Raw genomic sequence first — 288,358 nt, forward strand, 5'->3', positions numbered from 1 at the left:
AAAATTTACTTGAAATAATCTCTTATGCCATAACCATACATCTTCAATTTTAGAAAATAGACATGTATTGATAGTAGGATCTAGGTAAAATAGGTTACCTCTTATTTACTCTCCAATACTAATCAAGTTTCCATCATCATCATATATCTTTACCTTTCTATTTTGGAATTCCAGTATGTGGCCTTTATTAATTATTTATGCAACACTCAATAGATTGTACTTTAGTCCTTGAACCCAATAACTTTCATCACATTTCATTATCATTTAGCATCAATGAAGCTTTACCTTTCATGGTACATTGAGCATCATTCCCAAATTCAACAATTTTTTGATCATATTCTTCAAGTTCGTCAAACTTATTATCACTAGTCATATGATGTGAACATCCACTATCAATAATCTATCTATCACTTTTACTAACATGAGAAATAAGAGATTTTTCTTCCTCATAAATTTCATCTTATGGATCTTCTTTAACAACAACATATACCAGTTCTTCACCTTCATTATCATTATCATAATGTGACTCAATGTTCTCCTCCTTAGAAATATATAATGACTTCTTCCCTTTGTCCTTATAGTCCTTCTAATACTTTTTCCTTTTTTACTTGTTCTCTTTCTTGTCTTTCATGTCACTCATGTTATTTTTAGCACATCTAGTAAAAATATGACCAACTTTATTACTAAACATCTTAGGGGAAATTTATCTTTGGATCTTCCTTTGCCTCTCCTTGCTAGCAATGCTTCAATTTCATCCATCTCCTATCATCTAAATATGAATCACTTAATCCTTTCTCCTCCTCCCTTTCTTTGAAATTCTAATGGTTATTATGGCTTAAAAACATTTTCAATCTTAGGCACACTATTATCAAAGTTACTTAACTCAAATGCAGTCAATCTATCGACCAAACCATCAAGAGTAACATCATTACTAGGTATAGACCTAAATTTATAAATAGAAGATACTCTTATAGAATAAATAGGTAATAATATTCTAAGAATCTTATGTATAACTTCTTCATTGTTGATGACTCCTCCAACAACTTTGATAACACTCACAAATTCCTTGATTTGGTTGACATGTTGAAAAATATTTTCTCCTGCTTTCATCTGCATCTCATCATACTTTCCTCTTAGAATTTTTAAGTTAGATATTAATGCATTATGATCTCCACCATATACAAGTATCATGTTATCCCATATCTCTTTAGCACTAGCACAATCTTTGGCATCATCAAACTTAGCATCATTCAGTGCAGAAGCAATCTCAATCATTAGACTGTTGTGCTCTTTCTTATGGTTCATCCCATCAATTGGCATAAGAGGGTTAGGAGGGGTAAACTAGTTGTCTAGATAATGTAATACATTATCTCTAATCCTAGATAGATATAGCCTCATCCTGCTTGTCCATGAAGAGAAGTTATCCTTGTTTAGCTTTGATACCTCTCTCTTATAGATCTTCATATCTTTAGCTTAACTCCCTTTTAAAAAAATTCCTTCAAGAACTCAGCTCTAGTACTAATTGCTAGGTAACTAGAGGGTGAATTAGTTATAACTAGTTATCCTGTAGGCCTTAAAAACACTATTCTCCAACTTAAACACTTTAATCTTTTAGATCATTAGCATTATAATCAGATCTAACTTCACAATACAAACTAATATAAACCTTTCATCAAACTATTAACTCGTATACTAGGTATTTGAATAAACTTTTAGTTTAGACTAAATGACAACAACAAAAATTAAACATGAAATATACTTGCAATGTAAAAGCATCCACACAATTTGACACAAGTATTTAATGTAGAAACCATGTAAAGGGAAAAAAACACCTGGGAATTGACAACCCAAATTTTTCACTCTTCTGGAATGATCTTTGTTAGGATTCAACCTTGTTAAAGGTTACATACACATTGTTAATGTGACCTTTTTAGAGGATTTTCACCAAATATCATCTACACCTTTTCATTATTTGACACTTCTAAAGAATGGCCTACTCTAAAGGACTTACAAAACATTACTATTGAAAGTCAGGTGCCATATAGGATTTCAAAATACTATTAGGTCCACTAGATTAAGAGATTTTTCTTCTATAATAATTAGAGAGTAATAGTGAAATGAGTTGTTAGGTTTAGGACTATCTTGCTGGTTCAAATTTTTTTTTGCTTAATCTCTATCTTCTAATCTCTTATTGGTTGATTCACACACTTCACACATCAACATAGCACTTACCTTGCTTGATCTTAATAATGAATTTTTTCTCACTTCACCTTCTAACTATTCATTTCTTTATCATCTTAATCAACTACAATGAACATCTTGTTCATTCCTTCAATAGAAAACTTTTTTTGTTCCTCTAGAATCTTTCAGGTTTCGTCGCTTAATTGCAATCATTATATCTCAACTTTTCTTATATGTTGAGATCATGTAAACTAATCCAACCAACATTATACTATTAGAGTCCAACTCATTCAAATGCCCGTTAAATACCATAAACTTATTGACACTTGCATCATCATACTTTATTCAAATCCTCTTCATCAATCAAATGTTATGGCACTAATTTATTAACATAATATCTAACCATATAAGGCTTGAAATCAATGAAACATAGCAATTGATATGTCTCTTTCACATACATTAATAACATTATTAGTTGGGGCTAACAAATGATTTTATATTTGGAGGAAATGAATTGATGTGTAAGTCATTTTCTAATCAAATGAGTAAAGAATTTGAAATGTCTATGTCAAGTGAGATTAATTTTTTAATTGGTTTAAAATTTCATCAAACTAGAGGAAGAATATATGTCACTCAGTCCAAATACATCAAGGAGATAGTGAAAACATTTGGCATGGATGAGTCAAGAATAGTTAGCACACCTACGGTCACTAGATGTAAACTATCTAAGAAAGACAATCAACATAAGTGAATGAGGCTTTGTATAGGTCTATGATTTGAAATTTTTAAAATGTAGTTCACATCAGACCTAATATTGCACATGCAATTAGTATAATAGCACTATTTTCAAGAGATCCTACGGAGACATGTAAGACTACAATGAAAAGAATCTTTCATTATTTGAAAGGAACTTATGACTATGGATTATGGTACAAGAAAGAAGGTGATTTTGAGTAAAGAGTTTATACTAATGTTGATTAGGAAGGAAATATTGATGACAAGAAGAGAACTAGTGGTGGAGCTTTCTTTTTAGGAGAAATATTTGTGACATGAATAAGCAAGAAATGGATTTTTATTTAGTCCACTGTTGAAGCTGAATATGTTGCTATTGTGATCAATTGTTCAAATATTGTATGAATCAAACAACTATTGGAAGGTATGCAAGTGGAAGTCACAAAAACTGTTACTATTGATTGTAAGAATACAAGTGGTATTAACATATCAAAGAACCTTGTGATGCATGCAAAGATAAAACACATATATATCAAGTATCACTACTTGAGAGAGAAAGTTCAAGAAAAATAAGTTAGATTGGAGTATGTGAAGTCAAAGAAGAAAATTGTAGATATATTCACTGAGTCATTACCTAAGGATATTTTTGAGTATCTAAGAGGTAAATTAGGGGTCCTTCCCCTATACAATATTCACTGGATGAAAATGCATATTGCATCAATTCATGATTTATCATAATATCTTTATGGAGACGATGCAAGAGTTCACACTTTGGGATGTATCCTAGAGTTGTAAAGATATTTTTAATGAATCAAATGTGATCAATAAATGCAAGGTACAAGGTATTACTACAAGGTTTTATAAGTTTCCACTTGAAGCTTATAGTTTCCTTTTCCATTGTTTCCAAAGGGGGGGAGATTACCTATGGGAAGATTGCATATGGGAAATGATATCCTATGGGAGAAGTAATGTGTGAGAGAACTACTGAAAGTGGGAGAGATTAAGTAAGAAGGAGAAGTATTGTATAAAGAAGAGATTATGTATAATGATGATAATTTTTGTAAAAAGTGGGAAATGATTGAGACAAAGGGGGAGCTTTTACAAACTGAGAAGAGAAATTGATACATAATACCAGGTGCAGAACAAAAAATTTGGTAAAAAGAAAAGATCGTGAAGTTGAAGAGAACCTAAATGAAGTCAGAGCTAAAGATGCTTATGTTGGTATTTGATGTTATTTTTATAATATAATATTTTCATATAATGTGTTTTTGTCAATGTCAAAGGGGGAGATTGTTAGCCCCAAATCATAATGTTTGTAATGTATGTGAAAGATTCATGTCAATTATTATGTTATCATTGATGTCAAGCTTGAATTGGTGACACATAATGCTACTTCAGTAGAGTGTCATATCATTTGATTGATGAAGAGGATTTGATTGATGAAGAGAATTTGAAGAAAGTATTGATAGGTGTATGAATTTTAATAGGAACTTGATGGGTTAGATTTTGACGGTATGACAGTGGTTTAATTATTTTACATGATTTGATTAAGTGTTGAGATCATGTATAATCAAGTTATATAAGCAAATAGTTCAGTCAGTGAATGAAGAAATCAATGATAATTGAGCTATTATAGTTATCATCAAGTATTCATAGTAGTCTTTGAGTGCAAGACAATTAAGTGAAGGATAAGTAGTATTGACTAAAAAAGAACAATATTAACTGATCCTAGTATTGACCGAGAGAATATAGTGTTAACTAACCAAGAAAAAAAAGAACAATTTGGAGAAGATTTAGCTAAAGGCTGGCATTTAATAGAAATATGGATTGGTTGAGAAGTTTCAAGGATTAGGATGAAGCTAGTTATGAAATGTATGGATAGAAAAAAATAATGAAGAACTAATGAAGGATATTTCATGATTTGAAATGATGCACAAAGTTTAAGTTGAAAGCATGTTAACAAAGTTTCTAGATTTAATGAATTTGAGTTGGAGGAAGATTGAACAATTATTTTGAAGAGACAAAACATGAAGGAATCTTGTGAAGCAAAAATAAGTTGTCTATTTAAGGGATGAATGAGGTGTTTATTATTACTGATCAAATTGATGATAGTAAAGAAGGAGAGAAGGAAAACTGAGCAGAACTACATTGTGAAGATCAAGCAAGAAAAGTGCTAATTTGATGAGAATAGAAGTGGATCCGACTTGAGTATGAATAGAGGACAAAGATTAAGTGAATTAGAGATCTGATCAAATAAAGTGAGTTTCTATTCACAAAAAATAATATCTCAATTACTCTCTAACCATTGTAGCAAAAAATCTCTTAATAAAGCGGACTTAATAGTCTTATTGATAAATCCATTTGAATGGTAGCATCTAGTTGAATAGTTGTAAGTCCTTTAGAGTAGGCCACTCTAAATAATAAGGAATGATAAGGTCTAGATGATATTTGGTACAAATACCCTAACATAGTTATATCTAACAATATGTTTATAACCTTTAATAAGGTAGGATCCTAACATGGCTCACTTCAGAAGAGTAAAATGTTTGGGTTACTAGTTCCTAGGTGATTTTTCCCTTAACAAGGTTTCCAAATTAAAATACGTGTGTCAAAATGTGTGGATGTTGATTATGTTGCATGTTTATTTTATGTTTACTATTTCATGTTACAATTTAGTATATATTGGAAATTTACTCTGATACTCGGTAAATGAAGTATATGAAGTTAACAATTTACTAATAAATGATTAAGTTAGATGATAATATGGAGTTTAGATCTGTTATCGAGCTATTGAATTGAAAGTTAAAGTTGATATGTATAAAAATGTGTGTACGGGATTGGTAGGATAACTAGTTTTAAGTGATTGACCGCGCACCCCCCCCCCAAGTTACCTAACATGTAGTCCTTTACAAAACTTGCACTTAGTATCATAGTCTTGATTATTTTTCCTAAAAGTTGATTTTTATAGATTGTTAGGAGGATCTCAAGCCTAGTGCTATGGTTTCACAATGCATGCCCCATTTCTCCTAGAAATGGGGACCCCCCTAGTCATTTATTTTTTCTTTCCCAGACCCCTAGTTTGGGGTCTGAGTCTTTTTTAGGGTTTTATGTAGTGTCTGAATCTAGCCTGGTTTATTTCTTGAAAAACCCCATGTCCTAGAAGCTATGCATTTTAGAAGAAAATATAATTTTAGAAGTATAAGGGGTGTACTAGTACACCTAGCATACCTCTCAAGGTACGCTAGTGCACTAACTATGCTAGTGCAGAGCACTTCCCTTTGGAAGTGTGCACATGCACACATATGTAGGTGCGCACCCCCAAAGGGTGTGCTCCATCCCAAGCCTATAAAAGTTTGGGATCCCCCCTTCTCCCTATTTAATTTTCTCCATCAAATTGTTGGTAAATGCACCTCCATACCCATAAAGGTGTGCCATCTTCAAGAACCTGCACACACAAACACACGCCAAGTTAAAAAAACACTAAAGGTCTACACCATGTGCACCTATCCAAGGTGCATAGGTGCGCACCTTTACTCACTAAACTTAAAACTAAACATTCACCTGAATTGAAAGGTGTGCATATGTGAACCTATCCAAGGTGTGCATATGTGCACTTTTCAAAACCATTTAACTCTAAAGCTAAGATCTTGGTAATATTAGGGTGTGCACAAGGTGTACATGTGCACACCCTGTTAATACACATAAGAACACTTTGAACAAGGAAAGGGTGCACACATGCTCACCCCATAAGGTGTGCATATGTGCACCCTTATTTTTTTAAAGTTTGCTAAGGAGAAAAGTGCACCTATTGCACCCTCAAGGTGTGCAAGGTGCACTACAAACTATCTATCAAAGGCATTAATGGGGTTTTTTAGTGTTTTTGTGTTCTAGGTTGGATTTTGTAGTAATTAAGGCTTGTTTAAGGTCTAATTTACACATTTCAATCTAATGTGCTTAGGTTTTGTGTAAATAAAATGGCTTCCTCCTCATCCTCACTCACAACAAAGATTTCTCCAAAATTGGTGGTCTTTAAGTTTCAAGGTGTTCAATCGAAATCACACTTCCAAGATGCGCATTCAAATATTCGGGACACTAAGTTGGGTCATATTGACTAGAATGCATTCATAGTACTCTACAATGAGCCAAATGAGAGATCCCCAATTATTTATGCACTTATTAGATTAGGATTCATAAATGTGGCTTCACAACCTATATCAGTGCAATCTTCAAAGTTGGTTATGGCCTTAAAGGAGAATTATGTTTCAGAGGAGAGAGTTAGAAAGAGTATAATAGGGGAGATTGTCCTAGATCTAAGGCCAAAGAAAATTGAGAAATTATTCCATCTTCTAAGGGTAGATCAATACATTAGGTTGACTTATCATCAAGCAAAAAAGTGGTATAGGGATAATGAACAAGAAGCTATAGAGATTATTCAATCATCATATTTGATTGATAGAACACCTGTGGGACAAAAAGCTAGAAAATTTGACATTACTAGAGGGTATATGAAGGATGATATTAGATATTCCAATGTACTTTTGAGCAAGATTATGGGTCCACCAACAACAAAGCACTTGAACATTTGGATGGTACATTTCTTCGAGACCATTGAACGATGAAGATGCCAATTGACTGGGCCATAATACATAGTGAGAATCTAGATGAGCAATTGGTGGTAGTTAAAACCAGCCCTAGATTCTATATGACTTCATATTTGGTATATCTCTTAGTAGCAAGGACTACAAACTGCTAGGATTAAGCATGCAAGATGCTGACACATGGCCTTATGTGGTATACCCCCCAGGTAGTAAAAGAAGAAGTTGTCAAATCAGAGTAAAGAATATAGGATAGTGAATGATGCTTTCATTTTTTCTATCATCCAATTCATTGAAGGTGATTATGCAAAAAGGATGTCAGTAGAGGCAGCAGCAAGAATTGTAGATATAGCACCCATTACAGTCAATTCAAGACATTCACCTACCTAAGGGTAGTGGGTACAACTGTAAATCCTGAGAAGCTCCCTAGGCATCTATTACAAGCATGAATTTTGATGATATTCCTATGGGGGATAATTGAGATATGATGATATGTTACATTCATGATTGAGTTTTTCATTGATGTCAATATAGCAGTTTTTTGTGGTATCTAACAGAAGAACAGTGAAAAGATCAAGTTCATACAGATGGCTAGTTGAGTATTCTAACTATTCGAGGTTATGGGAGATACTTTTGAGTATCTACTATATGTAGTTAACATCAAAAGAAGAAATGATAAGTCTGTAAGAAGTTATGTAAGTTTTGGTGATGTTTGTTCTGAGATAGAGTTTACAAAGGCGTGTTCTAGTAAACTTGTTATATCTCTTACCAGAATTGTTATTCTAAGAATTAAGGTTGAGGATATGAAGAAGACATGTTGGTGATGATGTGGCTAAGTTCACTCATCATAATATTGTGTGTACAAAAAATTATTCAAGTTGCAAGGCAGAAGATTAATGGTATCAGTAAGTGTAACGTGTTCTTACCGAGGTCCTATAATGATTAATTGAGAAGGTCTAACAAATGACTCAAGGAATTGTTTTGAGGAATCAGTATAAAGGAAGGATATTTTCCTTTATCATGAGGCATGGAATGGTATGGTTTTGATTGATGATAAGCAGCAATAAGAGTAGAATGCAAAGTTGAGCAGAGCAGAGCGAAAGTGAAGGAAACTTCATTGTCGATGTTTTGCTGAGTGATCCAAGGTTTGATATTTGGATCCAAGGTTCATGACCTGGTCTACAAGGTCTAATATTGATTGGTTTGATTGAAAGAACAAAGGAAAGAAGAACATAATAGTAAATTACATGTTTGAGTTGTGTGCTCTTCTTGTAGTTGAAATTGCATGTTTGGGCAGTGGGCCCTTCTTGCATACATTGTACTACAACTCCTAACAAAATTGGCACAACTCCTAATAGGGTTGGAATCTCCTAATAGGGATTCAAAGTCTCCTAACAGGGACTTTAGGTACTAAATGTTGTAATATACTCCTAATAGGGTCCATCCTCTAACAAGGAATATTTATATTAGTACATCATATTGTGGGCATCATTCCCAGCAGGGTTTTCCCTCTAATCAAGGGTTTCCCTAGTTAACATATCTATTATAATTGTTTATGTGCATCTTATTATGATTTTTTTTTACATTGGTTGAATGATTAAGTTTTTTTAAAGAGGATAAAAGTTTTAATTATTGTATAATTGATTCACCCCCTCCCCCCCCTCTTAGTTATCTTTGTGGACTATTGTTTCTAACAATTGGTATCAAAGCCTCAAGTCCTTGAAGATAAAGTTCAAAAACTTTGTGAGATCATTGCAAGAGAAGATAGTCCTAAGTTAGATAATGGAAATTTTGACACAGAAGATAGAAACTCTTGGTGAGTTATCCAAAGAAGACATCAAGATCAAGGAAGGTATTGATCTAGTTATGAAAAGAGAAAAAGAAGGTATACAATTTTTTTCTTGTTGGATATGTAATGAGTTTGGTCATTATGCATCTACATGCCCTAAGAAAATAAGAAAATCTAGAAAGAGTTTGCTTTCTGATGAAGATGAAGAATTTGAAGCAAGTATGGAACGATTCTTGAAATATTGTGATAATGAGCTTGAATTGATTAAGGATAAGGAAGTAGTAGAAGAGATAGATTTTGTAACTATTGTTGATCTAAAGGCTAAACATAAAAATGTGGAAGTTATCATTAACAATGATTTACAGAATGGGAATCAAATTAAAGAACATAGATTTGATCGTAGAGTAGAAAAAAGAGTTGAGTTGAAGACACCTGAATAGAATGGCATTGCAAAGAGAAGGAATAGGTCAATTATAGAAGTAGCAAGACCTATATTAGCTAAGAATGATGTATCCAAAACATTTTGGAGAGAAGCTATGAATATAGCAGTCTACACTATAAACAAAGTGCAAGTTAGTAAAGACATAAACAAGACCCCTTATGAATTGTGGTTTGGTCACTCACCTACAGTTGAGTATTTCAAAATTTTTGGGAGTAAGTTTTATATCAAAAGAGATGATGATATTGGTAAGTTTGATGCTAGAAGCGATCAAGGTATGTTTCATGGTTATTCATTGAAAGCAAGGCTTATAGATGTTATAACCAAAGAACTCGGACTATTGTAGAAAGTGCAAATGTGAGAATTGATGACAAATTTAGGATACAAGAGAGAATAGTTTATTACAATTCAGATGATGATGTTATTACTAAGCCAAGGAATGATGAGGTATTTCTTGAGACTAATAATGATTTGCAAAATGAAGGAGAGCCAAGGCATGAACAAAGCTTGGAACCTTCAATAGAGCTAAGAGTTGAGATAGCAACTCCTACTTCAAAAGAAAACATGATAAAGAATCACCCATCTGAGCCGATCATCGGAAGAAAAGATAAAGGTGTGATGACAAGAAGCAAATTCAATGAAGAACTATGTTTGATATCTCAAGTTGAGCCTAAGAATGTAGATGAAGCATGTAAAAATGATCATTGGAAACAAGTTATAAAAGATGAATTAGATCAGATAGTAAAGAATGAGACATGGGAATTGGTTCCCAAATCAGCAGATAAGAATGTGATAGGAACTAAATGGGTATTCAAGAACAAGATGAATGAACAAGGTGAAGTTGTAAGGAACAAAGCTAGATTCGTATGTAAGGGTTACTCACAGAAAGAAGGAATAGATTATGAGAAGACCTATACTCTAATGGCTAGAATAGTAGTAGTAAGATTATTCTTAGCCTATGTAGCACAAAATAAATTCAAAGTGTATTAGATGGATGTCAAGTCATCATTTCTAAATGGAGAACTTGAAGAAGAAGTGTACATTGAGCAGCCAGAAGGTTATCCTTTGATAGATGACAAGAACATAGTACATAGAATGAGGATAGCATTGTATGGCTTGAAGCAAGCACCCAAAACTTGGTATGCAAGGTTGGAAAAGCATTTGACAAAGCTTAGATATAGATAAGATATGGAAGATAGTAATCTCTATTGGAAAGAAATTGATGATGGTTTGATGAATTTTGGTAATATTTTTTCATGATATCATATTTGGAGGAAATGATGAAGAAAGTGAGAAATTTGTAGAAGAGATGAAGAAAGAATTTGAAATGAGTATGATAGGAGAGATGAAATACTTTCTAGGATTACAGATTGTATAGAATAAAGAAGGAACCTTTATTTCTCATACTAAATACTTGAAGGATTTACTGAAAAGGTTTGGTTTGGAAACAAGAAAACATGTTGGAACACCTATTGTAACTAGACAAAATTTATCTACAAAGGATGAGACACCTACTGTTGAGCAGAAGAAGCATAGATCTATGATTAGAGGATTGCAATATCTGACTCACATAAGGCTTGATATTGCAAATGCAGTCGGAATTGTTGCAAGATTCCAAGTTGATCCTAGAGAAGCACATTATGCAATAGTCAAAAGGATATTTAGATATCTAAAGGGAACATCTGAGTTCAGATTGTGGTATGACAAATCTAATGATTTCACTCTAAGTGCTTATACTAATGTAGATTGGGCAGCCATTATAGATGACAGAAAGAGCACTAGTGGTGGAGCCTTCTTTCTTGGAGGAAAATTAGTTTCTTGATTAAGAAAGAAGCAGGATTGTACATCACAAAGTATAACAAAAGCAGAATATGTTGCAGCAACATACAATTGCAATCAAGTTATTTGGATGAAACAGATGTTGAAGGATATAAGGATAGAAATCAATGAACCTATTGTTATACATTGTGATAGCACAAGCATGATAAATATGACTAAGAATCTAGTGTTGCATTCTAAGACCAAGAACATTTCTATTAAGTATCATATGTTGAGACAAAAAGTTGCAAAAAAGGAAATTAGATTGGAGTATGTGACCACTAAAGAGAATATTGTAGATATATTCACTAAGCCTCTTCCCAAAGAGACTTTTGAGTATTTGTGAGGTCTTATTAGGGTTATGCCCCTTCCTACATCAAAGTAGAAGATACAAGAGTGTATCAGTCCAATGTAATAGAGCACCATTGTTGTATGGACTGAATGTTGATGCTTCCTATATGGAGAATTATATGTGGTGGACAAAGTCATCTAGGACTCTTGTGGATATTGTTAAATAGTGTATTTGGACACTTGAGCTAAGTAAGAATCATTTGTTGTAGAGTTTGATGCAGTATAGTTAGTTTTTGAAACCTTTGACATTGATGTCAATGGGGGAGAAGTTCGTCATGAAAAATAGTGAAAGACAACATACAACATGATAGTTGGAGAAGCTTGGCATGAGTATAGAAAGCATGGAATGATAGTTTGACAGTTTGATAGAAAACACATTGAGGTATATCAATGGGGGAGAATGATTGATGAAGAGGATTTGAAAAGAAAGATGAACAATCTTTTGTTGGTCTTCTTGGAACTAGATGTTTTTCATCTATGTTGTAATCAATGCCAAAGGGGGAGATTGTTGTAAGCATGAATGTTGATGATATTCCTATGGGGGAGTATTGAGATATGATTATTTGTTACATTCATGACTGAGATTTTCATTGATGTCAACATACCAGTTTTCTGTGGTATCTAATAGAAGAACAGAGGAAAGATCAAGTTGGTATGGATGACTAGTTGAGTATTCTAAGTATTTGAGGTTATGAGAGATATTTCTAAGAATCTAGTATATGTAGTTAATGTCAGAAGAAGAAATGATAATTCCAGAAGAAGTTATGTAAGTTTTGGTGATATCTATTATGAGATAGAGTTTACAAAGGCATTTCTGGTAAACTTGTTGTATCTCTTAGCAGAATTATTATTTTGAGAATTGAGGTTGATGATATGAAGAAGACATGTTGGTGATAATGTGGCTAAGTTTTCTCATCATAATATTGTGTCTACAGAAAATTATTTAAGTTGCAAGGTAAAAGATTATTGGTATCACTAAGTGTAACGTGTTCTTAACAAGGTCCTATAATGATTAATTAAGAAGGTCTAACAGCCGACTTAGGGAATTGCTTTGAGGATTTAGTATAAAGGAAGGATATTTTCCTTTATCATGAGGCATGGAATGGTATGGTTTTGATTAATGATAAGTAGCAGTAAGAGTAGAATGTGAAGTTGAGCAAAGCTAAGCTGAAGTGAATGAAACTTCATTGCCAAGGTTTTGCTAAGTGATCCAAGGTTTGATATTTGGATCTAAGGTTCATGACCTAGTCTAAAAGGTCTAATATTGATTAGTTTGGTTGAAAAAACAAAGGAAAGAAAAACATAATAGTAAATTACATGTTTGAGTAGTGAGCTCTTCTTGTAGTTGAAATTGCATGTTTGGGCAGTGGGCTCTTCTTGCATACATTGTACTACAACTCCTAATAGGGTTGCAATCTCCTAATAGGGATTCAAAGTCTCCTAACAAGGACTCTATGTACTAAATGTTGTAATAGGATCCTAATAGGGTCCATCCTGTAACCAGGAATATATATATATATATTAGTAAAGCATCTTGTGGGCATCATTCTCACCAGGTTTTCCCTCTGATTAAGGGTTTCCCTAGTTAAGATATCTAGTGTAATTGTCTATGTGCATCTTATTATGGTTATTGTTTACTTTTGTTGAATGGTTAAGTTTTTTTAAAGAATAAAATATTTTAATTCTCAGATAATTGATTCACCCCCCTCTCTCAGTTATCTTAGTGGACTATTGTTTCTAATAATATCCATGTGATAGACTCATTTTGCTAGAGATTGCATGACAACTCTCATCTGCATATGATAGAGTTGTTAGCATGTATGTTGGTGCTATTGGGGAGTATTCTAGAACATTGATATGGTGTATAAATGTGTTTGTCATTGATGAAAACATAGTAATAAGTTAGTAAAAATAATTGGCAGAGTAGCAAACTATGATTTTTATATTAAGGACAATAAATTGTGTATCTTCTCATGCTTAGTTACCAGCATATACTACAACATGTATGTGACATGTGGGCAAGTGCACAGAACCTGAATCGATAGTGTACAGAAGTTATTAATGATTTACAGAGAATTGCAAGGAAACAGAGCATTGGGACAATAGTTTCTATTGTATGATCGATATAGCACATTGTATTTGGAATGAAGGGTTGCGTAGTTAACCAAAGGTAGTACACTGACCACTAATGACATCAACAAGTGCATAGCTACAGAAGTTGCACATGTGGAAGATTGTGTATAATTGTGAGCCGATAGCATTAATTAAATATGTATTTCATTTAATTAACTTATAATAAAGTATGGAGCCAACTCAATGAATTAATATTGAGTGTGGTATAAAGGAAATATACTTTTTGAGTTCTAGACACCGTTATTGGAGATCAAGAAGTAGAGAAGAATTGAGAATTATGAAATAGAGTAGAGTGATCTGCTAATGCATGACCTCAAGGGTTACTATTGATGATTTCAAAGTTCCAGATCTAACTACATGATCTGAAGGTGAAGAAGTCTGACATACTAGATAGAGGAAGAAGCTAAAGATTATCTCACATCTATTATTTTGAAAGGAATAGTACCAAGATCAATTGGACAGTGGGTTCATTGTTCTAATTTTGAAGCTATTTGAACAGTGGGTTCAACTGCCTTCTACAACTCCTAAGAGAGTTGGAATCTCCTAATAGGGATTCAAAGTCTCTTAATAGGGACTCTTTGTACTAAGTGTTGTAACAGACTCCTAACAGAGTCAATCCTCTAACAAGGAATATTCAGATTAGTACATTATTTGTGGGCATCATTCCCACTGAGGTTTTCCCTTTGATCAAGGGTTTCCCTAGTCAACATATATGGGTTTTATTGTGTATATGCATTTCCTTATGATTGTTGTTTACTTGGTTGAATATTTAACAATTGCTCAAGATTAATATATAACTAATTCACCCCAACACCCCCCCCCCCCCAGTTATATTGGTGATATATTATTTCTAACAATTGATATCAGAGCTTTAGGTCCTTGAAGGGAAGTTTAACAACTCTAAGAGATCCATGGAAAATTTGTTCAAAAAGGAAAGTCCTAGATTTGATGGCACAAACTATGATAGCTGGTAGGATAAAATGAAAAATCATCTCTTGTGCATGGGTCCAGGATATTGGCTTGTAACCATGACATCAAAAAATATTGTAGAAGAAGACAATCTTGAAACCTGTACCGAGGAACAGAGAGAAGTGTTTATGTGCAACATAAGGGCAAGAGAAGCAATACTGTTAGCATTACCTAAAAGCAAGTACAGTTAGGTAAAATTTCTTAAAACATCTCATGAAATTTGGAAAACATTAGAGGCTAATTATGAGGGTGATTCACATGCAAAAAGGGTTAGATTGCAAAATTTATATTGCACTTTCCAAGATGCTAGAATGATGGAAGATGGATCTGTAAGAAGCTATGTTGGGAGAATATCTAAAATTGTTGTAGGAATCACATTTCTTGATGGAAAGAAATATGAGGATGAAGTAATATCGAAGATTTTGAAAAGTTTGACACCACCTTTCAAGATAGTAGCACAAATGATTCAGCTGATGATACCCTATACTACTAATTTCACCAAAGAGACATTACCTAGAAGATTGGAAGCTACAAAATTTGATCTAAAATAGCCCGGAGAATTGGCAAAAGTTGAGACAACATTCAGTGCACTAAACATCAAACCTAGTTTAGTAAGGAGCACAAAAGCATAGGGAGACATTACTAGCAGCAACAAGACCATTGAAGAAAAGATCCAAGAGGGAGTAGTTCTTCTTGTGGAAAGAGAAAAAGATGGAAAGAATATCTTCAAATTTTGGACATGTAATGAATATGGTCATTATGCATCTAAGTTTCCTAAAAGAGAAAGAAAGTATAAGGGAAGGTTCAAGTCTAAAAGACCTAGAAATTGTTTATATGCTATTGAAGAAGAAGAAGAAGAGGAATCTGATCAAAACATGAGTGAAGATGAATTAGGATTTGTAGCTATAAAGGAGGATGATCTTGACAGAGAAATTAGAGAAGAAAGTGCGTTGATTTCACAAGTTGAAAAGAAAGATTGGATCGTTGATAGTGGTTCACATCACATGACTAGTGATATGAACAAGTTTGTTAAATTCAGAAGCCATGAAGGAGGAATTGTCTGAGTAGGGAACAATGCAACCTATCATATTACAGGAATTGGATCTATCACACTTGATGGCAAAACATACCCTAATGATGTTTACTTTGTTGATGGAATGAAGCATAACCTGTTGAGCATTAGACAACTTATGGACAACGGTTACCAACTATAGTTTGGTAATAACACATGCATTATCAAAAACAAGGAAGGAATACTTCTTGGTACTAGCACAAGAACTAGAGGTAATGTATTTTAATTAAACTCCACTAAAATAACATGTTTGGTAGCTAAGATTGACAACAGTTGGCTATGGCATAGAAGATTTTGTCACATTAACTTTGATAACATTGTAAAGGCTAGTAATACACTTGTTGTAAGAGATTTACCTAAGATCACTAAGCCCACTAATGCTATTTGTAAGGAATGTATTTTGGGTAAGCAGAAGAGAGTCTCATTTCCTAGCAAGCATTTTTATACTACACAAAATCTAGAATTGATTCATACAGATCTAAGTGGTCCTGCAAGAACAAGAGGATACTATGGAGAAAGGTACTTTATGATTTTTTTTGATGATTTCACTAGAATGATGTGGGTAGCTTTTCTTAAAGAAAAATTAGAAGCATTTGAGAAATTCAAGATATTTAAGAATGAAGTTGAGAATGAATCTGGAGTCAAAATCAAGAGCTTAAGGTCAAATAGAGGAGGAGAATTCACCTCTAGAAAATTCAATATCTATTGTGAAGAGCATGGTATCAGGAGACAACTATCTTCACCCCATACACCTAAGTAGAATGGGATTGTTGAGAGAAGAAAAAAATTAATTCTTGAAGCAACAAGGGATACATTATTTGAGAATGATGTACCAAAGACCTTTTGGAGAGAAGTAGTCAATACAGTAGTATACACACTGAACAGAGTGCAAATTAGGACAGGTATGGACAAAACACATTATGAGTTATGGTTTGCTCACTCACCATCAGTCAAGTATTTCAAGATATTTGGAAGAAAATGTTACATCAAAAGAGATAATGATACCGATAATTTTGATCCAAAGAGTGGTGAAGGTATGTTTCTTGGCTATTCATTAAAAAGTAAAGCTTATAGATGTTTCAACTATAGAACAAAAACTATAATAGAGAGTGCAAATGTTAAAATTGATTAAAAATTTTGACACCAAGGAAAGTATAATGGATTATAGCTCTGATGGAGATGATTACTCTAGAATGACTAACAAAAGTAATGAATTATTTCTCAAGACTAACAATGACTTGTAGAATAATGTGCAAATTGAAGATGTAAGAGAAGAATAGAGCACAGTGCTTGAAATAAGAGTTGAAGCAGCAACTCCTACTCCAAATAGGAACATGATAAGAAATCATCCTACTGACCAGATAATAGGAAGTAAAGAAAAAGGAGTAATGAAAAGGAGCAGAATTAATGAAGAACTACGTCTGATATCTCAAGTAAAACCAAGAAGCACAGATGAAGCAATCAAAGATGATCATTGGATAAGATCAATGGAGGAAGAACTCTAGTAGATAATTAAAAATGACACATGGGAATTAGTTCCTAGACCTAAGGACAAAAATGTGATTGGCACAAAATGGGTATTTAGAAATAAAATGAATGAACAAGGAGAAGTAATAAGGAATAAAGCAAGACTTATATACAAAGGCTACTCTCAGCAAGAAGGAATTGATTATGAGGAAACATATGCACCTATAGCAAGGATGGAAGTAGTTAGAATGTTCCTAGCATATGCAACAAACAAGAATTTTAAGTTATATCAGATGGATGTTAAATCAACATTTTTGAATGGAGAACTTGAAGAAGAAGTTTATATTGAACAACCAGAGTGTTTTCCTTTAACAGAAGAGAAGAATATGGTTTGCAGACTAAAGAAAGCATTGTATGGATTAAAGCAAGCACCAAGAACCTAGTATGCAAGGTTGGACAAATACTTAGCAAATCTTGGATTTGCTAAAGGAACAATAGATAGTAACTTGTACTTGAAGAAAATAGGAGATGATATGCTAATAATCATTGTATTTGTTGATGACATCATTTTTGGTGGAAATGATGAAGCCAGTAACAAATTCTCAAAAGACATGAAGAATGAATTTGAGATGAGCATGATAGGAGAAATGAAATTCTTCTTAGGATTGCAGATTGTTTAGAACAAAGAAGGTATTTTTATCTTTCAGACCGAGTACTTAAAAGATTTGCTAAAAAGATTTGGCTAGAAAATTGTAAACCTGTTGGAACTCCTATAGTAACCGATCACAAGTTATCAAGCAAGGATGAGACACCTACTATTGAACAAAAGAAGTAAAAATCTATGATTGGAGGATTGTAGTATCTGACTCATAGCAGACTAGATATAGCTAATGCAGTCAGAATTGTGGCCAGATTTCAAGGTGATCCTAAAGAATATCACTATGTAGTAGTAAAAAGGATATTTAGATATCTAAAAGGAACATTAGATTACGAAATTGGGTATGATAGAAGCAATGACTTTATTCTTTGTACTTATATAGATGTTGATTGGGGTAGAGATAGGGATGACAGAAAAAGCACTAGTGGAGGAGCATTTTTCCTTGGAGGAAGACTAGTTTCTTGGCTTAGCAAGAAGCAAAATTGTACCTCACAAAGAACTGTAGAGGCAGAATAAGCTGCAGTAGCAAACAACTATAATCAAGTCATATGGATGAAATAGATGATGAAGGATAGAATTACATTCACATAACCTATTATCATTTACTGTGATAACACAAGTACGTCTAAGAATCTTGTTTTGCATTCTAAGACTAAGCACATTGCCATAAAATATCATGTGTTGAGAGAGAAAGTTGCTGAGAAAGAAATCAAACTAGACTACATTAATACTAAGGAATAGATTGTAGACATTTTCACAAAGGCCTTGCCAAAGGATACATTTGAGTATCTGAGAGGTATGCTTGGGGTTATGCCCCTACCTAGCTCAGAATAGAAGGTGCAAAAAGTGCATCAGTTTAGGATATATAGCACAACTGTTAGACTGGACTGTATGTTGATGCTTCCTCAATGGGGGAGTATCTATGATGAATAGAGTCAGTCAAGGACTCTTGGAAATAGGTAATTAATGTGCAACAGTGTCTTTAGACACTTGTTTTGTTTATAGAATTATATGCAAAAGTTGTAAAGCAACAAATCAGCTTGCAATCATGCTGATAGATTATTGGATGTTCAATTTTTGTATAATATTTGACATTAATGTCAATGGGGGAGAGAGTGACATGAAAAACATTAGAGAAATTTTTTACTAGGGGGGAGAAGTGTTGCAATGAAAGATTTGCATGAAGAAACTTGAGTGATGAAGAAATTTGTTGGTATTCTTAGAACTATATGTTTTTCATCTATGTTGCCATCAATGCCAAAGGGGGAGATTGTTAGCATGTATGCTGATGCTATGGGGGAGTATTGCAGAACACTGATATGGCGTATAATTATGTTTGTCATTGATGACAACATAGTAATAAGTTAGTAAAAAAATTGGCACAATAGCACATTGTGATTTTTGTATTAAAGATAATACGTTGCATATTTGCTTATGCACAGTTACCAACATATACTACAGCATGTATATGACATGTGGGCAAGTGCATAGAACCTAAATTGATAGTGTACAGAAGTTATTAATGATTTACAGAGAACCGTAGGGAAATAAAGCATTGGGAAAATAGTTTCTATTGTATGATCGATATAGCACATTGTATTTGGAATGAAGGGTTGCATAGTTAACTAGAGGTAGTACACTAATCACTAATGATCTCAACGAGTGCGTAGGTATGAAAGTTACACGTGTGGAAGATTGTGTATAATTGTGAGCCGAAAGCATTAATTAAATGTGTATTTCATTTAATTAACTTATGATAAAGTATGGAGCCAACTCAAGGAATTAATATTGAGTGTGGTATAAAGGAAATATGTTTTCCAAGATTTAAACACCATTATTGGAGATCAAGAAGCAGAGAAGAATTGTGAATTGTGAAGTAGAGGAGCAGAGTGATCTACTAATGTGTGACCTCAAGGGTTATTGTTGATGAGTTCAGAGTTCCAGATCTTACTGCATGATCTGAAGGTGAAGAAGTCTGACATACTGGACAAAGGAAGAAGCTAAAGATTATTGTAGGATGACTCTTTATTTGGAAAGTAGTGCCTTGAAAATAAAGGTCCCATTGAAGGTTGTTCAACAAGACAGTATAGAGGTCTTAGATCCCCTATAATAGTCAAGATAAGATATATGATCAATTGGTCATGAATGCAAAAATTGATAGAGTATTAAGAAGCCATTCAAGTTAGATCTAGTTTCTAAAATAGTAGTCTTACAGGCTACAACCTACCTAGTAAAGGGAAGAGGGGCAAAAGTTACAGCACCAACATTCAAAGCCCAATCTCCAATTAGGCCAAAAATGGTGTATCAACATGATATGAAAGTTGGACATTTCAAAGCACAGAAAAGTAAGAATAAAAGGAAAATAGTTTCTCCTCAGTGAGCTAAGCCCAAAGTTGAAGGGACTCAAGCCTAGGAGGCAACTCAATCCTAAGAAGCCACTTAAACGCAAAATAATCCACAAGTTCCACCAACTAAATAGGGATAGGGACCTGAAGAGAAAGCACAAGAGGTGTCCCCACATGTTCAAGAAGGAGAATCCTTTCCATTAGCTCCTAAGAGAAAAAAGGCTAAAACTCCAATCAAAAGGACTAGAAGACAGAAAGTGCAAGGAAAGATTATTCTTATTCCTTTAGTCCTAGAAACCATTCTTGAAGAAGTTGAAGAGGATGAAGAAAATGAAGAGGATAACCTCCCCTTGAGTCAAAGGACTCATCTGGCCAAGGCTAGTGAGGTAAAACAAAGAAGGCATTCCACCATAATGTTGCCATCTATTTCTACACAACCTATTCAGGTTACAATCTTAGAGGATTAGCTACAACAATGGGTTGATGAACAAGAGGACCAAGGCACTGATGTTTTTAAAATGTCAAATTTTGATTTCATACCCATAGATACTAAACTCATAGGCAACAAGATAAGGGATGCACCAATGAATAAACCTTTGGGAGAAGACTGGGGTCAATTGTCACCTTTTTCACAAGGACCTCTAGGTGCCCCACCATCACCAAGTCAAGATTTATCTTTCTTGGATAAAGGATCAGCCACTTCTCTTTCTCCTAGCAATGAAGAGAAAGTACAAGTTGTGCAAGAAGAAGAGCCACAACAAAGACCCACCAATGAAGTATTAGAAGAGGGGAAAATATATGATGAACCTCAACAAACTTCTCAAGATATAGAGGTGAGGACTATGGACTCAACAAACACAAGGATGCTTAATGTTGATCTCTCACAGAAAGAGAAGACTCTGGAGAGAAGCAATAAGGGAAAGGGTCTAGTAGTATAAACCCCCTCTTCATCTAAGTATATGTCTCCAATGGGAACTACTCCAAGATGGTTAAAGAAAGAGGTGATGGTTAGGTATAAAAGGAAATTGTATTGTAGTGTGAATGAGGGAGTGAAAGAATTAGTTGAAGCCCTCAAGAAACCCGAGCTACCTATGAGTGATGTACAAACATTAGCCTTTATTATGAGGAATCAAAATCAAGACTTGTTTGCTCATATTTATATCCCTCCTCCACGTGTGGATAGTGAAGATGACTCCAAATAATTATTAGATTAAAGAGGTCTTACTAGGAAAGCCTACTGTGGACACTGCTAAATTGATGGTCACTATAGGAATCAAAGAAGTATTTAACCACCTGGAAAAAGATGAGTCTGAATTGTTGAGGCTCCAAAAATAGAATGAGCTTCTAAGATGCTATTTGAATGAAGTGGTTGGTCCTTTGGAGCTTGATAATCCTAAATTGACTCTAGGTGCGACACTTGACAGGAAGGAGAAAATAGTTGTACAATTGGATCCATTTTTTAAGGCATGTCAACTATGGCAAGAAAGTTTTGAGGAAAAAGGTGTGTAGATAATACAGGGAAACCTTAAATTATTGCACCACATGGAAAATAATGCAGGTAGGCTAGTTGCTATACTAAACCAAGATTTTGGATTGATGGACGAGGTACATACCTGGGGTAAGGACCTTCAAGCATTACAGTCAATAAAGGGCTAGAGGTAACATATGCTCATGGGTGTATATACGGGGGATGAATTGGATAAGATAGATGATTGGATTGAAAAGATTACTATTGGTAATAAAGTAATGGAGACATTACATGTGGATATTCATAAGCTCAAAGATCAAACCCAAGAGCATATTTTGGAAGCTGAGAAGTATTACATTGATGCTTGCCTTAACATTTTTGAAGATAAGTCAAGGGATAAACTCCTGTATATGCAAACAGTTGTCAAATAGTTTTGGAAGACCTTTGAAGAAGCTTTGACTAATGAAGACATTGGACAAGCATTCAAGATAGAGGAGGCATTGCTAGAATTGGATGTAAATTTGGAAGACTTTGCAGAGACTCACATAGAAGTGGGTAACTACTAAATCATAGAGAAATTCAAAAGAAAACATCCAAACATAGCTCTGGTATAAAGGGGAAGAAACTCCAAAAGCTAGAAACTCTAAAGGTGCACTGGAATTTTTTAAAGAAGTTAGAGGTGCATCAATAGTTAACTACCAGTTCCAAATTTAGAACTTTCCATGCACTAGAAATGCATTCTGACAATAATTTAACTCCTACAAACATCCAAAGAAGGTTGAGCTTCTATTTTTGGCATCTCCAAAGACTCCTACATCATCTAACATATTCCTTCTTCCTATCTACTTCTTCTTTCATTATTTCTTAAGTCATGCAAATGCTCATGCACCCATTAAATAATATAAACAAGGGTGGAGTCCCACTTAGCACCTCCTAGAGAGTCAGTTTGTATATATTTAGATTTGTTTTATTAGTTTTAAGCATATATTTTCATTAAGGAATCTCTCACTCTTAACACAAATTTAGGAGATGATTACCTATAAATTAAAGAATTAAGTATGTATTCCAATCCATTATTTTGATACAATAATATATGTTATTGGTGCTCTCATTCTGAGTGTAGTTATTCTTGTCAGAGTGTGTTATATTTTTTGGATGTATGTTCATGGAGTGTAATGGAGCCAATGGTTTTGTTGTGTTATTTTGATTGAGCAATCTTTTAATTCTAGTGTTTGCCACATGTTTTCAAATTCCACTAACATACTTAGTTGGAGAAGAGGTCACCTAGTGTTCATACATGTTAGTTTGTGGTGACTGATCAGGAAAGTACTATACATACTTCATAAATTCTTTGAAAAAAATATTTGGGCCATGGTTGACATTGTGGCCAACATGTTGTAACCCTAAAGTGGCAAGAAATTACTTGTATAAAAGGGCTTAGGGTTAGGTATTAAGTTGTAATGCAAAAATTGGTTCTTGCAGCGGTATTGAGTTGTAAGGGATTACAGATTGTAATCAGGTTGTAATCACTGGATTGTAATAACATCAGACTTGCTATTTGGTGAATGTAGCCTAGGGATTGGGTGAACCATGTTAAATCTTGGTGCCTTGTGTTCTTTTTTGTGTGATCTATTATTTTCTATTATTGGCTATTATTGCATGTAATTGTTATTTTTGTCTATGGTTTAATCATATCAATACATAGCTTTTTGTCTCACATGAGTGCACTTTCCATGGCCTTGTGATCTGATGAAAAGTGAAGCATCTTACTGTTACTAAATTTCCATCGATGATTGCATTAGTGGAATTAAGGAAGTGTTGCTCCTATTTTCATTGGATACCTACCAATCTTTTGAAAAGCTTAACTCACAGACATGTTGTTTCCATGGCTTATGTCCATTAGGGATTTACTTTTCAAGTCATTTTCTTAAACTTCTTGTTACCTATCTTTTTTATTTTCTTTTACAAACACTTGGTTAATTTAGGAATTTATATAGTTGCATAGTTAAAATTGCATTCATTATATAGAGAAAAATACCCAAAAATATATATCTTTTTGTGTGGTTACTTTTTTGAGGTAGCAAGTAGATTTAATATCTTATCTAAAATTGGTTGAACTAGTAAAGGCCTCCTCATGAATACTCACACTCATCTTCTACTAAGCAGATTCCAGTAGGTCACAAGATCACCTGGAACATTGGAGTTGATCTTAGATCAACTTTTCAAGAGTGTAAAAGGATAGCTCAACGCCTAATTTGACTATTATATTGAACATAGGACACCTAGAGGACTATGATTCCTAATAAATTATTCCTACTATTTTGAACTCAAATTTAAAACACATGTTCCTATCTATATATTATTTCAAGTTTTATATATATCATAGTTGATTTTTAGATCTACATTTGTTAATCAATGCTGGTTATTACCAATTTTTCTCCTTCTTGCCTTGTCATTGTGTCATCACTTTCTATTCTAATCTCATATCAAATCAAAACACTAGAGACAATAATAAACACATTATGTTATCTCTTACAATGGCTTTTATTTGGACCTATTGGTTGTTCTCCAATGTAATTTATTGTATTGGGTTTGATTCCTACAATCCTATTTTCTTATATGACATTAGTGATGCTTCTTAGCATCCTAACATTTTTCTTATTCATATACATGTTAGATAAGCATTTTGTGTATGCATAAAATATTTATAGTTCACTCCCTTCTTTGATTTTGAATATATTTTAGTTTCTAGTGTGTAGGTTATTGTTGTAACATGCCATTAATGTAAGTTTGTAATTTTGGTAGAGCTTATGTATTTATTTTCTCTACATTTTGGTGAACCTAATAACGGCATATCAATGAGGGACCTAGTTTCTCCCAATTTTATGTTTTCAACATTTATCTAATTTTTACATTATGTATGTATCATACAAAAAAAGCTAATAGTTTGAAAGTAACAAAGAGTTTATCGAGACATATCATTGTCTATGAGGCCCCTATGTCAAAATCCTCCTCACTAACTAGCATTACTAACATGCCTGACCAAAATAAGAAGAATTTTAGAAATCCAAGGGCTAATGAAATTACCTCTTGTTTAATCACCACAAAAATTATGACCTCTAATGTAGCTTCCCTATAGGTTAGCCAAAAAGGAAAATAATCTTCACTATCCACTTTCAAGAGGAAAGAAAACCCCTCACAAAAAAAGACAAATTATTTGTTCAAGAGGTTAATACTAATAAAAATGAGGATCTGGAGGAGGATCATAACACCCATCAAAGATCTAATAAATTGGAAAATAATATGCTAAAAAAGAAAAAGAAACTACTTGTCGACTATAATTTTGAGGAAGACACAAACCAAGGTAATTCGCAAACTGATAAGAGAATTGATAATTGTGGGGTCTAATGATTGTGGTAGCTTCACTAAATCTAACTCCAACAAATCAACCCATACTTATGATAAAAAAAAGGAGGGACAAGTCAATCCTAGTAATGAGATAATACCAAATGAGTGGAGTTTTATATTTTGTCTAGCTTTGGCACATGTTCGGGCTCAAATTTGGAAATCTTATAGAGTGATTTGGAAAGTTTATAAAGTAGAGTGAGAAAGGTGGGATTAAAACCTAGAAGCATTTCTAGATTTAGTCTTCATGTAATTCATAACTCGATAACCTCTATCTTCTTGGTGCAACACAAGGTTCTCAGGGTTGAGGAATGTGAGGAAGGAAATAATAAGTATTTGTTCAATTTCATCATTGAAATTTTGTGTGATGTACTATATAAATTTGGTTGTGATATTAAATCCTAACACAAGGTTTAACAAGGATTTGTTCCCTTACCCCCTTGGAGCTTTTTTGTATATGTTTTCTTTTTGCTCGCATGGGTTTTTGAACTTTTATTGGTTGTCCTAAAACTTCAAATACACTAGGGATATTAGCTCATTTTTTAGTGTCTTCCTTATGATTGGTACTACTCTGTACTATAAAAGCTAACATTCATGGCTATAAGATACTCATTTACAACCCATTTTTATCTACTTTATTGTTCTATAACACCCAGCTAGGGAACCATAGAGAACAATAAATCTAACTACTAAAAGTCCAAAAAAAATTTAATCAATATGATATGAATTATTTTAAACACTTGTTTACAAAACTCAAATGTGAGTGACATAGGAGCATCCAACGATGTAAGGGAAATCATCTATCACCCAAAATTATACTCAATGATAGTTTATGTTTAATGTGTTTGTATTTATGGATACCCATTTGGGCCAAATGGAGATTCCAACTCCCATTTTTACATTATTACTTTTTTGGGTTAGTGTTTTTTGCACCTCGGGATACATTCAAATATAGAAAATAGGTTCTTTTTCTATACAGAAAAATTTATAAATAGTTAGAGGTGTAAGTTTCAAGTAAGGTTTTAATTGTAATTTCAAGCACTCCAGAAAAAAGAATCAATTCAAAAGGTTTCATAGTTTGAAAGTGATTACAGTTTCAAGTTGCCCAGAGACCTCCAAAAAGTGCTTCGAAGCCTAGTTTGAGGAATTAAATAGACTCATGTAGCCTCAAAAATGGTAACATGTGTAGGAAGACTATTAGTATATAGAGCACTTAGAGAGGTTTTTAGAAATGTAAACAGTTCGTAAATCAAAGTCCTAGATCAAAATTTATGCCTCCCCAAAGTTGGACTACCTTTTTTGAAATATTCTATTTTTACACTAACTTCTAATATGACTTCTAGAACCTTCTATTTTGGTGGTGGATACCAAATGGAAAAATGTAAAATTTATTCCAAACCTTAAACCTAAATTAGGCTACTTAAGCCTTATCCTTATGATGTAAAGGCATTTTTTGGTGGAATTCGGGAGAAGGTACTGTGAGAAGGGTTTTTATCTAGAATCTGATAATATTGTAGCCCATAGAGCACGTATTCATGTATGTTTTTTGTTTTAATGCATGTAATATATCTTCATTTCAAATAATAAAAGTCTCATTTCTTGTTTTTTTCATTTTGTCTCAAGTTGTTCCCTCATCAAGTGGTACAAGAGCAGGAGTTCTAGAGAGTGTAGATAGACCATCGCCTATGAGGTAGTTTGCACCAAGACTATGGTTGCAAGTTCTAAAAGTGTGATAAAATGCCTCCATGAAGAGAATGTCACAAAAGGGCCAAAGGTGTTCCACCTAATGTTTGAGCCCTCTCCAGGAAACTGTGAGCATTGTAAGAGGAGATCCCTAGAGGGATGCATCTTGTCATAAGGGATGCAAGTGATGAGGAAAATGAAGAAGAAGGAAATGTTGTATAGAAAGGGGAATGCGAGGGAAAGTTCCTGAACCAAGAGGAGGAAAGGATTTTCAATGCCCCTTCCAAGATTGGAAAAAGACTTAACTTTGAGGTTCCTACATTTTCAAGAAACCTTAACCCAGAGGAGTTGATTGATTGGATCAATGAGTTAGAGGAATATTTTGAGTATCAAGAGGAATGCTTACTCACATTTACAAAATATATTGCTCTTGTTCGCACTCCTTGATCACAATTTGCATCCAATACACATTTCACTACCAAGGAAAATACTTTCCTTTATACCATGTCCTTAAAACAATTCCTTGAGTAAGCCTTGAGGCTTTCTCAATTAATTATAATAGGACTAGATTAAGATAATTAAGTATTTCACAACTATACAACATTGTCGGCTCACAATATTTACAACTTCTCACACATACAACTCTAGACCTTGTGCACTCATTGATATCATCATTATACTATCCTTCATCACTATCTAACTTCACATAACCTAATTCTATCTCTATTAGTATATACAATCTAAACAAAAAAATTTGATTTTTTAGGTACTATGTCTCTATACTTTTCTCTATAAATATTGCATATCTTTTGCATGACTTTGACTTACTTTTTGTGTACTTAACCTTGTCATCAGGACACGGTGTAGAACATGTCTTTAAATGCACATCAATTGAACATCAAACCTCTGTTTGCTACTCTGACAGTCTTCATAGAAACCATACTATGTTGTCATCAATGACAAACACAGTCATGAATGCAACATGTCAACTATGTTACATCCTCTCCAATTCTTAGGATAGTGCCCTAAAGTAATACCATCAACATTCATGCTAACAAGTGGTAGGTCTTTTGGAGGCCGAAATGAGGACCAAAAGAAAAATGAAGATGTGGGTACCAGCTAAAACTAGAGGAATGAGGGTTTCAACTACTCTCATGACCAAAATTATGGACACTGAAGAGGAAGAGAGGAAGAGGAAAAGGGCTAGGAAGAGGGGGGTTATGTAGTACATATTTTAATATAGAGAGGAAGATCATTGAGCTTATGAGTTCCCTCAATACTAAAGAAGAACATATTTGAGAGTTGTAGGATAGAAAAGGGTTACTCATGTGGATAATGATGCCAAGTCATCACATTCTCATGAGGATGTGAAAAGAGAGGAAGTCCTAGTTAATAAAAGAGTCTTGTTGAATGGTGAGAATGAGGCTAAGGCTAACCAAAGGAATATTTTATTCCATATTAGGTACAATTGTGAGGTAAAATATTGTGTCGTGATTATTGATGGTGGGAGCATTGACAACTTAGTGTTAGAGGATATGATCAAGAGGGAGAAACAACCCCATCCATATCTAATTTCTTGGGTGTAGGATGACACAAGGTCATCATTAGTGAACGTTGCTAGTTGAAGTTAAAGATTGGAAGCTACCATGATGAGGTACTTTGCGACATCATACCAATGGATGCATGGTATATGTTGTTGGGAAGGCCATTGCAGTACAACATACATATTCTACATTATGGTTGTGTAAACACTTATTCTTTGACAAAGAATATAATTATTCACAAGATCAAACCCCTAGTGAAGGAAGATGAAAAGGTATGCAATAGTGCTAGGGTATGTCTTGTTGATGGAAGAATTTTTTGGGATGGTATGAAACATCAACACTTGTATTTTATTTCTTCGAGTGGACAAAAAAGATGGTAGAGAAGTTCTAGTAGACATCTTAGGTCTGTTAAGTGAGTATGAAGATATCATATTTGACAATGTCCCAGAAGGGTTACCACCAATAAGGTAAATTAGTCATCAAATAGATTTAGTCCTTGTAGCCAATTTTCCTAAAAAGGCTACTCATAGGATGATTCCTACTGAGAATAATGAGTTGAATAGATAAGTTTAAGAACTATTAAGGACAGGTCTTATTTGAGAGAGCATGAGTCCATGTGCAGTACTATAGTACTAGCACCAAAGGAGGATGGAGGGTGGAGGATGTGTACACACTCTGGACCTATAAATAAGATAACCATCATATACTAGTTTCCCCTACCAAGGATGGATATCGATGCTCTTATGGACTGCTTGAGTAGAGCTTAGTACTTCACAAAGATAGTTTTAGCATGAATACTGATGATATTCCTATGGGGGAGTATATTAACATTGATGGAGACATGATTTAGTGGCTATGTGTTGCATTCATGATAGTGTTTGTCATTGATGTAAACATAATTTTTATTCTATGAAGACTAATAGAGTTATAGAGGAAGAAATCTTTAGCGCATTTCAAGGATTAAATATTGTCTTATGCACACTTGAAGATATGTTTATCAGTAAGTCTATGTGCTACAACTATGAGCACATATGGAAATATAAAGATCGGTTCAGGTTACGAGGGTTTTATTGAAGGCAGCTTTTAGATAGTGTTTCGAGAAAGTGGGTATTGTTGTTTTGATTCTATCTCCTCACAGGGATCGAATTGGATTAAGTGGACTGAGATAGAAGTTGAAGACATGATAGAGATGCATTTGTTAAAATGGTATAATTAGAAGACCATCGTGTCAAAAACTATGAAGACTGTGAGCTAATAGTTTGTTGGTATTAAAATGTGTAAAATCATAATGTAACGTGTATTATAATATCTTAAGATTCTCCTATTATTATTGTAAATTGGGAAAGCCTCATCACCAACTCAATACTTATTATTCTTTAGGACTTGGTATAAAGAAAATATTTTTTCCTTGGTTGTAATCATCAGTGAGACTATTTTTTGTTGTGCAAACTTGAAAGTGAGATCCAATGCAGATAGTTATTATATGAGTGAACTTGAATGCACTATAAGATTCAAAGGAACTGTATTAATGTACTATAAGATTCAAAGGAACTGTATTGGCAAAGGAGTTGTTTTTAGGTAGTTTAGAAATCTTGGATATGCTTACTTAGAAGATTGTATAGTGAATACTATTTTTGAGGCTATTTGGATAGTGGGTTTAGTTGTCCTCCTTTTAACTCCTAATAGGGCTGGCATAACTCCTAACAAGGTTGGAATCTCCTAACATGGATTCAAAGTCTGCTAACAGAGACTCGTATGCATTGATTGTATTTTATTGACAACTAATAGGGTATATCCTTTCACATGGAGCTTTTATATTAGTATATCATCTTGTGGGCATCGTTCCCACTAGGGCTTCCCCTCTGATCAAGGGTTTCCCTCATTAACATATCTGGTGTTATTGCACATGGTTATCTTTCTATGGTTGTTGCATCTATTATTTACATTTTTTAGAATTTAAATAAAGATATTGAGAGTTGTTTTAAATGCATAACTGATTCACCTCCCTCCCCTTCTCAGTCATCTTGGTGCACTTTAATTTCTAACAATTAGTATTAGAGAATTAGGTCCTTGAAGGAGACTTTTAACATCCTTAAGGAGATATGTGCTTTATTTCTAGAAAGAAAGTCTAAAGTTTGATGGAATTAACTATGAAAGTTGGAAAGGAGTTCAAACAAGGAGATAAATGGAGGTAAGCATTTTTTTGCTTGTTGGATTCATAAAGAATTTGGTCATTTTTTATCTAGTTTTTCTAAAAGAGAGAGGAATATAAAGCCTATGAAGCCTTATAAGTCAAAGTTTACATACGATTTCTTCTAGGTTGATGAGGATGATGGACTTGATTTTGATATGGTTAATTTTTTAGAAAGTGATGGTGAGGATGATGAAGTAGAGGAGACAACCTTAGTGACTATTGTTGAAAGTGCTAATGTGAGAATAAATGACAAGTTTACATTTCAAGAAAAGATACTTGATTATAATTCTAATGAAGAGACTAATGCAAGAACTAACATTCATAATGTTGAGCAGGACTTATCTTATGAAATTGACATTGATTTGTAGACTCAATTACAAGGAGAAATAGAGAGAGAAGAACCTAGATCTGAGCCTAGAGAAGAAATCATAATTGAACATGTGACACGTAATAGAAATATGACAAAGAATCACCCTATTGAAAAAATAATTGGTAGTGTGGATAAAGGAGTTAAGAAAAGGTATAAGGTAAGTGAAGAATTGTGTTTGATTTCTCAAGTTGAGCCAAAGAATGCTCATGAAGATTGTAAAGATGTTTATTGGATTAAATCTATGAAAGAAGAATTAGAGAAAATTGAAAAGAACAAGACTTGGGAATTTGTTCCTAGACCTAAATATAAGAATTTTGTTGGAACTAAATGGGTATTTAGAAACAAAATGAATGAACAAGGTGAAGTTGTGAGAAACAAAGCAAGATTGGTATGTAAATGATATTCACAGCAAGGAGGAATTAACATTGAAGAAAATTGTGTACTTGTTTCTAGATTAGAAGCAATAAGAATTTTTTTTGGCATATACAACTAACAAGAACTTTATAGTTTATCAAATGGATGTCAAATCAAATTTTCTAAATGGACAACTTGAAGAAGAGGTATACATTTAACAACCAGAAGAGGTATACATTGAACAACCTGATGGTTTTGCTTTGATAGATAAAGAAGATATGATTTATAGATTGAAAAAGGCATTGTATCGATTGAAACAAGCGTATAGAGCCTAGTAGGAAAGATTGGACAAACATTTGACAAGTTTGGGATTTGTAAAAGGTAATGATGATAGTAACTTGTATCCAAGAAAGAATGACAATGGCTTACAGATTGTTGAAGTATTTGTGGATGACATTATTTTTGGAGGTAATGATGAAGCAAGATATTTTCAGAAGAAATGAAGAAGGAAATTGAGATGAGTATGATGGAAAGATGAAATAGTTCTTGGGATTGCAGATTATATAGAGAAAAGATGGAATTTTTATATCACAAGCTAAGTATCTTAAAGATTTATTGAAAATATTTGGATTGGAAAGTTGTAAACCTTTTGAATACCTATGGTAAATGGTTGTAAACTATCTAGCAAAGATGAATCTCCTAGTGTTGAGTAGAAAATGTATATATCTATGATTGGTCGACTATGATATTTGATACATACTAGACTTGATATAGCTAATTTAGTTGGAATTGTGGAAAGATTTAAGGAGATCCTAAAGAGACACACTAAGAAATAGTAAAAAGAATTTTTCAATTTTTGAAAGACACATTTGACTGTGGTTTATGGTATGAGAGATCGCATGATTTTAATTTATTTATGTATGCTGATGTTGATAGTGAAGGGAGTGTAGATGATACAAAAAGCACCAATGGTGGAGCATTATTGTTGGGAGGAAAATTGATTTCTTGGCTAAGAAAGAAACATGGTTGCATTTTTTAGAGCACAACAAAAGCAAAGTATGTAGTAGCATAAAATAATTATAATCAAATTATTTGGATGAAGTGGACATTGAAGGATATTGGAATAGATTTTACTGGACCTATTATCATACATTGTGATAACAAAAGTACAATAAGTATATCAAAGAGTCTAGTTTTACATTCAAAGACAAAGCACATATCTATAAAGTATCACTAGAGAGAGAAAGTTGCAAAGAAAGAAATTAGATTGGAATATGTTAGCACAAAGGAGCAGATAACAGACATATTCATAAAATCTTTGGCTACGGACACATCTGAGTACTTGAGAGGTATGCTTGGGGTTATGCCCAAACCTGCTTTTGAGTAGTTGATGTAGAGATTGCCGATAGCAGAGCACTATTCTTTACCTAGACAAGATGCTTGATGTTTCTCCTATGGAAAAGTATCTATATTTGAGTTGATTCATTAAAGACTCTTGGTATTAGTATTCAATAATGTCTTTGGACACTGGATATTGAATAGATTGTATTGGAAATGGTTGAACTTCAAGAATTGAAATAATGATACTTTTTTCATTGAGGTCAATGGGGGAGAGATGTGTACATGAAAAACATCTTTTGGGAGAGAATGTTAATTGATAAAGAAGAATATTTGGAGAAGGTTACGTATGGGCAATATTAACACCTTCCTTATGCATGTTGATTATTATATGGTTGTGATTTGAACTTGAAAAAATCTTTACAACCTTTCCAAGTCTAAGATGTATGTTTATATTCATGAGCATCATGAATGGAGGAGTAAAGGTAAATGAGGAAGAAATATATTTGGTAGTCATGGTACTTAGATATTTTTCATCTATGTTGCCATTAATGCCAAAGGGGGAGATTGTTGGCATGAATTTTGATAATATTTATATGGCGGAGTATATTAGCATTGCTAGAGACATGATATAGTGGTTATGTGTTTCATTCATGACAATGTTTGTCATTGAAGTCAAAAAAATACTTGTTATCTTATAAAGATTGTCAAAGTTATAAAGGAAGAAGTACTTAGCGTGATTCAAGGATTGAAGATCAAATTATGCACACTTAAGGATATGTTTATCAGTATGTATAGATGCTACAACTATGAACATGTATGGAAATATGAAGACTGGTTTGAGTTATGGGGTTTTTACTGAAGGCAACTTTCAAACAATGTTTTTGGAAAGCAGGTACTATACTTTGATTCTATCTCCTCACAAGGATGGAATTGGCTTAAGAAAACTAAGACAGAGGTTGAATATAGGACATGGATGACTTGGTTAAGATGACATAATCATAAGAGAATCGTGTAAAAAGTTATGAATACAATGAGTCGATAATTTTTTGGTAATCTTAAAATATGTAAAATCATAATGTAATGTGTATTATAATATCTTAAGATTGTCTTATATTATTATTATTGTAAATTGGGAAAGCCTCAAGGGTGAATCAATACTTATTCTTTAGGACTTGGTATAAAAAAAAAGTTATTTCCTTGGTTGTAATCATCAAATGAGATCATTTTTTTATACAAACTTGAAAGTAAGATCCAATGTGGATAGCTATTCTATGAACGAACTTGAATGCAACAATATTTTTATCGGAGTAGAGATTCATGTTGTGAGCTTCAAAGAAACTATATTGGTGAAGGAGTTGCTATTTAGTTGGTTCAAAAATCTTCGATATGCTTATCCAAAAGATTGTCTACAGAAGACTATTTTTGAGGCTATTTAGACAGTGGATTATGTTGTCCTCCTTTCAACTCTTAATATGGTTGGCACAATTCCTAACAGGGATACAAAGTCTCCCAACAGGGACTCATATGTATTGATTATAGTTCATTAACTCCTAATAGGGTCCATCCTTTCACAAGGAACTTTCATATTAGTATATCATCTTGTGGGAATCATTCCCATCGAGGTTTTCCCTATGATCAATGGTTTCCCTAGTTAACATATCTAGTGTTATTATGCATGATTTTTTTTTATGGTTATTTCATCTACTATTGATATTGAGAGTTGTTTTAAATGCATAACTAGATGTAAAGAAGTTTGTGTAGAGTTGTCAAGTGTTTTAAACAACTAAACGAGTCAATCAACATACTAGACTCTATAAGCCATTTCCTATTCCTTCAAGTCCATGAGGAGATACAAGTATGGATTTAATTATTGGGTTACCAAGGACACATAGGGGTAATGATTTAGTATTTATGGTGGTTGATAGGTTTTCAAAGATGGCTCAAGACCCATGATATGGTTCACATTGTAGATCTATTTTTTGGAGAGGTGGTATGGTTATATGGTCTTCCAAATAGTCTTATTTTAGATAGAGATACAAATTTTTTTGATTTCTAGATGAAGTTGAAGACAAGGTTGAAGTTCAATTCTACACATCACCCGCAAACTGATGGGAAAATTGAAGTGGCAAATAGTCTGGGTAATTTGTTGACATGTTTAGTAGGGGATAAGCCCAAGGGATGGAATTTGATTATACCACAAGATATTTTTTCTTACAATAATTTTGTGAACAGGAGTACTGATGCATCACAATTCTAAATTTTGTATGGGAGTAGTCCAAGGATTGTACCAAAGTTGAGCAAGATGAAGCAAGGAGGTAGGACTAGTGCTAATGCAGAGGATTTTGTTGAACATCTCAAGAACCTACATGAGGAAGTACGTCAGCATATCACCAAGATGAACATGCAGTATAAGACTAGAGTAGATCAAAAGAAGAGACATAAGGAGTTCCAAGGTGGGGATATAGTTATGGTGTATTTGAGAAAGCAAGGATTACTAGGGAGAACCTACAACAAGGTGAAGATGAACAAATTAGGTCCTTCCAAGATTTTGAAGAAATATGATTCATGGAATGCATATGAGGTGGAGTTTCTAGATGGAATCTATATTTCACCTATTTTTAATAGTGCAAGTTTAATAGATTATCATAAAGATGGTGTAGAGGAGGAGCTGATTCTTGAGCCATGTCCAATTTCTACTTCTAAGATGGAGGAGATTGAAGAAATCTTAGATGGAGTACTAGAAACAAGCAAGATGAGGAGTACCTAGTGAAGTGGAAAGGATGTTTGGTGGATGATTAAACCTAGTTATCCAAGGTAGAGGTTGACCATTTTTCCTCAACCAGATGAGAAGTGATAGCGTCACTTTTCAAACTACCATGGGTGTCTAATGTAGGAGCATCCATCTGTATAAGGGAAAATTGTATCACCCAAAAATATTCTTAGTGAGAATTTATGTTTAATGTGTTTGTATTCATGGGAACCATTTGGGCCAAATCAAGATTCCAACTCCCATATTACCATTATTACTTTTTTGGGTTAGTGTTTTTGTGCACCTCATGATATGTGCAAATGCCAAAAATAGGATATTTTATTATATAAACCATGTTATAAAGAGTTAGAGGGTGTAAATTGGAGGAAATGTTTTAATTATAATTTCAAGCACTACAAAAAAAAAATCATGTCAAAAAGCTTAACAATTTGAAAGTTATTGAAGTTTCTAGCTATCTAGAGACTTAAAAATGCTTTAAACCCTAGTTTGTGTTAATCTTAGATTGGTTTTGACGAGTGTCTATACACTTAAGTCATTTACTTAGTTCATGTCAAACAAGTAACATATGTTGAGAGCAACATGTAAATTAGAGCATGCTAGGTAAATAGTGAGTGCCAAGTCACTCACATTTCGAGTAACTCAAGTGTCGAGTAGACAGTATGTGCCGAGTGATTTAAGAACTAAGCAAGTAGTGCATGTCAAGTCACTCAGATGATGAGTGATAGCATTGAAGTCATAGTTTGTATTGAGCATCAGGGACTTTAGATGTTGAGTAACATAGTTTTGTCATAATTGTTTGTAGTGGCACAAGTTACTATATAAACCATTTTTTAGCTAACTTAAGGATTGAATTACAATATTTTGTTGATAAGGGGGAATCTTAAGTGGGAATCCCTATGTATTACATGAACCCAATCAAGTCAAGGGAAGGTTTAAGTGGCAATATCGATGAATCATAGTCGTTGATCCATACCTAACGCTAGGTCACCTAGGTCTTCTTAAGGAGGACAAACCCTAAACTTCATATATGTGTAAGTTAGGGAATGAATGAAAAAGAGAGTTTTGCATGTGCAAACTAGGACATTCATGGTGAACATGGCATTATGATGTGAATTGAATTGCAGAATTAGTTAAAGGAGAATAGAGGAAGGAAACAATGAATAGCAAAGAGATATTTGATCGAGAAGGATCAAGTACATAATAGAATAGAGGTGATCTATCATCAAGCATCAGAGTGCTAACCACAGGATCATTGTTGAGACATTTTAATAGATGAATTAGTTGAATCTCTTAATAGAGTAGTCCTAACAGGCTATATTAAAATCCTCTAACAAGGTGCTTACTTAATTGTGAATTGAAGTCCTTTAACTAGGTACACTTCTAACAGGGTGTTGAAATCCTTTAACAAGGTGAGACCTAACAGTCTTTTTAAGCCTTTAATAAGGCATACTTTTCACAGGGTGGATCATGTTTCATGATCAAACATTGTAACCTTCATTGGATACACTTTATTACTACAGTAGTAAAGATTTGTGGGTGCCATCCCCACCCTAGTTTTACGTTCTCATTGGAGGGTTTCTAGGTAATCATATCTTGTGTCATGTATGTGTGAATGCTTACTTGCATGCTTTAGATGTATATTCTTTACATGGTATTTCAGTTTACTTATTGAATGAGTGAGATGGATGTGTGGTGAATGTTTTTATGGGTTAAAGTTTAAAGCATTGATTCACACACCCCCCCCCCCCCCCCCCCCCTCCCCCCACCTCTCATAATTTTATCTTTCCTATTGTAATTCCAAAAGTTGGTGTTAGGAAGAAATATTGAGAACCAGAGGATTGAAATACAACTCATTTTACATCAGTTGAATGGAGCAAGAGATGATCTAAAGAAAGCATTGAGAAGAAGGAAGGAAATTTCTATTGAGGAGAATAACACACAATCGAGAGATGGACACTACTAAGCTATTTGCAAATGGAAACTCCAATGAATTTGATGTAGCAATTGTAGATCTAATGGAAAAGAATAGAACCCTGGTTGAAGAGATAAGAAATCTTAATATAGAGCAATAATCACAAGCCATATTACTATGTGAGGTGACCAAACATATAATGAAAGCTTTGGAAGAAAAATTCACGATTGAAGATAACAAAATAGTTTTGACTAGAGCAGACTAGAGGAGAAATCATGAGAATTAAACAAGACTACTCACATGCAATTGGAAACAATGAATCAACTCATGATTACTAATCATGAAATAAATAGTAAAGACATCGAGATAACAACACTGAAGTTGCAGAATGAACAGTCGAACAATGATCTAAAAAGGGAAAAGGAGTTTGCTAAAATTTTCCATAAACCAAATGAAGCTATCAAGTACTTTAAACAATTGATGAGATCTCCTAGATTTAACAATGATACATCTAGGCTGGGATACACAAGTACTGAAGAAGGAGAATCATCCAATAGTGCTGAAGAAAGAAGTAACAAAGGTAAGAACTCAAAACCTACTTGTCATAATTGTGGTAAGAAAGGACATACTGCTAATGTATGTAGGAGCAAGTCTGTAAATCATAATGTTAAGCAGAAGAGCATGGGTCACTACCACAAGTGCAACAAACAAGGTCATTAGGCACATGAAAGCAGAACCAAGACCATGCACATTCAAAGATTTGAAGGATATTGTTATAACTATCAGAAGTATCAACATAGATCTTTTGAGTGCAGATCCAAATCTATGTGGTCATCAAACAAGTAGACAAAGGTAAAGAATAATGGCAACTTTTATAATTGGGACTATAACACAAGGTATAGTTGTCACTACTTGTCAAGAGTATGGACATGTTCCTGAAAACTCTATTAAAACACACTTCAGCAGTGACTACAAAAGGTGGTTGAGTTAAACCACATGTTTTATTTGTTTGAAGACTAGTTATATCAGCCAATATTTACCAACAAAGTCAAAGACACCAAGTTGTGTGTTCAACAGAGGCAAAGGCAAGGTAGACATTGAAAATGTCAGAGATGAGCTGAACAAGACATGGAAGAGAAAGGAGGATTGCAACACATCAAGTGTAGATGAGATCACTTCACCCAATGGGTCAGGTGATCACACCTCATTAAATTAAGTAGTCAAGAGGTATGCGGGACTAATATTTAAAAGTTATACCATACATCAGTTCCAAGGATTATAAAGATGCAAAGTGTTATTAGAAATCAAGGAAAAATCTTTAAAGTTTTGTCACCTTTTTCATGTTACTGTCCAGCATGAAAAGTTAGTTATGATTGCTAAGTAAAATATTAGTGGATGTTAAGCTAATGAAATTGGTTAGTTAAGACCGAGCTCATAATCATTACCGAGCAAATGGAAAGACATGTGGATTTCGAGTGAGCCAAAAACTAGTTGATGCCAAGCTTACAACTATGTAAGCACTTAGCATTAATTGTAGTGTTTTAAGGGCTATTTGATCAATTTCTGCTCATTTAACATCATTTGAAATTGAGAAAGAAGATGAAGAGACAAAGGCAATCTAGAGAACTTCATCTAAGTATTTGCAGGATATTTGAATGGTTGTTTGACACCATTTCATCAAAATTTGTAAGGTATTCACCATGTGTTGAGCTACGTAGTTTCAAATTTTGCAAACCCTCGATATATGTAATGGCATCTAGCTCTTTGAAAGTGAAAGGTGTAGAGGGAAAAGAGGTTTTAAATGTTCAGTTAATTAGCAACAAGATTAAACAACCTATTTTAAAGGCTATTCCAAATATAGTGTATAAACAACATCCCTGTAGTGCATTGTCTATGATACCACCACGAGTCTTTATGATACAAGATGTTAGGAATTATGATAATTTCAAGATTGGAAGCAAAGGTGACATGGAAATTAGAGAAGAGTATGGAAGACTATGTGAAAATGGAGTATTGAAGGAAGAATACAATATTGTCGAGAAGAAAGGGTTAACTCATGCCTTAGATTATCCAAATGTCTTCAAAACTGAGTAGATTAGAATTGACTTGAGCAGAATTCATGATAGAGGCTGGTTAAAATTGTTCATAGGGTAATAGGGTATCCAATCCTAGATTGGAAAAAGACTATGAGAAGTGAGTCAAAGGAGGTCATTGAAAAGAACACAGGAACCGTATGGAACAAAAAAGGGAATGACAATTAATACAATCATAGATTTCCTGATGGCTTTTGCAGTGAGGGTAATAACATGCAAATTTTATCAGTCAAGTAGATTAAATATTGTACCTTGCATTGCAGTGGACACGGGCTACAAAATTATGGAAAAAGATCATACTTATGATCTTCCCAAGTTGTAGTTGCAACAATTGATTGAAAATCTCAGAGCAATAAGGACAACAAAGAGTGCTTAGTGTAAATTTGGATCTATTTTGGTATATATTTTCTTCTATGTTCAGAATACATTTCCTACATTTGGTAAGGTTGCATGGAAGACAAATAGATCAATTATAGTATAGATAGGAGATTTCATTGAACAATTAGGTGATAACTTTGAGTTAGTATTGACTAGTTATTTTGAAGATTTCAAACAATCTATGAAGAAGAGATTAAGGATTCCAGTCTCACTAGTGGAGAAACATTATGATGCTGATTGCTTCCTAGTTGATATTGAGCAAACATATGTTCAATTCCTAGAGTGAGATGGCTAAGCCCATTAGGTTATGAGATAAATGTTGATGAAGCCTTTGCAACAATCACAACATTACTTGCAGAAGAAGTGGACAAAGACGCTAAAGCATTTGGTAACTATAAATCAGCCAAATAAAAAATGACTATGGAGTTGAAGATTGCTTCTATATTCAAGAAGAATAAAAAATTGGTAAAGAAACTCAAAGAAAAATTTGGTGGAGGAGCCAAGGAAGAGGAAGAAGAGGAAGATGAAGAAGAAGACACATAGGCTCAAGCACCACTAGCACTAACATAAGGTAAGGGAGAGGATCGACAAGAAGAGGAAACATAAATTGTAGAAGGTCTCAAGGGAAATGAAGTTGCGGAAGCACCTATTCCTACTGACAAGAAGAAACAAAAAGAAAAGATACAAGCGATGACAAGACCAAAGAATGTTGCAAAACCTAGCCAGCCCAAACCAACAACACCTACCACAAGGGCTAGTACAAGAGTCACTACACATAATGCTAAAGAGGTAGCCAAGCCTAAAGAGCAGGAAGGTGGAGCACAGAAAAGACCAAGAAGAAAGTATGTTGCTCAGGCTGAATCTGATGAGGAGAAGACTGAATTTGATGACATTAGCTAATTCCAAGTGTGATTCACAGTCTCTCCTCAGAGCTAGATAATTTATGTGAGAACATTAGAAATAATGTTGATTTGTCAAGTTTTTCTTACATTGAATTTGATAATCTTGAAAAGATTGAGAAGAATCAAGTAGAGGAGGAAGTATATGCCATGATGGCTACTTTTAAGAAAGCTCCTCTAGAAATTGCCAACTCCATACCTAAGAGTTTATATGACAAAGTTGAGTAGAAATGGCACTATTGTTTAGACATAGAGAAGCAAATTAGGGAGATATCCCTTGCTCAAGTTATGCAAGAACTTGGCAGGGCAGAAATGTCTAAAGCCATAAAGAAATATGTTGTGAGATTTATACCTAAGTATAGGGCATTTAGCTTATTACAGAACAACATAGAGGATGTTGTAAATAAGTCCAAATAGATGTGGAAACTAACATATGGACTAGCCACAACCAAAGAAGGTGAACAAGAACCTATTGAGGTAGAAGATGATGAAGAGGATAACAATAAAGAAGGCATAGTTGAGGGAGGCACTGATATGAATATTGATGATCAGACAACAGTTGAGGAAGAGTAGCAATCAGATTGGAGTGTACAAGATACAAAAATGTCGAGTGCTGATCCTCTACGGGTAATAAGTGCAAGCACTAAAATTATCACAGTAAAGGATGTTTATGATCCTATTAATTATAACAATAATCCCCTAATAGAGGAAGACTTGAAAAAGATACTTATACAATCTACACTACAGGCCAAATTATGCAACAACCCTATATTGGTAAGTGTAGATGAAATTCACAAGTTAGAGACTATGACTACAGGGAAGGAAGTGAAAACACAAGAAACACCTATAATCACTCCTCAAGTCACAAGTGTACAAACTTCACAACCCTTAGTTGTATATCAAAGGAAGGAGACAACAGGATGCATTGTCAGTACACTCATGGAAGGAGCTCAAGTCTCAGAAAATGCACAAGAACCTAAAAAAGACAAGGTTGAGATAGTTGGAGTAGACAAGGTGGAAACAGAATCGAATGATGGGACAAAAAGCCAAATAGGTTAGGTGGATGTACTTGCACCTCTAGCACAAGTTCAAGGTGCAACTAAAATCAAAGAGGTAGAAAAGGACAAGTCTGAAGAGACAAATTTGACACCCTAGTCGAAGGAGCAAGAAGAAATTCAAGTAGTGGTGACATTACCAGAATCAGGAACTCCTTCCAATCAAAATCTTCAGAGGCCAAGCATAGATGCTACACCGTTGCAATTCTCAATGTCGAGTCCTAGCTCATCTAAGGCAAAAGAAGTAATTACATATGGAGATGTTAGCCTAGATGAAGAAATTGTATTGCCCAAGTTTGATTATGTAGCAATAACAATTGAGCAGATGGGTATACTACAAGAAGCCCTAACAAGAAAAAAAACATCAAGAACTGCTTAGAAGGGAGCATAGGCAAAAGAAAGCTTTGATTGAGATCAAAGACATTTTCTTAGATGCATTTAGTCTGCCTACTCCAAATGAAACAAATCCAATCATTGAACAATTAACCAACATAGTGGAAAGAGTAAGTAATACAGACCTAGATACTAATGTCAAATTATTATAATGGTTTGAGAAGAAGTTTCAAAACAAAGTGAATGAGAAGATATATAGTGATATAGCACTAACACATGTTGCATTGGCAACTAAAATGGATAGTGTGAAGAAGGTACTAGAGAACATTTCTCTCTGTACACCAAATTGTGTGATCCTATACTCTTCACATAGGAAATAAGGAAACACATCCTGAGCTTGGAGAGTCAAATACAATCATTAGGTGCCAAATTGCCCATGACTCTAGCTTAAAGTGAGAAACACTTTCAAATCCTTTTGCAAACCCAACGTCAGTTAGCAACATTACATGCAGACAAAGCCAACATAAGGGCTAAACTAATTAGCATACAATGTACATTGACTCATCACATGGAGATTCTACACAAGGAGCTAGGGTATGCAGAAACACTTATGAAGAAAGACCCCAATCTTTCTACATTAGATGGCTTAGTACACCTTGCTGCTGATTTGGCCATCCAAATTAAGTCTTTGGAGGTAGCATGTGATAATTGGGATGCAACTCTTAAAATTATACTTGAAGTCCAAAAATCCTTTTTGGAAAAATACACTATTAGTGTATAACCCATTGACATCAGTATCAAAAAGGGGGAGTAAGAGCTAAGCGGGAGCAAGAATGGGGGAGTAAGAGCAATTGCAAGTGGAAGTACAAAACAAAGAAAGAGTATCTGTTGAGGCAAACCTATTCAACATGAGAAAGTTTTTGATAAAGACTATAATACGAAATAGATCAAACAACTCAAGAGGAGTTATGAGATTTTGAGGTATAATTCATGTTGCAAAATTTTTCTATTTTGAAATTTTATATAGAAGCTGAATAGTCATTTATGTTGTGCTCATAAGAATAAGATCATTAATGTATGACCAAGTGTTTTTGACACTCATGTCAAAGGAGGAGATTGTTAATCTCATATTGGTTTTGACAAGTGAGTGTCTATACACTTAAGTCATTTATTTAGTTCATGCCGAACAATTAACATATGTCGAGCACAACATGTAAATTAGAGCATGTTGAGTAAATAGTGAGTGCCAAGTCATTCACATGCCGAGTCACTCAAGTGCCGAGCAAATAGTATGTGTTGAGTGATTCATGAACTGAGAAATTAGTGCATGCCAATTCATTCAGATGCCAAGTGATAGCATTGAAGTCACAGTATGTGTCAAGCATCAGGACTTCAGATGCCGAGTAACACAGTTTTGCCATAATTGTTTATACTGGCACAAATTACTATATAAACCATTTTTTAGCCAACTTAAGGATTGAATTATGATATTTTGTTGATAAGGATGAATCTTAAGGGGGAATCCCTATGTATTACATGCACCCAATCAGGTAAAAGGAAGGTTTAAGCGACAATATGGATTAATCACAGTCATTGATTCATACCTAACCCTAAGTCACCTAGGTCTTCTTAAGAAGGAAAAACCATAAAATTCATATATGTGTGAGTAAGGGAGTGAATGAAAAGGAGAGTTTTGCATGCACAAACCAAGACATTCATGGTGACCAAGGCATTACGACCTGAATTGAATTGTAGAATAGTTAAAGGAGAATAGAGGAAGAAAACAATGAACAATAGAGAGACATCTGATCAAAAAGGATAAAGTACAAAACATTATAGAGGTGATCTACCATCAAGCGTCAGAGTGCTAACTACAGGACTATTGCTGAAACATTTTAACAGATGAATCAGTTAAATCTCTTAATAGAGTAGTCCTAATAGGCTATATTGAAATCCTCTAACAAGGTGCTTGCTTAATTGTGAGTTGAAGTCCTTTAATCAGGTACACTTCTAACAGGGTGTTAAAATCCTTTAATAGGGTGAGACCTAATAGTCTTTGTAATCCTTTAACAAGGCAAACCTTTCACAAGGTAGATCATGTTTCATGGTCAAACATTGTAACCTTCATTGGATACACTTTAATACTGCACCAGTGAAGATTTGTGGGTGTCATCCCCACTCCAGTTTTACCTTCTCATTGGAAGGTTTATGCGTAATCATATATTATGTCATGTATGTGTGAATGCTTGCTTACATGCTTTAGATGTATATGCTTTACATGGTATTTCAATTTACTTATTGAATGTGTGAGATGGATGTGTGGTGAATATTTTTATGGGTTAAATTTTAAAGCACTGATTCACCCCCCTCCCCCCCCCTTTCAAAAGTTTACATTTTCTATTGTAATTCCAATAGTTTGAGGTGTTAAATGACCTCGCACAACCCCAAAAAATGGGGGTGGTTGCAAGCATCCTATTGGCATATAGAGCACTTAGAGAACTTTATGGAAATGTAAATGGTTCGTCAATTGGAGTCTTAAATCAAAAGTTATACCTCCCAAAAGTTGGACTACCTTTTCTAGAACATTCTTTTTTTGCACTGACTTCTAATGTGATGAGTTTGGGAGAAGGTACTTTGAGAAGGGCTTTTCTATAGAATTTTATAATATTGTACCCCATAGGGCATGTAGTTGTTTCTATTTTTTCTCTAATGAATGTAATATCTTCTCATTTCAAATAATAGAAGTTCCCTTTCCTGTTGTGTTCATTTTGTCTCGAGTTGTGCCCTCATCAGTGAGATTACTAACCAACCTAAGTCCTCACTAGTTCCCTAACATCGCTACTAAAACAATATTATAATATGTATTTTCATGCATAAATATATCCATTAAAATGTGATTTTTATTAGTCTATGATCATTTTAACTTTCATATCTTAGTTAAACATAAGCTAATCAACATTGATGTAACATTGATTATTAAATTGATCATTATAACCCCCACAATGTGAAATTTCCACTCTTATATCATGGAACAATTTTGCATCACATAAATTATCTTAAACTTCTTTCTTTTAAAGAACTGTCAATAGTTCCCATCTTTCTTATGGGTGGCCAAAAGCTCCATTGCAAATGTCCAATCCAGTGCTTATGTGTCACACACTTCTACAGAGGTATATGAATCATTGATTTTTTTTTTTTTGAGAATTTGTATCACTTCTTTTGTTATGATCACAACCCATTGTCTTCAACGATGCCTCTATAATCATTGTCCCAATTAATCCAATAAATTGAAAGTGTTATCTTTCTTTAAGAAGTCAAACATCTTGAAAATTATTGTTCCAACTTCTCATTATTGTTCCAAGTAAAATCTGAGGTTATTGTCTCTCTTTTGAAATCATCCATTGATGGATTTATAATTTTATGGCTCAATCAGAGTGCTGAGTTTTTATTAGAATAAAACATTTGAATGTCAAATGTCTTCTATTTGGATAGAAGGGTTGCATTTAAATAATGAAAGGACATATTTCTTCTACCATTTTGATGAATTTTTTCATTGCAATTAGATCCCTCTAATTTTCATGTTTCACTCTAATGATTTTCTTTGAGGTAAATATTGTATTCTCACATAACCACATCATCACTACATTTTTTTTCACCTACTTTCTTATGATAATGGAACCACACTTGCCACTGTGGTAACAATGTCAATTATTTAATTACAACCATTGAAAAAGTAACTCATGTTAACTTTAAGGATCATTTATCCACTCTCCATATGTCTCATATTTGTTCATGTGTTTGTAGATACCTCTATGGTTACCCACCCATTTGTACTATATTCTCCTAACTTTAAATTGTAGTATGGTTGTGGCTTGAAATTGACAACCCAATGAATATGTGCCAAATTGATTACGATTCCTTCTTAGTCTGTCCCTCATAGTTGACGACTAGACTATTCCTTAATGACTGAGAATCTTAAGTTTCTTTGTAGATGGAATATTTTTTTTGTCTTCATATTGGACTGCTTGACATCATTGGTTGTATCTCATAGTTATCCTACATATTGTATTATAATTGATATTCACTCCTTATTCATATTTGCTACTAGTGTAAGTCTTGTGATATCTATGGATCAATATCCCTTGGAATCTATCATCCTCATTATTTGTCTTTCCTTTTTATTAATGTTAGATCAACATCGTTGATATGGATCAAATGCTATATCATTCCATATTTTTACTCTTGGTTAGTTGATTTCCTTTGATGAGGTGACAATGAACATAGAGACTTGTCTTGAGCTTTACACCATGAATAAACATGCCATCAATATTTCATCTGTACTGACATACCTTGATATATATATTTGATCCATCATTTTCATTCACTAAATATAAGGGTGTTGATATCTATAGAGAACGAATTATTGAATTTATAATTTGTTTCCAAACTCCAAGATATCATTCTGGGAGATGTTCTCTATATTGTATGGTATCTTGGTTTGCAGAAGGGCTCAATTGCTTAAAAGAGTTAGGTCACTCCAAACATGGTGCCATCTTAGGAAACTTACTTGCAATACTTTTGGATTTGATCCATTTAATATTTGTCTTCTACAGTGATTCTTCTATCATTAAGAGGGATTTCGCCAAGTGTTCTTTCCTATTAAGTGGATTGCTTTAATATGTAGATAACTACTATGGTAGTTAATGGTTATTTATTTCTCTCTCAATTCAAGGAAATATCTTAGACCATCTTTATTAGTAATGAGGCCAAATTCATCATCTCTATGAGCGAAGCTTCCCTATATCCATAAAAAACATGTCGAGTTTTGTTATGTTCAATTTATGTCATCTGTAAAGAGCCCAATGTTGTAAATGATGTTTGTCTATACTGAAGCCAATGATAAAGTGTCTTGATTTGACAGTCTATTATGGGTTCAATGTTGTGGGGTCAAATACTTGCGCAAGGTAGATCGATGTCAGTTGTTGGGTAGCTTGATTATATTAAATGACAATAGTAATATTTGCAGTGGATGGAAAATATTGATTGGAGCCAGCAAACACAAATTTTAAAGTTGATTTAAGCTTGTTGTAAGTTTTCATTTACATATTATCGAGTTGTAAATACCTCAATATCGATGAGGTTGTCATGGAGATTGTAAACAACTCAACTGTGACAAGTTGCGACAAGTAAGAGGTCTATGTCATATTTGAATCTAGAGTAAGAGGCTTAATATTATGACAATATTGGACATCTCCTACCACTATACATATAAATTAAGGGTCTTCTAATATAATTGATCTTTGGTCTCAATATGTTGCAAGACCATACAAAATTTTATTCTAACTTATCTTCAATTACTTTTAATGTTGTAATGCTCACAAAATATTTTTTAGAACACCCTCCATTCTCATGCTAATGTTAGACTATATATAGAGGATATAGATCATCATACCACAGTTTGTATAACATGCATATTTTAAAGAGTTCTCGATTCATTCTTCCTATGAAAATGAGGTGAGTATGCATTTTGCATATGCTTTTCCTATTATATATATCGACACCAAATTTTACATTCCTTTCTATCATCTCGCTGCACCAAGGTTTATTGAAGTTCAATTTTTTATTGTTCTATGATCATTGCAATAGTTTCTCCTTTCATATCATTATACCTTGATGTTTGCAGGCTTATGCAATTTCTATGAGTGTCTCCCACCATTAATGGAATTGTAGACAATTATAACCACATGCTTCCTTCAACCACATCCTATATCTACTTTGAGACCTGATATAACATACTTTGTATTCCTTATTGTGTCCTTTCATCAAATAAATACTTTGACTCCAATTTGGACTCATTATGGTTATTACAGTCATGATAAGATTCTATAGTCGATTGTTACAAGTATCTTTCCTTTAATCATGAGGAATATTAGATGCGTCATGCTGCTCTTCATTTCTTGCAATTGCATCAATAAGATTTATCTCCATTCTTTTTGGTTGTCATGTTTCTTCCATCCAATTATTTTCTTACATTTATAGTTTGGCTCTGATATCATGTTGAGTAACATGGATTTTTTTTTGCAAATGTACTAGCATGGCCATTGTAATTGACATGTTACAAATGCAGATTTGGATCTCATATAAATATGAGAGGAGAAAACATGTCTCATGAAGAGACATGTCTCTATGGTGTAACCACCATTTAATAAAATTATACACAATAATATGTATTATTTAATATGGATAAGTATATATAGGAAATGATGATTTACCAATAACAATAATGTATCTTAGATCAAATCAATCCAACTAAAGCTACATGCTTAACAATAACAACTAGTTGATTAAAAGTTTGATTTCCAGAAGTTATCATTCATAATATTTCCTTTGAACATTAAGTTAAAAGATGATATTTTCTTTCATTTCTATCATTCACTTAGATACATCGTAATATAACAAGTTTGATTTCCACAAGTTATCATTCATAATACTTTGTTTGAACATTAAGTTAAAAGATGATATTTTCTTTCATTTCTATCATTCACTTAGATACATCATAATATAACTACTCCTAGGTTCAATTTCCTTTTATCCATCAACATGGAGAGATACTTAAAAGAAATACCATTATTGAAACGACATCTTTTAAATGATATAATTTAATACAACATATTCACTTTTCCTTTTGTTTCCCTTAGAGATCCAATTTCCCTTTTATATTGCTTTGAAACTGAATTACATCAATGCACATCATTGTTTCATAGACTTATGATTCTTTTTAGAAGATTACATTTACATGAATACATATAAATTAGTACATCTCAACATAAAATAATACACTAGAATATGAAGTCTTCAAAGACCAATCTAGAAGGAAACATGAACAAGGATCATCCATGAGATCATAAATCGATAAATTAGCCACCCAATCATGTGGAACCAAAAGGTTTCACTCCCTTGAGATAAGAGATAGAAACGAAGGCCCACACAAGAGGTGATAACTAGGCTATTCCTAAGGTGGAAACACCCTTCCCAAAATAAAGTACAATAAGGTTATGGAAAATAATAGAGCAAAAAGGAATACCAGAGTAACAATATCAAGAGTGTGGGATTCTAGGGCACTGACTGGGTGAGTGTTAGTGTATACTCCTCAAATATTGGGTCAACCTCCTAAACTATTGTCACCCTATCACACTCAAACCTTCTACAAAATGACATATGGTCTCTAATAGAAATAGGGAATATTGAGAGGGGGGGGGGAGGTGAATAAATATTTTACAAACTTTAGCCCAAAATTGGATATTATTAATAACCTTATAACTTGCCTATGAAAGTGAACTAATTATGTTGAATAGTAAACATAACCATGCAATAAGAGAACTCATAACACCATAATGTTTTAAACTGGAGAAACCTTGACTAAGGGAAAACCCCGGTGGGGATGATACCCACAAAATGATCCACTAATCAAAAGTATTTGGTTAGATATATTGACCCTGCTAGGAGTGTATTACATGTGTATAGTGTCTTGATCCTTGTTAGAGGACTTAGGCCTTGTTAGAATCCTCAACACTATTAGTAGTTGTTATATACAAATATAAAATGTATGCAAGAAGAGCCCACTAGCTAAACATGCAATATACAATCTAGTTCATGATACAAAGAGATAGATATAAAAACCTCTTTACTCTATTGTTGATATCTTCAATATTTGATATAACTTTAGTTGGTCATCACAAAAATTGCATACCTCTGATCATACATTAGAATTTTCATCACATACTATTTATAATATCACATTTTCACAACTTCTCTAAACTTTGCATATTACAATCTTCTTATATACCTTTACAATTTTAATATTCCTGTCCAGTTAGCTTTCAACCTTTTACACACTTAAAAAATATATTACTAACTCTTTCCTTCCCAAGGTTAACATCTAGGATGTCGTCCCTAATTAGTTAAGTAATTATTTTAGTAAACAAAATAATTCCTTAACCCAAAATATCCAATCCTTGACATGCTCTATTATGCCTGTACACTGTTGTAACTGGTTATTTGTCCATAAATCGTTTCATACTGGTTGTATTGACATAGGGACTTTACCATGTGTTCCTTACTGTCTCATGTACCTATACCTAAATTTGCACATGTCCATTGTACCTTAGCAAACTGCATTGCCAAAAACTCCATTTGTTCAGCTAGATAAATTGTATGATATTTAGACGATTTCTAAGTATAAATACCTTAACTAAATCTTCAAAGTTTGTCATTTTCATACTGAAGATATGTTGTCATAAATGACATCTAATTTATCCAAATTTCCAGCAATCTCCCCCTTTGGCATTGATGGCAACATATGGGAAGATTGACTAAGTCCCATAAACTTATAGCATCAAAACTTTACAAATTTTCAAAACTTGTGGATCATTTTTATTTTAACCATCTTTCCTTATTTCTCCTAAATACATTATATCTCCCCTTTTGACTATAGTTATAGTTGTTACATTACTCCCCCTAACTTATACCTTATTTCTCCTTTATACATATACTTATGTACTATACATATACAATTTTCCTTATCTATCCCCATTTGACATCAACGACAAATGTGTCAAAAAAAATTATGTACAAGTCAAAAATTTGCTACAATAACTTCATTGTTGTTGTTGGCTGGAAATTTGCGCAAAGCAGTCACCAAAGTTCTGCTTCAATATGGTGAACTCCATATCCCATTTGTCTTTCACTACATTTGCCACACTCAAAACTGCACAAAGAGCATATGATGCTATCTCTATTGCATCTAAATTTGCATAGGCAAACTTATTCAACTGTACAAAATTGCTATTGTCAATGATCTATAGATTCAGACTTTCTACTCTTGGTTTCCAAGGTTTCTTACCCAAAGTTTTCTTTGCTTCTACTTTAACCTTCTCAACAAGCTTGTCCTCTGTCTCCTCTGCCTCTTCTTCATCATATTCATCTAACTCAATTACATGTAAGTTTTTTCTTCTCTTTCCTGATGTACAGTAAGAAAGTGTGACACTCTAAACCCTTCTATCTAAAGGATCCCATTAGTTCAAAATGCTTGGATGTTGGCTTAGAGCTTCCTATCCACGGAGTGCAAGAGAGTATATTTCAAGCATAAGAAGGCTCTTAGCTAAGCCTTAGAAATACACTTGTTTCTAGTAAACCATGTAATGGGAGGTTCTAAAGATGAGATGCAAGAATGCAAATGTCCACAAGGAGGTCCTCAATAATGGAATGCAAGATCGAAGCTAGGCTAGAATGAGAATGCAAAATGTGGCTATTCTAAGCAATATGCAAATGTTACAAATCCAACTAATTACTATGTGATTTAAGCTATTGCAAAATGAAAGCTAAACTACATACAACATGATCCTAAGCCAGTATGTGGTGGAATGAGAGAATGAAGACAAGAAATGGAAGTTCTCCTCAAAGCTCCAAGAAACTTGTTGTAAAAACCTGCAGCACAACAATATTCAAATGGTGGATGGATTTGAGGGGGAAAGCTTGCTCCCTTTTAAAGTTGTACGGACGGTAGAGATCAAGGTGAAGATGATGGATGATCAATAGTGGAGTTCGAAAAGAGGAGTGATCCATGTGCACACACAAGTCAACCAATAGAATATAAGTTGACTTCCCATATGAGACAAAAGTCACAAAGCCTTTTCTTTTAATTTGAAAATTAGAAAAAGGACTTTATGTGTGCACTTTAAGTGGGTTAGAAGAATGCGATCTTTTATTTAATTAAAAGGGGACATGTTCTTTTAATCAAATAATGAACTTAGGATAGCATAGTCAAACTATAGGTTATAATCAAATTAATTGATTATTAGCAATTTGGTCTAGGTAAATGATTAATTGAATTAGCCAAAATGCTAAGAAGGGGGCTAATTATCTAGATGACCATTTTTAGGTGATTACACTTGGTCCACTAGCCATCTACTTAGTCCTCTTATTAGGTTATAGCTTAGCTAATTCTTGTTTTACTTTAGTCAATCTAGTTGATCTTCTGGTGCTAGGAGGGATTGCAGTTTGTACTTTTGTTATACTAACCTCCTCTTCACTATTATCCTTTAGTATTGGTGGTACAATAATAGGTTGTACTTGAGAAACTGCATTAGATGGTATTGTTAATGCAACTACTTGTGGTTCTACAACTATTATGCCTTTGGATAGTCAAGCTACTGCAAGTTTTGTTACATACATAATTCCTTCTTGACCACTCTGCCTCATTCCAGTAATAATTTATCTCACTGTTGCTACTTCTTCTGGTGTCATTTTGGCTTCCTCCATGATTTTCCTCATTGTATTTGTTTCCATAATTTATTCATAGGTTCCAAACCTATCAAATTCATCATCTCTAGCTGATTTTAGAATTATGTCTACATATCCCTCTACTTGCTCCTCAATAACCTCATAACTAAGCGGTTCAACAAAGGGCATTCTTGGCTCAACTGGTTCTATGTAGGTAAAATCAATATCACCATGAAACATATATCATTCTTGAGTTTCCTCACAAGTGAAGGTGGGATTTTGTATCCTTGTCTCATCTCTGCTTGGAATGATTTCACAATAAGATCTACACTGTTGTCAATCTTATTAACTAGATGCCTTATATATACATTAGTTTTCTTCTCAGTTGTGCTCTTGTCACTGTTAATCAATTTAGTAATAGATTGGTATGGAAATCTCTTAATCAAATGGAAAAACATATAAATGATTAGTGATCTAAATATGAATTGATTTTTCTTTACTCTCTTTATGCTTTCCAAGTTCTCTTTTAATTGCACTCTCAATATTTCACACATATTGATCTTAACTCTTTCCACACACATTTTGTAGACTACATGAATGAATCCTACTACCATGTCATCCTCTTTGGAACTAGCACATATCTTGGATTCCATAATTTCACATATAAATCTCACATCATGTTGTTTTATCTTGCTTATCACAACGCCTCTCCCGTTGTACTCAGACTTGTTGTTTTCTAACACAAGTTTCTTAACATTATTTTCATTGATTGGGATTTATCCTTCATTTCATAATCTAGTCAACTCATGAATTAGGTTAGCTGATATTTCTACCACATTATCTCCTGACCAAAATTGCCCATCATGAATCCTACTCAATATGATCTTTGCCCAATCCTCATTATCAAAGTCATGTGAAAAGAGGATCTTAATCATTTCGTTATGTTCTAGGAATTCATAACCATTCTTAAAGCTCATATCTTAGTTGTAAATATGTTCAAACTCTTTTGATATGATTCCCTCACCTACTATTTCAAATTCACTTTTCAGATAACTTCCTACATTCTCCAAATGTAATACTTCGTCTAGAATAACAAAAAATGCTTCCATAGGGTCTTCCTCTAAGGGTTTGATGGGGTTAATCTTGATCTTAGGTTTAGCCTCAACTTTGACATTATGAATCAAACTCCTATCCATTTTTACCACAAATTTTGAATTCAAACTCATAGATAAAGCTTTTGGAACTCGTCAAAAACCTCAATTTCATGGAACTAGGGTTTCTTTTGTTCATACTTGAGAACTCTTTAAATTTCACCTTAAACTCACTTCAAATAACTTCCTTAACTCTTTCACATTCCAGTCGTACCCAGTCAATCAATTTTCAACCTTAAATTGCTTCCAATTTACCGCTACATTAATTGCTTATGTATACAATCACCAAAAAGTTGTTTCTGGTTACTAGGCAACTCAATTTCTTTTGTGCACCCACATACAATCTCCAAATCATTTGCACTCTTAACCATGGCTTCACATCATCATGTTGTACCTCACACTAACTGTGCAAACCTTAACTTGCTCTTTGTCATCACTTTTACCTTTATGATGCTCGATCTCTTATCTAAAGTACTCGATTGAAGTAAGATGAATCAAATACAATTGTTGACTTCAATCTTCCTTCAGGTGCATCAAATGGTTGTTCTTCTAATACTACATGTGAATTAGATGGATCTTTGGCTTTGACAAATACCTCTTTGAATTCTTCTACATGTTCCTTTAAGCTCTCTTTTTTATTGTCATTGTTGTTATCATTCCTTCTGACATTTCTATTTGCATTCCTTCTAAAATTTGGATTCCTTATATTGTTCCTTATGTTCATTCTCAAAAATATTGCTATATGACCAAAGTTATTACATAACTGGCATACTGGTACATTGTTTCCAAATCTGGGTCCAGGCTGATTTACAGGTGCTCTGCAATTTCTTGATATATGCCCAAAGTTGTTGCATTTGTAACATACAATGTTGTTCCTTGCTCCATTAGTTCCTTCATTAGATCTCCTTCTTTCTTCTCTAGGGTTAGTACCTCCAAACATTCTATTATTACTATTATTAACATCAAATTTAGGTTTCCTACAATTAACTACTCTATGAAAAAAACCATGACAATTATAATAGTAAAAATAAGTAACATGTTTAAATGGCTTACTTGTGCATTCCCTTTCATATGATCAATTTCATTACATGCAAAACATCTACCTTTGAATTCATAACTCACACCCTTAGGTGATTTAGTTTTCTCAAGTTGCTTAGGTTCATTAGTTTGTTTAGGTTGATCAACTTGTTCAATCTCCTTAGATTGATTTGTCTCAACCTTGTTCAGTTCTTCTTTCTCTTGTATAGGCTGATGAATTTCAAGACTAGGTTCCTTTCTAGCTTCAAATTTCTTAGCTGATTTTTCTCCAATAAAATATCCAAGATGGGTATGATCATAAGAAGGTCTCTGAAAGTATATTTGCTCATCAATTTTCTCACTAATGGAATATAACTTTTCTAATTGTTGCTTAGTCTAGGTTGGCTCTCCTTTCACAATAGTGTTGTACTCCTCAAGTTCTACATATTCCAACTTGGTGGATTCAAGTTCAGATGTAACATTTGTTAGATGAAATCTTAGATCTACATTCTCGATTTTTAGATTTGACTTAATTTTGCTATCATTTTTCTTTAAGCTCAATTTCAGTTCAGTGATCTTTAGTTCATGTTTTAGGATCTCATTTTCTTTCTCCAGTCTTGAAATTTCATCACTATCCTTAATTTGATCTTTAGGCCCTTTTTTGGATTTGATATGATCAATCTTGTCTTTTAGCTTTCTAATGTAGTCTTTTGCATCTTCATATCTTTGTTTCAAATTATCTCTTTCTTTAGTGATAATGTCAATATACTCAAGAGCTTCTTCTAGGTTCTTCTATAACTGTTCCATATCCTTATGGGTCTTACTCAAGATGATAAGGCCCTTCCGAGTAACTAGGATCTGATACCAATTGTTAGAAATAGGGAATACAAGGGGGGGGGGGGGTGTGAATCAATATTCTACAAAGTTTAGCTCAAAATTGGATATTATGAATTACCTTATAACTTGTATATGAAAGTAAACTAATTATGCTAAACAATAAACATAACCATGCAATAAGAGAACTCATAACACCATATTTTGTTAACTAGGGAAACCCTGGACAAGGAAAAACCTCGGTGGCGATGGTACCCACAAAATGATCCACTAATCAAAAGTATTTGATTAAAGATATTGATCCTATTAGGAGTCTATTACATGCGTATAGTGTCTTGGTCCTTGTTGGAGAACTTAGGCCCTGTTAGAAGCCTCAATCTTGTTAAGAGTTGTTATATACAAATACAAAATGTATGCAAGAAGAGTCCACTGCCCAAACATGCAATATACAATGTAGTTCCTGATACAAAGAGATAGATATAAAAACCTCTTTACTCTACTTCTTATATCTTCAATATCTGATATAGCTTTAGCTGCTCATCACAAAACTCATATACCTCTAATCATACATTAGAATTTTCATCACAAACTATTTATCATATCAAATTTTGACAATTTCTCTAAACTTCGCATATTACAATCTTCTTATATACCTTTACAATTGTAATATTCCTATCTAGTCAACTTTTAACCTTTTACACACTTTACAAATTATATTACCAACTCTTTCCTTCTTAGGGTTAACATCTACGATGTCGTCCCTAATTAGTTAAGTAATTATTTTGGTAAAAAACTCAAAATATCCAATTCCTTGACATGCTCCGTTTTGCCTGTACATTGCCATAACTGGTGATTTGCCCATAACTCATTCCGTATTGACTGTACTGACATGCAAACTTAACCATGCATTCTTTACTATCTCATGTACCCATACCTAACTTTGCACATGTCCAATGTACCTCAAAAAATTGTGATGACCAAAACTCCATCTATTTAGTTAGATAAACTGTATGATACTTAGACAATTTTCTAAGTATGAATGCCTTAACTGAATCTTCAAAGTCTTCCATCTTCATACTGAAGATATGTTGCCATAAATGACAACATCCAATATCTACCTTAGCAAAATTGCCAACAATCTCAGTACTCCAACAAGGCATATGTGACCTCTTAAATATTTTTATCTTTATTAATGTGTTAACTCAAATCCCCCAATACCCAGTTCATTTTATTAATTTTTTTTTCTTGATTACCAAATTGACACATAGAAATCAACCTATGTAAGGCCCTGAATCTCCTACTTCATAGGACCCTCTATCGATCACTTCTGGGTCTTCACACCTATGATGAGCCACTCACTAGAGCACCTAGTTTACCTTATCCTTAAGAAAATACCATAAAGCATAAGAAACCACATAATATTGAATAAATATTCCATAATAATACCAAAACATTAGTTAAAATTGGGTTTAGGAAACCTCTAGTTGTCCTTAGTTCTCTAAACAACTCTAAACCCTAATTTAGCCTTCAAAACTCATGACAAGGAACCAAAATGTACCATACATGATATCAAAACCATATTCGATATATTGAAGGTCCAAATATATAAGAAATAAGATCCTTAAAGCCTATGCTTACTTACAACCCTCTAACATCTTATTCAAATAACTGATACCCAAAAGATAGTTGCTAAATACCCTAGAAAAATACATGGTAATCTTTTTTTAAAGCTCTTAACTTTTAAAATAACTGTAAGAATTAAAAATACAGATATAATACATCATGAGAACATATAAATATATCCATATTTTATCAAACAAATAGTGCAATCGATAAATTCAATCCATACCTGAAGTCCTAGGAAGATTCAATTGAACGAGGAGGGATACAAACAGAGGAAAATAAATCTAAACTAAGACACATCATTCAAACCCTATCCACTATCAGAAACCTATGTAGAAGAAGAAGAACCACTTGCATAAAAACAAATATCTCTCTCAACCCCTTATGTATGACTCTCTCTTGAAAAACAAAGAAACTTATAAAATCCTTAAAGAATTATGCTTACAAACCCTCCCTTACATATTATAAGTTTGTCTCCAAGAAAGGTATCCATGAAAAACACAACCAATCTCTCCTCTAGGTTTTAGCCCAAAATCTCCCCTTAATATTTATATTTTACACCACATATATATGTGATGAATAGTTTTTATACATCTTTAGGTGGAAAGAAACCACCCTTGTTAATTCCAAATCCTCAAATAGAAAACTAAAAGTTAAATACTATCTTATCTTTACATTGAATTAAAAAAATACATAAAGAATGGAAAAAAAAAAAAATTTATTCCATTTTACTATTTAACTTGAAACAAAATTAGGAAATATAAATTATCTCGTTTTACATTTTACAATTTTAAGGAAACTAAATTAGAAAAAATAAATTATCCCATTTCTATTTTAATGGAAATAAAATTGAAAAACATAATTTCAAACTTCAACACTACGTTAAATCAGTGCTCGAATTTTTAAACACCACAAACATTATTCATACAGATAGAAAAATGTTGTATTCATTCAAATACTTGGTTGGCCAACCCTTAGTTGAAGAAAATGACTAGACGTCATCAACAGAGCCTGTGGGGAACGAAGTTGTTTGGTGCAGTGGTGGAATTTTACCGTTGGAGCTCCACTGTAATTGTCCCGTTGCCAAGACTCTTAAAAATGCGACTTTTGTTTCGGCAGTGTGTTGAATTTGGAGTTAATTATTTAAAATTTTGTTTCTATGGTGAGTAGGTACAGTGCAGTCTCGTCACGCAATTATTTCTCGCACTCACTGCCGAGGTCGCTATCAATGGAGAGGAAAAGAGGAGGAGCACCACGGTGAAAAAATGAAAAAGAAAGAAAAAGCATATGGCACATGGTCCCAGTGCCCCACCATTACTCACGACAAAGCAACAGCCTTTTTTTTGTTTCCTGCGGCAACCCATTTCCATTTGATCTTGACCATGCTAACGCCTATATCTAGAATTTTGCTGTCTACAGGGTCGCTTGTCAGAAGAGGTCGATTAACTATTGAGATTTCTAATTATCTAGAGCCTTGAGCACGATGCCCTGTAATGCAACGGACAAATTTTGCCTCAGAACAAACTCCCCCATAATAGAAAGAAGAGAACGCAGCAGAAGCAGCACAGGGCAAAGGCATCGGCAATGGCGGTAAAGCAGCTGGAGGTGGTGGTTTTGTTCTTCTGCCTTGCACTTGCGCTTGTACTTGCACTTGCAGGTGGGTTGTAACACTCTTGGTGTTTACAGTTTGAAATACTAGATCTTGCATTGGTTGGAGAGTGAAGAATAAAGAGTGGAGCAGAGGGGAATGATATGTTCCCTCCTCACTATATTCTTCTTGCTTGCATATGTGTATGAATCCGTTGTACTTGCTAGTGGAAATCATATTGGAGCTTAGTTTGTAGGAAGTGTATGTACTACTTAGGTCTAGATATAAGATATAACTAGATCGAGTCTGCCTTGCTTCTTCTGGTTTTCCCAACAATGGAACTCATTTTTCGAAGTAGAAGTTTGTGTATGTATTTTTAGCATCGATGTTTCTGACCGCGCTCCACGATCGACCTACAAGTCAACTAAACGGCACAATGAAATATCTCTTCACTGAAACAGTGCCATTCTTTTGGATAGATACACCGTATTTTCCAAAATTTTGATAATTTGCTTTTCTCATTCAACAATTTTTTTCCCCATTACACCGCACTCTTCTGAACTTCCTCGTAGGCCAAGTGTGTTCAATATTGGTTAGTTATGTTGTGAATAAGCAGGGTAATCTCTTCGATGATAGCCATAGATTAGTTACTAGCCAAACTAGAATCCTTCTGCATTTTGCTCCTCGGGGAATTGTACAATGCGGGGCCATGTGGCAGCCCGGTCAGTCATAAATTTAGTATAGAAATAGCTAGATTATGTAATCCATAACGAAGAATATGCAACTGCCATACCGGACCAAAGTAGAAGTACGTTAACGGTGTTGTCTCAGTCAGCATTTTAGGACCTTTGTTAGGGTCAGGCAAATGCAAAGCGTGTAGTAAAATGCATGGAGTTTATAGTAGAATTTTACTAAAGAAAGATAGTGGTAATATTTAGAATTCAGAAGTGTGCATGTATGCTTTCCTATGAAACAGGGCGGGATCTCATTGCATTTGGGGGGGATAAGAACTGTAATATGTCTCGTACTGTAATATCCTGTATGGATATTTTGCCCAATCTTTTTGACCAACAGTTTTCAGAAAACACAATATATATTTTGCAAATAAAACCACACATATAACCAGCAAATGAACCGGTAAATGCTCATTAAAGCATGCAGTTCAAAACAACTCTAGATTTGCTATCGTATTATAATAACCAGCAATACAATAGCATGACTAGCAAAAAATCATATAAACTCTTCATAATACGTTATTGCATTGTACAACAATACAATAACATTGCATAAAAAGTGCAATATTAAAAACAGCTATATAGTCAGATTGGAAAGCTCAAAAGAACTTATAAGCACAATGGTGAGCTCTGTCTCGAATCCATTCCACGTTGAATCGGGTTAGCATTCGATCAACTGAGAAAAGCTTTAAGGTTTCTGCTACCAAGTTCTGGAAACTGAAAGCCAAAGCTTTTCCCATTTTCTAAGAGAAATTTGCAAAAAACTCCAAATCTAAGCATACCAAATGAATAAAGCTTGCTTCTTTAATGCTCAAAGCTGTGACCCTTCAACTCTCTTCTCCTGTCTTTTTGTTTTCTTCTCCGTTACCTATTGACCTCCTATTAAATATTTAAATGACTTAAAATAATCTGCCTTGAGCTCCATTTAATTTACTTTAAAATATGTTAGGCATTTGACTTATTTTTCTCTAATGTTCCAAATTAGGGGACATTATAGTCCTTTATCCTTGAGATTGCTTGCCTTCAAACAATCACAAGTCCACAAACCAATACCAGGGTCCCATATCCATCTGCAAGCCACTCCATAGCTTGTACTAGTAACTCTGAAGTCAAGATTTGCCATGCCGTGGTACCAAAAACAAGAATGTGACCCATCTATCACTATGATCCTCGGATCCCATGTTAATCTAGGAAGCACTATTGTGTCTGTAGGTCACGCGACTCTGATCATAACAGCCTCAAATCTCAAACTGTGTAGTATCACAACATAATCCACAAAATGGCATGCATACATCTTGTCAACACTTGGATTCCAAATCAGCCTATCAACTTGATCACAGGAGTAGAAATGGGTGTCTAACAACCTATCATCATCATGAATTGACCAATTGACCAAAACCACGAAAATGTATGAAGATCAACTCATAGGACCACCAGAAGCCGTTGTTATGAACTGAATTAGGAATAGGAATGATGCCTATGTTGTTACTGTGTCCTTGTACTGGACGGAAAACCATCTCATAAGGTATGTGCCTCAAGATGAGATCAATCTTCAACTCACTATCTTCTAAAGGCTAAGCCAAATCTGGAAATTTAATAGCAGATCAAGCAGAGCAACCACTGTTAATTGGAGTATGCATAAAAATAAAATCACCGATCAATAAGGAGGCGGCTGCCATATCATAAAAACTTGGTGACAAAACAATAGGCGAGCTGTAGGAATCTTCATCTCCTCGTTCACTATGAATACCATCAGCCAAGTCACTATCTCCATTAATAAAAGAGCATCATCAAGAGAAATCTCGAAATTAGTTTCACTTGGTTCATCTCTATCCACTTGGCATTGAGAAGATATACAACTGCTGTCATAAAAATCAGAGCTCTTCTTGCTAGTCCTTACAGTCTTCTTCAACATAAATGAGCCTCATAGATAAGGTGATGTGGGGATACTAAGTTCCTCTTCATCCACACCAAGGGTATGAATCCCTTCTACCATTTGTATGATTCTCTAGCTTTTTAATTAAGACCATCTCCCATCAGAGTGGTTGTCATAGAAACCTGATTTTCGCCTTGATATAAGGAGTAGTGTGTCATACTCAATTGAAGGCAAAGCTCATCCACCTTCTTTTCTTTATCTTCTGCATGTTCAATGGCCATGTCCCTATCTTTGAGCAGCTTCAAGTAATCTAATTTCGTTCTTTCCAATGCCCCTTTTAGAGTGTGAAGATATGCACTATTGATTCCATTCATTATTCCCTTCTCCTTTTCAGTACTTTTAACTTCCCATATGGTTTCTTCAATGTTTTTATGGGTTTTGTCAAAATGTCCTAAGGCTGCAATGACCATATCATTATATGCTCCAAAATCATCAACCTTAATTGGAACTTCTGATTGATCGTTCAAATCAATCCCTATAGTAACATCATCTAGCTCTAGATTTTGAATACTAGATTCATTTTCAGCAGCACCATTTTCAAAACTTTCCTCTATCTTCAATTGTATTGTTTTGTCAACTATTACACCATTGTTTTCAAATAGTTCACCCTCACGGGGAGGTTCATTTTCATTTTTGGACATATCTTGTAGATAAGCATTCTTATGAAAATGCTTGTCAATAGTCACTTCAAATTCACCAAATAAGATGCTAGTGTGATTCTTACCATCATCCATAGCAGGTTCCCTCTTATGGCCTTTATCATGTTGAAGTTGGAGTGACGAATCCTCAACTTCCTCAATGCTGATCTGCACTTCTTGGGCTGACTCTTCCTGCTTGTTATCCTCACAAGTGTGACCAAGTGACCAAAAATCCTTGCAAGTAAAACAGATTTGCCCTTTCCCCCTTTGGTTCTTGTTCATTTCCTTGGATCTTACAATCTGTAATTCCCTTGCATTTAGTACTTCTTTAGCCCATTTTTGTTGGTACTTCTCAATTTTTGGCTTATGTTGCGTCAACACCTTGTTGACCAACTTACAAGCATTATTTGAAGCCTTTTGTTCTCTATTTGAAATTGCAAACACCATTTGTAGAAATAGCTGGAAATGAGCATCACTCTCATTAATTGTCATAACCATAATGTTTTCCATGGTTGCAATGACATCTGCATTTTGTTCTTATCTGATTATGCCTAATAGATTTTGAAACATAATATGTATTAAATCATACAATCCCTTGTTAAGCATAAGATTGCATAATCTAATTTCTGTGAATGACTTCAATATAGCTGCCCTTCTAACCCTTCTAGGGAAATAATGACTACTACCATCCCCAAGATTTTGAAAACCATCAACAATGGATTAATAGTTTTATCTTGTCATCTTCAGCCACTTATGTTGATTTAACCTTGTCACTATAGGAATAAGAGTTGTTTGCAATAAATTAAGGGGTTCTTGCTCTACCATGGTTAAGCATCCTTCCAATTGATCAATATGCTGAGGCCCTTTTCCCCACTTATAAATTCTAGCTCAACTTTGCTACCTGTTTCAGAAAGAATTCTAGCTAAACTATTGTTATTTGTTTCAATTTAGAATCTCACAATTCTTTGAGTCCACCTCGCTTCACTCCTTCACCAGTTCCACTCTGAGGTTAAACAATAATATCTTTCACCTGTTTGTTACTGATTTTATAATTATTTTAACCTTGTTTCCCTTCTAAGAATTATGTCAACCAGTTGCAGACATGTTATTTGTCTTTCATGATACAATACTGTGTTCCTATGAATGATAATTCTGTGAGATTTTTTTTAAACCTTTGTTTTGCTGCTCTATGCCTATTTGAATTAACTGTAGCTGTCGTAAGGGATGAATTTGTACCTTATTGGTGCTTGTTTTATATTTTCAACCTGAAAGCTTCATTAAGTTGCTACCATATATTTGTCAAACATGTCAACACATTATGTTGTCTACTCTTCCTCCGACAAGCTTTTGAAAAACTTTCCTCTGATAATGGATGTTGTGCCCAATTCAAATTCAGTTATACAGAAATAAGGCCAATTATCAACAAACTTAGAGCACGAAGAAGTATTTATTCAGAGAAGAAGCTTGAAGTCCCTATGATTAACATTAATTGATATCATAACTGTAGTCCCAGTTTAAACTTTAAAACATCTACTCATTTACTAGGCATGTAACTCACAAACTTGTCGAAGATGAGTCATAAGGAATGGTATTGAACTTTTCTAGAGTGTACAGCAGTCTTCTATACAGATCATAGACCTGTGTCATTTGTTTTCGCAGTCACCTGGGGAGGAGAAGTAATAGAAACGATGTTGAACATTTTTTCTCCATTAGCTCCCAGTAACCAGTCAAGTTCTATGTGTTCCCCAATTTAATGCATCATAAATGTAAAATCAACTTAAACTTCCACAGGATTAAATCCTAGTTCACAATCTTCGAAGCACTTCTCAGAAATTTCCCTCTTTTTGCATGACCAAAATTATTTTTGGTATTGAATTGACTGATTGAATCCTCCACGCGTTTCCCTGTTTGCTATTATGTCTAACCAACAACTCCACCACCTTGTCGTTTGTCTTTGTTGGGCACTGTTGGAGGATTCACTATTTTAGACTAACCTTGTCTTAATCGACTCTGATGGTAAACTTAGGTTTCTTTGACTTCTGCGATACTTTTCCAGTGTCTTCTTATTTGCAATTCTCTCCTCACTGATAGAATCCTCCACACATTTGCCTGTTTGCTATTAAGTCTAACCAACAACTTCACCACCTTGCCGTTTGTCTTTGTTGGGCACTGTTGGAGAATTCAATATTTTGGACTCACTTTGTCTTAATCGACTCTGATGGCAAGCTTAGGTTTCTCAGACTTCTGCGACACTCTTCCAGTTTCTTCTTATTTGCAATTATCTCCCCTTACTGTGGGTCTAAGAAAGGATTCCAATAGATTTCTTCAGGGCAATACATAAAACTCTCACTATGTTTTTGGAACGATGCGATAGGAAAAACGACCGTGGACCACACAATATATCTTGCCGATTGCAATATTGTATCTTCGACAATCTTCAATTTTTGATTTCAAACGTACATATGTCCTCACGAGGAAATTAATATTTTGATGACCAATCACTTAGAAATGTTAAACTAATCACTGGGCCCACGGAATTAAATGTCTTCACAAGCTCCGCCCAAATATCTATGACACTTCATATCAAAATATAATTGCCCGACTTAGAGAAATGCTTCAAAATCATTCAACTTTATTCATAGCGGTTGCTATGAAGAACCTTTCCAGACGACAGGAATTTTGTTTGCCAAGCTACCATCCAATTAGCACGTGTCTCCCCCACTAACGACTACACCAGAATTGTTGTTTTATCTTCCCACTAACTTTTACGGCATGCAAAGATTTAACAACCTTAACTTCCCCGGGCTATGTGTTGTTGAATTCTCTCCTACCTGCAGAATCCCGACCTGGCACTTGACTCCAAAAATAGATACCGTGTCCCTTAGAAACTCCTCACGACTTAATCATATCTGCTGTTACATTCATCAGGCATGGACACATGCTCATATAAAAATCAAATTGAATAAGAGGAATATCTTCATGGGAAACGTCGGTTTCTCCTTTGATGTGAATCATAACAAATATTTCATCTACCCTTTAATAATGTTTATTAATTTATTGTTTGAAGACTGTAACTCCAGCACGAAAAATACTTATTAGCTGACTGTATTTGTAATTGTATCCTCATGTGCACAATAATTACATACGGCAATGAGGAATATGCGAATAGGGGACTTTGTTCAAGTTTTCGTTTCTGGAAGCAACTTGAAATTTAAACGACACCAACTCTTATTCTGCATCTGTGTCTAGACACGTCTATCACAACATGTGAGTTCTTCCCTGAATGCATAATGATACTGTTGTAAAACATCTATTGCGCTCAACGCAACCAAATATTCTAGTAATGACATCCCAAAATCCTGCCAAAGCCGTTGTGGTGGACATGACTCAGCTTCCTTTAACACCAACAACTATTCCCAAGAATGGTTTCTTAGTGTCGTTTCCAGACCCGGACTCGAGGATTCAATTTTCTAATGACGTCCACCAGATATTCACAGTCCTCCGATTCCAATAAAAACCTGAGCTTGGAAATAAGGCATCGAATGTATACTGTTTGCAGTCCTTTTGATAGTACAACTTTGCTTCAAAGATTGTATGTCGTTTTACACACAACCTATTCTTCTCGTACTTCTGTATTTAAACAGATATCCTTGGCGGCAATAGTAAAATTATCTCCACAATATTCTTGAATATTACAAAGCCTCCCTTTTTCCAATGTTTCGAGCATATATTATTGGATTGGGCCCGTTCTAATATATCTCTGGATGTGGTGATTTAATAAATGGGCTCCAAAAATAATTTCAAGAATATTTGTCCTCAATATTTGTTCCTACAAGATAATTAGGTTTTGTAAATTTTTTTTGGTACAAACTCCACAGGATGGCAAGATTGATGCTTTGATACTACTGTAATATCCCATATGGATATTTTGCCCAATCGTTCTGACCAACAGTTTTCAGAAAACACAATATATCTTTTGCGGATAAAACCACACATATAGCCAGCAAATGAACCAATAAATGCTCATTAAAGTATGCAGTTCAAAACAACTTCAGATTTGCTATTGTATTCTAATAACCAACAATATGATAACATGACTAGCAAAAACTCATAAATTCTTCAGAATACATTATTGCATTGTACAACAGCAATACACTAACATTGCATAAAAAGTCCAATCTTAAAAATAGTTATACAGTCAGATTGGAAAGCTCAAAGTAACGTAAAATCTTTCTCGAATCCACTCAAGTTGAACCGAGTTGGTGCTTGATCAACTGAGAAGAGCCTGAAGGTTTCCGTCTTTTGGTTCTGGAAACTGAAAGTCAGAGCTTTCCTGTTCTCCAAGAGAAATCTGCAAACAATTCCAAATCCAAGCATACCAAATTGAATGAAGCTTCCTTCTTTTAATGCTCAAAGTTGTGACCCTTCAACTCCCTTCCCCTGCCTTTTCGTCTTTTTTCCCTTTCATCCTAAGTTGCCGATTCGGGTTCGGGGTTCGGTTCGTGGGTTCAGGCAATTTTTTTTTCCCCATTTGGGTTTGTGGGTGGGTTCGTTATTATATATATATATATATATATGCAAAAAAAATTATAAACTCATATAGTTGTAAAAGTAAAACTAAGTCATTCCATGGTATGAATATATCAATGTTATTTGATTATTGATCAATGCCAAATGTCAAAGATAAACATTAAATACTCACTCATTAATCTATGCTAATGTTGTAAATAAAATCATACATTGAATTACTAAAATGCAAAATGGAATTTCAAAACATAGACTACTTCATCAGATTGATAGATAATAAATTATGACTTAATAAAGTTTGAAACTGTGAAACATAGTGATAAATCATAAATGACTCAATGAGTCAATGACAAATGTTTAAACATAGTTTATCAAAGATGCAAATGCCCTTCAAGGGTCAAATGGGTCATCAAAATATGAGGGATCAATGGCTTCATCCTCATCTATATCATTGACATTTTCCACATCATTGGAACCCAAACCGGTTCCACTAGCCCCAGATGCAGCCACATCCTCGTCCTCGTCCTCCTCAACATCTAGCAAGGCAATTCTAGATATATCTTGGACAGTCATATCCAAGTTAGAAGTCTCAAGTAGTACATCCCACAACTTCTCTAGTCCCTTCTTATATCCTGGATCCTTGCGTGATAAGAGGCGCCAGTTGTTGTGAATAAATACCAAGTCCTCTGCTTTCTTTGAACCCAACCGGTTACGCTTCACTGAGTGGATAAAGGAGTATGTACTCCAATTCCGCTCAGCAGCAGAAGAGCTTGCAACCTAGAGAGAACCAACAAATTGAAAAAAATTAGCTAAGTAATTTTACAATACAATAGGAATTTAAGAGTGCTAATTCGACAAGCTAAGTGGCCATAAGAAAAGGAAAAAAAACTTAAATACATACTTGTGACAAGATCTTAATGGCAAGAGGTTGGAGGTACATGTAACTTTCCCCATGTAAGTACCACCATCCAATGGCATCCAATTTACTTTGATCATTGATTGCATCAGGCTCTGCATTTTTGCTTGAGACAAAATCAACAAACTCTCTCCTAACATTTGATGCCACATCAGGATCACCAAAGAGCCTATTAAGTGCCCTCTTATACCTAGCAGCAACTTCAGGATCTCTATATGGTGCCACTCTACCAGGAATAGCAAGTATCTCACTGCTATAATATCTAGGAGAAAGTGCATATGCCAAGAGGTGTAAAGGTGTAGTCATCTTGTTCCAGCGATGTAGAACAATTTTCTCCACCTTAGTGTACAAGGTATTAGGATCCTGCTCTCTCCTCTGAATGACCTGGGATGTCAAATGATGTACATGTAAGTTATCTTGATGTAGTGTTAATAACTTAATTAAAATAAAAAATCAAAATCTCTCAATAGACAAGGATAAAGTATTGTATAAAAATTTAAACTTACTGATTTCATTCTTTCTAGCATAGAGTCCATGGCATCATATATGTTCCCCAAACAAGGCTCATCCGTGTCGGCATACCGAAGCATAGACATGATAGGCTCGGCGAGTTCTAATGCATATTCCGCCCTATTCCAAAAATTATCACTCAAGATCAAATCCTTTACAGTTTTGGCCTTTTCTATATCAGCTTGCTTCCATCCACCCCATTTGTTGCTAATAACCATTTGACCCAATGCCTCTTTCACCCTCACAAGTCGTCTAAGGACGATTGTGTGTGAAGCAAACCTTGTTTCAGCAACCTATTACCATGTTAATTCAAATTGTAAGTTAATATGATAAGTTGATAACACAAAAATTTAAGAATATGTATTAAATTTTGTAAAGTATGACACAAAAATTAAAATGATAAATGAAGCTAAATAAAGTTTAAAATTTACCTTCAATAATTCCAAGCGGGAGAAAGTTCTGAAAATTGCTTGTGACATATGGTGGTTTGTCACAAACATTTGGATCTGCTCACCCTCCTCATACACATTTTTCATCCATTCAATTTGGCTGCCCATTGTTTTCATCACCAAGTTCAAGGTGTGGACAGTGCATGGTGTCCAAAAGATATGCTCATATCGTGCTTCTACCAAAGCACCTGCAGCCTTACAAACTTTAGCATTGTCCCACGGACTCTATGGATTCAATGAAAGTTGGGCAATAAAATTTGCATCCTTTACTTGCCCTTCACAATCAACCGCCTTCAAAAACATTGCCCCCTTGGGGCAAACAGCAATCACATTTATTAATGGACGGTTTTTGCAATCTTTCCATCTATCAGAGACAATGCTCACCCCCGTTTGGATCCAAGAATCTCTTATTGGTTTGAGGAGGTTTTCTACATTCTTTCTCTCCTTATGCAATATGGTGGTTCTCAACTTTTCATATCCAGGGGATTGGTAACCATGAGGTGCATCATTTATTGCTTTCACCATCTCTCTCCAATAAGGGGATCTCACTAGATTGAATGAAACACCATTTGTAATGAGGCAACGCCCAACCTTTATGTCAGCAATTTCTCTCTTGTCATTTTCAAATGCCGTATCTAATGGGCCTCTCTTGCGAGATGCGGGTGTTTCTATTTCATCTTCATCCATAGATGGGGTAGGTAGGAAGGGATGTGGTTTACTAATTGTTTGAGAGGGTGGTGTTGGTGGTATTTGGTTTGACTTATCTTTTTTTGCCTTTGACACTAACCTATCAGCCTCTTCTTGTTCTTTTAACATGCCTGCTATTTGAGGAGCCGACAACCCTTTTTTACCTCCTTCTGGGGGGCCCTCACACATGGAAATCCCTTGACCTGGTGGACCTATCAAATGATGTTTAACCCGGAAATAGGAGCTTCTATATTGGTTTTGGCAAAAATTGCATTTCCATATATACCCTCCCCCACCAGCACATTGCTCAATTCTTGTTGTATACTTCCACAAAGGAGAGCCTTTATCAATTTTAAATCTTTGGGATCCCACCCGACCCACTGAACCCTGACTACTCATTCTTGGATTCTTGCAATCTATAAAAACAAATTAAAAAAAATATTTCAAAACTTATACAAAACTTGATAAAAATTTAGAACAATAAATATAAAAAATTTAAAAAACTAAAAACAAACTATGAAAGAAGCAAAAGGAAGGATCAAATGCATACCTGGAACATTCAACACTGATTATTTGAAGGATTTGAGACTCCACAAACAATCTCTACAACCTTCTCTTCAAACTTGCAAAATGGCCACACCAAAATGAGAGAGCAAAATGACAAAGCAAATGAGAGATTAGATGAATGAAATGCATCTAATAGGCCTTACTTTAGGGTTTGGCAAAAAAATTAATGAAAAAAACATAATTTTATTGCTTTTTTGGGCCACTTTTTGGCCCCACCTGCCGCGGGTCCGCCCGGATTCACTCGGGTCCGTGACCGGTCCGGGCAGGGTCCCCATTTTGGCCTGCGGGTCCTCCCGGGTCCGTGCAAGCACGGACTCGGGAGGACCCGCAGGCCAAAATGCGGACCCTGCCCGGACCCGGGCTCGGATCCGGACCCGAATGAATCCGGACCCGGACCCGAGCTCCAAGGTGCGAATTCGGTAACTTAGCTTTCATCACCTAATAACCTCCTTTTTAATAGCACGGACCCGGGAGGACCCGCAGGCCAAAATGCGGACCCTGCCCGGACCCGGGCTCGGATCCGGACCCGAATGAATCCGGACCCGGACCCGAGCTCCAAGGTGCGAATTCGGTAACTTAGCTTTCATCACCTAATAACCTCCTTTTTAATATTTAAAGGACTTAAAAATAATTTGCCTTGAGCTCCATTTAATTTATTTTAAAATATGTTATGCATTTGACTTAATTCTCTCTAATTCCCAAATTGAGGGACATTACACGTACTTATAGATGGATTTGTATTTATCATAATAATTTTTTATTTTATTTTGTGCAATTTGATTTGTGCTTCTTTAATTCCTGCTATCAATAGGTTTCACGATAATATGTTTGGCAGCTCTTCGGGATTGAATTTTCAGGGATTAGTAAGACGAGGAACTTTTGTGCTAAAAATAGAGGGTTGATTAGTTAATACATTGGTCAGGTCACAAAATCTGATAACCAATCTAGGAAACAACAAAAGCTCAGGGAACATTGGAAGTTTTGATGATACTTCAATGTCGGGGATCCTACATTGTTGAACATTTGGAAGTGGGATGTGCAGTGGAAGAGCTACATTATAAAGTCAACTAAACAAGGAATCTTGCATCTTTACCAAGGAATCCGACAAGTTAATCTTGGAGAAAAAGGAGATGATTCTCAACCACACAAAAGTGGACATGATGGAAGAAAAATAAATTCTCAAGGGTGTGGTGGAAAAGGACTAATGGTTTGTAGTTGATGTGGCAATGACGATGACGTTAAAATAATTTACAGTAGAGATATGGATATACAAAAAATAAGAAGAATGAACCAATTTGACATAGCTATGGGAAAGTACAATATTGACCACGTACTTTTGAACAAATTTTATTTGATTAGTTCCATTGTAATAACCGATAGCTTGGGGAGTCTTGTTTTTCAGAAGGATTGGATAGTTTGATCACTAGGATGAATTTATTTGATGGTTTCATTGAAGGACCAAAATCTTCTCTTTAAATGTTGAAGAGTTTTGAGGAAGCACTCTGAATGTCATAAAAAGTGGAAGTAGAATTGGGAAGGGAAGGATTGTGCTATGATTTGTCTAGTAAGTTTCATTCAAGGACCAAAATCTTCTCTTTAAATGTTGAAGAGTTTTGAGGAAGCACGCTGAATGGCATAAAAAGTGGAAGTAGAATTGCGAAGGGAAGGATCGCGCTATGATTTGTATAGTAAGTTTAGAGACCAAGCTGGAAAATCAATCTAGATGATTCCAATCTCAAAACCATCTACACAGTTCAAGACAAAGAAATGGTCAAGGTTGTGGAGGAAGAGTGGATCAATAATAAATCTTCTCTTTAAATGTTGAAGAGTCTTGAGGAAGCACTCTGAATGGCATAAAAAGTGGAAGTAGAATTGCGAAGGGAAGGATCGCGGTGTGACTTGTATATTAAGTTTAGAGACTAAGCTGGAAAATCAATCCAGAGGATTCCAATCTCAAAACCATGTGCACAGTTTAAGACAATGAAATGGTCAAGGTTGTGGAGGAAGAGAATCAATAATAAATAGTTGATGTAGCAGTGATAATGACCTTTAAATTATGGGAATTTGCAATAGACATATGTACATATAATAAGCAAGGAAAGCAAGGAAATGGTTGAAGAAGAAAAATTAGTTTGTGAAGCCGACTACAAGGAGAGTCTTATGCTACAAAGAAGATGCAGCTTGTAAGAGAAAGAGGGAGAGATGATTTTAATTGGAACTTGAGTGAAGAGACTCAATACTTGTCCACTAGGATAAATTGATTGAGAAGCATGCTGCAAGCTACTTATGCAGTCATTTTAGTTATTCTAGAAGTGGTTCAAAGAAACAACACATAATAAAGAAAAGAAGGCAAATATCAATGAATAGATTAAAAGTAAGTTAAAGATGTGGCATATGAGGAAGAAATTTGTATATGAGGGAAGAACGTATTGTAGGTTGATCAAGGGGTTCAAGTGTTTTCAACTAGGATAGATTGATGCAGGGACATGTTGCAATCCACTATCAGTCATTTGGTTAGTCTTAAAGATAAACATGCAAGAGTCAATAATAATAGTTTAAGAGTGCAACAATTTGCATGTAGTGTGTTTTAGAGATTAAGAGTGTACTAGCGTTCACAAAGTAAGAAATGCATGTGCATTCTTTTATATAAGAAGGTGAGGTAATATTTTAAGTTAGGGTGTAACTTAAAATTGGGTGTAGAAAGAAGTTCCAAAAAAATCTATCTTGTAGATATGTGTTTCATGGATGAATTTAAATTACTGTATTGAATTTGATTTATGCTTCTTTAATTTCGACTATCAGTAAATATCATTATAGCATCAAGAAATATTACAATAATTACATCAAAGACCATCAATTTAGGTTAGATGTTGGTAATAAACATTATGTCAAGGAATGTAGGTAGAGAGGATTCAAACAAGAATCTTGGGTGGATTTAGTAATGTATTAGCTCTTCTTATTGTGGGATTTGGTTGTGAACTCTCCACACCCTAGGATGAGCTACAAACCAAGAATAACCTTCTACAAGAGAGAAAATGGCGAGAATAACATGCTTGATTATACATGGTTGAATGATTGATTGAATATATAAGGTCTTTCTTATAAAAACAAGGTAGAGGGGGGATTGAGACAAAGACTGTGATACATGTCTTATAAAAACAAGGTAGAGGGTTGGGATGAATTTATTTTATTGTATTGAATTTGATTTATGCTTCTTTAATTTTGACTATCAGTAAATATCATTATAGCATCAAGAAATATTACAATAATTGCATCAAAGAATATCAATTTAGGTTGGATGTTGGTAGGAAACATTATGTCAAGGAATGTAGGTATAGAGGATTGAAACACAAATCTTGGGTGGATTCAGTCATGTATAACATTTCTTACTGTACGATTTGGTTATGAACTCTCCACACCCTAGGATGAGCTACAAACCAAGAATAACCTTCACAAGAGAGAAAATGGTGAGAATAGCATGCTTGATTTTACATGGTTGAATGATTGATTAAATATATAAGGTCTTTCTTATAAAAACAATGTAGAGGTGTGGGAGTAAGACTAAGACATGTGTCTTAATCCTATGATATGAGACAACTAACTTGACAATTATTAAATGAATTAGGCAACAAATATTAAATGAATGACATGAGATAAGACCTTATGACAACTAAGATATTTTAGGAAGATTCCTTTGGACCTAAGTTAATGTATGTGTATAGGTCTCCATTATGGAATGAGCTAGGTATAAAACAATGCAATCTCTCATAAATAGAGAAAACGTGACAGTTGGTATCAAGTCTATTAACGATCGCAATGGTGGAGGCGTAGTTTGGGTACAGTTTGTGTAGACCTAAGGTTGACGCGCACGAGTTGTTTGCCAATGCCACATGAGTTGTTTGCCAATGCCACACGGGTGAAAACTCTGACCTCGTGATAGTTGGACAAACTCATAATAGTTCAGGTACCAACTGTCACAGGGGAGTTTGCTCCCGTGCAGTATTGCCCTTGCAACTAGACTAACACCTTAGTTTACAGCACAGACTACACCTACACCCAAATTACGCGGAAATAAATACAACCCAGATTGCAATTCATACACTAAGCCATTGGAACAACCATTCAAGATTAACAGATTAAGACAGCAACAAAGATGGGGCAACTTAGATTCATCATTCATAAAAGATTTCAATCACTTACAATATGCCATCTAACTTTTCTAGTCGGATTACACCGAAAGTGCTTGCGGTCTCAAGTTACAGCCCAAGTAGACATCTTGCCAAATTTCACAGACTGAACCTTGCAACCCATCTATTCGATATTGCCTTAATGTAAACAAAATACTACAGACGTTCAAGAAAGCAAACTATCCTAGTAGCCAAATTACATCATTCCTTCTCGACACAACTCTTTGTCTAAATCGCCTAGTTGTCCAGACTAAGTAGCAAAATCCGAGGCGTCTTGGAAGGTCTTCAAAGATCCGATTTGTAAGCTAACAATTGGCAACTGAATTTCGGCGATCTGTGGCTACTTGGCTTACTCAGCTTCACCAATGAATACTTTACTCAACTGTTAATCATGCCGCACAACTCGGGTGAACTGAGTGTGCTTCTTCCAAGCAATCTCAAACCATCCGATCATAATCCATGTGTCGCAATCTGATCCCAAACCTCAACATACCATTCGATTTCGTGCGATCCAAGTGTGCTTTCTCATGGAGCATTTCGCCTCCAAAGAAACACACTTCCTTATCAAGCTCAACAGAGGAGTGTAGAAGGTGAATCCTCCTTATGCTACCATTTTCTAACATAGGCAACTTGATTTGAAATTTTAAAACTCAGCCTCATTTCGAGCACACTACATTCTCCCCCACTTAAACTAGGCGACATCCCGATGCCAATGCACCCTTGCTCCATAGGCTGCACAGAAGACCAAGTGTTCACTTTACTCATGCCGATCATAATTCCTCCTAGTGATACAACCGGTTGTTTGCTAAGAAAGAGAAGTGTTGTTATGCACAACAAGAGGTAAATTGCTTGGGACATGTGGGATATGGCACGATTCGATCGGAGTCAAATAAACTACAAGCTATTTTGGATTATGTGCATGAGGTGCAATAGTTCCTAGGTTTGGCCAATTACTATAGGTATTTTGTACAAGGGTATTCTAAGCTGACAAGACCTATCACAGACCTGCTTAGGAAAGATAGAGGATGGCATTGGGGCTAGAAGCAACAAGAGTCGTTTGAACTACTCAAGGAGAGATTGACTTTTGAACTAGTTCTGTCATTGCCTAAGTATGGCGAACCTTTTGAAGTGCAAATAGATGCATCATATTTTGCACTTGGTGGAGTCCTTATGTAGAATGGTCACCTTGTGGCTTATGAATCAAGAAAGTTGAATGACAGAGAAAGAAATTACCTTGCACACATGAAGGAGATGACGACCATCATTCATTGTCTTAGAATGTGGCATCATTACTTGCTCGGTGTGCCTTTTGTTGTTAAGATTGACAATGTGAGCTTGACATATTTCAAAACCCAAGCGAAGTTGACACCAAAGTAGGCTAGATGGAAGGAGTTCATGGCGGAATTTGATTTTGAATTGGTCTACAATCCTGGCCGACACAACGTTGTTGTAGACGCACTTAGTCGAAAGATTGAATTGGGTGTTGTGGCCGAGGTAGTAGATGAGCAACAACTTGGAAGTCGAATTGAGTTGAATGAAGATATGTTAGGCTAGATCAAGGAAGGTCTTGAAGCCGACACTCAAGGTCACCAGATAATGCTTCAAGTTCGTGCAAGGCAAACAAGGAGGTTCAATATTGTCAGTGACATTCTATACTTTGTAGGAAACATAGTGTACATTCCTAAATGGAAACAGCTAAGGAGAGAGTTATTGCAGGAGTGTCATGATTCTGCCTGAGCTGGACATCTAGGGCAGCATAGGACACTTGCTCTGCTAGAATGTGGATTCTTTTGGTTGAAGATGCAGAATGATGTAGAGCAGTACGTGAAGACGTGCCTTGTTTGCCAACAAGATAAACCAGTGTCATTGTTACCTGGAGGTTTGCTGCAACCATTGTTGGTTCCTGTTCGACCTCGGGCGAGCGTCTCCCTTGACTTCATTACCCAGTTACCCCCTATTGATGGGTTTGACAACATCATGGTGGTAGTAGATCGATTCACGAAGTATGGAACCTTCATTCCATGTAAGTATCCCTGTACTGCCGAGGTAGCAGCTCATCTATTTTTCCGCAATGTGGTGAAATTATGGGGAGTGCCTCTTAACATGATTAGTGACAGATATCCTAGGTTTACTTCTAAGTTTTGGACGAAGCTGTTCAGACTGGTTGGAACTCGGTTGCTAATGAGCACGAGTTACCATCCTCAAACGAATGGATAGACCGAAAGGGTTAATGCTCTGCTAGAGGATTATTTGAGGCATTTTTGAATGGAGATCAAAAAAATTGGCTGGTGTTGTTGGAAATTGCCCAGTTCAATTACAATCTTCAGAAAAGTGGTTTGAACCAGTACTCATTTTTTGAGTTAGCAACTGGTCAATAGCCTTTGTCTCCACATACTTTGCTTAGCGGGTATCAAGGGAGTGATGCTACTGTGGTGGATGTGGTAAAAATGTGGAATGATCAGGTTGATTCAACAAGGTATCACCTCACATTGGCTAGTGACTGAATAAAGAAGTTTGCGGATCGCAGGAGGCGAGAACTAGAGTTCAACATTGGTAATAAGGTTTTGTTGAGAATGAATCCAGACCAATTCAAGGCTCCTTGAAGCATCAACTCATCCTTGGTGCGTCATTGGGATGGATTGTTGAGGTGCTCGCCATAGTGGGTAAAATGGACTATAAACTGAACCTACCTCTGCATTTGAAAGTTCATCCTGTCTTTCACATTTCTCAGCTAAGGCCTCATGAAGCCGACCTGGACGATCTTGCTTAGAACATTCCAAAGCGTGGACCAGCAAATGTGGTAGATAACCCAACTTGCCGAGTGAAGGAAATTGTTGGCACAAGAGTGCGTGGGATTGGCAAGAAAGCGGTGAGAGAATTTTTGGTGTTTTGGGAGGATGCAGAAGAAAATCCGATATGGGAGAAATCGAAGATCTCAAGGCGTGATGAGGAGAAGGTCATGGAATTTCTCATTGGGAGGAATTTTGATCAGCATGAGTAGAGTGAACACTTGGTCTTTTGTGCAACCTATGGAGCATGTAATGTCCCCTTTTTAGCATTCATAGCATGATGTTGTCGTTAGCCTATTTCCCCACGGTCCCGTAGGCTAACCAGGACATTAAAGGGGCTTAGAGGCTATTTGGCCTAGATAGTTTCAGTTGCAGGTCTTTCTGAGGGGTTTTGAGGCAACTTTGGGCATACTTACTATTTATAGTAAGTCATCTTGGGCATGGGTGGACATCCAGTGGTAGCGGTATGTCAATGGTAATTGTTTAAAATCGGCAAGAAGATTTGTTTATCATTGATAAAATTTGTTTTGCATCGATAAAGCTATTTTATAAAGTTAAATTTAAATATTTAACTTTATTAATGCATAGACTATAGTTTGTGGGAAATATTTAAATTAAAAGAGTCCCCTTTATTTTATAACACATTGGAGATATAAGTTACATAAAGGGAGTTATGTTTTATCCCACATTGAGAAAACGAAGGATGGAGCTCTTGTAAGAACACTATAAAAGAAATGGAAGAGCTTCTTTTAAGCATGCTTGGGAAAATCAAAGAAATTGGAAAATTTTCTGGAGATCATGTCTCAATAGTTTGAAGGACGAAATCCCTTCAAGTTGAAAATCTTGACGCCATTGAAAGATATGGTCTTGAGATTCAATAGGGTAGCAGTCTGAAAAAAGCAGATATGAAAAAGAAGCTCGAAAAAGCGGAACCGAAAAAGCAAGCCGAAAAAGCGGAACCGAAAAAATAGGCCGAAAAAGCAGTCCGAAAAAGCAGTTCGAAAAAGCAAATCGGAAAAGCAAAATAGAAGGGGCAGCATTGAAGGAAATTATTACAGCCATCTACAACCAGGTTCCTTTATTAGTATTGTTTTTTTAGGGTGTTATAAGTTTCAACTGTAAGTGTGCATTATACTAGCATTATCATTTTGTAATCCATGCAAATGCCAAAGTCTTGGCCATATTTCATGAGCATTGTATTTTTTCATTGCAATTAAGAAGATAATAGTTGCTGGTGTCATTTAAGCAATTTAATATCATTATTTATCAGCGAGTTAGTTTGCATACCAACTGTTTGTAAAAATGCCAGTTGGCTGTAGATGTTCATTTCTCATGCTTAGATCATATATATGCACTGAATATTGTCAAAATTAGTAGCACACTCATGTTAGGTCATTGTGTAGTCCATTATAGTCTTCTAGCACAAGATTCTCATTGATGCAAAATTGTAAAAAGAGTCATTTAAAGCCAACTGAAATACTATATGTCATACATCCCTTGCATGTGAATTGTTTGATGAAATTCCTTGAGCCTTCATCAGCATTTTTTTGAGAGCAGATTTGAGGAGGGTTATTACAGTGGTATCAGAGCTTGCTTGCAAAGTGTTTGACGAAATGTCAAACAACTGAAGTATAAAAATTTTTGGTGTTTGAAGAAGTTATAACCTATTGGGGTTATTACAGAGCAAGGGTGCACCGGTGTCGAGACATCACCTATTTTAAGTGGGGGAGAATGTAGTGTGCTCGAAATGAGGCCGAGTTTTAAAATTTCAAATTGGGTTGCGTATGTTGGAAAACAGTAGCACAAGGACAATTCACCTTCTACACTTCTGTGCTGAGCTTGATAAGAAAGTGTGTTTCTTTGGAGGTGAAATGCTCCATGAGAAAGCACACTTGGATCGCACAAAATCAAACGGTTTGCCGAGGTTTGGGATCGGATCTAAGATGGTTTGAGATCGCTTGGAAGAAGCGCACTTAGTTCACCCAAGTTGTGCAGCATGATTAACGACCGAGTAAGGTATTCATCGGTGAATCCGAGTAGCCACGGATCACCAAAGTTTAGTTGCTAGTTGTTAGCCGACAAATCGAATCTTTGAAGATCTGCCAAGACGCCTCAGATTCTACTACTTAGTTTGGATGGCTAGGCGATTTAGACAAAGCGTTGTGTCGAGAAGGAATGATGTAATTTGGCTGCTAGGATAGTTTTCTTTCTTGAATGTCTGTAGTGTTGTGTTTACGTTAAGGCAATATTGGATAGATGGGTTGCAAGGTTCAGTTTGTGAAACTTGGCAAGATGTCTACTTGGGTTGTAACTTGAGACTGCAAGCACTTTTGGTGTAGTCCGACTTGCGAAGTTAGATGACATATTTGTAAGTGATTGAAATCTTTTATGAATGATGAATCTTAGTTGCCTTATCTTTGTTGTCGTCTTAATCTTGAATCTTGAATGCTTGTTCCAATGGCTTAGTGTATAAATTGCAATCTGGATTGTGTTTATTTTTGCGTAATTTGGGTGTAGGTGTAGTTTGTGTTGTAAACTAAGATGTTAGTCTAGTTGCAAGGGCAGTACCACATGGGGGCAAACTCTAACCTCGTGACAGTATTAAGAATTCCATGATACCTCCAAGGAATACAACCATCATGAATATACAACCTTCATTATTTTGTTTAATTAATTCTTTCATTCACACTTAGTGCCTTATTAAAATAATACTCTATTTTATAATTATTCCCACTTGCTTAATTAGTAAGATGTTTTTATAGTGATGTTATTATTTTAACTAATAATAATATTTAAATCTCATTATTAAAATGCAACTTCTAAATTTATAAATGTTAAATAAAATAATTATAATTATGCCAAATTTAGCTTTAGCAATTAGGCAAGAGCCTACAACACAACGGTAGATTGTGAGCCTCTTATTTGGGAGGTTATGGGTTCGACTCTACACAAACCTTATAAATAATAATAATTAATTACGATACATAATAATAATTAGCCTTGGCTTCGGCCTCTTAGCCATCAATTTTTTTTTATAGCTTTAGCAATTTTAATCTAAGTTGCCGGATTCAGACCTTGGAGCTCGGGTTTGGGTCCGGATTTGAGCCTGGGTCCGCGATGGGTCCGGGTGAATTCGGGCGAACCTGAAAAAAGTGGCCCAAAAAAGCATTAAAAATATGTTTTTAAAATTTTTTTTTTTGCCAAACCCTAAAGTAAGGCCTATTAGATGCATTTCATTCATCTAATCTCCCATTTGCTTTGTCATTGTGCTCTCTCATTTTGGTGTGGCCATTTTGCAAGTTTGAAGAGAAGGTTGTAGAGATTGTTTGTGGAGTCTCAAATCCTTCAAATAATTAGTGCTGAGTGTTCCAAGTATGCATTTGATCCTTCCTTTTGCTTCTTTCATAGTTTGTTTTTAGTTTTTTTTAATATTTATTGTTCTAAATTTTTATCAAGTTTTGAATTTTTTTTAAAATTTGTTTTTATAGATTGCAAGAATCCAAGAATGAGTAGTCAGGGTTTAGTGGGTGAGGTGGGATCCCAAAGATTTAAAATTGATAAAGGCTCTCCTTTGTGGAAGTATACAACAAGAATTGAGCAATGTGCTGGTGGGGGAGGGTATATATGGGAATGCAATTTTTGCCAAAACCAATATAGAAGCTCCTATTACCGGGTTAAACATCATTTGATAGGTCCAACAGGTCAAGGGATTTCCATGTGTGAGGGGCCCCCAGAAGCAGGTAAAAAAGGGTTGCTGGCTCCTCAAATAGCAGGCATGTTAAAAGAACAAGAAGAGGCTGATAGGTTAGTGTCAAAGGCAAAAAAAGATAAGTGAAAGCAAAAACCACCAACACCACCCTCTCAAACAATCACTAAACCACATCCCTTCCTACCTACCCCATCTATGGATGAAGATGAAATAGAAACACCCGCATCCCGCAAGAGAGGCCCATTAGATACGGCATTTGAAAATGACAAGAGAGAAATTGCTGACATAAAGATTGGGTGTTGCCTCATTACAAATAGTGTTTCATTCAATCTAGTGAGATCCCCTTATTGGAGAGAGATGGTGAAAGCAATAAATGATGCACCTCATGGTTACCAATCCCTTGGATATGAAAAGTTGAGAACCACCATATTGCATAAGGAGAGAAAGAATGTAGAAAACCTCCTCAAACCAATAAGAGATTCTTGGATCCAAATGGGGGTGAGCATTGTCTCTGATGGATGGAAAGATTGCAAAAACCGTCCATTAATAAATGTGATTGCTGTTTGCCCCAAGGGGGCAATGTTTTTGAAGGCGGTTGATTGTGAAGGGCAAGTAAAGGATGCAAATTTTATTGCTCAACTTCTGATTGAATCCATAGAGTCCGTGGGAGCTGACAATGTTGTCCAAGTAATAAGGACAATGCTAAAGTTTGTAAGGCTGCAGGTGCTTTGGTAGAAGCACGATATGAGCATATCTTTTGGACACCATGCACTGTCCACACCTTGAACTTTTTGATGGAAACAATGGGCAGCCAAATTGAATGGATGAAAAATGTGTATGAGGAGGGTGAGTAGATCCAAATGTTTGTGACAAACCACCATATGTCACAAGCAATTTTAAGAACTTTCTCCCGCTTGGAATTATTGAAGGTAAATTTTAAACTTTATTTAGCTTCATTTATCATTTTAATTTTTGTGTCATACTTTACAAAATTTAATACATATTCTTAAATTTTTGTGTTATCAACTTATCATATTAACTTACAATTTGAATTAACATGGTAATAGGTTGCTGAAACAAGGTTTGCTTCACACACAATCGTCCTTAGACGACTTGTGAGGGTGAAAGAGACATTGGGTCAAATGGTTATTAGCAACAAATGGGATGGATGGAAGCAAGCTGATACAGAAAAGGCCAAAACTGTAAAGGATTTGATCTTGAGTGATGATTTTTGGAATAGGGTGGAATATGCATTAGAACTCACCGAGCCCATCATGTCTATGCTTCGGTATGTCGACACGGATGAGCCTTGTTTGGGGAACATATATGATGCCATGGACTCCATGCTAGAAAGAATGAAATCAGTAAGTTTAAATTTTTATACAATACTTTATCCTTGTTTATTGAGAGATTTTGATTTTTGATTTTAATTAAGTTATTAACACTACATCAAGATAACTTACATGTACATCATTTGACATCCCAGGTCATTCAGAGGAGAGAGCAGGATCCTGATACCTTGTACACTAAGGTGGAGAAAATTGTTCTACATCGTTGGAACAAGATGACTACACCTTTACACCTCCTGGCATATGCACTTTCTCCTAGATATTATAGTAGTGAGATACTTGCTATTCCTGGTAGAGTGGCACCATATAGAGGAGAGAGCAGGATCCTGATACCTTGTACACTAAGGTGGAGAAAATTGTTCTACATCGTCGGAACAAAATGACTACACCTTTACACCTCCTGGCATATGCACTTTCTCCTAGATATTATAGTAGTGAGATACTTGCTATTCCTGGTAGAGTGGCACCATATAGAGATCCTGAAGTTGCTGCTGGGTATAAGAGGGCACTTAACAGGCTCTTTAGTGATCCTGATGTGGCATCAAATGTTAGGAGAGAGTTTGTTGATTTTGTCTGAGGCAAAAATGCAGAACCTGATGCAATCAATGACCAAAGTAGATTGGATGCCATTGGATGGTGGTACTTACATGGGGAAAGTTACATGTACCTCCAACCTCTTGCTATTAAGATCTTGTCACAAGTATGTATGTAAGTTTTTTTCCTTTTCTTATAGCCACTTAGCTTGTCGAATTAGCACTCTTAAATTCCTATTGTATTGTAAAATTACTTAGCTAATTTTTTAAAATTTGTTGGTTGTCTCTCTAGGTTGCGAGCTCTTTTGCTGCTGAGCGTAATTGGAGTACATACTCCTTTATCCACTCAGTGAAACGTAATCGGTTGGGTTCGAAGAAAGCAGAGGACTTGGTACTTATTCACAACAACTGGCGCCTCCTATCACGCAAGGATCCAGGATATAAGAAGGGACCAGAGAAGTTGTGGGATGTACTACCTGAGACTTCTGACTTGGATATGACTATCCAAGATATATCTAGAATTGCCTTGCTAGATGTTGAGGAGGACGAGGAGGAGGATGTGGCTGCATCTGGGGCTAGTGGAACCGGTTTGGATTCCAATGATGAGGAAAATGTCAATGATATAGATGAGGATGAAGCCATTGATCCCTCATATTTTGATGACCCATTTGACCCTTGAAGGGCATTTGCATATTTGATAAACTATGTTTAAACATTTGTCATTGACTCATTGAATCATTTATGATTTATCACCATGTTTCACAGTTTCAAACTTTATTAAGTCATAATTTATTATCTATCAATCTGATGAAGTGCTTTATGTTTTGAAATTCCATTTTGCATTTTAGTAATTCAATGTATGATTTTATTTACAACATTAGCATAGATTAATGAGTGAGTATTTAATGTTTATCTTTGACATTTGGCATTGATCAATAATCAAGTAACATTGATATATTCATACTATGGAATGACTTAGTTTTACTTTCACAACTATGTGAGTTTTTATTTATTTTTGCATATATATATATATATATATATATATATATATATATATATATATATATATATATATATATATATATATATATGTACTCACGAACCCACCCACGAACCCAAATGGGGAAAAAAAAAATTTGCCCGAACCTCGAACCCGAATCGGCAACTTAGATTTTAATTGCTATTAGTTTCAAGATTAGACTTTTAATTAAACCTTTTAAATTTAACTCTTTTATTTAAATTAACTTCCAATTAACTAGATATAATAATATTTCCTCCTAAAAATTCTAATAAATTAATTCCCTTGGCTGCCTTATTACACTTGAAGTCACAAAATGCACCACATACTCAATAAGAAAATCGACTAAAAGACAATATAAAAATTAAACTCAAAGCTTAAGTTCTCGAATTAATGTCACCTAGACGAATTCAAAAGGGTTTGATACTTGTCCTTCACCATAGGACAAAATAGGCTTGGGTTTAGGAAAAATACGCTGCCTTATTACACTTGAAGTCACAAAGTGCACCACATACTCAATAAGAAAACTCGACTAAAAGATAGTATAAAAATTAAACTCAAAGCTTGTAAGTTCTCGAATTGATGTCACCTGGATGAATTCAAAAGGGTTTGATGCTTGTCCTTCACCACAGGACAAAATAGGCTCGGGTTTAGGATTTCGACTTGAAAACTATCTCCCCTTTTTTACCACTGAGATACTACGATAGGGCACACTCATCCTGGTAATTTAACGAAGTCGATGCTCGGTACTTGCAACCTTTATAAATACCGAGCATGTACATATGCATATATATCTAAACTAAACATGCAATGGTGGAGAGTAGTCAATCATGTAGATCTCGACTCGCAGGTGATTACGATTCCCTCCCTCAACCACATCAGACATGTCAATCATAAAATAAAACATACATGCACACCATACACATGCTAGTATGGGGTAAGTAGCCAGAATCTATATATAAGCATCATCATGAAAATAGCTGTGATCATTATATAAAAGTATTCAAATAACATCCTCAAGGGAGCAACTATGAACCACAATAACACATGAAATGTCTCAAGTACGAAGTAGCTCATCAAATATATGATCAGATCATGAAGATAATATCAACCAACTAGGTAACCAAGTACCACAAAATCAAATAACGTAACATGAAAATTGGCCTAAAAGCGTTCGACAATATAACTATAAACAAATTGGGGTAGGCACTACACGATGTACCTGATATGTCAATATGCTTGAACAATCACAGGGTGCTACCATATCTGATATATGCAACAAAGATGGTGATGATGAAATCGCTAGGCCTAATTTGAATATATGTTCTTGCATTGATAGTGGTGTTGTCTCTGATGTATATTTTAGATGCCTGCAACTGGATTTACCAATAAGGCAAGTGCTTGATTTGAGTAGATCCAAAGAGGATGAAATATGATAAATAAAAGTTTGAATGATTCCTCAAGTGAGTCGAACTCTAGTGTATGTGATGGGAAGGGTTGCATTCTAAACACACGTCTAATGTCTTTCCATCATGGTGCCTCCTAATACTCAACCTCACCTTTTAGTAGTTTATGCATGCTACCAATACGATTCTCAATCATTGTGTTGCTAGAACATTCCATTACTTAGCATCACGCTTCGATAACGAATCTTTTGCTGGTTATAAGCAATATTAATGGATTGATTAGCAATTGAGACTTTAATATCTTTACTTCATACAATTACACTTTTACCAATCACTGATGAAGGGGATTGTGGTTCCTTGAAACATTGCTGATTAATCTCCATTGCCATTAGTGCTTTATACCCATTGATAATTTTGATCATATATATCTTTGACTGGTCTTAGTGAGAGTTAGCTACTCATATCAATTTTCAAGCTCTTCTAAGTTTATTTAGTTGATGGATACTTATTTTCTTTTGTTATAGTGACCATTTGTTTTCACTCGACCATGTATATGAAGGTGTTCACTATGTATAATCATATCTTCATATTGACTTGTTCTTTAAAAGTTGGTTGTAAAATAATGGTTGACTATTGCCCGTAGTTTGTTCATCATTCTTATTTCCATCATAATATATCACTACCTTTTCCATAGTTCTTCTACGATGCTTGGCACTTTTGATACTTGTGATATACTTGATTGACTGTAGATAATCTCCATGCTGATTGTTGTGGTCTTTGGCGAGTTCTTATTGTTAATCCATGTTCTACTAGTAAACAATTATTAGTGCTAGAGTTTAGAGCATCACATGGTCTCCAATACCAATTAATTTCAATCCTCGTGTCATCACATTATAATAGGAATTATTATTGGTGACTTATTCTTGAGTGCCAATCTATATTTACATGAACTAATGGTGAATGATACATATATTTTAGGCATAGGCTCCATAATTGACTCTTGTATGCTTGTTACCTTTACTAATAAGTTTAAATCTTTAATGTAAACTTATTTAATTGTTTATTGACTTTAATTGTCTCTAGGTCTAGAATGGGGACATTACAATCTCCCCCGCTTGGAAAATGCTTGCCCATAATCATTCTTATGATGATTCCTAGATCCCAACTACATATATAGAATGATTCAACATGCATCCATTGCTTCATGTTGATGTTGTTGAACTCATTATGCAATTCATTCATCATGTAGATTTCTAGTTTCCAAAGGTTAGAGCACCAACGACCTTGAATGTAGTTAGGTCAATTATCTAGAATCGTGAACTTGTAATGCTTGTCCATAATTGGGTCATCAATATTGCATGGATTCTTTATATGGAAGTCTTTTGATAATCTTAAAGCTATATCCATCAACCGTTGAGCTCCAATTGAAAATTAATGTCCAAATCATCCTCATAAGTATACCCTCATGTTGCCGCTGTACCTCACTAATCTTGATAAGCTAATTCTTGTGCCCAAATTGTAGATGCCTCTTTGGAATACTTAAGGAGTGTTTAGTTTTATAACCCAAGGACTCAACAAGGTTCAACTATAAAGTCAAACTCTTGGCTCCTTTCCTTAAGGATTCAAAAGGATAACTCCAATGGTTCCCACTTATCATGATCATGAATGATCGAGGATGTTGGTAGGAATCATTTTATCTTGTGATGGAGGTAGGATTCTAAATAATTAGTCTCCATGAACTTAGAGATGTTACCATGTCCAATTGTTCTCCTATTGTTCTCACCTTAGTTGGAAGATAATGGTAGTGATAACTGTTTTGCATAAGATATCTTGCTATCAAGCTGAAGCATTTGTTTCTTGATTGTTTCCTATATAGAAGGATTCCTTTCTGAACTTCATCCCTTTGTAGTTTGTATGGAGAATGTTTAGAATCAATACTATTAGAGGGTTTGATACTTTATTCCAAACTATTTTCATTGCTTCCTTGATTTAAGATGCACTAGGATCCCAAAATTTGTCTTAATTTTCTTCTTTGTGTGGTTTCAAAATATCCACTTCATTTACTTCAAAGAGTGATGTTTAAATAGGTTGTCAAAGCTTTGAACCTTACTTTATTCCTAATCTAAGTTAATTGTATAATATGGTACCATCTTTTTTAGTGTTTTTTGCTTTCTTTGGTTGTGGTGGTGCCACTTCAAAATTGTCTTTGGCTAAACATGTTTCACTAAGGTTCATGCTAGGTTTCAAATTGTAGTTTTGTTGCGGCTTCTCTACTAAAAAATTGTAAATTGCCTTGTGTACTTTCACTTTACATGCTAGTCTATTTTTTAACCGTTTGAAAAGTGCAATTTGTTACTTGTCTGTTTTGTGTTTGAAGTTGGCTTTGTTTCATAAGTTAGTTGTCCCTTCATTATAACTCAAGGTGGAGGTTTTAGATTGGCCCGTGCTATTCACTAAAAAGGGAAAATTCCTATTCGGTCACCATTTTGATCAACCTTACCACTTGAAAGTTGTGACACCTTGTTGTCTTCCTCTTGGACACGTTTCCCTGAGAGATTTTCCATCTTAGGTAAGATACTCTAATAGAGACACTACTTGTAATGTCCCCATTTTTGAAGTTTAGCAGATTTGATGGATTCAGTCTATTATTGGGTCCTTGTAGGCTGATATTGGTGTTTAGGGGACCTTTTTGTGGAGTTATTAGACTTTCTAGTGGCCTATGGTGAGTTTGGCTCCATTTTGAGGGACTTATTATTTATAGTAAGTCAACAACTGGCTCCAATGAGCTCAAACGAGTTAGAGGAGTTGAGTGAAGCTCTTAGTTTTTATTTCTAGCTTCTGGTTTGGGCCCCAAGAATCTTAGAGGGAGCATCTTGGGTACAAGAAACAATGTCCTTGTGTGTCAGAATATCATAATATGGTTGAAAAGGTCATGTTTAGAGCCAAAGGGTATTAATACACTATATTATTCAATTATGTGCCTAAGTACAAAGAAAAGGTGCTTTTAAGTGAAAGGTGTCTTGAAGAAGCCATCTTTATTTATTATAAAAGAAATGCTTTGTGAGAAGGGAATTCATTCTTGTCAATTGTTTTTGATATTTTCTTGTAAGGGTTTGAAGTGTGAATTCTTGAGGACTGATTCCTCTTGATTCCTGTATCAATTTTCTGCTATTGTATAGCAAGTTGGTTTGACATTCTGAGTCTGAGTTTTGCACTCAATTCATTGCTGAGGTATAGCGAATTGAATTGTACTGTTGTTACTGACTTGAAAGATTGCAAGTTTGGTATATAACATATCAGTACGTCTCCTCATATTTGGACGCCATCATACCTGAATTTTGGGTGTCTATTATCTCTGTATTTGGGCATTGTCACATCTGCTATCAATTTACAGCAGGGCGACATTCATTTTGTGTTAGGCATTTGCTATCTTGGAGCAGTGATCATTTTTCCTTGAAGTTGTGAACATTGGTAAGGGCTGTGATAAAGGTTTTCATAGCTGCGATCTGCTCTTTGCTAAGACTTGGACATGGGAGTTAAGGAGTTTGATTGCTATATATGTTTGCTGCTGCAAATTGAACAACTCAACAGTTATCAGGTTCCTTACATTTGAATGTAATTTCATTGAGAAAATAACCAATTAAATTGTTGCATTCAGTTGTCGGTTAATTGTAGTTGTGGGTTAGAGCATAGCTATTAGTTGCAATTTATTTCAGTATTACTTATATTCTGAAAAAAATTCAAAAGCATATATCTTTGAGAAATTGCAAAACCAAACACAAAAAATACATTTCTACTGACATTGCTAGTGTGAGCCAGTTGGGTTCTTTACACTGCTTGAATAGTGTGACATTCCTTGACCTTAAATGCTCCAAAAGTGGTATGTATTCTTTCAATCTCTGCCATTTTTTACTCATTCCATTCGAAAGGAATGCTAGAGGTGAAGAGCACCTAGGAGAGGGGGGGGGGGGATTAGTATTAGAGAAAACTTTTACTTTGTTTCAGAACTTAATTCAATGCACGAGCAGTATTTCAAAACTTAATCAATACACATCAGCAACACACATAGTTGAACTACTTGCCAAACCAAAAAATTGCCAAGTCCTGGAAAAAAATTGGAAAAAACTCGGCCAATTTTTTGGGACTTGAAAAAATTGCTTAATTTTAATTGGAAATGCATTTTATATTGCAAAATACAATGAGAAGATGCATATAATGAGTTACTAAATGAGAACACAAAAGAAACAAGTTGGGTCTAGATATATTTAAACACAAGGTACAAAATCACATCCTCACAAGGAATGTTGATGGCTGGAAGTAAATAGTTTTTGTAAAACTAAAATTAAATACATAATTACAATTACATCTTCCTTTTCCCAACTCTAGCAAAACCTAAGGGAGAGGTAGAACTAGAGTCTAGTCTTAGAAGTCTGCACTGGGCGTAATTGTGCCTCCTCGCTTGGTATGTCTGGCTCAGGCTATTGCTCATCCTCCATACTAGATGTAGCTTTGCTTCTAGCTTCTCCTAGCATACTAGATGTAGCTTTGCTTCTAGCTTCTCCTAGCATTGACAATGATTCCTCATCCTCCTCAATGTCATCAATTGTGAAACTATATCCACCTCCTCCTCCTCAATAGCTTGCCTATCCAAATCATTAACATCATCCTCTACAAACAATGGAGGGTTCATTTGTGATATCCAATCACTGCAAGGATCTATACCATCCAAATCAATTGGACCAAGTGTTGCTTCCCGTTCCTTTCTAATGTGTAACCAAAGATTATATTGCACAAACACAAGGTCATTGAGGCACTTTTGAGATAATTTGTTCCTCTTCTTCACATGGATGGCCTCAAACGAACTTCAAACGAACTTCAATCGTACTTACAATTGGATGAGCTACAAGGCTGACTTAAGATTATGAGGGCAATTCTTTTGAGATCTAGGGTATTTCCACCCCACTTTGCCACCAAGCATCTGGAAAAAAATATTGAAAAGTTAGACAGCAAAGAGAAAAACAAAAGGCCTCAAACGAACTCCAATTGTAGTCACAATTTGATGAGCTACAAGGCTGATCTAAGATTATGAAGGCAATTCTTTTGAGATCTAGGGTATTTCCACCCCAGCTTGCTACCAAGCATCTGGAAACAAATATTGAAAAGTTAGACAGCAAAGAGAAAAATGAAAACATATTTTATCAATTCATCAATTACTTTAGACCTTGAAATCCAAATGGCAAATATTGTACCTAGGGTTTGTTTGCTTCTTCCTCTCCTCGCCAGCTTTGAAGATAATAACTTACCCTTTGCTTCCTCATAGTTATTATGAAGTAATTGATAAAATACTTGCTTGTTATTAACAAAGACCGAGAGATCTATATATACAAAAAAATAAAGCAATGTTTCCTTAGGAATGATCATAAAGAATAGAGATATTCTATTCTAGCTAAAAGAAAGCTAAAAAAAGCTAATTGAAAACTACAGACTAACTAATATTAGAAACATTCTAATATTTACAATAGATTACAAATAGATAACCATTAACTAATAATAGAAGCTTATCTATTATCCTAATACCCCTTTAATGGTTAATCTATCGACAACACCAAGTTGTCCTCTAAATTTAACAAACTTATCAAGACCAAGAGGCTTGGTGAGAATGTTTGCAGTCTGAATCTCTGGCAAACCGTGGACAAGCTCTTTCTGAGCAAGCTGAGAGAGATAATGCACATTTAAGTGCCCATACTACTGATGCCAAAGTGTGCTAACAGAAGATTGTTGAGCAGCCATAGCTAAGTCCCGAGAATCACCAGAATCAGTAAATTGGAAAAGACCATGATCCTCAAGACCCACTTCAACAATTGATTGAGCTGCCATATTAGTAACGATACACTGATGTGAATTGAAGGTGACATCCAAGTGTGGAGAATGTCACAATAATTGATTGATTGAGAGTAGATTTAGTTCCATCCCTGGAACATAGTAACACTTTCGAGGAAAATGAGATTCCTCCCAACAAATTAAATTTGAATGTTGCCTTTACCGACAACGGTGTACTTTTCTTTGCCACCAAAAATAGCAAAATATGAGTAAGGCTAGTAGTTAGTGAACCAGTCTTTGCGGTGGTGAAATGACGAGAGGCACTTGAATCAATGTACCAGGCAAACAACTTCACATGATCTGCAGGTCTTTTAGCCATGAAGGTGTAAAAGCCAGAGTGCTTTTGCTCAGTGTACTCTGTACTATTTGCTTTGGGCTGCAAACCTAATTGTGGTGGGTGAAATGATGAGAGGCACTTGACTCAATGTACCAAGCAGACAACTTCACATGATCTGTAGGTTTTTTAGCCATGAAGGCGTAAAAGCCAAATTGCTTCTGCTCAGTGTACTCTACACTATTCGCTTTGGGCTGCGAACCTGATTGCTTAGATTGGGCCATTCAACCTTGATGTGACCAAACTTGTTGCAGTAGTTACATTGAATGCTCTTCTTCCGGGAGCCTTCTGAAGTTGGAGCAAAGGACTTCTGCTGAGAAGACTGGTGAGACTTGCCTTTATCCTTCTGATAGGATTTAGTAGCAAAGGCTTGCTCTATGGAGGTAGAGCTGGAATTGCTACCGAACTGTTGTTTCCACTGATCTTGCTAAAGAAAAAGTGTGCAAAGATTCATGAACTTCAGATCAACACTAGAAGATGTAATGTTCAGAGTCTCGATAAAATGTTCGTAGGACTTTAGTAAACTCCAGAGAGTGATAACCAGAATGTCCTCTTCCTCCATCTTGCTAAAGCAAAAGTGTGTAGAGATCTGTGAACTTCAGATCAACACTAGAAGATGTAATGTTGAGAGTCTCGATAAAATGTTCGTAGGACTTCAGTAAGCTCCAGAGAGTGATAACCAGAATGTCCTCTTCCTCCATCTTGTGACCAATGGCAAGCAATTGGACATGGATTTCCTGAATCCTATTCAGGTGAGCTTGGAGTGATGTTTGCTCATCTATGATAATAGAAAACAGTGTTTTGATAGGATTTAGTAGCAAAGGCTTGCTTTGTGGAGGTTCGTGAACTTCAAATCCGTGAACTTCAGATCAACATTAGAAGACGTAATGTTGAGAGTTTCGATAAAATGTTCGTAGGACTTTAGTAAACTTTAGAGAGTGATAACCAGAATGTCCTCTTCCTCCATTTTGCGACCAAATGGCAAGCAATTGGACACAGATTTACTGAATGCTATTCAGGTGAGCTTGAAGCGATGTTCGCTCATCCATGATAATAGAAAACAAAGTGTTCTTCAAGAAGAAAGCTCTTCTTTTGTCAGAAGTCTCATGAAGATTTTTGAGATGTGCCCATATCTCGGTAGTTGTCTTGGTGGATGGAATCTGAGAGAGCTGATCATCAGCTACGTATAATTTGAGAAGCATTATCGCCTCCCGATAATTCAAATCCCATGTATCCTAATCAACACCTGGGGTAGTCGGATGTTGTGTAACACCCAAACCAATTTGATTGGTATACCAATATTCAAAAATTGCTATTATATGTTGTCTAAGTGCCATGATTCCGCCCATTGAATTTGGAATTGCTCTCGAGCAGAATATTAGTCGATTATTCAAATCCCATGTATCTTGATCAACACCAAGGGTAGTCTGATGTTGTGTAACACCCAGATAAATTTGATTGGTATACCGATATTCAAAAATTGCTATTATCCGTTGTCTAAGTGCCATGATTCTGACCATTGAATTTGGAATTGCTCTCGAGCAAAATATTAGTCAATGATGCCATAGCATGTTTTCCAATAAAAAAAATTCTGTAAAGGCACGTTCTTTGAGGAAAAAAGGAAGACCCAAAAAATTTGAATGGTGACCTAGAAGAGAGCTTGGAAAACCCAAAAAGAATATGTTGTTGGTTTCTGGATCCGTTGGCTCAGCAATTGAGGCACCCAGAAAAATTGGATGACAACCCAGTTGAGCTCTCAAAAAACTCATCAAGAAACCATTATCAAAAACATTTTTCAAGCCCAAAAATTAGAGTTTCGAACATAAAAGTACTGGGCTGAAAAAAGCTTGAAATCAATGGCAAATATGTAGTAAAAAACACAGTTTCTGGGCACGAATCTATTACAGAGGGTTTTAAGAAACCCTTGGCGTCGCTCCCAACCCTAGATGTGCAGAAAAAATGGACGAAAATGCCCAAAAATCAGTCACGCCTTTTCAAAAATGACCAGAAAAAATGTGAATATTGATCGTCAATATTCTTAGACAAACCCTAGTTCGAAGCAAATATTTCAGAAAAATAATTTCGAAAATAGGGTCTAATAATTTCAAAAAAGAAATTATTATTTTAGATTTTTTAAAAGAAGTGGCTCTTATTCCATATTCCAAAGTAATTGGTAAAATATTTGCTTGTTAACAGAGACCAAGAGGTCTATATGTACAAAAGATTAAAGCGATGTTTCCATAGGAAACGATCGTAAACAATAGAAATATTCTATTCTAGCTAAAAGAAAACTAAAACAGAGCTAACAAAAACCTATAGACTAACTAATATTAGAAACATTCTAAAATTTACAATGGATTACAAATATATATAACCATTAACTAATAATAGAAGCTTATCTGTTATCGTAATAATAGTTCTGGAGTTCGGCCACAACGAGGACTCTCACTCACCTCAACCTCAAGTATCATCCTTTGAATGCATGTAGTGAGGTCCTCCATGACCTCTCCATTAGGATTTGCGTAAGAATACTTGAACTTAAAATGGAGGTTGAGGAAGTACCCTACTACATAAATGGTTTGGTGGAGTTGATTGTCCACCTTCTATCAATAATTTTCTAGATGGGATAAAATTTGAGTCTTACCCCCTCCCGTAATTTTTTATAGACTCCTTAGCCCTATCCGAGACCTCATAAATATACATCTTTGGGTTTGATCCCCATCTACTAAACACAAACTCTAACCAAGGTCTTAGACACCTACAATTGAAAAATAAAAATTAAGAAAAAACTAATTAACGAAGTTACAAATCAATAATGAGAGACTTCCCTCTTGTAATCTTTTATAGACTCCTTGGCCCTATCAGTGACCTCATAAATATACACCATTGGGGTTTGATCCCCATCTACTAAACACAAACTCTAGCCAAGGTCTTGGACACCTACAATTGAAAAATAAAAATTACGAAAAGACTAATTAACGAAGTTACAAATCAATAATGAGAGACTTGAATTAAGAATAATTATAACTTTTATGAAATACCTTCACAATCTCTGTAGCTTATTTTGCAAAATGGTTGTTGAAGACCATGCATGTGACACCCTCTTCTTCATCCTTATTTGAAAAAGGTGAGTCTAGCCATGCTTGAATGAGAAACATTTGTTTCAAAGAAGTCAATAAACCAAGAATGCTTTGCAATGTCGAGAAAATCGTTGCAAATCCCGTGACACCAGGACCCAAGGGTGATTGTAAATATATTGTCTGATCCTCTTTGCATCTTCAACAACTCGAGTCAACAAATTAATTTTTCCTATGTCCTCTAAAAGAAGGTCAAGGACATGCACTACACAAGGTGTCCAAAAAAGAGTGGAGTGCCTTTCTTTGATGATTCTACCTATTGCCTCATGTGCTGCTGCATTTATAGTGAGGATTTGCACCACATTCTCTACTTCCAGCTCCATTACAGTGTGCTTCAACATTCCAGCCAATGTTTCTACATTTTTCACCTTATTGGAGGCATTAATCGATTTCAATAACACCATATTCTCCTTGCAAGCAACCAAAAAATTAATAATGGCGAGATTTCTTCTATCTGTCCACCCATAAATAAGAATGGTGGAGCCATATATTTTCCATTCTAGCCATGCTTGAACGAGAAACATTTGTTTCGGAAGAAGTCAATCACCAAGAATGCTTTGCAATGTCAAGAAAATCGTTGCAAATCCCGTGACACCAGAACCCAAGGGTGATTGTAAATATATTTTTTGATCCTCTTTGCATCTTCAATAATTGGAGTCACCAAATTAAGTCTTCCTATGTCCTCTAAAAGAAGGTCAAGGACATGCACTACACAAGGTGTCCAAAAAAGAGTGGAGTGCCATTCTTCGATGATTCTTCCTATTGCCTCATATGCTGCTACATTTATAGTGATGATTTGCACCACATTCTCTACTTCGAGCTCCATGACAATGTGCTTCAACATTCCAACCAATGTTTCTACATTTTTTACCTTATTGGAGGCATTAACCGATTTCAATAACACCATATTCTCCTTGCAAGCAACCGAAAAATTAATAATGGCGAGATTTCTTCTATCTGTCCACCCATAAAAAAGAACAGTGGAGCCATATATTTTCCATTCTTTTATTTGGTCCTCTACCTCTTCTTTTGCCCTATCATGCATTTGTGAGCAATCTACAAGAACAAAATGAAATTATGCCTTAGTACACAATTTTGATGTATTAAATAAGGAAAATAATTAAATATAAAATCAAGTGGACTATTTACTACCCTCCCACCCAAATCCTTGCGAGAAGGGGCCTTGTACCCTTTTCCTAAAACTATGATTATTGTGACCAAACTTAGCCAATAAGGTGGGATGTTGTTGAACTACCAAAAATCAGCACATGTAATGTATGTTTTCTTATGTGTCTCCTTATTCCATCTAGTGGCCTCTAATGGTGGTTATGTTTTCTCACGTGTCTCCTTATTTCATCGAGTGGCTTCTACTGATGGTTGTGCTCCAGATGTGTTCTTGGGCACAACATTGTTAAAACTCTAACTTTGGTACTCAGACTGGTTTGACTGTGCAGATCGCACAATCATCTTCTCTCATAGTATACTATTCTAAAGGCTATTAATACTTTACTCTTGGTTAAAGCATGAATCGACGATCCTTGGTTATGACCATTCGTTAAGCATTAACATTAACAAATTAGTAATGCTTGTTAAACATTAAACATCTTCTAGGCATCGATTTATAGAAGGTATTGTGGGCCGACCTAGATAGGGTCATGTCCCTTTAAGGGACATGCCCTTTGGTTATGGTATATGAGGTGGGTGTAGTTGTAGTTAAAGGACACACAATTGAACACCAAGTCTGCTCCTATAAACAACTCTGCCACAAATCGATACTTGCTGTGATAAATATATTTCAGAAAGGACAATAAATATTGTTATCCAATTTCAAGATCAGAGATAAAAGAAGATCAGAACAACAAGCATATTACAGGTATTACCACAAATCTGATCATTAGAATTTGCAGAAACTTTGGCATCAGAGCTCTGGTAGTGGAACCTAGGCTCTGCAAATTAAATAACCAGACTTAATATATATCTAGCATCATTCTCCTATCTTCAAATGGCATACACAATCAGGCCCGAGGACAGGTTTGATGGGAAATAACACTTTGATGCTTGGAAATTTATAATCATGATGATTCTTGAAGAAAATGATGTAAAATAATTTGTTGATTCAGCATTCGGACAACCTATTGTCGAACCTCATAAAACTATCTGGAGTAAAGGAAACAGGAAAGCCGTACAGATCATATTAGATGGAGTGAAAAATGATATAGTACCCATGCTAACGAAACATCAAACAACATTTGATATGATGAATGCATTACTAAATGCATATGAGGTTAATAACAATGCAACTAGAGTTCTCGCACTAAAAAGGCAACTAAATCATATACAAATAAAGAAGGGAGAATCGATGAATTCTTACTTCCTAAGGGTTGCCAGTCTAAGAGATGAACTTGTTAGTATAGGAACCATCATCAATGATACAAAACTAACATTGATAGCAATAGATGGATTACTAGATTCATGGGAAAAATTCGCACAAGGAGTAAGTGCTAGAGATAATCTTCTTGACTTCAATAGACTTAAGGGTGATTGTCTTCAGGAAGAATCTAGAAAACTTAAGAAAGGGGAAAAATTGAAAATTGAAGATGAAGAACTTCATGTTCTTAATACAAATTCCTATAAAGGCAAGAAGAAGCATTTCAAGAAGAAAAAGGGTAATCAAAGAATGACAAAACCTAAGAAAGATCTATCCAAAATAAAATGTTTCAGATGTGAAAATTTTGGACACTACAGATCTAATTGCCTTGAGAATTCTAAAAAACAAGTGGACTGTACAAACATTACTAGGGAAGAAGATAACTATGATCCTGAGAATCGTGTATTGTATTCGACACTATCAAATGAAGTCCCAAGTAAGGCATGGGTGATTGATACTGGATCATCTCGACATATTATAGGATACAAAGAAGCACTACAGTCTATATTAGAAAAGGTTAATGGCGAAGTCACCATCAGTGATAATTCAACACATTTTGTCAAAGGAATTGGAAATTACACCTTGAAACTAAAGTCGGTTCTTCTCTTCTTCTCAAAGGAGTACTCTATGTACCAGGAATAAAAGGGAATCTAATCTCGGTTACGACACTTGAAGATGATGGACATAATGTTGCAATGGATGGTAAAGTAATAACCTGGGCTAAGAACTCCTCATTTAAGAAAGCAAAATTGATTGGTCAAAGAAAAGGGTACTTGTATGAATTAAATTCAGAACCTAGTCGACCTATTCAAACCTTAATTCGTGAAGCTACTGACATAGACAAAATATGGCACAGAAGGTTAGGACATCTAAATTTCAAAACTTTATCAACTATGGAGAAGATGGTTACTGGTTTACCTAAACTGAATGTAACAATTGGTTTTTTACTAACTAATTTTCATCATTTAACTAACTAATTTCTATTTCTTATTCACATGACAAAGTTTTCCAATAACGGTTTAAACTGAAAATTTAATATACATTGCTTTTCAATTTTATCAAGTAATACAACGATAACAATAACTGATAATTTAAATGATCAGATGAAATTAAATACTTAACTATTTATAGTTCAACCGAAAAGGAAATACAGAGCTAAATATGTATGATCATTTAGCTATCTTAAAGAAACATCTAACTTTAAAGTAAATGATTTTTAAACTTGAAAAGAAATACCAATCTTACAGGTTAAAAATAACATACAGACTTATTTGTAAATCTTCTTCTATCGGTTGTCCAAGCTCTGGCTTTGGTGAGAGGAGAAGCATTAACATAGGCTTAACCTCCCAGCTGCGGACCTTTTACTTATCTCCACAGGTTCTAATTTAATAGAACGACCCTCCCTTCCCTAAGGTCGAGCTTGGGATGTTCATTGATCCAGCCATCAGAGTATTCAGGTGGGTTGAGGTCCCAATAGTCATCCGACGGAATAACTGAAGCATTTGGACAACAACAAGATCAATTTGTTCTGGCAAGTCTGCTTAATTCCACCTTGGCTAAGGCTTTCGAAATGTGGGTTTATAACTCGATCTCCACCACTCAGCTTGACAACTTATTTCAAATAAATAGAAGTAAAGTTTTATGAAGAACTTTAGAGGTTATTCGTTCAAATATTAAAGATTGGCAAGCTTGAATGTAAACTTATTACTTTAAGACATTCGATTGAATTAAAAGTATTACATTGGACAAGAAGGATTTTATCTGACTATAGAATTTGCCTTACTACAGTACAAGTATATGTAAAAGAAAGTTCGTATGGTCTATAACATAATGAAGATGGCATGCTTGTAATAAAGTCTAGAAACATGGAACTCTTAAATGAATATATTCACAACCGACTCTGCTTAAGCAAGGAAAATAAAAAAGAAAGAAATATAAAACGCCTCCTTACGTGACACACTGTTCTATAGTTTGAAAGGCTTTCACTTGACTCTAAATCGTCTCCTGTTCTGAATCCCACGGTGACTGCAATTGTTTTGGATGCAAAAAATAAAGTATTGGGAGCTGTTAACATCGTAATAGAGCAAAGGAATTTCGAATGTGAAAGTTGTTAATGAGAGAAGGCCGGATACATGAATGGGTGCTGATACATGACAAAGCTTGCATATATTATTTTGAGCTGACCTTACGGCTTCCCTACTGTTACAAGATCATACTCGAATTCTTTAATCAATCGGGTGAAAAGAAAAATAAAGAGGGAAAATAAAATGAAAAGAAAAAAAGATGAAGAGTTTATTTAAATAATTAATATTATTTATATTATCTTATTTTCTTGATTAAGTTTTTAGGTACGTAATTGTAAAGTGGCATAATTGGATTAATGAATTAATGTAATGATGTCACTTTATAATTATTTATCTATGATCATAGTCAAGAGAATAAAATAATATTTAAATGATATTATTATTTGATAATTTCTTAAAGGTAAGAACTTTGTTTATTTGTAATAATTATATTGTTTTTACTTATAGCTCATGCGGTTCCACCATGAAATATATTGTCAAGTCCTAATAACCTTGCGAGGGCTGTTTTTTTAGGTTTAACTTGTCACTTCTAATGACTGAACCTTATGACCATCCCCTTCTGATGACCTCGTTTCGTAATGCTTCCCCTCTCTCCGGTCTTCATCCTGTAAACATTTAAAACAACATTCTCGCCAAAACATCAATTCAAGATTCATAATTTGTTAAATAAAATCATCAAGTGACCGTTACGAATTTCATCATAATAACTAACTTATTCATCATGTATGTATACCGGCTAAAATTAACTGACTCCATTTCAAATGATCATAAATAAATTAACACAACGGCTAGATTTAACTAACTCAATTTCATATGATAATTAGATCGATGCAATGGCTATCATTAACTGATTCAATTTCACATGAACATGAAGAAATAACTAACGGCTATAACTAACATGTTATAACAACGACTATAATGAACTATCTCAATTTCACATGAACATGAAGAAATAAGTAATGGCTATAACTAACATGCTATAACAATGGTTATAATGAACTATCTCAATTTCATATGAACATGAAGAAATAATTTGATTCAATGGCTATAATCAGTTTAAAATTTTAGGGCAAAAATTGGGATGTAACACTGAATAAAGATCACTCAAGCATATGCACAGGATGCGCTCTGGGTAAGAACACCAAAAGTCCATTTCATGATAGCGCTAGAAAAACTTACAATGTCTTGAAATTAATCCACTCAGATTTATGTGGACCTATATCTGTTCCTTCTCTTGGAGGATTCTGGTACTATATACTTTTTATAGCTGACTTCTCTAGAAAAACTTGGATTTACTTCTTAAAATGCAAAGAATTGGAAGAAATCTTGAAGAAATTTAAATAATTTAAAACCTTAACTGAAAACTTATCAGGACATAAAATTAAAACTCTTAAGACTAATAATGGAGGGGAATATACCTCAGATCCGTTTAAAGAGTTTTATAAAGAAACATGAATTAAGAGGGGAGTATACCGTTCCTTATAACCCACAACAAAATGGGGTAGCAGAAAGGAAGAATAGAACAATTATAGAAGTTGCAAGAGCTATGTTATTTGATCAAAATCTAGAATATTATCTTTGGGCAGAAGCCTCTTGTACTGCTGTCTATATTCAAAACAGAAGTCCTTACTCCTACCTTAGAGATAAAACTCCTGAAGAAGTCTTTACTAAGGTTAAACTCAATATAAGTCATCTTAGGGTTTTTGGGTGCTCAGTATATATACATGTTCTAAAAGAAAAGAGAACTAAGTTAGAACCCTCCGGGAGGAAAGGTATTTTTGTAGGGTATAGCGAAAAATCTAAAGCATATAAGATTTTCATACTTGGTCCGAAAAATATTGAACTTAGTAGGGATGTAATTTTTGAAGAAGATTTAGCATTCAAAAGAGCCCTAAGTTCTAAAGAACCCTCTCCCTTATCTAGTTCTGAAGGAAATACTGAATTTGAGTCTCAGAGAGAGAACATTGAAGAAATTGAAGATGAAATTCAAAATCTCAATCTTGAAGAAACTCAAAATTCTAAGAAAAGACCACTTTGGGCCATTAAGATAGTAGAGGAAGCACAAGACTTCGCTGCAACATCTGGAAGAGTTAGAGAAAGCAAAAGACCCAAAAGATATTCTAGTTATGTAACAAACATGAATGATTTGTCTAAATTAGAACCAACCGATGTTTCAAATGATATTTAAACATACAACTTGGAAGGTTGCTAGGACAGAAGAATACCAATCCATTGTGAAGAATGATGTTTGAGAAATTATTCCAAGACCTGAAGGAAAATCTGTTGTTTCTTCCAAGTGGATATTTAAAAAAAAGCACGCTGCTGATGGTAGCATTGAAAAATATAAAGCCAGATTTGTAGCCAGGGGATTCTCTTAGAAAAAAGGGATTAATTATGAAGAAACCTTTGCTCCTGTTGCTAGATACACCTCTGTAAGAGCAATCCTAGTGATTGTAGCATCGAAGGGATGCAAAGTACATTAGATGGATGTAAGAACAACATTTTTGAATGGAGAGATTACAAAAGAAGTATATTTGGAGCAACCTGAAAGATTTAAAACTCATGATCCTAAAGTTTTTGTTTGCAGGCTTAAGAAAGCTCTCGATGGGCTTAAACAGGCTCCAAGGGCTTGGTATGAAAGAATTGATAAGTATCCCACCGACTTAGGATTCTCCAAAAATGAAATTAATCCAAATCTATATTATAAAAGGGATAAAGATGATATGGTAATTTTGATACTGTATGTTGATGATTTACTAATAACAGGTGATGATCATCTCATATATCAATGCAAGAAAGATCTAGTTAGAGAATTCGAGATGAAAGATTTGAGACTCCTTCATTACTTCCTATGCCTGGAAGTACGACAAAATTCAGACAGCATTATACTTAATCAAGGGAAGTATATATTAGATATCTTGAAGAGATTTGGAATGTGGAACTACAAGTCTATGTCTTCTCCAATGGAGACTAATCTACATAAACTTAAAGAAGTAGCAACAAAACCACCTTCCATAGATTCTACTCTCTACAGACAGATGATTGGGTCCCTTATTGGATCTCTTATGTACTTGGTAAATACAAGACCTGATATTTGCTATGCTGTTAATGCCTTAAGTCATTTTATGTGTGAGCCAAAGGAGATTCACCTAGTTGCAGTCAAACACATTATGAGATACTTACAAAGCACTCTTACCCTTGGGCTCAAATAGGAGAAAGTTGACTTAGATTTACATGGATTCACAGACTCAGATTGGGGTGGAAGTGTTAAGGATAGAAAATATAACTTCAGGATGCTGTTTCAGTTTAGGATCAACAATGATATCATGGATATGCAGAAAGTAGTCTTCAGTAGCACAAAGTTCCATAGAAGTTGAATACATTACAATAACAATGGCCTCTTGGGAAGTAGTTTGGCTTACAAAGTTACTTGTGGGATTATTTGGTCAAGCAATGAATCCTACGATTATTCATTGTGATAATTAGAGTTCCATCAAGCTTTCTATGAATCCAGTTTTCCATGACTTGGTAAATACAAGACCTGATATTTGCTATGCTATTAATGCCTTGAGTCAGTTTATGTGTGAGCCAAAGGAGATTTACCTAGTTACAGTCAAACACATTATGAGATACTTACAAGGCACTCTTAACCTTGGGCTCAAATATGAGAAAGTCGACTTAGAATTACATGGATTCATAGACTCAGATTAGTGTGGAAGTGTTAAGGATAGAAAAAGTACTTCAGGATGTTTCAGTTCCACAAAAGCTGAATACATTGCAGTAGCAATAGCCTCTCGGGAAGTAGTTTGGCTTAGAAAATTACTTGTGGGATTATTTGGTCAAGCAATGAATCCTACGATTATTCATTGTGATAATCAGAGTTCCATCAAGCTTTTTGTGAATCTAGTTTTCCATGACAGGTCCAAGCATATTGAAATTCTCTACCATTATGTTAAAAATATGGTAGAGAGGAATACTGTAAAATTAGAATACATTTGTATAGCAGATCAGACAATAAATATTATCACCAAACCTCTCTCTTGAGTGAAGATAGATCACTTCAGAAAAAGACTTGGTATGGTTGAATTGTAATTCATTTGTATTCTTTAAATTATTAATAAAATAATTTTATTGTCAGGCTATTGACTGTTATGGGCTCCACCATTTGTATTCATTATTTTAGAGGTGACGATCTCTGAGATAATGAACACTTGTATGAAAGACATTATGAGAGATGGCGATCTCTTAGATAATGTGCTAATCAGTAGAGATCTACTGTCAGATCTAGATGAGTTTAAGATCACATTGTGATATAGATATTGTTGTGTAACAATCAGTTTTCTTGGGTCTTAATTAACAACTATCACATCAAAGAAATACAGTTATTTACTTCATTTTCATAGGAAGACAGTTATATTAGTTATGTTCATGTGAGTGAGATTAACAGTTACAATTACTTAAACAGAAAACTCATAACTAACATCTGAAAATACCATCAATGAATTTACTATGGAAATTTAAATTCTACATACCATGGAATTCGAACCGAAAATCAAAGTAGGGATGCCTCTACAATCACCCAGATTAGTCCACAAATATCACTTAGGATCAATTGACGACTACCATCAAATACCACTATATCAAAATCAAATGACAATTACCATTAAATACCACTATATCAAAATCAAATGACGATTACCATCAAATACCACTATATCATTTAGGGCATCACATACCACTGTATCAATTAGGGCATCAACTACCATTGGATCATTTAGGGCATCAGATACTATTGTATCAATTAGGGCTTCAGATACCACTGTATCAATTAGATACCACTATATCATTTAGGGCTTCAATTACCATTGGATCATTTAGGGCATCAGATACCACTGCATCATTTGGGGTGTCAATACCACTGTATCATTCCTTTTCTTCCAATTGCTTAACTGTGGCAATAATATAAGATTAGAAGATATGCTCTTAATCATTATTCTTATAAATAAAAGATTGAGATAACATTCCATCAGATAAATCTATCTCTCAAATAAATATATTCCACGTTCAGTTAGAAGATCAATTGATCTAATTGGTTGCCAATTATATTGACGATAAGAGTTACTTTCATTTAAAAAAATAACTGTAACGATATACAACTCAATTAATCTTACCTTCTACTTGAACATATATCATAAAAGTAAAAATACTTGTTTTCGACAAATGTTTGAATGCATAGCTTATCTTTATCTGTTGCACGTTCGACATCTTGTGGAGAGGGGAAACATTGTCAGGGGCTTAACCACCCAACCTTGGACCATAACTTATCCCCACACAATCTCAAACGAGAAAGGCCCTCCCTACCCGGAATAAACATGGAACACCTTGTCATCCACTGAGCATTTCGGTATCTAATCGCACCTCTCAATTTGACAACAGGAGAATACAATAAACATGATCATGCATGAGCTATTAAATGATATTATTCTAGATTTAATGTATCATATCTGACTTTTATTTCTATGTCATTGCAGACTCCATTTCACCTTTTCACCTTTTCCATGGCTATACATCCGGTGAATCCTAGGTGCTCGGTTCTCAGAGCAATAGGCTCAGTCTGTTGATTCTCAACTAATTCATGAATATTATATATATTCCAGCTTATCACAATCTATGATTTGAAAAAGATATTCTTAAAGATTTGCAGAAAATATTGTGTTAATTCCAATGGCATAATGATTCATGGATTCATATCATTGTTACTTGGCTTTTACTTGCCACGAACAATTCTAATTTAAAGAGGATCAATCCTATAATATCAAACAAGACATAATCATGATAAATATTGTAGCTTACTGCTATGTAATTCGATGTTATTGCACCATTGATCAAGAAAAACCATATTTGAAATATTGGATTTTGGGTATTCCACATAACTTGAATTAATTCGTAATTGTTGCCTTGCTGGATGCTCAGCTACTTGCCTCTCCTTTGCTTGCAAAATATCTATCGCAGTCTCAGCATAAGAGTGCTCACGATTTTCGGCAGAATGACTAAGTGGGCAGGAAATCGTGGGAAAGATTAATGTATTGGTATGGACTGGTAACAACAAGGATATCGACACTAAGAAGGAGGTAATCGGTAAAGTGGAAGAAGGCAGAAATGATCACAGAAGTTGTATACATGAACAAGGTAGTCGGGTGTCGTAGGAAATAAGAATATAGTGCTGCTTTCCGTCTCCTTCGACTTCAAAATATAAGAAGAGTGACGTGACTCTTTGGCTTCCAAAAAGCCGTAACATAAAATAAATGTATTGGGTCTTGGACGCCAAATAAATGTGCCAAGTGTTAAATCGGTTTCAAACAAAAAAAAGAAAGAATAAAGGTTGAAAGAAGATTTGAAGGTTTAAAATCGAAATTATTATGGTTTATAATTATCTACGTACACGTAGATATATTTGTAAGGTGACATCATTATATTATAAAGAAAATAATATTATGGTGTTACTTTATATTTATCTCTATGTGTACATACATAGGTATATAATAAAATAATATTGAGAAAGATCAATCAAAACCTTTAAGGTACGTATTATATTTTAATTCACTTATTTTATGTTTTCAATTATTTATTTAATAGCTCATGCGGTTTTATCGATTGTATCCTGATGTTCAAGTCGCTAAGTTCTCAACCATGGTGATTCACGATTCATACTCATTTGCCCAGTGATGGTGATGCTCTTATGCCCAATTCTTTTTTGACAATGCTTCCACCCGTTCGATGTGCTTCCTACAAGAAAATTCTCTGCAGTTAAATCATATTAACATAACAAGTTATTGTTGATGTCAATTTTGTACCACTACATAAAATATAGCAATCGAACACTTGATATGGGATATCAAATCCTCAATTCCTCTCTTGAAAAGTTAATACTCATTAAGACATGAGAATAACTCCAATGTTCTTTACACCTGTGGATACTAACTCAGTGATCGATGTGATTTGTTGGTAATCACATAGGCGGGCTTATGTTATTCATTCGAAGATAACTTGGTCTTTGGTGGAATGATGGTGATGGTGATGGAGGGTGAATGCCAGATGATGTTGATGGAGAAGGTGATGGTGATGGAGGGTGAATGTTCTTATGACTTATGCCTTTTTAACTTTCCTCTTCAAAACTTCAACTCCTAACTACTTGCTATTCTACTCTTACTCCTATGAATGGAAAGATTAGCAAATGGACGGGGATCGAATCTAATGAAAGTTAACTAGCGGCTCCACCTCCATAGATGTAATGATTCAAAAGAAAAGAAAACTAGTTTACCACACAAGGCTCCCTAACCAACAGCTAAGATGCTAGTGGCCTAGTTGTAGATCCCTATCAAACATTCACTAACATCAACATACAATTAGCCATCTACTTCTACTCTAACAACATGAAATGAAATCCTACTTTAATTTGAGAGATGAGAAGAACCATGCAATACACCAAAATGATCATGTATATCCACCATTCAAGCCACAATAATGAATAGAGAACAATTTTGATAGTATTTTGGCAACAATTCTCCAAAATAACTCCTTCACAAATGAGAGCAAAATGGCCTTATATAGAGGCCAAAATTACAACTGACGATAGAGATCAAAAGAAAAATCAACGATCCAGATTGGATCCTAGAAATCCTAATTAGGGTTGCCACCCCATCGGCCAATGAAAAGATGCTAGGTCGTCGATGGACCAATGAAAAAAAAAGGAAAAGTGGCAACCAATAAGAACGCACCAAAATGGCAGCCAATTAGAATTAGACACTTGTTCTACCCTAGAAGAAAGAGAAATTGCCACTTGGGCTTACATCAAATGATCTTATAATATAGTTCTACCCCTTTCTTTCATTTTTTTAGCCGAAGCAATGAACTTGGCTAGCTTGTCGTTGACTTCCTTCATGGGAGGGCAAAGCATGTGCTTCATTTTGAGCTCAGCTGAATTCATCATGTTGCTTGCTGCTTGCAGTGTCTTCTCATGATTCTTCTCATATTCTTTTGCATATCCGATAAAGGCATTGAGGGAGGCAAAGGTGCCCAAATGTTTCTTCTTGATGGCAGCCTTCCCCAACTCATCCAATCTTGACCCAAATTTTGCCTCATTGACGTTCTCCTCTTGTCCACTTGAATTAACTTCTTTAGCCTCTAGCCCCAAATATTTTCAAATCACTTCCTCCAAATTTTCTCTCCTTGAAATTCACTCTTCCTTGAGATTCACTTTTCAATTTTCACCACTTCTAAATCAAATAAAAGAGGTAGGACCCTATGTAGAATTGCTTTTGATTTTGTACGGTCCTAAGTTGCAATTCTAGGTTCTTGCTTATGATCCTAGCCCAATCAAATCTTTTTTTCCCTTTTCAATTTCATCAATAAAGAAGTACATACAGTTTTCGAATTGCATACCTTGAGCTAGGCCCATGATCTGGTTGAGAAGCGGAATGAGATCTCCATACTCTGATTTGAAGTCCGCCACTGTAAGCTTTGATGACCTAGTTACGCCTTTTTTTCCCTGGTGTAGCCAATTCTACTTTAGATGTGTGAAATGGGCCTCCTAGTTATCCTGAAATGATTTGGCTGCTTGATCCATCATCACCACTGTCATGCTCTTGTATTGGGGAATGTTAAATGCTTCTTCGATCACTTGTCCGCCAATATTGGCCAACACTCTCTTCCCTTCATAAAAAATGATGGATTTGTTGATCAGATCAAACCTAGATGCGAACTCCATAACCAATTCTGGACAAGGCAATGTAGGAAGAAAAGCTGTTGCGTGTATAATTCCGCTCCTGTATATCTCCTTTGCCAAGGGGGATTGTCCTTCCTTTAGTGTGTCCTTTACCTGTAGCATATTTACTGTTTCGACATTGGTATCCGTTATTTGCCTCATTTTTGAGAAGAAAGTTCTTTTGGGCATCTTATCCTCTTTGTCTTTCTTAGTGTTTTTTCCCTTAAAGTTCTTGCTTGCACTAACATCTACCATCCTAAACGCTTATTTCTGCCCCTTCGTTTTAAGTGATATGGACTACCTTTATCGATCTCCAACCTTCGTTCTATCGATGGATTATACACTTATTTCTGCCTTGCCTTTGCCTTAGGATGGACTACACTTATATTTCTCAACTTCAACCTAGGGTGGTTTAGCTTATTTCTGCCTCTTCAAATGTCCTATCATGGATTCTACACTTATCAATCTCCAAACTTCAACCTATGATGGGATGATAAAGTGGTGGATGATGAATGCAAGAAGAACCAAGGGAGACAATGTCTAGACAAGAACAAAAGAGCGAAAATCTGTTTAAGGACCTCTTTCAACTCTAAATGAATTGAACTCACCTTTACCGATGGCCGGGTCTTCTTTTGGAATTTAGGATTAGACTTAATAATTTCAAATCCCTTGCAAATCTTGATGCCCTAACTGAAAAAATCAGAATTTGGTGCTCTTGAAATTGTCCATGCATGTGAAAATTTAGCCCTCCAAGCGAGAATGTGAAGTTATGGCAAGTGAAATAAGACCTTGGAATTCTGTCCACCTTATGCAAATACTGAAAATGCTTATTAAAACTCCTTGTCTAAGGCACCAAAATGTGTGAAAATCTGCCCTTATGTTGTCCAAATCAGACTTGATCAAATTCTAGAAATTGTCATTGAAATACTTGATCTAGGGCACAAAACAATGTCCTCAAATCTGCCTTCAATATCCTTCAAAAAAGTTGCCAATAGGAGAAGATGTCAATGAAAATTGCTAGAGTTTGGTTATGACCCAGCTAGGGCATGAAGTGCTGCAATAAAACTTGTCAAATCAGGCCCTCAAATTTGTTATAAATGATATAAATCAGACCTCCAAAACACTATCCAATTTCTGTCCAAAATGCTCTAGAAGTTGTCGGCAATAAAACCCTAACATGCACATGCAAATTGCCCAAAATGAAGGTGCTCAAATGTGATGGATTTTACTGCCTTATGAAGACTAGAATTGACGCCAAAGGATCAGATCTGGAAATGAAACAAATGCTGCCCAGAACAGTCCACAATGGAGGTTCCAAAACCTTAGATGCTTGCCCAAAAATCTCCAAAATGGAGTTCTGAAGAAGAAGTGCCAAAATTGTCCTCTCTATCGCCTAACACATGCCTCAAAACCCTAGTTCGCTGTCCATGAACAGATCTGATATGAAATCACAGCCCTTTTTTAAGAAAAAAAAATCAATCCTCCACTAAATTCGCCCAAAAATCAAGCCTCCATAAAATTCACCCAAGCAAGAAAAATCTAAATTTTCCTCAAAACCACCTAGGGCAGAAATTCATCCAAGATGGAAGAAGAAAAAAAAAATGCCTCCAAGCAAGGAAAATTTGCTCCAAGAAGAAAACTGCCTAGGCTGGAAATTGCCTCTCCACAAATTTTGCCCAATACATGAGGAGAAGGAAGATGGAATGAAAAATGAAAGAGGGGAAAGCCTCTCTTATACCAAACTTTTGCCTCCTTGAATAGGGCCTACCTGCATTGCAGGGAAATAGAAATTAAATAAGGGGGATTAAATTAGCCAAATCCGAAATTGCCATAAGCCCTAAAATTGAAAATTAAAAAAAAAGTCATGTAGGCCTCTAATATAGCTTTAAACCTTCCTCATTGTGGACCCAATATTTTACCTTGAATTTTACACCTCTTAGGCCTTAAAATACATTGAATTTAACACACAAAGGGGGCCAAATTAAATTTCCAAATTACAAACACTTAGCCCAAAAATGTGATTTTAATTTCAATTTCACTTCCTTTTAAAATTTCGAAATCCCCCTAATAAATGTCCCCAACTTAAATGCCAAGCTAGAATTAATTAGCCTATAGTGAAATTGGCACATTTAATTGCCGATTAGGACCCAAAATTGCAAAATAAAATTAGGAAAGCCTAGGAGATGCCAACATTATCATTTAAAAGTATTTTAGCAATTAAAATATCATTAAAATCAACTCTAGCAAGCCAAAATCGATTTTCAATTTTAATTTACCAATTTCTTTTGACATTTAAAAATCTTCTAGGCAATATTTCAAACAATTTAATGCAAATTTTGCAATTAAGTCCACTTCCAATTTTGCAAAGCAATTTTAATTTTTAACCCAAAATAAATCATTTTCTAGCATCCAAAATCGATTTTCCATTTTTTATTTCACTATCACGAAATTTCCCTCTTCACCAAAAATTCAAGATTTTCCAAAACAATTAAATCTAAAATTTTCATTTGAAAATGTTCAAGTCTATACGATTACATCCAATTTCCAAAATCCGTTTAAGTCCAAAAATTTGCAATTTTATCCTACCAAGTATTTGTTTTAACCATAAAAAAAAATGTTGTTTTTGAAATTTGTTTGTCCTAAGGATAAAATTAGTTGTTCTAAAAAATCAAGCTTAAAACCGGGTAAAAAATAAAATTTACCTCCGCCCTCTTGACTCGAAGGCGTCCAAGAAGTAAAATTTTCTAAGATCGACAATTTTTAGACAACTTCAAGAAATTTTGCCAAGGCAATCCAAAAAAAAGGGGGTCCCCAAAGTTTTTGGGGCAATGGTGTGAAAACCTCACAACAGTTATTTAATCATAAATAATCATAACAACTAACCACCTTTTTCAATTCCATGAATTCATGATAACTAATCAACTAGCATGTTATGTTCATATGAAATTATAACGACTAACCATTTTACCATTTCACAGGATTATAACAAATTTAACTGTCAACTGACTTCATGTGAACCTCAACGGCTATATGAACATTTTAAATTAGGTCAAAAATTGGGATGTAACATTATGCCTATAAGTCACAATTTGGATAAAGGAAAATTTTTATTATTCTCCAGAGTTTATCCTATGTTCTGGTAGATCTTAACTCATAATCATGTTGTGATATAGGAATGCCAGTACCTATGAGTCACAACTTGGATAAATGAAGAATATCCTGTGTGTTGCATTCCATGTAGTACTGTTATCACTAGCCTAAGTCATATCACAAGATGGTAATATGACGTAGTATCATGTGTTAAATGATACCACATGCTCAGAAGATTTAGATAGATGTAGAGTATCAGTCTATGCTTATTCATCTTAACTGATGATGCTAGATATGTTATCTCTCAGTATGATTATCAAGTTAAGAGGGAGTGTTAAAACTCTAACTTTGATACTCAGATTGGTCTAACTATGCAAATCGCACATTCATCTTCTCTCATAGTACACTATTCTAAAGGCTATTAATACTTTACTCTTGGTTAAAGCATGAATCGGTGATCCTTGGTTATGACCATTTGTTAAGCATTAACATCAACAAATTAGTTATGTTTCTTAAACATTAAACATCTCCTTCTAGGCGCTGATTTATAGAAGGTATTGTGGGCCAACCTAGATAGGGTCATGCCCCTTTAAGGGACATGCCCTTTGGTTACGGTATATGAGGTGGGTGTAGTTGTAGTTAAAGGACACACAATTGAATACCAAGTTTGCTCCTATAAACAACTCTGCCACAAATCGATACTTGCTGTAATAAATATATTTCAGAAAGGACAATAAATATTGTTATGCAAGTTCAAGATCAAAGATAAAAGAAGATCAGAACAGCAAGCATATTAAAGGTATTACCACAGATCTGATCATTAGAATTTGCAGAAATTTTCCAAACATAACTACCTATAGGTTGTGTTTGTGATGGTGATGCATTAAGTACTCTACTAGAGGAATCAGAAGTGGTGGGTGAGGTAGTGTTGAGTTTGCAGATATGTAGGCCATAATGAGAGCCCACTATGCCCCTCAAGTACTTCTTCTTCTTTTTCTTCTTGAGAATCCATTATAAAACAATAGCAACAATTAATTATGTCACCTTTTTGATTGTCTTACATTTATAATTATGCTAGGGATGTTTACTTTAGAGTTCAGCATAAGCTAAAAACATCAGAAACAAGCTGAAACATTAGGAAAATAATATAATTAAAAATAAAAAACACAAAGGAAAGCTCGAAATTGGCATTTGGATTTGAATAAGGCAGTGAAAGATGACATTAAAATGAGTGCAGTTAGTAGATTATAAATTGATATGCAATTTCCAACTTTACAGACTGTGCACCTGAAGTGAATGCAAGTTCCAACTCTACAGACTCTGCACCTCAAGTGAGCATGCAGATGCTGCCACCTCATTTTGCTTCTCGTCATTAGCTTTACCATTAGTGGCTAGATGGTATTGCTACCACCTTTTGCTCCCTTTGCTTATGCTACTGAGGCCATTAGGCTTTTCTCCTAGCTGTGGTAACTTTGGTGGAATTTAACATCTTGATCTCACAAAAATAGGTTCCCGATCAACACCTTTTAAGTTTTATGCATCTCGATTCAGAACATGGCACTCTAGATTGTCATTCTTCTGCTATAAAGGAGTAGAATTTACATTTCCCAATTATGTGCAGCTCCACACATTTGCTAATCCTGTTTGGTAAGGCTTTTCATACTTAAATGTTTTCTATGGAATAGTTTTGATTTAATGTGTCATATAAGGCTTAGATTACCATTGTTCTTGTTGACAAAATTAATAACGAGTTGTGTTACTTGTCATTGCTCTACCATTTCAGTTTTGTTATGCCACTTTTATTTATCATTTTCTTGGTTGGAGGAGTACTTCTCTTTTTGATCTTTTGTTGGCACAGTTGTTTTCCTCAGAACTGAGTACCTCATTCTTGTTTTATGACATCAAAACTATTCACTTTCTTTACAGAATTAATTAAATCAGTGAAGTGCTTTTTCAAATGTTAATTCTTGTGATAATGTGTTTAGGTCTTCCAAGATTTTCCAAGATTTTGTGCTTGGTGTCTTCTATGCCATATTTGTAGTCTTTTTCCTTGATCTTGAGCTGCAAAATCTTTGCAGTTCTTGTTCTCATTCCTTAGGTAATTCAATAAACAAGCGTGTTACTTTTCAATTAATATATTGTGTCCTTCTGTATGTATTCCCCTAGGTCTTGATGTCAAAGAACAATTATTCCTTTCTCTTAAAGAATTGAATTTGCCCCTGTATTTTACCTACACATCCCTATTTTTATTGCCAATCTCAATATACATATAATATATATATTTCACATGGAACTTTCGTACCTAGCCCTACACATTCTATTCTTTAGAACTATTCCATGATCAAGTGCTTATAATATTACTAATGCTCCAGTAGAGTTGTCTTTATGGATCGACTATCTATATATGGCTCTTCCAAAATATGATTGCATGTCCTATTATAAGTAGGAGATATTTTCCACAAGTCAAATTGTGATATTGCTACTAGTATTCAACTGTGTAGTTTTTTGAGTCAAACTCATTGAACCATGTTTCATGAGTAGTGGTTCCAACGAACCTCTGTCTCATGAGAATGATTGGAATAGAACTCATTGCATCTAGGTGATGCTCACAGAGTGAAGCATTGGGACTTCCCGAGAGGTCACCTATCCTAGTACTACTCCTGCTGGAGCGCGCTTAACTACGAAGTTGGCAATTGTCATACAAAGTATTGAGGAAAATAAGAGAAGTAGCTCCCCAGCAATAGCAGGATTCATAATGTGTTTCCTGTAGCTGAAAGATCCCTGATGGATCTCTGCTGCAAATCTGCTGTAGATTTATTTTATTTTTTCCTGTTTATTAATGTTTTCTTGTAGAACTAGACGGAAATGCAGAAGATTTTGTTTGTTTTTGTGTTTTTGATGATTATTCCACATAGAAATGAGAAGTAGCAAATGGCAAGAAAAGAGTCTGAAAATAAATAACAATATGCAGTAAAGTCAGAGTTGATACAAATCGTACCAGGCAGATCTTTGAATTATAGAGCCAAATAAAAGATCCAGTACATTTCCTCTAACAATGATGCCACAACTGGCTGATGAAAATAGGCTGATAAGATGCAAGAATCTGCTGCTGAGTAACCGATTATTCTATGTATCCAAGTGCTGCAAATGACAGAGTACGGCTGCAAGTATGGCTGCAAGAAATGGCAGTGTACGGCTGCTAGAATTCACCTCTCATACGCCAAAGAACATGCCCAACAAAACAAACTGTAGGCCCAAGCTGAAGTGGCGTCTACTTTCCTCCTGAATACTGTTGAAACTACTGACAAACCAATACCCAATGCTGCTGAGGGTTACGTCCCAGCCAGCAATAACCATGGGGTTTGCATCCCAAATGCAAATCGCTCAAGCAGAGCAAATCTGAAAAGAAGTGTTTGAAAAATATGCATAATCATGAGAAATGGCTCCCATCTCCTTATAACCCCTTGCAAAGCAATTCGAACCCTAAAGTGACCCCCAATTGGCGTTGGCTATAAAAAAATTAATTAAATCTTATTTTAAAGTGACCATGTCACTAGAAAATGACCTTTTCCACCATAGTAATAAATCCGTTCACCGAATTGCCCTGAGACCAAAGAGGAAGATTTAGAGAATTTCAAGACCTTTCCAACGAGCTATCATAACATGGGATACGCATCCAGATGAGGCCAAAATTCCCTTATTACTCCAAAATGGCTATTAACTTAGCCTTATTTAAATATTAAATGCTAACTTAGGAAATATTAAAAATATAACCCAAATAACCACAAACTGCCCAACTGACATCACAAACCATAAAATCATCCTGTCACCTGTCTGTGACTGAAGTCGGAAATCAAGGATCCACTGGTAGTCTCATCCCTAAAATCTAGGGATGCTCCTAAAATTTAGGAAACAAGCCCTATCCCTCTGAAACTGAACCCAAAGGGTCATCTCATGGAAACCCAGCCCTGGGTATGATCATACCTCCTAAAAAGTAGGAATGAACCCCATAAATGTAGGAACTGCCTCCTAAAAACAAGGAACGTCACCCAACTGATCAATACCCACCAGAAAACCCAGTCCCCAACACTGAATAACCATACTGGGTCTCTATCCAACCCTGTCAGCCTACAAGACCCCATAATAAGCTGACTCACATGTCTCTGTTAGACTGAGCTAGAGTGGGGACATGATAGTAGCACGCCTCAAAAGGTGCTAGCGCAACATGTCATTCCATTCCCTGAATCATTACCATTGGATGATGTAGGCAAATTGATCCTAGAACCAGAAACTATCTTTAACATACAAGAGAAAACATTAAGAAACAAGATTATTGGAAAATCAGAATACCTAGTCAAATGGAAGACCTGCCAATGGAGGATGCAACTTGGGAAGGACCCGAAATATTTGATCATCCAAACTTGAAATTTTTTGAGAACAAGCAATTTCGGGAAGGGTGGTCTATCATATCCCCCTCATAAAGGCTAAGAATTAACCTCATTTTGGAAATTTGTCTTAATATCAACCAATATGCTGTTTATATAATTGTGAATTTAATTAATATACTACTCGATATATTTACCACATTAATCAACATTGATTGACTTTACTATTTAAAGAGATACTAAAATTGGAAATTTAATTTATAGGCCATCACAGCCTTATGCAAATAAGTGTAGGTGAATAAATATGTGCAAGAGGCTGGCCCAAATGAAAGACAATATACCAACTTAGTTAATTGAAATTATTTTTGGATATTGCTGGGAGTTGACCTTCATTTAGCAAAATGGTGTGTTCGTGGTTATTTTCCGAAGGGTGCAAATTAATGAAAGGTGATGAAGTGTTTAGTTTAGAAGAGTTGCAATTAGGAGAATGAAGGGACTGCTGTTGAAAGAGACATGTCTCTCCTGACCCAAGAGGAAAGCTTTAAATACATAAAATAATCAATTCCTAGAATCATCAATCATCCAGAATAAGAAATCTTATAGTAAAGACAATTGAACACAGCAGAGAAATATATCAAATAAGAATACAATCAGATCGTCATCAGCAAGGAGATAGAGGATCAAGTCAGACAGGAAGAAGGGAAGGATAGACAATCGTCAGTGATTGCTGAATCTCAGTCAGCTTTTAAAGTTACCTTCAGTAATGTTATACATGATATCACTGCCTCATATATGACTGCAATTTATTAAATAAATATGCAGATAATAACATCACATTGACCCAAGAGGAAAGCTTTAAATACATAAAATAATCAATTCCTAGAATCATCAATCATCCAGAATAAGAAATCTTACAGTAAAGACAATTGAACACAGCAGAGAAATATATCAAATAAGAATACAATCAGAACGTCATCAGCAAGGAGATAGAGGATCAAGTCAGACAGGAAGAAGGGAAGGATAGACAATCGTCAGTGATTGCTGAATCTCAGTCAGCTTTTAAAGTTACCTTCAGTAATGTTATACATGATATCACTGCCTCATATATGACTGCAATTTATTAAATAAATATGCAGATAATAGCATCACATTGAACTGACATAAATGTGGGACTGTTTGTGCATTATGACTGCATTATATTAATACAAATAACTGCATACATAGGAGGATCAGGCTCTGTGTACTTTATTTGCAATATATATTTATATTTATATGATGTAAAAGCATATTATGTCAATATAAATTTACCAAAATGGTGTGTTAATAGTTATTTTCCAAAGGGTGCAAATTAATTCAAGGTAATGAAGAGTTCAGTTTAGAAGAGATGCAATTAGGAGAACGAAGGGATGCTGTGGGAAGAGACCTCATTAAGCAAAATGGTGTGTTTATGCATATTTTCCAAAGGGTGCAAATTAATCAAAGGTAATGAAGAGTTTAGTTTAGAAGAAGTGCAGTTGGGAGAATGAAGGGATGCTGTGCAAGGAGACATGTCTCTTCCAACCCAAGAGGAAAGGAACAACATAAAAGAATTTACTCCAAGAATATTGTTCTCCAGTAAAAGAAATCTTATATTAAAGACAAATGAACACAGCAGAGAAAAATGTCAAATAAGAGTACAATCAGATTGTCATCAACAAGGAAGAGATAGAGGATCGAGTCACATGGGAAGAAGGAAAGGATAGACAGTTTTCCAAAGGGTGCAAATTAATCAAAGGTAATGAAGAGTTTAGTTTAGAAGAAGTGCAATTGGGAGAATGAAGGGATGCTGTGGAAGGAGACATGTCTCTCACAACCCAAGAGGAAAGGAACAACATAAAAGAATTTACTCCAAGAATATTGATCTCCAGTAAAAGAAATCTTATAGTAAAGACAAATGAACACAGCAGAGAAATATGTCAAATAAGAGTACAATCAGATTGTCATCAACAAGGAAGAGACAGAGGATCGAGTCACATGGGAAGAAGGAAAGGATAGACAGTCATCAGCGATTTCTGAATCTCAGTCAGATTCCAAAGGTACCTTTAGTAGATGTTATACATATATCACTGTCTCATATATGATGGCATTATTAAATAAATATTGCAGATAATTATGTCACATTGAACTGACATAAATTTGAGACTGTTTATGCATTGAATATGACTGCATTATATTAATACAGATAACTGCATACTGGCACCTTAAATCTGATCTATATTAATATTATATGGGGATTGGGCTCTGTTGTAATATCCTACCTCGATATTCTCTCCAATTTTTCCTCAAATAATTTTTAGAATCATAAACAAGAATTTATACAATAATAACCAGTAAATAACCAGCAACATCAATCAATAAATAACTAGCAAATACTCTAGAAATTCGTTATTGTATAAACAGTGATAACAGTCAGATTGGATAATCAGAAATGAACCTAAAACGCAACTATGAACTCCATCACGAATTCACCCACAAAGATGAATCAGGGCTACGTCCAATCCACCAAGGAACTGGAGAGTTTGCGTCCTTAGATCCTAAATAAAAGCTGAAGCTTCCTTAATTTTTCCAAGAGAAATCTCAAACCAAATCAATATCCAAGCATGCTGAAAATGAGCTCCTCATCCTTCTTTTATGCTCAACACGGTGACTCTTCAGTTTCCTTCTCTTGTCCTTTCCTCTTTTCCCTTCTTGTCACCTTTAACCCATTTTATAATATTAATTTGACCCATTTTATAAATTTGCATTCAACTTCCTTAAACCAAAATTAATATTTTATGAATTTTGCTTCAGAATTGCTAATGTCCCAAAAATGGAACATTTCAAGTCCTCCCTCCTTGACATTGCTTGTCCTCAAGCAATCAGTATCAAGAGCCCATATAAATCTGCAAGTAGGCTTATAGCCCAATCCAAAAATTACTGCTACACCCATCTGCTGCACTACTCTGATTAAAACTGATCCAAGCCCAAAACTGTGTAGCCACTCATCAATACGTTGCTGGAGTAAAGCATCAATCATACCAATACCAGTATCCCACACTATTATACTATAATGTCCATCAGCTATGGGAAGATAATAATGTCTCGAGGACCTATTAATACAGGACAACTTTCCATCTGTGAGTGATCTCCCGTGGAAATGCATACTAATCTCCATTGTAATTGTCCATCCTGAATTACAAATGAAGGAATCAAACTGCTCTATAGCTGAAATTAATACCAAAGGTGCAAAGAGGCCATACATTACATCATCAGTTTGAAATACATCTGGGTATGTCGCTGTCATGAGTAAAGAAAGGACTTAGAATCCATCCCTTATGATCAAATTATAACTCTTATCCATCCTCAACCAAGATCTATTCAATTGGTGAAGCAAGGAGTCTATCCAACTCATGCGTAACTTAGAAACTGAAAACGTCACTGTCATGAGTAAAGAAAGGACTTAGAATCTATCCTCTATGATCAAATTACAACTCCCATCCATCCTCAATCAAGATCTATTGAATTGGTGAAGCAAGGAGTCTGTCGAACTCATGCATAAGTTAGAAACTCACACCATGAACTTAGAAACTGAAAATGTCACTGTCATGAGTAAAGAAAGGACTTAGAATCCATCCCCTATGATCAAATTACTACTCCCATCCATCCTCAACCAAGGTCTATTCAACTGGTGAAGCAAGGAGACTATCCAACTCATGCGTAAGTTAGATATTGAAACCATGTGTAAGCTGATTGGAGAATGAGAAACAGTGTGAAATTTGAAAGTCGGGTCACCACACCAATCTTGTGAACCAAACTCAGGAATTGCAACTGGGTCCCACATCCTCCAGTCAAAATCATCCTCATCACGGAAATCAGAAAGATCTTTTGTTTTCAGTTCAAAAAATGAATTATCAAATGTCCAATCAACATTCACCTCAAACAAAGAATTGTCTATTAGCTTAATATGATCCAAAATTTTGTCACTTGATCCCTTGGGGCAGCTATCCAAGTCATAAGTTTGCCGAATGCTGTCAAGTTCCTTAATCACTTCTTGGAAAAACTCATGCCTTCCTTTATCGTCCGGTTCCCTAGATTGTTTGGTGACAACAATCTGATTTTCTGCTTCATGAAGAGCAACCAATGTATTATCCAATGCCTTCTAAGCAACATTAAGCTCATTGTTGAGTCTATTAACTTCATCCTCTTTTTTCCTTAATTGACCAGCATAATTTTCAGCAACCTTCAAGGTATAATTTGTCTGAAAGTAGGTATAAATAATCTGATTTCAAAGATTGGCTACTTTAACCCCCTGTAAATGAGCAACATAAGAAACTCTTTCCATTCCCATTTGCCTCTTTTCTATTTGTGCATTCATGTGAAGATCCTCAACAATCTTATGAGTCATCATACCTCACTGAGGTTGCAACAGTCATATTTTCAGCGACTCTCAAATGTTCCTTTAACAATTCTTTCTCATCATTGTCATTATGAAGAGCTTTTCCTGATTGGTCACCCAAATTACCATCATCCTTGACTGCTATCTCTGTTTGGTCCTTTGAATCACAATCATGTATAAGTGAGTTGCTAATGTAAGAAACACATGACTCATCATATGTCTCAAACTGCCTATTTGATGAACCTCTTTAGAATCATCCAACATACCCTCACTTTGAGTATGACTATCTGTAATAGAATGTTTGTCAATTTCAATCTCTGAATCACCAATGTAGAGTCTTGAAAGTTCCACACCTTTGACAATACTTGAATTCATGTCATCTCCACTTGTTGTGTTGCTCTGTAAGGGTAAAAGGGTAAAACTCTTATCATCCCCACTGCTGGTGTGTATTTATTTGGTGGCCCCATTACTACAAACATGATCAGGTGTTCAAGAATGGTGACATGTGAAATGTATCTGCTCTCTCCTCATTAGATTCTTGCTCTTTTTTGGAGATCCCTCAACTTGTATGCCTGCTGAAATTAACTCAGGTTCAACTGTAAACTCTTTGATCATGTCCCACTTATGTTCAATTAGTTCCTCCTCAAGCTCGTAAGTCATAGGCGAGATTATGTTTTCCCTTCTCCACATATCCAACAAATCTGATTTTAATTGCTTGCATATGTCATCGTTTTCATCAAGGATTAATGACATGATATTTTTAATGTGGACCTTCACATTGTCTAGATGATGCTTCTTATATCCACTTAAGAAACTATGAGACATCCGAAGTATCATTCGTTCACAATGAAGGTCCAACATGATGATAAAATATCTAGCCTTTGCCATAATATCCAGAATTTTAGCTTTCTTACCAAAGGTAGTAGGGCCTTTGTCATCTTGTAATCCACACAAGTTGTCCACTATTAATTGTAGGATCTTCTCCAAGTGTTATCAGCATAAGGTGCAACATGAGCTGTTATCCTAATAATCTCACTTGAGCAAGAGACAATTGTAAGTCTCATACAATTATTTGGATCCTCCAACATTCTGGACTGCACTAAAACAATCATTGAAGGCTGTAAAACCCAATTAAGTAGTCTACAATCGGATTGTTCAATTTTTGATATATGTGAATCCAGTTCTTCCAGTTTGGAAAGAGCACCATCTAAGGACTTCATGGACTCCAATTGTAAGCCGATCACATACAACCAATTGCTCACTTCCCTTTCTTTCTGCAAGGCTCGAAACTGAGCACCATTGAATGTATTATCAAATTCTTTCGAGAAGAGGCTGCTTTTCATCTTTTCCAATGTTTCCAATTCATCACTGTAAGATTTCTTATTTGTACCAAACTTTTGCTTTGTGCTTTGATGCATTTAATCAAACAGTTGGCTGGAGATTGTTTTGAATTTATTGAGTTGCAAATTTGTTTCAATTAGTAGATGATTATGTGGATCACAGGAGAGATGCTTGACAATATAGTCAAATTAGTGCTAACCACAATTTGTTGTCAAAGAAACATGAGCAAATGTTATATTCTATTTCTGACTAAATTTTGGAATTTTTAACCCTTTCAAATTGAGACTGCATAATTTGGCCCATTTGTTTTGGGGATTCTTAGAATCTCATAATAATCAGTCTGAAAACCTTTTCATTTTATCTCTGATAAACCTCATAGGTTCACAGGAAAACCAACTTTGATACCACTGAAATATCCCACCCGGATGTTCTCTTCAATTTTTCCCCAAATATTTTTAAAATCATAATCAAGAATTTATACAATAATAACCAGTAAATAGCCAGCTTCATCAATCAGTAAATAACCAGCTTCATCAATCAGTAAATAACCAACTAATATTTTAGCAACTCATTATTGCATTATAAACTAGCAATATTATAACAATCCAATCATATAAACAATGATAACAATTAGATTGGATAATCAGAAATGAACCTGAAATGCAACTGTGAACTCCGTTGTGAATTTACCCACAAAGATGAATGAGGGCTATGTCCAATCCATCAAAGAAAAACCTGAGGGTTTGCGTACTTGTATCCTGAATATAAGTTGAAGCTTCCTTAATGTCTTCAAGAGAAATCTCAAAGCAAATCAATATCCAAGCATGCTGAAAATGAGTTCCTCAGCCTTCTTTTATGCTCAAAACAGTGACTCTTCAGTTTCCTTCTCCTGCCCTTTCGTCTTTTTCCTTTTCACCTTTAGCCCACTTTATAATATTAATTTGACCCATTTTATAAATTTGCATTAAGCTGCTTTAAGCCAAAATTAATATTTTATGAATTTGGCTTCAGAATTCCTAATGTGCCAAAAAGGGTATATTACATCTATATACTTTATTTGCAATATATATTTATGTGATGTATTTTGTCAATATAATTATAATCACCTATCTACAATAATTAATAATATTGGATAGAAGGTAATTGCAATAAAGTGGAGGAACAGTGAGGCCCCACTAGGTACACCACCTCATGAAGCATGAGGCCAAGGTGGACAACAGACTTCTCTCTTGGGTATAGGGCTGAGTTAAGGACACCCTATTGTATTCCTTTCACCAACTCATATGGGTGAATTATTGTGATAGATAAGGAAAGGATCCTTAACCATATGAGATGAGTAAGGTAGAGTGGTCCAAGGGAACAATGCAAAAAGATCCCACTAGGTTTGCCAACCCCACAAAGCATGGGACTAATGGAGACAAAGTTTCCACCCTTTGGCCTAGACAGAGACAATGAGGGCATCTCATTTTATCTTTCTCATCTAATTCCTCATTGTGGTTAAGTTACATGAGAGTCAAGTACTATAGGAATGTTCCTTCCATAATCCTAAATATGCATTATGATTATATTGTCACCTAATCTCTAGGTTAGGATAGTATATCTTTCTTTCTTATTTATTTGTAAAGCTTAAGGGCCCGTTTGGTTGCAAGCGTAGGAATTGAGAATTAGAATAGAAAATTTGAATGAGAATGGAGAATGAAGAATAGGAATGGAAAAATGCAATCCAATCTTGTTTATCCCTTGTTTGGTTATGCAAGCTTAAATTGGAATAGGGTTAACTTGCAATCGGCGCCATTTGAAAATATTTCTGAAAATGCAATCGGCGGCATTGGAAAATCGCTAAAATATTTGGAAATATTCAAAACAAAGTTCCAGCGCTCACCTCAGGTCAAAGCGGATTTGAAAATTTAATCAAATTTGAAAAAGTTAAAATGAATGCAAGAATAGCAATTCCAATTACGGGTATTTTTTGAAATGGACAAAAGCTCATTTTGGGGCTAAAATGAGAATACGTATTCCTATTCCCTATTCCTATTCCATGCACTAAACAAAGAATACAAATCATATTCTAATTTCCTATTCCTATTTAGGTTGTATTCCAGCAACCAAACGGGCCCTAATGCAGTTGCTATCCTACTAATGATGTAATTAGTTTATGTATATGTGTATATGTCCACTTGTCCTTTATTTGATGATTTCAAGACTCTATTCAAAGCACAATGGACATAATATTTTACTTGTTATTTATTTGTAAAGCTTAATGTAGTTGCTATCTCACTAATGATATAATTAGTTTATGTATATGTGTATATGTTCACTTGTCCTTTATTTGATGATTGCAAGACTTTATTCAAAGCACAATGGACACAATATTTTACTTGGTAAGATATATCCCTAACTCCTAGTTAGAGATAAGCACAATTGTGTGTAGGGTATAAGCTAGGACACACTTCTAGAAGAGAACTGTAACATCCCCTTTTGCTGGGCCTTAGCTAACAACTAGCATAACATTGAAATACAGATACTACTTCAGATTCATGAGAAGGCAGTTATAACAGTTATGTTCATGCGAAAGAGATTAATGGTTAAAATCAGTTTAACTAAAATATCATCACTAACAATTGAAGACATCATCGATAAATATAAATAGAGGATTTAAGTTATCTATACCCTAAATTCTGAACCCAAAATCCGTCTAGGGCAGCATTTGCAAAACCCAAGTTAGTCCACATATACCACTGTATCGTAATGACCAATACCCTTTAGGGCATCAACTAGAACTGTATCATCCCTTTTCTTTACTATCGCCAACTATGGCAATAACATATAGTTAAAAGATTCGTTCATAATCAATATTCACATTAATGAAAGACAAATATAACAACCATCAGGTAAGCCTATCTCATGCATACAGATACATTTCATGTTCAATTAGAAAATCAACGAATTTAATTGTTTTCTGAATACATTAAAGAGGAACTTATTCCTGAGCATTGAAGGGAATAATTGATTAAACGATTTCAATCAATCTAACCTATCTTCAACTTGAAAATTTCAAATTCATTAAAGTAAAATACCTGTTACCAGTAAATATTTGAATAGATAACTTATCTCTGTCTGGTGCATGTCTTGGCATCTGGTGGAGAGGAGAAACATTGTCAAGGGCTTAACCTCCCAATTGCGGACCCTTGAATACCCCCACACAATCTCAATCGAGAAAGGTCCTCCCTACCTTGGAGTTGGGCCTGGGACACGTCTGACCCATCATTGAGCAACCTAGTGCCAGAGTAACAACCATTGGCTCGACTTGACAACAAGAATCCTTACAAGAGATTATCATGAGCTGAATTACATTTGTACTTAAGTATTAATGCTAATAATTCTTTTGTTTATTTCTTTCTATGCAGGATTTCATGAATCCTTACTCCTTTGCCATAAAATAATGCCATTCCAGCCTATGGCATCATTAGGAAATATAACTAAAGGCTATGGGATCATTAGGAAATATGACTAAAGTTTCTAATTTAATTTCATAAATCAAGTACACCATCTTAGAGACTTATTGATCATGTCTATGTACGATGACCCTTGCTTCGATTCTTTGGAACAACTATACTGAATTTTTTTTTAACAGAATAAAACTTGTAACAACATTACACGACTTCATGGGGCAGCTAAGGGCAATCCTGAGCTAGTTGGGTGTGGGGGAGTGATCAGAGATAATTTAGGTCATGGCTTGGCAGGAGTGGCACTCCCTTTGGGTGTTCAGACTAACCATGTTGCTGAAGCCATGACAGCCTTTCAAACCACTAAGTTGGCCACAGAGAGGGGTGTTTCCAAGCTTTGGCTAGAGGGAGACTCACTCAACATTGTCAATTGCCTTAAAGGCCTATCCACCCCCTCTTGGACCATAAACAATATTATTAAGGAAAATATCTCTATCCTTAATACCATTGAGGACTATTTTATAAGCCACACCTATCGGAAAGCCAATGTGGCTTTTGATGCTGGCCAACGTAGCTTTGACGTGTCATAGTTTGCAAAAATGGAATGAATAATTGCCCGAACTTGTCATTTCAAGGATCAATTATGATGCGATGGTAGGCGCTGAAGATCATTAAAGATAGTCATGTACGTTAAGCAAGATTTGTTTTTGATCATGAGGTGTGGGAGAACTGGTGGTGTTACTCACAATCACTTTGGTATTATTTCACACGAATTCTGGGTCTTTCTGGTCTTATTCATTGTTTCTCCCTCCACTCTAAGCATTTCAGTTAGCTTTGCAATTTTTTCAAAGAGAATGGGGGGTTAAAGAGGCGATGGGAGCTAGCAAGCTATGACAAATGGAGGAAGAGAGCTCATATTTGGGATGTGCTGGGCAAAGGGGGCATTTAGACCTTTTTGGAGAGGTTGCATGGGGGCCACTGCCAAGTCACCCAATTGTTTTTGCAGAATTGGAATGAGGGCTACTTGGCGGTGAATGGAAGAAAGGTCTCTATCACGGAGGAGTATATTTCCAAGATCACTGGCATTCCAATAGTAGGGAAGAAGTTTTATAAAGATAGGAAGATCTTTGACTCTGCTATTGACACCTTCTCGAAGACGTCCAAGGAGAGGACTAAATTGGTCAAGAAAAAAGGTATTACTTACTTTTAGCCCAATTGTTTGAAGAAATTCTGGAGGTTTATCCTTAGGGCTATTGTTTCCTACATCACCCTTGATGGCAAATTTTCTAGGGTTTATTCGTATCATTTTGTCCTTTTAAATCACTTTAGGCATAATGTGAAGATCTCTATTCCTTTCAACCTTTACTCCTCGCCAAACAATAGCATCAATGGGGTAAAAGATCATAGAATCACCAACCTCCCACTTCTCGATGGCCTCATGCTCCTTATCTATGGGGATATCAAAACCAACACTGTGGGGAAGTTCATAGAGACCAAGAATGCTGAGGGCGAAGGGGATGAGTGAAGAATATGAAGGCTCCTCGGAGGAGGAGGATAGTGAAGGTCACGAATCTGATGAGGACTCTGAACCAATTAAGAGCAAGAAGAAAATATCCAAGGGGAAAGCTCCCAGAGCCTAGCTGCAAAAAGGGACTATCAAAGTTTCACCGGGCAAACATTTCACTTACCTTGGTGAATCTGACGATGAGCTCAGTGCTAGTGATGAGGACATGGACGCAGATATGGAGGAGTTGGACATTGCAGGAAAGATGAGCTCAACAAAAAGATAGAGGAAAAGAGGCAAGCCCAAGCAACCCTTGAAGAAAAAAAGGAGGGAGTACTCCTTTGAGGATGAGGACGAGGACGAGGAAGGAGAAGAGATGGATACGGAAGTGGAGGAAGAGATTGATAAAAGAAAGACCCCTAAACAAAAGGAGAAGCGACCCATTCAAGAGTAGGTATTTGGAACAACGAAGGGTAGGGAGCATAGCCCAATCAACGAAACGGGCCTGGAAGACTAGCAGGGGAATGAAAAACCCTATCAATTCCATGGATGATATTATGAAAGACCAAACAAATTCTATCACTGCCTCTGCTCAAGGGAGGGTGACTACTTGGAATAACATGAACATGGAGAGCATTCAGCTTGGGATAGCAAGAGAAAAAAATCAACTTGCAAATTCATGAGGATCTAAAAGGGAAAGTTGATCTTCAAAAGCTCATTGACCCTGCAATGATAATCATGAGTGACTTTAGTAAAGAAGACAACATTAATGTTCTCAACAATGCTAAGAACAACATGATGGACAATTTTAGGTCCATAAAATGGCTTTCCTACTAGATTGTTGGGTTGAATGATAGAATGAGTCTGTTGGAAGGAAAAAAGGTAACAAGGGAGGGGGAGAGTGCTGATACCAACCAGTATGTGAACCTTGCTGCCTTCTATGGACTGGAAGCTAAGGTGTTGGACCTTATCAATAAAGTTGAAGCTACACAATCTACTCTGAGGGAAATAGCTAATCAGAGCTACCAAATCCTGAAGGCATCCAACGAAAACCTCAAGGCTCTTATCAATAGGATGGAAGGTACTGGAATGGAAAAAACAATGATAATTGCAGAGGAAGGTGGTGCTGGGGCAAAGATTGAAGGCTCAGGGAAAAGGACAAGAGCCATTAACAAGAAGAAAGCCTTAGAGTACAACAACGAGCTCACAAAGATCAAAGAGGCTGCTGGGAAGATGGACATGCTGGAGAAGGAGGTTGCGAATCTCCTTATGAATATGGATTGATGTTCTCTTTGTTCTATTAGTTTTTGCTTAGTTGTTTCTGGCTGTCCTTCTATTGATGGCCTTTTTGTTGGACTTTTTGTTCACTGTCTTTTTGTTGATCTAGGCTTTTATTGAATATCTTTCCTGCTATGTATAAGAAGGTGGTGCTGGGGCAAAGACTGAAGGCTCGGGGAAAAGGACAAGAGCCAATAAGAAGAAGAAAGCCTTAGAGTACAACAACGAGCTCACAAAGATCAAAGAGGCTGCTGGGAAGATGGACATGCTGGAGAAGGAGGCTGCAAATCTCCTTATGAATATGGATTGATGTTCTCTTTGCTTTGTTAGTTTTTGTTTAGTTGTTTCTGGCTGTCCTTCTGTTGATGGCCCTTTTTGTTGGACTTTTTGTTCACTGTCTTTTTGTTGATCTAAGCTTTTATTGAATATCTTTCCTGCTATGTATAGGGTTTTAGGGGCCCTTCAAAACCTGTTTTCCTTATCAAAAACATCACATGGCTTTATTGCTTGCAACTAGATAATAGTATCACAGCCAAATAGTACTACCAGTATAATAGAAAGGAAGACCCATAGGATTATGATGGAACATTTAAGCATAACTTGATTTAGGTGGCAATCTGTGGTGTATACTGTAGGTGTGTTGAAATGTTGGCACCATAATCTCAACAAATCGATGAATAACACAAACTTAGTCGCCTGCTATCTATGGCTCTGCATGTATATATATATTCTAGCTGCTTGGAAGAGCGCGATTTCACACAGTGCTTGTGTGAAAATGATAAATGAGGAAGGCAATAATACTTGGATTCGAATTGCAGAGAGAAAAGAGAATTATCTTCTAAGAGGGAAAACAAAAGGAGAGAGCTCTCGTAGCATGATCTGAAAGTATATATATGGAGATAATCATCGGTCAAGAAAAGAGACCTCCCGCAGGAGTTCGCAACAAGATTACAGTGACAAGAAACATTGCCAAGAATTAAAAATTAAAAAAAAAATCGAACAATTATATAACTCGATGACCCAAAGGTGGCACAATGCGATTGCTCAAATATTCAAATAAAAGACTCAAGTCCGAGCCGAGAAGATATAAAAATAAAGGTAGCAAAAATACACGTAACTCATGTCTTGGTATATTAGTACCATACCTATACCTTCACGCTTGCCTGAGTAATTATGATATGTAGGTAGGTATATACACACACACACACACACATGTGTATGTATATGTTGATGATGAATTTTGTATACATATATAGATACATATGTGTATAGATGTGATATTACTATATTAAGGCATGATAGTTTTCAAAGTACACATAGATCAATACATAACGAAGGTAATATTCTTATTTAAGTTCTTTATAATGTTTTTTAATTTAACTGGCTAGCTCATGGTCATCCTTCGTTCTAGCCATTTCATCCTTGGTCATGGTGGTTTAGGACTCCCACCTATTTGCTCAATGGTAGGTGGGGTTCTCCCCTATGCCCAACTCCTTCTGGCAATGCTTCCCCCCTTCGACATGCTCTTGCAGGGAAGAAATTCTCTATAATTACCATAACAATTATTATTCATAAACCATCATAACGGCTAATCACCATTTCGCTTTCCATGAATTTACGATTAATAACCAACTTTCTAAGATAACATTAAAATATCATCATAACAGTTAACTAACATGTCATCTTCATATGAAATCATAACGATTAATCATCTTACCATTTCACATGATCATCATTAATTTTACCTATCAACTGACTTCACATGAAACTTCAACAGCTATATGAACATTTTCAAATTGAGCCAAAAGTTGGGACGTAATAGGGACATCACAGATGTGCTGCGTTAAGTGTTTTACCTTTTCATGGGATCTTCATCCATTATGCTGTACAGTGTCTCATCTGATCCTTATCTTATTAGAGGATTCTAGCATCTGATTATCCTAGAATCTGAAGTATGTTGCAAAGGTGCTACATGCAATGTTTTTTGTTTCTAAGGATCTCCATCCATCATGTTGGCACTTGAATATTATAAATATTGTGTTTAGGCTTGAGTTAATCAGGCCCAGCCTCATTTGCTTAGAATCTGATTGTGATAATTTAGAAGAAATTTACGCAAGATTAGACTGGGCGATGATTTTCTGAATGACGAGTATAAGAAAGGTTTATTATAGTGGCATGATGCTCTCAATCACACACTCTACCATTAGACAACATAGACAGTAGCTCCCTTGATCCAATCACCCAATGGAAGTAACACCACTGTCTGCAACACATTGAGATTCTTCAAATACATTTTTTCTTCCATCACTGAATAAATCATTGCACTATGAAACAGTTTGTATGCTTACTTTAATAAAGCAATGGTTTCAGTGGAATATCAAAACAATTTTACATAGATAAAATTGACAATTATAGTGAGGGAAACAGTATGACTTATAGTTAGTTAAAGTTTCAATCAGATGTAAGTTTTAAGAACATTTATATTTACTGTATTTATTTCTTAAATATTCATAAGAGTGCTTCTGAGATATGTAATGTGCAAACTCTAGATATTGCAGTTTGCATTTAATACATGGGTTGTACATGCAAAATAGATCTAGACTGACTTTCCCTTGCACATATTTTTCTGCAGTCGACAATGGTTGCCCTCTGGAAACAGTATGACTTCCAGTTAGTTAAAGACTCAATCAGATATAAGTGTTAAGAATATGTATAGTCACTGTATTTATTTCTTAACATTCACAAGAGTACTTCTGAGATATGTAATGTGTAGACTCTGAATATTGCAGTTTGCATTTAACACATGGGTTGTACATGCAAAATAGATCTTCATTGACTTTCCCTTGCACATATTTTTCTGCAGTCGACAATGGTTGCCCTCTGGAGTTTGGCAACCTGGATTTCAAAGAAGTAATCTCTGCATGCTTTGGCCCAGACAGAGGAAGATGCTGCCGTTTTGTTAATGCTGTAGTTGCCATCTCTATGTCAAGGTACACAAATGCTACAAGTGAGCTTGCAATTCCTTCATCAGCTTCTGAGAAGTGCCTTCAAGCAATATCAACCACTCTGCAGACAAATGGTTTGCCATCCAATGTAACAGTGTTCTGTGGCTTGGGTACAAAGATTGCCACCGATTTTCACTGTAAGGGGCGTACAAATATAGAGGAAATGGAGAGCACACCAAGGTTCGAGGAAGTCCAGTTGAAGTGTGTGAAACCACTCTCCTCATCAGCTGAAAACTGCAGAGAGTGCTTGAATGCCAGTATTACATTTCTTCGCAATCTTGGAGGTACAGAAGATAATATGACTTTTAGTATATGCAGGGATGCTACCTTTGTTACTATTGCAAGCTATGGGGATTCAGACTTTGCAAATGACAAAGCAAGCTGTTTCTTTAATGTTACAGGCCTTGAACATCAACCCGGTATTTTTCTATTCTCTAAAAAACAGCCAAAGTGATAAACTCTTATTAAAAGCTTTGTTTGTCACTGTTTGCTAAACATTTGAGAAAATTTTAGATGGTTTGAATTGGAACATCATTAAAACATTTTTTTTCTCATTTGTAAGTAGTGGTATAAGTACAATCTCCAGTACTCTACCACGGGTTATTTAGATTCCCATATTTATTCAAATTTTAGAACATGTTAGAAACATATTATTTTTAATCAATGTATTTGTCCTGATTCATAGAAGGTGGCTTTGGAAAAAGACATCTATATTTTGATATAATTCATCTCATCCATTCTAACCACTTAAAATTCTGGACTGCTTTTATCAACTTCATACGTTAGGTACCGGGACACAATCATAATATGCAGTATGTTCATTTTAATCCTATGTATTATTCTTGTAGTTACAATGTTAAGTTAAATTTTTAAGAGGCAGAGTTTGCACCTAACGTCAACTTGGACCATGTAGGGTGGGTGGATGTATGGGGAACATTGGAAGCTGACCTTTGTGTAGTATAGATTTATAACATTGGAAGTAACCAACTGTAGAAAATGTCCTTGACATTATAAATCAAACTTTTTTCAAGAACGTGACACATCAAAACTCGAAGACTTAAAGTTACATCAAACTCAAGAATGAGTTAAGGGCAACTTTTATTCTGTATTTTAATAATGAAGCTAGGAAATTTCAATAGCTAGCATGGATCCATCATAACATGGATGTGGTAGGCAGTATGAGCTATCTGAAAGACTTAAGGTGTTAATATGAACTGTCCAAAAGACTTAAAGTGTTAATTCCAATGTTTTTACAATTATTTGGTTGAATTGTCACCTCGAGTCTCCTGGATACCTTTTGGCAGCAATCAGATTCTTGTTAACAGATTGGTAAAGGATTATGTCTCAATGTAATTAGGATTATCTTACCCTCTTGTATAATTTGAGAAAAAATCCTTGGCTATGTATCCATTATCATTCTGCTATATGTTTAGGACAAGGACCATCTCTTATTGATTTCTTATCTATTTCAGCTATCTCATGTAGAAAATGGGGGCACAGATGCACCTTCTACTTTTTTTCATATAAGTAGTTTCCATTTTGTGGAATGTTGCAAGAGTTACTAGGGCCTAGTTGATTATTCAGTTCTGCTGCAAAACGGAACATTTATTGAAAGAGCTAGTCAAAGTTTGGAGCTATAAAAGAGTTTGTGAAGAAATTCCAATTTATAGTGTTGAAGATCAATCTTCTAGAATTTTTGGGTATTGATATTGACGTCTCTCATAGACAATTAAAAATTTGAATTGACATCAAGATTTTTGATCCCCATATAGTTTAGACAAAAGCTATTTATTTTAGTTATGAAGGAAAAAGTTTATATAGATTCTCTTGGGAAAAAGTTCTAGATTAAAAAAGTATGCAATTATAGAAAGTCAATCTTGGGTCTTTGCATTCAAATAGCCTAGCCAATTGTTAATCAATTCCAACTCTTCTTGTGTCATGTCCCTTATTTGTAATAATCTATGTTATGGACCAAAGTTTTTATTTCTAATTTTCTGCGTCTCCTTTGACATAATTTTTGTATGTTTCATCTCCATCTGTCATGTCCCCTTTTCTAGGCCAGTAATGTTTGATGCACCATTTGCCCATTTTGCTTTGGTCCTGTGAGCTAATCAAGATTTCTCAGGGCAATTGGGGTTGTTTCAGTGACGCTAAAATTGGTATGACCGAGCAGGGCATGACCAAAACAATACAAGTAATATGCCACTAAAAAGGAAATTTCTATGTTATGATATAGTGCCCATAAAAATTGTATCTTCTTACAAGGGTACAGTATACAAGAAGTAGTCTAAGTATCTTAAATATAGGAATGACCACATACTTAAGTAAAAGGCAGCTCTGTAGTGGAACATGGGACCCCTATTGTTGACCCCCAGCTGAAAAAGCATGAAGACAAAGTAAAAGGCACTGTCCCATTCTTATATTTAGAGTCTATTCATATGGGTGGCTGAAGGAATGTATTGTTGTTTTGAAAGAATTGCAGATTTAGATATTAACTTGTGTTTCTCTTGCACCAGCCACTTGTTGAAGAACATTAGAAAGGGATATTACATCCACACATGGAGTTACCCAACAAGCTAGCAAGGTCAAGGCTCTAATAGCTGTATAATAATCCTTAGCTAAAATTTTCAAATGTTTACTTAAATATGAAATAATGCAATGAAATCAACCAAAATATGTGTAGAATACATTTTCTTTTGGGACAGACTAATCTCCATCCAAAATGCACTAAAGACAAAAAAGGTCAAACTTTGTTTTTTCCAGATTCACGAAAATGTAGTGATTTTTTTCCAATTTTTTTGTTGTTTTCGACTACAAGCTATGCAGATCATGAAGATCAAACACTGAAATTTTCAGAAAAATCCATGATGTTTTCAATTTTTTGAAAATTGGTCAACTGTACAGTTTGGATGGAGGATAGCTGTGTCCTTTTCTTTTTGGGGTAAAAGGTATAATTATATTAAGAAAGAAGTCATAGAAGATCACAAGAAGATTGCTCTCACTAAAATTTTGCACAGATCCATCTCCTCCAGGAACCAAGAGAAAAAAAGAAACCCAAAGACCAAACAAAACTTAAGATATAGAAACAATGATCAACCCTTGTTTTGAAGAAGAATAATTGTGTAGCTTGGTCAGGGGATAGGGAATCTCAGTAAAAAAACAATCCTCCTTCAACGGCTCAGATTCTTGTAACTGAAATGGCCACATAAAATAAAACAGGTCTACACATAAATTTGCTGGAACAGAAAGTGTCTTATGCACACATTTCACTCAAATGATTGCATATATTTCTTGCTACAAATATTTTCTGATACAAAGATTGGATGATTACAAATAGATTTTGACAATGTATAAAATGCTGAAGAATTCAAAATTTTGTTCAAGTCCTACAAGCTTACACGATGAAGTTTGTCCAAAAAAAAAAGGCTTTTTGTTATCTAATATCCTATATGATGGAGCCTAAAATTTTAGTCTCCATTTGTGAAATGATATGGGAGATGAATGATGAAATGGTATTGTCAATATCAGAAAGCTTCATCGTTGTATGGACATAATGAGTATTAGAGGCGATTGAAATACATAATAGATTCATGTCCTATCTGGATTATGGTGATAAGCAACATTCTCTAGAGCAATAGCAAATTGGGCAACTAAAGAATGGGAGTGAAATCTAGAGGAGATTAAGATGCTTTTTTTAAAGAGTACACTCATGGAAATTTGTAATGACTTAGGAGGAAAACTCGTCATGGTCTTGAGGTGTCTTATTGTTCAGATTTCTTCATGATTTGTTGAGATTATCCTCTGCTAATAGAAAAGGGCATTAGCTATGTATATAGTATCTATTTGAGCCAGGCCCTCAAACAGCAGCAAACTGTTCAGTTGTCAAAGTAATGGCAGAATATGGAGCCATTTTATGTCTGAGGTTATCGCATTCATGTATCTTCTGTGTGTTAGCACTTCAGCAGTATTATCAGATATATTTCCCCGGAGTGATTGTCCATTCCAGGATCAAGGTACAGATGATGGTAGGACAATGAGAGCAGCATTAGATTCTTGCATGCTTCAAGTCTCTTGAATCTATTGCCAATATGAACGCATCAATGATTAACTTTGTGGTATAACTGCAATTGCAACAAATAATCAAACAGATAGAAGTTTTGATGACATTATTGACAATATATTGAAGTTACGGATACAATATCAGAACAGGAACATATAAAGCAACTGCCTATTTTTTGGGCAAAAATATATTGTGCTGAGAACTATGCATCAAAACCCAGATGAAGGAGAAGTTCGTTAGCTAAAAGATTTTCTTTTGCAAATGGCATGATACCCGATGACGAGGGTCAATCACTGGAAGTTTAATGTTCAGGTTCATAGAAGAGGACTCCATGGTAACATCATCGATGTATGTTGCTATGAAATCAACCTGATACAAATTGCGGCAAATATCCAAGTCAGAATCACATTGAAATGGCATTAAAAAGTGCATAGAGATGAAACGTTGAGTCTCCGAAGCATTGGAAAAGTGTAGATATGTTCTGGAAGAAACTACATGACTTCATGGGTTTTCTTTCCCCAAGCAATATCTTACTATTAGTATCTAATGTTATTGCGTATCTGTTGCAGGTCTAGAGATATGAGTGGAAAGGTTGGAGTATGACAGTCACCGGAAGTCTTCATTGGTAAAGATGGCAATAGAGACGTTTGAAGTATTACAAGGCATAACGAATACTTGAATAGCAGGAGTGATGGACTTTTGAGAAATATTTAGAGCTCGACTGAAGGATTCCTTGCGGAGTTGGAGTATGGAATATTGCAAGCATGTTATGATCGTTCCTTGAACACAGATCTTGATCAACGTCTATGCATTCCAAAACTGGAGAGATTTGAAGGCCACTTATATCATTGCCCGTGATTTTATTGCTGTTCAGAATATATGAGAATAGTCGTGAAGTGTTGGCTTTAATCCCTTAGAATAACACCAAATTATAAATTAAAAGCTCATGCTATGTAAACAAGTATTTATTTATTTGTTTTGAAGCGGTGTGTCATTTAGAAATAACCATATGACCCATCGTTCTCTATAAATAGGAGATTGAAAGTAAATGAAGAGATACAATTCATATCCATATTAAAAATTTTAAATGTCCTATGCATAATTTGATATATTATATTCTTTCATTGGTAAAGGAATGAGTGATTGAACAAAGCTTGTGGATTTGAATTATTGGGTGAATTTTATGCGGTCCGGATAGATTCGTAGTAGATAGATCATCTGTAAGGAGTGTTTTTATTGTGATTTTATTTTTGGCATAATTATTTATTTTAAATTTTGAAGTTGAAATATTATTGTGTCCTTTATAATTATTTTTAAAATTCTATAAATGTTTTAATGTTCGGACAAGTGGACTGGGTCATTATTGCATTTTAAACTTGATAAACATAAATATTGTGAAATATCTAATTATTTCCGTATTTATGTCTGGTTTGTCTCCATATCACAGGAGTTAAAGTGCATTCTAGACTAGTTTAAAATTGCATTCGTATATTTGCTCCGTCGCATCTGGATTATTAATTTGTTTATAGTTTAAGTACATTGAACTTTATAAAGTTGTGTGTTTCAACTTATAATATTGACTTTGTTTGCCCATTTAATTAAGCACTGGTCTTTATTTTACTCTTGATTCATAATCCATATGCTGGCAATTATTTCATTTCTTTCCCTTTGAAGAATTAATATATTCATTTGTTGCATTAATCTATACTTATTTAAAAGCATTCATAGTTTCATTTATTATTATTAATTCATAAATTGCAAGTTTGAGGTTTTCCATAATTCTTGCCATTTGGAAAACTTTCATTGTATTCGTGTTCTAACCAATCTGCTTTAAGCATCTTGGATTTAAGGTTGTTGTCCAAGATCAGGTACACCTTGGTTTTGCAGAGCCAAAAGCACAGGGAATTTGGATTGCATTGATCAATCCCGTCAAGTTGGCCATAACCGGTTGGATATCCTAGCATCGACTTGGCAAGACTCGTAGGATTCCAATCTACGGTTTTGGGAACCAACAATACATCCAAGGGATAATCTAGTAGTTAAACAAAAGTGCTTGATCCAAAGTTTGGGTTTGTTGGTGCGTGTGATGATGCAATATGCTCCAATTTGATGAAAATTTCCTATTTGATATAGAGGGTGAAGGCAGGGGCCATACATGCTAAAAACCATTTGATAGTTTCATGCCACATTATACTCAATTTTGGGCCCACCAATGGTGTCCTTGGCCGGCCTTCGTGATTGGAGAGTTTATTTGTTTGAATGGCAGAGGTTAGTGAAAAGGTATGGAAGAAGGTGTGGGTTTGGGAAGACACATGCTAGCTGAGTGAGCAAATAATTCTTCTAGGGAGTTGGTGGTTAATGGATTCAAAAATTGGGATGCCACTCAAACTCAAAAGTCCAAAGTTGAATGTTTAGGAAGTGGGAGACAAGGATACTAGATTGTGAATGATGCAAAGGTCTCTAGGATGGAATAGGCAAAGTTCTAGGACAAGGATTGGGGTTTGGGGATGCCTCATGCAAGGAGAAAGGATTAGGTTTTAGAGGTGCCTATGAAGTGGGGATCACAGGCATGGAGAATGAAGCGATGACTTACTAGTTTTTTGAAGTCCAAAATTCCACTCAAGATTGGAAACTTGGACATCTGGTATTGCTTTTGGTCTATGCAATTAAGGTTAAATATATCAAGAGATTATTCCGTTTAACTAGTAGATGTTACATTTAGACCATCTATTTCTTGTCCAATCATACTTGTTGAACTTATCAATTGGTTCAAGAAAAAATTGAACACTCTTCCTCTAGTCCAAATGGTATGGATCAATTGATGAAACTTATTGTGAAGTTATCAGTGTAAGAAAAACAAATGTTAGTTGTTTGTAGTTTGATTGACAAAGTAGAAGCATCATTCACAATTGACTTACATAGAAGAGAGTGATTTTCTAGGCCCTCAAATGGAGAACTTAACAGAAATGTGCAAATTATTTAGGAGGACCAAACACCAGCCCTACATTCTCCAAAGAAAATTTTTCAGATTAGCGATTTAGGTAGGTCTTATCTTATTTTTGGACAAGATGTTGGAGAGCCTATTTTCAGGTTGTTTTAAGTCAAGTTATGATATAGTTTTAGTGCTAAAATGATTGTTCTTTTAAGTTGTGTTTTTGGGTAGGTGCTATTTCTAGACAAGATGCTATTTCTAGACAAGATGCTAGAGAGACAATTTTTAGGTTGCTTTAGCTTGGGACTTGTCAAGCTTTATTTAAATTGGTTTTATTGCTTCAAAGTTCTTCCTTTCCAAAATTTGCAGCAGTTTTTGTGTTTTACTTAGTCTTTAAAGACATTATTTTTGTGGTAAATTAATTTTATGCATTTTCCAGAAATAGCATTTTGTAAACTTATAATTAATTTCCTTGAGCATAATATTTTTGTAAGGATAGTGGATGCTACATTACCAGTACAGAAATCACTTTTTAGGTTGGTACTTATTCCATATTTTTGTGTGTTTGTGATCACTTTGTTCAAAATTTCAAGGGTTCAATGAAAGTGGATAATGTTATCTGTCCATCTATGTTGCAACCTAGGCATTGAATTCGGATCATGTTTTCTACATGTGGGAGTAGTTTTTCCTTTAAATTATTGTGTTTACTAACATGTTGGTTTTTGGTTTTAGCCAATAGGACGTTGCATTGAGAATCAACCACTTTTATTCTTAGCCCAATCACAAAATCTCTATTGAGAGATAATAGTTATTTCTATAGTTAAGCGAAAAAGGGGTGTCCTCTAGAAGATTTATACATTGTGTTAGTAATTGCAGATTTTAGTAATAACTTAATGTTTAGGGGTGGGTTAGTTTCTACAAAATTTTTGCTTATAATCCAAATACGGGTAATAAGCCATGAATTAAGATATACCTACAAGTTGGGATTACATTATGATGCATGATAAATGCACCAAAAATTTATCATGAAATTGGCTCCTAAGAGAACAAACGTTTTGAATATGGTTGCTTTAAACTAGTAGAGCACTAACCATAGTAGAGCTTTAAATCTAAAAGAGCACTAACCACTAATAATTGCAATTATTTATCAAACATTCGTGTGAGTTATGGAAGGAACAACTCTTTGATTTATAATTCACATGCTGCAATAGAATTATAAATGTCCCTTTATTAAATTGATATAGTTATTGGCCCAAAGGAAAATAGGGGAAATATCATTGAGCCTATATATATGCAATTGCTGGCTAGGTAGAAACATCTTTGAAGAGCTTCTTCCAAGACTTGGTGTTACATGGCTAATAAGCCATGGATTAAGACAACTTGACAAGTTGGGACTACGTTATGTTTCATAAAATTTGTGCCAACAAAACTATCATAAAATTAGATCGAGATAAAACAAATTGTTTAGATCATGGTTGCTTTCTATCTAGTGAAGCAATAAAAAGTAGAGAGAGATTAGATGGATTTTATTGAAAACAAGGAGTAATACCACTTATTGCTGCCATTTTTCACATATGCTTGCAAATAAATAGGAGCAACCATTTTTCACTCATTTTGCATGATACAACTAGTGGTGGGAAAACCATTGGGGAAGCTTACATACATGCCTATGCTCAACATGAACATAATCTTTAAAGAGACCCCAATTATTAGAATGTTATAAAATATTTACATTTGCATAGTAAAATACACAAGCAATGAAAATATTATTAAACTCAAATATAACTACTTGAACTACCAACCTACGAGAATTTACCTATGAAATGCAACTAATTATTTTAACAATAATAAACCGAAAGTCACCAAGGAGACTTTATTACAATACATAAACCTTATCTACTTAGGGGGAGTGTCTATTGTTTTCAGTTTCTTTTTGTTTTTGGAGTTTTACCATCAATGCCAAAGGGGGAGATTGTTAGACTTGTATTGTGATTGGCATTGATTGTCATTGATGTCAAAGGGAAGTGTCTATTGTTTTCAATTTTTTTTTTTTTTTGGAGTTTTACCATCAATGCCAAAGGGGGAGATTGTTAGACTTGTATTGCGATTGGCATTGATTGTCATTGATGTCAAAACATCCACGCTGACATGGTAGTATCTGTTGTTTGGTGATAGGTTTTGGAGTTGGTATATTTTGAGGTCTGTTGGTAACAACATCTTGAAAGAAGTTTTGGGTATCTACAAGAATGTTCCATAATGTAGATATCTCGTACTACTTGTTTTTGCTATGTGTGTACCCGGTTTTATAGGTATACTCGGTGTTGCAAGTGATTGTTGTGGCTACAATATGATCACTTAGATATCCTTTTATAGCTGGGAACTTGTGCTGATCATTGGTTCTTGATGGTCCCTTGGCCACAACATATGACGGATTCTGATTTCATCGCTTGGTATGGAGATCTTTTAATTTCCATATTTTGGTCTTGGTTGTGGCATTTCAATGGTGTTGGTAGTTGTGATAAACAATAAAAATATCTTACGTGTGACCCATATTCATAATGTAACAACGTGATATATATTTTCTAGATTTAGGTTTGATACTTTGAATTAAATGTAAAACTTCAGCTAAGTGCATCGGTGTTGTCACATGTTTTTTATGAAGCCAACATATGGTATGCTTAGATACCAATATAAATAAAGGATAACCTTTTATATCTAAGGCATGATTGTGTATCAATATAATTGTTGTTGTTGCAAACGAGGCAACATATACATTTAATGTAAAGCATGTTTATGTGATGCAAGTGCAAACTTAGATAGATGATTCAAGGAGGTATAGACAACAAAAGACTGAAATCACAGAGACTCGACAACTATACTCTGTGTTGGTTTTGCTTTCATCTTGTAGGCAGTTAAACTTTCTTTATTAGCAGTGAACTTTATTGTATCTCAGGGGCTTGACCAAACCAACAGTAAAGCCTACCGATCTAGAACCATTTTTTATTGCCATGAGCATTTTAGGCAGTTAACCTTATTGTACAAAATCACTTTAAGTGGTGTTTTTCCCATGGGAATTGGCTTCTTCGTGTTTTTTCCTAGTTTGGGATTTCCACATAGTCCTGGTTGATTTCCATAACTAATTTCTACCAATACATTCATTAGGAACATTATAAAAATACATATATATCTCAAGGAAACATTAAATTAAGATAAAGAGCGTACGAAAGGAACAAGTGTCATATATGTATCAAATAATTGTCACTGCGTTGTGCAAGCCTCGACATCTGGTGAAGAGGAGAAGCATCAGCATGGGCTTAACCGCCCAACCACAAACCTTAACTTATCCTCGCACAATCTCATTCGAGAAAGGCCCTTCCTACCTCGGGGTTAGGTTTGGGGCACCATGGTCCTGCCACTAGAGCATTGTTGTGTTAGAGTGTCAACTAAGCAATAGACAAGGCAGTGGATATCCTCCATTAACCTCTACTATGTCAGCTAGCACTCTGACCTCTAGTGATCAATTGTGACGAACATGCCACTAACCTACCTTGGCCAAGGATTTCAGTGGGCTATTAAAGAGTCTAATCACCCACCCCTCGACTTGGCAACAAGAATATAATTTGGACAACCATGAGCTGACTCGGTATATGCAGTTTAGTTATTCATTTACTCTCAGTGATTGACATTCATTTGTTCTTGCAGGGATACTTGTCCTCCCCACCCATTAATGCTTGACCTTCCTAGTGTTGGGTGTATCTTGGGAGATTTAGAGCCATGCACAAAATGCAATTATAAATTGAACAATTCAAATTTACTTCATCCATTGATCTTATCTCAGTGGTATATGGTCAATACCACTGTATAAGTTAGATCGATGTCTCATGTAATACATCAGTGCTTGCTTCTTATATCCATGCACAAGTATGCCATTAGCAATGTGTTCGTTGAACATTCACAATGATGAAAATATGTTTCATTACAGTTGTGGGTTTGTATGCTCGTTATTACTTGATCGACATGGTAATAAAAGAGATATTGAAATTTCTATTACTTTCTAATTCAACATTCTATAGCCTTTATTTACAACCATTGTTGCTTCATTCATGATCGAGGATGAACAATGATACTACAACAATTCAAGTACATCACTGATTTCCATATTTGAATCAACAAGATACAAAGAACATAAGGTAATAAAATATGAACAAATGGTTGCATGACTTGTGAATGGTTTTATGCTCTATCTATTGCGGCTTGGAATCAATGAGCTCCAATGCGATGAATGAAGTCTGGAACTGATAGCAATAGCGTTGATTAATTTGCAGTTTGGATGATCACAATATGGAACATGGATTAATGAAATACTTCCGATGGAAGTTGCAGTTGGCTTGAAGCCGTAAGCGAGTTCTTGCTAGAAATAAAACTCAGAGCCAAATGAGGAGAGAAAAAGAACATTTCTCAAGCAGTGGAAGAAGGAATAAATAGATCATCTGCATGCTCTTCCAGTTACAAGAAGAGAGTGGCGGTGCATGTCCATCGATCACAAGTAACTCCACCATTTAAAAAATTTAAAAAGGAATATAAGCCGATATGAAAGTAGCAGTCGCTCATCGATATGGAGCTAATATTAAAGATATAGTTATTATGATTTTTACATTTAATTATATTGGCATCATGCTATTTATTTCATCTCTACATGTACGTACATATATGTGTGTGTGTGTGTAAAATATATATATATATATATATATGATCTATACAAACACATCTAGGGTTAAGACCCATATTTTGGATAGGTTGATGAAATAGCTTTGCAATTCATCTAGTTTGAAGTCTCTATCTATCTCCTAACTCAAGTTATCCATAATTTTGTACAAGTTGGTTTGGAAAAGTTGCTAACGTAGGGTTTCAAGCATTTTAGGTATATATATATATATATATATATATATATATATATATATGTACATATGTACATCTATATATTATATATCTACATATGTACATGCACATATATATATATATATATTATATATCTACATACATATGTACATGTACATATGTATATATATTATATATCTACATATGTACATGATATTATATATCTACATATGTACATGTACATATATATATATATATATGTACACGTATATATGTACATATATACATGTACATGTGCATATACGTATATATACATGTGTGTGTGTGTGTGTGAATTGAATCATGTAATTCCTTTTATCAACATATTGATTTATGTGCACGTGCACACACACACACACACATATATGTAAGGTGCAAGTGCAGGTGTTAAGATAACATGGTGTCAATATAATTTAGACATACATTTCGATGACGACTCAAACATCTTAAATATAAAGAGGTAACCAAATTTATGTTTATTTTATATGTTTAAAATTTTTTTCCTGCTAATAATTGACTAGATAGCTCATGGTTGTCCAAGGTGTACTTTGTGTTGCCTAGCCATTAAATCCTTAACCAAGATGGTTAGAACGCATAGCTAATGGCTTGTCAATGGACTTTTTTGGTGCCCCATTCCTTAAATCCTGTTTAGTAATGCTTTCCCCCATTTTGTCTTCTCTTGCATCCTGTAATGATATTTCCACGATAATAACATATTCCTCAATTTTAAATCAAGATAACTTTAATCAAAAGTAATTCATTATTGTTACAACAACTAACCACCATTACCACTAACAACTATTTTTATAATTTCTTGAAATGTAAATTTTCATTTTCGGTTAAATTGTAACGAACAACTAACAATTCATTTTCACATGAATCAAAATGGTTAACCATAATTTCCATTTCACAAGATCATAACATTCGATTGTTTTAACTAACCAATTGTCATTCACATGAAGTATATAACGACTATAGGGCTATTTTAAATGAGCAAAAATTTGGGATGTAACACATCATTAGAAGGTACTATTTGTAAAGGATAGTCCACATAGATGGAAAGCAATTGCAATAAGGGGACATGGGGAGGCCTCACTAGGTAGACCAACCTCATGAAGCATGGGGCCAAGGGGACAAAGTTTCCGCTCTTGGGCCTAGGGTTGTGTTAAGGGCATGTATTGTAATCCTTCCACCAATGCATATGGGAGAGCTATTGTGATAGCTAAGGGAAGGATATTTAACAATATGTGGTAAGATAGAATGGTAGAGGGGAGAGCTATTGTAATCCTTCCACCAATGCATATGGGAGAGCTATTGTGATAACTAAGGGAAGGATATTTAACCATATGAGGTAAGATAGAATGGTGGAGGGGAATGATGTAAAGGTTTTGATAGGTATGCCAACACCATAGAGCATGGGGCTAAGGGATGGGATCTTTAATCAAATCCATCTTAATCAAAGTAGCGAGACTTGGACCCAGCTCTGACTCGGCAAGGGCAATTTGACTCGTGACTTGGCTTGGACTCAGTCATGACTTGGCAGTGACTCGACGAGTCAAGGTATATTAATAGAAATACCTTAGATAAATATAAAATATTTGATGACTTGGCAGGTCAGGGTCACGGGTCATTTTGACCTGGCAGGGGTAACCCGATTCGCCGACCCGAGTGACTTGGACTAGTCTCAATACTATGGTCTTAATAACTACTTTTCAAATCTGCACATATTCTAGTTAAGATATGTATATCCTCTTCTTATTTTCTTCTTTCTTTCTCACTTATTATTTCAATTCCCTCCTTATACTTCTTCTCTAAATCTTCTCTAGATCTCCTTTACTCCATTTTTCCCATTGGATTTGATCCTTCTTCTCCTTAGTATCTTCTCATGTGAGCAAGACTCCACACCTCTTCATCATATCTGCCTTTTGGCAAAAGTTGCGACCCTTTATAACAATCCCACTTTCAAAGAGTCACAACCCTTCATCTTTTCAGAGTCACAACCCTTCATAATGACAATCCTTTGAAAGATTTACAACCCTTCATCGTTTGAAAGTCACTTATTTTCTACCTCTTCGTTTTTCTGAAAGTTCTCATCTCAACCTTTTATACCTCTCATTTGAGGGAGACACAACTTTTCCATTCATACTAACTTATTTAATATGAATTGGTTTTAATAACTTCTATAATTTAATTAAATTATTATTGTTTATTGCTTAATCCTATTTCAAGAAGGGGACATGTCAATTTGCCCTTCTCAAGATTGCTTGTCCTTAATAATCATAAACTAGGATATATGAAAGAATAGAGTGCATACACACAGTAGACACATGATTATATCTAGGCACAAGGCATATGCATGAAAACACAAAACATACATATGAATATATGTAGACATAGTTCACTTGCCCCACAAGAGGTAGGAATGTCCAATAAGGGCCAAATTCATCTCTTGCGACAATTAATTCATCATAATGTGGCTCAGGCTTTGATACTACTTATAATTGCCCCTTTTGGAAGTGCCCTAATCTTTGCACTAGAATCACAAACTCCATTAAAATAAGACTTGGAGATATAACTTTACCACTTAAAATGCCTTGTAACTAGGTAAATCCTAATTTAGGTCTTGCAATTATGAAATTAGGGATAAGTGTATACACACACAAACTAATTATATTGTTAGTCTAATATAATCTGCCTTAAGCTTTGTAAATGGATGAACAAAGAGATATACAATCGTCACCTAGGGATTAGGTAACTATACAATGCATATTTAGGTTTACGAAATAAACCTACTTATGGTACTTAGCTTTCATTATCTTAACCATAATGAGGAATGAGATACGAAAGACATAAATGAGGTACCCTCATTGATTCTTCCCTAGGCCCAAGATAGGAATGGGAAAACAAGAGTAGAGGATTTCTAGAGAAGAAGTAAAGGAGGGTTTTGAGATAAGAATTGAGAAGAAAAGAAGAAAATAAGATAGATGTGAAGATTTGAAAAATTCAGAGATAAATTTGATAATTGAGAGATAGGTGAAGACAAAATAAGAAGTGAAAAGGGAAAAAGTTGTCAAACAGATTTATCTTTTCATAACCAAAGGGTGTGACCCTTTCATAAGGGCATTAACAAATGAAAGGGTGTGATTCCATTTGAAGAAATAAAAAAGGGGAGAAATAATATATTATTCTCCAAGGCAACAATGAAAAGTGGTATTAATACCTCACAAGATAGGTAATCCTATAGTAGAATGGACCATGCTACATCATACAAAGGCCTATAGTGGAATAGACATAGGCTACATCATACAAAGACATTAGATAAGGCTTGTGGTGGAATGGGCATGGGTTACATCATTAAAAGGCACTATTTGTGAAGGATAGTCCATATCATAGTTGAAAACATTGCCCATAAATTGTGAAAACTGTGAGTTGTAAGTGTAAACAAATTAATTGTTGTATAACTTGACAACGAGTTTCAAAAACGCATGACCAATTTTTTGCTAGAACTTCCCAAATTGCATGACGAAATGGCATTTAATTTGTTGGTAAAACTATAGAAGTTCAAATGCACTTTGGGTTTAGGATTTTTATTATAATTTTTTGTTTCAATGCGAGTACAAAAAGAAGATTGTGTGCATCGATGGGAAAATGGGAGGCAAGAATGACATGACCAAGCAGGATCTTGGGTGACAAAAAGAGTGAGCGATCAAGTATGCTCAGAGGTGATGTGAATGCGAGTACAAAAAGAAGATTGTGTGCATTGATGGGAAAATGGGAGGCAAGAACGACATGACCAAGTAGGATCTTGGGTGACAAAAAGAGTGAGCGATCAAGTATGCTCCTAGGCGATGTGACCCTCGACCAACCATTGTCATGAAAAATTCATGATTTCGTTCAATTATTGTTTCAATTTTCCCAATATATGTGTATTGTCAGATTTAATCTAACACAATTTGTGGGTACATATCAAATCAAAGCTATTATTAATTTATTATGATTAGCTCAAAACACTATTATTATTATATATGTGCCTTATCAAATCATATATATTTTATATTAAAAAACATCGTATTATGTATATGCCTTAACATACTATCTTGAGAATCAATAAATTATATATATTAAAAATATAGGCTTTAAGGTTTATAATATTTATTGATTTTATTTTTATAAATTCTTACCTATATTAAATAATAAAAATGAAAAATAATTATTAGGCAAGAGCCAACAACACAGCAGTAACTTGTGAGCCTCTCATGTGGGAGATCTTGGGTTTGACTCTCCTTGAGCGAAACATATAATAATAATTAATTTCAACAATTAATAATAATTAACTAGGCTTCGGCCCATAACTATAAAAAAAAGGAAAAATAATTATTGTTATATATTGAACTCAATTTTTATTTAGATGTTCCATTTATTTTTTCAGCTATGCTTTGTACTTAGCTCAAACTTTGATTTATATATAATGGGATTTTTTTACGTGTTTTACAAATTCGGCGTATATGTTTGTTTTCTTAGAACATATATATATATATATATATATATAATCTTTTTATTTTTTAATTTTCTTTGGTTTTTGTAGGTTTATGTGCTCTTTTATTTTGTTTTGTTCTTTTTTTCTTTAATTTTTTTCACCTTGTTTTGAATTTCCTTTTGTGTATATTCCTTCTCTTCCTTTTTTGTTTTTGGTTTTGTTCTCTTGTTCTTTTTGTTGCTTTTGTTGTTTGGTTCTATTTAAGGGTTTTCCCTTTCTTGTTATCACATTTTGGGTCACATATTTTTCTTTTACTTTTCATTTTAATTTACTTGTTATTTTACTTATTATTATTTTATTTGTATCATTATTGTTGTTGCTGTTATTATCATCATTATTATTTTTTACTACTACTATCATCATCATCATCGCTTTCTTATTATTTTTGTTGCTTTTTATGTTTTTATCATTATCAATATTATTTTACAATGTTTGGTTCTTCCCTCTTATTTCTTCTTTCTCTTTTAATTTGTTTTTTCTTTTCTTTTTTCCTTTTTACTGTTTTAGGGAGTCTTATTATTATTTGCTTTGCTCTTTTTTTTGAGACTTTGTTGGTTGTTTTTTCCTTTTCTTGATTTGTGTGTTCCCTTTACGTATTTCTTATTATATCTCCTAAATTTGGCCTTCTTTGCATCTTATCTTTTTTGTTATGAATCTCTTTCTTTTTCATGCATCTTGTTGATGGATCACTGGGTGCAATTCGAAACATGTCATGCGTCTCTTGCTTTCATGCCTCTTGATGATGGTGGATCATTGAGTGTGATCCAAGACATGGATGTGAAAATTATACACACAATCTAATCGAGAAGCTACTAGTAGAAATTGAAGGCATTGTGGAAAACTGATAACACAAATTATATATTTTCAAATGTTCAATAAATTTGTTGAGTTAGTGCTGATTTTTTCTCTAAGTTTTTGGCGAGTGCTGATTTTTTAAATTTCTTGGGCCAGTTGAGTTATTGTGGAGTCTGAATTTTGAATTTTCAACTATGGTCCATACAGATGATGAGGCCTCACCAGGTATGCCAACCTTATAAAACATGGGGCCAAGGGGGACAGAGTTTCTGGTCTTGGACCTAGGGTTGAGTTAAGGGCACCTATTGTAATCCTTTCATTGACACATATAGGAGAGCTATTGTGATAGCTAAGGGAAGGATCTTTAACTATAGGAGGTGAGGAAGATAGAGTGATGCAGGAAAGCTATGTAAAGGTTTTGCTAGGTACACCAACACCATGAAGCATGGAGCCAAGGAGAATAGAGTTTCCACTCTTGGGCCCAAGGCAGAGACAATGAGGGTACCTTATCAGGTCTTCCTTATTTCATTCCTCATTATGGTTAAGATAGTGGAAGCTAAGTGCTATAAGTAAGTTTCTTTCATAAACCCAAATATGCATTACACATTGTATGTCTCTTTGTATTATCTATTAATAAAGCTTAAGGAAGATTATATTACACTACCAATATAATTAGTTTGTGTGCATGCATATATGCATGTGCATGTGTGTGTATATAGATTTGTCCCTTATTTTGTGATTGCAGGATCAAAAACAGGATTTACCTGGTTAAAAGGCATTTAAGTGGTAAAATTATATCTTCAACCATCATACAATTCATATTTTAACGGAATGTGTGATTCTAGGGCAATTAGGTCAATCCCAAAAAGGGGGACATTACAATATGATATTTGGTTGACTCATTTCTCTTATTTTCTAGTTGTGAGAAGTTGCACTGATGATTTCCAAAGGCTGAGATAATAAATAAATATTAGATGCAGTACACATGGAGGAGTGAAGTCTAGGCCAGAGCACCGAGAGAGGATGGGTCAGTGTTGAAATGCAATTGCTTTTTTAACATGTGGTTTCCCTAACAAATAAATCAGAAGCATTAACAGCACATCTTCTCACAGCCGTATTCTTTCATTTCTGTTGCCTTTTTACATTACTGTTGCATCAATGTTCCTTGGGCTCTGATACCATACTGGAAAATCAAAGAGCATTTACAGTTGCACAGTAATAAAATAAAAATAATTATCATAGTACTTAGTTTTTTAATGTATCAAAATATGATTTTCATATAGCCTTTCAGACATAACTTCCTACAAGTCACTAATTTGACTTTATTACAATCACCAATGTGATGTCTCATAAGCCAAGGGTTAAGATGACAACTTGGGATTACATTACAATGCAAAAATATGTGTCGTCAAAATTATATGAACATGGTTGGTTTCTATCTAGTAGAGGAATTGTCAATAATTAATATAAAGAAAGATGGGCTAGATTCCTTGGGTACAACTTAGATTCCTTTGGTCAAAGAGCATTTACAGTTGCATAGTAATAAAATAAAAATAATGATCATAGTTATATGCATCGTCAAAATTATTGTGATCAACTGGGACCACTGGGACCACTTATTGTGATCACTTATGAGTTATGACATACACTTGTAGATACTAGAAGGCACAGCCCATCCAGTCAAAGTTCACCTGTTATGAAAGGACTACGAATTTGCTTGATATGAACATGGTTGGTTTCGATCTAGTAGAGGAATTGTCAATAATTAATATAAAGAAAGATTCCTTGGGTACAACTGGGATCACTTATTGTGATCACTTATGAGTTATGACATACACTTGTAGATACTAGAAGGCACAGCTCTTCCAGTCAAAGTTCCCCTGTTATGAAAGGACTACAAATTTGCTTGATATGAACATGGTTGGTTTCGATCTAGTAGAGGAATTGTCAATAATCAATATAAAGAAAGATGGGCTAGAATCCTTGGATATACAACTGGGACCACTTATGAGTCATGACATATGTAGATACTAGAAGGCACAGCCCTTCCCTTTAAAGCTCCCCTGTTATGGAAGGACTACAAATTGAAGTACTGCTTTATTTGCATGGTACAACTATTGGCCTGGAGTACATATAGGAAACAATTATCGAACCTACATACGGGCACCTAGCAGATGAGTATAAACATCTTTGAAGAGCCCCCAGAAGTTGTAGTGTCATGGGTGATAATGCATGGATTAAGATAAATCCAATAAGTTGGGATTAAATTATGATGCATAGAATATGGACCACCAAAATTATCAAACAATAGGGACCACCAAAGTTATCAAACAATAGGCCCAAGACTCCAAACAGAACAGATTATCCTGAACATGGTTGCTTTCTATCTCTATTAAACTGTGCCATTGTAATTATTGTTTGTTACATAATGTTGCCATGTATTGAAGGATAAACATTGGATGAAAATGTCGTGGACGTGAATTCTAACCGGTCTTCCTAACTTGGATGTATGTGCGAAACTTCCTTTGAAGATTTTAAGGAATTGGTGTTGTTTGGTAGATGCATCCTCACTGGGAAAAATGATGAAATGACATTAATCAAGTCTCTACGTGTTGTGAGAGAAGGTAGGCCTTATCTGTGTTTCGATTTCTTGCGCTCATTGAGCTCCACAACCTTCAATTCTGTATGAATGTATTATTTTGCAAAGACATTAACCTGCAATTCTTGTTAGGGATTATTGTTTTAGATGGTTTCTAAAATTTGAGATTTCAACCTTCTGTGTTGTTCAGTATTCTGGAAACATTGCATTTATCAAACCTGGACTGTATCTGACAAATAATAAACAGGAGGAAGACATTTGGATGAACAGCACTGACAATATAAAACAATAAATGACAATTGGAGGCATTTCAAATTATTATTATCAGACATTATTTACATGCAAGTTATGGTCCTTACCCATGAGATAAACTCTCCTACATGAATTAAACAATATTGGCCCTATTATCCTGTAATTTCTGTTTCCTAATGTTAGTGCAGCATCTTTTCTTGAAATCAAGACACTGTAGATTTAGTAGAAATTCATATCAGCCTTTCATTCCTAAACATGGTATTTTGTTAATTAAAGGATGGCTAAGAATGTACCAGAGGAACTCTTGTTCTGGTGTAAATACTCTTCATTACTTCAACACTGTTTCTTTGAACCTTTGCTTCTGTTATGTTATCGACTGTTTTATGCCTGAAGAATTGAAACAAATTATGGAATATCAATATAAACCAATGCACTTCAGACAAACTGGAAGATGACTTCTTTCCTTCAGAACTTCATTAATTTAATTATTCGAAGTGAATTAGAGAATAATAATCTAAACCAATAATGTGAGGGTCTTTTAGCATTGATGAAACTCGGGAAGCAACAACATACTTTAGGCATTGTAATGGGACTTATGTTATTTATGTCCATATTCTTCCAGGGTTCATATTCAATTGGGCACATCATTTTGATCTTTGGGCATATTTTCTATGCTAAGTTTGTTATATATCAAACTAGGATAATGATTTTAGTCATGCAGCTTGCTTCTGATAAGAGAAAACTTTATAGTATCTCTATACCTTTTAGGTTTACATTTATGTACGGCTAAAATTTCTGTTCCATGGAAAAATTATTTCCAACTTTGAATAAAAAGGAGTTTTGCCTGCTTATCAAATTATTATTAGAAACCAATGCCGAAGTTTCCTATTGGTTGTTGAATAAAGAAAATAATTTTGCACCATCCATTTTGTAAACCAAAACAAGTATTAATTTATATATTTAACTGAGCATGCAGTCTTGACATGGAAGCCACCTGCATCAGCTCCTTCAGCTTCAGCATCATCATCTTCAACGCCAAACCCAGCACACTCTCCTACTTCTGCCCATTCTAGTGTTGCTTATATAAAGAAAACTCATTCGTCATCTCATCTGGCTGTAATTCTTGGAGTTGGAATTGGAGTTACAATAGCATCGCTTTCACTGTCATTGCTACTGATAATTCTCATAGATAGAAAGAGGAAAGAGTTGAAGAAATCTAAGGGTACCAATCCATCTCATTGGAATAAAACTCTGGCACTGAATACATGTGATAAACTGCATGATTGGAGAAATGGTAATTCTTACAATACTTGAGAAGATGAGTCGTATATATTTTTACTAGTATGAATTGTAATGACTTTTTAAGCTGGGCAGTGATGAATGATACTACATACATTATTTGGCAGGCCCATCATCCAACTTTAAACGATTTAGCCGCAAGGAGATAAGAAAGGCGACCGATGATTTCAGTACAATTATCGGCAGGGGTGGATTTGGCACTGTTTATAAAGCTCGTTTCAATGATGGGCTTGTTGCTGCTGTAAAGCGGATGAACACAATTGCTCAACAAGATGAGTTCTGTAAAGAGATGGAACTATTGGGTCGGTTACATCATCGCCATCTTGTCACGCTGGTAGGATTCTGTGCAGAGCGACATGAAAGGTAGGCCTGATTTGTGGAAATACTTCCTGTTGTTCATGCCACCACAGCTACATCTAGATCGGAGTGATTCACTCTTTTTTTTCCACAATTTTCTTAAGAGTGATATGAATATAATAGTTCACTTTGCAGGTTTCTAATCTATGAATACATGGAAAATGGAAGTTTGAAAGAGCATCTTCATGGTAATTGAAAGCTTTGGTATAACTCTCAGCACAATATTAGCTGCATTGATTCATAAATTTCCTATTTTGGTATTTTGGCGTGGCATAACTTCTTGTCCCACAGCTCCCACAAAAGCTCCTTTGAGCTGGCGGATCAGGCTTCAAATTGTGATAGATGTGGCTGCAGCTTTGGTAGGCATAGAAGGGTGATAGAGAATATATTTTTTCTGTTATTGAACATCACTATTTTACATGGATTCCATCTAATTATTATCTTCATTTCATTTTCAGGAGTATCTGCATTTTTACTGTGATCCTCCTCTGTGTCACAGAGACATCAAATCCAGTAACATTTTACTGGATGAGAATTTTGTTGCAAAGGTAAATTCTTATCAGATAATATTCAAAGATTAGAAACGGAATAATACTTGGGTTGTAGAATTAATAAAATGGGATTATGGTGTCAGGTATCTGATTTTGGCCTTGCTCATGCTTCACGAAGTGGTGCTAGTAAATTTGAGCCAATTAACACAGATGTCCGAGGGACTCCAGGTAACTTATGTGATAGCATTCAGTGTGTATGATTTTCAAATCTGGTGTCTATTATAGAGGTGTTGATGTTACCACTGAATGTTTTCTTCATGCAGGATATATGGATCCAGAATACCTTGTTACCCAGGAATTAACAGAAAAGAGTGATGTATATAGCTATGGTGTGTTGCTGCTTGAAATTATCACTGCTAGACCAGCAGTTGAAGAGAACAAGAACCTGGTGGAATGGGCCCAAAAATTCATTTTGGAAAATTCCAACTTATCTCGGATGGTGGATCCTAATTTGGAAAGTATATATGATTATGAAGAACTCCAGTGTCTTGTCAACATTGTAAGAATGTGTACACAAAGGGAGGGCAAATCACGACCTTCTATAAGGCATGTTCTCCAACTTCTGTATGATAGACTAGACATAACATGTCCAAACTCTGCATTGATAGCTCTAGATGAAGATGAAGATAAAGATGATGAATCTAAAGCCATTCCCAGAAATAAGAGGAAGATACAAATAGAGCCATTTGCAGATGGAAATGACTTTAGTGGTGAAGTCAGGTGCGTGGACTCTTCTCCGAATACTTCCCAATCTTATTGTAGCAAAAGTTTTCTCCTCGACTGTACCTCACCTGGATCTCAGTAAAAGCACCTGAAATACTTAATAAACTCTTGATGTTGGCAACACCTATTTTGTACCACTGCTTCACATTATAATCATGGAAACGGATGTCATTGCTCTCCAGCATATTTTGACACTGTTCAGAGGATGATGCTTATATTAAAAGAGACAGTCAACTTGTATAATATTGTTTGCAAAAGAGGTTTTGTTTCATTTATATTCCAAAGAAAATCACAGCTTACATATACGATCTGTTCTTATTTGCCAAAATTTCATCATCACAGAGACCTATGCCTTGTTCTGTTTTTTTTTCAATAACTCTTATACAAAATCTGCTATGGTTCTTAAATTTTTAAACCAATTTAAATCTAACACACATTCTTAGTACTTCATATCAAATATCTATTCTCCTGCTTGCATAATGAAAAATCAGTAAAAATGCTAAAAATACTCTTTTCATTTATTCACTCCTCTGCTGCTCAATACTCTTTCTTTTAGCATCCCACCTTTGTTGTTCATTCTTCCTCATGCCATTCCATCTGCTCTGCATTCATTGTTTTCAATCTGCATTTTTCGTTTTATTTAAAAACTTTTCTCGTCGTTTGTTTTTCTTTTGTGCAAATTCTTCACAGGTTTTATTCTTTACACTATGCAACCTACTTTCTGAACATTCCTTCTTGCTGAGAATTTCCAGAATCTGCTAACTTCTCTGCAAAATCTGCACATCTTTATTATTATTTTTAATAAAGGTTTCCCCCTTGCACTAAGCATTGGCTCTTCACCCTCCCCTTGTATTAGCATTGCTACACGTCACTGGCTCCTCTTTTTTTTTCCAGCGCCCCTAGTCCTCTTTTCACATTGACCCAGTTTCTTCGAGTTTTTTTGATGTAAATTTCCTTGTTCTTTTTTAAATACCCACACTTGAGTTCCCTCTTTCATTTCTTTCCTGTTCACGTGCTGATTGTTCTTTTTCTCTGTAATGTATTAATCCCAAAGCCTTCCTTTGCTCACAAAGAGCTGCGACACTTGTTGGGTGTATTCTTCCCACGCAAGAGACTTACCTCTTTTCACCACGTAGCAGCAAAAATTAAAAAGTCTTCTGTTTTGCGCTTTTTCTCCTTCCCATGCAATTCAAACTTCATCTCTTGCTGTCCTAATCTGCCATGCTCAATATGCGGTTTATGTCAATAAATACTAGCACTTGCATCCAAAAGAGATGCAATGTGGTGCAATGTTTTTGAAATAAAAAGCGATCAAAAACAAGGGGTTGGCCCTTACAAACCAAAAGCTGGTAACCAACGCATTACTAGTAGTGATCAACAACAAACAAATAACTAACTAAAACTTTACGAAACCACATAACAACTAACTTAAGAACAACTAAACTAAAATAAAAGTCCAGAAGATCTAACAACTACGGAAGTTCAACAAAATAACTGTTGGTATATCAAGCCAATCCAAGTCTTAGTTACAGCTGGATACTAGCAAAACCAAAAACAATAGAATAACATAAAAGTCTTGTATCTGAGGATCCCATTAAACTAAAAAACTCGATTTTCTTTTTTCTCCTTCTCTTTCGCAGCCAGTAGAATCCGGGACCAGTCTTCGGCAAGGAATTTGAAGAGGAGCTTATGGTCCTCCATATCCATCCAAGCATCTTCCTTTTCTTGTGCCAGCAGCTGGAGGGTGGTGGCCACAGCGTGGGTGACTTTGAGGGCAAGTTTAGAGAAGGTAAAGAACCCTTCGTCTAAGATTTTAACCCTCTTATCCAAATTGGCATACACCTTGACCTGCTCCTCGGTCTCTTCTTGGATATTCGTTTCCACCTTTTTTGCTTCTTCCTTTGTTTTCTGTACTTGGATATCATCCTACAAAACGCTAGGATTAGTAGAAATCTTAGATTTTTTCTTAGCCGGGGATGAGATAGTTATGGGGGAGGTGTCCACTTTGCTGCTTTCTTCACAGAAGGTTATGGGCTGGAGGGTGAAGCTAGTAGAAACATGGGTGCTCTCCGTGGTAGCAGCATTGTCAGTCGACACCTGAGTCTGAGCATTTTCAACAGAATTATCCTCTGAGTTAACACTTTTTTCCACCTCCTCCTTACTATCTTCTCTTTTAGAATTAGAGTTGTTTTCCTCTTCCCTTTCTTCTTTATTATTTTCTGAACTTTCCTCCTCAACCTCCTCAACTCTGAATTTGTTGGGATTTTGTTTGCACCTTACTTGGGATTGGGCAAGTCTTCCAAATCTCCTCCGAATCCTCCTCTTCCACCTCAACAGGTTTTTCAACTTTTATCTTTTTGTTGCCCTTTTGTTCTGTAGCCATATCAGGTTTTTTCTATTTCTTGTTTTCCCGACTAGGGGAAGGATGGGGGTTATGAATTTTAGTACCAGTATTGGTGCTTAGGGGTGAATTCTAGCAGTGGTGCTGGCTGTCAACCACCACCACCCTAGGGGGGCATAGGGCAAGGTGGAATTGGTAGAGGCGAAAAATTAGTCCTTGATGGATTATGGTAAAGTTATGCCCTTTATTCCTCTTTTCCCTAACATCAGCTACCATATCCTCAAGAGAATGCAGAAGCAAAAATGAGATAGAAATGAAATCCCTATTCCTAAAATGATTTAACAAAGGGAAATGGTAGTAGTAGTAAACATCGAACCTGCCCTCCAGTGTCAGATATCTCATGAGAACCAGGCACACATCGTCCCATGGGGCTGGCAGCTTGTCCCTTTTAAACCCTCTTCTATATCGAACCGCTTCCTCATCTTCCGCAAAGAAATTGTTCATACTGGCCTCATCGGTAGTTTTAGTGACCTTTCTCCATTTTTTTCCCTTTCATTGAAAGGTGAGTCGCCATGGCAATCACTTCCTCATTCACTTGGAAGGTGATTCCATTAATGGTGACCTTGCGGTCATTCCACCCGTTAACAAACTGGAGGGCACAATTCTCATCGTACCCTGCCATCGATTGCATGTAGGGTAGAAAATCACCTTCCTTTAGCAGAAAGCAGGTGGCCATCCTATCCTTGAAGTTCTCCATTTTCGTGGGCTCTAGCCTGTTCAAGTCCCCCCCCCCCCCCCCCCCCCATATCTATTCCGCCAAGATTCCGTTCCTTTTCTTCAGTGGTGTGCATCTGGACTTCCTTCTCTGCAAAATCTCTGCAACTACTTTCCACCCTGAGACCTTTAACAATAAGCAAAATAATTTTACAGTCTCGTGCTTGATAAGTTTCAAAATCCCATGCAATTTCATTATGGGAATCGTGATTGTATAGTATCATAATTTTCACACCTCGAAAATCTCTGACAGTTTGATAAAAGATATCATTTGTACTTTTACTTAGGAAGTAATTTGAATTCTGCGATGGGTAACCATAATGGTGAAAAGACATCTCTCTTAATTTGCATTCTCATTTTTCCATTTGTACGGCCACGTCTTCTAATCATTTCCAACAAGCCTTTGTTAAATTTAGCAAACACCAAAACAAAATTGCCAAAATTGGCCCCAACTTTAAAATTTATAGTCATAATTAAATGATATTCCCGCCTCTTTCTTTGGTTATCAATGACTTAATGTCTTCGTTAAGATCTATCATATCCCTCCAGCACATGATTGCCATTGATTTAAACCCCATGGCAACCGTCGCGTCAGCCACCTTATTTCCTTCCTTGTAAATGTGCTGCAAGTGGACACTTTCTATCCAAATTTGCCTAATATCCATAATGATAATTCGAATATTCCATCCTGGTTGGGACATTCCCTTAACCAGATCAATGATTAATTTGGAGTCTCCCTCTATTGTTATTTCCCTAATTTGCATTTCATTAATCAACTGAAGACCCCAAAACAACACCATTGCCTCAACCAAATTATTGCTTCCATTTCCCACCTTCCCAACATAAACCAACAACACATCACCATTCTTATCTCGCAACACTCCTCCCGCCGCTCCTATACCTCCTCTTGCAGCACTATTAAAATTCAGTTTATATTGTGTAAGGGTACGTGGTTTCCATCTTGTTTGCTGTCTCCTCAACATTTTTGAGTTATCAAAGAGGAAAAAATCCTCATGACAACCCCACTTTTCAGCAATTAGTCCTTCTTGTCTACCTAGTTCTTCCTTTGGCATTTTATATTTAGCCACCTTTAAATTTTCCTTCAATAATTTCTCCATTATTCCAAAAACCACCTCCACCGGTTTATTCTCCTCTCTAAATATTTTGTTATTTTTTTCTTTCCATATATGCCAACAGACATATGGTGGAACAATTTTCCATAGAAAAATCAATCTAGGGTGATAAAAGGGACAGCTCCAGTTTTCCACAAATTGACCCAAATTGTCTTTCATAACCTAGTCCAAACCAAATCTCTCCTAGACCCTAGTCCATATTTCTAAGGCATACTGGGATTCTAGGAGTAGGTGAGAAATACTTTCCTCCTTTTCTTTGCAGAGATAACAACGGTTTGTTATATAAAAGCCCCTTCTTTTCAGGTTGTCTAAGGTTAAAATTTTTCCATGCTGAACCATCCACCAAAAGAAATTGATTTTAGGAATAAGGTTACTAATCCATACCTTACTCCACAATGGCAGGTAGGGGTCCTTGTTAAATAGGTGTAAGTAAGCCGATTTTACAGTGAAGCTACCACTTGGAGTTAAGTCCCAAGCCGTAATGTCCTCTTGGAATAGAACTGGGGGTCTCTATTCTCCTATTAGCTCTTCCAACTCCTTGAGAAGCTAAATATCCTCTTGGGAGTAAGATTCCTTACAAAGTTTCTTCCACTTCCTCCCCTGATCAATATAGTCTCCAACTTTTCTTCCCACATTTTCTTTAAGCAACTCCATTAATTTTCTAAATTTGTTGGAAACCAGCGGTTTCCCTCCCATCCACTTGTCTTCCCAAAATCTGATACTATGACCACTCCCCACAATCCACCTTGTCCCTTCCCTTAATAATCCTCTACTGTTGACAATATTCATCCAGATTTTAGACCCTCATGGGAGGTCATTATTAAAAAGATTCCAATTGAAAGGGGAATTTGACAGATATTTAGCTTTCATAATATTACCCCAATCTATATTGCCTTCTCCCAACCTCCAACCAACCTTCGTAAGGAGAGCCTTGTTAAGGTCTCGAAGCCTTCTTACTCCTAACCCCCCCCTTAACCTTTGGTTTACACACCTCCTCCCAATTGACTAAACTCAATTTGTTTCTCTCTTCTATTCTTGATCAGAGGAAATTCCTTTGTATTCTCTCAATCCTCTCTGCCATGTTTTAGTTAATTTTGAAGAGAGAAAGGAAGTAGATGGGAATACCCTGGAGAGCAGCTGGGAGCAATTGCAGTTTTCCAGCATTGCTTAATGTCTTCCCTTTCCATCCTGCAAGTTTTCTTTGAATTCTCTCCACTATCGTATTCCAGAAGTCATTAGTCACTTCTTTAGTGGTTAGTGGTAGTCCAATATAAGTATCCGGGAGGTTGGTAGATTGACATTCTAGGATATTCCTTATCCTCCTTTGTAATGAGACATTAGTATGAAAGAAATAAATCTTACTCTTATGATAATTAACTTGCTGTCCTGAACTTTCTTATGAGTGGTAGTAGCAGGCTTTACCCCTTTGACACAACCAGTATTCACTAGTTTTTAGAAAGACCTCCCTAAGACTTCAGCAACCATAATGAAGAGGTAGGGAGAAAGTGGGTCACCTTGTCTCAGACCTTTCTCCGCTCCAAAATTGCCCCAGGGAGAACCATTTAGGAGAACAAAATATTGAACTGAGCTAATCATCATCTTGATAAGATTTATAACCTTGTTATTAAACCCCACTCTTTCAAGCACCTCATAGAGGAAGTCCCACTTAACCTTATCATAAGCCTTGGAGATATCCAATTTGAATGCCATACCCGATTTTTTTCTTTTTTCCATTGAGTGAATAACCTCATGTGTGGTTATGGCCGCATCTAGAATCTATCTTCTTGGAACAAATCCTTTTTGAGGGTTGCCAATTATTCTATCCAGAAAAGGCTTTATTCTGTTCACCAAGACTTTAGCAAATATCTTGTAAATAGTATTACATAAACTTATAGGTCTGAAATCAAGCAGGCTCAAAGGTGTGGGGATTTTAGGAACTAAAGCAATAAAGGTCTTATTGATCCTCTTTAGCATCTTCCCAGTTCTGAAAAAATCCTTAGTAGCCCAAACCAAGTCAGATTTAATAACCTCCCAAAAATGTTGGAAGAACGTGGGAGGGAACCCATATGGACTTGGAGCCTTATAAGGTTTTCATAGAGAACACCGCACATTTCACCTCCTCCTCCGTAATATTGCCAAGAATGTGATTGTTTTCCTCCATACTTAGTATTTGTGGAATCGTATTAATCAAGCTTCTTCTGATCACTGGATTCCCAGTTTTATTGTCCTTAACATAAGCTTTGCTAAAGTATTCCACCGCATGTCTTCCCATCTCCTCTTGATCCTTAAAGATCCTTCCCCCTTCACCATCCAACCTATTGATTGTGTTTCTTCTTTTATGGTTAGAGGTTGACCTGTGAAAAAAAGTAGTGTTCTTATCCCCTTCCTTAAGCCATTGAACTCTTGATCTTTTTTTCCAAAAAATTTCCTCCCTCAAGAGAATATCCTTCCACCTTTTTCTATACTCCTCTTCTTGAGTTGCACTGTCTAGGTTAATCCCTTCAGCAATTTCCCCTTGGAGTTCTTTAAGCTTTTCCTCCACATCACCTTTGATTTTGAACAAGTCTCTAAATGAACTCTTAGCCCAACACTTTACATTCCTCCTTATGTTATCCAGTTTTTTGGTTAGTCTATACATAGCGGTACCATCTATCCTTATATTCCACCAATCTTGAACTTTCTCTTTGAATTCTGGGTGAGACTACCACATTATTTCATATCTGAAAGGTTTTTGCCCACTTTTGAAACCATCCTCCCACTAGAAAATAACAGGGGAATGATCTGAAGTTGTTCTAGTGAGGTTATCTAGATGGGAATTCCCAAGACTATTCTAGTTCCCTGTCACCAATAACCTGTCCATTCTAACCTGGATAAGGTCATTCCCCTTTCTATTGTTACTCCAAGTATATGGGTTCCCTCTCAGTTCCACATCAATAAAGTCCATTCTGCTCATAAAGTCATTAAGGTCTTGCAAACTTTCTGGGTAATCCCTATTACCACCCAATTTCTCCGAATGGTACAGGGGGGTATTAAAATCTCCCATACACATCAGTTTCTTTTCCTTCATGGTTTCAGTAATTCTAGCCAATTTATCATACATTTCCTTCCTCCCCAATTTGCTATTAGAAGCATAATATGATTAGCCCCCAACAATGAATACTAGAATGGAAATCAACAATTATAAAATTTCTATCCTTCCAAATCTCAGCTCCCATCATAGAATTCAGATTCCACATAGTAGCAATACCCCTTGAGGCACCATCAACATCCATATGTAAATACTCAACACCCGGCCAAATATGACTAACTATTTTGTCAAAACTAGTACTAGACATTTTAGTTTCTTGTATTAAAACACAGTCTACTTTTTCTTGAAATATGCATTGCTTCAGAGCATATTGCTTTTGGGGGTTATTTAACCCCCTCAAATTCCAAGAAAGGAATTTCATTTCTTACCTCTAGTAACTATCTCCAGTGTAAGTTGCTTACCACTGACCACATCCTTTGCTGCTTGTTTTGTCTTGATTGCTCTACTAGATGGTCTTCCAACTGTCCCACAGGCACCAAAATCTGGTCCCCCCCCGCCCCCCTCCCACTCTTCTTTTTCTGAACCTCCCATTCCCCATTATCCCCATCTTGTGGTGAGGTAGGGCTAAGTTCCTTTTCAGCCTTATCAATGCTTGCCATAACTTTTGCTGCAATCTTTGTTGGGGAGGCATTAACCATCTTTAATGGGGTACAAACTCTCTCCTAAGTATCACATCCTGTGGCCATAATTTCCTGTTGGCTGTCACCACCTAGGTCTATTTCACCTTCCTCCAACAACTCACCATCCTTAGTCCCCCCCCCCGGGTGGACTCAATAGTTCCTCTAAATCCCTTCTAAAGGGGTATTCATCCATTTTCATCTTATCCTCCATAGCTTCCCCATCCCCCGAGACCTTATTTTTGTCTAGCGTGGAAAGTGCTGAGGGAATCGCCATAGTATGAATATCCGTGGACTCCACCACCTTTTTAGAGGCTTCCGAAGATTCCCCCAATGTTTCCATAACAATCCTTGGAGAACCCTCCTTCTGTTTGTCCTTCCGCATTTGGGCCTTGTAGTCCACATAAGGTGTCCAAACTGACTACATTTTTGGCAGAACAGGCCCGCATTCTCATATTCTATAGGCAAGACTTTCTCTCCCCATTTGGTCTTCAGTGTAACCACCGTAGGGAGTGCTCGATTCAAGGCGACATTCACACAAAACCTTGCACAAACCAGCCGTATTTTTTACATAGTCACCTTGTCCGCTATGACAAAATGACCAAAAGAATCCCCCACCCACCTTAGGATCTTATCATCCCAAAATTCCCAAAATTCAAGGGGCAGTCTAGGTAATCTAACCCAGACAGGGGCAATTTTATTCAACTCTACACTAGCATCAAAGCCCGGATGCCATTTTGTTAGGGCAAGATAGTGCTTCCCATAATACCAAGTACCAGAGAGAATGAGGTTAATATCCTCCTCTGTGGTGAACTTAAAACAAAAGAGGCCACTAGGCATTGCAAAAACACCAACACTGCCCTTGACCTTCAATTTCTGACTCACCCATTATGCACCATCTCTATAGTGGGTCTAAATGCCACAAATCTGCCCACACCACAAAGTTTGAGGCCAGATGTCACATTATCCACCAAACTATCAGGGAGGGAGATCACCGGACCATCTTGGCCATGGGCAATCTTGGGATCCTCTGCAGGGACATTAACCATCGAGGAGCCCACAAGCGCATTCTTCCAACCCGTTAGGGTTCCATCTGCTTGCATCTGACCATTCTCTAGAGGACAACCAACAGGGCCTCCATTATCCAATGCAATTGTGCTGACAATCTTCCCATCAACCCCTATGGACCCACAACCATCCAACTTGTCCTCCAAGTCCTTGCACACCGCAAGCACGAGTTGCAGGTCCGGGCAAGGTGGCAAATCCAGAGGCTTAGGGCCCTCCATCATTCAAAATTCAAATTCAAATTCAAAGTTGGGTGGTAAGTTGCAGAGTAGAAAAAAAGTTAAGTTGATAGCAATATATACATTAAATAAAAAAAGAAGAAGTTATAATAGTTTATAGATACAATAGCACATATAAATCAATGTTAACTTTTGCTCAATATGTGAGCTACAAACTTTATCTATTTTTACTCATTGATATGTTTAGGATTATGATTTTATGTACATAATTTGAGTTAGCGTCTCTATTAATGTTAATGTCAAATTTCAGAGCTTCTAGTTAGAAATTGAGTCAATGTTTAAAGATATATTAAGGGTTGGGGTTAGGGTAAGGGTTTAGCTTGAGAGTGTTAGAGAAATGGTGGCTCAACCTCACAATAATAAAATGTATATACATTAAATAATATATTAGTTGGTTACAAATTGGAAAAAATGGTTATAATAATTTATAGATACAATACCACACATAAGTCAATGCTGACTTTTGTACAATATGTGAGCTACAAACTTAATCTATTTTTAGTCATTCATATGTTCAGGATTATGGTTTTATGTACATCATTTGAGTTAGTGTCATTGTTAATGTTAATGTCAAATTCTAAGGCTTCTAGTTAGGAATTGAGTAAATAGTTAAGAATATATTAAAGGGTTGGGGTTAGGGTAAGGGTTCATATTGAGAGCGTTAGGAAAATAGTGGCTGAACCTTACAATAATAAAATGTTATTGTTAACAAGATCGTTAGGAAAGAATGTAAATGGGAGCCTCCTCCTGTAGGATGGTCAAAGTTAAATTTTGATGGGGTCTCTAGAGGTAATCTAGGCCCTGTACGATTATGATGTATTATTTGCTTAGATAATGGATCTTACCTAATTAAATGTGTCAAACTTTTACGAGTAATTTCTAATAACTTCGCCAAATTAGAGGCCTTGATAGAAGACTTAACTCTAAGTAGAAAGATAGGTACTAAAAATTAGTTATCAAATGAGATTCACAATTTATTTTAAATGCGTTAAGAAAATGAGAGACTCGAAACTAGATCCTTAACTCTAAACTTGAATATGCCTTAACAATAGTTGATCAAATCAAAGAAACAATCATACACATATTTATAGGGTAGGTAATAAAGAAGCAAATGATCTTGCTAACAAAGGAGCAGATGGAGAAGAGATTCTAATAAGACAAGCTAACATGATAAGCATAAGTTGGACCAAAATTGCTTTAGAACTTTTAATGTCAAAATAAACATGTTAAATTTAGCTAATATCATAGAAGTTTAATATTAACAAGTGACATAATTTCAGTTATTCAAAACTTTTTCTTATATACTATTTAATTTTAAAATTAAAGTTAATAGGAGATAAGTTTCTTTTTTTAATTATGAAGCATACTTTCTTTCATTCTAACAACTTGATCGTAGCCAAGTTTAAATTTCAGGTTATATTCACAAGGAATTATTAAGAGCAAAGTAATAAATATAGAAATAAAATACCTGTGCTAAATTGGTCAATTTACTCTAAGATATTTACGTAAGGGCTACACCAAGGATACCTATCCATCTATGATCTTTGGTGCCTAATTGAGATAGTAACACAATTCGTTCCCCAGGAGCTATGGGTGGTTATGCCATTTCCTATGCAAATGTGGCCGCCTATGAAGCTGGTCTTGGTGGTCAGGTTGTGCATCTGAGACATTGCCCCATGTAATCACCTAAAAATAGTTATCTAGACTAGTAACCCCCTTTCTAGCATTTTTGCTTAATTTATTAAATGCTTATTCTTGATCAAATCCACAAAAATCTATTTATTCAATTATAACCTATGGTTTAACCAACTATATCCTAAGTTCCTATTTAATTAAAAGAAATCGCTCCCTTTTAATTAAATAGGCAATCCCACTTCCCACTTATCCTAAGTGTGCACGCATAAAGCATTATTCATAGTTTAAAAATAAGAGGAAAAAGCATGATACAGGAGCATCCTGGGTGTAAGAGCAATCTTGCATCACCCAAAAATATTTTCATTTTAGTTTTTTCTATTTTAATAAGGACTAGTAGATAGGGTGGTTACTATTTATGAGAACTTGCTATTTTTAGTAAGTTTTTCATATGAGCTCAGAATGTTCTCATTTTCTACAGAAAAGTTCATTATAGAGTTATACGCTTACCTTAAAAATCTCATTGCTCTAGCTTAAGTATCAGATAAGTTATTATGAATTTTTGGTGGAAAAATTTGCAAAGAAATCTTCAGGCTCACCATTAGAGGCCTTAAAGTGCTTGGATGAGATCCAAAAACTCGATGGAAGAGTGCTAGCATAGTTCGGAGCCTATAGATCACGAGCTGGCATTTTTGAAAAGTGGTTATAAAAGCCAATCAGAGCAACGATTCAAGAGTTATATCCTTCTGAAGTTGGGCTGCTGAAATATCTAAAATAATTTGTCAAAGATGTATTTAGCCAATTTTATATTTATTGTTAGGGTCTGCCAGCCTTAGGTAATAAGTTTGAGCATCTAGAACCTTCTCGGGTGACATAAAATTGCCTATTTAAGTAAGACTCGAACATTGTCTAAGACAACTCTTGGTGATAGTTCGTAGCTTGTCTTGACTGTAATAAAGGCACCCATGTGGGTTAGCATATTGTCCTTATGAATTCTGTAGTTCCACATTCATAGTGCAAATAAGAAGTCCATATTTTGTTCTTGCATTTGTTGTTGTTTCTTTGTTTTTGTAACGTGTTTATGGTATTAAGGGGAGCACCCTTCATCAAGTGGTATCAGAGTTAGAGTTCTTGAGTGTGTGGACAGATCACTGAGTGTGAGGTAGTTCGCACTAGGACCATGGTTTGGGCTAAGCGCGTAGACATATCGCTGATTGTGAGGCAATTTGCACTAGGGTTTCAACGGAAGCACAAAAATGCCTCTATGAAGAGAGCGTGGCGGAAGAGTTGTAGGTGTTACACCTGAGGATTTCTGAGACCTCCAAAGACAAACACAAGCATTGAAGAACAAATACACAGAGGAATAAATCTTCCTATTGGAGATGAAAGCAAGAATGAGGATGAAGTAGAAGAAAATGCCAGAGTAGAGGCAGTTCTAAACACAAAGGAAGAGAGACTCTTTAAGGCCATCTCTAAGATTGGAAAAATACCTAAGTTTGAAGTTCCCACATTTTTAGAAAATCTTAACCCAGAGGAGTTGATCGATTGGATCAATGAACTGGAGGAGTACTTTGAGTATGAAGCTAGTGAGGATCTTGATAGGGTCAAGTTTGCGAAGGCAAAACTGAAGGGACATGCGAAGATCTGGTGACAAGAGGTTCAGTTGGAGTGAAATAGAAAGGGAAAGGACAAAATCATTAGATGGGAACGGATGGTAGGTAAAATAAGGTGACAATTCATTCCCATGGATTATGAGCTTGATCTATTGAAGAAAATGCAAGGGTTGAAGCAAGTGGGAAAATCTGTTCAAGAGTATATTGAAGAGTTCTACCAAGCTCTCATCAGAATTGGCCATGTAGATGCTGCTAAGGAAAAAATTGCTCATTATCTTTGTGGGTTAAGGCCAAGCATTCACGATGAGATGAGTTTGGTTTGAATGATCAATATTGAGGAGGTATACCAATTTGGCCTAAAAGTTGAGGAGAAACTGAGCAAGAAGTTTGACAACAAGAATAGTGGAAGAGGTCACAGTGGAAGATCTGGTAGACGATCTTATGGAGGCCGTAATGATGATCAGAAGAATAAGGATGAGGCTAGAAGTAGCAATCAGAACCAAAGGGGAAACAATTCCAATCGTTTCCATGATTAGAATAATAGAGATCAGAGAGGAAGAGGTAGAGGACAAGGATTTGGAAAAGGAGGCTTCTATGAGAAATGTTTTTACTGTAAAGAAGAAGGGCATAGAGCATTTGAATGTATTTAACGCCAAGGAAGGACCGATCGAGGAACTGAACGCCAGGCTAGAGTTGCACATGTTGATGAAGATGCCAGATCTTCACATTCTGAAGATGCTAAAAGAGGAGAAGTCCTAGTTAATAGAAGAGTCCTGCTAAGTGGTGAGAATGAACCTAATCAAAGAAGGAGCTTGTTTCACACAAGGTATAGATGTGAAGGTAAGTGTTGTGATGTGATCATTGATGGTGGAAGTACTGAAAATCTGGTGTTAGAAACGAGTCACCAAGTTGAAGCTAAAGAGACAAAAACACCTGCTTACATACCATATTGCTTGGGTGCAAGATGACCACAAGGTCATGGTCAATGAACAATGTTTAGTGAAGTTCAATATTGGAAGCTACTAGGATGAGGTACTCTATGATATCATACCTATGGACATATGTCATATATTGTTGGGTAGGTCATGACCGTTTGATAGGCATGCTATACACGATGGGCGAGCAAATACCTACACTTTGACCAAGGATGGAGTGTAACATAAGTTGAAGCTGTTAAAGGATAAAGAAGAAAAGGTATGTAGTGCTACCAGAATATGTTTTGTTGATGGAAAATAGTTTCTCAAAGGTATGAAGTGTGAGCATGTGTGTTTTGCTATAATTTCAAAAGATAGTGAAGAAGAAATAGAGGAGGTACCTGTAGAAGCTGTAGATATATTGGGAGAGTTTTATGATATTGTATCAAATAATGTACCTGATGGATTGCCCCCAATGAGGAAGATCAGTCACTAGATGAATTTGGTTCCAGGAGACAGTTTGCCAAACAAGGCAGTGCATAGAATGACACTAACATAAAGTGAAGAGTTGAATAGAAAAGTTCATGAGTTGTTGTAGAAGGGGTTGATTTGAGTGAGTCTAAATCCATGTGCTGTACCAACCGTATTAGCACCAAAGAAGAATGGAGAATGGAGGATGTGCATAGATTCTTGCACTATCAACAAGATCATAATCAAGTATAGATTTCCATTGCCAAGGATGGATGATATTATGGACTATTTGAGTGGAGCTAAGTATTTCACAAAGATAGATCTGAAGAGTGGATACCATCAGATTCGTATTAGAGAAGGTGATGAATGGAAGATTGCTTTCAAGACAAAAGAAGGACTGTACGAATGGTTAGTCATGCCTTTTGGGTTGACCAATGTGCCAAACACTTTCATGAGGCTCATGAATGAGGTAATGAAGTAGTTTTTGGGTAAGTTTGTCATTGTTTACCTAGATGATATATTGATCTTTAGTAAGACATTGGAGGAGCATTTGATCCATATTCGCAAGGTGTTTGATAAGTTGAGGGAAGAAAAGTTGTTGATAAACCTGAAGAAGTGTAGTTTCGTAAATGAGTTGGTGTACCTGGGATTTGTAGTCTTAGCAAAAGATCTAAAAATGGACCCAGAGAAAGTGAAGGCTATCCTTGAATGGCCTACTCCAAGGAGTGTGATAGAGGTAAGATCTTTTCATGGACTAGCTAATTTTTATTGAAAGTTCATAAGAGGTTTTAGTAGTATTTGTGGACCTTTGACTAGAACAATGAGAGGGGATAGGAAAGAATTTAAGTTGATTGTAGTAGCAGATAAGAGTTTTAATCTATTGAAAGAGAAAGTCACTGAGCAGCCTATTTTAGCATTTCCTGATTTTAACATGGTGTTTCAAGTAGACTTTGATGCTAATGGTACTACAATAGGAGCTATTTTGAGCCAAAAAGGTAGACCTATTGCTTATTTTAGTGAGAAATCAAATGATGCAAAAAGAAAATATTCTATTTATGATTAGGAATTTTATGCTATAGTTCAAGCATTGAAGAAGTGGAGACACTATCTTCTTCCTAAAGAGTTTGTTTTGTATATAGATCATCAAGCTTTGCAATATTTAAATAGTCAAAGAAAATTGAACCAAAGACATTTGAAGTGGGTTGAGTTTTTGCGGAGTTATACATTTGTTTTGAAACACAAAGTAGTGGGAAGTCTAATAGAGTTACAGATGCTCTTAGTAGAAGATAACTTTTGCTGACAAAAATGCAGATAGAGGTGGTTGGATTCAAGGAACTCAATACTTTGTCTCTAGATGATCCTGATTTTGGTGAAGCATGGAAGTCTTGTGCAAAACCTATTACACTTGACATGACAAAGTGGTTGGATTTCATGATCCATGATAGTATGTTGTTCAAAGGGAACCAGTTGTGCATTCCTAGAAGTTCAATGAGAGAGAATCTGATCAAGGAGAAGCATAGTGGAGGATTGGCTGGGCATTTTGGTAGAGATAAAACCATAGCTTTGTTTTTTGAGAATTATTATTGGTTACAGTTGTACCAAGATGTGAAGAAGTTTGTACAAAGTTGAAAAGTATGTTAGATGGTGAAAGGAGTGAAGTAGAATACAAGGTTGTATCAATCATTACCTGTACTAGAGAAGCCGTGGGAGGATGTCAGCATGGATTTTTTCTTGGCTTACCGAGGACTTAGTGTGGACATAATCCTATTTTTGTGGTGGTTAATAGGTTTTCAAAAATGACACATTTTATTCCTCACAATAAGACTAGTGATGTTGTTTATGTGGCAAAGTTATTTTCAGAGAAGTGGTAAGACTACATGGTTTGCCAAAGAATATAATTACAGATCGAGATACCAATTTTTTTTGGGTATTTATGGCGCACATTGTGGAAGAAGTTGAAGATAGATTTGAAGTTCAATTCATCACATCATCCACAAATAGATGGACAGACAAAGGTTGTGAATCGTAGTTTGGGAAATTTGTTGAGATGTTTGGTTGGAGATAAACCAAAAGGATGGAATATGATTTTACCACAGACAGAATTTGCATATAATAATTCAATTAATAGGAGTACTGATAAATCACCATTCTAGATTATATATGAGAGTAGTCCCATAAATGCTTTTGAATTGAGGCAGTTGGATAACAGAGAGATAAATAGTGCTAAAGAAGAAGATTTTGCTGAACATTTGAAGAACATCCACAAGGAGGTGAAGAAGCACATCATAAAGATGAATACATAGTACAAGGCTAAGGAAGATGTGAAAAGGAGGTATAAGGAATTTCAGATTGGAGATGAAGTCATGGTTCATTTGAGAAAATAGCATTTTCTAGTGGGTACATATAATAAGCTGAAGATGAAGAAGTTCGGATCGTGCAAGATAGTGAAAAGACATGATTCTAGAAATGCGTATGAAGTGGAGTTTCCTACTAAATTGAATGTTTTGCCAATATTTAATATTTTAGTTTTGACAAAGTATTATGAAGGAGGTGATGGAGATGAAGTTGCGGGAAGCTTAGTGGAGTATTCCAATAGCTAGTTCAACTACAAAGGAGATTGAGGAGATACTAGATAGTCGTGTTAGCAAAAGTACCAAGAACAAAACTTATGAGGAATATCTAGCCAAATGCAAAGGGAGGCCAGTAGAGGAGTCATCATGGCTAGCAAAGCAGGAGGTTAACCATCTTGGTTTTCCTTTGAACACCTTAGACGTGACAGAGTCACTTCTCAAATTACCCTAAGTGTCTGATGTAGGAGCATCTTGGGTGTAAGAGAAATCTTGCATCAACCAAAAATATTTTCATTTCAGTCTTTTCTATTTTACTAAGGACTGGTAGATAGGGTGATTACTGCTTATGGAAACTTGCTATTTTTAGTAAGTTTGTCATATGAGCTTGGAATGTTCTCATTTTCTATAGGAAGGTTCATTATAGAGTTATAAGCTTACCATAAAAATCTCATTACTTTAGCTTAAGTATCAAAGAAGTTATTGTGGATTTTGAGTGGAAAAATTTGCAGAAAATTCTTCAGGCTCATTGTTGGAGGCCTTAGAGTATCTAGATGAGCTCCGAAAACTTGATGGAAGGGTGCTAGCATAATTTTGAGCTTGTAGATCACAAGCTGACATTTTTGAAAAGTGGTTATGATAGCCAATTAGAGCAACGGTTCAAGAGTTATGACTTTTCGAAGTTGGGCTATCGAAATATCTAAAATAATTTATCAAAGATGTATTTAGTGGACTTTATATGTATTGTTAGGGTTTTTCGGCCCTGGGTATTAAGTTTGAGCATCTAGAACCTTCTCGGGTGACATAAAATTGCCTATTTAAGAAAGACCTAAACATTGTCTAGGACAACTCTGGGTGATAGTTCATAGTTTGTCTTGTAGATTACTGTAATGAAGGCACCCATGTGGGTTAGCATATTGTACTTATGAATTCTGTAATTCCGCATTTGCAATAAGAATAAGAACTCCATATTTTGTTCTTGCATTTGTTGTTGTTTCTTTGTTTCTATAATGTGTTTATGGTATTAAGGGGAGCACTCTTCATCAAAGCATTCTTGTCTAGACATGAATGTACAACTTTCTATGTGAGAGGAATCTTCTATTTTTAAAATGACTTAAATTATCCTCCACACATTTCTTTCCCTCTCAAAAGTCAAGTACTGATTGTAATTGGTGGAGATGCTTTTGCACATGGATCACTCAAGATTCATTCTCATCCCTTGATTAAACACCCTTTGCCTTTTAATCCGTACCATCCCTTTTTCTTTAAAATGAGGGGTCTCTCCTCATTCTGAAAATCCTAGACTCTCGTGCTAATATTATGTTGCAAGATTTTTAGGTGCTTTTGGAGCTTTGAAGACTTGGAGCATTTTTGCATTTTAGCTTATCTCTCATTCTACTTGCATTATGACATTTTAGCTTGGTCTTTCTTTATGATCATATTTTAGCTTACATAGCTTAAGTAGGAAGGATTTGCAATACTCTCATCTTAATAGTTTAGTTTGCATCTTGCATTTCATATAGCTTAGATTTGTATTTGCATTGCATACCCATTTGAGGATTCTTGGATATTGGCACTCATTGCCTCTACTCTTTGAATCTCTTGTTCTGTGGTGCACCTTGCAAGGTTTGCATAGCTTTGGTTCATTTGAGAGCCACCATTTCACTAGTTGCACCTTTGCACGTCATAGATAGAGAGCTATATGCCACCTCTTGAGATGGCCTCTTTCATGGATATTCTCAAGAATAAGGGTTTATAGAAGTGTGACACATTTTATACACACATTTTTTGGTGCCCAATGTGGGGCTTGAATCAAGTTTTTAGCTCCATTTGCTTTCATTTTAGTTTCATTTCTCATTTCTAATTTTTTTACACAGCATATTGGATCTAATCAAGTGGTTTTGTAGGTTTCTCACACTAGTTTTAAGGCTAACCCTTCTGTAGATTTGTTTGAAGGGTAAAACTCAATTTTTCAAAGATTTGATCATATCTTTTACACACTTGTAGTTCAGATCTAAAATTGTTTTTATCAGGTTGGGGATGCATCCGATTTTCCGATAATTTTGAGTTGATGTGTGTTAGTTATGATTTTTACTTTTTTTTTTTCATAAAAAATCATTTTTGGTCACAAATCAATGATTTTTTAAAGAAAGATCTATATTTTTAGAAAATTTTCTAATTTGCCTAGGGATTTGTTCTTTGTGTTTTGAATTTGGAACTCATATTAGGGCTCAATATCTCAATTTGAAAAAAAATGGTCTATTATGGAAAAATGGATCCCTAGGGCACAAATTAAAAGATACTGCTAAATTTCTTACATTTTTGGAAAGTTCTCTAGTTTATAGTAGGACTCTCTTCTTTGAATTTCTATTTTTAGAGCTGAAATAATAGCAAACAAATCAAATTTTGTTGACTAGGTCAAAAGAAAAAAGTAAAAAAGAGAGCATTTGTGATTAGTTTGCAATTTTTGCATACACTTGATTGGAAGACAACTTGAATTTTTGAGGCAACTAACCACTTTGTGTTGCAGGTATTACTTAGATTTTATGTCCTAACAAGTGGTTTTGTGGTGAAAACCACATTTTGTGGCACCTTGGATAAGTACCAGGATGAAAACGTAGCAAACATACATCATGCATAATTCTTCCATCATCCATCCATTCCCTCTTTTGTCTTTCATCTTTTCAATGTTGAGTTGTCCTTGTGTATTAGCTATCTTATCCACGAGCTTACCTATTGTGCTTTCTCATTCACTCATAGCCTTCATATCCAACTTCATTCTTATTGTTCTATCCCATTGCTATCATATCCAGTCAACCTCTTGGTCTTGATCACACAAAGAAAAACATGTTGCTTGTAGGCCTCTTGACATGTATACTCTTTTAGATTACACACTATCTCTCTTATTGTAATCCATTGCTTATCCCATATGCTATCTCACTTATTGGCTTCACTGCTTATCTTATATGCTATCTTTCTCATTACTTCATTTGCTTATCCAAAACTTGCTTTATATCTCATTTTCAATCTTAACAACAAGACAATCCTCAACCAACTCATCATATCTAGGAAAATGACCACGACACTTAGTCACAACTACACCTACCTTAATGTCTAAATTTTTTGAGATCAAAGTAACCACATATTTGTTTACCTCAAGGATTTTTATCTCATCCTAAAAAAAACCTCAGTTTGAATCTTCTACTTTCAAACCATCCTTGTGATAGGTGAAATAAGTTTCTTCTTAACTAGTAAATGCCAACTTGACATTCGAAAGCTCAACTACTCCATTATTACCAAAATCTTATTTAGAAAATGCATCTCTTCAACATGCATACCTCCTAATATATATTTGATTTACTTCTCCATTTCCACTATGAAGTTATTTATCCTTAACTAGAACCATCCAAGGTTCATTCTTCTCATTGGTAATATAATTCCCCATCCATATTGCAATTACCTTAGTTGAACAATCTAGTTGTACAAATTTAACTACCTCTCCTTTAGTGATCTATTGAAAATACCTTTAACCTATCTCTATTTGATGATCTATCCACCCATGGGATGCCTCCTTAACTTACAAAATGGTTCACAACCTTCAAAATCTTCCTTCTAATCCATCCTTATGTGAATCTTCTATAGTTGTAGGTCATACTACCTTCTTCCATTCTACAAAAAATCCTCCAAGATTTTGTAATCTGTAGAGTAATAATCAACAAATTGGGTTCATAAACCACAACTGCTACTCATACAACCCAAAAATTATTTCGGGGTTCTCTTGTGTGAGTCCTCTACATTTGTGATTCACGTCCACACTTTTCCACCTCACAACTAACAGATTGAGGGATTTTCAAGGTCAAAATTTTGATCAATTAGCTGTCATCAACTTTCACACAAAAAGTCAATAAAAAATCCCTTCTTGACTACGTTGCACAAGTCATTTGATTGTGTAGGTTAGTTTCTCGATTCTACCACCCCACAAATAGTAAATCTAAAACTTCACAAGCTTAATATGACAAATTTTTAATTATAGGAATAGATCTACAATCTGATACTACTTGATGTAGTCAAGGTTGGAGAAATCCTTAAAAGAAGATGTCCAATCTTGAAACAAGAAACACCATAGTAGAAAAAAAAATGATACTAAACAATAGATTGAGCGAGCGAAAGTGATACTCTCATTGAAAAAGAACCAATAGTTTATGTCCAATTGACCTGCAAATATGTAGTCTTCCATTACAGACATACAAAGTTAAATATTTAAAAAATGAGACAATAGAATCAAAGATCTCCTTCCTCTACTGTAACTACCTAAAACAAGAACTAGTCCTACTCTAGTTATATACAAGATCACTAGCCACAAGTTGATTTATTTGAACCACAATCTCTAAGATAAAGGAAAAGCTAATATAACAACAAAAAGGTTAGGACCCAAATCCAAGAGAACACCTCCAAATAGATAAATCATGTGACATGAATAAACAAGAGGGTCAATCATATGTATAATAACATAGAATAATGCACCAATTAGCATCACATGTTAAACTCGATCACAAGTTGAATCTCCTCACCCTGGCCATTAGAACATGAAACCAAATATAAGACTAAACAAGTCTTAAGGTAACTTTATCTAGAAAACTTAGAATGAGATACAAGGTTAGATATGGGATCTTTATGGTGCCTAGACCATTCCATAAGGACCACTTAAGATAAAAGTTGACTAGATCAATCACTACCCAAAATACAAAACTGCCCAAACAAAACATAACATTAGACAAAATAAAAGGAAATCTTTTGGGTGATGCAAGATTTCCAAGAATGCAAAATTCTCTTGCATCACAATGAAAAACACACATGGATAGTAAAAATTATATCGATACAATTATGTCTTCTTGATGTGGAAAATACATTTTTTTCATTGGACAAACAAGAAAATATCTTGATGATGTACTTATATCTTTTCGATGTGGAAAAGGTTCATGTTTTTAAATGAAAAAAAAACACATCTTAGAAAAAATTAAGAAAATTTCCAAAGATGCACTTATGTCTTGCTGATGTGAAAAATATATCAAGTTTTACATAAAATAGAATCAACAAAATATTACAATAATGTACGCATTTTTTGTTGATGTGGAGATAGATGGTAATAATGGGGAAGGTAAATTGAGAGGGGGAGGGAGATGAGAGAAAGGGAGAGATGAGGTAGATAGAGGGAAGGGGGAGGGTGCAAAGATAAGGTAGATAAAGAAAGAGGTAATCAGGGCCCGAGAGAGAGAGAGAGAGAGAGAGAGAGAGAGAGAGAGAGAGAGAGAGAGAGAGAGTCATGAGGTAAATCCTAAATCCTAACTCTAACCATAATACTAACCGTGATGTAAACCCCAACCTTGGAAATAGTCCTAACACTAAATCCTAAAATGTAATCCTATTTTTATCCTCGACCTTAACCATAATGTTAAACCTTACCCTTGGCATAATCCTAACCATTGTTTTAACCCTAATCTTAATCCTATTCTTGACTATAAACCCTAACAATAATCAAAACCTTAATCCTAACTAAACTCCAAACCCTAACCCTTATGTATGATGGGCTTATGAAAGGTCATCTTTTTTAGTTCTTTTTATCTCATTTCTAACAATTATTTTACAAAGCAGACATGAATTTATGGTTTTCAAGCATATGAACTTATGGTTTTTTATGCATATGTTGTGTGTGTGTGTGAAGACATGAAATAGAAATATGGATAGTTTAAAGACATGATGTTTGCTTGAATTCATGAACATGAATGATATAATCCAATAGTTATACATGCTGATAAATGTTTCCTTGCCTATGCTATGTTTTGGGTAGTCTTCCTCCTGTAGCCATAGGACTTTCAAAAGTGTTAATTGGAACTCTATACCTTTTTCCTAATATTGATGATAAGAATATATATGTATATGGAAGGTTGTGTGTGCATTGATTAATTTTGCAAGTTTTTACCATGGGCTTTCAAGGACCAACATTGTGATGTTGGAATAGTCAAAGCCAACCATGGATTGTAAGACCTTCGCATGTGGGGAAAATCAATTATTCCTTTCTGTTGCATGCAACACACAGATGTAGTTCCCTCAACATGCTATATTCCTAGAGGATTTATTCATGTTTAAAGTTGTTTATGTTCTGAAACTTTATGAATTTGTAACTGATCCTCATTCTTGGAAAGATCTTAGATTCAAGAGGTAGTTGTAAGTTTTCCTTCAGATAAATGACTGTTGTAACTTATTAGAAGTTAAGTCAAAGGAGTCAAATGAGTTGATTTTTCATAACAGAACTATTGTGATACTATTTTTCAATCAACTATAATCTTTCTCCATGAATGAATAGAATGCACAATTCAAGTTAATTATCTTGATTGTATTTTTTGTTCACTCATCAAAGGGGGCCCACTTGGTGAGTGAATAATTCTGTTAGAGTAGAATTCATTTTCATGTTCATTTCTAAGTAAGGTAGAACTATACTACTCCTGCAACTACTAATAACATAATTGGTAGATTTTTCTTGTAGTATAGGCGGTTAGAGTGACTCCTACCCATGATTACATGCTTTGTTAGAGTAAATTCATTTATTGGTTTTAGCATATTTTTCCTAAAGCTCAAGCATTTGAATTCTGTAGGTTAGTCTTAAGATTGAGAGAGTCTAAAGCATATACTTTGCAAATGCCATTCCAAGTTTATGTCCTTGGTCGATAATTAAATTAGATTGAATAACTCATTTAGAAACTATTTAGGGTGTCCAATCCTGAATAGGCAGCCCATTGTTGTGGGTTTCTAATACCATTATTTGTCCAAGCATTTTTGGTGCCGTTGCCAGGGGTGGTGTTAATTTAAACTTATCTTAGTAGTTATTTTTTTAGTTCTACTAATCTAGAGCTTAGTCTTAGGAAAACATTTTATGTGTAGAAGGAGAGACCTCCTTGGGAGATTTCTTCCTTGTAATGATTAGGAAGATCCATTAGATATTCTTAATCTTGATCTTGAAGAACCTCAAAATGAGAATGAAGAAGAAGAACCCTTTGAAAATCCATCTGTTGATGCTCAAGAATGAATACCCTCATCCTCTAAAGAATTATTGCATTTGAATGACCTTTTTGCTGAACCTGAATACCAAGACAACCCACTTTCCCTTGTTATCTATCAACCACCACCACTAAGTCCTCCACCAAGAATGGATTAGCCTTAGCCTACATTTCCTTTCCCTATTCCCACTCAGCAAGGTAACCTAAATTTGAAGAACATACCTGCCGCCACATTACCTAAATTATATGGCCTCATCATAGAAGACCCTAAGACATTCCTCTGAGTTTGACATCCTTTGCAAGATTTATGATTATACAACTAATGCCCACAAGATGAAGTTATTTCCATCCACTCTAAAGGAAGATGCTCTGAGATGGTTCATGGGGTTGGGTGCCAACACTATAGAAAATTGGCCTACAATGAGCAATATGTTCCTTTTAAAATATAAAGAGTATTGTAGGGGAAGAGATTTGAAAGGAGAAAACATTTTCAAAATGTCCCAAAAGGAAGAAGAAACCTTTGAGGATTATGTTTCAATGTTCATGTTCAACTTGCAACATAATACACAACACCAGCTGAATGAGGAATCACAAAAAAAACATCCTTTTTTGAAAGGTGTGACTGATGGAAGTATTGAGGCCCTGGACCTTATGTCGGGGGGAGACATTACTCAAAAAAACTGGGCTGACATAAATAATATATGTCTAAATTATTTAGGGGCTACTATGAAGAAAGGTAGGAGACTTAGAGACCTACCACATAAGTCCAATGGTGTTTCAGGAGTATCTAATATGGAGCTATCCAATCTTCTTTCTAACATAAAGCTAGGCATTATCAATGATTTTGTCACTTAGTTGGATAGTATAAAAGCTAGAAGAAAGAAGGTGGAGGTAGATGCTATGCTAGCCAAATTTTGCTCTCATTGCAGAGAAAAGAAGATAAATTATAGGTGTAAGACAGTTGCATTTGTGGACACTAATCCAATGTCCACTAAGTTTAATGCCATAAATGAGGAGAATGGAGAAGTTTTCTATATCTCTCAAAGGCATCCGTGGAATCAAAGACAAGGTATACCTCTAGACCCCTTGAACACTTTTGATTATAATAATAATAGTAGTCAATGGCCAAGCCATAACCCTCAAATTTTTTCCCCTCAAGGACATAATAGGAATTATAATTGGTTTAATCAACAACCACATTTTAACCAAGCCGACTAGCAACAACCATTGTTTAACCCATACCAACAACAATTTAACTCCTATCAGTAGTCACAATAGAATAATCAATGGCAACCACATGGTAACTAGTAGCAAAAACCTTAGTGAGGACCTAACCAACCTAGTTAGAAGAAAACTCTGATGCCTCCACCTCAACAACAAGCTCTTATGCCTCCACCTCCTATAGCCAATAATAACCATCAAAAGCCAACACAACTTCTTATGCAACCAAATCCAAATCCTAATAATAAGAAACAAGCTTATTCCTTGCAAGTAAATGATATGCATTTCCTACAACCAAGGAGCCTATAATAACTGAATTCACTAATACTGAGGACATATCTATGAACCAACCTACTGCTGTTCCAAATATTCCTCAATCTTCACCGATATTTACAAATCCCCCTTATCCACAAAGATCGGCTCAATCAGCTCCCCTGAAAGAAAATCCTATAGTAGGGGATCTAATGGATCAACTCAAGCACATGATAGTGCAAATTCCCTTGTTGGATGCCCTTAAAGAAGTCCCGATTTATAACAAATCTATAAAAGAAGCCTGTATTAAGTAGTTTGGAAGGAAGAAAAAAGAACGTGACACTGTCCATGTTTTGGGACAACTTTCTGATCTCATGCTAAGCACAGTCTTAAAGCCTAAGTACTTTGATCTAGGGAGCCCAATAGTCACTATTTATATTAATGATATCCAAGTTTAGAATGTCCTTATTGACCCAAGGGCATCAATTAATGTCATGAATAGTGAAGTTTTGTTGAGTCTTAGCATTATTGGTTTGTGAGATACACCTACAATACTACAATTAGTTGATAATTCCACTATTAAGCTAGATGGCATGGTTGAAGATGTTGTTGTAACGTTGGATTCATTAGATTACCCTTCAGATTTCATAGTCCTGTCACCCAAAGACACTCTAGGAGGATATCCATTAATCCTAAGATGGCATTGGTTAGCCACAACTAATGCTTGCATTGCATGTCACTGAGGAAAAATGACCATGTCAGATGGGATAAATACCAAGAAGCTAACTTTTTATTCTCCAACAAAACCCCAAGTGGAGCTTGACCAAGTTGTCTGGCTAGATTTAGGTGATGCTGCCTTTGAAGAAAACTCAATGTAACAACTCATGGTCATTGAAATAAACCCATTTTTGGTGTCACAAGAAGAAGATGATATACTAGCAGTAATCCTCACCAACTAATATGGTTCTGAGGAGTCTTGTTGTGATGTCCCTAATTGTTCCCTCCAAACAATATTGCCTAAGTAGACCTCACCTCAGTCTCCTACAACATTTGATTATCTTCACATCTTGTTGCCTCATGAAATAAAGTCACCATCACTTGTAGAAATTTTGATGCTCGATAAGGTCCAAAAAGTTGAATTTGCCTTAGGGAAAGAGTTGAATGTTAATACAAATCTCACTACATCTTAGATGTCCAGTGTTCTCAAACTTTTGCTAGAAAATCAACAAACCTTTACATGGGACTACATTGATATGAAGGGGTTAGACCCTAAAAATTTCACCCATAGAATCTATATAAGCCTTGAGTAAGACAAGCCCAAAGGAGAATTAATCTTGCTTTGAGAGATATAGTGAAGATAGAGATGCAAAAGCTCCTTAGTACAAGTTTCATTTATCCTATTTATGATAGTCAATTGGTTTCACCTCTAGTAATTGTCCCAAAGAAAGGCAGAAATGGAAGGTTTCTGTGGACTATAGGGAGCTTAATAAAGCCACTAAAAATGATCACTTTCCACTACCTTTCATTGACGAAGTGCTTGATAATCTTTCTTGTAAAAAGTATTTTTCATTTCTAGATGGCTTTGGTGGATATAACTAGATCCAAAAATCACTAGAAGTTCAGGATAGGACAATGTTTACCTATCCATGGGGAAAATCTGCTCACTCAGTCTTACCATTTGGATTGTGCAACACACCTGCTACCTTTAAGAGAGAGGTGCTTGGTATTTTCTCTAACATTACTGCTAATTATGTTGAAATATACATGGACGACTTCACTACTGATGGAACCACATTTAAGGAGGCATAAGCTAACTTGGAGAAGGTTCTTAAGAGATGCCAAGAATATAAACTCTCCCTTAATAGTGAGAAGTGTTACATGATGATGGAAGGAGTTGTCATGGGACACCACCTTCCATCTTTTGGAATCCAGGTAGACCCTGCAAGAATTGCATTCATCAACACACTATCCACACCAGTCAAGTAGAAAGATGTTAGGGGTTTCCTTGGTCATGTTGGTTACTATATAATATTCATAAAGGATTTCAACCAACTTGCCACACCTTTGTACACCTTTCTGAAAAAGGAGGCCAAGTTCGAATGGACAGAAGATTGTGAAGCAACATTTTAACAGCTGAAAGATGTTTTGACAAAAACACTTATTCTTAGAGGACTTGATTGGAAGCTTCCATTCCACATTTACACTGATACATCTAACTATGCCATTGGAGTAGTCCTAGGACAAAAAGAAGGTATTGTTGAACATGCTATTTACTATATTAGTAAAAACTTGTAGGGTGCTAAATTATACTATTACTGAAAAAGAGTTGTTAGCAGTCATCTATGCACTAAACAAATTTAGGCACTACATCGCAAGTTATGAAGTATTTATTTACATTGATCATTCTGCCATCAAATACTTGATGAAAAATCTTTCCATTACTGGTAGATTAGCACACTAGTTACTCCTCATGTAGGAATTTGATGTGAAGATAATTGACAAATGAGGAAAAGCTAATGTGGTGGCCAATTTTTTATCAAGATTGCACGTGCTAGATGATCCTATAGTAGTTGCTAATAGCTCCCTTGATGAACACCTATTTTCTATTGATTCTTTCAATCCATGGTATGTAGACATAACCAACTACCTTGCTATAGGAAGAACACCGCCTCACTTCTTGCCTAAGAAACACTAACTTTTGGTTGAGAAGAGTTTTAACTTCTCATGGATTTTAAGATTTATGTTCTATATAGGTCCAAACTAGGTCACTCGAAAATGTCTTTGAGAGGACGAGACTTATGACATTTTACAGCCATGTCATGATGATCCGTGTGCAGGCCATTTTGTAGTGAAGAGGACAACCTATCAAATTATGACAACTGGATAGTACTAGCCTACTTTGCATAAAGATACAAAAAAACATACGAGGCACTATGATAGATGCCACACATGGGGTGCCCAAAAAAGTTTGATAAAATGCCCTTGCAACCTCAGATAGTGGTCACGCCATTTGACAAGTTGGGTATCAAATTTGTTGGACCCATTGAACCATCTTCTCATGGAAACTCATATATCTTAGTATGTACTGACTATGCCACAAAGTGGGTCAAAGATAAAGAAATGAGGCATGCCAGCGATCATAAAGTTGCTGAATTTCTCTATGAATGTATATTCACCAGATTTGGAATACCATGGGAGATAGTCACAAACTAAGGAGCATAATTTACCTCAAATCTTATCTTAGAGTTGATGCACGAATATATGGTGCACCATGGTAAGTCTTCACCATATCACCCTCAGGCCAATGGCTAGGCTAAGACAACCAATTGGGAGATAGAGTCCATTTTAACCAAGATAGTTGCTGTTCACAAAAAATACTGGGATACCCATCTTCTTGAAGCCATTGGGCTTACTGTACAACATGGAAAAACACACTGGGTTTACCCATTTTGAGCTGGTGTATGGAAAATCAACATCCATGCCTATTGAGTTTTAGTAAAAGACAATCAAAACAACCCAAGACCTAGACATTGATCTCACTAGAGCTCAAGAAGACCAGTTATTACAATTAAATGGGTTAGATGAATACAAGAAATCTGCACTCCACAACACTAAATTGATCCAACAACAAAGAAAAAAATGGCATGACAAATTCATCCGAGAAAAGAAATTTTCTGTGGGAGATTGGGCACTGTTGTATTGTTCTTGATACCAACACATGCTAGAAAAATTTCAAACTATATGGCTCTGGGCCTATGAGATAATCTCACTATTTGATAATGGAACAATACAACTTTCAACCATCGATCTTGTACGGTTCAAGCTACTTGTCAACTGACATAGACTCAAACTCTACAAAAAACCACTTAGTCATGAGGAGTTCTTGCAATAGTTCCAGCATAATGAAGACACATTTGTTCTTACAGTGAAAGTATCTGGGTCTCCTACCCAGACTTTTTCTAATTTTTGATTCCATTCAAGATCTCCATAATAAACATTTCACATTTTGTGAAATTATTTCTTTATAATAAACTCCACCTCACCTTCTCTCCCAACCATATTTCCATACCATCCTATCACTCCATCAATGCAGATGATATTTTTTAGAGCACTCTTCCTGCAGCACTCACTAGGTTCATGCCACATACCCTCGTAAATATTTTATTTTATTCATTATTTATTAGGATTTCATGTCATTTTAATTTTCTATTCTTGCATGTCATGGCCTAGTGGGACCCATGCTCTTACTTAGTTGGGGGAATATTCCATTTTCAAAAAATTCAAATTAGCATGTTGTGAGATGACTGTTGTCTTGTACTTGTTGATCTATCCTTCTGTAATTGCATCATAATATCTATAAGGAAATTAAAGATATTAAAACCTAAAGTTTAACTTCTAATGATATGTTAGTGATGTGTTCTGGGTGGCAGGCCTTGACAAGAGAAAACTATTATAATATTTGATGCAAGTGAAGATATCATTAGATTTCATGCACTAATCTCTTTTAATTCCATGAAGCAAGTAGCATTTGGTACACTGGCTTTTTTTATCTCCTGTGCCATAACACTATGAATTCTGTTGATTTACCATTGTTTTGCTATGTGAAAATGCCAAGTTTTTGCAAAAATTTAAATTTTCTGTTCATAACAATGGGATGAGACCTCCAGAGACATGAGTCAGTGGATCATGGGGTTTTGCTGGGTGATGTGTCTAGTTGTGAAATGTTAAGAAAGAAAGGGTGGTTGGACTAATGCTTGAGTCTTAAGACGTTCGATCAAGAAGTTGCTTTGCAATTTCTAAGAACTTTGAAGGATGGATTGACAGTAATCAAAGGCTTACAAATTGAATTTATAGAGGATATTGTGGCTGAAGTAACTAGTTTGCCACAAAAAGGTGAAATATCAACAAAGGATCTTGACTTGCATTCGGCTAGGGCTCAGTTCACTTTGCACGATGATCCTCCACTAGATGTAGATAAGAAGCAAGGTACTTCTAGAGTTTCCCTATCCTTGGAATTCATTCAGCGAGCTACATTAATTATCCAATATTTCACCTATGAAGGGTGCTACAAGTATTTGCATGGCCTACATTTCAAAATTACGAGTCATCTTTGACATGACAATACAACATTAAATATTCCCAATTTCCTATTTAATATTGTGAAAAAGAAAGCTTCCTTAGTTCAGTCAAGAAAAGACTAGTCTATTTCACATCATTGTTTGATAAAGTTAATTGTAGAGAGAGAATAAAATAAAAAAATAATTAGGACATGGGAAGAATTTTTGCAAATGAATGAGGTAGAACCTGGGATGGTTGGTCCTAGAGGCCAAGGTGTTGGGTGTAGAGAAAAAACATCCACTAGATTTTGCAAAGTCATCCAAAGGACATAAAATGTTCTTGAAGCTTCTCCTTCCAATTATAGACCATCTAGGAAAAGAATTTACAAAATTGGTACCTCCACTTCTAAAGGGAAGAGAAGTAAAAATAAAGAAACTGCTAATGCCCCTAAAACCCCACTATCTGTAAAGATCAGGTCCACCACTCAGAGAGACAAGGGTAGAAATGTAGAAATAGAAGAGGGAATATTAGAGCAACAACCTAGTAGTGATAATGATAATGTTGATCAAACCTCACATTCACATAGGGAAGAAACTTTAGAGAAACCCCCTGAAACAACTACAGAGGAAATAACCACTAGCAAGAGAAGATGAAAGATTCCTCCATGCTCATCCACACCCCATATAAGAAGAAGTGAAAGACTTTTTAAAAGTAATAGGGATGCTGAGGCTTCTATTCTAGTTGTTAACCTAGAATACTTTGAATTTGTCGGAGGAAGTGTTTCAAAAAAATGTAGCTAGTGACACTGAATTCAACAACCAAAATCTACAAACAAAATTTAACCCTAGTGTTAACTATATACTTATGAATAGTGATGAGGATTTTGAGGAGTTTGAAGGGTTTGAAGAAAATTCTATTATGTAGGACCTTTCTAGGGATTCAAAAGATTCTCCTTTTGAAGAATACCTAGAATTTAGAAAAGAGATTGTTGAGGAAATCTTAGAAAAACTTAATCAGGATGGATTAGAGATGTTGGTTAAGGAAAAAACTTAGTCTAGTGACAAGGGTGACAACCCTTTCACTATGTAAGGGAGAATCCTTCACACCACAAAGCATAGTAAAAACTCCTGACCTAGCACCTAACTAGGTATATATTCTCAATCAAGAACCCTTGCCACTGCTTGATTTGTTTACACCCCTAGCTATAGGGATAAATTTATATCAACAATTTTTGTGGGAAAGGGCACAATGGAAATTAGAAAAAGAAAAATTGAAATCTATCATTGATGAGCAAGGCCATCAACTAGAGCATAAATTAGACCAAATTGAGATTTTGAAGAGATGTATTAATCAATTCACATGGTTTATTCTTGAGCTTATGACATGTAGATCATCGTCTTTGGTGTATGCATTATTCCTTAAAGAATAACTTGTTACTTTTAAATTGAAAAGACTTGTAGAAGGTCTTAGTCCCTCTATTTCAACCCCTTGTGAATTCTATGATACATTCAAGTCCATTCCAATGACCCTAAAAAATTTGTTGTGTGAACTATATTTGCATAAATTGGCAGTGCCATATGATACAAAATGGAACTCACTCCTTTATGTAGGAGATGTGCAATTAAGAGCAGTTATGTCCTGGATGCAAAATGAAATAAGCAAGGAGCACCAAGATAATGAGATGACAACTCCCTCACTTATGAGGCTTGAAGTTCAACATTCCTGGTGGATATTTCTAGTCTAGATTTCTACTATAGAAAACCCAAGCAGAGATAATAAGGTGTACCTAGTAAGAGGGAAATCTTTTACAGATTGGTATCAACATTCATCTCATGATATTGCAGTAGAAATCAATGCCTCAATACAACAATGGATGCAAATGTCACATGATCTAAAGACAAGGGAACCTTACTCTCTACAAAATCTAACTCTTGCCACTAGAAGAGTCCCATGGTACATCAAGTTGGGAAGGAGTTTTCCCAATTATTACAAAAGACAAAATGATTTGAAAATGACACTTGGACCCCTTTATAGCCTTTTGACCTAATTTTGACCCATTTTTCAAACTCCTTAGAATTCTACGAAAATTGCACCCCTAGCTAATTTCAACACCCTAGATCCATTTTTGGGATCAAAATCAAAATATAAGTTCATCTTGATAGTCAAAATCACATTTTAAAACTCTACCCTCTTTTATGCAATTAGTTGACGTTTTGAGGTCTAATCTCCGAATCTTCATTGGGGCATCTTCATTTCTCCATGTCTTCATCATTTATATACTTCATATCTTCTTCAATTCACATTTTCATGTCTAAAATCACCTTTCTACTTGATTTGACCTAACTTTCATGCTTTATCCTTCGTGGTCTACTCTGGTCAAACAAGGTCATTCTATCATTTCCTTATGGTCACTCTTTGGTTCTAATCATCTATCTGTCATCATGAATTTTTCTATATCTTGATTTACTCATATCTATCTCATTTTTGCATCTCCCTTACCTCATTCCAATTTCAATTCTAAGGGGGCATAAATACTCCATCATCGCTTGCTACAACTATCTATTTCTCAGGAGCATATGTTTGATCTTTTCATTTTCTCTCGATCTATTTTCTTTTCTAAGTGTTAGCATTCTTCTTGAATTTTGACATTGTCTCTTTCCTAGTGTTCAATACTATCCTATCAAGTTGTACATTCAAGATTTTCTATCTCTTTCTGCATTTCATTCTTTGAAATCAGATATCTCTATCTATTGCTACCTACTTGGCTTCTATTTTCTTTGACATAATGTGTTCCTAGATCAATCACACATTAGTCAAAGAGGGGTAAATGTAATCACCTAAATATGGTCACCTAGACTATTAGCCCCCTTCTCAGTATTTTGGCTAAATTAATTCATGATTTGCCTAGACTAAATTGCTAAAATCAATTAATTTGATTATAGCCTATAGTTTTGACTCTGCTATCCTAAGTTCATTATTTGATTAAAAGAAAATGTCCCATTTTAATTAAATAAAAGGTCCCATTTTTCTAACCCACTTAATGTGCACACATAAAGCCCTTTTCTATTTTACAAATTAAAAGAAAAGGCTTTGTGAGTTTTGTCTTATATGGGAAGTCAACTTCTATTTTATTGGTTGACTCGCTTATGCACATGGATCACTGCTATTTTCAAACTCCACCCTTGATCCTCTATCATCTTGACCTTAAACTCCACCATTCGTATGACTTTAAAAGAGAGAGAGAGAGAGATTTCCCCCTCAAGGGATCCACACTCTTGAGTATTATTATGCTGTAGTTTTATCATTCAAATTTTTGAAGAGCTATTGTGGAGAACTTCTACTTCTCATCTCATTCTCTTATCCATCACATGCTAGCTTAGAATCATATTGCATAGTAGTTTAGTTTCTTTGCAATAGCTTAAATCATATAGTAATTAGTTTGGTTTGTAATACTCTCATTCTTGTTAACATAGTTGCAATTTTGCATATTCATAGTAGTTTAATCCACATTTGCATTACATTCTTGAGGCATTCTTTGTGGACATTTGAATTCTTTCATCTTGTCTCTAAGAGAACCTCCTATTTCATGGTTTACAAGCAAGAAGAGTATCTCTAAGGTTCAGCTGAGAGTCATTCTTATGCTTGAAACATATTGTCTTGCACTTTGTGGATAGGGAGCTCTAAGCCGACATCCAAGCATTCTGAACTCATGGAATCACTTGGATAGAAGGGTTTAGAATGTGACACAAATATAGTGTACAATTGGCTTCCATTAAATTTTTAGCCTCCTACGTTAAGAGAATTTGAATCCCTATTAGGAGATTCCAACCTTGTTAGGAGTTGTAGAAGGCAGATGGACCCACTGTCCAAACAACTTCATGGGTAAGATCACATTGCTCGCTATCCAATTGGTCTATGTATTGCTTTTAGAATAATAGAAATCAAACTGATCTCTATAAGTTGAACTCTTTCTTTGTCCTCTTATTGTGCTAATACCACACCAAAAAGTTCTCAAATCTCAATACCAAATCTTCAACTTTGCATCACACTAACTCCTTTGATCGCTTACTCACATTTATGAACTCTATATATCACTTACACAATTCACATTTACACATTACACTTCACATTTCATCACAAGGGAAATAACCTTCCTTTATACCATGTCCTCAAAATAATTCACTGAGTCGGCCTTGAGGTTTTCCAATTAATTATAATAGGACCTCATTAATAAAATATAATTCATTACATCTTTTCATAAAACACTCTCTATTAATAGTATTACAACTTTTTAAACATGTAATCTTGGACCTTGTGCACTCATTGACATCATCATAAGGCTATATACTATGACTGACTAGATTTTCTCATCATGATTCTATCCCTATTAGGAGATACAATCCAAACACTAAAAACCACTTCTCAAGTACTCTATCCACACACTATCTTTTATAAATCACAAATAACTTTCACATGTCTTTGACCTTTTGCATGCATACTTATCCATGTCATCTGTACATATTATAGAAAACATCCTCAACCATAATTGACCTCATCATCAATGTAGAGAGTCAGTATGACCTCATTCTCTATCTTCTACTCTACCTATTTTTACAAAAAAAACTATGTTGACATCAATGACAAACACAGTCATGAATGAAACATGTCAATCTCTCAAATATTTCAAAAATTCTTAGGATACTCCCCCAAAGGAATACCATCAAAATTCATGCTAACAATCTCCCCCTTTAACATTGATATCAACATAGATGAAAAGCATCTAAGTTCCAAGAATACTGAATCCAACTTTGTTATTTTTGTTGTTGCTCTAATCTTTTCAAATCATCTTCATCAATCAAATCTGAAACTTATAGCAACAAATATTCACATGTTCTTCTTCATGCTTACATGGATGGCCTTAGTTGTTCACACTTCTCCCCCAATGATATAACTCAGTGTGATTATACATCTCCCCCATAACATCAGGAGACATTTTCATATTCACTTACTCTCCCCCATGAATATCAATTAAAAAGGAATCATTATTTCAATTAACTACTCAAAGTATTCATCCAACTCAAGTGTTTAAAGATAATATTTTATGCTAGCTACCAAGAGTCCTTGATGACTCTGCTCAACCACCGATACTCTCCCATACAAGAAGCATCAATATTTAGTTTAGATAAAAAACAATGCTCTGTACCATTAGATTGATGTAAACTCTACATCATCTACTCTGAAGTAGGTAGGGGCATAATCCCAAGCATATCTCACAAATAATCAAATGTATCTTTAAGAAAAGGCTTTATAAAAATATCAATAATCTACTTCTTGTATTAACATACTCTAATATAATTTCTTTCTCTGCACTTTCTCTCTTAGAACATGACATCTAATCAATATATGCTTAGTTTAAGAATGTAACAAAGAATTCTAAGACATACTCACTGTACTTGTGTTATCACAATGTCAATATCCTTCAACATTTATTTCATCCACATGATCTGATTACAATTGTTTCTTGGTGCTGCATAATCTACTTCTATCATACTCCGTGAAATACAATCTCGTTTCTTTCTCAACCAAGAAACCAATCTTCCTCCAAGTAAAAATGCTCCATCACGTGTACTCTTTTTGTCATCCATACAACTTTCCCCATCCACATTCATATATGCACATAGTGTAAAGTCATTTGATCTATCATACCATAACTATAAGCCAATATAAGGTGTAACCTTTAAATATTTGAGTATCCTCTTTACTATTGCATAGTGTGATTTCTTAGGTTCTTCCTAAAATCTTGCTACTATACTAACTTCATTTTCTATATTTGGTCTTGTGTGAGTCAGATATTACAAACCTCAAATCATGGATTTGTACTTCTTTTGGTCAACTTTAAGTGTCTCATTTTTTCTAGATAACTTGTGACTAGTTGTCATGGGTGTACCAACAAGCTTACAACTTTCCAAGCCATATATCTTCAACAAATATTTCAAATACTTAGTCTATGATAGGAAAATACCATCATTGTTTTGCACAATCGATAAACCTAAAAAATATTTCATCTCACCAATCAACCTCATCTCAAATTCTTTCTTCATTTCATCAACAAATTTTTCACTTTCTTCATCATTACCTCCAAAGATCATGTCATCCAAAAATATCACAATAATCAATAACCCATTCTCAATTTCTTTCAAATATAAGTTACTATCTACGATACCTTTAGCAAATCTTAATTTTTCCAAATACTTGTCCAATCTTGCATACCAGGTTCTATGTGCTTGCTTTAGTCTATAGAATGATTTCTTCAACTTGCATACCATGTCTTCATCTTCTGTCAAAGGAAATCCTTCAGGATTCTCAATGTAAACTTCTTTTCCAAGTCCTCCATTCAGAAATGCTAACTTCACCTGATATACTTTGAACTTTTTACTAGCTCCATAAACCAATAACATCCTTACTACTTCAATTTTGGAAACATGTGCAAAATTCTCTTTATAGTCTATACCTTCTTACTATGAATATCCTTTGCATACAACTCTTTCTTTATTTCACACAACCTCACCTTGTTTATTCATCTTATTTATGAAAACCCACTTAGTTCCTAAAACATTCTCATCTTTAGGTCTAGGGACCAATTACCATGTCTCATTCTTCACAATTTGATCTAGTTCTTCCTTCATTGCTTGAATCCAATAATCATCCTTGCATGCTTCATTTGTACTCTTTGGTTCAACTTGAGAATTCAAACATAATTCTTCATGAACTTTGTTCCTTGTCATAAATTCTTTGTCCATGCTTCCAATAATTTGATTAACAGGGTGATTCATTATCAAATTCATATTTAGTGTCACTGACTCAATCTTACTTCTTCTCTAGGTTCATATCTTGGTTCTTCTCTTTGTTCTCCAACTTGAATGTCATTCTACAAATCATTGTTAGTCTCAAAGAAAGTTTCAACATTCTCTTAGATAGGCTTAGGATTAGCTTCATCGTCATCAGAATTATAATCATGAATTCTCTCTTTAACTTCAAATTTCTCATCCACTTTCACATTTGTGGTTTCAAAAATAGTCTTAGTTCTCTAATTAAAACATATATAAGCTTTTCTTTTCAATGAATAACCAAGGAAAACACCTTCATGGATTTTTGCATCAACCTTACCAATGAAATCATCTTTCTTGACATAACATTTACTTCCAAAATAATTAAAATATTTTACTAATGGTGCATGTCCAAACCAAAGTTCATAAGGTGTCTTTTTTGTACCTTATCTAATTTTTAATCTGTTCAATGTTTATACTGCTTCTCTCCAAAATGTCTTTGATACATCAGTCTCAAACATCATGGCTCTTTCTACTTCTATCACAGATCTATTCCTTCTTTTAGCAATTCCATTTTGCTCAAAAGTCTTAGGAGTTGATGGCTTCCTCTTAATTCCATTCACTTCACAAGAGTTTTTAAAATAAATCAAGGTGAATTCTCCACCTCTACCAAATCTTAAACATTTAATCTTCAATCTAGACTCATTCTCAACTCTATTCTTAAACAATTTAAACTTCTCAAATGCTTTAGACTTTTCTTTAAGGAATGCTACCCACATCATCCTAGTAAAGTCATCAACAATAATCATGAAGTCCCTTTCACTATAAAATCCTCTTGTCTTAGTGGGACCACTCAGATCTATATGAAATATCTCCAATTTTTCTATTGTAGTAAACATTTTGCTAAGAAATGAGCTTTTCTTTTACTTAGCCATAATACATTCCTTGCACACAATATTAGTAGGCTTCACAATTTTTAGTAAATCTCTAATAGTAAATGTACTACTTTCCTTCACAACATTATTAAAATTTATATGACAAAACCTTCTATGCAACAACCAACTATTATCAAATTTTCCAACCAAACATTTCATATCTATAGGGTTTAGCTGAAAAACATTACCTATGGCTCTTGTACCAGTGCCAATCGACTTACAATATCTATACTTTATAATACATGTCTTTTCTATGAGTTGTAACTAATATTGCTTATCAACCTATTGTCCAATACTCAACAAGTTATGATTGAATCCATCAATAAATAAAACATCATCTGTGCTAGTTTTTCTATCAAGAGTAATAGATCCTATTCCCTTGATATGACAAGACACATTGTTACCAACTTTGATGATTCCTCCATAATGACTATTAAAATGAATTTTTTTAAATTCATGTCACCAGTTATATGATGTGAACAATCACTATCTATGATCCAATCAAATTTCTTCTCAACCTATGACACTAGGGATTTCTCTTCTCTAACTTCTATTTCAAGATATTCCTCTTTTATAGCTACAACTCCTAACTCATCATCACTTTCACTCTGAACTCTCATCAAACTCATCATCTTCATTTGCATGCAAACAATCTCTAGGCCTTCTAGACTTGAAATTATTTGTGTACTTTTTCACTCTTTTAGGACACTTAGAAGCATAATGACCAAATCCATCACAAGTCCAACATTTAAAGATTTTCTTACCGTCTAGTCCTCTCCTTACAAGTAAGGTAATTCTTTCTTCAATCCTTCTATCTTCCTTAGATCTAGATCTACTGCTACTAGTATAATCTCCATTGGTGCTTGCACTTCTTGACAAGGAAGGACAAATACTTAATGCACTCAAAGTAGTTTCCACTCTAGAAAAATCTCCAACTTGTTCAAGCTTACTTCTGCTACTTCTAATCTTCCAAGAAGTGCTTCTAGTAAATTTCTTAGTACAAGGTATCACTTGTTAAATCATATGTGTAGACTACTTGAATGATGCTATCAAGGTTATCAAGATCTTGCATATGATCTCATCTTCATCTTTAGATCCATTACAAGACTTGATTCCTGTAACAATTTATGATATTCTACCACTATAACTTCTTACAGATTCATCTTCCATCATTTTAGCATCTTGAAACAAACATATCCAGTTTTGTAATTTGATTCTTTTAGTATGCTTATTACCTTCAAAAGTAGATTCCAAAGTTGTCCAAATTCTATGAGATGTTTCTAGGGACTTTACTTGAGTGTATTCATTTTGAGGAAGAGCTAACAAAAGTGCTTCTCTAACTAGCATGTTACACACAAATAGATATCTTTCAGCTTCACTACATTCTTCAAGTTTTCTTTTTTCCATAATTTTCTTTCCCTTCTTTGTCGTCAGCCAATATCCTAAACCCATGAATAGAAGATGTCTTCATATTCTCTTTCTGACTATCATAGTTAACTCTATCAAACTTAGGAATTTATTTTATGAAATGACCCATCATTAATCTTCTTAAGTTGTTAAGCTTTGTTTTCAAGGACCTAAAGCTTTGATACCAATTGTAAGAAAGTAAAGTCCACCAAGGTAACTAGGGGGGGGGGGGGGGGGAATAAATTATCATATCAATACAAATTTTATCAACCTTAAGCATGTAATCAATATAATCAAAAATCATAAGATGATATACATACACAATAACACCATATATGTTAACTAGGGAAACCCTTGATTAGAGAGAAAACCTCAGTGGGGATGGTACCCACAAAATGATGTACTAATATAAAAGTTCCTTGTAAGAGGATGAACTCTATTAGGAGTTAATGGAATACATTCAATAAATATTAGCCCCTATTAGGAGACTTGGAATCCTTGTTAGGAGATTCCAATGCTGTTAGGAGTTGTGCCAACCCTATTAGGAGTATTAGAAGGAAAATGGACCCACTGTCCAAATAGCTTTAGGGGAAAGACCACCAAACTCACTATCCAACTGGCCTCTATATTCCTTTTAGAATAAGAGAAATGAAACTGATCTTTGCAACTTGAACTCTTTCTCAGTCCTATTAGTACCAATACTAGACCAAAAAATTTCTCAAATATTAATACCAAATCTTCAACTTTTCATCATATTGATCCCTTTGATCACTTACTCACTTTTATCAACTTCACATATCACTTACATAATTCACACTTACACATTAAACTTCACATTTCATCACAAGGAAAATAACCTTCATTTATACCATGTCCTCAAAAGAATCCACTGAATCGGTCTTGAGGCTTTCCCAATTAGTTATAACAGGACCTCATAAAGAAAATATAATTCATTACATCTTTTCATAAAACACTGCTGGCTCCTAGTAATTATGAATTTTCACATGTGCAACCTCAGACCTTCTACACTTGCTGATTTCATCATCAAGTTGTCTATTATCATTGTCTAACTTCTCTGATCATGATTCTAGACCTATTTGGAGATACAATCTAAACACCAAAAACTACTTTTTAGGTACTCTATCTATACATTGTCTTTTCTAAATTACAAATAACTTTCACATGTCTTTGACTTTTGGCACATGCACTTGTCGATATCATTAGGAAATATTGTAGAACATGTCCTCAATCGAGATCGACTTCATGATCAATGCATAGTCTGTATGACCTTGTTCTCTGTCTTCTACTCTTCCACTATTTACATAAATAATACTATATTGATATCAATGACAAACACAGTCATGAATGCAATATGTCAATCTCCCAAATGTTCCAACAATGCTTAGGATACTCCCCCAAAGGAATGCCATCAACATTCATTATAATAGTTTGGTTATGGCATAAGAGACTATGTCATGTGAACTTTGATAATTTGATAATCATTAGTAAGATGAAAAGAGTTAGAGGATTACCAAGATTAAGAAAACTGAATAAAGTGATGTGCAAATAATTTCAAATGGGTAAAATGATAAAGTATAGTTTCAAGAGCAAGACCTATTTTTTTGATGATATCTTGGAGTTGGTTCATACTAACTTATTTAGTTCTATTAGAGTGCAAAGTTATTATGGTGAAAAATATTTCATTATGTTTGTTGAGGTACAAGTGAAGAAAGTTACAAAAAATATTTTTGATGATGTCTATACTCTTAACTGAGTTCAAGTGAAATAAGGTACAAAAAACCACCTTTGAACTTTGGTACGGCTATGCACCTAATGTGAACTATTTTAAAGTCTTTGGAAGCAAGTGTTACATATTGAAAGATGAAATAAAGGGTATAATTTATGCAAAAAGTGATGGAAGTATAGTTCTAGGTTATTCTACTAAAAGAAAAGCTTATAAGTGTTTAATTCTAACACTAACAAGATTGTGGAAAGTGCAAATGTTAGAGTTGATAAATTTGCAGAGAATAATGAAGAATGCAAGAAAGAACCTAAAGAATACATAAATTTTGTCTATATCTATGAAGGTGAACCTAGAAATTTTACTTGGACTAGAAAAGGTGGCTATTGAGCATCAACAACTAGGCACTATTGAGGTTTTGTAGAAGAGTTCTGTTGAGCATTAGCAAAATGACAAGCATCGGGCTATAGGAAGGGAGTCATGGATAGACACTATCAACCATTAGACAGAGGAAGTAAAGTTACATCTAAAGACAATTGAAGAAGTTGAACATGTAGAATCTAATGAACAATAACAAGAAGAAACAATATTTAAACCTATATTGGTAAAGTATGTGAGAAGACATCATGCACTAGATCAAATCATTGGTGATAAAGATTCAGACATTCTGAAAAGAAGATGATTAAAAAATGATACATGCTTATTGTGTGAGTTTGAACCTAAATCAATAAAAAATGCTTTGGAAAATGAATATTGGATCAAGGCAATGAATGAAGAAATTGAGAAAATTGAGAAGCAAAAGACTTGGACATTAGTACCAAGACCAAAGGATAAGAATGTGATTAGAACTAAGTGTTGGAAATATATATGATAGGCTAAGTTATTTAGAGGGGAGGGGTGAATTAGTAACTAATTAAACTTAATATTTATTTACCAATTAATCCTTCATGTGTATTTTGGTCTAACTGCATGCATAAATAACTGAAAACATCAAAACATTCATAACACTTTTGACACACAATATGTTGACCCAGAAACCTTCCAAATAGAAAGTAAAACTAGGGTGGGGATGATACCCACAAGCTTTAGTACTGCAGTATAAAGTTAGCCTATTAAGGATTACAATGATCAGTTATGATGATCTTGTTAGGATTAAACCATGAACACAAATAAAAATTACATGCAAATATAACCAATATCAAAAAATAATAGATCACATAGAAAAGAACACAAGACACCAAGATAAAACGTGGTTCACCTAATCCCTAGGCTATGTCCACCAAACAACAAGTTTGATATTATTACTATCCAATGATTACAACCTGATTACAATTTGTAATCCCTTACAACTCTATACCACAACAAGAACTAATTTTGCATCACCACTATGAAACAATCCCTAACACTAAGCCCTTTTATACAAGTATTTTTACCACTTTAGGGTTATAATTAATAATTACATGTTAGCCCAAAATCTCGATAAAATAGGGCCCAAATTTTTTTTTTAAGGGTGATGCCCTAAGCCCCAAAGAATTTATGAAGTATGTACAGTACTTACTTGATCAGTCACCACAATCTAACAGATCTACCCTATTAGGAGCAATAAGGACTGCTAGGTCCACCTTGCAAAATGATTTACAAACATACATTGAAGTATGCACTCAGTAAAGAGATTTACAAAAGACTATTAAGTATACCTTGCAAAATGATTTAACTAATCTACTTATTAGGATGAAACAATGGCTAATCTTTGATCTACAACTTGGTTTGCTGAATGAGATTCCTTTTAGTGTAGTGATCACCTTGCTATGATAGATAAATCTTTACTGCTCCTTATACTGCTATAGCCTTGTATTTTTCACTTTTGCTCTTCTCTACTTTTTATTTTACTTCCATTCTATATATTGGATGTGATACAATACATTACATATATACCAATCCAATTTACAAATCAACAAAATCGGCTACAATACAAGTTTACACATAATACACAAATTTGGCCCAACTAAAAGAACTTGATTTTTAAAGACTAGCTCGGTGAGGTTCTGATACTCAACATCCACAGTCAATGCTTGACATCGTCATGCATTTGGTAGATGTAGAAGCTTGGTCCATACTGATCACTTCCAAGTATTCTGAATTTAGTCTACACTAGTGACTTGATGAATACTGCAAAACTTGACATATAAACTAAATCACTTGATTCTTACTATGTAGCTTGATAAATGCTATCACTAAGAGCTCAGTATAAACTAAATCACTTGGTTAAAATTGAGTGGCTCAGTCAACACTAGATTCATATCACTGTAACTATGGACTCGGTAAGCACTGCACAACTTAGTTTACATTAAGGAACTCGATAAACCTTATGAAGCTTAGTTTACACTACTGATCACCATCATGGTAGAAACAACTCGATGTAAACTAAATACTATTCATTGAACTTGGTAGCAACTGTAAAACTTGGTAGAGTCTGAAATGCTTGGTTAACTCTATTAACTATACAATATGATTGGTAGATACTTACAATCTAAATAAGTGTGTGTCATTAATAACAAACCTGACTATAATGTCAAAAATCTCCCCCTTTGGCATTAGTGACAAAAATACTTATCAAACAAAAGTAAATTCAAAAAGTTCAAAAACACCTTTTATACTCCATCTTGTGTCTCCAACTCAGTAGAGTACTCTGTTTTAGGATTTTTCAAAATTGCTTTTACAAGAGATATTTCTCTGAATATCTATATATATATATAATATGATAATGCTCCCCCATACATATATATACAATATACTTTACATCTTTTCACTTCTTCTCATCTGTTATATACATTTTCTCCCCTTTTATGTATACTACATCTTATATTATATCTACTCCCCTTTATAATATACATCTTCTCCCCCTTTCTAACATTAATGCCAAAGATGTATGCTATATACTATACAGTAATTCCAAAACATGACAAGAAATTTGAATGTACATTTAGAATCAACGCCATTGTCTTGTCCCAATTTTCTTGCAACACCTTGCATGTGTGGAATACAACTTGAACTTCTACTAAAATTTCTATCATATGATCTGCAATTGAGAATTTTTTTTATCATAGATGAGTGTTTTAGCATGTGCAATATGTTTCTACAATGCATTCATGTCTGGGAGAATCATGCCCTATATATTTACCAGTGTAGCTCTTATTCTCGCTTCTTCTCTTAGAAATTCTACCTACATATTAGTTAAGAATCTGATCTTTGTGTAGTGGGTAGAGCTATAACTCAGGTCAAGTTGCAACTGATGTGCACTTGTCTTTAGATCTTCATCAATCTTTGAAAGTTTATCTTTAATTTCCTCAGTGAAAATTGAAGTATCACAAAGTTTACCAAATAATAAAGTCTTATTGTTGCAAGAGGTCTCCAATGAACCTAGGATAGTAAATAAGTCTACTTGATGTATTGCAATCTTTTGAGCAATAAGTTCCAAAACCTTATTCTCAAATTTCTTCTTAGCTCTCTGCAACAACTTCTCCTATCCATTCAAATCTTTGTTGAATTTTTGGACTACCTCTACTAACTAAGCCAAAATTGGTTGAGAAGTGCCAACCTCTATGCTGAGTGCTTCTGCTAGAATATTCTTTGCATCTTCAAGCACTTGAAATTCCTTATCTCTTTCATCTCTAAGCCTCTACTGCTTAGCTTTCTTCTGAAGTAGCTCTCCAAATATATGCATTTGATCGAGATTAAGATTGGAGATGTCCCATTTTGGAATAACAATCTCCTCATCAAGATCAATTTCTTTTTCTTTCTCTTTGCCTTTACTCAAAAATTTTGTACTCAGTTGAGGTTTGGTCTCACTTATTATTTGCATGCTAGGAATGGAAATAATGGTAGAAATGGTAGGACTGGCTAAAAAGATAGATACTACACTTATTGATGGAAGTAACCAAAATTGATGAAGGAGGAAGTGTTGTCTGCTCGATAGATGAAGTGCTTGTCACTTCTGTCAGTGAAGTAGTGAGCTGAACAGATGCAAAAATTGATTGAGTGCTTATTCTTACAATGTTTGACACAATCAAGTAGTAACTTTCTCTGGGCTTGATGTTTTCAATGCTTCACTCAAAGAATGAGGAAGTGAGGCTATGATTGTTGCTACACTATTTTATGGGTTGGTCTCCTTAATGTACTGAACATCAGGTAAATCTTCACATTTTGATAATTTGTTACTTCTTCATCATCAATTTCCTCATTTTTTTCATGTTCATCATCATGTTCATCCTTATCACTAATATTGACAACAAAGTCACTCTTCTTGTGAAGAACATAAATTTTCTTCCATGTATTGGTGGCATTTTTTACGACATGTTCAATATCATTCATGAATATAAGACAAGTGTTGAATCTCAAGGTAAGTTTTTCTTCATTCTTCTTTAGAGATTCTTTTACCTCCTTTTCATTTAAGCTTGGCATGAGTTGCCTTAGGGTCTAATAATATATGTCTTTACTAGTATTCATAGAATTCTCCCATCTTGGCTTGACCTTATCCATTAAATTACTCAAAATCTTCTGAGAAAGTTGGTCTGGGGAATACTTCCATTTACCGATTTTAGACATTATCATGTCTTCTATTTTCTTTTGCTCCTCCATAATCCTAGTCTTATACCTTAGTGATTTGAAGGTTTTTATGCCAGCTCCTAAATCTATTTCCTTCAACCTTTCTTGAAAAGTGGGTGGTGGCCTTTTGAAGATCACATCTTCAGTTGGTTTCTTCCTAGATGCCCTCCTTGTGCACACTGGAGTAAATGGTTTTGCAGGTTTGGTTATAATAACCTTATCTTTCTTCTTTACTGGCTCTTCTTCCTCCAATTTCTCTTCATATTCTACTTCATAATCCTCAATGCCATCACCTTTACCTTCAGTCAACAGAAGAGTGGAGTTGGTTTTCAATTTTTCAATTCTCTTCTTTCCTTTGTTGACTGCTTGAGGGATTTTTATTTCAAGTTCTATTCTAGCCTTTGCTTCATCATAAGTGCCAAAGTATGTAGCTTTTGAGTTAATATGCTCATTAATTAGTTCTTGAATAATATCTTTGGTTTCATCTATGTTTACCTCATAACCTAGAGGCTTGACCCACAAAATTCTTGCTCTTACTACTTGTATATATACTTTATCACTATCAACCATGAAACAAATATCATCTTTGTAATCATCAACAAGTTTCTTTGGGAATTCGAATTTGTTATTCATCTTCTCCTTGAATGCATCAAAATAGTTATCCATAATACTAACATAGTTTTCTGCCATTTTAGATATATATTCATTAATCTGATAAAGACCAAGTATATCCTTCCTCCATATGACTGTACCTTTATATGGGAAAAACTTTTGTAATAGAAAAATAGACAAGTTAAGAGTGAACCAAACTTACAAGGATTGTTCTTTGAAGTTCTTATACTCTCCATATTCTTGTTAAACTGATTTAGCATCAACTCAGCAAGGTCAAACGACAAGTTATTCTTGACCACTTTGTATGCGAGATCCACTGCTTTGCATGATACACTATTGAGCCTACTCAAGTTGTATATTTTGTGCATAATGAGGTGCATCCCTAACTTTAGTTCCATATTTATAACATGACTGATCTTCATTCCCCTTCCATCCCACTCAGCAAGGGTTTTCTTCTCTAGTTTGACCCAACTTAGGGTTTTAGTCATTTTGGATTTTGCCAGCATAAGAAGACCAATAATCCTATGGATCATTTTCTTGGTTATCACAATAGGTTGTTCTAACCACAATTGACCATTATGCACATGGCTAAGGATAAATCCTATCTATTTGATTTGAAAATCTTGTGGCATATGCAGAGTTTGAGTTAAACCCTTTGCTTCAAGATGTTGATGCTTCGATTTTAACACACCATTCACACATAATTCTTTCAATGACTCATCCATTTTCAATATTCCAATATCTTGAATAGCACAATGAAAATTAAAATGAATATCATTAATCAAAAGTACCTTTGATGGAATTTGAGATTGAGCTCTGCTTGGATCTAGGGTTTCTGTGACAACTAGATTCAGCTTGAAGTTTGGTGCTTTCCATTCAACACCTTGAACCAAAATATCCAATCCTTACTTTGATTTTCTGCTAGTGGGTGCCATTTTTCTTGGTAAAGTTTGAGAGAACACAAAAATCTATAATAGTAATTCACACAGATCATTCAAATGCTTAGAAATTTCTCTGCACAAATAGCTCTAGAAAATTCATGATGAGAAATGACTTTGATTTCACCCTTTTATTAACTTTCACATTTTGATCACCATAAATGCTAGGTATGATTGTTCGCTCAAATTATAGACTATTATCCACTTGACTTTCATTAAATGTTTGGTGGAGTCATCCATACCTTAGTTTCCACATAAAAATTTTAGTGACTCCCAACCTTGCTCGATAGGGTCTTGCAACTTGATCTCGTTTGGTAATAATTGACATCTTCTTGATTGCTTGGTGATCCCTTTGCATCTTCAATGCTGATATGGATCTTTGATTCTACTGATTGGAACTAATGTGAGATGTCTTCTTCAGAATCCTAATTCCAATACTCCTTGTGAGAGATCAAGTAGAAATGCTTGAGTCACCCAATTCTTGAGTGACATGTTCATTATTGCTCAGACTTGCATTCTCAGAAGATTTTGGAATCCATTATCGTCTCATTTGATTTCTAATGTTTTCAACCTTGGCTTTCTTTTTATCTTCAATTCTTCTAGTATTCATATAGTTCTTGGCAAGATGACCAAGTTCTATACAAATGAATCATCTTCTGGTAGTGTCTCTTGTCCTCATGTGATGTTTTACACAATTCATTCCAATGTATCCAAATTCTCTACAGTAATGACATTTGCACCAAGTGTTATAGTCCCAACCAAATATAGCCTTAACAATCTATTATGTTGGGTTAAATGTTTGAGTTTTGCATTCTGAGGATTTGTGCCCGTTCTTCTTGCATTTGTGACATTTGCCTTCAAACTTATGTTTCTCTTTGCATTTATTAACTCTATAACTATGCTGATTACAATTGTAGCATTTTCCATTGAATTTAGCTTTCCCATAGCTCCAACATTTATTTGATGTATCACCTATCTTACCATAGTGATTGCAAGTAGGTCTTTGATTCTTTTGAGATCCTTGCTTAGATGATTCATCTTCTTTTGTATATCTAATTCATGCTTTTCCTTTTTGTTTGTAATGGCTTTTCTCATTCAATTGATTCATGTCTACTTGAGATTTCATCATCCTCTCATTGATTTTCCTTTCAGTGTTTATATCATCTTGCAATTTTTCATTTTCCAATCTCAAATTCATGATTTCTTCATTTGTACTGGTGAGATGCTCAATGAAGTTTGCTTGCTGAAAGGATAGATGCCGAATCTCATTGTTCTTTCCTTCTATCTTTTTCTTTTCTCTTGTTTTTCTCTTCCACGACTTCACACAATCTTATTGATTGAATTTCTTGTTCTCTTTTCAACCTTCTTACTTCTTCTTGAAGAGTGCCATTCTTTTCTAATAGTTCTTTGATTACTTTATTAGCTTTATTTGAATTTCTTTCTAAATGAATGTCTTCAATTCTTTCTTCAATGTAGGGTGTGTCATTCATTTGAATTGCAAGATCTTTGTTTCTTTTTAGGGATTGAGAAAGTTGCTCCTTTTCTTTCTTGAGTTGTCCAATAGTGAATTCCAAATGTAGCTTCTCATTGTAATTAGCTTTATCAAGTCTAAATACCTTCATAGCCCCTGATCTTTGCTCAAGTTGTTAAACTTCTTTCTTGAGAACCACAAAGCTCTAATACCAATTGTTAGAAAAATATATGATAGGCTAAGTTACTAAGAGGGGAGGGGTGAATCAGTAACTAATGAAACTTAATCTTTTTTACCAATTAATACTTAATGTGTATTCTAATCTAATTGCATGCATAAATAACTATAAACATCAAAACATTCATAACACTTTTGATACACAATATGATTACTAAGAAACCTTTCAAATAGAAAGTAAAACTAGGGTGGGGATGATACCCACAAGCTTGTACTATAGAATAAAGTTGGCCTATTAAAACTTACAATGATCACTTCTAATGATTTGCCTTGTTAAGAGCAATAAGGACTACTAGGTCCACCTTGCAAAAGAATTTGCAAACATACACTAAATTATGCACTTGGTAAAGATATTTACAAAAGATTGTTAAGTCTACCTTGTGAAAGGATTTAATTGATCCACCTATTAGGATGAAACATGGCTGATCTTTGATCTACAACTTGGTTTGCTAAATGAGATTCCTTTGAGTGTAATGATCACCTTCCTATGATAGATAAATCTTTTCTGCTCCTTATACTACTGTAGCCTTGTATTTTGCACTTCTATTCTTCTCTACTTTTTATTTTACTTCCATTCTATATATTGTATGTGATAAAATACATTACATATATACCAATCCAATTTATAAATCAACAAAGTTGGCTACAATACAAGTTTACAAAAAATACACAAAGTCAGCCCAACTACAGGAACTTCGGTTTTGAAGACTAGCTTGGTGAGGTTTTGATACTCAATATCCATTGTTAATGCTCAATATTGTCATGCATTTGGTAGATGTAGAAGCTTGGTCCATACTGATCACTTCCAAGTAGTTTGAACTTAGTTTGCACTAGTGACTCAATGAATACTATGAAACTCCACATATAAACTGAATCACTTGATTCATACTGCATAGCCCAGTAAATGCTATCACTACAAGCTCAATATAAACTGAATCACTTAGTTAACACTGAGTAGCTTAGTCAATACTGGATTCATATCACTATAATTGCAAACTTGATAAGCACTGCACAACTTGGTTTGCACTGAAGAAATTGGTAAACCATATGAAGGTTAATTTACACTGCTAATCACCATCATGGTAGAAACTGCTCGGTGCAAATTGAATACTATTCATTGAACTTGGTAGCAATTGTAGAACTCAGTACAATCTGAAATGCTTGGTTAACTCTATTAATTGTACAATACACTTAGTAGATACTTACAATTTGAATAAGTGTGTGGCACTAATAATGAACTTGATTTTAATGTCAACACTAAGTGGGTTTTTAGAAAGAAGCTGATTGAGAAAGACAAAGTCACAAGGAATACAAGAAGACTATTTTGTAAGGGATATGCACAAGAAGGAGTTGACTATGGTGAAACTTTACACTAGTTTCAAGGTTGGAAGGAGTGAAAATTTTTCTTTCATATGCTACTTACAAAGGATTCAAAGTGCACCAAATGGATGTTAAATCTTCTTTTCTGAATATAATTCTAGAGGAAGAAGTCTACATTTAACAACCTAAAGTATTTGTTGATCCAAGAAAGAAGAAAATGGTAGGTAAGTTACACAAAGTTTTATATGGTTTGAAGAAATCCCCTATAGCATAGTATGAAAGGTTACACAGTTACTTGGAAAAAATTAGTTTTCTAAGAACTTATGACATATAAATCTGTATCTGAAAAGTGAATATGAAAACAAGATATTGTTAGATGAATTTTTTGTTGATTATATCATATTTGGAGGAAAGGATTCATTGAGAAAATCTTTTGCTGATAAAATGAAGGAATTTGAGATGTCAATGTTTGGAGATATAAAATTATTTGTTGGATTGCAAGTTTATTAGATGAATAAAGGTATTTACATTACTCAATCCAAGTATGTCAAAGATATTTTGAAGACTTTAAGAATGGATTACCTAAGACTAGTTGGAACACTTATGGTGATTGGACATAAGTTGTCAAAGAATGATGATTCAACTAAGGTGAATCAAACATTGTATAGGTCAATGATTGGAAAATTACAATATGTTGTACATAGAAGACCTAAAATTACATTTACAATTGGTATTATTTCTAGATTCTTTTCTAATCTAAGAGAAAATTATATGATGGAAGTAAAGAGGATATTGAGATACCTGAAAGGAACATAAGACTATGGACTATGGTACAAGAAGAGTGACAAATTTGAATTAAAGGTCTACATAGATGTTGACTGGGTAGGTAGCATTGATGATAGAAAAAGTACAAGTGAAAGATATTTATTTTTGGGTAGAAGACTGATTTCATGGACAAGAAAGAAAAAAAACTATATTTCACAATCTATAATAGAGACTAAATATGTTGTTGCAACAATCTCAAATATTTTGTGGATTAAGAAATTGTTGAAAGGTATAAAGGAAGAGATTATTGAACCTATTATGATATATTGTGATGACAAAAGTTCTATAAACTTATCAAATAACCCTATGATGCATAAAAAGACTAAGCATATTGAGATCAAGTATCATTATTTGAGCAAGCTAGTACAAGATAGAGAAGTGAGATTGGAATATGTCAACACAAATGAACAACTAGTTGACATATTCACTAAGGCACTACCTAAGGATGCTTTTGAGTATCTAAGACATAAGTTAGGGGTCATCCCCATACATGAAGAAAATTGAGATGGTACATTGCATCTATTGTTATGATAAAAAAATCTTATAGATTGATGTAGGAGGTCACACTTTAGGAGTTCCCTAAAAATGTAACAAATAAGATACTAAACTATAATAAGATGAAGATGCAAAGAGTTGATATTGGAGTGACACTTCTATATCAGTCATCAGAGTGACATGAAGATTTTATCTATGATAGAACAAAGAGATGAAGATGCAAATGAATGGTTGATGTCTTTGGCATTATTGTCAAAGAGGGAGAGAATATGTATGTAGTTACCGTACATGTTATTAGATTAAGAGAAAGAGAATGATTGAGTTATTATTCATATATTAGGGACAGCGTGATTATTTTCAAGAGGGAGACATATGTTGCTAGAGGTATTGATGTTATCAAAGAGAGAGCATGTGCTGAAATGATAGAGGAAGAAAAATCATACAGTTGTGTTGGCTAACAATTTGTTCTTCTATTAGATTTTATAATCTTGACTTTTTGGTACCCAATGCTTGAAGAGAAAAAAGGATGTTTACCAACAAATGGTTCAGTGTATGTACTCTATCACTACCCTTTGAATTGACTAGGTACAACTCCATATGATTTGCAATGATATGCAATGAATATGTTTTTATGAGATCAAGAGTTTTAACATTATAATATTTTAACTTGAGAGCAGTAAAAGATAACCAAATTGTTTGTAGGCACAAACAATTCAAGCAAAAAAGATTTGGACAACCTATCACACCCAATTGAATGACTGTAATAGACTATCTTGAAATTCCTGACTCTCAATTCTATTCTAAATGCAGTGTTAATCATTTAAATGCAAAGAGAGATAAAAAAGGAGATGCACATGAGGGAAAATGGATTTTCTTTGACTACTAGACTTTAATGAAATGGAATTCAAAAAGTTACCAATAGATTCATACACATCTATTCTTTAATTCCCAATGGAACTATCTAACATGACATGAAATGAACAAGAGAAGAAGCAAAATCATATATGAAGAAAGTAAATGGAATTATTCCTACTGCAAATATAAAAAAGAAATGGAATCCACCTACTTTTCACGGGATCACATATAATTGTCCTTCAAAACTTAATGTAGAACTAATCTAAGAATGGGCAACAAAACATGACAAGCAAATGGGGTAAATGAAATTATAGACAAATTCACCATCAAGTTTGCCGACCTTTGCATTGTCAAATGAGATTACCTTTATAGTTTGTTGTTATCCTTTCTTAATTTTGGCAGAGCAATAGTCATATAATAGAAAATAAAATAAGAATAAAATATGAAATTATCCAATCTACATCATAATATGAGCACATGGTATCTCTTCTATTGACGATTCTGAATCCATGATATTTTTGAAAACACCTGATGACTATTCTTCTTCATGCCATCTCAGAAAATCCTGTGGAAAATTGTTTATTCTTCATCTTATGTTTTTTCACACTAAACGCATGCATTTCATATTCCAATGGTTACTACATTTTCAAATTCTAGCTATCAATCTTAAATTAACAATCGCGATTAAAATATTATGACCTCCCTTTATAACTTCCTCTATGGGTCCCTCCGACTACACATGTCTTTCCATAATTTTTTCACATAGATTATTTTCCTTGCAATTTCACATAGTGAGATAGTGACAAATGTAGATCCATCTCCAATCTGACAGTGTTCATTTAAAGATTTTAACTCATTGATTTCCCTTTGCATTGTGGGTTTGTCTATTCCACATGTCCAATTGTCGTTATGTCACTATGTCATTTCTTCTAACAACTTTACATAGCAAGATGGTGTATGTTTGCTTTGCGACGCAGGTCCACCTTCCAATTATATACCTCATGGCATACATGTGGTAGTACTTTATTGATAGAAGAATCTGATGTTGGCCTATATGTACCCAGTGAAATATAATGGACCCATTGAGACACATATTGATCCATCATTATATCGCTACAAATAATGATCAAGCATCTTTTTTATAGTGACATAACAACGATTTTAGATCTTATAAGATCTGATGGATGAAGGCATCCAACTTTTGTTTAATATTTAAATGGGACTTGATCTAATTGGTAAGCATTTGGACTTTTCAAATAACCAATAACATGTGTTCTTTTGTTCAACTAACTTTTCAACTTTGTCATGTATACGTGCTGATTAAATATTAACTGTTGATTTCATTTTCAAAAAGAGTCATGCTACCTTTCAGTTAGTTTTCTCACCATTTCTGCATTTTTGAGTACTCACTCTATATTGAATTCAACTGATCTTTCTTTTGACTTATTCTCATGATCTGTATATCAATCTTCTAGCCTCATTCTTCAATGTTCTGTACTGTATTTTCTCTAAATATGTCTGTGATCTCTTTTAAGTGTATTCTTCTTTTAGATATATACTTTTGACCATGAAATTAGAAACTCTGAGAGATTTAGAAATGTTTTCATTAAGAACTGCTTCACAGCATTTATCATCAACATGATTAGAAATAAATAAATAGAATTAGTAGATTATCTAGACCTTCTTCTCTTCAGGATGACACATAACAAAATGCTCCAAACCCTAATCACCTATCTTTGGACTAATGCATTTCTCATATGATTCCTACATTAGGTTTACGTAAAATAATGATGAGAAGAAAGATCATCCTATAGGAAATCTAGACTCAAACTCAAGATATTGACATTTGACTTAACTCAAAACCTTAGAGAAAAAGATATGAACTGAAACTTGGGCAACAACTGGTTCTGTCTAGGGATTTAAGGATGATAATGCTTGAAGGAATTCTAGCAATCTCTGGTTCTGCACAAAAGATGACAACTTGAAAACAAGGACATACTAAACTAGGAAAACAAAAGTAAACTACCTAGAAAGAAACAACTAAGTTGAAGCAAAAAGCATGAAAGGAAAACCTACCTATCTAACTACTATGCAGGGGTCGCCTGCTTTCAATTTTGCATTTGATACAACTTCAGATCTTGCCCATTATAAGAACATCACAAGATTTCTCAAGTGGCATATGCCAACTTGAAGGAATTATTTTGATTTACTTGAATGATTTAAAAAAGGTCCTTTCCACAAAGATTGGAACTTAGAATGCATACCTCTTGGCTCATGTCTTTTATCCCATAAAAACACTAAGTCACCTTCCATAAATTTTCTAGGCCTTTCTCTTTTATCAAACAATTTTGTTATCCTTCCTTGATGTTTAGTGATTTTTTCAACCATCTCCTCCCTTTCTTCCTGCAGTTTGGTGAGATACATGATTCTCTTCTCTAATCCATCTTTGAAAACATCTTCTTCAATGACAATCTTTAATTTACATGCAACAAGTTCTAGAGGCAATGACAAATTAGCTTCCACTCTATAGACTAATTCAAAAGGTGAAATACCTATGGATCTTTAAGGTGTTGTTCTATTAGCCCATAAAGCATCATGAATCTTTTTGTGCCAACCTTTCTAATTGTTTGAGACCAGTTTCTTTAAAATATTAATCAGATTCTTATTACTAGACTCAACCTGCCCATTTCCTTAAGGGAAATAATTAGAGGAATGTCTAGCTTGAATGCCATTATCATAGAGAAACTCAATGATTTTTGAGGAAGAGAAATAAGATGCATTTTCCATTATTAATTTCACAGGAACTCCAACTTGATCAAAATATGCTCTTTGAGAAAATCACATACCACCTCTGATGAAGTTTTCTTCATTGTCTTGGCTTCAACCCATTTACTAAAATAATTTGCAGTAGTCAGTATATATGCATGTCCTTGACCGGAAGGAGGATTGATTGGGCCTATAAAATCTGAACCCCATTGATGAAAAGGAGCTTCAATTACCACTAGCCTAAGAGGTAGGGCAAGAAGCTAGGGTTTACCAATAAACATCTTGCATTTCTCACAATTAGCAACCCACTTATATGTATCTTTAAACATACCAAGCCAATAATAACATTGTCTCATAATTTTGAATGCAACGACAGTGCTAGAAAAATGTCCTCCACATGCTTCATTATGAAAAGATGTTAACAACTTTACCTACTAATCTTTATCTACACATCTTAAAAATGTTCCATCAATTGCTTTCTTGTACAAGAAATCATCATGAATCACATACTTCAAGGCCTTTTTTTTAGATCTCTTCTTTTTTTAGTAGTTAATCCATCAGGATATTCACCATATGTCAGAAAATAAGAAATGATTGAGAACCAAGGATCTTGAAGACTTACCATAAGAACTTTTGGAGTATCTTCTTATTTGCATTGTTGATCTTCTACCAAGGCTTTACAAAGTGCATTTCCTCTCTCCAATTTGGTTGGCTTAATTTCTATATCATATTCCTAGACCTTTACTATCCACACTCTTTTATTAATGCAACCAACATCTTGTTGTGTAAAAATACTTTTTACTATAGGATCTGGTATATATATTACTAAATGAGAATACAATACATAAAGCCTAAATTTTTTAAGGGCTCTTACCACTACATATGCATGTTTTTCCATCCGTGAGTATCTCAATTCTTGATTCTTCAGTGGTATACTCATGAAAGTTTTATTTTCCTCCATCATATCAACTATACATTTAACTATCTTAGAGAAATTAGGCACAAATCTCCTCAAGAAATTTATTGACCAAAGAAGGACTTCACCCTAGTTTTACTCAGTGGTAGGCTTAATTATTGAATAGCTTTAACTCTATTTGGATTGATCTTCACTCCTTCATGGGATACAATATGACCAAGCAACTTTCCTTCTATCACAAAAAAACTAACTTCTTTGGATTCAGTGAGATACTATGATCTTTACATCTTTGCAACACCTTTTCTAGATCTCTGATATGATCTTTTCTCTTCTTGGAAAAGACTATCAAATCATTAAGGTATATGACAATAATTCTATATTTCAAGTTTTCAAAGGCCAAATTCATGCCACGCTTAAAAGTTGCACCTGCATTAATTAAGCCAAAAGGAATTCTATTGTAAGAAAAAGTACCCCATGGTGTAGTAAATGTAGTTTTGAATTGATCTACTTCATCTACTTGAATCTGATTATATCCTGAAAATCCATCTAAGATGGACATCATTTGAGATCCTGCAATAGTTTGTAAAACATGATCCATATTAGGGAGAGAAAAATTATCTTTGAGTGAGGCTTGATTTAGATTTATGAAATCTACACAAATCCTTATCTCTCAATTCTTCTTCCTCAATGGCACAATATTAGCAACCCAAGTAGAATAATGAATAGGATATATAATCCCAACCTGCAACATTTTGTCAATCTCCTTGAAGATTGCTCCTTCAATTATATGGTTATAGTTTCTTTGTTTCTGTTTGACTGGTATTGCTTTGGGTTTAAGAAGGATTTCATATTTGAACTTTTCACCCATGAAATTCTTCAAGTTTTCATAACGCCAAACAAATACATCTTGAAATTTAATAAGTAATTTCCTAATCTCTACCCTTTCCTCTGGTGTGCAACACTTTTGTATGTTTATCATCTTTCGGCTAAATTCTATCCCTATATTGATTCCATAATATTCACCATAGGTTTTACCTTTCTTATTTCTTTCCCTCTTTTTGTATGCAACATGTCGATCAAAAAGTTTTTCTAAAGAAATTAGATGTGGTGGAATCTTATTACCTTTCAATTGAATCATATCAAGCTCTATTTTTTTTATCACTTGTTATTGAATCATCACCATTTGTATTAGTGCTTCCTTCAAAATTTAAGCAGTCAAAAGGATCTTTCTCTTCAATGAATTTTAGTATGTGTTTATCATCTTCAAACACCTGCCATGAATCTTCATTATTAGGGACATTAGGCCTAAATAGAACTTCTACTTTATAGGTTTGATCATTAAAGTTAGGATGTAGTAAGAGCAATGATGTAGAGACTTCCAAAGAATCAACTCTTGAATTGAATTCTTTGAGTACTGATGTAATTGAGAAGGCATCAAAACCCTCAATTTCATCCCACACCTTATTATGGTTACTTCTTAATCTTGAATTCTTTACTGCATATTGAATTATGACTTGTCTTACTACCAATTCGGCATCTCCTTGAGCTTTAAGTACCTTGACTCGCTTTTATTTTGTTGCCATTATTACAAGGAATTGAGCATCATACTCTGCAGTATTATTAGTATTTTTGAAATCTAACTTATAGGCCAAGCAAGTCATTTCCCCACTAGGTGATGTCAACACTACCCCTACACTTGAACGAACATTAGCACAAATGCCATCAAAATCTAGAGTCCACAAGTGATCACCTTTAGTTTGTTCTAATTCTTCTAAAATATCAGGGGTGTTAGAGAAAGGCATGTAATTACCAAACTGCATTTCATGATATTGAGACCTAGGGTCATCTAATTTTTGGAAAGTAAATTTTTCCTTCTCTTTTGGTTTTAGCTTCACCTTTTTATCTCCAACTTGGATGGTGGTACAAGACTAGTCTAGTTTTATTTATCCCCCATGTCTTTGCAAAAACTTCTACTTAGGAGCATGCCATAGCTTGCAGGGATGCCTTCCACTGGGATGGTAAGTTTAAGTCTTTTTGAAGGCAAGGAAGCTAGGGAAACTTGAGCATCTTTTATTTGTCCAAGCAAGGGTATTTTTTTTGCATCCATTGAGTAGCATCTACCAAAGGTTTTAGTTAGGGGAAGCCCTAAAGATTTTTCTATTGAGGTAGGCATAACATTATCAGAGGCTCTTGAATTTATCATGCAATCACTCAATGTATTTCCATTTAAGAACAAGGAAATGTAGAAAGCATTTGGTTTTTGATTTGGGCATGTGGCTAAGATAATGGAATCTTCTTCTTGAAACAACTTAGGAAGTGCAAAATCTTCATCAGTTAAAGAAGATCCACTAGTACTAGCTTTACTAAGATAATCAATATTAGCATTAATACTAAATTGTTCTTTGTCTCTATTGCAATGCTCAACTAACCTTTTCAACTAATCAAGATTAGCCTTCAAGTAATCCAATGGAGAAATCTAAATTCTTGTCTCTTCACAATATTGAATTATGTCAAAAGAATTAGATGATTTACCTTTTGTTCCTTCTATGAAGTTGAACTTACCATGTCTTTAGCTTTATCAATTTTGTTTGAAGGTGCATTATTTTTGATAGAGACTAGATTGTTGATCTAAATTCTATTTTTCTGACCGCTAGTCATTACTGTCAACTTAGGTCCTTCTAGAGTTACAAAGTAGTTGCCTCCTATTTTTGAATTCAATTCATACTCCAAGAAATAATCTTTAGAGTCACCACAAGGAGCATGACCATCCTCACTTTTATGATATTCAATTGTTTTTTCTTTTTTGTCCACCGTCTACCTATATCTAATCATATCAACACATGTATCTCCATCATGGTCTACCCTTAAGTGAAAATCACACATATTTTGTCTTTTTGGGGCACCTTCAATTGCTAATTTATGTTGAATAGGTGGCATTTGCAAAGCTTTACCTCCATTTGGGTTCTTATAACCTTCTTGATGAGGTTGATTAAAGGAATAAGGAGGCCTATTAATTTTATTCTTCAATGAAATGAGATCATTAGACAATTTTTGAAGAATGGCTTATGTATTATTAGAAATACTAGTTGTATTACCCATGGTTCCAAATTGGAATTCTCTTTTCCACTTACTAAAGGCTATCATGTCATCCTCCATCTCCATAGCTAGTGTTTGGGAAGCTTGCAACTTCACGACATTTTCTCTTCTAATTTGATATCCCAAGTTAGGAGGCATAGAGCTAATGTAGAAAATCTTCTTATTATCATTTTCTAGTGCACTTGCAATAGGTATTCTTTTGATGAGTTTATTGAATCTTGCATTGAAATATCTCATGGAAATTGATGGTTCTTTCTTTATCTGTGCCAATTGAAACAACAATAATTGTGCATCCTCTATACTTTTATAACATTCCTCAAACCTTTTTTTTATATTGTCCCACTTTGTGATGTATCCAATAGGTAGGTCTTGAAACCAATCAACAACATTATCCACTAGTGTATCTACAAACATTCTGACAGCCACATCCTCATGTTGAAGATTTACTACACCACAAGCCTTATGGAAAGCACTTAAGTGTTGTTTTACAGATCACCATTAAATCTTGGGAAGTTCTTCCTTGATTCTCTTGGAAAATAATTATTAGTTGTAAGGGCAAGAGGACCAATAGAATTTCCCCATGGTTGTGCCATAACTATTGGTACAATGATTTAGTTTGTCTCTAAAGTAATAAAGAGTGGAAGTGTTGCACCAATCAACAATAAAGCATCAAAAGAAAAAGGAATGGAAGCCATAGAAATAGGAGGAGAAAAATATTTAATTCTCTATGTTCTATTTGGAGGAACAATTGTAGATAAGAGAGTATCTTGGAGTTGCTTAGTTACAGATTCCCTTCCATGTGTTCATCCTCTTCTGCAAAGGTCTTCTAGGATAGGAAAGTTAGCCTTCTTGAGCTCTTCGTATATTGGGTCAATCTATCATTTTTCCTTGAAATTCCTAGTATATTTGGAATCCAAAGTGTATCAAATGTTTAGAAATTCTGGTATATTTGGAATCCAGAGTGTATCAAATGTTTAGAAATTAGTGTTTAGAAATTATCTTACCAATATTCAACTTAAGATTTTCTTCTTTTCTTCAGCAAGCCGAGGCTATAAAATTGGCATCAAGTTCTTATGGCAAACACCTGACCACCACAAGTCCTTTCTTGCAACTAAAATATATGGAATTAGATTACAAATTAATATGAAGGAAAATTCTTCAGAGCTTTCATCTAAATTTTCCTAGCAGAGTCGCCAAAAATTGTTGGTTAACAGTTTGTTCTCCTATTAGATTTTATAATCTTGACTCTTTGGTACCCAATGCTTGGAGAAACAAAAGGATGTCTACCAACAAATGGGTTAGTGTATGTAATGTATCACTACCCTCTAAATTGACTAGGTACAACTCCCTATGATTTGCAATGATATGTTTTTATAAGATCAAAATTTTTGACATTATAAGATCTTAACCTAAGAGTAGTAAAGGATAACCAAATTGTTTGTAGGCACAAAAAATTTAGGCAAAATAGATTTGGACAAACTATCACACCCAATGGAATGACTATAATAGACTATCTTCAGATTCCTGACTCTTAATTCTATTGTAAATGCAATATTAATCATCTAAATGAATAGAGAGATAACAAAAGAGATACACATGAGGGAAAATGGAATTTCTTTGACTACCAGACTTGAATGAAATGGAATTTAGCAAGTTACCTATAGATTTATACACATCTATTCTTCAATTCCCAATGAAGCCATCTAACATGATATGAAATGAACAAGAGAAGAAGCAGAATCATATATGAAGGAAGTGTAGGACTAGAAAAATGGCTAATATCTAACATGTTGGAGTTTGAAAACGTTACCCATTTCCAATTACCCTGATGAGAACAAGATGCATCTAGGGGCAGCTAACTCCCATTATCAACACATCCATTCAGACACCAGGCCAACTATAAGGCATGACCCTTCTTCTTCTTCAGGCTCTGCAAAACCTAGGCGGGTAGACCTATAGATTCTTTATATGGTACCAGCTGTCAAAGCATACACTGAATCTATTATGAAGCAGATAAAAAACCCCTAAATCTTTTACACTCAACCAGGAATCACAAACATGAAATAGCTAAGAACATAACTCATGAAACTGGCAAGCTAAGTGCGGGTTAACATTGAATAGCTTTCAACATAAAAGGGAAAATTGATTTAATATGTTGATATCAGCAAGACCCAAGTATGAGCAACAGAACTTAATGATCCTATCTTTGACTAGTGCCTTATCTATTGGGCAATTAAATGAATCATAACCATACATCTCCTGGGATCCTCAGATGTATCTCTACATCAAGATCCCTGATCTATCTTTCACCTTGTGAATAGACATCTGCTACAGAATGAATCTCATACTCAGAAATCCTATCATGAAATCTGCAAACCCTGTGACAAATATCAAGCAATTACATGGTTCTTTGTTCCATAAGCAAGACATTTTAACCACATACATTTCAAAATGTAATGCAACCTAATTCATGTTCTTTGATCACAAATTAGAAGAAATAACAGAGCCATAATCAGGAGACAAGATTCAAACTGAACTTCAAACTTTTGCTGCACTTTATTTGTTTTCCTTGAAATCAAATACATGAAATGTACAAAAAATAACTCATAGATCACCTAACAGAAAAGAACTATCTGCATAAAACTTAAAATGCTGTTCAATACAAGAAGAAATGCTGAAGAATGGTTTCTCAGTGCAAAAACTGGAACCCTTACAAATGAAGAAAGAAAGAAAGATATAGCAAGAAATGAATTCCCGGATCTGATATGCAATCGCCAGGTGTCCACTTGAAATCCAATCCTCTGTAACTAAATAACTTCTTCCTTATTTCATCCCTTCTGATCTGATTTTGTTTCATCATTAATCTGTAACAAACTTGCAAAATATCCTTGCCTAATGATGAAAACCCTTTACTTGCCAAAATATCTGATTTCCCATGAAAAAGCCAATGAAAATGAGTTTTTACTGAGTAAATTAGAACAAATTCGACCCTAACTGCATTTCCATTGCCTTCTACTGATATTCAAGTCATTATCTTGACAAAAAACAAATCTGAACTTCCTGGTATGAATATGGTTACACTTTAGGTACCAGATAGAAAACCTCGTGTAGCTCAAACTGACTGATACCTATGCAAAAACCGACTCCAGAAACGAAAAGTTCGTTTCTTCCCGGTCCCGGCAATATATAATATCGCATATCTTGCCTCCCAGAAACCCGTTTAATCTCGATCTGAAAAATGACTCCCTCGCCTAAAAAATTGCTCAGGTCTGCACACTTTGTTTTAAAACTTTTGAAAGATTTAAAACTACTTCTAAAGTCAAAACTTTAGAATATGCCCTTTTTCAATTAAAAAAAAAAACTTGAACGTGATTTGAAAAATGGGAAATAATAAAAAATTACTATTTTATTTGCCTTCATATTTCCCTCTCCTTCCATCCGGGTCAACCATCTTCTGCCACGTGGCATCTTTTGATTCACCCGGGCTATGTCGCTATCTGACTCCACAACCTCCACGTCATTGGCGACATGGTGACGGAACGACACGTGTCATCCTCTGCCACCTCATCATCTGCCAAACTTGCTGCCACGTCAGCCTCGCTATCTCGCTATAGTTAATTAGCGAGCATCTTCCCATGGCGAGGTAACGATGGCCCTCCGATCAGGACACTTGTCATCATCTAAGTACATTTGAAACTGAGCACCACATCATCACCCATGTGTGTTCTGTCAAAAATTGGCTTTGCCTTATTGATGACATCGCTGTGGGACCCCCAAGCTTGCGTGAGCTTCTAAAAAGCCGTGTCTTTCAAGACACCTTGTTATGTGAGCATTGGGGTATAAAAAGATGTCGATGAACATCCACATAATGCATGTGGGACATTGCATTGCCAGTGTTTTCCTTACTCTGCGTCTCTCCTTCAAAGGTGTGGCTCTCTCATTGCAAATTCACGGACGGGCTGCCTCTTATGGCCTTGCGTTCTTATTACTTGCGTGATCTTCATGATGGGACGGCTTCCAAATTCGCTCATTCTTCTTGGCAACGTTCTTTTTAGTCACAAGTCTGCTTGTCTTTGCTTTGACCTGCGTGTTCTATTCCCCAAGGCGTGGGGTCTTTGCTTCTTATCTGCACAGGGTTCTTTTACTTTCATGGACTTTGACTGCCTGTACATTGCTATTGCGTGGCCTTGCCTGCCCTTCTTTAAAGCATGAGTTCACTTTTCTTTTAAAACTCTCTCCCTTTTGGATAACAAGCAGAAAGACTGAGTACCTTTGCCTTAGTCGTAGTAATCAATTACAGGAAAAGTTGATGCCATAAGCATTATAAAACATTTTCTTATATTGTCTCTATATTGTCATCATCTCGACCTTGATTAAAATACTTGTCACCTTATTTTCGAATTCATCATATTCGTTCTCATCTAATTTTATCCCTTGGCAGGTAAATGTTGTCATCCACACAATGCAACAATGCTGATAAAACCATATCCTGCTCACATGGGTCGGGTCACATAGTGGCCTGGCTAAAAAAATTTTATGTCCAAACAACTGATATTCTCAAACCGATCTGTTGACCTTTTAATATCCACTCGAATTGATTTCGATCATCAATTGATCATTAAAATCTTATTTTATCATTTTTTGCTGACTGTCAACTTTTGCGCCAGGAGGTCCGTTGACTGGCTTTGAAAACTGACCAAATCAACTGATCGGGCTCGGGAAACTAGCACACTAAATCTCTGTTCCGCACACTCGCAGCATGTCGAATCTCATCTCATGACGATTTTGGGGTCAAAAGATATTCGTTGTCAAAGTTGCCTTCTCAGATTTACCTGCAACAAAACACGTCAGAAAAACAACAAACAAGGTTCGGATTTAGCTTGGAAAATTGGGCAAATGAGCACATGGGGAGATGAAAACTGGGGCGCTAAAACTCTGTCATAAGGTGAGTATGACTATGCAATTTTGGCTCATGACGAATAATAGGGCGTAAATGGCGATCAGTCAAAGTGGGCTACTCAGAAATTTGCAAACTGGACATGCTGACAGAAAGCATTTTTGCGAATGGATTCGTCATGACTTAAGAACTGGCATATTTCAACGATTTCTAGGACACAACACAATGGTACAATCCATTTAGGCTAGCCAATCACAGGATCAAAATTATAACATGCCGAATAGGGGTACGGATCAAACTGGATACCTTAGCCGTAACAAAACAATGCAAACTGGGTTTTTGATCATGTTAGCAAACTGATCAAATAGATTCGACATGATCTCAAAATTGGAACATATGAAGTGTCTTACCCCTAGAACACAATGCAAAAAGAATTTTTTTCATTTGGGTCAACTGGGTCAAAGATATGATTGGTCGAACAGGGCTTCCCAGAATTGTGAACAACTAGTTAAATGCACAAAACAGTAAATGACCAACTTTGGGGGGTGCAAAACCTAGTCAAACGGATTCAAAATGACTTGAAAATTGAAACATAGGTTCTTTGATATGCATACTAAACATCTCCAAAGTGGTGAGCCATGACACATTCCTGGGTAAAAGATATTCAAATTCAAACTGGGCCTCTGATTGCTGCTTGACACTTTGGTGAAAAATGCAAAATTGATATTAGCTAAAAATAGAACTTTGCCAAATGACTCAGAAACTCAATTTAACTTCATGAAATGCTTAGGCACGCTGAATGAAAGGTGTTAGAAGCATTAAACACTCTAGGGGTCTCAACTGGACAACCGGGTACAACCAAGCGCATGCATTTTAAAAGCATTTAAGGGCTTGATTTTTTCAATGGTTCTCAAAATTGACCATGCAATTTTTAGTCCCAACATAACATACTATGAGAAAATCATAAACTCAATAAACATACATTGATACCCTCTAGTCTACCATGAAAGCCAAATAAACAAAGAAAGCAACACAAAGTTAAAAACCCCTCTTTGATTTGTAGCTCCCATGTCCTTCTTTCTTCTCCATATGATGTAGCTCCAATTGCCTATAATGCACACAATTAGGAAGCAAAATTCTATGATAATGATATGAGAGTACTAGAAGAAGTGATTTGAAGCATAAAGAGACTAATAAGTTAGGACTAAAAATGAGAGGAAGAATGCTCAATTTATAATCAACATGCAAGATGACAACATTGGACTTATCACCTTTGATATGCAACTTGGCAAGAGATTCCTTTGAGAATCCATGACACTTATGACACATGATGCCAAATGTAGGATTGTATGATGCTTGGAAGTCAAACATGGCTATAAATGGAATAGGAGCTATACCGCATCATGTGACACCTCAGACTAACTTAAAATAGAGAATCTATGATAATGGAAGCCAAATATAGACATGCGTAAGGGATACACATATATGAATTATGCCAATTCTTAGCCAAGTGTAGATGGAGAATCCATGATGTGTCATGCCCATGTTTCATGATGATGTCATGATTATGTCAATATTATGCATAATATTTGAATTAACAATCCATATATCCACACAAATAGAAATTAGTAAAATGGAAATTAGTGGTGGAAAATATGACTTAGGAAATTGTGAATTTCCATGGTTTGGGAATGATGAATCAATTAATTAATAAAATTAATTAATCAAGGATGTTAGTTAGGAAGAATAAATAGTGAAATGACATAGGATTAAATTATGTGTTATTTATTCCTATAGAGAAAATTAGTAGATGATTGGCCAATTTGATTGAATAAGTGTGACAATATTCTTTGATGAAAATGCAACAATTATGTAGATTGACTAGGATGATGATGGGTAGACCAAAGCCATGGTCAAATTGATTGATTGATTAAAATTGATAGCATTTCAATGATACATGACATGAATTAAGGACACATAACATTTAACTGATATCATAAATGCTACAAGATCAAGATTGATTGATATGGTTGATCATGATAACATCGATAGACACTGCCAATGTTATTAAAATAGTTTGATGATGTCATGATTTGATATTGAGGGACTTGAAATGTCAATGATTGAATGACAAGAATGACGGTTTGACCTAGCACTGAGAGCCATGATAGTAGTAAGGTTAGATTGATAGGTTTGATAGATTGATAGGTTTCCAAGGCACTAAGAGATGTGACAATGCCTAAGACAAGATAGATGATGGTAGATTTGGGATGTTTGACATGTTTTGGGTTGATTAGGACTAATTTTGAGTGTTTCCTAATAGATTTGGGGTGATTCCAAGTTTATTTGATATGATTTGAAAGATGATATGAATGATGATAGACATTGTTGAGATATAATTAAGTTGGCCAAAAGATCAGAATCAGTGAAATGAGAAAATGGGATGAGTTAGTATGAATAAATGATGAAACTGTAGATGTGAACTATTTTTTTGCATCTACATTTTCCCCCTCTTTGATACAAGGTGATTTAGTGCATTGTATCAAAGAATAAATGATGAGAAATCCATAACAACATGCCCCAGTAGGGATGATATATATGGGTTCTCCCTTGATAAATTGACTAAGATATGCATATGATAGGTCAATTTATCGATAATGAGAGGACAAATCCATAACAACTGATAGATCAAAAATTGGAGCTCAAATGCAAAAGTAATGGGCTTTGGAGTGCAAAAAGGCATCACAAGCAACACAAAAAGTGCCTCTTGCACATATGTCTAGACAACAACAGACTATAAAAGGGCTTGGAGAGGGTTTAAAAGTCATTTTCACCCTCACATTTGGTAGGAAAGAGCTCTAGAGCAAGTAGAATGGACCGGTTATCGAAGGAGAAATACCATGGAAAATGAGTGTATACCTACCAACAATAGGCAGATACAGGACCTTCGATGAGTACATCTAAGCCATCTTTGTGTACTTTATGCTTTACTATTCTTTTTATGCATTTAGGAGTCAATCAGGGATCAAATGGGGTCACGTGGCTAGTTTAGGGCATCAAAACACCCAAATTGCACCCAAAATGCAGCCAACTATGTAGTCAAAACACTTATCATGCCCAAGTGTGCATTGAGCACACTTGGCATGAACAAGTGCACCATGGGTGCAGTTGGAGGCCCCAACTGTGCCCTAGAATGCTTTGAGGCTCCAAACAGATAGGCTTGAAACTTGGGGTACACTAGAAATACCCTAGGATGATGTTAGAAAAGGGTTAAGACTCAGTTAAACATGGCCAAAGTGGTCAAACTTGGTTAAACTTAGGGTAGATGTAGGTCAAACTCAGTCAGATGCTGATAGAGAGTGATGCAAAGGGACCGAAAGGGTGCAAATGGAATCAAAATGACATAGGACTTGGATCACATATTAAAAACCCTAGAAAGAGTTGAAAACATAGGTCAACTTAGGCCAACATGCTTAGAAAAGTCAAACCTAGTCAAACCTACCTTATATGGAAGAAACAACTAGTGGATGAATAGGTAGAGGGTTAGAATGATGCAAATGAGCTCGAAATGACCCAAAACATGGTAGACATGTTCAAAACCCTAGAAAGAGTTCTAAACAAAAGTCAACTTACTAAAAAATGCTCAAAAAAATTAAAATTAGTCAAACCAAAGTCAAAATAGGTCAAACTTGGGACAAATGTAAGTTAAATTGGATAGAAAGCCAGAAAAGGTTGATATAGGTTACATGGTTATGCAGGAGGATTTTCCCCTATTGCAGATTAGGGGACATAAGCCTCAAAGTTTGATGTTATGCCATTAGATGACTACTAGTGAGCGAGAGATCTTGGCAAGACTTGGTCTATATCACATCACATTTATGCCAAAAGTGAGAGGGAACAGAGCCCTACTGACAACCCTGATGGAGAGATGGCAGTCATAGACTAGCTCTTTCCATTTTCCAACAAGGGAGGCTACTATCACCTTGGAGGATGTATGGAACATCCTCTAAATTCTAATTCACAAGGACTTGGCTATGTATGACCTGGCTACTAGGTGAATGATATTACACCAATTTTTTAGATGTGGAGATGAAAAGCTGGGGATCCAAGATTATGAGATTGGATGGGAGCTACTAGTGGCACACCATGATTGAATGATAACTATAATATTTTGGGTTGTTGGTGAACTACTGATACTTGATAGGCATGGAGATGGATTCCCTGTTGGATGGGGTCAGGTGTTAGAGAGGATGGTCATGGACAGGACCATGTTTTTATGGGGACCGTGCATGTTGGGGATATTGTACTACTATCTACATCAGGTAGCATATAGAGGTGGGCTGACATTTAGTACTGGTAGTACACTATTACAAATCTAGGCATATAAGAACATTACAGTATTAAGACCACTTGTAGAGAGGGAGATAGTGGAGGATATTTTGTATTCATACAGTTATAATGGCATACTAGCATGAGGACCACTAGGGTACACTCGGTTCTTTATGCATCAGTTGTATACTATGACATAGTTTATCTAAAGACCCTTAAGATACCGCCCCAAGTGGGATGATAATGATATCCATGAACCATACTACAGATATGAGCACTATTAGATAGGGTTCATAGTGATTGGTCACCTAGTGATAGAGATTTACCTACTTGAGCAGGTACATAGATAGTTTAGGGAGATATAGGAGGTGCCAATAGGTCTAGCATTATTTGCATGGTCCATAGCAGAGGTTTGGGAATGGAGAGCACCTATTAGGACATAGGTGGCTTACACACAGTTGGAGGAGCTACAATTGATGGTATGGGGAGAAAAAATAGATGTGATGGATGTAAGCACAAAAATGGCATATGATAGGTAGTTTGTGTAGCATTGTCTGAGGCTATTGATAGATCCAGCAGTACTGATACCATGAGTGAGATCATAGGAAAAGTAGGGTGAGGAGGATGATGAGGAGGGAGGGGATGAGGATGATGATGGGAAAGATGGAGAGGATGATGTTGAGTGGGGAAGGATGATGAGGATAATGAGGGAGAGGATAGGGGAGATGAGGATGATGGAGATGATGATGAGGAGGGTGGGGATAGTGGGGATGGGGATGGTGGTGGGGATGGTGATGGGGGAGACGATGGAGATGATTATGAGGAGGATGGGGATGATGATGATGAGGGGGATGATGGGGATGACATAGGTGTACATGCAGTAGCGATAGACATCAAGGGGGATCTAGTGGATTACACTAGGGGGATGCTAGTATTGGTACAGGTAGGGCCTAGCTAGTTAGAGCTTATGGAGGTGATCAGAGGGCTCTAGAGTTAGTTGGACCAGGTTGTAGTAGATAGGGATGTAGTGATAGCAGGGAGAGATGTAGTGGTAGTGGAGAGGGATTAGGTTATGGCAGAGAGGGTAGTATAGGAGTCATGAGAGTTCATTAGCAACATCAAAGATCCAAAATTTTGAGAGATAGCTATGATGATGACCAGGGAACATATGGAGACACAAAACTGGAGGGATCATTATGAGATGGTAGTGCCATTAGCGGAGAGGGTAGAGATCTTTCATGCATCGAGATCTCACTCATAGAAAACACAGAGGACACAGAGTAGCACAGGGGTGATGGGACTAATGAGGCCACCGCAGACAGTAGAGGGATCATCCTCAAGGCCAGATAGAGATCGCAAGGCTATGGACAACATAGGGTGATATAGACATGCTCATGTACAAAGGGGCTTCTCTATTTTTCTTTTGATTTTCTGTTATGCTCTTTTATGTTTCATGCCTATGGGCAGTCAGTATTGATGTAAACCATGGCCATGACTCTAATACTTTTGTGAGACATTTATGAGATGCAGCTATGTTATGATGACTATATGAGATGGATTATGCATATGTTTTATATGGACACATTTATGCTTTTCTATGTGGACTTTTATATGATGACATCATGCATTGATTTATCACATGTTATTCTTAGGAAATGGCATCTTTATTGTTGCCACATGTTTTTCTCATGAATGAATGTCTAATGAAATGTAAATGATATGGAATGAATGCAAAATAAATGTAAAATGATATGGAATGAATGCAAATGAAATGAAAAATAATATAAATGCCATGTTTATGCATATATGTATTGCTTTGGATTTTTTTTAGACTTTTGACATATGCAGGAATGCAAGATAACAATGTTTTTGGTGTGTTAGAGTACAAGACCATGGCGGTGAATGAAGGAATGCAAAAGATAGAGGAATAGTTAGCATGAGGTGAAGACTTTTTCTTTTAGAAAGTTCACTATATGTCAATGGAGCTTTATTTTGATATGGAAAATGGAATGCCACACATCATCACATAAAGGGCTAGAGCACAACTGCAAACCTTTTTTGTAAACAAGCATGATGCAAACAAAAAAATGATCTTACCCATCCTAAGACATATATACATGCCCCAGACTCTCAAAGGTACATTTTAACAGACATAAAATAAAAGATGACCATGAACCATCTTGACCACTCCCATAGATCAGTTTATATCATTGGTTGGCATAGGAACATGATTGAAGAAAAACAAAGAAAAAATAAATCACTCACTAAACAAAATGAGCCAACAACTATTCTTGTCCATTATTACTTTCTTTTTAGTGTTTTAGGTTTGCAGATAGTGGTTGAGGTTGATCATGTGTCAGGTTTATTTGTTGATTTAGTTGATAGGTTCATAGTGACACATTGGATTTGGTTCACATTATTCAAATAGTGTGATTGTCATTGAAGTGTAGTGCTTTGACTTTCAATCTGTGAGAGTACAAGTGTTTAAGCAAAAAGGGGTGATCATCCACAGTAACTATTTACAAGGTTCATTACAAATTTTTGATAGGTTTTGTGATTTTTGGGGTTTTTTGAGGATATTTGATGTTTTTGTGCAACTCATTTCTTTAGGACATTTTACAATTTATAGTGTTTATTTTAGGACATTTTATGATTTTGTAGTGATTTTTTCATGACATTTTACAATTTTTATGGATTTTTTTAGGATCATATAGGATTCATGAGTGTTAGCTCCAATCCGATATGTGATAAATCCAATGGATAAAAAGTTCTTGGGGAGATGCCCCCAGTTCAAGTTCAAACTCATGCACTATGTAGGTAATATACCCCCAGACAAGATGCAAACTATGTACAAAGGCCAAAGATAGAGTATGTATTGATTGGTGACACTTGGGTAAGATAAAAATGGACATTAAATAGTTCATGGGCCATGATTAAGGACTAAGAATGTCTTGCATTATGAAGGATATGATCAGGGAATTACAAAAGGGGTAAAAACTAGATGGAACCTTGATAGATGGAGGAGCAACAATTGATTACACATGGCACCTGTTTGCTAGGTTTTCACCATGGTACTTGCCCAAAGTACCTATTTGCCAGGTTTTCACTTTTGGACAATTTTTTTCTCTTGACTCAAATTTTCATGCCAAGATGCCTATTTTCTAGGTTTTCATTAAGGAATCCATTTTTTCATTACTTTTTTCACTTTTTTGTTTCTTTTTTTCATGACTTTTTGTTTTTTTTTTGATATTTTTAAAGACTTTTTAGACCAAATCAAGTATAGTATTTGCAGAGATGCATGCTATTGATGGACACGGGTAGTGGTTCACCCTCTAGAGACACAACTTGATATACTCTAGACCCAAATGCTGTAGTAACTACATAGGTTCCTTTCTAATTTGGTTCAAATTTGTCTGGTTTTTCTCCATGCTGTTGAGTCTTATAGTTCATCTTTAGGACTAGATCAATAATCTCAAAATGATGACCTTAGAATTTCTTATTATAACATCATTTGAGTTAGTTTTGGTAAGCTTACAAATGTGTTAAGGCAGCTCATCTTTGCTCATCAAGAATTTCAAGCTCATGGAGTCTAGATACTCTATAGTGTTCATCATCAACAACATCTTGTAGGGATACTCTAAATGATGGAATTTCAACTTCAATGGGAAGTATTGCCTTGGTTCCATAGATAAGAGAGTATGATGTTGTGCCAATGGGATCATATACACTTGTTCATTAGGCCCAAAGAGATGGATTTAGTTATAAGTGCTAGTCTCAATCATAATCATTGATAGTGTTTTGGAGAATCTTGACAATGGTCTTATTAGATGGTTCTGCTTGGCCATTGCCTTGTGGATGGTAAATACTAGAATATCCATGATAGATGTTGTATTTCTCACAAAGCTTATCCAAATCCTTATTTTGAAATGAACTACCATGATCAATAATAATAGCCAAGGGAATTCCATATCAACATATGATATAGTTCAGAATAAACCTTGAAATCTTCTTTCCAATGGTGAAAGTTAGAGAAACTGCCTCTACCCACTTGGTAAAATATTTTGTTGCTGTGATGATGAACTTATAGCCGTCAGAGGAAGTAGGAGAAATAGCTCCAACAAGATCAAATTTCCACTGTGAGAAGGGCCATGGAGATATGACTGGTTGCACTTTTTGTACTAGTGCATGGATCATATTACCAGGTATCTAGCACTTATGACATGTTTTGGTAAAATCATGAGCATCTTGTTCCATGATGGGACAATAATGTGCTACTCTGAAAAGTTTCTTGGCTAGAGTCAGACCATTGAAATGACCTCCACATATACCTTCATGAACCTTGTGTAAGGTAGTTTTAGCTTCTTGTGAGTCAAGGCATCTAAGAAGGGTTTGGTCAAGGGATCTCTTGTAAAGGGTGTCACCGATGATGACATATCTAGTGGCTTGGTGGATAAAGGCTCAGTTTTCATTCTTGGATAAGTCGGGGGGTAGGATTTGGGCATGTAGATAATCATAAATGTCTTGATACTGGAGCAAATTGGGACCAACAAGTTCACACATGAAATCAGATTGAGAGAGTTCAAATACTGGGATAAAAAAAATTTGCTCAAAAAGGAACTCACAATGCTCCACATTTTGAGGCATATCAATCATAGAAGCAATGGTAGCCATAGCGTCAGCTTTCTTGTTGTGTATTCTTGGTAGCTAACGAAAAGAGATAGTGACAAATTTAGATTTAAGAAAGTTTTTCATCAACTTGTAAGGCATTAACTTATCATCTTTGGTTTCATAGTCATCATTGACTTGGCAGATGACTAACTATGAATCACCAAAACTTGCAAATGTTGTATGTTCCATTGGATAGCTAGCTTCAGTCCTATGATCATTGCCTCATATTTTTCTATGTTGTTTGTATAGTTAAATTCTATCTAGTATGACTTTAGGATGATGTCTCCTTGTGGAGTGATAAGCATAATGCTAGCTCTTGAACCATTTCTTGTATGTGATCCGTCAAAATACAACTTCCATTCATTAGCTATGTCCATGTTAAATATGGCTTCATCTGGAAATTCTATCAACATGGGATGATCATCAGTCATAGGTGCTTTTGCTATTTGATCTTCTATCACTTTCCCTTTGATTATCTTTCTATCTACATATTCAATGTCAAATTCACTAAGGATCATAACCCATTTGGCTAGGTGCCTTGTGAGAGTGACCTTGCTTAGGAAATACTTTAATAGGTCAATCTTAGAGACACACAATGTTTTTGATGGAGCATGTAATGCCTCAACTTTTGGGCTGCAAAGATGACAACACAAAAATTTTGTTCAATGAGTGAATAATTAAGTTCATACCCCACAAGTGTTCTACTGATATAGTAAATGGCTCGCTCTCTCCCTTGTTCATCATTTTGTACTAGGAGAGCTCCTAATTTTGTCTCTGTTGTAGATATATATAAAATGAACGGTTTCCCTAGAATAGGAGCCATTGGTGGATGCAAAAGATAGTCTTTGAGCTATTGTAAAGACTCATCACATTGTTATTCCATTGAAAAGATAATCCCTTATGCAATAGGTGTTGAAAGGAGTGACATTTTTCTATTAGTTGTGCAATAAATCTATGGATAGACTATAATATGCTTTGTAGACTTCTTAATGTCCTCAGATATTATGGAGGAGGCATTTCAAGTATTCCTTTTACTTTCTCAGGATCCACCTTGATGCCTTGTCGAGAAACAATATACCCTAGGAGCTTTCCAGAAACAACTCTGAATACACACTTTTTTGGATTTAGATGAAGCTTATAACTTTTCATTCTATTGAAAATTTGATCTAGGATACCCAAATGATCATTTCTTCTAGGGGATTTGTAAAGTAAGTCATCTACATACTCTTCCATGAGGATGTGCATGAAATCATGAAAGATGGTAGTCATTGCTCTTTGATATGTTGCCCTGACATTTTTAAGGCCAAAAGGCATGACATTCCAGTAGCATGTTCCCCAAGGGCATGTGAAAGCTATTTTGTGTTGATCCTCATGAGCTATTCTTATCTAATTATAATCAAAGAATCCATCCATTAGTGATAACATCTCATATCCAGTTATCATGTCTATGACAATGTCTAGATTTGGTAATGGGAAATCATCTTTAGGAAATTCTTTGTTAAGATCATGGAAGTTGGTGCATATTTGGATGTCCCCAGAGTCTTTGGTCATTGGTACTAGATTAGATATCCACTCTGCATAGTCAATGGGTCTGATAAAGCTGACATCCAATAATTTCTTCAATTTAGCTTTGACAAGGGGAGCAACTTGAGAATGCATCTTTCTCAAATTTTTCTTTATTGGTTTCACTTCTAGCTTTAATGGCAAGTGATGAAGTACTTAGCTTAGGATCTAGTCCAAGCATGTCTACATAAGACATGGTGAATTTGATCAACCTCTCTAGAAAGAATCTAACAAATTCATCTCTTTCCTTTGGTGATAATGAGGCTGCAAAATGTATGATCTTAGGGTTGTTATGTGTTCCCAAATTTATCTCTTTTGGCATTTCCACAAGTAATGCTTATGTTTCCTTCAATGGGGGTATGTCCAATCTCCCATCCTTGGGTGCCTCAAAGAGGTTTTCACCCTTGGATATGTCCTTTATTTTTACTTTTTCATGGTCTAGTGGCACCTTTCAATTTTCACCAAGAGACTTGATTTTGTCTTTTTAAGCTATTTTTCTAATTTTACACCAGGAAGATGAAGCTGACTCCCCAAAGTATGCCATTATGTTTAGGTCAATGGAAAATTCTAACTTGTGATTTCCTTAGGTGGGTTCACGTCGGATTCACCAATTGTAGGACTATAAAATGGGCTAATATCTAACATTCTCTGAGGAAATCACAAACTCAATAAACATGCATTGATACCCTCTAGTCTACCATGAAAGCCAAATAAACAAAGAAATCAACACAAAGTTAAAACCCCCTCTTTCATTTGTAGCACCCACGTCCTTCTTTCTTCTCCATATGATGTAGCTCCAATTGCCTATAATGCACACAATTAGGAAGCAAAAGTCTATGATAATAATATGAGAGTACTAGAAGACATGATTTGAAGCATAAAGAGACTAATCAGTTAGGACTGAAAATGAGAGGAAGAATGATCAATTTATAATCAACATGCAAGATGATAGCATTGGACTAGTCACCTTTGATATACGACTTGGCAAGAGATTCCTTTGAGAATCCATGACACTTGTGAGTCTATGACACAAGATGCAAAATGTAGGACTGTATGATGCTTGGAAGTCAAAGATGACTTTAAATAGAAGAGGATCTATACCACGTCATGTGACACCTCAAACCAACTTAAAATAGAGAATCTATGAATATAGAAGCCAAATATAGACATGTGTAAGGGATACAAATATATGAATTATAACAATTCTTAACAATTCTTAGCCAACTGTAGATGGAGAATCCATGATGTATCATGCCCATGTGTCATGATGATATCAAGATTATGTCAATAATATGTGGAATATTTAAATTAACAATCCATATATCCACACAAATGGAAATTAGTAAAATGCAAATTAATGGTGAAAAATATGACTTAGGAAATTGTGAATTTCCATGGTTTGAGAATGATGAATCGATTAATTAATTTAATTAATTAATCAAGGATGCTAGTTAGGAAGAATAAATAGTGAAATGACATAAGATTAAATTATGGGTTATTTAATCCTATAGAGAAAATTAGTAGATGATTGGCCAATTTGATTAAATAAGTGCAACAATATCTTTTGATGAAAATGTGGCAATTATGTAGATTGATTAGGATGATAATGGGTACACCAAAGCCATGACCAAATTGATTGATTGATTAAAATTGATAACATGCCAAGGACACATGAAATGAATTAAGGACTATATGAACATTTAACTGATATCGTAAATGCTACAGGATCGAGATTGATTGATATGGTCGATCATGATAACATTGACAGATGTTGTCAATGTTATTAAAATAGTTTGATGATGTCATGATTTGACACTAAGGGACTTGAAAATGTCAGTAATTGAATGATAAGAATGATAGTTTGACCTAGCACTGAGAGCCATGATAGTACTAAGGTCAAATTGATAGGTTTGATAGATTGATAGGTTTCCAAGGCACTGAGAGATGTGACAATGCCTAGGACTAGACACATGATGGTAGATTTGGGATGTTTGACATGTTCAAGGTTGATTCTAAGTGATTTATGGCAGATTTGGGTTGATTTCAAGTTGATTTGATATGATGTGAAAGAGGATATGAATGATGACAGATATTGTTGAGATATAATCAAGTTGGCCAAAAGATCAGAATCAGTGAAATGAGAAAATGGGATGAGTTCGTATGAATAAGTGATAAAACTATATACATGAACCATTTTTGAGCATCTACAGAGAGTAAATGGAATTACTCCTACTACAAATATCAAAATGAAATGGAATCCACCTGATTATCATAGGATGGCATATAATTGTCCTTCAATTCATAATACAAAACTAATCTAAGAATGGGCAAAAAAACATGACAAGCAAATTGGGTAAATAGAATTACAGATCAATTCACCATCAAGTTTACCGACCTTTGCATTGTCAAATGAGATTACATTTATAGTTTTTTGTTATCCTTTCTTTATTTTGGCAGAGAAATAGTCATATAATAGAAAATAAAATAAGAATAAAATATAAAATTATCCAATTTGCATCATAATATGAGCACATGGTATCTCTCCTACTGACTATTTTAAATCCATGGTATTTTTTAAAATACCCAATGACTATTCTTCTTCATGTGATCTCAGAAAATCCTATGGAAAATAATTTATTCTTCATTTTTTGTTGTTTCGTGCCAAACCAATGCATTTCACATTCTAACGGTCACTGCATATTCAAATTTTGGCCATCGATCTTAAATTAAAGATCATGATTAAAATGTTATGACCTTCCTTTATAACTTCTTCCATGGGTCCCTTCGAGTACTTGTGTCTTTCCATCATTTTATCGCATAGATTTTTTTCCTTGCAACTTTACATAGTGAGATAGCGATAAACATAGATCCATCTCCAATCTGATGATGTTTATTTAAATATTTTAACTCATTGATTTCCCTTTGCATTGTGGGTCTATTTGTTCCACATGTCTAATTGTCATTATGTCGCTATGAAATTTCTTCTAAAAACTTTACATAAAGAGATGGTGACAAATGTAGAATCATTTTGATCCAATGATGAAAAAAAGATATTAAGTTTCTATTTTCTTTGTGGCACGGGTCCACCTTCTAGTTATATACCTTGCGACATACATGTGGTAGTACTTTATTGACTAAAGAATAAGACATTGGCTTATTTGTACCCAATGGAATATAATGGACCCATTGAGACATGTGTCGATCCTTTATTATGTTACTATGAATAACGACCAAGAAAATTTCATAGTGACATAACGATGATTGCAGATCTTGTTAGATCTGATGGCTGAAGGCATCCAACTTTCATTTATTATTCAAATGGGACATGATCTGACAGGTAAGAATTTGGACTTTTCAACTAACCAATAACATGCATTCTTTTGTTCAATTGACTTTTCAACTTTGTCATGTATACGTGTAGATTAAATATTAACCATTGATTTTATTTTCAAAATGAGTCATACCACCTTTGACTTTGTTTTTTCACCATTTCTACATCTTTTGAGTACTCACTCTGTATTGAATTCAACTGATCTTGCTTGTGACTTATTCTCACAATCTCTATATCAATCTTCTAGCCTCAGTCTTCAATGTTCTCTACTACATTTACTTTGAATATGCAAGTGATCTCTTTTAAGTGCATTATTTTTTTAGATATATACTTTTGACCATGAAATTAGAAACTCTTAGAGATTTAGAAACATTTTCATGAAGAACTGCTTCACAACATGAATCCTTATCATCAACATGATTAGAGACAAATCAATAGAATTAGTTGAATATCCATACCTTCTTCTCATTAGGATGACACATAAAAAAACCATCCAAACCCTAATCACCTATCTTTGGACTAATACATTTCTCATATGAATCTTGCATTAGGTTGACTCAAAATAATGATGAGAAGAAAGATCATACTATAGGTAGTCTAGACTCAGACTCAAGATATTGACACTTGACTTGACTCAAAACTATATAGAAAAAGATATGAACTGAAACTTGGGCAACAAGTTGATACTACTACAATTGATGATAGAGTGAACATCCCAAGATTGCAATTGGTAAGAATCAAAATGAAACTATGAATGAGAGAATAACATAGAGGGAGAAGACAATACAAGTTTGACGATTTTGGATTTCATGGTAACAAGATGTATTGCCATCAATGAAAAAGAGGGAGATTGTTGGAAACTATAATTGGAACAATTATTATGTTGTCATTAATGTCTAACCTACTAGTAAGACATTGTCTAACCACTCGAGAGATATTTACAAACAATGTAGAGTTCCATATCTATTGATTGATGAAGAGGATTTAAAATGAAGAAATAGAAAGGTGAGCTAGTGATGTTGATGAGTATTGAGAAGTTGGATATCATGGAACTACAATGTGTAAGGAAACTCAGGTGCAGAAATAGCTTCCTACACGAATCCCTTAAGGAAAGTATTGTGCAAACTCTATTTAAATCCTTACAATTTTAGATTCAATATTATGTAAACAACAATATTGCAGTCAACCATGAATATAGAAAAATAGATAGAGAAAGAAAACAAAAGCACAAGATATGCCAGGGGGGAAAAACCTTTTGGTAAAACAACCCCACCCCTCCAAAACTTGCACAATGTATTATCTTCAACACAAAGGTTACAACACACTTGCAATCTAAGTTCTTTTAGGACACAGAAGACAAATCCAGTCACAAAAAAACACTACCAACAATACAATTTCACTCTCTACTATCTGCAACCCTAAAGTGACTTATATCATGCGGTTTTCATTTTAGGGCAACTTCCAAAGAAGAACTATATTAGGGTTTTACCATTCTCTGAAAAAGTAGGAACCCAATTTTTTTTTTAGGGTGATGCCTGGAACCCTGCATGCTAGATGGAGATTCAAGTGTATAGTACTCAGTGATCAATTGTCACATGTCTTCATGTCTTCATCCATCATCATATCTTCCAAAGATAGCTCTTACACATCATAGGAATCCATCATAACTATTTCAGTCATGATCTCTTTACACACAATTCAAGATGCTGACACATGCAAGTTGAGTGACACATCAACATGCCAACTAGATATGTATACTCACACTTAATTACATTATTTGCAAAAAATGCATTTACAAAAAAAAAAAAAAGAATAGGAATTATCCATGGTTGAGACACCTTATTCCTAACATTCTCCTAGTTGTTGAACACCTTGTAAGAGCAATAGGAACATAACAAGAACTAATCACTATAGGCCGAAAGGCCCATAGACTCTAAACACCATCTAAACTTCTTTGTGCCCACTGGTTTTGTCAATGCATCTACAAAAATCTTTATAGTATCTACCTTCTCCAAATTTATCTTTCCATCTTCTAGCATATCTCTCACAAAGTGAAACTACACATCTATGTGCTTTGTTCTGGCATGGAAAGTTGGATTCTTTGCAAGAAAAATAATACTCTACCTGTCAAACCAAATAGTAATCTATCCTACATCCACACCAATATTAGAACACAATTTCCTAGGCCAAATGGATTCCTTACAAACATGAGTAGCAAACATGTACTCAGCTTCTGTAGTGGACAAAGCAACCATAGGTTGTCACTTACTCATCCAACTGATGGCACCACCAGACATGGTGAACACATAAGCATTGGTGGATCTCCTACTATCAATGTCACCTACCCAATTTGAATCCACAAACCCATGAATATAAACTAAATGCAAAGCTCTAGAAAATTTACCATAATAAAAATGGAGTAATCTAATGTATCTCTCAAATATCTAAATAGTCACTTAATTACATCCAAATGTACCCATCCAGGATTAGCCATAAACTAACTTAGAACTCACACTGCTTGGGCAATGGCTGGTCTAATACAGACCATAACATACATAAGACTATTAACTGCACTAGCATAAGGTACTCTACTCATGTCCTCTACCTCACTAGGAGATTTTGGACAATCATTTACAGATAACTTTGTTCCCATAGAAACAAGAACACACAATGGTCTACAATCTGCCATGCTAACCCTGTCCAACATAGACTTCAAATACTTACTCTGACTTAACCAAAGTTTTCTGTCAGACCTATCTCTACTAATTTCCATACCCAAGATGTACTGATCCACCTCACAATAGGTGTATCATAGTCATGCTCTAGGCCATGCTTAGGAATAATATATTCAAACTAAGGACCATTTTTTTTTCTATGAGGTGCATTTAATCTTGTCAACCCAGGGACGTATACTTGAAATGGTTGGCATAGTATGTGCACTAGGTCTCTTAATGAGTCACTAAGCTTATGCTGTAAGAAAGTAAAATGTAAGGAAAAGAACTTACACTATTACTATAGGAAACTAACACACTTAACTCTATAAATACTAAAAATACAATGAAAGGATAAGAAATATTCCAACTTGGTTCATCAACTATAACTATTGTCACATATGTTATAGGAACAATCACAAAGTGTGATGCTACAGGAAGGAACTTACAACTTCTAATTACAAAAGTAAGAATGCTTGGAAATAAATCTATTCTATCCTAATCTAATCCACCTTCCAAGTGGGCCCCCTTGGTCGGCTTCACTAGACTACTAACACAAGATAGAAGTCAAAAACTATTTCATTAGATTTCAAAAATTTATTACATAACACAGAACTATAAAAACACAACTATAAAAGTTAACAGTCTATTCTCTTAAACTATTCCTTCTAACTGGTTAAAAACATAACACACTTGGGTAAATTCCTATATATATAGGAAATCAACATTTATTCCATAATAGAAAAATTAAATGACCTAGCTTTAAATCCACAAGAGAGAAAATAGGAGTATAACAACTGAAGGCAGGAAGAGGGAATAATGGCTTAAGGCAGGAATAATAAACTCTAACCACCCACTCGCCAAAGAATAAATGTAGAGAAGGTAATAAGTCTTCATAGCTCCTACTTACTCACTGTCATGTCTTCTGGAACCGTTGCAACTTTCATCTGCCGTGTCTACTCCTTAGCATTCTGTTCTCCTTGAATGTTGTTGGCACTCAACTTTTGAATTCCTCCAATTATCTTTCAGTCTTCATTAATAGGTTAGTTCCAATACAAAGACATGTTTGCAAATAAACATTTATCAAATTAAATTCAAATATAGGAACACACATTTTGATAACTATATGAAATATTGCATACTATATATAATAATAGTAAAAAATGGCATAGTTTCTACCCATAGGTTTATCATAGGTTCAGTAAACATAGGTCCACAAATGTTTTGACAAAGATAAAATAGAGTATCAACAAAGTATCTTAAAACTATCATAAAATAAAGTCAAATTTTGGTCTCATCATCTGCCCCCTGCTTGTCCTGAAGCATTGCACTTCCTTGTTAATGACCTAAACTCTCCAATCTCTATCCTTCCTTTTCTATTGTATTTGAAAGTGTAGTAAAATATTTTGGTTCTCTCCCACACTTCCTTTTTGTGATCTTCCTAAAGCTTGTCAAGTCTATCGGCATTGATGTCATACAAAGGCCATAGGAGCATTGGAGGCTGCATGGTTAGGGGACACCACAACTTTGGCCTAGCATGCTTCCCTAACTCTAAGTATTTTGGAACCCTATGAAGTGCTATCTCCAAATTAATGGGACTGTGTGGTTCTGACTTTTTAAGAGATCTAGGCAGTCTGGCCCATCTACTCCTAGCACTAGTCATAGCTCTCTGAAAAGAAAAGTAGGGAAAATTCTCATAATCAACATAAAATTTAACTCTAGCAGCAAAGATCATATCCCTTACTTCTCAATTCTTCTTTTGATAATTTAATGTGAACCAATCCCTGAGAACTTCATCCGGCTTGCTACTCTCTACTCTTAAAGGCAAAGGTTTTGTCCTTTCCTCATCCCTATAATTATTCAACTGCCTGTCATAATTTTCTACATTAGACATCCAAGACAGAAGAGATCTTAAGTGTATATCCCTTATGTAAAGCAAGGGATTCCATTGAGTCTCTAAAGGGATAACAAAATTATGAACATATAATTCACAAAGTAAATTTTGCTACCAAGGTGGTAGAGTCTGATATAGTCAATAAAATTCTTGTGTTGATTTGAACTTTGCATTAATATTCTTAAGAGTTAACATTAATTGAAACAAAAGAAATTGTTCTTCCAAACAAAGAGCATAAAATCTTGGTGGTGGTCTACAAGCAAGGGCTTGATCAGCTAGCTTGAGGGCATGGTCCATTCATTGTTTTTGGCTTGCTAACTATTCCTTTAAGTCTGCAATTTTGTCACCTTGAGATACTATAATCTTATTCATCTTTTTCTTTTCTTCTTTCCATAAGGTTTCAGAAAATAGATGCTATCCATACAACTGAAAAAGGAGTTTTTGCAATGTGATAGAACCATTATCTTCTTCATGATCTATTTTCCTTTTTCTCTGTTCCTGCCATAAATGTTCTACAAAAATAGTAATACATGTTGATCTATGAGGAACAAGGGTAGTGTTTGGATCAACATATTCAGGAACTGTTTCATCTCTACAACTAGAAGTACCTGGTAGGTCTCCTGGGGTATCATCTAGATTTTCTTTGATTTCATCCCTACATTCCTGAGTAGGATTTTTGGGAATACTTGCAATCTCAGGATGGGGAGGAGAGTGATCAAAAACAATTTTCACAGGGGATTCCTTGGTGGATGTTTTAGACAATGTAGAATCTTTAGAAACTTTCCCTCTCATCCTAGGGCTTCTCCTTACGGGGGTTTCCTCTTGTATCATGAACTTTTGCCTACTTTTCCCTTTGGGTGTCTCTATTGTAGGAGTGGTTATTGTAGGACTTTTCTTTTTTCTCTTTTGTCTTACAATTGTAGGGTTTGGCTCGTCCTTTTCCTGAACAGAGATTTCTTCCTAAGATTTTCATTTCCTCTTAGCTCTGCTAGTAGTAGGTTTTAGAGTCTCTTGCACAGGTGAAGGCACATTTTATTGAATAGGGATAGTTTCTTGCACATAATCTTGGGTCTTTTTGGCTTCAACTTTTTGGGTATTTTGTTCAGCAGGCTCACTAGTGGGAGCTACATTTTCCTTACCAAGTTGTTCACTAGGGGTAGCTTGGGGTTGTAGAGTTTTGGCTTGCACAAATTCTTGCCATGTCATGGGAGATACATCCCTAAGTAACCTCTCTATCAATAACTTGATTAAAGCATGATGAGTAACATAATTATCTTTTCCTTTCTGAGTCTCTTTCACACTAATACAAAATATATTATACAGGAAATTTGGAATATTTACTGCAAGATTATGCCTTACACAACTAAGTAATTTGAAATGGTGTGCATGCAAGTATGAGAATCTACCTTCACATGAAAAATACCTGATTATGTGCATGGCTAATTCATTGTATGGTGGCAGCAATGACATTCTCTTGCAACCTTGATTTGTAATGCCCATTTGAGGATCATGAAGTCTGGTGAATTGAGCTCTTGCTGACCTCACATCATGTGTGCTAGGGTAATATTCTCAACTGTAGGCAACCCAGTCATTTCAGCAATGTGTTCCTCTATTGCAATCACATTTAAACCCCAAACAAAAGCTTCACCCTCATCGAATGCATTTATAAATTCTGTCGCTACCTCCTCATCAAATGCGGTCAAACTCAAAAAATACCCTAGCCATCCGCATGCATTTAACCTTCTCATGGCTTCTACATCTAAGAGTAACATAGTGTGTTCCACTAGTTCTCTCCTCTACAACTATCCACCCATTCTCTTAACACTTCCTCTATTTACTCTATTTTCTCCCTTTTGAATTCAAGCTTCAAACTGCTTCATTATTTTACAGACTCAACTCACACTTCTTTTGTTTTAACATGCAATTAATAATAAGGCTTTTAATGAAGGAAAATCATGAATATGTGTGAGAATCATTTGAAAATGGGGTTTAGATCACATAAAATTTAAACATAAGTCACATCATAGCTTGACACAAAAAATCATTCCAAAAAAAGGGAGTACAACACCTCACTTGTGGACTTATGGCAATTAATTTTCATTAATAAAGGGAATGCGAAGATTTGGAAAAATCTTTACAAATAAATAGAAATGCCATTGGATATTAGTGACCTTCCCTACCCCCTACTAATTTTGGACAAATGTCCTCACTTGTCAGACCAAGTATGGGTAAGGGACTGGCATAACGCTGCCATCATATAAACTATGTAGTATTAAATATAATTAATGAAATCTATGGACTATAAGTGAATAATAATTTGAAAATGTTATACCTATTGATTTGATTATTGCACATACCAAAAAGGTGGCAGAAGTGATATTATCATTGGCAACATCCATCAGCATATCGCAGGGTTTATTGAAAGCATGAAAAATTGATGACATGGAAAGTGGATGGATGGAAGATAAAGAAATGAGATGAGGTGGATGGGTGGAAGGTAGAGAGATGAGATGGAAAAAAAAAGTGAATAGAAAAGTGAACTTTATGTGAACATAAATTCTTTATTATGAGCATGAACAAGGAAACTAATGTTGAAGAGCGACAGTTGGAAGGTTGACACCTTTGGCTGCAGGAAGAGTTGCTTGATTTGTATTTGAATTCAGATGTTGAAACTACTGCAGGAAGTCTGGTTTCATTTGGGGCCGCTTGTATAATTTCAATCTATGACCATTGACTAATAGTTTGAAGGGTATTGGATCAATGGTAGCGAGTTGAACAACTCCATTATCAAAGACATGACTTATTTCATATGGTCCTAGCCATCTTGTCGGCAGATTTCCTAACATATCTTTGAATCTAGAATCATATAATAGTGCCTAGTCACCAACTTGAAATTGTTTACTGATAATATGAGAATCATGCCATTGTTTCCTTTATTTCTGTATCAGTTTAGTATGTTTCAAAGCAACTTTGTGCATCTCATCCAAAGAGTTAAGATGTAGAAGATGTTCTCTTTGTTCTATAAGAAGTTCAATATCCAATGCCAATGCTGTCCTTAGAGTTTTATGTTCAAATTCAATTGGAAACATTGCTACCTTATCATATAAGAGCTCAAATGGTGTGAATCCTATAGAAGTCTTCTAGGTTTTTCTGTAAGCCCAAACAACTTCTTGTAATCTCTTGTTCCAATACCTATAGTGTAAATGGACTATTTTTGTTAAGATGTTCTCCAGCTCACGGTTAATGACCTCTGCTTGTCCATTAGCTTGAGGGTGATAAGGATTGGATTTTTGGTGCCTAATATTATACTATTTCATCAACTCTGAGATTAGATTCGAGGTGAATTGTGCACCTTGGTTAGTGACTAGCTCCTTGGGTAGACCATAGTGAGTAAAGATCTTTTCATACAAAAATTCAACAACTTTTTCATCACAAGCATGCTTCATAACCTTAACTTCAACCCATTTGTTAGGTAATTAGTGCACACAAGAATATAGGATTTCCCTTTAGATGGAGGATCAATTGGTCCAATGAAGTCCATGCCCCATTTATCAAATGGTGCTAATGCCATCTAAGGATTAAGAGGCATTTTGTCTATTCTTGTTGGCCAGCCTATCCTTTGACACTTGTCACATTTCCTTGTATAGTTGACTGCATCCTTGTGAAGTGTAGGCCAATAATAATTAGTTGTCAATATTTTTAAAGCTATTCTTTTTTTTGTAAAGTGTCCTCCGCATGGTTCATTATGACATGCATGTAGGATGTCATATGTCTCATCTTCTCTCACACATCTTCTCATAACTTTATCAGCTCTAGTGTAAAACAAGAGATTATCTATCTAGGAGAAGCAAAAAGTTTTCTCTAGAAGTAGCTTATTTTCCTTGTAAGAAAAATGTGTTGGTATTTTATTGGCTGCAATGTAGTTAGCAATGTTTGCATACCATGGAGTTTGAATAGCAATATGAAACAAATGCTCATCCAAAAATGCATCATCTACCAAAGTAGTGTTAGCATCATCATGATGGATTCTTGATAAATAATCAGCTACAACATTGGCTTTTCCAGGCTTATCAACAATAGTTATATCAAATTCTTGCAACAATAGTAACCATTTTGCTAACCTACCTATTATAACAGGTTTGTTCATGAGATATTTAATTGCTGCATGATCAGTATGAATAATTATGGAATAGCCAGTTATGTAATGACAAAATTTGTTGAGGGCATAAACTAATGCTAGCAATTCTTTTTCAGTCATAGTGTAGTTCAACTCTAGTCCATGAGGGCTCTTACTGATATAATAGATTGCATTTTCAAGATTTTGGGATTACTCTTCTAGGACTGCACCTATGGCATAATTAGAGGCATCTATATATATATGAAAAGGTAAATTCCAATCAAGGCCTTGTAAAATTGGGGTTGTAGTTAGAAGTTTCTTAAGTTGCAGGAAGGCTTCATCACATTCGGATGTCCAACTAAATTTAGCTTCTTTTGTGAGTAACTTATACAAGGGACTAGCTATTTTGCTGAAATCTTTTATGAAATATTTGTAATATCTAGCATGACCTAGAAAAGATCGTACATCTTTTGACTTTCTAGGTATGGGAAATGTTTGAATTACCTCTATCTTAGCTAGATCCACTTGTATTCCTACAATGGATATGAAATGACCAAGTACTACACCTTCCTGCATAAACATTAAACACTTTTCACTATTAAGTGCCAAATTATGTTCTTGACATCTGACCAAAACTTTTTCAAGATTCACCACTGCTTCCTCAAAAGTGACTCCAAATGTTGTGAAGTCGTCCATGTAGATTTCCATGCAATCATGTGATATATCAGAAAAGATGCTAATAATAGCTATTTGGAACGTTGCAAGAGCATTACATAGAGCAAATAGAAAAACATAGTATACAAAAGTACCTCATGAACATGTAAATGTGGTTTTGTCTTGATCTTTAGGAGCAATATTAATTTGATTATAACCACTATACCCATCTAGAAAAGAGAAATACTTCTTTCCAGCTAGTGTGTCCAAAACTTGATCTATGAATGGTAAAGGAAAGTGATCCTTTTTGGTAGATTTGTTCAACTCTCTGTAATCTACACAAATTCTCCATTTTCCTCCCTTTTTAGGCACTATGACTAGGGGTGACACCCATCTACTATCAAATATAGGATAAATAAAACCAACATCAAGTAATTTTTCCAATTTAGTTTTAATTATCTCTCTAAGGCTTGGATTTATCCTTCTCTGGGGTTGACGGAGTGGTAGACAACCTTCATTGATGTATATCCTATGAGTGTATAGTGTAGGACTCAACCCTTTCATATCACTATAATCCCATGCAAAGTCCTTTTCATGCCTTTCAAGTAATTCTTTTAACTGTTCCATCTGTGTGGGTGTTAACTTAGGATTAACATAGAGATTATGACCTTTAGTCAGTTCAATAGTAGTGGTGGACTCTATCATAGTAGCTTCAGAGTTTAGACTTGCTTCTAATTCACAAGGTAAAAGTGGATAAAGAATTTTAGGTTCTTTGAGCAAAGTACAATTCTTATCACATTCCTCATATGTTATTAATTCCAACACAGAACCTTCAGATATATCTTTTTCTACCACACAACTGTTAGTGAGGATACTCTGAAGTACTAAACCTTCCTCTTGCAATTTTAGAAAAGACTATCTATGCAACACCATGAGCTATACTATAGAGTTTAACTCTTCTTCTTCGTCCCCTAAATCTAGCCAAACAGATGTACTTAAATCTAGTAATGGTTGGGCTAGAGGATATAAATCAAATTTCTTTGTTGTTTGGCCATTTGATATGGTCATATTCCCTAATTCGCAACTTATGTTTGCATTGGTTGTGGCCAACCATGGTCTACCTAAGATGACAGGGTAATCAGATAGATTAACTTTGGGGGATAAAATCATGAAGTTTGTAGGGTATTCTAAAGAATCTAAGGTTACAACTATGTTTTCTATCATCCCATCAGGGGTAATAGTAGAACTATTTGCAAGTTATAGAATTGTTGGTGTAGCCCTTAGTCATTCTATTTTCAACTTCTTCATGATATCCTTGGGCATAACATTTATAACAACTCCAAGATCTATTAAAGCATTTCTAACAAACTAACAATTTATATTGACATTCACTATTGGACTTCCTAGATTAGATATTTTGGTGTAATCAATTTTCCTAGCATGATGTAAGCCAGTTGTCCCACCACATGGACTGTGGTGGGGTCCTTTTTCTTCCTTCCAGGTTTCTTCAAGTAGGCTTCCCTAATAGTTTTTCCATAAATTGGAACATCTTTAATGGCTTGAAACAGAGGTATTTGGACATGCATTTTTTCAACTGATCAACAATATTAAAAGGTTCCTCTGTTTGTTCATGTTTCTTTTGTATCAGCTTTTCTGGAAAAGGAGGTTCTACTATTGGTGGAGCTGGGGTTGACATAGTAACATTGGTTGAGTCAATAGTTTTAGCAATTGAGGGTTCTAGTGTTGCAGAAGAGTCTGATATTTCAGTTATAAGAGGTGGTTTAGGTGCTGGTAAAGTTGTACCAGATCTCAGATGTATATCAACAACATTCAGGGTGTAAGCAGGATACTGCTGAGCATTAGCACTATACATGGGCTGCTATGGTTGTTGGCTATTTGGGTTTGGCTGAGGTTGTGCAGGTAACTATGTTTTTTTTGAGGTCCAAGATTTGCAGGTGGTGGCATTAGAGTAGGTTTTTGAACTGGAGGTGGTAATTGTGGGGCACCAATATTTTGGTTAGGCCATTGTTGAGATCCCCTCCATTGGTTTGTAGATTTCCAATTCCCTTGGGGTGGTTACCATTGGTTCTATTAGTTTTGCCAGTAGTTCTATTGGTTCTGTCATTAGTTACTCTATTGGTGGTTGGGAATTCTAAGGCCATTAGGATTGTTGTGGGTTGTTTTGCCCAACATTGTTCCAATTGGGTTGATTTTGTGGAGGACCTTAGGGATTACGGTTTTTCTATTGATTACCATATGAATTTGAATTTTGAAAGGGGTCTTGAGGCATACCTTGATGTTGGGCCCATGGTCGGCATTGAGAAACAAAGAATACTAGCTCATCTATCTTGACGTACTCAATTGGAAGATGTTGGTTCTCCATGCTTGCGACTAGTTTACATTGGCAATCCTTCTTCTGCTTCTAGCAATGAGGGCAATATTTAGATAGTTGTAACTCAACTTTGAGTTGCTTCTTCTTTGTAGTCATTGTGTCTAGATGTGTAGCAACATCTTTGATGATATCTTGTTTGAAATTTAACAATAGGTTAGATGTGTCAAGCTTTGAAATGCCTTGACTGATTCCTTTAGTGACTATGGAACGAGGTCCTCAACCTTTCTTCATTGTTGACCTTGAATAGTTTTGACAGATCTTCTTGAGGTCATCCTAGGAAGCTTGATATACATCACCACTAGCCATCAATTCCAATGCTTCTAAACAGTCATAATTCACACCTCTCAGAAAAACTAGCTTTTGTGAATCTTCAGACAACATGTGTTGAGGGTTCTTCTGTAGTGTATATGAGAAATGTGAAACATAATCTTCCAATGTTTCTTCCTCCTTTTGTAATATCTTGAAGATATCATCCCCTCTTGAACCAGATGCTTTACAATATTCTTTATACTTATCCAGAAAGAGAGCTTGCATCTCATCCCAACTTCCTGCTACATTGGCTCCTAAGCTCATGAACCATCATAGAGCTAATTCTTTCAATTTTGTTGGAAACAATTTAAGCTTATGGGCATTAGTGTTGTAGTCAAAATTATGACAAATGATATCAAATTCAAACAAGAAAGTATCAGGGTCTTCAGTTGCAAGGCCATAGAACTTTGGAAGAGTAGTGGGAGGTATGTTCTTAAGATTAGCATTGGTTACAAGACTTGGAAGAGGAAATGGAAAAGTAGGTTGTGCTATGACTGGAGGTATCAGATTATGAGGTTGCTGCTGAAAAGAGACATTGGGTACTAAATAATTAACAACTGGTGGATTCAGAGCAGTGTTATTAAGAAAACTGGCCAATACTTTAGTGAAGGGTTGAAGACCGCTTATATCTATTGGTTCGGCTCTCGATGATGATGCTGTGGGAAAAATAAGGCTTGTATCTTCAAAATGTAACTCAACTTCTTCTTCTTCAATTTCTTTGTTCAAATTAACAGACTCTCATGGAAGAAATTTTCCATATTTATCTCATTGTCTTCCTCTTTGATGCATGCAATTAAACTTTTCACATTGGTGTAAGAAACTCCAAACTGGAGATTTCTAAAAAAAATTATCTAAGAACCATGACTCAAAAATGCTCGTAGCTTGACACCATCCCCAAAAACGACGCCAAAAATGATCTACCTCACAATAGGTGTATCATAATCATGCTCTAGGCCATGCTTAGGAATAATATATTCAAACTAAGGACTATTTTTCCTTCTATGAGGTGCATTTAATCTTGTCAACCCAGGGAAGTATACTTGAAATGGTTAGCATAGTATGTGCACTAGGTCTCTTAATGAGTCACTAAGCTTATGTTGTAGGAAAGTAAAATGCAAGGAAAAGAACTTACACTATTTCTGCAAGAAACTACACACTTAACTCTATGAATACTAGAAATACAATGAAAGGATAATAAATATTTCAACTCCATTCATCCACTATAACTGTTCTCACATATGCTGTAGGAACAATCACAAAGTGCGATGCTACAGGAAGGAACTTACACCTTCCAATTACAAAACAAAGAATGCTTGAAAATAAATCTATTCTATCCTAATCTAATCCACCTTCCAAGTGGGCCCCCTTGGTCGGCTTCACTAAACTACTAACACAAGATAGAAGCCAAAAACTATTTCATTAGATTTCAGAAATTCATTACATAACACAAAACTATAAAAACACAACTGTAAAAGTTAAGAGTCTGTTCTCTTAAACTATTCCTTCTAATTGCTTAAAAAATTAACGCACTTGGGTCGATTCCTATATATATAGGAAATCAACACTTATTCCATAATAGAAAAGTAAATGACCTAGCTTTAAATCCACAAGAGAGAAAATAGGAGGATAACAACTGAAGGCGGGAAGAGGGAATAATGGCTTAAGGCGGGAATAATAAAGTCTGAACATCTGCTCGCCAAAGAATAAATGTAGAGAAGGTAATAAGTCTTCATAGCTCCTCCTTACTCACTATCGTGTCTTCTAGAACTATTGCAACTTTCATCTGTCGTGGCTGCTCCTTAGCGTTCTCTTCTCCTTGAATGCTATTGGCACTCAACTTTTGAATTCCTCCAATTATCTTTCAATCTTCATTAATAGGTTAGTTCCAATACAAAGACATGTTTGCAAATAAACATTTATCAAATTAAATTCAAATATAAGAACACAAATTTTGATAACTATATGAAATACTGCATACTATATATAATATTAGCAAAAGATGGCATATTTTCTACCCATAGGTTTATCATAGGTTCAGTAAACATAGGTCCACAAATGTTTTGACAAAGATAAAATAGAGTATCAATAAAGTATCCTAAAACTATCATAAAATAAAGGCAAATTTTGGTCTCATCGTGTACCTTGCTGCCCAAAGATCTTTCATCTCAAACTATACTACCAATTGAGATTTAAAATTAGAAATCATACCCTTTCCCTTCCCAAACAACAACATATCATCAACATATAATGCAACAATAAGAAGGTGATCATTTTCAACTCTAAAATAAATACAATGATCTGATTTCAATCTTACAAATCCAATTAACAACACAAAGGCATCAAACTTAAGGTACCACATCCTAGGAGATTATTTTGAACCATATAGAGACTTCTTTACCTTTAACAATGTAGTGCTCAAGCTATGACATATAAATCTCTTCCTCCAAATCACAATGAAGGAAAGTTGTCTTCACATCCATCTATTTTATCTCTAAATCATATGATGCATCAAGAGATAAAAGGAATCTAATCAATGTCAACTTTGCAATAGGAGAGAAAATTTCACCATAATTTATTCCCTCTACCTGTGAGTACCTCTTTGCAACCAATCTAGCTTTGTACCTTCCAACACTACCATCTGCACAGAATTTCTTCTTGAACACCCATTTTCTACCAACAAATTTCTATCCTTTAGGAAAAGGTACAAGGTCCCAAGTTTTGTTTTTATCCAATGAAGTCATCTTATCACCCATTGCCTCAATCTAGGAACTTGCATCTTCCATATCCAAAGCCTCTTTCACAGATCTAAGCTCATCAATGTTAGTAATCAAAGAAAAAGCACAACTAGAATCTAACATAGAATAACCAAACCTTTCTAGTTGCTTTCTTACTCTCATGGATCTCCTCAAGGGTTGAGGTTGAGGTTGTTCTTCCTCTTCTTTTGAAATATCAGAGCTACTAGAGCTCTCCTCATCATTAGACCCAAAATGGTCTTTTTGTTCAGTCTTCTTAGGGGTAGGAGGCACTGAACAAAATCTTTCTTCTTTTCTTTTTCATCTGGTTCTAGCATAATAGGAGAATATGTTAGCTCTCTAAAAATAACATTTCTATTATACAACACCTTACTAGTCACCAGGTCCCAAAGCTTGTATCCTTTCACACCAACATTGTATCTGATGAAAATACATTTAACAACTTTGTTTTCCAACTTAGATCTTTTCTCCTTTGGAACATGTGCATAAGCTTCACAACCAAAAACATGAAGATTCTAATTGAAGGCTTCTTACCAAACCACACCTCCATGGGTGTCTTACCAACAAGGGCTGATGTAAGAGATTTTTTAACCTGATAGCAAGCAGTGACCATAGATTCAACTCAAAACCTTTGTTCAAGACCAGCTCCATTGAGCATACTCCTAGCCTTCTCCATTAGTGTCCTACTCATTCTTTTTGCAACTTAATTTTATTTTGGGGTATAAAGAGTTTTCTTATGCCTCTTGATACCTTGTTCTTTATAGAACTATTCAAACTCTATTGAGCAAAACTCACCACCATTGTTAGTTCTCACACACTTAATCTTCTTACTAGTCTGATTCTCTACAAGAGCTTTAAATTCCTTGAACCAACTAAAGAATTGTGTCTTATTTTTTAGGAAATAAATCCATGTCCTTCTACTATAATCATCTATAAAAGATACAAAAAATAAAGACTTGGAGATTGAAGGAACTTTTATAGGACCAAATACATTAGAATGAATAAGATCTTAGATCAAAACATCAGAAGATTTGTGAGAACTAGAGTAAAATTGAACATGATTTTGTTTGCCACAGACACAATGTTTGCAGAATTTGAACTCAAGATTACAATCATTTAACCCTTCAATGAGAATCTTATTTTTAGGGTTTTGAGACCCCTCTCACCAATCTGGCCAAATCTCATATGCCACAACATTGTCTTTTCTACAGGAAGCTTGGATTCCAATGTATTTACACCCTTAGGTACACATGTTGCACTACCATCAAAATTGATAACCACAGTTTGTTTTACTGCTCTTTTAGATGGTGGAGATGAAGTGATAACTACTCTCTTCTTTGAAACAAAAGAACTATTGCATTGAGAAATGCATGCATCAAGCTGAAACATAGTACCTATCCTAGTACCCTTAGAAAGAACCATAGCTCCTCTCATCATCTTACATCCATCTTTAGAAAAAATAACTTGCACACCTGTTGGCCCTCAAAACTGCATTCCCATTTTGAGTGTCCATTTCAAATTTTGAATCACTTTAAGTCCTTAAATGCTTTTTGCTGAGTTTGTACCTAGCTGTCAGTTTGAGGCCTAAGAGGTGTTTAATGATTCTAGCACCTTCCATTTAGTGCATCCACTTGTTTCATGAAGTTAAATTGAGATTTTGGTTCATTTCGTGAAATCCCATTTTGAGTAATTGTCAATTCTGCATTTTCACCTAAGTGTCAAATAGCGACAGAAGGCCATATTTGCATTTGAATATCTTTAACCCAAAAATGTTTCATGACTCACCATTTGGGAGTGTTTAGTGTCCATACCAGAGAGCCTATGTTTTAGATTTTGAGTCATTTTGAGTCCATTTGACTAGGTTTTGAATCCCTCAAAGTTGGTCATTTACTGATGTCATGCTGATGTGAATTGTTCTAAATTCTAGGAGGCCCTATTTGATGAGTTATGAATTTTTATCAGTTGATCGAAATGATAAAATTCCTATTGTGTTGCATTATAGAGGTTAGAGACATATTATGTTTCAATTTTGAGCTTATGATGAATCCATTTGATCAGTTTTCAAATGTGATTCTATTTGCAATTTATAAAGTTTCACTGGTGTCATAAAATGCAGATTGATTAGTACCCCTGTTTGTGATGTCGTATCTCAAAATCCATGATAGGTGAGATTGAATGGATTATACCACTATGTTTTACTCTGAAAATACTTCAAGTATGCCAATTTTCAATTCTTGATGAATCTGTTTGCATACTTTCCCAAGTCAATTCCATTTGCAAAAAATGTTTTTCTGCGATTGTTTGCAGTCTACAAATTTGAGTAGTCCACGTTGATCATTTTCCATTTGTGCCTAGTTATTCATCATGAGCCCAAATTTTAGATCCGCACTCTTCTCATGATAATGAACTAACACCCCAATTTTTGTTTTCCCAAGTGTCCATTTACCCAATTTTCAAAGCCAAATCCGAATGCAATTCAGTGTCTTCTGACATGTTTATCTGTAGGTAATTCTAAGAGGTCAGCTTCAATAGTCAATATATTTTGACTGGGAACTCTTCATGAGACTAGATTCAATAGGGTGCAAGTATGCAGAGCAAAGAATCAATATGCCAATTTTTAGAGCCCGACTAGGTGTCTGGATCAGTTTTTAAAGCTAGCCGATAGACCCTATTAGCAAAAAATCACAGTTTCCAAAAAGATGTAAAATGAGTTTCAAATTTATTTTCAGTGGTTGAATTTGTTTTACATTAGTACCAGAGGGTAAATGAGGCATTTTTGCACTTCAAGTATTCGAAAATGATTTTTTTTTATAGCTAAACCCACTTTGGGGCATGATTAATTCTATTAGATTAATAAGGCATTAGAATATAAGAATATATTGTTTAGAAGAAATTGGTAATGGTTTGAATCATTGTGATTTTAAGAGATAAACATAACATCACAATTTCTTTGTGTGCCTAGTCATTAACAAGCTGAATGTATAAGGATGAGAAAATATGCCCACTTGGTGGCATATACAACAATGTTAAGCACTTGTGCCTTTGAGAGAAATAAAGGGGAGAAATTGAAGTTTGGTTTTCCTTCTTGTCTATTTAGAAATTTGTAGAGTCTGCCTTATTTAGGTATTCTGTTGGACATCATCCAAGGGTCAATGCACAAACTTGCCCAACTTGTAAAGGCTTAGAGAGAGTATGAACCACTCCATCCAGGTTACCATTCCTCCATTTACATCAACATGCATGACATGTAAAGGATTTGACCCTATTGTGAAGGAATCATGCCATACATGCAAAGGTCATGGAATTGTTAGAGGATTGAAGGAGATTGATGTGACTATCCTAGTAGGAATTGAATGAGGAGATACAATTAGTGTACCGAGGGCTAGTGCAAGTGGGAATTGAGGAGTTCCCAAAGCTGGCTTGAGGGAAGAAATTGTTGCTAGTCTAGAGCACATTCTTCAACTTATGGATTTTGGCAAATCTCATCGCCATATTGGAGAGACTAACATGAATATTTACAATAGCAGGTCTCATACCATTTTTCATATGATGATTGAAAGTAGGGATAAGAACAAATAAGATTATATGGACACATCATGTGATGTAGTTTGAAAGTGTCAGTTCTGAATTTAGTTGATTTAATTAGTTCAGAGCATGCTGCAAAAACTAGTGCTGAAAGTGCATGCTTGAAGGAAAGATCACACATAAATAAGAGTCTGATGACTTTGGGAATAGTCCTCAACAACCTGAGTGAGGGTGCAAAAATCTAGGGAGGACATGTGCCTTATCATGATACTAAACTGACTAGAATTTTGTAGCCTGCATTGGGCTGTAATGCAAAGATTGCTATTATATGTAATATCAGAGCTGCATTGATCCATGTTGATGAAACTAAGGGGACACTTCAGTTTGCGAGTAGGGCATTGCATGTCACAAATTGTGCTAAAGTCAACAAGGTCTTGACTGATGCAACTCTATTAAAAAGGAAAACCCACACATTGATAGGGTGATTTAGGCATAAATTAGGTGGCAAATTTAAAGGCAAAGCACCATCCAAGTGTTCAAAGAGCTGACACAGCCATAACAGGAAGCACTCCATGCTAAAAGGAGGAGGCAACTTTGGGTTCAAAGTGCCATGAAGGGAAGCTTGACCAAGACCCCATGCATAGGTAGAGGGAGCTCTGAACATGGCAGCTTGAAAAATAGAGTGTCCACGTAGACCTGTGAGGTTAATGGGAAAAGTTAGGCACTATCCACAGAGTAAAGGTGCAAGACCTTAGTCCCACATAGCTCGTGTTGGGGAAGTTTTTGTTTTTTAAATATAATTCCACACAACATGTAGAGTGTCTCAAAGACACTCAGCTTTTCTTAGCCACAACCCTATGTGTGGGGTCCACCCATGGTCGACGTGCAAATTTGAAAAGTTTTGAATGAAGGAAATATGTGCTCATGGAGGCAACACACGCAACACAACGTGAGAGCGCGAGTTCAAGTGTGAAGACCTTATGTTCTTACGGGAAAGAAATAAAGCATAAGAGTGGAAGTGAATTTTTCAAGAGTCTCAGGCTTACGTTCAACGTGAAAGCATAAAGGAAATTTTGAAGGGTCCCAATGATACAGTGATGCATAAGAACATAAAGGGTAAATGAAGGCATATGAACATAAAGGGAGATTAGAAGTGTCATGGGGCTACAGGATATGGGAGATATTAATAAAATATTAATATCCTCATTGTGCGTGAGAACATAAAGAGGATTTCAAATGTTCATGATGCTACCAAATGATGGAATGATATGAATATTAAAGAGAATTAATTAATTAATTAATTAATTAATATTTCAAATAGATGACCCAATGAAAGATGGACATATGACAATGGAAGATTGGAGGGAGAGTAAAAATGAATTTAAAATGAAAATTCAGAGAAGATCAACACACATGATGAAATATTTGAATTATTAAAAGTTTATATATAGTTTTAACTATATAATTTTTAAATTTTTTCATTTTTAAAGCTCTGATTTAGTCCAGGACCTAATTTTTCAAATTGCTACCAGGGGGCATAATTTGTCCAAAATGGGCACTATAATATACTGTTGGAACCAGGAGAAGATGAATTTTCCAGTTATGGGGTCAGATTGTGAGCAGGTCTTCATCATTTCAAGTTATAAGCAATTTTGTGTTTTCTGGGGCATTCTCAATGGAATGATCAGAATTCATCATAGAGCATCAGAATCAGTTAGGGAACAAACATTGATGTCTTTTGAAGCTTAAAATGAAGTCTAGACATGTTTTTACCCTTCTTGAATTCAATTTTAACTGATTTTTTGCTTTTGCCTTGTTCTAGATCTAGCATCAAATCAGTTACTTGTTCAATCAGATATTTCAGATATTTTGTGCTTTTGGAGGCAAAACTGATTGAAGAGTTGATATGCAAGTTGAGGGGAGAGATTAAAAATATTTTTTTAACCTATTGAGAAGGTTTTCCAAGTGGATAGATGTCATGTTTTGATCAAATATGGGACTTCTTCTCCTATATCTTTCTCTCTCTCATCTTTTGTAAGGGGTTGGTTGCAATTTGTTCCAGTCTTTTGGAGAAAAACCACTCACTACTGTGATGCCATGTTTTGGATCCAGTTTTGATGTGTTCCCATACTGTGACACCACATATTTTTCAACAATTTCTCTTGTATGAACAACAGTAGGAAAGATAATACAACAAGTTCTAATATGTTAGGTGTTTTCATGTTTTGATTTCATGCATTTAAATGTATTATTTCAAGGAAATTAATACAAAGGAGCAAGAATTTCATTAGTTTCATTTTGATTCTCATCTCCTGTCTTAGTAATCTTTAATGTTTTATGATCTTTGAACAAAGAGCCTAGGTCATAGTTGATGTCCCTTAAGGCTGTATGTTGTTTCATTACTGCTTGTTACTCAAGGGGTTATGTAAATGCTTCAAAGAATTAGCAGGGTTGCAAGTTTATTGAGAAGGATATCATGTAAGAATGAGATTCAGATTGAACATGGATGTCTATTTACAAGGTGAATGGATAGATCGTATATCTAAAGATATGAATATGTCTCAGATATCCATATGTGTGTGATTGATTCATGGAATTGTCCAATAGATAAGGCACTAATTAGTTATAGGTTCACTTGTTCATGTTGCTGCATATTAGGGGTTTTGTTGAATTCAACATTATTAATCAAATGCTTTTCCCCCTTTCATGTTGAAGAGCTAAAAAGTCTAACCCTCACTCAGCTTGTGAATATCATAGAATTGCAATTTGCTATTGTAGATCTATGTCATTTCATGAGTCATTAGGAGATATAAGGGCTTTTCATCTATAGTAAATAGGTTCAGATCTATGTTAAAATTGTACTAGTACCATACATCAAAACCTCAAGGTTAACCTACCTAGGTCTTGCAGAGCCTGAAGTGAAGAAGGGTCAAGTCTTATAGTTGGCCTGGTGTTTGAAATGATGTGTTGAAGATGGGAGTTAGCTACCCCTAGATCTGTCATATTCTCATTGGGATAATTGGAAACTAGTAACATTTTCAAACACCAAGAATACCTACATCATTCAACATACTTACAAATAATAGATTTCATGCCAAACTAGGGATGTGCATTACCTCATTGATCCCCTTTACTCTTCCATCAAGGAATCTAATAGAAACCCATCCTCGTCCAACTATCTTTAGGTGAGAATCATCACCCAAGTACACCTTTCCACCATCAAAAACTTCATACTTTGAGAACCAGTTTTGATGAGAGGTCATGTGGAAAGAAGCACTCAAGTCTATCAACCACAAATCATCAGATGCATGCATTGCCAAGGCTGCAATGAAAGCATCACCATCTTCTTGAGATTTTTTTGAACCTAAATCTAAGGCCTTCTTCTTCATCTTTGGCTCTTTACAGTCTTTATAGAAGTTCCCAGTCTTATGAAAATTCTAACATTTTGCCTTGGACTTTCCACGATTTTTTGATTTTCCATGGGATTTGGATCTACCCTTTCCAGACTTGTTGTCATTTTGCTTGCCTCTGTCATTGGATCTACCACAAACAACCAGAGCTTCCTTAGCTAAATCTATAGACTTTCTCCATGTCTCCTTAGATAACAACAAAGACACCACATCATCCATTCTAAAAGTGACTAAAGTACTTCCAAGAGCCATCACAAGATGGTCCCATGAATTCGAAAAGGAACATAACAGGGTTATACATTGATCCTCCTCCTCTATCTTGACACTAGATTATGTCAACTGTGCAATCAATAAATTAAAAGTATTAAGATGATCTATAACAGATCCTCCTTCCTCCATTCTTAGAGAATACAAATTCTTTCTCAGGAACAACTTGTTCACCAAATATTTGGCTTGATACATAGACCCAAGCTGTGTCCACAAACTATTTGCAGTCTTCTCATCAAGAACATTAAGGAGAATTGAATCATCTAGATAGAGTCTAATGAGACCCTTAGCTTTCCAATCCTTGAGATCCCAATCTAATTAAGATATTGCTGTGGGTCTCACATCAAGTGAAGCCACCTCCCATAGATCATGATCTTCAAGCAAGTCTTCCATCTTGAGTTTCCATAACTCAAAATTACTACCATTAAATTTCTCCACCTCCATTTTTCTATATGATGAACTAGCCATCTCAATTTGCAAATAATATTTAGAATGCTCTGCACAAAACTCCCACTCAACTTGAGATTAGCTCAAAAAACCCTACCCAAAAACTAGGATCAAAAGTTGATCAAGCTCTAATACCACTTGTAAGGAAACTCAGGTGTAGAAACAAATTTCCTACACTAATCCCATAAGGGAAGTATTGTGAAAATTCTATTTAAATCCTTAAAATTTTAAATTTGATATTATGTAAACAAAAATATTGCAGTCAACCATGAATACAAAAAAAATATAGAGAAAGAAAACACAAACACAAAGATATGCCGATGGGGAAAAACCTTTTCATAAAATTACCCCACCCCTTCAAAACCTACACAATGTATTATCTTCAACATAAAGGTTCCAACACACTTACAATGCAAGTTCTTTTATGACACAGAAGATAAATCCAATCGCAACAAAACACTACCAACAATACACTTTCACTATCTACTATCTACAACCCTAAAGTCTTTTATATCATGCACTTTTCATTTTAGGACAACTTCCAAAGAAGAACCATATTAGGGTTTTACAATTCTCTAGAAAAGTAGGAACCCAAATTTTTTTTGGGCTGATGCCTTGAACCCTACATGCTAGATAGAGACTCAAGTGTATAGTACTTAATGATCAATTGCCACATGTCTTCACGTCTTCACCCATCATCATATCTTCCAAAGATAGCTCTTACACATCATAGGAACTTGTCATAACTATTTCAATCATGATCTCCTTACACACAATTCAAGATGTCAACACATGCAAGTGGAGTGACACATCAACATGCCAACTAGACATATACACTTACACTTAATTACATTATTTGCAAAAAATACATTTACAAAACAAATAATAAGAATAGGAATTATCCAAGGTTGAGACACCTTATTCCTAACACAATGGGCTCTTCATAAGTTAGTCCTTTACAAGATAATGCATTATTTAATTAATACATTGAGTGAACAAGACAATTGAAATAGGTGAGTATGTGAAATGCCAAGAGTTAAGTTTAACTCTAAGCATGACCGAGTATCAATATTGGTCAGTCAATGAAGAAGTTGAACATAAGATTAAGGAACTTAAGTAGAAGCCAAACAAAATAGTTCAAGTTGAGTAATAGTTATTGCCAAGAAAATTAATGAAGAAAGGTTAGTAGAGACCAAATATAGTAATGGTCAAGTGAGCCTATTTATGTTGAGTGAGATAGTATAGTGTATGTCAAGCTACATAGTGATGAATGTGTAGAAGAACACAGTGATTGCCGAGTGACAACAAAAGTTACAATTTGTAAAGAATTTGATTTTGAGGATGAAAAATATGAAATTTTGAATTAGTCAAAGCATGTGGATGATAAGGATTAATGAGATGGCATATTTAATGCATGAAGAGAGCTTGTTACATGATAAAATACAAGGATTTGATTAGAAGTTTCTAGATGTATTGAGAAGGAAACAGAGACCAAAAGGATGGAATGATTCGATGAATCTGACCTAACCCTAAGATCTATGGTGATGTTTAAGTAGGAAAAGATCAAAATTACCTTTTTAAGGAGGCATAAGAGATGTTTTCTAAGGTTGGTTCATTATTTATTGGAAATCTTTAGAAGAACCTATGACGATAAAATTAATAGAGGATAAGTATGAAGAGTTTGGTGAAGTATGATTGCTTGAGGATATGCCGAGAAACTTAGTGATGGAAATGTGTATTGGCTTCTAAATTAACAACTTTTCAATAAACCAATGATAGGAACAAAATAAATCTAGGGGAAACTAATTCCCATGTTCAACATGCCCATTTAGACATTATGGCCAACTATACCCCTTCTTCTTCAAGTTCTGCAAAACCTAGGTGGGTGAATCTATAGATTCTTTCATATGGTACCAGTTCCAAACCATACAATCTAAATCTAGACAAAGTAGATAAAACCCTTATTTCTCCTATACTTATGCAATGAAAAAGGTATACAATAGTAAGTTGAAAATCCTATGAAATACACAACTTGAGTGAGGGAATCCTTTTAGCTCTTAAATAGACAAGGAAAAGAATAATTGATTAAAGATTTGAATCAAAATCAGCATAACCCACATATGCAACAACAATAAACATGAAATCTCCAAGCTGACCAGTTCATTATCCATTGGACATAAAATAAGTTAGAACATACATAAGGATACCTAAGATATACTCATATACCTAGAGATTAGATCTATCCATTCACCTTGCAGACATACATCTATCTTCAAAATGAAACTTATACTTATCAGATCCTCCCATGATCCCTCCAATTATGTCAATGCATATCAAGCAATTTAAATTGACCCAACAAAAAATAAAAAATGGCATAAAAATTCAAATTCAACCTGCAATTGGACAATATGCACATTGTACATATATCACCAAAAATTACAAATCCATAAAGAGGAGACAAGGTTCAGATTGAAACTTTCAACAAAGCTTTGTACTCATTTATTTGAAACCAATACATCAAATGTATGCAAAAACTAGAAAATAAACAATAAATAATTGCCTTATCTAAATTCTCAAAAGAAATTATGATGTTGTTCATAACAATAAAAAATGTTGGGCTTGAATGGTAGAATCATAACTAGAGCTTTGCTCGATAGTGTAGAAAAAACCAACCATCAACAACCTAGAAAATGAGAAAAGAATATAATAGATAGATAGGAAGAATTCACGGATCAAATCATATGCTGCCATGTGTTAACTTGAAACTCTTCCACCTATTGTTGTAAAACTTATCTCTTCTCTCCTCAACTAAAAATTAAATCTCATCACTACGAGACACCAGACTTGCAAAAATATCTCCTTAAAATGATGAGAAAATCCTCCTTTGATGGAATATTAGATAAGCATCCAAAATATGCACGAGTCTTCAATTTAATTATGTTTTTCTTCTATTGTGTTTAGCTATGTAGTTCTTCAACTGCTTCTCGCTAGCAGAGCCTTAACATCTCCAACTGCTTCCAAAACATTTACTTCATTCTTAATGGCCATTCAATGAATCTAATTTCATCTAAATCATCTAAATCTAATTTTGTTGCACTTGAAAATCAAATCCTCATTCTTGTTGAGAATGCCCCAGATTTTAAAAAACTACCTATAACTTCTACTATCGAATACCTATACACACTCTGACTACAAATTTGGAAATTTTATCTTCTCCCATTTTTGATGATTTAGTATTGTAGACACTTAAAATCGTCCCTAAAGACTATATTAATTAATTTTAATATTTCCCGTGACATTGTAATTAACTATTAATTAATTAATTATATTGCTCACATTCCTCTACTTATTTAATTAAATTATTTTAATTAAATGAGTTCATTCTCTTAAGTATTTAAATCTAATTTAAATACTTCTAGCCTTAATGTGTTAAATTAATTTAACACATGATCCTCCTTGTCTCCCCCCTTTTTAAATAAATTTATTCTATTTAAACCCTCACATCCCATTAATTCCTCTAAACCCATGATTAAATTAAATCTCATTTAATTTAATCTTAAGCCTATCCTAGAGCCTAGCCTATAACCATCATTTTCATCCTCTTAAGCCTATTTCTTCTCTAATCCCACTTAATAATTCTTAATTATCTCTCTAATCCCCCTCATTAGCCTAAGAGTGTGCTCACACATGTGTGAGATGGCATGCCTACACACTCTTGTCTCCCACTCTTCTTCTCAAGTTTTCTCACACATGTGTGAGCAAAATTTGAATTCTTGACCATTTGCATGGCTTGCATGTCACCTTATGTGGCATCTACATGAATGCCACCTCACCAAGCCCTCTCTTGAGCCTATAAATAGAGGGCTTGTCTCAAGCATTTGACATCTCCCATTATTGCATTGTTATCATGTTGGTTTGAGATTTGAGCTTGCATCCATAGTTTGAGCTGTCATGGTAGTTTTAGCTTGCATTTTTATCATAGTTTTCATATCTAGTTAGTTCTTTCATTGCATATCATCTTCATCCTTGAATGCCTTCAAGAATGGCTCTCTCCATAGCCATTTCTTGAGGTATTCTTCATTTCATTTGGTCTAGATACATATCTTTCTCGCATACACACTTGCACTCACTCACTCAAGAGATTTCATTATTTTTGTGTTTGGGAGAGCACACCAAACATACCTCCCCATCCGAACACACCAACAAGGCCTCTCATGGGTGCCTTTGTTGAGCTATAGAGGTGGCTCAAAGGTTGGATTTTTTGGTTGCTTAGGGTTGCAAAACCCAAGCAAGCATTAGTTGATATTTGTTCTTTTCATGTTGATGAATCTTTGCTATACTTTCAAGGTTTTTAACTAGTGTTTGTTTGTTAACTCATGCTTCTTGCAGGTCACATTTTCTAGCACACAAGTATACTCCACATTTTGGATAAAAATGACCCTCCCTAATTTACATTTGAAAAATCAAGCCTTGAGCCATGAACTAGGCTTTTAAAATTGAAAAATTGAAAATATTATCTAGTTTGAACTATACAAAATTTTAAATTTCATTTAAAATTCTTCCCTTTTCAAATTCTAAGAATGCACGCTAAGATTGGGAAATAATTGAATTTTAATATTTAATTTATTTTTGTTTTTATCCTTCAACCACCCATGGGCCCACTTTCCACCTATATGCCATATGTCAAATCCCTATTTGTCAAATTTCTACCCAAGTGGGATCCATATCTCCTCAAGCATATATTCAGAACCCTGGAATTTTGGCCTCTTGACCATATGATCCTCTAACCTTATGCTTTAGTGTATCATCTAAACCTTCAATCTCATGACTAGGGTGTCATATGGTGTAAGTTTGTAATTCTCCATATCCTTTCCTTATGAGCATATGCTTCATAGCATCCTATCCCTAAATTTGGAGGCTCTTGATGATACAACTAATGATAGTATCTTAACCTTCATTATTTAGGCTCCCAACCATATGATTTGGCATGTCCTCATATCTCTCAAACCTTAGTTTCATGATCTTATGAATATTTCATAGCATCGTATCCTTCTAATTTCACATTTACAAACTCACACTTAGATCCAAATTTTTTCCATGTGGCACTTTATGCCTCTGTTTGTGTATGATCCAAAATTATGCTTCTATTGCCTCCATCTGTCCACTATCCACCATCCATAGGTGGGCGCCCATGTGAACTTTCCCTCAAAAGAGGCATGCCTTTTAAAACACTTACCTATTATATCTTCAAGCATTTAAGAACCAAAAAGTTAGGTTGCTTTGTAAATGTGAGATTAAATCCCTAAGTTACCCTTCATGCAAAACCTCCTTCTCATAATTGATGGTGATCCTTGCATTGATACAAATCATTCTCATTGAAATATGCCTCTATTATAAATAGATGAGGGACTGTGATCAAAGAGAAATGCACCATTCCTCCTTGAAAATTTTCTCACAAGATTCCAATGGTGGATGCTAAAATGTCTACAAATTAATGAAAATCCACCATGTTTAAATACTCCAAGCATGACATTCAGCTAGTAAGGCATCTCTTCCATTCCCTCTCATTGTTCTCATTTCCCTATCACCCAAACTTGAGTGAGGTGATTTCATCCTCATTTTATTTGTAAATGCCAAAGCATGCCTCTCCTTAACTATAGTGTTGTGGATGACAACCTCCTCTTCTCTACCTTTTCTCAACACTCATCTTGTTTCAGTTATTTTGTATGGGCTCTAATTTATTTAGGGTCAATCTTTGACTAATGATGCACTACAAAGTCCATTGGTAATGCTTTAGGCTAGGAAGCATGTTTCCTATAACCTACTTCTCTAGGCTTAGGTTCCTGAGAAAGTTCCATCAATTCAAGGTCATCATCTTGTGACTCCAAATTAACAGCCTTTGCAACAAGCTTTTTTAGTGGTAGTCTTTGTATGGAGCCTTGTATTCATCAAAATTTCTCATATCTTTATACCAAGTACTCTTTTGGAATATTGGGCGGTTCCATTTGTCAACAAGATCTCTTGCGAGCTTCCTATTAGATTGTATCTCCCCATCTTATTTTTGACAAGAACATGATAACCTTTCCCAATCCACTATTCTTATTTCATGTGATTCATGAGGAGTGTTGAGGATTAAAAAAGTGTAGCAATATTCTAATTTAATAATGAAAATTCCTTCTAAGAGGCATGGAGAAAAACTTGCTCCATTGATTTAGTGTGATATGAAGAAAATTATCTGCTGCAAGGATGGACTAAACCTTTGCAACCAACATAGTGTAGCTTGACCACATGTTTATTGTACCCCATTGAGAGGGGTACCTCCTGCATGTAATTTAACCTAGATTGAGTTCCACTGCTACTAGTGCAAGTATCTACTTTTGATTTTCTAGAGACACAAATGCCTAAGACATGTCAATTGACTCCCTCGTCCACTCCTGTACATCTTGATAAGGATAAAAGATCTAATAAACAACATTTCCACTATTATTTCTTCTAATAGTCACATTGGAAAAATCTAAATATCTTTATTTGTAATAAATCCACAAAGTTATCATACACAAACTTTTCCTAATATATCCATCAATCACACCAATGCTTGTATGGGCACTATAAAGAACAAGCAACTTCAAGAAATTTTCTTACACATTGCATAGTGAATGCTTTTGATGATCATGGCCATTATGTCTTATCAAGATATTTTCACTCCACAAGTATGACTTTGCAATCTGACAAAATCAGTCAGGCCCCAAAGCGAGCCCAACTAAAAAAAATGCAAACTGAAACACTTGACCTATCAAAATAATCAAATAATCACCTGGAATTGATTAAAATTGAATTCAACCATTGAATTACCATTTAAAACTTAGTTTACCACTATTTTGCAAATTATGATTTTCTATGTGGAAGCCTCTGGGACTGGCCTTAAAAACTATCTGAACCAAACAATTGGGCCCTTAGATTTGAAATATTTGTTCTCTAGTTCATATTATTTCACCCTATCAGATCTCGTGTCATGACAAAATCTGGGTCAAAAAATATTGACTGTCAAAGTTGCTCAGTTGATATTGCCTTCAAACAAACATGTCAAAAAACAATAAAATGTGTTCAATTTTGGCTTCAAAAATAGGTCAAAAAGACACCTGGAAGTACGTAAAATGGGGCATCAATTCATTCTCATGAGGAGAGTACAAATATGTGATTTGGGCTTATGAAAAATAATTGAGTGAATTTGGCAAGTGGTCAAAGTTGAGTGCTCAGAATTGTAGAACTAGGAACACTAGTAGAATTGTGATTTTCAGAAATGGAAAGGATCTAAAAAGTGTGTAGATGGATTCATCAAGACTTGAAAAATGACATACTTGCAAAATTTTTATGGTAGAACATAGAGACATGATCCATTTGATCTCATCTATCATAGATTCAAATATATGACATCTTGAATAGGGCTACTGATCAATTTGCACTTCTAGACACTAGTAGAACTTTACAAATTGCATTTGGAACCACGTTTGAAAACTAGTCAAATAGATTCATCATAAGCTCAATCTAGAACATATCAAGTGTCTGACCTCTAGAATGAAAATGCAAAATGAATTTTCTCATTTTGGTCAACTAGGTCAAAGTTACAATTGGTCAAACAGGTCTTCCCTAAATTCTGAACAATATGCATCAGCATAACAACAGTAAACAACCAACTTTAAGGGATTCAAAACCAAGTCAAAACATATCAAAATTATTTAAGAATTGAACATAGGTTCTTTGATATGCATACTACACACTCCCAAAGTTGTGGGTCATGAAACTTAACTGGGTGCAAGATATTCAATTGCAAATTAGGCTTTATGTCGTTATTTGACAGGCAAAAATGTAGATCTGAACAATGCTCAAAATGATGCTTCAAAAAATGATTAGAAATGAAAATTTTTCATCATGGGACACATTCATATACTAAATGAAAACTATTAGAAACATGAAACACTTCATAGGCCTCAAAACGATAGCAAGATACACATGCACTAAAAGCTCTTATAGGAGCTTAAATTTAGAATAGTACTCAAAATTGGGGATACATTTTTGAGTCCCAAAAATGTGAATGGAGGCCAATAAATGAACTAGAAAATGAGAAAATGTAGATATGAATTTATAAAGTGAATTTACTTTACATATCAAACCTACTATTACATTCTAACCATTATGACAGACAAAATCCTTTAATCAAGGTTGACCGAACAACGATTTTGTAAATCCTTTCATCAAGGTGACATTCTAATGGAATGATCCAAAGTCCTCTAACAAGGCCACTCCTAACAGGGTGATGAAATCCTTTAACAAAGTCACATTTAACAATGTGTTGTATAACCTTTAATAGGGTTTGCTCTTAACTGAGCTCACTTCAAAAGAGTAAAAAATTGGTAGCATGTTACTTGGTGGTTTCTCCCAAATTGGGTTTCCACATTAAATCATAATGTTAAAGTGTTTTGACTAAGTAAAAATAGATTTTGAAAGGAGCCAAAACCTTTTACAAAGTAACAAATAGATAAGCAGTGAAAGCCCATAAGAAACTATGTATCAACACCATACAACTAGACAAACTAGAACAAAAAACCATAAAACATAAAATAGGAAAAAGTAAACAAAAAGATAACATAAATACAAGATCAAAATAGTTATAAGGTCTTCGGTAAGTCAATAGCCTGATCAACTAGGATGTTCATGTTCATAGTAGAGGCCATCAACTCATCAATCTCTTTGTCATCTATAACCTCTATCTTCTTTGAGTTTTCCCTTGTGCACTTAATGGGTCCTTGATCATCTTCCATATCCTTTATACCCTAGTATCTCCCTTGTTCCAACTTATTCAACAAATTCTTGATGTTCTCCACAAAAAATTTCAATATGGAACAACTTTGATCAAAAAAATTCTTTAACCCATTTTCAGTACCGTCAACTTTGTTCTCAATGGTATCCATCTTCTTCTGCATGTCCTTCAACATTCATTTCATAACTCTATTTTTGGCTTCAAGAGGTGGGACTCTCTTCATCAAGTTCTTAACTTCTTTAACATTGCCAATCACATTCGAGAGCCTATCCAAATGTGGGCCTAAAGTCAACTCACCTCTATTAGTCTAGCTCAGATGTTCAAACTCCCTTATGATATTCTGTATATGTTCCTTCATATTGCTAATGTCCCTTCTCATCTCATCGAGGTTTCCAGAGACACCCTTTATATTCCCTTGATCATCCTGGGCACTAGTCTAGTTCAGATTTTCCTCATTAGTATCCAGATTATCTTTCCCAAGGTCAACATCCTCAATGCCTTTATCCTCATCCTTCCCTCAAATCAAAATCATCTTTGCTTTCAGGTTCTTCTCCTTTTTTTGGATCAAAAGATCATCATCCGAGGGGATGTTCAAAAATTTCTCATACTTCTTCGAAATATTTTTGGTTTTAAATCTACTAGTTTTTCCCTTAGTCTTCTTCCCTTTTTCCTCTTCAGAATCCTCATCTATCCTAGTCTCCGTCTCATAATCTTCCTTGTTTCTTTTCCTTTTCTTAGATTGCAAGTCCCTAGAGATAATATTTTTCCTCTTTTTATCCATCATCTCAACTTCTTCATCCTTTGTATTGTCTTCATAAGCTTCATCTGAGTCAGTCCCCTCAGTATCGCATTCCAAAGTCTTTTTGTTGAAGTCAGGTTTGTCTCCTTTTTTGGACTTAAGAAAATTCATGACCAACACCATCAAACCTTCATGAAAAGCATGATCTCCTTTAAGGTTAGTTTGAAGGGATAATATGGTAGTATCCAGAGATTTCCTTAGGTAGAAAGGGCAATTTATTCTAGCCCTATACCTAAAGTGATTAATCATCATGAAGTGGTGGCCATAAATCTTAGTAAAATGACCATCTAGGATTAAATAATCAATAACAACAAACATAACAAACCTCCATGGTCTAGAAATAGAATGCAGGCTAAAGCAAGAGTTGCCAATTTTGACCAACCTATTTCTCTCCTTGGTCATCTCTGCAAACTCATCCATGACTTTATGAAAAAAAAAAATCTCTATAGAAATTAATACCTTCTATTTCTAGGGTAGTAGCTTTAAAAACAATATCCTTTGTGACTTCCATTCTTTGATAACCCACCAAAATGCTACCATTCTTCCTAGTTTTGATGAACTTCTTGATGATAGTTGAGTTGCTTCCCTTGAGTTTCTTCATGAAACTCGTAAACCTACCCTATTCTAAAATGTCCCAAATTTTCAGCTTCTTCTTTCATTCCTTAAAACTTTCTCACTCACACCTCTTTCTCCTACCTCCTATACTCCTTAATCTATAGAAATTACTTTCCTTACTAGTGAGCTCAAGAAAATTGGAGTTCTCAATTTCAGAATCATGACGTGCTTTTCTCTTTTGCAAGAATACCCACAATCAGTGTGGTAATAATTGAGTAGTCTCATCAAACATAATCATAATCCATGATCCCCCACTCCAATACATCTCATAATTACTCGTAATAGCCATTTTCATCATTATTAAAACACTTTTTTCTACTTCCAATTTTGTTGTACTCTATTAAATATATCCTATCAATTAGGATGTTATTACCATTATTCCAAGTAATCTTCATGTGACTTTTACAAGCCATGTTTTCTACCTAGTCAACCACTTTGTTGGTTTCTCTATAATTATGGGTAATAACACATTTTGTAAAAGAATTGATCAAATTTATAGCTTTGCATATAATGTTATGAATGGTCCATGAGGGGTTATTAACTTTGTTGAGACAATCAATGATATTTAGGGAATCCCCTTCAAGCCAAAATTTCTCCATATTCATAGTCTTAGCATATAATAGACCATAGAGTATTGCACTATCTTTCACTATGTAATTGGTCTACTTTCCAATAGGGATAGCCATATCACCAATACTATCCCCATTTTCATTTCTAGTAACAATACCACACCCTGCAATCCCTGGATTTCCCTTAGAGGCCCCATCAAAAATAATCTTATACCATCCCTTTGGTGGGAAGTTCCATCTAGCCATGCTTCTAAAACTTCTATCACTTTGAGAGTAACTGATCCCTTCCACTTTCCAATTCTTTATTAGTTTGGCTTCCCACTCATCATGAGGATCCATGCCTTTCCCACTTAGTCTGACATTATCTATCATCATACTCTTGAACTTGTGAAATATCTTATTAGAGTTTGACTCCTTGCCCTTGAATACCTTATCATTTCTTTCCTTCCAAACACCCCAAAATAAGTAAGGTAGAATATGTGTACACTAATATGTCAGCAAGAAACACTAATCTATTTAAAAACAAAAGCATTAGCTAACAAAACTAGTATAAACTTTAGATGAGACAAAGTGAGGTCCTCAAATGAGAATATGAGCCATGGATAGGATCTCTCAATGAGGATGATCACTTGATTAGTAGATGTGTCCTTTGATATGGACTTGGGATGTATGCTCAAGCTTCAAAATGCTTCAATGGAGATGGATTTGGGATTTTTGGTGTGGATATGTGAAAATGGTATGAACTTGGCTTCTCAAACTAACATGGTAACTTTAGCTTAAGGATTGTGATAAAATGGCTTGGGAGGGGATCCAATTTATAGGCTAAGGGCTTGAGGGATGGAGGGGTAAGATGCAAGGATGGAAAGATGGTGAGGGAGGGCTAGGATGCACTGAAAGGGGAGCACATGGATTGTGCTCATTTAGCACCAATCAGAGAGTGACACATGTCACAAGGAGAGTGGGTGGAGGAAAGGGCATGGATGAGTCAACAAAGGAGGCTCAAGGCTTTAAATGGACCTCATAAGTGCTTGTAAGAGCAATGAATGAGCTTGTAAGAGTCATTCATGGCTTTGTAAGAGCACTTATGGCTTGGTGGTTGGGATATTTGGAGGGGAGACTTTGGTTTGGATTAGAAAAGTCTTAAGCTCATTTAGGATTGTGCAAATGATTAGGGGATGGGTTAGGCTTGGGTTAGGATTATATTAGGGATGTTAGAGATGTGCAAGTGGATGGTATTCATGATGGTGGGTGAGTTAGTAGCTAAGCTTGGTTAGTATGGGTGGATGGGGTGGATTAGGCTAAATGGAGGATTAGGGATAGACTATGGGCTATTAGATTTGAGGCCTTTATTTATCAAATAGATTTATTTAATAAATGAGGGTTTTGGAATTAGATAGGAGAATAGGATTAATTGACAAATAGTGAGTTATTTGATTTATCAATTAGGACTATAGATGATTAATTAAATTAATCAACTACGGGATGGCAAAGGATTTAATTAAATAGGAATTTAATTAATGATGCCTTTAGAGATAGCTAAATAGGATTATCAAAGTGGTGTAATCAAATTTAGGTGTCTATATTTTGCCCCTCTTTGACATAGTGTTGAGACAACACTATTTCAAAGAAGTTTGAATGGAGATGACACGAGGAAGATGTTTTAGCAACAAGGTTGCCCCAGTCTCATATAAGAAGAGGAGAGACTAGACTTAGAGATGCCCCCTCAAGAAGGCGGTGGGGAGAGAGGACGAGGGTCAACGGCTTCTTGAAAAGCAAAAGAAAGTGAAATGAGTAGAGACACAAATTGGCAAAGAGAAGGGGCGAAATTAGCTCAAACTCTCATGATGGGAGAATGAGAAAGGGAGGTCAGATTCACAAGAGGAAGCAAGTGTAGGATGATCTAGGATTTGGGGGAGGAGTGAAGGGGTGGAGCGCGATAAAAGGAGATGAGGAGGAAGGGATGGATGATGGGAAGAGAAAGTGGTTTGGATGGGGGAGAATGGAGATGAAAGGAAGTACTACCACATAGTTGAGCACAAGATTTAATATAGGAATGTTGGTTAATGGCCAAGGTTACTAAGAACAACATGGCCTTTTTACCAACTTTCCAGAGGATGTACGAACAGATGCAAAATAAACATGCAAGGATTGCCCCAGCATCGCACTTGAATCCCAGAGGAAGTAGCGTGGAACCAATACTGGGTAACCCATAAGTAGAAAAGAAAAACAAACAAAAGACCAGATCAAGACCTTATGCTTAGATTGCCCCATTCGTAGCATACCATGATAGGGAAGATCATGGCAACCATGAGGAGGGAACAAGGAGAGTGTTTGGAAAAGATACGTGAAGACCCAAAAGAGAAGAAGCTAAATCAAAAATTTAAAAGAGAACCATTTGCCAACGAGATGGGTAGGATGAGGTACTAACAGACCAAGATCAGACAGGAGGAAAGCTATATCCTACAAGGATCCATCAGAGAGTATCTAAGTGGAGGGATAACACTTTGGGGATAGGGGATCAAGCTAAAGGATGTAGCAAAATAGCTAATCAAGAGTTGTTACAAGGGTGCAAAGTTGTTTGATGTTGGTTTTGCGGGATGAGAATGTGTGTTGGAAGGGTGGGATGACCGAGAGGGGTAGGTAAGGCACCAGGGTGGGCTATAAGGGGCGAAGAGGGGGCTAGAAGGGGTTATAGGCAGTCAGATTAAGGAGGAGATATTGCTGATTAGGAGCTCTGTAGTGGAGATTATGATGGCAGGTATTGGGCGACCAGAGCATTGAGAAGACATAGTGCGATGAGTACGAGTACAAGGGACACTCGATTGATCAGAAGGGTCTAAAACCTCTTCATGATTTTTGTTTATGCATGTGTTATATCATTCTTGTGAAAGCAAAAATGTGATCTCGCAAGCACGGGTCCAGCGGGAATGCGAGCGGGATCAGCGGGATCACAATCTTGCAAAAAATGGCATTGGGTGGGAGGATGTGAGGGTTTAAATAGTCATTTGAGAGAAAGCGATCCCAGGATGATAGGTCATGCGAGAATGGGATAGAGTAAGCGGGACTGCATCCCCACAAAGAGGAACATGATTCAGGTAGTGGGAACGTGGCCCTAAGGGTTAAGGTCATTGTATAGTGGGAAAGGGGGTTAGAAGGGTATAGTGTAGGAATGCGATCTCGTGGGATCAAGGGTTGGCGAGATCACTAGCTAGAGAGATCGTGAGAAAACACTAGCAGGAACGAGGGAAAAGGTCAAGGGATTTATAATAGAGTCAACATCATGATCCCGCTAGAATATAGTTTCGCAGGAATGCGGAAGGATAGGCTTCACGAGAATGCTATTTTCATGAGAACATGGTTTTTGGCAAAATAAAGTCAGAAAAAGTTAGGGTTGAGGGAAGGGAGGGTGTAGGATAAACAAGGAAATAGAAAACTAATAGTTGGATTGGTTTTGGTTGTGTGTAGTGGTCGTTGGATGCATTAGTGTCATGGGAGCGATGAGTAGCAGTGTTGCATGTAGGAGATATGCTGACGCTGACTGACTAGGCGTGGGTTGAGGCGATTAGGCTAGGCAACCTGGCGAGGTTGCCCCATACCCATACGTACATAACAATGGTTACAACGTTGTGCGAGAGATGGCACAGTGAGATAGTGACGTTTCACCTACTAATGGGGGAGATGACGGTGATGCTAGAGGATGTGTACTAGATATTCAGACTGCCAGTACGAGGGACGTCAGTCATGGCAACTAAGGAGATGACAATAGAGGTGACTGTGTAGAGACTGATGGGGCCAGGAGTGCAGTATAGGATCCAGAGGGGTAAGTTTACATTGGACGAGCATCTGGATCGCATGATGGTAGAGAGGTGGATCTACTTCTATGTTTTGGGGCTGGTTTTGGGGTATATTGCCCCAGATACAGGTTGTATAGGTGTGATGTTGGCGTTGATTCCAGTGGTGATGCAGATTGTGGATGTGGGATGCCCAGCTGCATGGGGTTCTCTGATGTTGGCCAAGTTATATCGGAACCTTCATTAGATAGTGTATCAGGGTGACGACCGACAGGGGAGGAGCATTGGGTTCTCAACACTGTTACAGGTGTGGGCATGGGAGCATATTGTAGTGCTCAAGCCATTAGGATGCAGGGATAGGTAGCCAGAGGAGCCAGTGGCATATAGCTAGGCAGAGCCTTTGACATATCATCATATAGATTTAGTGGATTATTAGAGAGTGTGCATTGATGAGATAGTAGCAGTGGTGTGGAGGACATACATGGGCCTGGGAACGTGGGCAGAGGAGGGAGAGCAGATCCCCTACACCATTTCTCCATGCTTTGTGTTCGAGAGATGAGAGCACATTGCAGAGCAATACAGGCTGGACAAGGCACTACAACAGTTTGGGTGGTAGCAAGTTTTAGTGGGAGATCCGCATTGGTATCAGCAGGTTACACGTGAGCCAGTGTTGATGTACGAGCCATCCTTGTGGAGGGATGGGCTGTTGAGGGCATGGCAAGAGCTAGAGCTGCAGCAATGGGATTGGTTTAGTGGGGCAGTAGATGCGAGCTCCACATAGGAGTACTGAGATACTTTTGTGAGGCCAAGACTAGTGGGGAGAGCATAAGGGACTGGGGCAGCAGCGGTGGCAGGGGAGCTAGCCCGAGTAGCCTGATAGGGGCAATATGTGGCGAGGGGGTTGCGGTAGAAATTGCACCGGAGGAGGAGCTTGCCCATTAGAGGAGGAGGGTGGTGGGGGAGGAGAGGAGAGCAGAGCCAGAGAGGGGAGCGGAGGAGAGGGGAGCCTAGCCAAAGAGAGGAGGAGAGGGGAGTGAAGGAGAGGAGAGACCAGCTAGAGAGAGGAGGAGAGGAGGCACAGGGTTGACAGAGGGAAGCAAGGGGAGAGGTAAGAGGATCATTTGCCGGGTGAGGAGATGATGGGTTGGCAGGTCGGTATGCCTCGCTAGAGCAAGAACACACAGTGATGAGCTAGTTGCTCTAAGACACTCAGCAGGAGAGAGATCAGCTCTAGGTAGAGTGAGATTAGTTTAGACAGGAGTGAGATACAACCTAAGGACAGGTAGATAGGGTAGGGGTGGAGGTGGGGAGGCTACAGATAGAGGTGGGCCAGATGGAGGGGAGGTTGGATGCTATGACTGCAGAGCGACAGGGGGTGCAAGCTGGACTAGATGCCCTCCAACAAGAGTGAGATAGGTTGGTGGTGGAGGTGGGGACCTTACAGGCACAAGTGGCAGTGGGAGGGGATTTGGAGGAGCTATGGAGACTGCGAGCAGAGATGGAGGAGTTGAGGGAGAGGGTTGGGTTCTACCGGGGGAGGTACCATGCTATAGTGCCAGCATCACAGATTGAGCATTATAGGCGATCGACTCAGTCAGACACAGCAGGAACCCACACAGGGATGCAGGGAGGACGGGAGAGTGGATGGAATACTAGGGGAGAGAGTGCAGGTGGGTCCTGGTGCATAGGGAATAGTCAGAGGGTGGGGTCAAGCCAGCGGCGTGGGATGGGAGAGGGGGCAGAGAGCTCTAGGATAGGGGGAGGACTAATGGGGCCACCACCTCCACCACCACCAGCACCAAGGGTTGGGAGAGGGGCATAGGAGGAGACTGATGATGTAGGGACGATAGGTTGACCATCGATGAGTAGGCATCTGTTGTTTGGGATACTGAGTATCATGTATATATCAGCTTTTTGAGACACATTTTGTGTGGGCTTAGACCCGTTTGTACTATATGGACATTGTACACTGATGGACTTTTATTCTTTCATTCTTTCATTGATATATAGATTGGATGATTCTAGTGATATTTGTGTTTATGGACTGGTGATGTCATGTATAGTGATTGATAGGAATGTTTCGATGGTATTGCTAAAAATTGGTGATGTAGGATGTGACATGTGCTATGATGTTTTGATTGTGCTGACAGTTTGTGATGTAGGATGTGATTTTTGATGACATGTTTTTTCCTTGTGATATTGTAGATGTGATGATATTTTTTGTATGATAGATATCATGTAGCATGATAGGTTTCGGATATGATCCTAATGATGTGATGTTGCTTTATGATAGATGTGATGGGATTTCAAGAATTTGATTGTTTTGGAGAGTATTTGATATGATGTTGTATGATGATAAGTACAAACAATAAAATAAGTGACAAATGTAAAATGAATCACCGACTAAAGGATAATCAACAGATTTATGATATGAAAAAATGAATATAAGGACACTTTTAACACAAACTAAAGATGGATGAAAGATCTAAATGAATTACAAACTAAAAGAAAATGGAGTATGACTTAATGATGAACTACAATGCTAAAATAAAACCTATCCTAATGATAAATGTCAACAATGCTAAAATGAATCATAATCTAATGCTAAAATGAATTTTAATCTAATGATGAATGATAATGCTAAAATGAACTATAATCTAATGATGAATGACTTATGTTTAAGATGAAGTAAAAGAGAGACAATAAACTTATGATATGCTACAAAGAACACAAACTAAAAGATACACCTGAGATTTATGATAAGCAAGTGGGAATAACATAAAAGACTGCATGCGATGATATTTTGCGATATGATAAAGGATACAAGCATACGAGTTTTAGGTGATGCAAGAAAAACAATGATGGTGGAATGAGATAACCAATGTTTGACTTATGATAGTGTTCTATGATATGAAAAGTGATCATAGGAGATACTAACTCTAATGAGAATAATGCTGGAAAAAGAGTGACCAATAAACTCGCAGTCAGGAGGATAACAGAGATTTCTAGAGCTAGGATAGTAACTTATGATAGGGATCACATCATGATGAGAATAAGATAAGAATTTATATTTGAGGCTTTGAATCAAATGATTCTGAGGGTGGAAAAAGTGATAGTTCAAGGGAGAGAGGTGATGGCAAGGAGGAGGAAGCCTGAGCATAGGGTACTTTGTGAGGAAGTACCACTATGTAGTGTGAACACTTAATTTGATATAGGATTATTAGGGATCTGCCAAGGTTACTAAGAACGTCAAGGCCTTTTTCCCAAAATTCCATAGGATAGACTCAAACAGGCACACAAGGATTGCCCCAGCATCACACATGAGTCCTAGAGAGATCAGTGTTGAAATGATGCTAGATGATCCACAAACAAATGATATTACCCAAGTGCATCATGTTTTATCAAAAAGATGAGAGCATGTTGGAAATATGCAAGGATAATATCAACTGACTCTCAAGCAGAAAAAGACTGTGATCGAAACTAGCCTCCTTAGTTGCTCCAGTCAAAACACACCATGATATGAAATGATCATGGTGATCTTGAGGAGGAAACAACAAAAGGTACGTGGAAACAATCAACCAAAAAGAGAAACAACAAAAGACTCCGCAAAGTGAAAAAGAAACCTTTTGCCAAAGAGATCTACTGATGAGCTACCGACGGGTTGCAACAAGACCTGGATAATATGTACAAGTGAGACTAGTTAAGGACATGGGAACTCGAGACTAGATAGCAAAACATAGTAGTAGGTATATGCATGATGGGGGAAAGCTCAGTATGAGAGGATAGCATTTTTATAATACATGGTTTTGTTGAGGTGGGTTTATGTAAAGCGTGATTTATGTACAGGGGGTCGGATACTGTTGTATTCACATAGGTATGGTATATGGGAGACAAGGTTTAGTGCAAGGGGTATGAGATACATGTTATATGGGTTGTATATGCTAAATATGGTAAGGATAAAAAAGCACGTGATAGGGAAGATCTAGTAGAATACAATGGTAGGGTATAGCGAGTATGATACACGAGATGCTATAATACAAGAATGAGGTGGGATATTTGCATAGTGCAAAGTGCTAGAGGATGCAGTGGTGAAGCATGGCGAATAATGATAAGGAACACCTTGGAAAAGTGGGGGGGAGGAGTGATATAATATGGAGGTGTGATAAAGGGTTGTGTGTTGGTGATAGATAATGGAAGAGCTGTAGTACACCTAGCACCTATTTGCTAGGTTTTCACCAAGGACCTATCCAAGGTGCTTGAATTGCCAAGTTTTCACCATCGGATGCTTTATTTTTACTTTATGCCTTTTTTCTTCTCTTGACTTGTAAATGTTGTCCTTAGGCATAGAATTTCTTGAGGTGAATAATGTTGGTAGGATCATTTAGGACTTCACCTTCAAGGGTAGATAGTTGATAGGCTCCTGAGCCAAAAGATGTCGTGACCACATAAGGACCAAGCCAGGTGGGCTCGAACTTTCCTTTCTTTTTTCTGTCAACTTGAACCTTCATATTCTCTTTAAGGACCATCTCACCTTCTGGAAAACTATGCGGATGGACTTTCCTGTTGAAATTGTGCTTGAGGCCACTTTGATAGACCATGAGATGGTCGTAGGCCTGTTGCCTTTTTTCATGAAGTAGATCAAGTTGAGTAAGTCGAGCCACTCTATATTCTTCATCAGATATCTATCCTCGGAGAGAAATGTGAGTGATGGGAGTTCAACCTCGATAGGCAGGACTACTTCAGCACCATAGACCAAGGAGTATGGAGTTGTGCCAATGGCTGTACAAAATGAAGTGCGGTATGCCCAGAGGGCAGGATTAATTTGCAAATGCCAATCACGGTCGGAGTCATTGACAACTTTCTTGAGGATTTTGAGGACAGTTTTATTAGTTGCCTCAGCCTGACCATTACCCTATGGGAAATATGGGCTCAAGAAGCGATGGTGGATGCGGAGGGAAGTGCACAATTCCTCCATATTTAGGTTTTCAAAATTACCTTTGTGGTCTGTGAATATGGTAGCTAGGATGCCAAAGCGACATATGATATGATACAATATAAACTTGGACACTTGAACTCCTGTGGCCATAACAAGGGGGACTGCCTCGACCCACTTAGTGAAATAATCAGTGGCGGTGATTATCCACTTGTGCCCTTCTGAAGAAAGTGGCACAATAAGACCAACAAGATCAAATCCCTAGCAGGAAAAAGGCCATGGTGGTGTAATGGGTTGCAAGTCCTGTGCTAGAGCCCAGATTAAATTAGCATGTTGTTGAAAAGGTAAACATTGTTTCACAAATTCACATGCATCTTGTTCTAGAGTAGGCCAATAATATCCAACCTGAAGGATTTGCTTTGCTAGCACCATCCCACCAAAAATTCTAGTGTGTACCTCTTTGAGAGCCATCGCAGTGTCATTTTGATCTAAACATAGAGAGAGAGAGAGTATCATGATAACCATGATGATATAGGGTTTGGGCAATGATAGTGTAACAAGAAGCTTTGAGAATAAGGTTTTGGCATTGGGTTCATGTGAGGTGAGGAGATATGATACCATTTAGTAGGTAAGCATGAATTTTGTGGTACCATGGAGATTGGGGACCAACCAAGATACAGACCCGTGTTGATTCATCATTCTCATATGCGGGTTTATGCAACAACTCAAGCTTCGTGCGGTATTTCTAAGAGAGAACCAATAGTAGCCATAGCATCAGCTGCCTTATTCTGGAGTCAAGGTATCTGTATGAACTGGATCTGAGTGAAATTCTCCTTTAGTTGGTCAACCAAGTCTTTGTAAGGTAGTAACTTGTCATCCTTGGTTTGGTATTTACCCAAAGCTTGTTTGATGATAAGTTGAGAATCACCATAGACCTGAAGCTCTATGATATTCCATTCAATGGTAATTTTTAGTCTTGAAACAAGGGCCTCATACTCTGCAATGTTATTGGTACACTCGAATGTTAGTTTGAAGGATTTAGGGATATAATCACCTTGAGGTGTAACCAAAAGTATGCCTATACCGGAGCCATGAGATGTATAAGAGCCATCAAAATATACCTTCTAGAGTGATTGTTTTTCTATCAAATAGAGGTATTCGTCTAGAAATTCCATGATGAGTGGGTGATCTGCAACTAAGGGGGCATCAGCCAAGTGATCTACAATAGCCTAGCCTTCGATGGCCTTTCTATCAACATACTGAATGTCAAACTCACTGAGAAGCATAACCCATTTTGCCAGGCATCCGGTGAGTACTGTATGAGAGAGCATATATTTCAATGGATCAATCTTTGATATCAGTTGTATAGTATGACTCAACATGTAGTGATGTAGCTTCTGGGTGGCAAACACTACTGCTAAGTATGCCTTCTCCATTGGTGTGTAGTTGAGCTCATATCACACTAATGTTCGACTGATGTAATAAATAGCTCATTCCTTCCCTACATCATCAAATTGTGCTAGCAGAGCACCTAATGCTGTAAGAGTAGCTGTGATTTACAATATGAGTGGGCACCTTGCAATTGGAGGAACAAAAATAGGTGGATTAGCTAAGTATTTCTTGATGAGCTAAAAATTGCACTAGCAAGTTGGGTCCCATTTGAAATTTTGATCTTTCTTAAGCAAGTGAGTGAAAGGTTGACACTTATCAGCAAGCTGAGAAATGAATCGCCGGACTGATTAGAGTTTTCCTTGCAAAGAACGAAGGTCCCTGAGTGTCTTAGGGGGAGCCATATCCATGATGGCTTTGACCTTCTTAGGGTCAATCTCAATACCACGTTGTGACACAATGAAGCCTAGGAGCTTTCTTGAAGTAACACTGAAGACACACTTCTTTGGATTTAACATGAGACAATATTCTACCAATCGGCTAAACACTTCCTTGAGGTGAGATAAGTGGTCCAAAGCATTGAGAGATTTGACTAGAATATCATCCACGTAATCCTCAAGTATCTTATGGATTAGGTCATGAAAGATGACCATCATCACGCGCTGGTAGGTTGCCCTGGCGTTCTTTAACCCAAAGGGCATCATATTGTAGCAGAATGTGCCCCAAGGTGTAGTAAATGTTGTCTTATGCTGATCTTCTTCTTCTATACGAATATGATTATATCTAGAGAAACCATCCATTAGTGACAAGAGTTCATGACCTGTGGTTAGATCCATAATCATGTCGATATTTGGTAATGGAAAGTCATCCTTTGGACAAGCTTTATTAAGATCTCAAAAATCGGTGCAAATTCTGATATCACCAAAGGGCTTGGTAACAGGTACCATATTAGAAATCCATTCAGAATAATCTATTGGTTTAATGATTTTGGCCTCCAAAAACTTCTCTCGCTCTGCTTTGACTAGTAAAGCCACCTTGGGGTGCATTTTTTGAAGTTTCTATTTGACAGGCTTGGCCCCTGGATCTACTGCTAGATGGTGTACAACTAGTTTGGGGTCCAACCCTGGCATATCTTGATATGACCATGCAAAGTGGCCTATATTTTCATGGAGGACTTCAAGAAGAAGCTCTGCTTGTTCAGGTGGTAAAGAGGCTGTGATGTATGTGATATGTGGTATCTCTATTAGACTGATATCTATAGGCCGAGTTTCTTCTGTCAAAACTGAAGATATAGGAGGTCGATGCTCCTGTGGGGGGAGGATGAAATCTCCATCCTTAGGTGCCTCTGAGAGCTTTTCACCATTGGATACGTCCTTTATTTTTGTTTCATTTCTTGATTCACCCGATGGTGCTCCAGAGGAGTTTTCACCATGGGATTTTTTTCTTTTATTTTTTTGCTTTTTTGTTTCTTTTAATGTTTCATTTTTGTGACTAGAGATTTCCTCCTCCCCAAAGTAACCTACAGGATCTAGCTTGTAGACATACGTCGATGGTGGAGGCAGCCATTTATGTGGCATTTTTGCCCCCATGAATTTCAGGAGTGTGTGCTCAATATAAAACTCGTCAACATGAATGACACTTGGTTGGTCCCAATCTATGAGTTCGGGGTGAGCGAGGGGGAGATCAATGAGATTCAAGGATAACTGGCAGAGCACAGAGGCTCCAAGGATTATTTTGTCAAGAAAAATATCGTCGTAAGCTTTCTTTTCAACTTCCTCAGGGATGTCTTCAACCTCAACAAGAGTGTTTTGAATGTTCATCAAGGCGTGGCCTTCCGTTGTAGTGCCCCCAGTTGCAGGGAGTCCATAGCCCAAGCCTTTGGTTTTCTGCCCTTGATGTGCTTCTATAGGTTGTCTCATACCTGATTCCTGGCAGCCTAAACCACCTCCTTGATAATCCCATTGCTTCGCGGTCAAGCGATGTGACCAGGGATATTTTTGTTTAAAGTGATCAAGAAGTGCTTCACTCTTAGGAGGTGGCTCCTTGTATAACCATGTGTTAATGTCTGGTGTATTTTTAGCTTCGTCAAGGATACCTTTGGTGAAAAATGTGGTAGGGCCCAATTGGTGAAGTTGAGAGGTGGTTTTTGGTATAGGCCCTTGATGTATTGGGTGTCCTTGAGTATGTGGTTCAAGTGGTAGAGCACCAACAGTAAAAGCATCCGTGAGACTATACTTGCCACAACCTTGGTAGTTGATCTTAACTATGGAGAGAGTGGAGGCTAAAATGGTGTCTAGATTGTGGCAAGTTCCAGAGGAGTTGGCCATGGTGGTGCCAATTTTGATTCCAAGATAGTGATTGGTGTATGAAGCTTCAACTTCATTACAATAAGAAAAGGGTTTAGGATCTACGTGGATGGTTATCTCAGTGCCATTATGCAAAAATTTGACGCACTGATGATACGTGGATGGAATGGCCTTCATGGCATGAATCCATGGACGATTGAGGAGGATTTTATACAGAAGATTAAGATCAACTACATGACATAGTGTTTCTTGAGTGGCTGGGCTGACTTTGATGGGGAGAAAGATGGTTTCTTTAGTAGTATGCTCCAAATTATCATATGCCTTGATGGTGATCACCTCATTGATGATATCTACTTCAGTATATCCTACCTACTTGATGAACTTTAGAGTACATAGATTTAGAGCCGATCCATTATCTATCATGACACATTTAACTGCAAAGTCAAAAACCATAATAGCGATGCGAAGTTGGAGGATGTGATCGAGTTCAACTACTGGGATATCACTATTTTTGAAGGATAGGGCACATCAGGCTGAAAGATGGCCAACCAAGTTGCGAAACTTAGTGGCGTTAATGTCAGAGGGGATGCGTGGCTCACGTGGAGTGTTGTCAAGGATCTCTTGATAAAGTGGGCTTGTTCGTAAGAGATCCATGATGGAGATCTGGGCTGACATGTTTCCAAGGTGTTCCAAGATGTTATACTGTGGCACTAGTGAAGGTGATTTTGATGGAGATTCTCGAGATGGAGGTGGTCGTGCTGATGGTGGTCTGATTTGTGTGGATACAGGTGGACCAACTATATTGAGTCATGTCTGATGGGTAGTGACTACACATTGAGTGTCTGGGCCTTTGATATTGATGACATTGATAGATGGTTCAACTTGGGATAGGCAACCAATTAAGCTACTATAGTCTAAGTATGCTGAGGTATAATTTTGAGACGTGTCTTAGTTATCACCTTGTTTACCCAGAGCATTGTTAGGTTTGTTGACAGGAGGGTTTTGCAGGTGCCTTTCTCGGGTTGGTGTTATGAGGAGGGAAAGCATTTTGATACATCATCAATCTTGCATTAGGTGAGGGTTGTGCCCCCACTGTGATCTCTTTCCGATCAATGAGGTCCTGTACATAATCCTTAAGTTGCATACATTTAAGGGTAGTGTGCCCTTTGACACGATGGAATTTGCAATATTCATTATCTTTGTATGAGGATGCTCTAGACTGATTGGGTTCCAAGGGTTGTGTTTGTGGATATCAAAAAAGGTTATCTTTGGCCAATTTTTCAAAAATTGTATCAAGAGGTTCCCCCAACGGGGTGTATGTTCATGGTTGCCTCTGAACACGGGGTTTACTACTTGCCGATAGTGTGATAGGATTAGTTTGATTATGAGGAACCTGTATTTGCTGATGAGTTTGCACGGGTGGCTGTTGATACGTAGGAGGTTTCTATTGATAAGTTTGTTGTTGGCAAAATGTGGTGGGAACATTGGTAGCCACCCCAACAATATGGACTTATCGAGTGTCAGTGACACCATCTGTCACTGTATTCTTGTTTTTGTTCCAATATCAAGTTTTGTCATTGCTCGACCTATAGTCTTGGGTATTTTCTTTGTACAATCTGATGACACCATCCTTAATGAGGCCTTGCTCAAGGCCCATTCCTTTTTCTTTGATATCCTTGTATGTTTGCAAATAGTTCATAACCATATGATGAGCGAGGCTAGGGTGTGCGTTGTTTATGAACATCTTGACAAGATGGCGCTCAGGGATGGTGCAAGAGATCCTTGTTGTGAGGATCTGCTAGCATTGTAAGTACACTGTAAGACTTTCTCCTCCCTTTTGCTTAGTTTGGACAAGGTCCACTACAGATAATTTAGTCTGAACGAGATGGGTATATTGAGCAACAAAGGCCTCAGAAAGTTCTGCAAAAGTTTTAATAGTACCTTGAGGGATACGATAGAAACATTCCAAGGCTTGTCCTGCTAGGCTTTTGGGAAATAGTTGCATGAGGAACACATCATTATAAGCTACCTCCTGACAATGCATATAGAATTCCTTAACATGAGTGACTGGATCACTCTTCCCCCTAAATTTATCAAACTTGGGGGTCTCAAAATGTTTAGGAAATGGAGTAAATGTGATAGTCCTATCAAAAGGGTATGGGCAATCATTTTCAAATTTGAAAGTTTTGGTGTCTGTCCCATCCTTGAGGACTTTGAGAGCATCTTTCATCTATTCCCATTTAGATTTTACAAGTGGAAGAGCGGGTGCCCCCGATCCAGGTGCCCTTAGTGTAGAATACATGCTAGAGCCTGACGTGTCATATGGAGAAGTCTGATGACTGTATGGTGTCTGTGGAAAAATAGTTTGCATAGCTGGTGGAGTGGATGCTATGGTTTCCTGGGATGTGAATTGTTCATACTGTTGCATCTGCTGAGGTACATGTGGTAGATAACTATGAGGTTGCTACCCTATGAGGTGGTTCTGTGGGGGTGCTTGGGCATACTGCTGATGTGAAGATTGTGGCTGGAATGGTGGTAATGTAGATATGCATGTGCTATGCTCTGGAAATATATACCGTGCCCAATATATGTGGGTTGCGTGCTTGCTTGAGAGTAGGACTGATTTGGAGTAGGTGCAAGATAATTAATTTGCAGTAAAGTGTTTACTATAGAGAACTACAACGGTAGTGGATTTGGGCTATTGCCTAGAGGTGGCATGGAGAAATAGTTGGTGAGGGGTGGGAGTGAATAGCTATGTGGAGTAGTGGATGACAGTGTCAAAGGTGTGAACATGACTGTAGTGCTAGGGGGAAGACTAATGATAGGTGCCTGTGTTGTAGCAAAATTCCAAGGTCCCAAAGGAAAAGTGGCTGAAGAGCTTTGGCTAGTTACAAAGGGGTTGATAGTGATGTTTGGTGGCATGGAGGATGAGGTATTGGACCCTAACGATGGTATTTGAGTAGCAAATGGACTAGATGCAATATGGGGTGGAAATGAAAAGGCAATGCTGCTAGATGCAAACAGAGGATTTGGTGGAGTGAAAAAGTGAGTGGTGGAAACAGATGCAAATGGTATACTTGAGGTTGGTTGAGATGTAGTATGCACTAATGGTTGAGTGGGAATGGGGTGAGTGTTCTGTGGAATGGGAACACGCACCTGGGTCGAGGGGATATTTGGGTCTGCTAGTTCTATCTGAGGTGGTTGCCATCCAAATAATGGGTGAGTAGGATCTGTTATGTTGATAGCTGGTGGACGTCCAAACTCAAAGACACCAACATTGTCTCGTAAGAAATTTTTCGTGATGGTTTCCTTGTTGTGATCTATGATGGCATTTATGATAGTAGCATGACCAGGTTGGTTCATGAAAGCCTCAATATGTATGGATGATCCTGGTTCTTCTAGGATTTGCGGTGGTGGGTCTGATGGTGTCATGGAAACCATAGAGTATGGCTGAGCTCGAGATGTGTTACCACTATGACTAGGATCCATGTCTTTTTTCTATGTGTGCCAACCAAAATGTGTGGTGGGTGGCATGAAAGGATGCTTCTCCTAAATGTAGCGAGGGATGATACTAAGGGTGTTAAAAGGATGTGATGCTAAGTGCAAGAAGCTTGTGTGTTCCTAAAATATGAGTGTGAAAAATGTGATGGTGATGTGAAAGGTGTGACCCTAACCTTTGGCTCAAGGTGATGTGGGGCACCAAAAGCAACCTATTCCCAGCAAAGTGTTGCATTTCGAGGATACTCCAGATGATGAGAGATGTGATGCAAAAAATTTTCTAAGTGAGTGAGGAAATAACACTGAGATTTTAACAAATGTAGGTGGAGGATTCTTTGTCAACAACCTAAGATGAGAGGAAGTGGTCTAACTTCAAATGCTTGAATGGGATAGTGCAATTCCTAGATGAGAGACTTAAACCTATAAGTGTGTAAATGTGTGCGGAAAAAAGGAAGGACCTAATCAAAATGAGTAACAATAGAGTTGTTGATAAGGCTTGTATTAACACCACGTCGAAGGGTTAGGTTTTGGATTTTGTAGTCCCATTTAGTTTGCAATGCTACTTCAGCTCCGTCTTTCTCAATTTGATCCAATTTGGCAATCCTAGGGTTGGGGGTATGCTTCTTATGTTATGCTTTGATTTCCTTATAGGATGGTATTTGAGGAAGCTTAGCCTTCTTAAACTTAGTCTTAGGATGACTTGACGTGAGATATTTCCAAGGATTAAAAATCACAACTGTGGGGTTCTTTGGAGGTAGTGACTACGCTAAGTATGCCCTATGCTAGGATTGACCAAGTTTGATAAACATTCATTCAATAAGTAAAAGATCAAGCAATAGATAAGAACAACTAGATAGAAGTTTTGATTCCTAGAATGTGATACTTGCGCCAAGGAGTGTGTATGTTTTTACAAATTTTTTGAGCAATCACTTCAAGCACATGAACATCCTAGATGGTTGACTACAAAGCTGACAGTTGGTTTATCTGGGGAGTCCTCGATATGCGCAAGGTACGTGAGGCCCAAATCCATAGATGAAACCAAAAAGATGTCACACAGTCGAGAGGAGCGGTAACCCACTTCTCCTCTTTCACTTCTCAAGGGTATAAAGTTCCTTGAGGCTTAGCCCAAATGACAAAATCTTGATCCCAAGAGAGGTGTCTTTGGATTCACCTCCTGATCTTTATACTTTGTCAGAATGCTGGAGTTGAGGTCATCCCAAGGGGTGATGAAATCCCCAAGTAGGCCTCCTAAAACTTTAAACAAGATTTTGGATCCTAATTTTATGCACCCAAGATGGCCTCGAAAGACGACAAGGGGAGAGAAGACTTGGATGATCTTGGGCTAAAAGACAGAGTTCTTTCCCAACTGATACTTAAGTTTTCTGATCTAGACTTTTGAAAACACATGTGATTAAGATGCAAAGGTTCAATTTCAACTTGAAATGTGCCAACAAAAGAGAAGTAATTGAAGAATGAATACACCAAGAAGATTTAGGGTCAACAAAAAGTAAACTCATGCACTCAGAGGCCCTCCACGTCAAGTATCAATTGATTTCTTTAAGGCATTCAATATTGAGTGTGATTTTGTTTTAAACCCAAAATAAAGATGTGGGTAAAGTTTGATTTCAAGCGCACGCCTAGAGGCCCTCCACGTCAATTGATTCTTGTTCAGTTTTAAAACCCAAAATTGAAGTGTGATCAATTTAATCTAGATTTTTGGACATTCAAGAAATCTTATAAGTTAAGAAAAACCCTCAAAAACTAATTAAGTAGAATTCAATCGTGGAACACTTAATACTCTCTTAGGTAGACCCATCCCCATATATGGTGCTGATATTGCAAAAAATGGTTAGAATGATGGGTGATTAAAGAGGGTGAGTCCAATGAAAAACTACTCAATTTGACTCTTGTTGATTTGTTTTTAACTTAACCAATTTAGTAAGTGTTCAAAAATCCAACTTGCCTAAGTTGCATGCAAAAGAGAGATTTGTTTGTTCTTTTTAATGCACCAAAATGAAGTGTTTGATTTGTGGGGTTTTTAGACATACAAGTTCATTTTTCCAATTTGCAAAGACGAATGACAACGAATTTGACAAGACCAACCAAAAAAAAAAGGGGGCATTCCTGTAGAGAAAATGCGAGAAATAGTGTTCCCGCGAGGGTACCCACATTCTCACAAGCGGGTTCATGATCCCACTGGAGTTCCTGTTCGTGGGAATGACAATCCCGCCATGAATCTTGATCTTGGGAATGACAGGAAAGACTGTTAAAAAGAATTAAAGCCACGAGCCAAAAACCTGAGAGCTCTTTTTGATAGAGCGATCTCACAGGTTTATGCCCTTACAATGTTCCTACAAGTGAGAATGACAATCCCACTGTCAAAAATTTATTACAGTCTCGAGAAGTTTAAGATAGGAAATGTTAAGGTGGGAATGATGATCCCGCTATTCCTGAGGCATGTTCCCACTGGAGGATTTTTCAAGGGGGATGAAGAGGCTTGTTTGATGATATGTGGTAGAGGCTGTGTGTTGATGAAGTGCGAACTCACAGTCATGGGTTCGCATTCCCACCAAAGAATAGCAGTGTTCTTGCGTCGCGGGATCGCATTTCTATGGTCGCGGGGATGCAAAAAGTTTTGTGTTTTTGATCGTTTGCTGGGTGAAAACTGAGGACAGGGTTGGGAGCGTGTTGTTGAGGTGTTCAAAGTGGTCCTACAAGAAAAATCAAAAGGTAACACAAACAAAAGATATTGCCATTAATGTTAGCTTTGCATGGTTAACCAAAACATGAAAATGAGAAATAAGCATATAAAACTAGCATAAATGAAGATTAAAAATGAACCTTGTGGGGTCCCATTGGGTGTGCCAAAATGTGTACACTAATATGTCAGCAAGAAACACTAATCTATTTAAAAACAAAATCATTAGCTAACAAAACTAGTATAAACTTTAGATGAGACAAAGTGAGGTCCTCAAATGAGAATATGAGCCATGGATAGGCTCTCTCAATGAGGAAGATCAATTTATTAGTAGATGTATCCTTTGATATGGATTTGGGATGTATGCTCAAGCTTCAAAATGCTTCAATGGAGATGGATTTGGGATTTTTGGTGTGGATATGTGAAAATGGTATGAACTTGGCTTCTCAAACTGACATGGTAACTTTAGCTTAAGGATTGTGATAAAATGGCTTGGGAGGGGATCCAATTTATAGGCTAAGGGCTTGAGGGATGGAGGGGTAAGATGCAAGGATGGCAAGATGGTGAGGGAGGGCTAGGATGTAATAAAAGGGGAGCACATGGATTGTGCTTATTTAGCACCAATTAGAGAGTGACACATGTCACAGGGAGAGTGGGTGGAGGAAAGGGCATGGATTAGTCAACAAAGGAGGCTCAAGGATTTAAATGGCCCTCATAAGTGCTTGGAAGAGCAATGAATGAGCTTGTAAGAGTCATTCATGGCTTTGTAAGGGAACTTATGGCTTGGTGGTTGGGATATTTGGAGGGGAGACTTTGGTTTGGATTAGAAAGGTCTTAAGCTCATTTAGGATTGTGCAAATGATTAGGGGATGGGTTAGGCTTGGGTTAGGATTAGATTAGGGATGTTAAAGATGTGCAAGTGGATGGTATTCATGAGGGTGGGTGAGTTAGTAGCTAAGCTTGGTTAGTATGGGTGGATGGGGTGGATTAGGCTAAATGGAGGATTAGGGATAGGCTAGGGGCTATTAGATTTGAGAGCTTTATTTATCAAATATATTTATTTAATGAATGAGGGTTTTGGAATTAGATAGGAGAATAGGATTAATTGACAAATAGTGGGTTATTTGATTTATCAATTAGGACTATAGATGATTAATTAAATTAATCAACTAGGGGATGGCAAAGGATTTAATTAAATAGGAATTTAATTAATGATTCCTTTAGAGATAGCTAAATAGGATTATCAAAGCAGTGCAATCAAATTTAGGTGTCTATAGAATAAAGTTACATAAATTATTAATCAAGGCATTTCAAAAGGGAAACTTCCAAACTAAGAACGAATCTTGGATACTAAAAGGGAGAACCCACTCCATCTCTAGAAGTCTAAAAATCCTTTCCCATAAGCTTCCAGTGTAGGAGCAATGAATGGTCAAATGATTAACTGATTCTTCCTCTCCCTTGCATAGATAACATATGCTAACAAGACAAACATTTATTCTTTAAATTATTAGTAGTAAGGATTTTATCCTACAATAAGATCCAAAAAAAGATGTCAAAATTAGGTGTCAGGCCTTTGAACTAGGCTTTAGCCTAGCAAGGTTCATGACAAAACAATCCATTAGGATTAAACTTCCATATTATAGAATCATCCTCATTAACTAGAAATACAACATTCAAAATTTTATTAAGGTCAATCAGAGAATCATCCACTCTGGTAAGATCCACCCATTTGTCTTCTTCCCAATAGTCTGCAACATCTAACCCAAAAAAAAACTTGCATTGCACCACATAGCCGTTCCATTGTTGGTTAGAACTTAGAGTATGATGAAGAATCCATATGTCCTCCTAGAATTGAATAGTTTTACTATTGACTACCTTCTCTCTCACTCCTTTATTTATGATCATCTTATTTTTTTGATCCCACTTCTAGATAGTTGAGCCCCCTTGAACTTCATCACTGCTAAGAAAAAGTTTGAATCTTTTTCTCTCCAAATTATATTTGTTATTCCATATGTCTTTCCATTCTCCAACATCATTATACAATCTCCAAATGATGTTAGCAAGTAAGAAATCATTCATATTATTTACCTTTCTTAATCCTAGAACACTTTTTTTAATGGGCTTACAAACCTTATCCCATGCAAGCAATGTCATTCTTTTCTACTTTTCCATCCCAGTCCATAAGAAGTTCCTTTGAATTCTTTCAATAGCCAAAGAAAATTTTCTAGATATCTTAAAAACACTCAAAGCATACAGGGGGATGTTTTGAATGATAGATTTTAGCACAGTAATCTTAGTAGCCTAGCTTAGGAGGGATCCTTTCCAACCAACTAACTATGTATGGATTTTATCAATCAAAGAACTCTAGAAAGATTCGAGAGGGTCTAGACATAGAGGTAAACCAAGATATAAATCTAGAAGGCTTCCAATCTCACAGCCCAAAATTCTTTGAACTTTGGTTTGTCTATTCACATTAACATTTATGAAATAAATATAGCTTTTATTCCAATTTATAATCTGTCCTATGGCCTACCCATAATCATTATGAGTCTTTTTAATATTCCAGGCATTTTTTACTAAAGCTTCTCCCATTACAATCGAGTCATCCACAATTTTTTGGTGAGAGCATATTAGTAAAGCACCCACACATGAAAGAAGAGAACACCAATATTTTGCATGTGGAAATCCTTGGAGAGAGGGTAAAACCATAGTGGGGATTACTACCCACAAATCTCACAACTACATAAGTTTTCTCTATTAGGAGCATTACAATTACCCTATTAGGGGAAAACCTAGTTAACAATATATATAGCCATGTTAGAAGCTATTGTAAGGACTTGTTAAGATCTAACAAATTAAGGTATCTCAAAATTCTTCTGAGAGTCACCTTATTAGATTATTTCATTTTAGACCTTTTCGGATAATTCTTAGCCTATTATGAGTGATCTAGTTAAGGGATTTAATTTGACAATATGTTAGAATAAATAAGTGAAAGATATATGATAATAGCACTCTATTTCTTGACATATTTGATATACTTCTACTCAATTTCTCTGCTCCAAATTTCTCTAACAAAACTTTTGCACTAACAACATATACTTCACTGCAACATAATCTATAGTACCACAATCTAATCTACATATCTTTTTGTAATTGTTTTATGATAGTGGAAAAAACCTAAAATGTATTACCACAAGTCGACTCCAAAAGCGATTCAAATTTTATGAGTGAGAACAAATCCATTGATTTATGTGCGTTGATGTGAACCTAAGAAAAACCCCTAGAAATATAATCCACCTTTGACTTTAATTCCACTAAATTATGTATGCAACATAACTAGTTGTGTTTGTTGTTTTGCTCTAATTGTTGTTACTGATTTAACTCATCAAGTATATGTATAGACTTTACTCCCTATGATACAATTCAAAACATAGTCTAATATGTCTTTAACAAAGCTTCTTTATGAACTACACACTTTGAAACATCAAAAATCTCATTGCACATTGAAAATATTGACTGGCTATCCAATCACCAATACACTGAAAACTTAACAATTCTAGCTATTTGATCCATTATTTTGTTGGTATGGATGATACATCAACACCAAAATACTTTTTTTCCAACAAACAACACTACAATGTTAATACATGTCTAATTGCAACAACCTTTCCAAACTTCATCATTATGCTAATAAGACTTGCTTTTGTTGATTGTTTGCCCCAATGCATTTTCATACTTATTTAAAAAATATATATATATACCTTACTTATGGTTGATTCTTCATATGTAATAGTTCCATTAATAAATATTTGGTCTGTAAAAGTAGGAAAATCTTATAGGATCTTAATAATTTCCTTGAGCCCTTGTTCCTTTTGAATGCTTTTTTTATTTGTTTAGGGTATTTTCCACAATAACAAAAGAAAGAGAGATCCTTGTCATAGTTATTTTTCTTCTTGAAATAACCCATATGATTATCCATTTATGATTATATAATATCTAATATTCATTTTATCCATTATTTACTAAATCCAAACTTGTTCAAAATTTTAGTTAGAAAACACCATCTTACTTCACCATATCTAGTTAGAGTAACATACCTTTCAAGGTCACTTTTCTTATTGAGTGTAATACTTTGTAAACTATTTTAATGTCATTCATGATATTTTTTTAGTAGAAATTCACTTTATTCTTCTAATTTGAGTCTTGGGAGAATAATTTAGTCTATTTTCCAATACTTAAGATATAATCTTGTAAATGGTATTTGTACACTAAGAAAGTGCACTTCTCTAAACCCTTCTATCCAAGGTATCCCATCGATTGGAACACTTGAATGATGGCTTAAAGCTCCCTATCCATGGAGTTCAAAGGTGTGTGCTTGTGCATATGAGGAGCTCTCACCTGAGCCTTGAGACACAAGCCTTGATAGTAAATCATGCAATGGGAGGTTCCTTAGACAAAAGCAAGAGTGTGATGTCAAAGGGATTCTAAAACATGCAATGCAAGAAATGAGCTAAGCTAGGATAAAATGGAAAATGCAACTATGCTAACAATATTATAATGTTTACCAAGCCATACTAGTTAAACTAAGTGATCTAAGATATTGAAAAAGGAACTAGATTACTTGAAAATGAATCTAAAATAATATGAAAATGCAAAGAATTAGATGAGAAGAATACAAGTTCTCCATAAAAATCCAAGAAAACCTATCAAGAAACCTATAACATAACAATAGCTCAAAACGAGATCCTTAGAGAGGGAGAGAACTCTCTCTTTTAAAGGTAAACAAATGGTTGAGATCAAGATCAAGAAATTAATGATCAAGGGTGGGGGTTGACTTTTGGCATGATCCATTTGCAAGAACAGGTCAACCAATGAGAGAGAGTTGACTTTTCATGTGAGACAAAAGTCTTTCTTTTAATTAATAAATAGGAAAAACACTTTATCTGTACACATTAGAGTGGTTTAGAAGAATGGTGTCTTTTATATAATTAAAATGAAACATGCTCTTTTAATCAAATATGAACTTAGGATATTATAGTCAAACTATAGGTTAAATCAAATAAATTGATTTTTAGCAACTTGGCCTAGGAAAATGATTACATAATTTAACCAAAATATTGAGAAAGGGCTAATAGTTTCGATGACCATTTTTAGGTGATTGCATTTTCCCCTCTTTGACTAATGTGTGATTGATTTGGGAAAATGACATCAAAGAATACAGAAGCCAAGTAGGTAGCAATAGATAGAGAGGTATGATTCTGAAGAACTAAATGTAGAATGAGATAGTAAGTCTTGAATGTGCAACATGGTAGTGACGATAATGAACTCTAGGAGAGAGACGACATCAAGAAAAGAAGATAGATTAAGAGCGAGATCAAGCATATGCTCTTGAGAAATAGATAGCTATAACAAGCAAGCAATGATAGAGTATTTTTGTCCCCTCATGATCAAAATTGAAATGAGGTAAAGGGAATGTAGAAATGAGCAAGACATGAGAGAATTGATATATAGAAAAGTCCATGACGATAATTAAGTGATTAAAACCCAAGAGTGACCATAATGAAGTGATAGAATTCTCTAGTTCAACTAGAGCTGACCAAGAAGGAAAAAGACTAAAAATTAGGTCAAATCAAGTAGAAATATGATTTAGAAGAGAGATATGTGAACTGAAGTTGGTATA

At 35.4% G+C, this 288,358-nt stretch overlaps 4 protein-coding genes and 1 long non-coding RNA gene across 7 annotated transcripts; 3 read left to right on the forward strand and 2 right to left on the reverse strand.

Annotated features, from left to right (window-relative positions):
• The first annotated feature begins 58,221 nt into the window (after nucleotides 1–58,221).
• Nucleotides 58,222–58,548, forward strand: LOC149572994 (uncharacterized). The gene is made up of 2 exons (XR_016359998.1): nucleotides 58,222–58,322; nucleotides 58,425–58,548. It is a non-coding gene; the product is annotated as an uncharacterized LOC149572994 (long non-coding RNA).
• Nucleotides 58,430–153,212, forward strand: LOC149572995 (putative receptor-like protein kinase At1g49730). The gene is made up of 9 exons (XM_089814139.1): nucleotides 58,430–58,911; nucleotides 129,746–130,306; nucleotides 150,956–151,273; nucleotides 151,386–151,641; nucleotides 151,771–151,823; nucleotides 151,927–151,994; nucleotides 152,094–152,183; nucleotides 152,270–152,354; nucleotides 152,450–153,212. The coding sequence occupies exons 1-9, from the start codon at nucleotides 58,839–58,841 to the stop codon at nucleotides 152,989–152,991; spliced, it is 2,046 nt and encodes a 681-aa protein (XP_089670265.1). The 5' UTR covers nucleotides 58,430–58,838; the 3' UTR covers nucleotides 152,992–153,212.
• On the reverse strand, nucleotides 66,944–67,661 carry LOC149572996 (uncharacterized). The gene is made up of 2 exons (XM_089812095.1): nucleotides 67,579–67,661; nucleotides 66,944–67,454 (listed from the first exon to the last, which is right to left on the reverse strand). The coding sequence occupies exons 1-2, from the start codon at nucleotides 67,615–67,617 to the stop codon at nucleotides 67,068–67,070; spliced, it is 426 nt and encodes a 141-aa protein (XP_089668221.1). The 5' UTR covers nucleotides 67,618–67,661; the 3' UTR covers nucleotides 66,944–67,067.
• Nucleotides 68,034–70,393, reverse strand: LOC149572997 (uncharacterized). Its single transcript, XM_089812303.1, has 3 exons — nucleotides 70,253–70,393; nucleotides 68,535–68,777; nucleotides 68,034–68,396 (listed from the first exon to the last, which is right to left on the reverse strand). Exons 1-3 carry the CDS (start codon nucleotides 70,391–70,393, stop codon nucleotides 68,034–68,036), a joined length of 747 nt encoding a protein of 248 aa, XP_089668429.1.
• On the forward strand, nucleotides 80,353–83,206 carry LOC149572998 (uncharacterized). Of its 3 annotated transcripts, none has more exons than XM_089814141.1 (3): nucleotides 80,353–81,855; nucleotides 81,978–82,548; nucleotides 82,666–83,206. In XM_089814141.1, exons 2-3 carry the CDS (start codon nucleotides 82,543–82,545, stop codon nucleotides 83,050–83,052), a joined length of 393 nt encoding a protein of 130 aa, XP_089670267.1. In that variant the 5' UTR covers nucleotides 80,353–81,855; nucleotides 81,978–82,542; the 3' UTR covers nucleotides 83,053–83,206. The 3 variants fall into 2 exon arrangements, 2 of the variants coding, with proteins under 2 accessions (XP_089670267.1, XP_089670266.1); XM_089814140.1 differs by having other exon boundaries at nucleotides 81,978–82,540.
• Nucleotides 153,213–288,358: the final 135,146 nt, after the last annotated feature.

Source organism: Cupressus sempervirens, chromosome 2, assembly GCF_028749045.1.
Source record: "Cupressus sempervirens isolate cs-2001-9-10 chromosome 2, ASM2874904v1, whole genome shotgun sequence".
Classification (NCBI taxonomy): Eukaryota; Viridiplantae; Streptophyta; class Pinopsida; order Cupressales; family Cupressaceae; genus Cupressus; species Cupressus sempervirens.

Bases quoted from the DNA above. Each gene is read 5' to 3' on its own strand.
- LOC149572997 (XM_089812303.1), bottom strand. From the start codon at position 70,393: ATGAAAGCTAAGTTACCGAATTCGCACCTTGGAGCTCGGGTCCGGGTC. The intron at 68,778-70,252 runs GTTATTAGGTGA...TTGAATCCATAG, and splicing joins TCCGTGCTATTAAAAAGGAG to AGTCCGTGGGACAATGCTAA. The intron at 68,397-68,534 runs GTAAATTTTAAA...ACATGGTAATAG, and splicing joins CCCGCTTGGAATTATTGAAG to GTTGCTGAAACAAGGTTTGC.
- LOC149572996 (XM_089812095.1), bottom strand. From the start codon at position 67,617: ATGTACCTCCAACCTCTTGCCATTAAGATCTTGTCACAA. The intron at 67,455-67,578 runs GTATGTATTTAA...GGTTCTCTCTAG, and splicing joins CCATTAAGATCTTGTCACAA to GTTGCAAGCTCTTCTGCTGC.
- LOC149572995 (XM_089814139.1), top strand. From the start codon at position 58,839: ATGGCGGTAAAGCAGCTGGAGGTGGTGGTTTTGTTCTTCTGCCTTGCA. The intron at 151,642-151,770 runs GTAGGCCTGATT...TTCACTTTGCAG, and splicing joins TGTGCAGAGCGACATGAAAG to GTTTCTAATCTATGAATACA. The intron at 152,355-152,449 runs GTAACTTATGTG...TTCTTCATGCAG, and splicing joins AGATGTCCGAGGGACTCCAG to GATATATGGATCCAGAATAC.
- LOC149572998 (XM_089814140.1), top strand. From the start codon at position 82,502: ATGTACCTCCAACCTCTTGCTATTAAGATCTTGTCACAA. The intron at 82,541-82,665 runs GTATGTATGTAA...TTGTCTCTCTAG, and splicing joins CTATTAAGATCTTGTCACAA to GTTGCGAGCTCTTTTGCTGC.